We start from the raw sequence: 234770 nt of genomic DNA on the forward strand, positions 1-234770 counted from the left end.
GCGATGGCTCGAAGAGCAATTGTGCATACTGCGTTATTTTTCCTCATATTCAAAGTCAAGTCCAATCTGACATCGAGAACCATAAACTCATATTTATATGAGATAACAATGAATAGGCTTTATTACTGTTAAGTTACCCTACATGTAATCTTTACATTACAAAGAGTATAATGTATTTTGTTAGAGTTTATGCTGTTAGTAAAAAAAAAAAAATTGTGACCATTCCGAAAAAATGCACATACGTTAAATAATACTCAGGTTCAAAATCGCTGTTTAGTATTTTCTTAGATCGCTATTTAGTATTAGAAAGAGTTCAACCAACTTTGAAAGGTAAAAGTATTAAAAAAAGATTCACTACTTTTCCGGATTCTACATTTGCGTAATTAGTCTGCTCTATCACTTCTCTTTGGAATGGTATCGGGGTTTCGTCTATTTTTTTACTCCTTGTACGAAGTAAAGGAAGTATTGCGATCCCAAAAAATTTCGGATATCACAACGTAAATATGCATTTTGACAGCTCTCGAATCCATCTGAACAATGTTTTTGAGTGAAATCTGTATGGACGGAGAGAGAATAAGGTCTGTTTTCTCAAAACGGATTAAAAATTAGATATAAAATGGACCCAGAAAAGATTTTTTTCGTGACATCTGTATCAACGTAACTGTAGGTATGTACTTATCGCGCATAACACAAGCACAAGTAACCTCAGCACGATGAAATTTTATATATGGGACTCCTATAACATGCAGTTGTGTATTTCCAGTTTGCTTGCAATCGGCTGCCAAAAATAAATGTATATATATATATATATATACATTTATTTTATACATTTATTACATATATATATATATATTTATATATATATATATAATGTTGTATGATCTTAAATCCATTTAGTGCGAAAACAAGTTATTACTACTTGCGCAATAGCTGCAAAGTTAGTTAAATCAATTAATTAATACTGTTTAGAAAATAAATTATGTATATATATATATATATATACCCATTTTGTTACTCGTATCGCGAGCTTATTTTTTTTTATTCCTACATGTCAGTAAATTGTGCATTTTTTGCTTTAAAAGTGACTGAATTATGTTCTTCTTAGGTTTCGGTTAAAGTCTTGTTCCCTTAGTTAATCTGCATGCAATAGTTGTAAAATTATCAACAATTTAAAAGTTGTTTAAGTGCAACTAAGCCTAACGTAGCAGCCATTTGTTTGCATTTGAAACTTAGCAGAATAGTGATTTAAGTCAATTTCAGCACCTTCAGTGTCTTTTTGCTAAGTGGGACTAAAAGTAAACTTTCAGTTTTGCGCACCGAAAAATCTGACTTCTTGCACGTTGGCCGAATATCTTGCCTTACGTAGAAACTCTAATTTTAACTGTAAAAAAAATTTTAGCTGCTTCAACCGTATTTGGTGTTTTATGTTTTTCTATATTTTTCAAATTTAATGAAGATGTTTTAGGTTTTTATATTTTTTGCCTTGCAGCTAAGTGAGAATTGAATTTCATGAAGTTTAAAGGAAATGCAGATGCTGTGTGCGTACAGGCTCATAATATATTTAATGCATGCACGTCCGATGATAGGTTAATAAAGTTTATTTTATCAAAAGAAACATTTCAAAATTCTGGATTTTCCCCCGAAATACTCGCACAAGTGTTTACAGTACGCCAGAGTACAATCAGTATTTGCACTTCAAACTACCAACAAAATGTTAAGCACAGCGTATCTAAAGAGAAAGCTAACTGGGAAAAAAACTCGTAGTTTCGTACAAAGTCCTATGCGAGTATGCAAGATTCTGTAATATCTGCCACATATGCCGTGTGATGGTGGGCTGTACTTCAAGACGTGATGTTGAGTTTTAATTTTCCGTCGATGTCGAACTTCTCTCCGGACACAGTCCGGGGGGTAACGCAAGGCGGCGTCCAGATGAATTTATCTTCCGGGTTTTGATCCAGATCTTTTCGAATACGGCAACATTCGCTGCTGTATCGATGATCATATTGCAAAGAATTCTATCGATATGTCCTATGATGAAGAGTTCTTTACTGCCGCCACTCATTGCAGAAATCTGAAGCGTTTTGAAATGGGATTTCTCATTATCGGGCTACCTCTACCCCACGAGATGGCTACTAATTAGTTTCCCTGCTTCTTGGTGGGAGCGTCTTATTTTCCATGCGCTGGGCTGTTCTATAGTTTCTTCATATGTGGCCTTCTGCACCGCAGTTCCAACATTTTATCTTCGGTTTCTTGCTACTTCTATTCCGTCTTAAGGCATTGATTTGTCTAGTTAAATCATCTAGACGAGCAGTCACTTGATCCACTGGCTCCTGGAGTGGAGCAGCTCTGATTGGGTGGCGGTCTCTTCGAGTTGCCTGCTGAGCTGCCTCGAATTTCATAGCGTACACTAGAGCACTTTTTAAATCCTTGACATCCGCTATTTGCAGAGATTTCTGTATGTCAGGATATCGGATGCCATCGATAAAGTACTGTAGGGACAGGATTTCGCTTGTTTCTGTCGGGTACTCGAAAAGGTGAGGAGAAACAGCCTTTCAACATCCATCGCGAGCTCCTGGAGTGTTTCTGTGGGCTTCTGTTTCAATTGAATCCTGCTGTAGTTTTTTTGAACACTTCTCGTCAAAACGCAGCTCTAATGCCCGAACTGAGCTTCGAGATCTAGTCTCTATTTTTTTGGGAAGAGTTTGAAGGATATCTGCTGCGTCTGCTCTCAGAGAAGCGGCGAGATGAGAGACCTTAGCTTGAGGGTCCCATTCATTCGCGGGCGCCACTAAAGAAAATTGTGTCTTTTAAACTTGCCAAGAAGTCTTGCCATGATACGTAGATAGCTTTAGAAATGGGACGAGAAGGCATGGGTAAAAAATTAAAACCGTCAGAATTGCTTTCTGTTTTCTGCTTAAATATAAAAGAAAGAACTTAAGATGCACAAATTCGTTTTTGCTTGTCGTATATTTAAAAAAAAAATATTTCTTTGTGCCACTAACATTTTAGTCTTCGATAATTAAATCTTTCCCATTTTTACGTGTGTCGAATATGTTATTACAGTGTATTTTATTATTATTGCAACAGCGAAAAGAGTTTGAGATGCAGTTCCTTTACCACAGGGCACTATTGAAGGCATTTTGATGTGTTGTATTTGAGAAACGGACTCAGTAAGAGGTAATTGAAAAGTAGCGCGTTTTTAAAATGAAAGAACAATATTCGAACAAGTAGATGCAGATGAATGGTAGCTCAACTGCATATTTCCCGCTGGTATGAAAGTGATGCATCGCACATGAGTAATGCATTGCATCCATTCCGCCACCGTAGTATGAATATCTTGATTAACAGGTCTTCCTAAATATCTGGAATTATCTTAACGGGTAGTTGTTAATTACGACTGGGTTTCAATAGGGCCAGTATATTTATGATCATAAGTAATAATTAAAGAATCTGCCGTCAAAAAATTATAATGAAAAATAAAATGGTCTGTTAACTCTTCATTGTAATTGCATCAGTGATATTTTCTAGAGGAGTGAAATTTTTATTAAAAGGTTAAGCGATCATTTTATTAGCTCATAGCATTCAATCGATTCACTCTTTATACTTTTAACCTATTCTTTCAGATGAAGTTTAGGTTTTTTCAAAATTTGACATGGTTCTGAGGAAAGGTTCAAGCTTACCATAGGAAAATTAATATAATAATTCAATGAATGGATATTTTGAAGTTCAAATCAAAAACTTCAAACGTTCCTTTGAAACGCAGAAAACAGATCTAAACATCTTTTAACCTTCTGCAACAATGTTTCATACCCACTGTAAACTTCTGAAATGCCTTTCAATTTTTGTTGTTATAGTAAAAAATGGGCTATCGTTTTTACATATTATTTATAATTAGCTATAGGAAAAGTGGCTGCTTAGCAACATTTTAAATATCAAAAGCCCGAAATCAGCCAAAGCCGGAAGTGTCCGGCTAATCGGGAAATGGCCAACGTAGCTGTAAACGTACTGGCCAATGTCTTATCCTTTTCTTGATTTCGGGATTTGGCTGGCCATTTCGCGAAACGGCATGGGACGTTCGGCCAAAGTCGGGAGAAGAAGGCAAGATTGCTTTACATGCTATTAATTACAAATGATGAAAATTAATGACGATAATGTTAAGCTTATGAAGTATAGTAAATTACCTACGGCTTTCATCACTTGTATGGCATTTCGAATTATACAACAGTTGGTTTTTTCCTGCATTTACAAAGATGTGTTTCGCAACTACTGTACTGCAACTGCACCGAGTGTAGCCTTAGCCGCTGTTAAGTGATAGGGTAGACGCGATGGTTCGCAGTGATTTTTCTTCTCTAGCCACGCACTCCAATGTAAGCAGTTTCTCGTGCACAATAGAAAACTAACTTCTGGAAAACAGGTTTCTGAGAACCTAATGTTCTGTTCCGAACTCGTATAAGCCGTCTTCAACGTTCAAGACAACTGCAAGAAAGCCTCTTGGATTATCTCGAGCTCTGTCAACATCTAGTGTCGATACACGAACATTATCTCCAAATTTCACTGGTGAAAATTTTGTATGTGAAATATCAAGCATCGTCGCAGCTTGGCGTTGTAAACTGACATCAGCTGCTGATTTCTTCTTATTATTTCTTGTTAATTATAACATAACGTGCAATTAATTTTTCATCCATTCGTCTGCGTTATTGCTTATTTCACAAACTGCATGGACATCTTTGCCGCAAGATCCACAAGTAAGGTCTAAATAGTTATTGTTAGACAACCAGTCTGAACATTCCGATGCTTCAACCGTCACGGCAGCAGCTTTGTCATTTCAGTAGACACTCTATTTATCCCATCCCCCATTTCTTGTTCGATTTTTTACAAGGTCTTCCTCTGTAACTAAAGTATCGAAAACCTCTCTGAGCAGATTTGAGGTATTGAGACCCATTTTTGGCTTTGCAGACAAACACGATGCCCAGTGTGTTGATTTGTTTGTTTGCATCAATGTTATATCCTGAATGTCATAGTTTGCAATTTCGACAGAACCTTGGTTCTGGTTATGCCTCGGCTCTCCGTGTACCAGTTTCATTTCCGAGACACATATTCTATAGTTTATTTATAACTTGGTTCGCAAATTCCTTCCCATTATCTGATTGAAGCACGCTTGAAACTCTATAGTTGTGGGGATATCAAGTAGCTGTAAGCAACTTCTTCTACTCTTTTGATTTTGAGATCACGCAATGATACAAAATTTGTTAAATGATCTTGATAATTGAGTATAAGTTTGTACACGCCGTCTACAAGCTCTACCTGGCATCTTGAGTTAAATTCCTTAAATATCAAAGTTTTAGAAACAAGACCTCTCTTCGGATTAGAAAATTTGACCTGACATGGCTTGCATAAACGTAGATATGATCTATTGACTTCTTTGGTGACATTTTTGTACTTAGTTTTCAGCTCCTTTTCCATCCGTGTGAGACCTCCACGTCCAACTTTTATGTGAGTATCGTGCCAGCATGTCGAAGAATTCTTATGATTGCACATAGTATAAAATAAATGCTATTGTTTCCTTTTACTGTCCCAATAAGTCTTTCTTTGCGTGAATATCAAGAATATTATATTTTCTTAGAGGACAATAGTCAACGCTTTTTCTTCATTGCTTTAGATTGTTTAACATCCTCTATAAAAGTACAGTATTTCTGTCTGGTGAGGATATCTCTTTTACTAGCTTTCTCTTGCAGCAACGAGGTAATCATCCGAGAACCTGATCTTCATATCAAATGTTTGTTCCACATTTTTCTGCGCACCAACTTTACCCAGCATATTAGTCACATCAGAAGTAGCCATGAGACAGCCTATGGAAGAACTTGAAACAACCTATGGAAGAACTTGAAACATCCTATGGAAGAACAGGAATACTTGAAAGTGAAATGCCTTTACTCGGGAGAAAGCTCAGTGAATTGTGTTCGTTTGCAGGTTTAGCACGTTACTTCGCAAGACTACATGCTGACGTAGACAGTAATCCTATAGGCATAGGCTATTAGGCTTAATCTCAGCATAATTTCTGTATGCTCCTTCCAGTAGCCATACGATTGTAATGGTACCCAGCAATACATGCTATATGTTCCCTAACTATCACATATCTTTTCAACTGAAAAGCATTCACATATAGAAGTTACAAATACATGAAATACATACTCAATGAAATCACTGTGTCACAATAATAAGAACTAATGGCAGAACCTTCTTTGAAGCGTGGCACCTTTCTTTCTACCACGTGCACGCCATCACACCGGAACCGACAGATGTGCAGCCTACCGGACAATCTTCCATTACTACATCCAGCTTTGGACAAGAATTGCCGGCCAGTTTGTGGAATGGCCAGGAAAGTAGAATATATACAATGCCCAAAGTGCGAATTGGCAGAACTTCAAGCTTTGATCGTAACATATACAGGAATAATGTAAGTGCCATGTCGAATTCTTCCGTTTCTTGTAACTTTGTACGAAAGGTGTTTTGCCCTATATTTCAATTTTTCAATATGTGTATTTGCGTTACCTGCATATTATGGTAAATTTTGTTACCTAAACTAAATTTTCAGAAAGTTTTATTTGTGTATTTTGTTAAAATGTTTGTTATATCTGTCAATAAACCATGAAATTTTGTAGCGTATGTAAGACATATCTGGCCTGTTGGAGGAATGCACAAATATGGTAATAAAACAACCTTTTTCATCAGTTTTATTTCAGCATAAACGCTTTCAGCAGTTAAATACTAACGTCCTCTTTAGCTGTAAGTACATGAAAATCAAATGCCATGACAGAATGAAAGATAAATGAATTTTCGAGAACCTACCGTAGCTGAATATGATGCTGTGTACAATAGCTACTAAGATGTTCTCGAAATTACATTCATATCTCTTACGTCTTCTCTTTCATTCAACTAAATGAAAGCCAAGTTGTACTTTCCTTTCATTTAGTTGTAGCTGAAAAGGCGATAGAATTCAATGTCTCAAATCACTTCTGTTAAAGCAAAACTGACTACAAATAACGTTGTTTCATAAGTAAATAATTGTTTGGTGTGTCATTTTTTCTCAGAACTGGCACTATTTAATTTATTTTATATATTTTGTATTTTACCTATTGCAGAAGCTACAACTGCACTAACTCTTCGAGTACTGCAGTATATGATCGGCATTGGTTAGGTTTTTGTTCATGTTAATTTTAGACTATTGTCTTCTGTTGGTTTTGACATTTCGCAGTTTTATTTGTTTTTATGTCCTAAAGCACTGAGAAAATAGGTTATATATTCAAGTATTTATACAGGATACATGTTTTCATTCAGCTTATATTTAACTTCAGCCTATGACTATTTCATGCTATCGGAAATTTGGAATTTTTACTTGCGGTGGTGCTGAAAAATGAAGTAAAGAAAGTTGTAAAGATTATGTTAATTTTATTAACAGTTAAAGTTTGAGTTCATTTCATGTCAAATTCTTAACTTCAACTTACTACTTCCGGCCAGAACGCAGTTTTAGAATCACGTCTGAATACATAATGAGGAAGAGCGGTATTTAACCGCGAAGTTCTACTTGCTGAGTTAGAGAGAATCAGAGTTTCTGATTAGCGCGCGTCCGCCTTTTTGGCTACTCTCTCTCAAAGCTGTTATTACGCTCGGCCCTTGATAGCTCCGCAGTCACCTCGTGTTTAAGGGGCCAACCCCATTAAAACTTTGATAGCTTCGGCTATCTCTTTAGTTTAGATTAGTTTTAGTTCACTTCTTAGCCTCTTACGTTCAAACCCAAGTGTCGACTTTTAGTGTACACTCCAAGACGGAGTTCTGTTAAATCTTATTTGAATAATAAAGGGTTATTTACTCTTCCATCTTGTTGTTTCTTGTCACACGAACTCAAGCGATTATTCGCTTATCAGTTCTTAAGATTCTTCACGTTCAACAATAACTTAGCATTTACAAAGTGAGGAATTATTACAAAGTGTCAATGATAAATATTCGATGTCTCTTGTTTTGTTACAGTAACATTTATTTAGACAGGCTTATGGGAGTTGTTGCAGCTAGAATTCTTTAGAACTATTTGGGCTTCTGAGAGAAAATTTACTGGCCTTACGGATTGACAACTCTGACAGAAAAAAGTAAAAAAAGTAGCAAATTAAGCTGAAGCACCTAATCACCGCAGGGAAGAACTTTTACAAATTAGTCTATTCTGAAATATCAGTTTGAAAACAAAATATCACAGATCAGTCGATCTTTTACGTCTCATAAATTAAACTTAGTTCGCAACAGTTTTCTCACACCTTTATTCTTTAGTAGTCCACTTTTTCTGGCCTTTTAATTTTCTTTCGTTAATTTCTTCTTGCGTCAAGACTCATCAGAACTTGAGTCTCTACTCATCAGCGTTCTTCTTCTCTTTCTCTGTTCTTTCCTTTTTTCTCTTTTAATCTTCCGGCAACACTTTTTTCACTACTTTAACATTTGATCTAATTTAGGCTAAAATAACACGCCGAATAATAATTATTGGAGAAGTCAAACAACAATAATCAGCTTAATATTTGTAAATTTTTGTAGGACTATTTTCGACGGTTCTGTAGTTAAACCATCAAAACTACAGTCCTGCAAAATTTACAAATATTACGCTTATTTTATTCAATAATGAGTATGTAATAACTATAATTTTACGCTGATTCTATTCAATAATGACTATGTAATAACTATAATCTACAGTTATTACATTCTTAGACTACTTATAACAAACCTATGTGAAGCACATTTTTCAAAAAGAAAAAAATCAACATTTATTTCCTAATTCACTTTTTAAAATACGTATTAGTAACAGTAAATTATTTATTTTTGCGCTCACTGTAAATTAATGATATTGTTAATGATACTAGTTGTAGCTATGACACTATTTTAAATATTGGAATCAGTCATTACATTTTTTTACTAATTTTGCTAATTAGTAAAAAGCTGTACAGACATTTTACTAATTAGTAAAATTAGTAAGATGTTCTGGTGGTGATAGTTTTATATTTCCAAGGAGTTTTTATCTGTATCATACATATGTTTCTACAGATACTAAGATCACTTATAGTTCCTGTTCTTTCAATTTAAAATTTAAATATGTGTATCAAATTCTAGTTAATGCCTATAATCCTCTCCCCCAATAGTTTCGCATCCCTATTCCTACTACTGGCTACTAGACCAAAAAATGCATGTTAACTATTAAAATTTGGTAAAAATAGCAACATGTGAATGCGTAGCTGGAAACGTATTGGCAGAAAATTCTGTTGCTTGGTTTCGCAAGAATGTGAAAGTTCCGAAAATAAAGATCTAAAATTCAAGAAACAGGTACTCAGAGTTCCTTGGGGTGGAAAATGGTCTCTTTTAACACAGGTATACTCTTAGTGTGTCTCTTTTAATGCAGGTCAGCCCTTATAAATTATTTTCTAAAAATAATAGATCAGAAAGACATATTCATAAAAAGAAAAACAAGGTTTCGAATAAACTAAGGAAACACTATTAACATTGTTAAGGCGTGCACGTATTTTTAAATTAAATTTACTCTCTTTTCTTATTAACTAGCTTTATAGTTATTTAAATTTGTGTTTGGCTATTTACAGCATGGAACACATAGATACCAAAGTGAAAAGAAATCAATTTTGAAAACGAGAGAACAAAATGTTTCTTCTTCTCGAAGGTGATTAGGATGAAATATAAAATGAAAATAAAATGATAAAAGTGGCGTAAGGTAGGAAATCCAAGTCCACCAAAAGATAAAAAAGTCTGAAAGGTCTGTTTTAAAGAGGTCAGATTTTTGTACAGGCAGTTATCAGTTAAAGATTTATCTTTTAACCTTCATATAGAGTTGCTTTTTCTACGTATTTCAGTAGGCTACTTAGTTGAACATTTGCGCAATAATATTTGTGTTATATTGTTTTTGTGTTTTAGTGGCCAGAAAATTCCTAAGGAGGTTGCGTTTTGTTTGTATATCGTAGGTCAAGGTACGATCGGACAAAGGGCATACTTAAGGACGCAAAGATCCGGAAGAATCCTGCTCATCTTGATTTAACATTTGAGACAGAGATATGGAGAGTGATTCATCTTGATCAATCTTAAGAAGTCTCTCATTAACTTCAAAGTAATGTTTAATTTAGTTAATGAGGAAACTACTCCGTTTTAGTGCCATTATTAAAGAATGTGCCCTTACTCTAACAAAAAAAGTCACGTTAAGGTGTGGAATACCTTTCAGTATCCTTAAAAACACTACGACTCTGCTCGTATGATCTTGTATTTAGCTGTTTTGATTTATTATTCAACAACAAACAACCAATACTTGTTGTTTATCATTTCCTAGATAATCTAGTTGAAAGGAAAAACTATGGTTTAAAGTAGCCAAGATTGCGCAGTTCTTGGCTGCAGAAAATATCAACCATTCGCTTTGCTTTCAGTGTTTCGACTATTGGTCAGCTGAGCTTTTCCGGTAGTTATAATACAGACCTGTATACTATAGCTATGAACACCCAGAGTTCTTTCTCTGGTGTGATCATCACGGAAATGTTAGCAAATTTCATTAAGCTTTAAAATATCGGTGTAACTCATGATATTATTTTAGTCGAGAATGGATTAGTTCTTTTCACGTAACTTAGGGTCGCATGTTGAGGATGGTTGACAAGCTTAGTTTCAGGTGGTGAGGTGGGAAATGATTCCATAGCAGAGTCAAGTGAATCTTGATCCTCTCGGCAACTGAAAGTGTTTTGATACCAGACACTGAATGTAATTTTACTAACGTCAGAATCCTGAATGGGAAGCTTCGTCAGTAGTGGATTTGGGCAGGGTTCGAATATATTGTGCTGTCGTCACTGGTTCAATGTTGGGATGATTCAGTTTATCAGGTGTATCCTTGGAGGGAACAGGTTCCGTGTTTTTAGTTGCAGGTGGCTCTATTTAAAGAAAGGAAACATCGATTTTTTTTAGTTAGAGTCAATATACGCATCTAGGGAGCTTTCTGAATCACTTGAATCGAAATATCCATATCAGAGTAGTCATCCAAAGAACTGCAACTATTGTCAGTTGGGTCAGGCGACGGCGCTTCTGGCGACTTCATAAGTCGGAAAGGAAATGCATCTTAATGCAGTTTATTAATGAATTTAAACTCACGTTAAAATAGTTCATCAGGAATATTATCTTCATCCTTGGCTTTGCCCTGAAGTCTATCAATGCCCCTTAAATTCTCGAATAAGACATTATAAGGTATTTCTCGAGCCTTCTTAGCATGTCTTCGTAGTGTAGTGGTCTGCAAGCTAGGCGTATATTTCAGAGGTCTGCGGTTCGATTCCCTACGAGGGCATGGTCATTTTTCACATCTCCTGCTTCCAAAAAATACCTAATGTCTCTACAGTGGGTCTGAACTAAAAGGGTGGTGGATGATGATTCTCCACATCCGGGATTTGGAGACTGGGTCCCCTAAAAACCCTTGTCGCGCCCTTTAAAAAGCGGAGTATATAAGCTATTTCTCTCGCCTCTTTAGCATACCTTCGTAGTTAGTGGTCTGCACGCTGGGGCTGAGCGCGTATTCCAGAGGTCCGTGGTTCGATTCCCGGCAAGGGCGTTGCTCATTTTTTCATTTCTCTTGCTTCGAAATAGCCTACAACGTCTCTACAACATTACCAAGTTTAGCCTTGATGAGACAAAATCGATTAGGGGATACATCGATGGGAAAGTAAGCAACTAAAGTAAATCCTTTCGTCATAAGTTTATAAGCAGTTTCCTCTCATAAATCTTTTAATAAAGCCTAAACGTTCAAATCCTTAGCAATGTTGGCTTTTTATAGAAAGGACAAATCGGAATCAGAGGAAGGGAAGAGAGAGATGATAGAGATATTTTTCTTTCTCATCAATAACTTTATTTATTTCTTTTTTTTATAGCGGGCACTAGCCATGTTTAGGCTTTCGCCACTCCTAAGGCCAGAAGTGGTGGCCATTTTATTATGGAGGCATCTAAAAGGCACCCACTGTTATCTCGTATGAGAGGACAAAAAATTTATATCCATGCCTTCTCTGGGTTTCGAACCCGGGGTTTTGGTATCACAGTCGGCTCTCCTAATCAATATACCGTCTGGCGAGCACTACATTAATAACTTGTTCTTTTTTTCAGGTAAATTTTATGCTGCCGCAATAGCACCATGATAACCTTTCGTGAAAAAATGGGCCATAAATGAATTATAGTTTGTTAGAGTTGGATGCTTTCGTTTGACGAAAAAAAAGAATGTAATAATATTCACTACAACTTATCATTTCGTAACGGTACTGTCAATTTTTAAATGAAGGAGTTTCACATTCCACCCAAGAGTTGCTTTCATTTTAATGTAATATGTGCATTACATGTAAATAATCTGTTAAATTTTCAGTAGAAAACAATGATATATTGGCCACCATTGACATCTGTATAGCCCAATGATATATTGTCTGAAATCCCTTACTCTTTTTTCTATCTAAAAGCAAACTGATCAGAGGAAGCGACTCCCACTCAACTAGTTTAATTTAAGGTGAATATCCATTTATTTTAATTAGGCACCACTGTAGAGACATATTAAATTTAGGAGAGAACTCGTTAAATGCTTTCAGAGTCTTCACCCTCAGTCGACTCTAATCTTCAGTACAGATCTCTGACATATCTTTAATTTTTTAACATAATGATCATTCGATTATATAGTTATGAGAGCTTCCTTCGTATTGTGAGAGTGTTTATTTTTATTAGGGCCATTTATTGCATACGCTTGTAAGATATTTTATGTCGGTTGATCAATTATTGTGATTTAAACCTATACTATAATTTCTCCTTTCCAAAGTCCTAATCAAGATTCGAATTAAATTGAAGTATATTTAAATGGAGTGTTTTAAAGGTTTCATATACATTCAAAAGTCTTTAATCCGGACTCGTAGGGACTTCGGCAATTCCGGATTATCGATTTTTCCGGATCATAGATCATCAGTTTTAATCTGGTAAGATGGCATGCAGAAATTATGAAATTAAGAATATGAAACCGTAATTTATGAAATAAAGAGCAATTATGATCTAAAGCGTATCAAAATTTACAAAAAAATCTTATTTTTTATTTGTTTACTTTATTAAACATTTCTTTCAACGCGCGCATGCGTAAAGCATACATTACGCATACCTGAGATTGGAAAATTGCAACCAGAAAACTATTTGATGTGTATTCGTGATATTTATAATGACGCATGCAGAAATTATAAAATTAAAAATATGAAACCGTAATTTATGAAACAAAGAACAATTATGATCTAAAGGGTATCAAAATTGACAAAAAAAAAAAAAAAAAAAGCTTAATATTTATTTGTTTATTTAATTAAACATTTCTTTCAATGTAAGTTGTTTAAGTTGCTTCGTTTTTTATGTGATAATACAGTCTCTTTAATTCTATAAACAGACATAATTTCTTGTTCAGTTACAAAGTTCCACTGTTCAAGTCCTATAATTGCTGTGTCGAGAATACTGACTATTTTGTCAATTGAAATTTTTTCACTTTCAATAACCTCTGTCCCTTTCTTCGCTATCGGAAGCGAATTATAATGACGAGGAATTTGATTTAAATCATATCAAAGACGGAGTACCTGAGATGAAATACTACATTTAGTAAGGAATTATAAGCCGAATAAAATAAAAACATCAGCCCTGAAGATAAGGATAGTGCTGACAGATCAACTTCCAGTTCATTGCGAGCCGCGTCGTCCACCCCCACCCTCCGCAGACCAGCGTGAAATTGATAAACATATTTCGGAATGGTTAGAGAATCAAAGGATATGCCTTTATCCATTTTTTGCAGCAATTCCACTTTTTGCTTGATGGACATCGAAACATGCTTTCCCTTTGTAGATCCAGCATCGGAAATTCTATTTGACATAATCGAAAGTTCCAACTTACTTTTATAAAATTGTTCTAACAGTCTGCAAAAAATAAAAAGCCGGATCCAATTCGAACATTAAGGAACAACGCAATCTGAAACATTAACTGAAATAGATAATTAGATAATTTTAGCTTAGCTTATACCGTCCGTTATACATTAAACGCGAATGCGTAAACGAATTACGCGCATGCGTACACGCATATGCGCATGCGTAAAGTTATTACGCGCATGCGTCAAAGCATTTTGCGTCGACGCATGCGCAGAAAGTTTGTTGCTTTGAGGTCCGGATTATAGATATTTTAGATCATTCCGGATTATGGGTGTCCGGATTAACGACTCTTGACTGTAATTATCTCTTGGTAGCGACGCCTTCAGTTAACGCTCCGTCACCAAACTCTGTGAATGAATATTTTGGCTTTCGCCATTTTGCTAGACGACGAAAATACGCGCCAATAAAATTTTAAACCAGCTTAAGTAGGCCAATTTTTGCAGTCTCCGTTTCTGATGCTTTTAATTTGAAAATTCAACTTTGTTAAATACCCGCAAGTGGAGGAGTTTATTTGTAGGCACAAGTTCTGCTTTCTCATTTCTCAAGATTTAATAAAAAGGTTATTTAAACCTTTTAATATTTGGTGTCATATTTCAGACGAAGCGATATTTCACTTGTTTGTCTAATAGGGTCTGAAAGTCTTTGAGTTAATATTATACAAATAAGACACTATATATTTACGCAATGGCTAACACCATCGTGTTTTAAGCAGATTATAACGAAATTTAAGAAAATTTCGTTAAATAAATTTAAATAATAATAATTATTAACTTAAGTAGTTTTTGACGTATAACGAATATTATAAAGGGCGAACGTAAAAGTATTATGTTTTATTTCAAATTTCGGAAAAAGCAGAAATTTTGTCAAAATGCTATACAGATGTTTGGCATGGAAAATGCTATACAGATGTCAATCATTACCGGTGCAGAGTAATTTTTTACGCATAATTTTGGTTATGCTTGTTAAGAAGAAATTGACATCAAACGAGTTCTGATTTTAGAGGTATATTTAATTATTATTATCCTGTTTTACGTAAAGACATTTTCCCTTATTTCCTTGGTTGGATACTCCATCAATTGTGTAAATTACAAATAAGAGAAAGCAAATGTATTATTGTAGTTTTAAAAGAAGAAGACATTCTGTTCACTAGTTCTGGATGTCCTCCTTTAAAACGAATAAAAATTATTACTTTTTTACCCTGCAGTGAATAAAAATTACTTTCTTATTTTTATGATTGAGTTGTTAATCTTGGCTTATTCCTGTTACTTATGTAAAGCGCATAAATTTATCAAAATTATTATTATAAATTTCAATGAGGTATTTATTATTTTCAGTAATTCATATATTTCAGTATTTTCATACAGGGTGATCAGCAAATAAGCCCTGATTTCAAAATTAAATATCTCTACAACAAAGATCGATAGAATTATGCGGTAAACTGTAAATTTATTAGCAAAACTGTAAAATTGGTGTACAAAAGTTTAGAAAATTTAGTTACGGAAATCGTTAACAAATGGCGCTTTAATCGCAATGACCTATCAATAGCCTTTAAAATGGGCTTCGAGGTCGAAAGTGATCAGTACGCCTGTTGGCTAGTGAAAAGAGGCTTGCGTAGAAAGTTTAATAATGTATTCCATTGAACAACGTGTTTTTTTTGGTTCTGGAATTTCACCGATTAGAACACAGTCCTACGGCAACATGTCGCAGTTTTCAAAACCAATCCAATGGTCCAGTTGGACCCGATACGAAAATCATTCGCATGCTCTTCAAAAAATTCGAATGGACTGGCAGCGTGGCTGATGGTCGAAAGGGACATGTTAAGCCTAGGCAAACTGTAGTCACTCCTGAAAATGCAGCCAAAATTTCTGGAATTGTTCAGCAAAATCCTAGGAAAAGCATCCGACAGATTGCATCAGAGACAGGTTTTAAGTACACGAGCACGCAAAAAATATTAAAAAATAGCCTATGGCTGTTTCCATACAAAATCCAAAGTCATCAGGCCATACCCATGAAAGCTGTGCAACAAAGGGTTGACTTTGCGAATCAGATTCTAACAACCATCGACAATGACAGGTTTGATGTGAGCTGCATCTGGTTCACAGATGAGGCACATTTTCATTTGAATGGAATCGTTAATAAACAAAACTGGAGATTTTGGGGTTCCGAAAATTCGCATTTGTGTGAAGAGAAAGCACTGCATTCGCCTAAAGTTACTGCATGGGCTGCGGTATGCGCCAGAGGTATTATCAGATTATCAGGCCCTTTTTCGTACGAGAAACGATAACAACTGAACGTTACGTTACAATTTTGGAACAATTTGTCAGCACTCAACTAGCGTTGGAGGATCGAACAGGTATTGACTGGTTCATGCAGGATGGGGCTTGACCACATCGAACAGATAAAGGTTTTCGCTTTCTTCATGAATACTACTTTGAGAATAGAGTATTAGATTATCCGCAATTTATTGACACAGAAATAGCTTGGCCTCCATATTCTCCCGATCTGAGTGCTTGTGACTTCTTTCTGTGGGGCGCATTGAAAGACACTGTCTATCGAAACAATCCCGCTACTCTAGATGAGCTTGAATTGTTATTGGCGTTGCATGCGATTCCATTTCCCTTGAGACACTGCAAGACGTGATGTCAAATTTCTTGTTCGTTTATGCCACCTCATTCTTTCGAATGGTGAACATTTTGAAAAAATTGTATTTTGATTGCAAAGACTGCTTCCCTTTATTTTATTTATTTATTTTTTAGACTCCTTTCAGCGAAAGAGTTTTCAGCGCAGAGAGCCATCTGTTAACGATTTTCATAACTAAATTTTCTAAACTTCTGTACACCATTTTTACAGTTTTGCTAATAAACGTACAGTTTACCGCATAATTATATCGATCTTTGTTGTAGAGATATTTAATTTTGAAATCAGGGCTTATTCGCTGATCACCCTGTATCTTATCAAAATAAAAACAGCCTGCACAGGAAGAAAGTGGAGAAAGTAATCTCCAGCAATATCAAAATTTGTAAAAGAAATGCTTTAATTGAAAGTAAGAGCGAAGAGTTTATCTGTCATACATTGCATTTTGTGAAAAGAAAATCAGGACAACTGATGTCCCTAAAACATTATTTAGGGACAGTGAATGCTTTCATCAAAAACTGAATTTGACCCAGAAAACCGAGACTTTGACAACTCTGTTCTAGGCTAATCTACGTATTACTGGCCATTGATTTTCAGTTTTGATTTTCATTGCATTATTAAGGCTAAAAGATATTTCTCCCGTCTTCTTAGCGTGCCTTCGTGGTGTAGTGGTCTGTATGCTGGGTGCGTATTACAGGGGTTCGTGGTTCGATATCTGGGGAAGAAGTTGCTCAATTTTCATCTTTCCTGCTTCCAAAATACCTAATGTTCCTACAAAGCAGTCTTTCATTAATTCAGGGTTTCTCAAAGCATTCTACATCTGAGTTCGCCTTACTTTTGTGCTGTTGGATTGGCTTAAAACAATTTATTAGTGTTTCAATTATCTTATATTACATGGCCGTCCCGTTCCATACAGGGTGTCCATAAACATTTATCCTGATTACAAAAACTCGACAATTCATGATAATGAAACATTCATTGAACCTCAAATGATAAACTATCAAAATGTATAGTAATATTGAAAACGTTTAATAACTTTTCCATATGCACACGTGGTTGCATGAAACTATCCAACCGGTACTCAGTTTCACGTCATATACTCTTCAGCATTTCTGGTGTGACTGTGTGAATGGCGTTTGTGATGCGTTGTCGCAAGGTCACGATAGCAAGAACTATTGCGTAGTACACAATATCTCTAACATCCCATCAAAGATTGAAATCTAAGTGGAACAGAACCCCATCTGCCTATCCACCGATTTCAAAAAGTTAAGACAATCACGAACGGGAATGGCTTAACGAGGGGAAGCGCCACCTTATTGAAATCTAATATTCGGTTGCATATCGTGTAGCCAGGGAATGACATAGGTAATCAGCATATTAATTACACATTTACTTAAGTGAAATTTTAAGAAGAACAACTGGTCATTCACGCGATCACTTATTACAGCACATGTGCAGCTTTCAAGAACACATGACTTTCATCAATCCGGTTCAACAAGAGGTTTTCAAAATTTCAGTTTCAACCTCGTTTGCACTTTATTTTATATAGTATATTCCGTGACAGTTAAAGTGGACACGAAGCCTGTCTAATTGATTTCTGTAACGATCTTGTGAATGAGGTTTGAGCCACTTGCATTGTCTCGTTAGAAACGAACGGTCTTCAACTGCTTGTTATTTTGTAAGGGATTCCATTGCTCACAAGTTGAACATCGTTGATTTAAATAGGTGGTAAATAAATTTCCCATTAGGTGGTGTCTTTCCGTACGGTGTTCGAGAAATTCGCTGCACGGTTATTGAAGATTTTATTTCTGCAAGCCATACAACACATTTATCAGGAAGCCATTTTCTCGCTGAACTCAAACAGCGATTCTAGCGGCAAACGTGGTGTACGTGACACTACCGCAAATTATTTCAAAGATTCCAAGGGCACCAGGTACGAAAAACAGGCAATTAGAACAATCAGTATGGGTGTTGCAAATCAGGGTAACCAGAGTAAACATTTATAGAAATTCTGTACATTTAATTTTGTGATCTCAACTACATCTGATTCATCACAGGCTTGATAAAGACTCTGAATTGAAGTCCCGTTTTCACAAATTCTTTATTTGTATACCACCGAAAATCTTTTACAGTACTTTTTTCTTTCAAAGATTCTTCATTTTTTTGAACTGTACATGTCTCAGACTAGTATACGAATTCAGAGCTGATTATAATTTTACTAACTTCTGTTTTAGTTTTCTTTTAAAATCAGTTTAATATTATTTCATGAAACATTTAAATGTGAGTTAGATGCCGCATTTCTTTTGTCTATTTATGGTGCAATAATATTAACAACATTGATGAGAGTTAAGACAGGAAAAACTATTAATTTTCTGAATTCCTAAGTATCTAAGACAGATATCAGAATTAAAGAAGCTTATTTTAGACATGTGAGTATTCTGATCATTATATGAATGCCATCTGCAGTTGCTCTTAGAATCATATCTTTTAATTACTTCTCAAAGATATAATGAGAGGAAAGAGTCTGTCTCTTTATAATAGTTTTGAATACCATTACTATTGAGTTCAAACATCATTCTTGATTTTTATCGAACTTGAAAGGCTATCTTCAGTTTGAATATTTAACTCTGTTTTTCCGTAGAAAAGTTATGTCTAACAAGTTTGTTTATTTTTAGTCCTTTTCATACGCGTCATAAGTAGTTTTGCCCTTATGTTGCTCTATACCTGTGAAGAAATTATTATTAATTAATATTGATTACTATCGAAATCCTCACTACTATAAGATTTGTCGTTGGTTAACTGTGAATCATTTATTTCTGTATCTGAATTGATTGCCTACTATTTCAGTTTAAACACAGGAGACAATTTGTTCAAAAAATATTCGACAATATATCTACAACATATTCGACAGTATATGCACAATACCATACCATGTAGGTTTATTTGTCTAAAGCTGAAACACAGAAGTGATCACATCTTCTGTGCGTTAAGAATTATGTTTCGTCATTTTTACACCTAGGTTTCTTGAATCGAAGAATTTTGCACCTATTTAATTGCGATGTGATTTAACTGAAGCAACTGCAGTATTAATAGGCATAAAAAAGAAAATGTGTTGACGAAAGATTTACTTAATAACGTTAAGGATTTGTTTCGAGAGAGGAGAGACTGGAGGAAGAAAGTCTTTAGCATCTAACATTTCTTCTTATACTAGCAAACTGGGCATTTATTTAGGGAGCAAACTCAAAGCTCATACATCCTGAAAAAGAAGAAATATTTTAATTTTAACTCAAATATTTAAAATAAAAATATTAATAATTAATTATTTTTAAAACTGAAGATTAAAAAATTCTTCAAATTAAAATTTTGAAATAATTATTCTCTCCATATATTGGAGTAAAAAGCATTTGTTTCTGTGAATATGCACCCTAAAATAATATAACGTACTATATTTAATAATTTTCCTCAGTAAAAGTATTATTTTCAAAATATTGCATGTACCTTCATTCTAAGCTATTTTTCTAATTGTAGAATCTTATTTATCGATTTTCAGTAGCTCTGCTACGTATCCTTGTATATGTTGTAAATAATATTATAATTTCTACTCTATAGATCCATCTTTCTTTTCTATGAACAATAATTTGTGTAAAGAAAGAAAATCAGGGGGAAAAATCTGAAACGTTTCAGATTTTAAATTACGTCCAAAGGGGCGTTTTTTTAACGTTTTGTGTGTCACCTTTATTTATTAAATATAGTGTTCTTTTCGCTTAAGCAATAAAATTCAGTTCAAAAGCAATGTCGCAAAATAGTTTTAAGATGAGCATATCTTGAGAATTTCCGATACAGAGACTAGCACATTAGAGATAAAAATATGTTTTCTGTATAACGTTTCCATTGCTCGCTTTGAAATCCTTGAATTTGTTAATCAAAGATTCATTAAAGTTTTACAAAATATGAAATCGATAATAAAACAAATTCCAAATTTGGTCTTCCACATGCCCATATTCACAGGAGGATTACGTCATTCAAAATTCGATGGCTCTATGTACCGTTGTTTTATCACAATGCGAGAAATATGCATCCATATTTCTCGCATTGTGATATAAAAAATGTGATATAAAAATATATATATCGCATGTGATATAAATAATATCACATGCGCATGTGATATAAAAAATACCAGGAAAAATTTAATTGGATCATATTTATTGGAGACACATCATATTAAATCTACTCAATATTTTTCACACATTACACATGTTCAATATAAAATCTTTTTGACACGTGACACATATCCAGTTCGAAGGAGCGAAGGTAAAATATTAAATTGTTTTTGACACTGATGAACGTAAAGTTTGCCTTTTCTGTGCCATAGCATCAAAATTCAAGCACGTGTGGATCTATGCCGCATGGTCATAAGTATCTTACACGCAGCATCTATAATGTGTGATCAGAAATTTGGCTAGTTCAGATTTAATTTTATGAATCACAGGAAAATATGCGTCAGTTAAACTTTTTATTATCATTTGTAACAGGGTTCTTTTCGAATTTAAGCAAAGATAATTTGAGATCTTAAAATTATTTCAAAGACTCTTTAGACAGAATGAATAAAAGAATGAGCATACAACGAAAATTCCTCTTAATTTCTTTCTTTACAAGAAATATAAGACATTTCTTGAAAATATTTTGAAATATAAGAAATATCTACATAATGTAGATAGAGGTACTTTGAAAAATAATGGGAAAAGTACTCAAGAATAAATGCAATTTGTATTTTAGTCACAAAATAGGTGATTAATGCTATATTTATTGTTTCTATAATTTATTATATGCAAACGATGTTAACTTAATTATTAGAACAAATGATTATCAATAAAAATTAAAATTCTATATTATTTATCTATAATTAACCACTTTTCTATAGACTGCCTCCGAAGTTTGGGAATAAATTTGATGTCAGATTAAAAATTATTAATGCTGTGGTTGCCGATATATTTAATTTTTTTAAAAACCAACATAGTATAAAGTGCTGCCACCTATCGGTATTTATTATTAATATTTTGACTGTTGACCATGTTGGGTTGATCAACATGATCAACTGGGGTTTTAACCTAAATATAGTGATTGCTCTTGGCCACTGGCGTTTAATTATGAAAAAAGCGCAGACTGCCGTCCATTAACGGCAAGAGAAGTATAGCTGGTAATGGAAACTGGCAAGCAGAAATGAATGCTAAACTGGACGTTGGTACAAAGTGGCAGTAACAGCAGGAAATGATGGACCATAGGGTTGTAGCACTGTTGCCCAAATAGTACTGGACGGCTAGGAAAACAAGTAGTAGATACCCAAACAGTATTGGGCAGTCACACTTATTCAAGTACTGGGCGGTTTAAAGTCAGATAAAGCGTCCCTTTGTTTTTAAGTGAAGCCGGACAGCATTGACATACTTCGAATGACTGTTCTCGTAGCTACCATTTGTATTGGCCACAGGCATTTAGCAGGTGAACGGAACTTGACAAGATGAAGAAAATCCAAACGGATCCTTCACAATTCAGAGAAACGACAAATGCAAAACATGGTTCAAAATGCTATACAACAACAACAAAAGTTCAATACTACTACAAAACTACACAAATTCAACCCATACAACAGAAAATCAATGTACGCAATATACAAGTCCGGTTAGTGGTGTACATTGCTAATCTCAAAACAAGCCCTAATTTCGTGAGAAATGTAAGAGCGTTCTGTGATTTGCTGTTCAATACAAAAACGTAAAGATTACGTGAATCATTTTGCTGAAAGCGTGAACGTGATGACCTGAAGTAAATTCATAAACTTTATGTGGAGATTCTTGCAGTTAAGATGAGACCTTCTGTCGAACTTTTACGTATTCCAAAATAGCAACGAATGTCAATAGCAGTTATCATTAAATTTTAGGAAGGCATCTAGTTATAGATTTAGATGTTTGAGAAGACATCTAGTTGTATATTTAGATAATGTAAAAGGTTGTTGAATACTGTTTTGACATGTTAAATATAACTATAAGGCCTTTTTTTAATTTTATGTTCTTATTTTGCAGTTTACAGGTGTGTTATTAAATTTACTAAAAATGCATTCCTTAAGCACTATGACGAAATCGAATAGTAATTCAAGCTGTCGCTTACGATTTATAGAAGGGAATAATACTTATCTATACTTAATTTATATATACACTGTAAAGACATTAGGCCATTTCGAAGCAGGAGAGATGAAAAATGAGGAATACTCTCGCCGGGACTCGAAACACGGACCTCTCGAATACGCGCCGACTGTAAAATTTTGCCCTAGTGAAATCAAAATGGATGTTGGCTTCACTGTAAAGCTTTAACGCATTCTAAGATATACACTGTTTAAAGATGCACTGTTACAGAGATTACTCCAATAAAATCTCACCATTTGACAATACAGATTCAAATTTCACTGATAATAATAATAAAAAATAGATTAAAAAATACAAATCACGCTTTATTATAGATTAATGTAAAAATTAAAGCGATTTTTTGAATTCAATACTACCATTCTAAAATGTCATGTAACCAATATTTTCATAAAAAAGCAAAGTAATATCGTTTACATATAACGAAAATTCCTTTAGGTGACCACTAGAGCTTAATTTCTAAAATTAGAAGTGCCGGAGCCCTATGAAAGACTGAGGAACGAAAGAAAAAATAAATAAATAAAATAGCTAAAGATTAAAATAATTAAATTTAAATTAAGAGAAATCTAATAAATGATTAAATTAATTTTAAATAGTTAAATAGAAAAAAAAATATCGGATCTTGTCTTATTTGGGGCACAAGCTGGAATTACAATTCCACTTCGTAGCTAAGAAGCAGCTCAGCCGATCTCCATCTGAGTTTAAGCGCTGATTATACGTATAATGTACTATTCCAAGGGATGACAGGCACCACTCTTTTTTTGCAGCACATCAAGGAAAAAAGATAAAACGATTCTTATTAAAATTCACCACATGACAGTGCCTTAAGAAATCTAAACTCATTTTAACACAAATACATTCAACTTCAATAGGAGTAATGCATTTAAAAAAAAAAAAAAAAATTGCACCTTCTATATTAAATTCACCACACTACAAAGCTATGAGAAATGTAATATCATAGTCACACAAATGCAATGCACTTCATAAACAATAATAGTCTTTTCGATACTCCTACTGTAAACAAAGGGTATAAAGGTGTACTCTCAAGCCCAGTGCGTGGGGCGTGGTACATAATGCTTATATTCAGTCGGTTCTAACTGTTGCGACCGCACAAAGTGGCTCGGCTTAGGAGACTAGTGAGAATTCTAGAAACAGTATGAGGACATGGAAGGAAATTTAAACGGAAAAGTGTATCTTTGAAAATAAAGAGGGAAGAGTTCAAGGTTTTCTAATCGATATGTCCTGTCGATATAATTCTAGCCGTCAAGCAGAACTTTTCCCAGAATACGATTCGGTAACAAGGTGAGAATAAACGTAAGACTTCTCTGTTCAAGTGACAGGCAGTGCTCTCCTTGTTTGGTTACATCATTCAGAATGTCGACAGGAGCTGTGCAATAGGAAGTCACTAGCGTGGAACTTGCACGAACAGGGTACCACTTTTAGTATTTTGAGAAACACAAAATTTGCCCGCTCTCATAAATTCATTGCAGATACTGGAGAATAAGCTTTTGACATATGATTGGCAGGATTTTCTTTCCTCTCAAACTCTGTAGAAGGTTTGAGTTCGAGGGAAAGACACGCCTGCATTCAGAGGTTAGAGTTAGCTTTTAAAGCATATTTACTTTAAAAACACAATTTATCTGCTAAAATAGTGGTTCACTTACATAAAAGAAGTGCCAGAACCCTTTTATTTAGGACTGCTTGTGCGCTCCGGCTGAAATTATAATTTATCGCGAAAACTTAGAAGTACCGGAGCAGGGCTCCGGTGGGCTCTGGCGAACAATTTAAGCTCTGATGACTATTTTGATACTTTGATACATGGATACGGGTCAAAGTCAGCACGAACTTTATTGCTCTATTTCCTACACCTCAGATAATGCCCGGTTGGAGTAACCGTACATACAACTACCTGAGTTGAATTTAAAATTGTACCTTGACGATTTTGGGTTTCACTTTTCATCCATTCACACCTTTTCTTTAAACATTTTGGTCGTTTCCAAGAATTTGACTATCGGTGATGTTCGATACTTGTGCCCATTTGTGTTCATTGAATGGCCAAGAAAGGGTTCACTATATTACAGCATAAGAATTTGTTAACAGAAATCATAACTGAAGAATAAAAAAATAAAATTATATCTTTTCCAAATATTAAGGCTAAGAATGCTATTAATCTTTGTTTAGCTTAGACAATTTACAATAGATGGCAGCACTAAAACTATTTGTACCAACCTTAATTTAATACAGTTTTTGGTAGTCACTAAACATATTTTGTGTTAAAATTAGTTGTTATTAGAATTTAAAAAGCGGAAGGGGAAACTCCAAGCAGAAGAACAAAAAACATAAAACAGATTTAATATAATAATGATTTCTTTGCAGAACTTCGATAAGCACGTTTTCATCATAATATCACGCCTATTTTTATAAATATATTTTCTTATGATTATACCTTATACCAATAGATGGCAGCATTAGACATATATTTTAATGGTTTCTGATGGATAGCCAATGTTTCATGAGCTACTAACATTGAGAAGAAGCGCATTTTACAATAGTATACTTCCTTCAGAAAATTTTCCATATTTAGGATTACTGTGAACATAAATGTCATCTGCGAAATAAATTAAAATAGTAAACTGTGTTTCCTGTAAATATTTTTAAGTGCGAGTTTTTAAAATATGCATTAGTAAAAGCTACTAAATAGCGTAAAAAATGAATAAATATTATTACCCATATTGATAAAACTGCCTTAATTTTCAGGTACGGTCTGATCTTTATCCAGCTCATACTTCATAGAAACCTTTAAGAAACAAATAAATATAATTTAGACCTTGGATTTTTTTTCTCTCTTCTTTTTATACTGCATATAAAAAATTTGTATTCAAACGCTCAGTTACTTAATGTTAAGCTTAGCATAAACGCTTAGTTACTTAATCTTAAGCTGAACATATAGGAATGTTCAGCTTGACCAGGAAAAATATGTTAAAGCCTGAAACGTGAACAACTGACTTTTTATGCTAAACACAAACTTATCGCACACCTTAATATATCTATTAAGAATTAAAGTATAGATAGATGATGCTAATTTTTGTATAAAAAAAAGAAGAGTAAAGTGTAGATATTAAAGCACTTACGTATTCGTAAGAGACACGGTATTTTATGGGCCCTAAGTAATCAGCACAGTTGGTACCCCCAAATTAAGCATATGAATAATTCAAACGAAGTACACCTTTATTTAGCTATCCCTGTGAGAAATTCTTAGTCGGAGATCTCTAAAACTCAGCACCTTAGATGGCTTCTAATGTGACTAATGTTTGTAGGCGGTGCTTATGCGTATATCATGTGAGATAATTACCTCTGTAGAGAAAAGGACCCAGCTAGCGAAGTATAGTGTGCAGATGAAAGACATACAGCTATACTAGCTTTGGAAAGAGAAGGGTGAAAACGATGGAAAGCATTCGACGGGTACTTTTTCAGATCGTGACGGCCTAAAGCTAAAAGAATTTAGCCACACGAAATAAGAAATCGAACAACTTATTAAACATCAATTCACTGAATTAAAAAATGCAAATGGTAAAATGTAGAAAAGGAAAACTGAAATGAACTTGCTAAAAATTTTGAAATGCATGGTATTAATATTATATCAGGATATCAGGAAAAAGTGATGATTACGTATAGCAAAAAACATTAAAGTCGTTTGCAAATAAGTATATATACAAAACATACACACATACACACGTAATGCAAATACGAAATTTAATAATTTATTGTCCCCATATTGATGTGTGAATCAGATACCGCATCTAAAGAAATTATAAAATTGGAAATTAAATCTCAGTGTACTCTTCCTCCTTTTGCCTTGGTGTACAAACTAAAAAGTGACGTACAAAACAGAAATAGACGAAAACAGAAGAAAAAAAACTTGCAGATCGTGTTTATAGCTTGGTACCGACCATACCTAAGCAATTCTTCCTCCTGGTACTGACAGTCAGTTTCCAAATGAGAATGGGATCTTTTTCGTGTAGTTATTTAGCTAAAACAGAAGATCCGTAAGCAATTTATTCTTGTTGCTCCTCTTGATGAAGTGAACTGACTAGTGGTAATTTGAGATGTTTTCCCATGTACCGTAATTATGAAACAGTTTATTTTGCAAAGTCCGTCACAAAAGCAATTTGGCCAAGCAGAGCCCTTGCGTGAATATTCTAATCATACAAATACATCTACTTCGGAATGGCTGGAAACCCAAACGAGGAAGTATTTAATGTATATTCTTTGTTCGCATGTTGAATTAGCAAAAAAAAAAAAAAAAAAAAAAAAAAAAAAATAAATAAAATTTTTGAAAATAAAGCTACCAGCTGAATATAGTCTGCGAGAAAGTGTTTCGACTTCCTGTTATGTTCGAACTCAATACGTTAAGCCAGCAGCAATGTGATAAAATAGCAGAATAATATTAAGAAAATATCGTTGATTGAATTTCCACATCGAATTCTTTTCCAATATCCATAAAAAAGAGAATTACTCAAAGAACTCAGGCAACACTCACGGTAAAACAGAAAGGTTTGCCATGTTTATTTATTAAATTTTTGTATTAGAACTTTGCAATATTGAAAAATATAAAAGGAATAAGCTTTGCGTTCATTACGTTGAATTGAAATTTTTATCAAAAGTCATGCGCTGAAATGTAACACTTGATGTTAAAAAGGAAGCGCTTGTGAAAGCTTTTGAAATCTGTCCATCCGGTTTAAAAAATAACTCACAAAATGGCCTGCGATGCTATATATAAAATTAAAGACATGTGATAATCACACATTGGAAGATTTAAACAGACGATTAATGTAAGTCCAATATAAAGAAATCAGGTACAAATAGTTTTTGTTTTATCTTAAAACATTCTATTCAAAAGTGTAATTCTAAATTACTAGAAATGCAGTTGCAATAGACAGAAATCAAACATGAATGCCAAAATAATGTGGTGAAAAATAAGATTGCTTATGTCAGTAAAATTATGTTTATTTAAACAATAAAATTAATTAAAAAAGTTATTTAATAGCAAGAATTAATTCTGCAATTTCGTATTTAATAATCAATTATTATCGTACTCAGTGGGGAGACACGAAAATTTTAACAAAAGGTTAACACTTAGAAAAAATGTCAAATTCTAATGAAATTCTTTACTTTATAAAAAAAGAAAATATAAAAATTTATGCATAGCTAAAAAAAATACGAAATTGAAATAAATTCCTAACTATCAGGTATTATAATTCCTGTAGGAAATTATTCATCAAGGCCAGGTATTTTAAAAATTCCATATTTAGTAGTCGGTTTTAAAAACCTTTATATTCATCACTCCATTCAATAAATAGCATAAAGCTGGACAATTCCTTCACATGGCGAAAGCCTTTCGTTAACGACATGATACAGAAACCCGACTACAATATTTTTGCACCCCTCATAATTTAACCACCTTAATAATTCAGGTAAAATTATGTTTTAATTAATTGTTGCTTTTGAGAGCAATTAAGCTGGTACGCTCAGAATATTTCGTGCCCAAGGTAGCTGATTATATCTCATATGCTTGGAGCCAACCCTGATGCTCCCTATCAGGCTTATAATGCACGTCTGATTTTAAAAATTTTGACACCTAGATCTTTATCAGTTTTATTTAATCCCCTATGTTTTTTTTTTTTTTTTTTTTTTTTTTTTTTTTTTTTTTTGTAGGAAGAAGAAGGGTTACTAATAAAAAGGTAAAGCACCTAATTTATCAAGAAATGTTTTGAAATGACTCATTTCATCAATGTCCCAAGTAGCACGCCAATGTCGTAAAGATGTTGCTTACTGGTCGGGAGTCGTGTTGCAAAAACGTTGTTATATGTCGTCTTTAAGACGCCCAGATGTCCGCGAAACTTCCCTGTTTTGCAACCGTTGCAAAGACGTCTTTATAACGTCTTTGCAGATGAGGGTTTTGTGGCATAGACGTCGTTATTGCATCTTTCGCAGGTTATATTTTGGTTGTAAAAGCATCGTATCATGACGTCTTAACGACGCCTAAATGTTCACAAAAATCCACCTTTTTACATCAGTTGTGAAAATGTTGTTATTATGTCCTTGTGTTACATATTGATTTATGCAGAAAAATAAGCATAATAATTAATATATTTTCTTCTGTTTTAAAATTTTGTGTTCCTTGTATTTTTCTAAAGTTTAAATATTTTATCATTTCCTGAAAACCAGAAGATAATACAATTTTTTTCTCTTTAGACTAAATATACATAATTAGCAATAGTTTTAATTATCTTCAATACTTTATAGTTTTAAAATTTCTCTTTAGACTGAATATGCATAATTAATAATAGCCTTAATTATCTTCAGTACTTTAAACTATATTTTTTAAATAACTTAAATTCTAAGTTACGATTATTTAAGATTTCATCATTTTTTTTTCTCAAGTGAGAGTAAGTATGAAAGTAGTTATTATAAATATATAAAAATAATAGTAGGTTTTAAGTAAATAAAACTCAATTAGATATAAATAAAAGTAAAGATATATATGTGGGTAAAAGAAGAGCGTTTCTGATAACAGCATTATCACATTCATTTCTGTTAAACCTCACAGACATTGAAAATTGCCCCTGTCATGATAAATTAGGAAGAGGTTCTTAAGGTAACATAATCAGTATTTTACCTGAACTCAAATATAAATTTATTCGATTTCACAGTAAAAAATATAGCCATTAACTTCTATATCTCTAAGATATGCAATTGAAAGACTGTAAAGTAGTTAATAAATGGGATCAAAAATATTTCATACAAAAATGTACCTAAATCTAATAACTTCCCATATTCATATCTAAAATGAAAAAATAACCTAACAAACAGCATACAACATGAACTAGTAGTGTTTGAAAGTATAAATAGTAGAAGGAAGGTAACAGAACTAAAATTTCCAATTAATAAAAAAATATTTGTGTTTTTTAAATAGTAAGCAATTATTATGAGTGCAATAATTATGAATTGCAGTATTTACTAGTAATGCTGATGTTTCTTAACACAATGTATTTCGATCATATGGTAATTTATTTACTTATTTTTAGTTTCTACATTTTAGAAGAGTAGTATATTACAATGATTATTTCATGCACTTTTTATAATCAATAACTTTCCTTTTGTTACTGTACAGAAATAATTTAAATAACATAGTATACGATAGTAAGATAAGTACGTTAAAGTAAGCTCTTCGTTAAATAGCACACGATGAAACATTTTGTTTCTATTTATTATGAATTTCTTTGTTATCACAAGCACATAAAAAGTAAGCGAAGAGAATAGAATATACTTAAATTTAATAAAAAATAAAACCTAATTTCCAACATTCATTTATTGAGATAATCTAATAAACATACATAATGGCAATATTTAAAAAAAAAAAAAAAAAAAAAAACACGAATTACATAGTATTTGGAAGAATAGATACCAAACGAAAAGTAATAAAACTGCAATTTGCAATCAAATAAAAAATATTTAGTCTTTTTTAATATTACACAATTAAATATCACATAATTATCGATTACAATATTTTATAGAAATGCTAATGTTTCCTTAACACTAGTTTTTCGATCATAGCTTTCATATACTGTTTAAAATCATTAATTTTTTCTGCATACTGTACAAAAGACAATATACTATAGAATGGCATTATTATTAATTTTAATAATTAATTAATTGCTTATATTATAAATATATCTAATTCATCTTAATACATACATATCATATTACCAGTCATATTAAGTACTGGTACCAGTCCAATAATTACCTTGTATTTTGAAAATAATGAACATACCATAACAGCTTGAATTGTGGTTGCTTCTGTATTGATTGCATTTTCAGCAAAACCAGAAAGTGGCTTACCGTTGTATGTTATTTTTGGTTTTATATGAATTAATTCTGAAATCCAACTTTTCAATATGAAGATAATAATCGATAAAATGAATGATATGCGATATAGCACTTAGGGCGTTATAACCGAAGCACAAAGCTAATCCAAATATTGCACCGCTGGAACCACAGCGATTGGAGACAGACACTATTTCCACAAAGACACTATTTCACGAACCACAAAAACACTATTTCACGAATACTATATTCCACAGACCACTATAGACCACAGAAACACTATTTCACGAACATTAGATTCACAATTAGCATTGTAGCATTTCTTGTAGAGCAGATAAACAAACACAAATAAGCACAAATTCAGCATTCTCACGATAATTTTGCTCGCTTAAGGCAGTTGAAGTACAGAACAGAATAAAGAACAATGAAAAGATTCACAATGCGTTCTTTGATTGACAGTGCATTACATTTACTTTTAATATAAGCAATATTATTTATATCAGTCATTCCTTGAGTCAATTTCAAACATAAAGTAAGTCTTTTCAAACGCCTTACAGATGACATCTTTACCGAATTACTTAAAAGAACTGCTAGGATCTGAATTAATTGCGCAGTTGTTCGAATTTGGCAGCTAGCCAAAGCGCGCAAATTTCGAGATGTTCGTTTATAGAAGCATCCAGTAAATAATGTACAGGTCTGCTTCTCCTGACTGTGAAGGAGTTTTCTGTCATATATATTGGATAGCAGTTAAATATGCATCGTCTTTTATTGGACGTTTCCTCGGAATTCTTAAAATCGCCCCATTCTTATCCGTGAATACATCTTCACGCACATTCATATCTTCGCGAAAATTGTACTTTTTGCACTGTATTCGGTAAGATGTTTCATATAATGTCACCATATTAATTCAAATAAATTCGTCCTTACTTCAAAAATAATAATTTAAGTCATATTTCAGTAGTGAAATAATTGCTAACACGTGATTTGCATTGATTTCGGAAATATGATTTTTTAAAATATATAAAATGCATAACTTAATAACTTACTTTATAGATTAGTTTCATTTTTAAATATTTTGCTATAATATTTATAAAAATATTTTAAGTATTAATTATTTTAACAAAATTTTAAACAATTATTTAGCACGTATTTTTAGTGCTAATTAAATTTAATAAATTAAAAGTATTTTTATTAAATTTATATTTCATTAGATGAATCTACCTTACATTAATATATTTAGATGAAATAAATTAATGAAACATTGCAAAGTAAATCTTATGCGGACTTCAGATTCTTGAAAGGGCAGATTTAGTCTCTTTTCATTCTAAAAGTAACGCTGATGATATTATGAAAAAAATGCTAAAACGACCATGTCTAAAAGCGGACATATCATGACGTTTCAGAGACGTCGACAAGCTGCCAAGATGCTACGGCAAATATTTTGTGTCTTCGCAACGTTGTAAAGACGCCGTAAAAGTTCCCACGACCATTTTGCAACCTCTGGGATCAGTTTGCAATGGCGTGTGCTACTTGGGATTTCTTATCGAATCTTCTAATGCTAATGTTTGCAAACGAATTTGGCAAATTACAATGTTAGGACATCTGCACGGAATTTCGATTGCAACAGCAAATTTTCTTCCTAACATTATGTTAGCTCTATCGGAACATAGTTAAATGATTTATTAAGCAACTTTCAGAAAGAACCATATGAATTAAAACCATTAATTATACAGATATATATACATTCAGCAATATTGCTTTCAACTTTTAACAATTGGTTTGTTTAACAAATTATTTTAATTTGCATCTTTACTGTCCTTTCTTACTTCAATGACGCAACTCGTTCTTTCCAGAAATTTATATAAATTTTAAGTGGCAAGTGTAGGTGCTTCAGTGTAGACTTTCTGGCAACTGTAAGAAAGAGCAACACCGCAACCGTACTCGGAGTATTGAATCAGACTTTGGTGAATGTCTTGTGGAAAAGCTGGTCTGTTTGAATAGCTGTCCAGATGGTAAACTGCAGATGAAAGACTGAACTCCTTATTATCCGCTAGTAAAATTGGGTTTCCTATTAGATTAAAATGAATTGTGAATTCATTTAAGCCTTAATTTTATTCTACATTCAACGACCAGTTAAGTGTACTGTTATCTTTTAATTTTTTAAGATAAGATCTCAAGTAGAGACCTATTAAAGCTAATTTGATTTTCTTCAGTGTTTCTATTTGAATGAATTTCGCACTTCAATCCTTTCACAAAAATTCGGGATACGCATAACTCAAGCATAACTGTAAGGTGATTTTTTACGCACGAGTACTTCAAGTTTAATACAAGTGTCATTAAACTCCAAAGAAAAAGAAAAAATGTGATGTGTACACCCCATGACTTCCTTCTTCGAAATATTAAGTTATACGCAATTTTCCTGCATTTCATTTAAACATATTGAAATAACAGCTAAAGAATTTTGAATTAAGTCTATTTCGTCGATAGCGCATAAACCACAATAGAATAAATGCACTCTTTAAAATTCACTATATTTATTTACTATAGCGATACTTTGGCGCTAGTTTCACTTAACAGCGTTATATCTCATTCATTTTATAACTCAGAGTGCACAAAAATTATACCATCTGAAGAATTACCACATGTTCTATTCAAATAATAAATCTAAAACGAAGTATAAAAGAAATTATACAAATAAAAAAGAAACCGATTTTCACACACGATTCAGCGCCGCTTGCCTAATGCGCACGCGCTACTAATTAATTCAGTTCTCACATCGCGGCAAGGCAAAAATACACAAAATTCAAAATATTTCCATTAAAATTGAAAAATATCGAAAAACATATGCTGATGTGCATAGCTGTTAGAGAACGAAATTGTTCCTGTTCTGTATGCATATCAGTATGCCTTGCACGCGTGATCTTTATGAAGAAGGAGCTGCTCCACAGATTGCACGGAGTGTTACGAATGTTCTTAAACATGGTTTAACCGAAAAACATATCATCAGTCGACACTTTCGTAAAGTATGACCTCCTCGATCTCCAAACTTCAATCCGGGCGATTTTTAGATTTCGGGACATTTGAAACATTTGGTAAGTCGTGACAATTCAAAAAGTTTGCTTGATCTTAAAGCCAGGATTTCAAGCTCAACATTTCCTATCATACACTTCGGTCAACTGTGGAACATGCCATCTTATGATTTCAAATGGTAGGTGAAAATGATAGCCATCATGCGGAACATGTTTTGTTAAAATAAAATTTGTAAAATTTTAAAACTAATGTGAAGGAGGGGCTAAATGTGTAATTTATTAATACAATAATCACTGAGGCGTTATCTGTAAGTAATTTCGTTTTTACTAACAGATATTTCCATCACTTAATTAAGTTCGCCAGAAAATTTAACAATTTTTTGATGATTAGCTTCGTCTGTAGGTAGCTTTGAAAAGGTTTTTTTTTTTTTTTTTTTTTTTTTTTTTTGTTTCCTTTTTTTTTAAATTCTGGATACCCTGTATTTTACAGCATTGCCACTTAACAGTACTTCAGAGACTAACTATGAGATAATGCTTTCCTAAATTTTGATTTAATAATGATCTCTACATAAATCTGCATATATTACATTTCTGCGTCAGTATTTTTTCTCTTATTGATGAAGTCGTAAGTAGAATAAAACTAAGTAAAAAATATCTGTCATGGATTTAATGATGAATATAACAGATCATTGATGATCCTGTCTAAGACAAACATTCCCAAAAAAGTGTGTGTGTGTGTGATTATGGCAAAGCCTCGAGGGCTATCTGCCTAAGAGGAGGGATGCCTTCGTGGAGGACTTTCTAAGGGAAACTGGCTCGTATACACGTTACACATGAGGAAAACCACATTCCCAAAAAAGACCAAAATTATCTGGAACCGCGAAGAATCTTTGTAGGTTTACTGTACCGTCTAATTATAGGAACCATTTTTACGTTACGTATCTATGAGTATTGATTTATGACTTTTGTACAATTTGAAGATAATGAATCAAGCAATGATGTTTGTACTATCAATGAGAAATAAATGTAACGAAAGTCTTTCTAGCTTAGAAATCGGGGGGTGGAGAAGAATTATACGAAAACAGGTGATGAAAAAAAGATTTTAATGTTTCCTAATATATTAATAAGAAATATGGCGAGTGAAATACGGCAAGTTGAGGAAAACACCGACTTCAGTATCAAATTATTTTTATCGAAACAATAATTTATTGACTGATGTAACTTCTTAAATATTTCTTTCTTGTAGTTGATATATATGAAATAGATTTTACCGACACACGTTTTTTGGCATCTTCATTTTGATGCCAGTATATGGTTTGTATATTAGCTTTTGCAATTCATTGCGTTTTTGTCGGTCTACTTAGTATCTTCTCTTCTCGCAAATGATCTCAAACTAAGAGAACGTTGTCATCGGCTTTCCGGGCAGTTCGTTAAATCCAGATCAGAATGTCCAAATTTTCAGCTATCTGTAGAATGTTTATTGTGTAATAAAAAGAGATTTATTTGATATGATATTATTCATCATATTAACAGTTGTCAAGACTTCTGTCAGCGCAAAAGTTCTAAACATGGCAACAGGTTCCCCGTTTATCAGTAAATCAGAACTTTTCTTTTCTTCGATCAGAACTTTCTTTTTCTTTGATGGTTGCTTTGCGAATACCCAGAACTTGATCATTCATTTTTATAGCTTTTGAAGAAGCGTTGTGTTTATATTATTTTGATGAGATAAATTTCCAAGAACTGTGGCGATGTGAAAGTCTGATTTTGTTTTGCATTGACAGAACGATAACCTCAATGGAGACATCCGTAGTCCAAGTGATTTTTTGAGCTTTGAACTGATGATCTTATAAGTTGGAATATTGAATTTTGGGTTTATCAGAGATTAAGGTCCTGAAAAACTGGTAAGCTCTGGAAAGTCAAATTTTGAAGTAACAATAAATCCATGTTTCTTAAATAATTTAGAAATAATTACTATCCTATTATTGGAAAGCCATTTTAATTTGTTACTCTTTTCTTTTAGCGACCGTTAAAAGTCTTTAGATTATATCAATACAAGAGTATGAAAATTTGACAAATTTTAAGCTCATATTTCAGCTTATAAACTTACATAACTTACTAAATTTCAGACTTATTTTATAACTCAAAATGGGACATTCGAACCTTCGCATGCAACAAACCTCGTCAAAGATTCGAGACTCAAAAACTCGAATAATCGTGCACGAATATTCGAATAATCGTTTTCAAGCACTCTTCGAAATCTATCTTAAAAAAATATATAAAAAAATTTAATTTATATCATAATTATAAAAACTCTAATGTGGACACCACATGACATGCTTGTACGACCTATTAAATTATATACATTTATTTATTATATACATTAAATTATATACAATTATTCTAATTGCATGCAGATTATCTAAAAGCATAAAAAGCTTAGCAAGAACATAAGTAAAACATAACTGATTTACATTTAAAGCAAAAAATGCACAATTTAGCAAACGTACAAGAATAAAAGAATTTAGCTCACTGGAGCCGAGTGTTAGAGTGGGTATATATATATATATATATATACTTTATGTCTTTAATTATATATATATATATATATATATATAATTAACGATATAAAGTAAGAAATTTAGAACTAAGAGAATTCAATTGATTTCAATGTTCCTCCCTCCCCCTGAGGAAGTTGATTGAATTCCTCTTCTGTTTTTGTTCATTTTTCTTTAAATTTCATTTATTTTTTAAAATGGGGTTTTGCTTGTTTAAAGTGTTTTGATTTTAACATTTTTAAATTCTATGTTGCATTTTTTTGAAATTTATTAATTATAAATGGTTAATTATTATGGTCTTTGTGAAATACTAGTTCTAAATTTCTTACTTTATGTCTTTAATGATATTAGCCGAACTCCACTTCGAAACTGGCTTTTCAAGGGAAATTTCAGGTTTGAACGTCGAATCAAGCTAACCCCATTACGCGTTTCGCCGAAACAGACAATTGAAACTTTTACGCTACAAAATTTTTTAATTGAGACAAAGTGTCTTGGAAAATTTATTAGTCTCAATTCTCTGTTCCAATTTCCCGACGCGTCCGCACAAAATGACACATTAAGGTGTTAAAATATGTAAAAACAATTCCGATTACATCTAAAATCAAGACTAAAATAAAAATAAAAATAAAAATGAATAGCGGTCTGCTATTAGTCCTAAATATACAAAAACATACGGGCTGGGCCTGCAAGCTTAAAGATTTATAATTTTATATATTTTAGAAATCTTTAGTTAAATTAAAAGAAAATTAAGATGAAAACTAACAAAGTGGGTCTTGCTAAGACCAAGAAAAAGTTGCAACAAAAGAAACATAAAAAACTGACCTGTGGCGATGTTTAACTTTTAGGCGCGCTTACTACAATCTCTAATTTACTTATTTTGCAGCATATTGCGCAAAATGTTATCTAGACCAAATTGGTCATTCAGTATGTTAATAACTACCTTGCTTGTTATATTATTTCTTTTTCGCAGCTATAAGCGCAAAAAGTTTTAGTAAGTTCTGATGTACTTAGTTTAGGTTTTTAAGCTTTAGCTTATAAGTTGCTAGAAACTGTTTACAGTTCCACTTTCACGGTAGGTTAGTCTTCCTCCCAAAAAACACTGTAAAGCAGGCTAGCTCTCTCTTTACTTTCAATCACTGGCTCAGATAAATAACATAGAAATAATTAAGTGAAGCAACCAGCTTTGAAAAACCTGTAAGGCTAATGTTACTCCTCCTCCTTCTACTTCAAGTAAAACACAATCACTTTGAAAGACTTACAATTGCATCTACCAAATTACCTGTAAAGAATGTTCTCTCACGTATATAGGTCAAACAAAAAACCCTCTCAACCTCAGAATTAATAACCATAGATCTCATATCAAAAAATTTAATAATAAAAACAATAATAGCACCAAAGATTATCAGCTTACAGCAATTCTTGAACATTATAATTTACATAATTTTAATAACATAGAAATAAACGTGCTTGATATTGTACCAAACACCAAACTTAGACTGTTTAAGGAATCGATATACATACTTCAAAAAAAGTCACTTTATCCTTACGGACTAAATGCATATCTTAGTAATACCACCAATAGACAGCAAGAAATCTCTATATATGGACAATTCAGATTTTTTAGCAATACTACTACCAGAGGATCTAGAGGAGGTGATACCAAAAACAAAAATATTTTTTCTACACAAGATCTGAAATTAATTATTCACAATCTTAATTCCTACCTTGAACATAAAGAATTCGCAAAAAATGCCATAAAACTTCTTCATACCTTTAAGAATACTACCTTATGGAATCTGATGAAAACAGTAAATCAATCTTCTCAATGCTTCAAAATAGTCAAGGATCTGATTATAGACTTCTGCAATTTTAAACTAAAGAATAGTAATTGTTTTCACAAAAAACTTTTTTGTACTATTCAGTTCAAACACCCTTCTTACGATAAGTTAAAAATACCTAGCATGTTTAAAAAATTTCAGCACTTGCTTCCTGACCAACCACTTCAGATTAAACCCTGTTTTAAATTTGAAAAAAAAAAAACCTTAGGTCAACTTGTTATCAAGTACCACGTTATACAAGATAATAGCAAATGTAATTGCCGATTGACTGTCTACAAAAAATATGTCGATCCTTTCCACCAACATGTTATTACTGGAGATCTTAATATCATTGAAGATGTAGAATTACGAACCTTTATGCAACTTGGCACCAAATTTCGCCCTACTGTCGGTATTAATAAGCACGTTTGCCTCAAACAATTCAATAATGATCTTGATAAATTTATTATTTTAGCTAGTAATAGATCCAATTTACCCACTACAACTTTTCTTGAATGGAAAGCTGCACTAATTAAAGAATTTCAACGTTTGCTGTTCAAGTCACGTTTTTTCAACTCTTTACACAATAAAAAACGTCTAGAGGATCTAATTCAAAAATTGCAAGATAACTTTATCATTACGAAGATAGACAAAGCAAGCAACAATTTTAGAGTTATTTGACAACAATTCTACTTCAACCTTCTGCATAAAAAGTTAAATAACACCTGCACTTACCAAAAAATCACTACCAGTACTAAGATTCTTCTCAATAAATTTAACGCACTCCATAAAAGGCTAAAAATACAACCCCAAAATATAACAACAGGTTTGCCAATCTCTATGCCTTACCTAAATTTTATAAGTCTCCAATAAAATTCAGGTTCATAGCTAATAGTACCAAAAGTTATCTCAAAGAAATAGATTATCTCTTTGCACAAAAACTTCGTATGATACGTGACCTAATTAATAACTATGATTTTGAGGATCTGCATTGCAACTGGATGATCTCTAGTAACGAACTAGTTCTTAAAACTGTCAATTCACTTAAAATAGACCATATCCAATGCTACGACTTTGAAAACCTCTATACTTCTCTACCACTTGAAGAAATTTTTACAAGTTTACTAGCTCTTCCAGATTTATTTCCGCAAATTTCTACCATTCTCAGCAACGAAAAATGGCAACTATTCCTCTCCAGCGTGCTCTTCAATAATTTTATTCAATTTAACAATAGCATCTTTAAACAAGTACAGGGAATCCCAATGGGCGGTAATTTTTCAAGCTCTGTCTGTGAATTATTCCTTTTTACAAAAGAATTGACCTATGTCCGTTCACTCAGTACAGAAGAACGTATATTTTACCAACACATCTATAGATATATTGATGATGTCATTGCATTTAATAACTACAACAAAATAGAAGTAGCTAATATCTACCCTACATGCTTAAAACTAAATAAAACAAATACAGAACAGCATAATGTAGTCTACCTTGATTTACATATTATTGATTACAATTTTATTAAAGTTTACGACAAAAGAAGAGAATTTAATTTTTCCACACTAAAATTAACTAACTGGAAATCAAATATTTCCAAAAGAGTCAAACTTAACACAATTTATTCACAGCTACTCAGAATAAAAAGAATCTGCAATACTGAAAAATACTTACAAGAAGAAATACTATACTTCGTAACTATTTTGAAAAGTAACCTAATTCCTCATAAAATAATTAAAAATACCCTAAAAAAAGCTGGCATTAGCCTTACCTATTTTTAGATTTTTTGAATTAGATAATGATATTTTATGCCTAAAGCCCGAAGGACGGTATAAGGTGGATGACTGATTCAGAGAATCTAATGTAAAAATGTACAGATAATTCTTGTTTATTCATTCTCTTTCCTCCAAAATTTTGGCACTTTACTTTTAATACTATTGTTTAAATAGTTTTAAATTTATATAATGGCCAATTTTACTGCTTTTACTAACAAATCGGGCTTTTCGTTTTTCATAGTAGCTTGATCGCCCGCTAGCATGAAGAATTACGACTTTTTTAACAAATGGCTGTTTTTTCCTTTTACTCTTGCTTTTGTGGCCAAGTTTAGTAGTTTTGGCTGAATTAGCCATTTTCACTTTCAGTAACAATTTTTTCTTCCAACTACATGTCAGACGCCATTTTGAAATCTTTTCACATTTTTCCGAGTTTTCCGACCCCCTTCGATAATTAGAGACGAGTTGCAGCTAACGGACAGTCTTTTCGTATTGGCTGATGCCCACAGAACATCGCTCCCCCCTACATAAGTCACACGGCTGAAGTACACAGAAGGGAATTACAACTACTTTTCAACTTAGCTTTAAGAGGGAGAGCTCTGCATCGCCACAGGTCAGTTTTTTATGTTTCTTTTGTTGCAACTTTTTCTTGGTCTTAGCAAGACCCACTTTGTTAGTTTTCATCTTAATTTTCTTTTAATTTAACTACATATTTCTAAAATATATAAAATTATAAATCTTTAAGCTTGCAGGCCCAGCCCGTATGTTTTTGTATATTTAGGACTAATAGCAGACCGCTATTCATTTTTATTTTTATTTTTATTTTAGTCTTGATTTTAGATGTAATCGGAATTGTTTTTACATATTTTAACACCTTAATGTGTCATTTTGTGCGGACGCGTCGGGAAATTGGAACAGAGAATTGAGACTAATAAATTTTCCAAGACACTTTGTCTCAATTAAAAAATTTTGTAGCGTAAAAGTTTCAATTGTCTGTTTCGGCGAAACGCGTAATGGGGTTAGCTTGATTCGACGTTCAAATCTGAAATTTCCCTTGAAAAGCCAGTTTGGAAGTCGAGTTCGGCTAATTTACCATTTTCCGCTTCTTTTTTATCTGATTTTTTTTTAAATGTTTTACTTGTTGCATGGTTTGATTTTCATATGTATTAATTTTTTAAAACATATTGAACTTTTTGGAGCAACAGCTCCTGGTAACTTTTAGGCGAGCTTACTACAATCTATCTATCTATCTATCTATCTATCTGTCTATATATATATGTATGTATATTTATACACTTTTGGTGAGGTCGATTCCAAGCAAGAAGGGAGGTGCGGAACTACATCTACAAAATTTCGGTGCTCTAAGGCTACTCGTTTTTGTTATGCGAGATATACACAGACATACGTACAGACGTCATGAACAAATCTAATCTGAATCCGTTTTTAATTCCATTTTCAATCCGTTTTGGGGAAAAGGGATCTTTATACTGTTGGAGCATACAGATGTCACGGAAAAACATCTTTTATATGGATTCAAGAATGGGTATTTTCGCTGAAATATGATAACCTAAATTTTACGCGAGTACAGTATTCCCTTTACTTCCTACAAAGAAGTATAAACGAATAAGATTATTGCAGTTTCAGTGGACATTGTTTCACATCTCAGGAAGCGTGAGGTTGCCCTCTTAATTTTATGGAGAGAAATTAGCATTTCATGTGTAGAGTTTGGCTTGATTAGGAGCATAAAATAATTCTAATTACTAAAAAACTTAAAGCGAATTATCGCTGCGTCTGAAGTAACTACAGAGACTTGAAAAAGTTTAAAAATTATTAAAACAGCATAAGCTAACTTCTTGTACTAACCGAATCAGCCATGACTCGTGGGTTTGTAAGTGATTGAACCGTCAACTTCAAATTTAAAACGTAGACTCGTAATCAAGGACTGCACAATTAAATCTAAATCTATGTTGACACAGAAAGTCTAACCGAAGTCTCGAATTTAAATATTGGCATGAAACCACAGAATGAGCATCATTAAAAAAGGCTTTCAGCTTTTCCTGCTCATTTCCTCCTCATATTTTATTTAAAAAACAATTCTTTGCGTACAAGTTTCATATAGTGGTGATATAAATGTTACAGAGAATGTTTTACAGAGATTTTTACTATTAAAATTTTGTTACAAGTATTACGTAGGAACTAATAATCAATGAATAATAAAATAATAAAATAAAAATGAAAATAATACAATAATAAAATAATATTACAAAGGTAAACCTATTATCATTAAAATTAAAAGCCGCTCTTGGGACTACTACCATTAGAATATACATTAATAACGTTAATAGCTAAAAGTTATAAATAAAAACTAAAAATTATACTATTTTGAGATTATCTCTGTTTATAATAAGATAATTCATTAGAGTCTGAAGCTTCTGGGGAAGAGGTTTACTCCTGAGAATCTGCTGAGACCATTCACGAGCTTTGTTTATTGTATAGGGCCGAAAATGTAGGTGATGCGGCACTGAAACAAACAGTGATCTACTAAACAGTAATCCTGGTATTTAAATGTCATCAGCATTAATGCAGAGCCGAAAAATTACAAACTTATCAGAGCTGGCAGAAATAAAATAATGTAACTCGACCTCGAGAGGTAGAACCATGCTCTGTCTTACAATCCAGAAACCTGAGATTAAATACTCTTATTTTATTTTCTGATGGGGAAACGGAAAGGAGAAATTATAGTAAAGGCCGAAATTATAAATAACGGGTTCAATTAAAAAAATCATATAAAAAACGTCTGGAAGGTTTCAGATTTAACGGTCCACCAAAAGAATTTCTTAAAGTTCCTTTTTACTCTCCCACTGAATTCGCAATGCACTTAGTCTGCCGTTGCAGTCATCCCCTGATAACCCATTTGTTTTGCCTTTTTAGTTTCATTGTTAAGCATAATTTCTTTCACGTTTACGCCATATAAAATTCAACAGCAGAATCAGAAAATTTGTGTTTAATTTAACAAAATTTAAAATTTCCTATGCAATGTTAAGTGTTAGCATACATTTATATACTTTTTTCACTCTTTTTTCAGTTCATCATATCAGTGTTCAGTTTTCTTAGTAACATGGCTACAGAAACGTTTCTGTCCTTTTATTATTAACATTTTGTGTGTTAACTTCATTTATTAAATATTAAAATCTTCACACTTAACGTCACATAAAATTCAGTTCAACAGTAAAATCACCAGATATTAAAAAACAAACAGCATATCTTTAGAATTTTTCGATAGACAGTCTCGTACGTTGGGGATAAAAACGTTTTTCTCCGTACAGTTTTGCCACTGCTCGCTTTCAAATAGTTAAATTTTTTAATAAAAATTCATTGAAGGTTTACAAAATATGAAATAGATAGTAAACCTAATTTCAAATTCAAAATCTGGGTTTCCAGGTGCAAGTGTTCGGGTAGAGAACTATGTTTTTCAAAATTTGATGGCTCTAGGTACCTATGTTTCTTCACATTGATAAAACATTCCATTCATGCAGATTCTTTATAATTTAATTTCTTTAAAAATAATACAGGGTGAAATTATTTGGTGGCAAAAATTTGAAAAGTGGTACTCCGTTTATAGTGATTCAAGCAAAATGCCGTTTCGAGACTAATGTTCCATTCGGTACTAACGTCCTTTTTGGAATAATAACAATTCTTACACATATCCTAAGTATATTTACACTTGAAGTAATCTCCCATCTACATCTGCTTTGAATTAAAACGGCTCTAAAAAACGCAAAATAAACATAGGTGCATTTTTAAAAATATTATTCTTAAATTTGTTTTTGCTTAAACGCAGTTTTAAAATGTTGCTTTAAGTAAAAATCATCTATTGTTATTGTTGTTATTCTTGTAAGTGCTATATGAAAGCTTCGAGAAATTCAAAAGATTGCAGAACATTTTAAGATTCGGCTTTGGATTCCGATTCTAGCAAATAGAAGATTCGCCCCAAATTTTATTAATAATGTTATTTATTGCTACTTCTTTTCATTCATCTTGAGTTGGGAGACAGCGTTGTTGCTTGAAGTTAGGCTTGATTTAGCTTTCATATATTACCTATTCTTATCTTTCTCGGACAAATTATGTCTGTCTTAAACTGACTGAAGAAACATTCACTTTAATAACCTACAAAGTTAAAATTCAGCCAAATTTGTTCAATTTTCTGCTTCTCGTATGTTTCGCAGTGAAGCTCAAAATAAGCAAAAACTGCCTGTGGGGGTTTAATTAATTATGTATATCATTAAATGAAAGCAATTAAACTTTGTGCCTATAAGTTTCAGCGCAAACTCTTTCTTCTCTAACACTTGCTTTTAACAGATAAATCAAACTATTTGCTAGCTCTTATCTACTCACAAATTGCTCACCACTATCAAGATAGCAGCCAGCGATGCACGGCTTCGCGAAGTTACTGAATCGCTAGGTGTACAGAGGCTAGTACTGCCGATTCCACCCTTTTTAAATGCTGACATTACATCGTTATTTAAATTTAATCCACTCTGCATTTTTGCGAAGGTCGATGGAAAAACAGAAAGAACAGAAAATAATTAATATAAATATGATCGGTTAATTAAATATATATAATGGTTACACAACTTTAAACATTTTAATGTGGCAAAAAATTAAATGTAATGCAAATGTTATTTTTAAATGCTCTTTAATTACTAATTAAATACTTATTCATTGTAGCACTTTTTAAATACCCAGTAACCTTTTTATAACTACCAAGCTGCACCTTAATTTCCGTGACAAAAAAAGCATTCTAAATTTTTATTATCACAATTGTTTCCCACTTCTTCCTGCTCTTTCCACCGTCCATCTTAAGTTGACGCATAAGAACAATCGTTTTTAACAATCCATAAGCACAAGTAACGTAGCTGTATCACGTCGGAAGACTTTGCTAGAATGGTGTGGAAAAGTTTATATACTGTATTCGGCCACTTTTCATCATTTCTATATATTTCATCATGGAGTTAGATGGACTATTTTTACCCTGATGGATTTAAATTTCTTTTGCATTACGTAGATATAGAAGCGGGGTTTCCTTTTTAAATGCGAAAAGAAAAACATTGCTTTTATAATAAGCAAAACCGGTCTTCACTTTCCATTCTGCTTGTCTTTGCTTTAGATGTTTGTTCCATGAAAAATTAGCTATGAGATTCTTTTACGAGAATAAAATGGTTTCTTTCTGTGTTCTGTTACAATCGCTTAAGCATAGTCATACTTAATTTATAATGACTGCGATTTTTTACTTTTCATGCAGCAAGTGATTTTCACAAAGAGTCGGACATCGGGTCTTACTCTGCCGCACGGTTCGAAGAAAGATAATGAATATTATATTCTTACATTTTCAAATTTAAAATTTCCTTTTTTAAATTTTATTTTCTATATTAGCACTTGTTTTAAAGCTGATTATATTGTGATTGATCTTCCGTTTGAAATTTAAAAAAATTAATTTTCGGACTGGTCTTTGAAATATGCACCTCTTTCAAATAAACATTTGATACTTTGCTTCTTGTAAAAAGCTGTGATTATTGTTAATGTTTCTTTTGTTATCAATGATATTATTTATCACCTCCAGATGATATTATATGTCATTCCTAGAAAACTTGATTCCAGATTTTAATACTATCCTAATATGATAACAAACAATAACTACGCTGATTTTTTTTTAAGAAGGAAAGCAAAATATTAGCCACTTACATTATAGTTTGGAATGCAGGGTCTGAAGATGTTCTGTCCTTTTATTCCTATTTCTTAACTCTTATTTTTTCCTTCCCCAATACTTTTTATATCAGTCCTAAATTTATCAGCTGTGTTCGTTTGTGTCCATTGCGGTGTGTAACTGGAATGAGAGCTGAGCTTATTGACAGCCATTAAAAGGATAAACATGATGAAAAGGATCATGTTTTCCTAGCCTGAACTGAAAATCTTGAAGCTGCACTGGACTTTATTTTTTACTTCTTTGTATGAAGCATTGTAAGCGTGAAAAAGTTCGAGTACTTCAACGAAATTATCTAATGCATTTAATTTTCTATGCTTAAGTTTCCTTCTTATTTTTTCAGCAAAAATTTATTAGTTAATAAAAAAATGTGAAAGTAAAAATTATCCTTCCTTACATCACTTGCGTTCACAAATCATTATGGGAATATCCATTTACAGTTATTAAAGCCTGAAAAAAGCATGCCTGCGATGTTATCGTCATGCGATGATTTGTAGATACTTTATTTTTTACCACGATATTTTCGACGACGATGTTTTTAAACTGCGAAGTTTTTGAACCGCTTTATTTTCGAGGACGATATTTTGTACCACGATGTTTTAGAACTGCGATGTTTTCTCTTTGCGATATTTTCTCCCACGATGTTTTGTAGCACGATGTTTTCGCCTTGTGTTGTTTTCTCCGCGACGTTTTCGTCCTCGATGTTTTCGGCTGTAACCACTACAGAGTATCGTTATCCGACAGGCTAAACGTCGAATAAGCGAAAATAACAGATAATAGAGAGGTGTTAAGAAATAGCCTATTAAACATCAAACTATATTATAATTTTACATATAATGAGCCTAATAATGATATTTTACAATATAACAGAAAATTCTATCTGAAAAAAAAAAAAAAAAAAAAAAAGGGAATACATAGTCACAGAATTGTTTGGAGTTAAATACAGTACGTGCAATGCTTTCTAAAGTTTACTCGTATAAATCACTGAAAATATTGTTCATCATGGTTTATTTTCTTGACAAGAGCCGTTAATTTGCTGCTAAGTCTCGCCATGTTTACAGTATCATTATATTGATTCCTATAGCTTCTTTTTGTTGCTTGGTAGAGTATTTAATTACATTTTCTAGCGTCTTAAGTCTGTCATTCTATGAAATTCTGCGAGGCTCAACAATTGGTGCTTGATCTTCATCCTCAATTTTGTTTTCATTGCAATTGACAAGAGTGACAGTTTCTTCATCAGTTATGACTACATACTGATCTTCACCTTTCATCCAACTTTCGACTTTTTGCAAAGATGCATCTTCATATCTAGGTGGCAAGGGAGATAGAATGGTTTCTTCGTTTTCACGTATGCTTTCCATTTATCCTTTACCAACGCGTAGCAGCTTCTTCCATCATTTAGCAAGTGTTATACATTTCAATTTTACAAGCATGTCTTGTTCTTCTTCAGTTTCCTCTATCACTGTTGACAGTAGCTTCCTGCCTTAGTTCTTTTTTATTGTTTCAAAACGACCTGATCGTCAAATTCTCAGTTGGCATACGGCTGCTTCATTGGGTAGCAAAAACATTGCCTAAATGTCACTATATTGAAGCTTCTCTTCATCACGATGCTTTGGAACATTATCTAGTAACAAAACACGTTTTCGGGGTAAATTATCAAAAACTTCTTTATTGAAAAAATGAGTGCCTTAAGGAGCCAGTCTTTGAAAACTTCACTGCTCATCCATATGCTTTTATGACTACAGCATTTTACAAGAAAGCGTTTTTTGAAGCTTTTCGAGGATTTTGGGACTTTCCAATAATTACACTTTAGGTCCCATATCAGGTCCGTTTTGAGGTTTACTGCAACATTACCGCTTGGTAAAATCTTTTCTGCTCTTCTAGATAGGGACAGTAGCTTTAGTTTTGGATGGAAACAGGTAATATTCTGTAATTAAGCCTGATTCATCAGAGCTAACCTTCGGCGGTTGCGAGATTAAGCAATTCTTTCTTCCAAAATACGCTTGATATCTGTAGGTCATACATTTGTAATGCGAGGTGTGTTTGTTTGCGCTCGATGCGGTGGGTAACTGGAATACGAGCTGAGCTCGTTGATGACCAACAAAATCTGATCATTAGTTTCAATTAATTCTTGAATGATCATCAGTTTCAATTAATTCTTGAATGATCATCAGTTTCAATTAATTCTTGAATGATCATCAGTTTCAATTAATTCTAATGCTTCCATTGATGCAAAATTCCATGATAGTGTTGCATCACAAACATTTAACTGACAGATATCGTAGGGTTCCTTTATCATCAATTTCAATAATTCCTGTTAATGTTTCTTTGAACGCTTCCAGTCACTCAAAATTCCATAATAGTTTTTCATTACAAACACTTAATTGACTGATGAGGTTTCTTCCATCGGTCGAGCCAATGGACGCTAATTGATGCTAAATCATTACGAAAATGCAGGACTTTCTGCTTTAAAATAGGCCCTGAAATAGGCACATATTTGTCTCTGAACTGTGTAAAGTGTAAACCAAACATAAAATGTTTTACTCACGTTTTCATAATCACATACCTCTGTTAATTTTGTTAATATTTTTTTTTGATGCACACCATTTTTGTTATCTTTGTTCGGTTTCTTTTACAGTGTCCAATTGTTACCATTCCAACGCCAAAATCGTCAGATAACTTCTGCACAGTCTCTCTCTTGTCCAGTGTCTTAATTGCATCAAGATTTTGTTCCGTTGATACATTAACTTTCTTTCTCTTCGTCTCCATTTTTTCTGTACTTAAATAGATTTTGATTTTAAAATACCACAATTATATTTTTCAAATTAGATACAGCACACGCAGACACATACGCATAACATTAACAGATGATAAAACATCCCTATACTATGATAAAGGGTACTGTACTGAATAACAGACACATGAACCATTAGTACAGACGAGTGGGCCGCATGATAGAATAGGGAGCGAACAAAAGGAAAAAAAGACTACGTTCACAACTTATAGTTCTTGTTGCCCACTGACAACAAGAACTATAAGTTGCGACTGTAAGATGGGTAATCCAGAATGTCGGATGGACAAAAATCAGATAAGCGAGACTCTACTGTACCAAACTCCTTGCAAATAAGGAAGAAATCATCACATATTCAGACCTTCGAAGAAAACTTTCTTACCAAAAGATAGCAAAAATAGACTTAAAAAATTGAAATAAGCCAAGAAAATTTCAGAAGAAGATTGATTTTCGGAAGCGATAAATCCTTATTCTGGAAAAGGCGCTACATATTCGAAGATGGCAGCAGAATTTCACTCAGAATCATAGAAGAACAGCCACACAACTGGCAAATCAAGAAACACCTTTGAGTCACGTTGATGAAGGAACCAATGAGGAAAGAATCCTGTTGCAACCGAGGCGGAGCAACCAATTATTTGCTTTTCGCTTCTCCTCCAAAGATAAATCTTTTGCGTGTCTAACTAGCCTTAAAAAGATTTCTTTTCTACTTTCAACAGCTGTCTAGAACTATTTAGATAATCGCCTACTTATCGCACTCAAAGATGTTGAATAGCATCACCTACCCAAGAGAAAAGTGCTTTTTTGATCCATAGTTGCTTATCTGAAAATTAAACAGATGATCCCTTATAAAGGAAAGCTTTCAAATGAACAGTAGTCAAACTCAGGGTGGAAACACATTCCTATATTCCTATATCCCGTCTTTTTGAGTGATCGTAGTTTTATATGATTCTGGCACAACTTCGCTCTGAAGACAGCGTGACCAAGTAGGTCATTAATCTCCTTTCTTCGTTTTCGTGGCATTCTGGGGATTATAAGAAATAAAGAAACGAGTCTCTATCGGAATAACGATCTAGGTTGCGTTTAACTCCGACAAGTGTATCTCGTTGCTCACACTTGACGCCGCTTTTGAAATCGACAAGTCTGTCTCGGAGGAAACGGTGAACTGCTGAAAAATCCTCATTTCATCTCTAAGCTCGACGCACTAAAATGTTAGATGATGCAAAAATAGAGGATTATCACGGAAGTATGAAATGAGAGGATAATCTCACGAAGATTCTGGATGTACAAACCTACAGAACCTTTTCTACATTGCTGGAGAGCAAAGATATTAAATTTCATTCTCATGTTCTGGTATAGATAAGTACCTTAAAATTGTAATTCGGAGCTTAGTTGGATCTACTGAAGTAGCCTCGACTAAAAATGCTCTCATTCAGTTCGATTTATAAAAGTAAAACAGCTTATAACGGGCAGATACGGAGAGAGATTTTCAATCTATGTTTCTCTTCAGACTAAAGATAAAGGCGGTACCCTACAGAGGCAGAGCAGGGTTCATGTAATGATGCCGTTGTCAGAGTTTTCATCACACAAAGACACTGTGCAGGCATGATACGTTGTATGTAAAATAAGGTATACATCACCTCTTAATAAACTGTGAAAAACCAAATCATGTGCCAATGACCTGCGCTATTTGGGGCTCTAAGAACATCGCCAGTTTTAGAGTTTATGAATGCTTCCCCAGACAAACGTCAAGTGAATAGCCATAGTGCTTTCAATTCAAAATTACGACAAATAGGGCCTACGCTGCAGTTATCAGAAACCAATCAGAAAATCACATACATAATGTGCCCTATGGCGCAAAACATGTCCTCAACGGTTTAAAATTTTTGTTGATTAAATTAAGAGCTCAGCATCTATAGTTAGCTGGAGCTCAGCCACGCCGTAACAGAGCTTATGCATACTCGAAACAAACTTCGAAAATATTACAGCCTGACCTGGAATCCTGTTACGGAACAACAGCCTTAATAAGCAAATTATAAAAAAAATTGCAGTTCCCAAGTTAGGTGTCTGGGGGGAAAAGATCGGAAACCTCAGAGTGTAATATAGATCCATTTTGAAGTTTACCAAGCGATTTAAAAAATTCCTTCAATGAACAAACCTATAATTACAAAAGGAATTCTGAAAGATAACGTTGAAGTCTTCGATGCTCATTTTGAAGACTATTTTTTTCCCTAACAGAGTTTCGGCAGAAGATGCTTTCATGCAAACAAGAATCTGAACAGAAATGCATTGATTCCCCTTACAAGAATTTGTTTCGCCTGCTTTATCATGCTTTAGTGTCCTAAGATTTGGAAAATTACAAATACTTTTTTCTTACCTAAACCAGGAAAGTATCAGACGAAGTCTCCTTTAAAGTCTATCAGTTTCCTTTCAGAACTGAGAAAAATCGAAGGAAAACATTTGCTCAGCGGACTTACGCCTATATCTCACTACTCTCAGATAATAAATATGGTTTCCAGTAGAACTTAAATAAGACCAAGCAATTTGCGAGATTCATAGAGTTCCTTGGAGCTGCCACTCATAACGTGCGTTACACAGCACTCCTTATGTTAAATGTGGTTAAGGCTTTCAATCACGTCTGGCATAACTGACTCCTTTACAACTTTGTAACCATCTTGTGTGACTTGTGACTATTTTCTCAACACAGAAATTATATTCATATCCTTTCTTAAAAATCGCACATTCACTCTCATAAAGAGGGAAGTCTTCTTACAGCCAAGATTACAGCTGAAGTTCCATCTCTCAGGGCCTTTTTTACGTGACAGATTTCTCATGGGCACAAAATGATTCAAACCAATTGCCCGCCTGCTAAGCAGACGATACGGTTACAGCTATCATGTCTTGTACACCAAACGTAACAGTGAAAAACCTGGAGCTCAAAATCAAGGACTTCAAAACCTAGTGTAGAAAGTGATGAATCCTGATAAATTAGAGTAAATTCCAACTACTCATCGTATGCAGGTGCAAACAACGTGTCGATGTTATCGAGAAATAACATCCGTTCGATAAAAAATTTCTTATGTTGCATGTGAAAAATACCTGGCAGTTATACTTGACTGAGAGCTCAATGAACTGCGCATTATAAATACAGTCCGCAAAGCAGATATGATCATTTATAAACTTATGCACCTTCTCAGCTATGAATTTAGTTTAGATTTAGTGCAAATGGTAAAATCTGACTGCCTATTTATCTTTCGATCATAAGCTCCGCAATTTCCTATCTGGTTATTGTTTACCATAGGCTTCTGCATAAACTTCGAATAATATTAAATAAGATAAAATAAGGTATTAAAGATTATCACTATTGCAGACATGTTCATTAGAAATTCTACATTGCATAGGGATCTAGACTTCAGTGGTATTTCAGAACATCTCAGAAAAAGATAACAATATGTTTTTTCTTCAACGCCTTGCAAACCTACAACTTTCCGGAAATCATTAATTACGTCCCCGGTACATTCCCTGACAGGGACAGAAACGTAAGATTGTTTGGCTTCAACTTTTAGGAGATAAGTTTTGTCATTTAATCGCTGGAAGAACTTGCAGTATGTGAATGTGAACTTCTTAATGGCAGTGATATTATTTGCATCTAAATTTCATTTAAATAGGAAATTTCGGTTAAATGTTATTTACCGGAACGCTAAATAAACGGTTAAATGTTATTTACCTGTCTCCTTGTATCTTCAGCAAATATTTAGTTGTCTCTTCCTCGCTGGACAAAAAAATTAGTAGTGTCAACTACCAATTATTTCACTGATATTCTGCTTACTGTTTTCAAACCCAGACCTCAAGTATGCATATTTTATCAGCAAACTTTATACGCTTTTCCCTGCTACATCATGCGTTGCATTAAATGTCGTAGATCTATTTATGTACTTTTCATAGAAGCAAATGGCCTCTTATGTACAAAGTTCATCCTCCTAGAGTAAACTTTTCTGAAGATTTGATACTGTATGTTGCCAATCAATGCGTAATATGTAACTGGAGAAGTGAGACAGACCTCTTGTAACCATGAGGTCTACAAGGCGTAGTATCGTTTTGCAATGAAAACTGAGAATATCTTTCCTCCCAAATTGCAGAAACATAGTTTTCTTTACAAAATTTACTCAATGAGCTATTTTGACTGCATCCAATGAATTATGCCTACATTTTATCTTCAGTGTGAAAATTTGCCAATTAATGTTTTTAAGTTTCGCTAACTGCAATTATTTCTTTGATTGAAATCGTTCAAAATTATGTGACCAATTTAACCCAAATTTATCAAAAATGACAAACACCACAGTACAAGAATTAAAACTGATAATGAACTAGTTCATCTAGCCCTTATATAAAAGCTTCCTGAGTTAATGAAACTGTAATGAACTTATAAAACTAAACTATACAAATTATACAATGATTGATAATATTAATGAAACTTAACTCTAGGGGTAGAAATTATAACCGTATGGCATTTTACTCTTACATCTGAGAGTGTTTGGGATATTGTAACCTCTGCAGCAAGTTCTGTGGATTCTAAGTTTTAGGTGGCACTGATTTCCTTTGACGAATTATCATAATGGAAGTGAAATTTATAGGTTCATGCAGAAAGGAACTCAATAACATTTAATTTAAAACTTTAATGAACCTCTGCTTGAGAATTAACATAAAAATACTGATTATAATCCACTTGACTATGCTAAAAGTCACCTTCAGTTTTACTATAAGAGGAACGCAATTTAACTCGCTAAGCTCTTAAACTTAGCTTTCGACGGAACTTCTCCGGAATCAACAAATATTTTAGTCAACATTCTGTGTTATATAATCATTCGCTCGCTTTTTTCATCCACTTTATTCAATACTTCATGTTAAATAGCATGTTTTTCTTAAAAACTGTGTTCTGAAATACACTTATGATATACAATATTTATATTTTTGTTATGTATTCCGTTCTGTGTCTCGTATATACCAATGGTTCACATTTAATAAATGAATCAAGTAAAGTAGCCTGCGATGACTGTAGTTTTGTTTAATGTTTTAATAAAAACACAGGAAATTTAAATTTTTATCCCACAGGAAGATGTCTTAGGAATTTTTTTTTTTTTTTTTTTTTGCATAAATATAGCTACGCGAGAGAAAGATCTATATTTAGCTACATTCCTTGTCTCATGTGCTCAAAATTATTCCATACGCCATTAAGCAGAATACCATGGGTTATATAAATATCTCAGACTCAGTCTATTGAAATTTAATGTTCAAGCTCAATTCAAGTTCTCCAATGCAGATTTCTAGCGCATTCATTTTATGTTAAAAAAATTAACGAAGCCATTTTAGTTGAGAATTTCTTTTTAAGGAAATATTAAAATTTTAGAATATTTAACTAATGAAGTTCAGGTTTTGTATCCTTAAAATCAATGTATAAGTTTATTATTATTTTGGATAATCGTTATTTTATGATTTAGATCCATATTGTCACTTCTCTTTTCTTTCCTTAGCAGAATGCAAATTAGTTTTAGAGTATTTAAGGTGAGAGTTTTAGACTGTAAGACAAAGCGTGTTTCTGCCTTTCGAGGCCACATTACTAGAATTCTCTTGCTCAGGTAGACTAGATTATAGATAAGGTTTCTAAATTTAGCTAACATTCCAGTTGCCGACATTTAAATTTTGACATCGGTGAGAAGTTTGAACCAACTTCGTGTTAAATCAATCGGATATTAGATTTAGTTTTAATTCTTTGTCTGTTGTTTTAAATTTCATCGCTAAAATTTTTGATAGCTTATATGAGCACGGAGAAATGTCTTTACGCTCAAGTTCTGATTTAATAAAAAGGTTTGTCTTAAAGCCTTTCCAAGACTGTCACTTCAGACCAAGCAATAATTTGCATCCAGTCTGTTAGGAGTTTGATGACAATTTATGCTACCCAAACAAGCCAGACTCTATAAATGATTGTCTTTTCCTTTGAATTAGTTAAAAGTAGTTTAAATCATATAATTAAAAAATGGCTGATTCCGGCTGATTTTTGAGTATTACAGGACAATATTTATAACTACTAGAATTATTTTCATTTTATTACTTTAATTAATAGGATATAGTAATTAATGAGATATTATTGATCAGTAAGTTATCTTATTTAGTAAAATAATTCTTCAGTACGATAAGGGATAGGAAATTAGGACTTTCGTATGGGTCTAAAAATAATTAGTAAAATAAATACTTACAGCAGTTAAACAGTAAAACTGCTGAACAAGTTAGGCAAGTTGGCAACTCGCCAGGCGTTCAAACCCCTGCAGTCGGGATAGTTGCATTGAAAATTTCATGGTTTTCCTCATGTGCAAATTAATTACGAATCAAATTCCTTTAAAATATTTTCTACGAAGCCATTACTTCCCTTAGCCGTCGAATGCTTTGATATAGTCTAAATAATGTAATCCTACATAAAAGAGCTTGTCAGTTTCAATCATAAAATATAATTCGTAAAATCCTTATTTAAAAGAAAAAATTTAAAGAAATATTGCTTTCATCACGTCTACAAACTGATGAGTTATGTGATTGTGTCGCCTAGCATGTCATGTCGTTTGTGTTATATGCCCTTCTTCGTTTATTCGTAAATGCGAGATCTGAATTCATGCAAAACAATAAGCTCGCGAAATGTATTACCAACGCACTTCAGGAGACCGATGCCTAACAGCTAAGATAATTTTAAAAAGCAACGAACATGAACAAACAACACTAGGATAAACGTCATTGCTGATGATCGCGTTTGTTTCAAACGCAGATAAAATGAGAAAAAATATATCAGTATTTACGTGCGTAAAATAAATCACTGATTTGTGTTGAGAGTTCTAATAGTGATCAACCGTCAACGATCTTGAACTTAAATGCCTCTTTCCTGCAGGATTTAGGGCATTGACTAGTATCTTTTTCACCCCCATTTTTTATCATTTCATCCTACGTGTCGCGATTGTAAACATGGCGGTGTTCACATCCGTGGACAGGAATTCAATTCACGCTACGATGAGTTAAGAAAGCAAGGCAAGTTGGCGAAGATAATTACAGCATTCGAGAGCGGAGTTTTGTTTCTGTGCGCTTTCTCTTTTTATTTTGTAGGTCAAATATGGCTTGTGTGCTCTTCGCAATAGTTTCCCTTTCTCACTGGAAAACCTGTTGAATAAAGTAAATAAAACAGTGCAGTATAAATTCCAGTAGTATTAAAAATTTGGTACTTACGTACTATGACGACTACCTTGGCAACATTTGCCGATAAAAATCTTTATTGCCGTTTTTCGGCTTATGTTTATAAATTCTTTTAAAAATAAAAGCCCTAATTATAAAGGAACAAAAACTTAAAAACCCAAAATACCAAATATATTTATATACATATTATAAATAAACGCGTATATATATATTAACTATATACTAAATACCAATTAAAAAAATTAAAATTAACTACTAGAATTATTTTCATTTTATTACTTTAATGAATAGGATATAGTAATTAATGATATATTATTGTTTTAATTAATAGGATATAGTAATTAATGAGATGTTTAAAAGAAAACGTTGAAGTTAATTGTGAGGAAAATGGCGGGAAATAGTTTTCAAAATAGCATCGAAAGGCGTTTCTTGTTATTTTCCGCCAAATAAATTCAGCTGAATGGGTATCCAAATGATGGCGGCTTGTCCCATGTTGTCGCTTGTTCCTTCATTTTGCGGAATTCCACATCTTTTCAACATGTTGAGTATGAGTCTACGCAGATGGGTCAACAAACTTGTATCGATGATTCACCTTAAAATGTTCAAAACCGGCAGCAATGAGCTCCTCTGTTTGATATCCAGGCTACGAATCTGACATTATTGTTGAGCCTTCAGCAATTTTATTATGAATTTTATGCATTAATATTGTTGCCTTCCGGTCTGGAACTCTGACGAGAAATGTTTCTTTTGTCTCCCGGTAAATTCCACTAAAGACCCACTGTTGTGGCAAGATACGACCTTGATTATTCTTTCGACGCGTAAAAAGGCTTTCGTTAATTTCGACAATAATTCCGGGCACTCCAATTTTAATATTTCGATTATCCTCCACACAAATCCTTCACACACACTTCACGTATATATTTATTTCAATCAATAACAGTCTTATCGGATAAATCCAACTGATGTTTGCACCATTTAATGGAAGACTGTTCATATGCCCAAAATAAATTAAATTATCATTTAAATCTTCAATTATAAAACTTCATACCATGGCCGTTTTCACAAACGCGTTCTTTGTGTAAAATTCCAGTCTCTCTGAAAACTCTATCGCTTCTTCATTTGAAGGATGTTGGAAAATGTTGATATCCATTGGGAAAAAAATAATCACAAAAGTTTAACATGTTTAACTTAAACGGAATAATCCGCGTAAATGTAGCAAAAAAAAGGTGTGGTAATAGCAAGTGAGGGACTAGTGCGCAATAATACTCTCTATTTTAGCGCCCTCTATAATCTGTGTTAGGATTAACCTGTATAACCTGTAAGGGTCGTCAGTTTTGGCGAGATATCTGGTAGTCATCATAGTACGTAAGTACCAAAAAGGTTATTATGTGGGTAAGTATTTTAATCCATGTTTTAAATCTATTAAAATACAAGAGTTGTTTTTTAATATCAACTAGTTTAACTACTGGGAAAACTGAAACAAAGTTATTGTTGTTACCAATCTGAATGACCAATTGTCGTTAACTATTATGCACGTTCCTATATCCCAATTCTGTTGCCAAAACAAATCTCAAAGACTTAGGAATTTGAAACTGATGAGTAGTCACACAGGAATATACTGATGAACGAAAATTCTGATTGCCATAAAAACAGAAGCTGAAATAAAATGTGCTGACGTGTTTGGATCGTTTTTGTGACATTTCTGCATGCAAGATTTCCGCTCAAACCGAAATCATGGGCATTCCGGCTTAAAAATATTCAGTGATGGACAAATTATCATAGCACTGTAATTCTGTGGCACTTCCTCACAGAATATCACTCTTCTTGATTATATTTCAATGAACTTGGAGATGTGACGTTAATTATTTACTTTAGCAAAATTTTAGGCTAGTTGGAATGCGCAGATATAGATTTTAACGATATCTTTAAATTACATATTGTTAACGTGTATTTCTGTAAAGAATGATAAATACTTTTGTCGAACCATTAAGTTTGTTTCGGAGCAGAAAAAAGAAAAACGTGCAGTTTCTCAGCGGAATTCGAATTAAGGTCTTCCGAATGCTAGCTAGACGTGCTTCCAATTATGCAACGAAGGAACGTAGTAAGGAAGAAGAAGAAGAATCCCTTACATCTTAAATCTGCCCTTGCAAGCATTCGTAATATTCCTTTATTCTTTATTTAGGCTACAGATAGGCAGTAAATTACTGGCATGTTTAAAAATTACCAACGCGTTTTCCTCTTCGTCTTTGAAAGAAAAATTTAGAAAGTATTTTATAAATCCTAAAGAGATCAGTCTATTGTGTCCAAACCCCAAAGTATCATTTATCGTTATCAGTTGTTAATTATATTCCAATTCAGAGATGAGAGATGGAACATTTAAACTCTTTTTATATCGTTCGTTGCTGAGTTAATTAGATACTTTTAATCTTCTTGCACATTTGAAGTATTGTCTTGACTTTCTGCCTTTCTTCCCAGAAAGATTTAAATCTGCATTATCGATTTGGTAGTCGTTAAATTTCAAATGTTTGCATGATATTTGTGAACTTCAGAATGAGGCCTTTGCATAAGTATGTTGAGTTTGTGATTCAACCTTTCTAGAGTATTGTTTGTTCTATGCTCCTCCTATTATATTTTCATATTTTTGTAGGAATAGTTTCGTTCTCCAACTAATGATTCAACAAAATTTCAATAACTTCTCTTAATTACATTCCATTGGGCAACCTGTAGGGTAGGCTGCTGTAAGCCTTTATTAGCCTGATATGTCCAAAAGTTTGTGTCAATGTTCTGCAGATCTTACTAGCCCTCTGAGCGACACGGGGTTTTGAATCTGTCATGAAGACCTGTATCTAAAGAGCCTTTATTAGCTAAATTTGTATATTTACCTATTTTAGTATGTATTTTCATAAACTTATTCATTAAGATTACATTTATATTATTAATGAAAGTAAGAAAGCAAAATATCTTAAATTATAAGCTAGTATATACCAAGTAGCAAAAAAATTCATGACCGGATAAAGCCGTCCCTGGCGCTCAGAGGGCTAGACTAGAAACGAGTTATCGCTTTAGTCTGAAACAACGATGAGTCCTAAGAAGGTTAAAATAATCCTTTTATTTATATTTTAAATGAACAATAGAAGGTTCTACTTGTGCGACAGACGAACCTCTTTTACTTGTGGGTATTTAAAGTAACGTGCGGTAAAAGTTAAATTCGAATATAAATAACAGAAAAGAAAAGTTAAAGTTAAGATGAAAATATGTGATTAATTAAAGTAAATTACTAAATATCTTCTGTTACTAACCAGGCTTCATCAACAAATTGTCAAGGTTTTTTTTGCCTCCCCACCTTTTTTTTTTCACGGGGGCATTATGGCGAAACCTATAAAGGTTACTTGTCTAAGATGAAGGATACTTTCGTGGAGTATGTTTCAGGGAATCTTACTCGTATTCCCGTTAGATATGTAAGAAACCACCACAACTCACTTGAAGCCAATTGCTTGGGTTTGAACCTGGATCAAACTGTCAGTGTTGAGCGGTTAAACTATTTGGCCGTTCATATGAGATTGTTGAGGAAGGTACACTAATATTCTTCATATTCTGACACTTAGTTTAGGTTTTGTTTTATTTTACTAATACGGATTTACTTTACCAATGGCCTGTTCGCGTGGCCAAAGCACATGGGTAAACTGGTAAATATTCCTTGATGGTTATGCTGGGAAAAACGTATGTCATATGGCACTAATTGCTCCCATTATAATGTGTTCCAAACTTCAACATATCATATAAATCTTGAAGAATTTTATTATAAAGCTCCTTCCTTCTACGAGACATCAGAATATATCCTCTAGCCGCTACCTTATATTTGTTCACTGAGTTACCCATTAAGCCTGCATGCAAGGGATACAACTGAGGACACTACTTGCTACTACTTTGGAATATTACATTCATGAAATTATTTGTGCTAAATTTCAAACTGTAAAGTTAGTATCAACAGTTAGCCGCCCAGTATTTCTTTGCATTCGTATAAAGGAAAGCTAGTAAAGTTAAGTATCAACAATTAGCCGCCCAGACGGTATAATGGTTAGGGAAGCCTGACTGCGATACCGAAGAACTTGGGTTCGAATCCGGAGAAGGCATGGTTGCAACTGTCCGTCCCTTCATAGAAGAGAATGGTGGCTCACCTATTAGGTGACTCCATAATAAAGAGAATACCACATCTGGCCTTGTATAGATCAATGGACTGTGTTACATTGTAACTGTTCACAATCTGCCATTGGAAAAAAAAGTATCAACAATTAAATCATCAGTGTTTTCTGGTTCTCACGTGGTGCCTTGAACTTTGCTTCGTATTCGTCAAATAGCTGACTACTTAAAATTTTGAGATGTTGGGATATTGATTGTAAAGTTATAACTCTTGTAACACAATCCATTGACTTCATCATTAGATTTATTTTTTAATTGAGGCATTTCCTTTTTACTCGTTTACGCGCTTTCGATAACTGATTTCTGTTTCACCTATATGAGACTTATAAACATGTTCTATAGCTTTAAAAAATTACTTCATTTTGCATCATTATAAACCTCTGAATCCTTTAATTTCCCTTTATTACATCTCCAAGCAGTACTTTAGAATTTGCGTTAACACGGAATTACAGATAACGATAACACTTGTGAACTGTACATAGTTTCATTTCAGATGTTGCAATAAGGGTGAAAACCCTTTTACATAAATTCCTTAAAATAAACGTTCGAAAAGATTCAAATACACTAACACTATTTAGATCAGACGTCAGAGCAGGAACGAACATTACAAAAAAAAATCGTGTGAAGGATCATAGCTTGATAGATTGTCTCTGAATATTCTTAAGTGTTAGATCCACCAATGGTGAGTGGATAAGATCGTTGAACACTGATCGTTCGCCTATTCAGATCCCTGTTAAAGGCTATGATTGGGTGGGTGTTTTGGTTTTTGTGCAGGTGTCGCCATGTAAAAAGCAAATACTAGATAATTTTTATTATAAAGTGCCGCGAAGGCATTCGTATACTTAATAACTCTCAAACGGCTTAGCGTATTTAAACAGCAAACAATACCGTTAATATTATTCCAAATTACTTCATTTCAGCGGTTTAAAAAAAAGCAACCACTTGAAAACAGTTTCTATTAAGATTTAACAGATCATAAACTTTTGTAATTTGATAGTACAATAAACGAAATAACATTAATATAAAATTTATGTTTTAAAATTATTTACTGTATAAACAATTATTTTCTAAATGTATATCCAAATCAAACAAAGGCTACAACAATTTCAGTAACGTATAAATAGGATGATCGGAGCAACAACTAACGGCTGGCGCTATCAGTTCATAAGACCACTAGAGCTTAATACTGTAATTTATTAGAAGCTTTGTGAAAAAAACGTCTAATTTCATTACGTTATCAGTTTAGATGTTATCGGATCATTTCAAACTGAATTTTAGCGTGCTTCAGAAATGCTTAACGCATGGAAGATTAACATCAAATCCTCTCTAAACCTCTTGTTTAACATGGTAATTTTCAGAGCTCCGGTGATATTTCGTCGTCCGTGTCACATACTTCATGTCAGAATTCTATGCTTTTATATCATTGTAATGGCATCCATCGCATTTTGACACATAGATAGCTTTTCTTCGTCTTGTATTTAATCTGATTATATTTCTGTGTGTTTAACAATATATTGTTTGGTTGTTCCTTAAAAAAACTTCCTGGACATGAATATATATTACTGCGGAGATAGAATTCTGTATTGAATTGGCAAAACCGAACGTTAAAATAAAATACAAAAATATGAAGCTATTTCTTTTAAATAGAATACATCCTACTTTATTTGCTGAAATATTACAGGCCTTCAAACAATAGATGTAAATAATTTTACTGAAATATTTTTACTTGAAATCTCCAAATAAATTATGTTTAGTTAATGCTTTAAAACCATTAAAATAGTTAAAGGAAACATGAAAAAAGAGAATGGACGGTATTATGGTTAAGAAAGACTGACTGCCAGCCCTTAGCCAAGGATTTGGTTTCTACTCTCATGCAAAGCTTTGTAATATATGTTTTCACTTCTCCCCTGTTTGTGGATACAATATCGGTCACCCTAGACGAAGTTCGCGATAGTGAGGCAGCTTAAGAACCAACGAGTTCGTCCATAGTATTGAAAGAATACTTTACAGTAAAACGAAGAGTGTGTACGTTTGTACGCCGCATTGCGGAAAGATGGTGGCATTCGTTTTGAATACGCTTCTTACACCCGAACATAAGCATCTAGAATCCCAAATTTTGAATTTCGAATTTTTAAAATTTATTTTATGTTTTATTATTTGTTAAAGTTTTGTTTGACTAAGTTATATTTACTGTTACTTCAAGTTACAGGAATCACACATGCCACTTTGTTGTAATATTAATATTCTCACTATAATATCATTAGAAAATTTTTTCGCTTGATTGCTACCGAGATACTGTATTTCCGTTTATTTATTTTAATTTGGTAACGAAAATTTACATTAAATTAAATTGATTTATTTTATTACTTTGTGATTTTATTTAATTGATACACTACGGGTAATATGCTGAACGCAATAAATGAAAAATTCGAAGTTAAAAAAAAAGTAAATATAGACTTTACAACTTAATTGCCAATAGTCTTGAAAGATGTGATTAATAAAGTGTAATGTTTCCGCTGAAAGAAAATAGAGTTTTTTTGTTTTCAAAGTTGAGTTTTTGTCTTTCTTTTAGGTAGAAAAGTAATTAATTTGATTATCACTGTCATGAAAATTATATCGGATATTAATATATTAACTAAGTAATATATTTAAGATATTCACTTACAGTAAGAAGATATATTCCGACCAAATTATCTGTTCTACAAATTTTAAAGGTAAATAATCATCATTATTTTCTGTAACGGAGAGAAAATTTTCTAAGAAAACTCAAACATAAAAAAAAATTAATCTCATTGAAAGTAGATTTTTGTTCAAACAATTGAAATTTCAAAAGACAAACGAGATCTTTTCAAATTAAACGAATAGTGCTACTAATGTCATGCGTTTTTCCTCGCTGTTTTGTTAATATGACAATTTTATTCTTTTATATAATACCGTGCAATTCCAATATAATAAAATATCACCAAAATTTATTTTTTGTTGTTACAGTATGCATTTTCCTCTTAATTTAATTAAAATTACTAAAGTTCGAAGCATAAGTACGTGGAATAACAAGACAGGCCTTTTCTTAATTTGTTTAATGGAACTTAACAATCAGAGCAAAAACATTTCCTAAATTACGTAATATGAAAGAAATATCTAAATCAATATTTAATTGCAAGAGAAAAAAGGTCATTGAATGATACACTGTGACCTTTAAATCACAAATGTAAGAATACGAAGACTTTTAATATATACATTAAAAAAGTAGATATGTTCAGACAGTTTATTTTTATTTTCACAGTGTTTCTTAATTACACGCATAGCTCTAATGATCTCAGGTTCGATGACCCGAAGTTTAATCGGACACTTTCCCACTCTGGTAATCACAGGGCTCAGAATATAATAAAGCAATTAGATCTAAAAAAGGCTGCCATATACTATCAGTCGTATGGTGACATTCTTGTTATGGTGCCAGTTATATAAAGGCACAAATGCTTGGGACGGTCATTAAAGTCATGCTTGGGAAATTTAGATCTATTATGAACTGGCCTATTATTTCAGAAAATTAAATGAATTTTCATTAATTGTAAGCCGAATTCCTCAGAGTAAAGCTAGTTTCCTCATTTTCCTTAGATAAAACTGCATAACCAGTTTTCTGGATGAAATTGTCTTATAGCATCCCTTCTCATATCATCGTTTTCAAAAGTGTATCTTTTCAATAGCAAGATTTCTTAAAACAAAAAGCAGCAGCAGATGATATAGCTTTGATGTATTTAAATCTTTAAACGATGCAATTTATTATCTGATTTCTGTTAAGGAAGCATGTATTTATAAGCCTCATAATTCAGGCAGAAACGTGTCTGACGAGACACGCCGACGAGATTTGAACGAGAGTCTTGCGGCGAAACAAAGGACATAATTTTTTATAGGATGTGTCTCTGAGAGATGGTTCATTTATCTTTCACGTTATAAAGCATATGCCTGATCAAGACAGTTTAAGAAAAATAGCTACTTATTAACAATATTGTGGTACTTGTAAGTGGCATCAGCTTCCTGTTGGATTTTAGCTTTGGCTGATTCGCAATTTTTTATCCTGTAATTCATTAAAAGAATGAAAGAAACTTTGCTAAAGTTAAACTAGAATCTGACAAACTTATTATATGTCTCAAGTAAACGATGCGTAACAGTAAAGAAATTGTGCCAAAATGGGATTAAATGATATTTATGAAAATATTCTGCTGTTATTCATAACAGATCGTATGAAATAAGTACAGTTACTCTGCGTTATTCTTGATTTAAATTTTTTAGAAATTTACTCTCTGAAGTTTTTTAACTGATATAATATTGAATATAAATATCAGATATAAGGCAAATGTTTTCAGTCTTGTGTACCTCATTTAACCCCTGGAAATATGTATATAATTGGTTTGTCTTTACTATAGATTCGTCACACTGTAGTCATAGCCAAACAATGAGAATAAAATAAAAAATATATCTATATACCCGTGATGAAGTGTCATGCTCCTCCGTCCGTACTTTTCACAATGCTTAACACTTCCAATCAGACGGTGGTTCAAATTCCGGGGAGGCCACTGTGGGGTTTTTACTTTTCATGGCCTTTGGAGAACCTAAAAGTCTTTACAATACAGATAATTTAAATTTTACACAGATAATTTAAATTTTGTATTAAAAAATTTTATATATCGAGCAAAGTAAAAAATCATATAAAGAGTTTAACAAATAAGATAAAATAATAAAGAGTTTTCTGCGTGACGCTTGTTTGAGTTTCTATAGGTTGGGGGTTAATCTGCTAAAGTACAAGTCCTCTTTAATATCTAGACTGTACTTAGGGTATTAGTCAAAAGGAGATTTGCTTAAAATATAAAATATTGCGACTTTAAGCTTCTAGTGGTACGCTGACATATAAAGTGTTATAAATGCAGAATAATATAAAAAATTACAGTACAGTATAAAATCAAGCACTTAATAAGCGACCCATTGAAATGGGCAGCAAAATCAATTAACCAGGCAATGATGGTGGTAGCATCAAATCAGAGTCTTAGAAACAAGAGTGGGAGGGAAGAACTTGCACTAAATATTTTAATCATTAAATCAAGATAAACAAATTTATACTACGATAATTCAAGCAAGAAATAAGGAATCAACGTCTCAAATTCGATCACTTCAAGGAAGGAAGGCTGCATCAGATAAACCAGAGACCCAGAAACCCAAATGTTGATTCTTTGAGGTTGAGTTAGTAAAAATGATATTGCTGGTCAGTTAACACAGCAGGAGAGCTAAAGTCATTAAGGTCATGTCGTGAAGCACAAATCATTGCTTAGTAAATATTATTCGAATCTGTTGGCAGACTCTAGGCAATTATTTGGTTCGAACGAATTCATTACAACTAGGGATTTATTAAATTTGGATTTCAGTCCAAAGCCAGGCTTTTACACCAGCACTTAAATGAACCCCTTCTGGGTATGTAGGGGTAACTCACTGTTTTCGCATTCAGGAGAAACGACTTCCACCGTAAGCAGAAGTTGAGAAATCACAGAACTGAATTGCTTATGGCAACAAAACCCTGTTGCCAAACTTGAAGTTTCAAATTTTATCCATTTCTGGATTAAATAATTTTCATTCATTCCCTAGAAAATGTACGAGTACTTAATGCCCTTGTTTCGGGTCGTCTGTCTATGAAGAAAGAAATTGGATTAGATTTCCGGCCAAAATACTATAAAATAAAGTAAATGCTTCCTGTCAGTGCGGCGCTTAGTAAAGGCAGTACATGCCAAAAGAGATCACCAAATTCGTCGATAAGAAAGACCCGCCGAATTATTTGTAGTAAAGAAATTGTGATGGGAGAGCTCCGAATATTGGCCTTTCGAATGTTATTGATTAAAATTAAGATTTCATATTTATGAAGTTATATTCTTACCTTATGTGCCCTCCGTTGGCAAGTATATTATAACCACAGCAGAACATAACGACTGTGATGGGCAAGTCATACCATTATCATGGTTGTATTGTCAATGACCAGCGGCAGGCGAATCTATTTCTTATCCACGATTCTTTCTAGACTAATTAAAAATAGAAACAGTTTAAATAGAAAGAAGGAGCAAGAACGTTATAAAATTAAGATCATATAATAGAGAAAATATTATACCGAATGGATTGCAAAATATACTGTCCCTGAGTTGAAGAAATTAACATTAATCAATTAGTTTTATCGTAGATAAAACTGATAATAAATCAACTTGTTTAAGACCTGCTCCGTTGCCACTGCAGCGTAGTAATTATTTCCTCCCTTTGACAAGGAAAATAATTATGGTCTTTTATTAAGGATAATTTGGAGTTATTTATAATGAGTTACAGGAAGTTTAAAATTCTATATCACTAGTACAAAACTTTATGTTCACAATATCACTGATCATATAATTTTTGCCTAGTTATCTTTGGTACAAAATTTTCGGCTCAGCAAAACTCGCAGATTCAGTTTTAGTGCTCTTAATTTCTTTACATCAAAGAACATTCTGAGTTGTTATTTATAATCATTAATTTTAAATGAGGGAAATAAACAGGTAAGGATTGCTGTGGTCTGGACCACCTCTGAAATTTGCTGAACCTCTATTCTAATCAGACCAAATTTTGTTTTAAAAAGAGCTGGATATGTGTTTTCCTTAAACCATCAAATAAGTTAAGGCAATGCAGATTGATTCTGAGAAAGGATATAATTATATATAGAATGGATGATTTATATAGATGCATTTATAAACAAGATTACTCATAACATAACTATGCATGGAAATTCCATCGAGCGGCCTACGTTAAAAAAGACTACTTTCGGAAAAGAATATCTACGTACAGAAATCCATGTTTTACCTAATTCCTGAAGATTTTCTTAAAACGAGGATGCTCATATTGCACTAGAGGATAGCGATGCGGAATTTTAAACATATTAATTATTCTTTGAATTTAAGAATTAATGTAGAACTCAAAATCGTATTAACGCAACACATTTTTTATGAATTATATATAGTATAAATAATTTCCGAATATAATTTTGATTAAGGTGTTAATTTAATTTATAAAAAATAAAATCGGAGACTACATTAGCAATTATTATTCAGTCATAGCGTTTGTCAACAAAAGGAGTTTGTAAGGAAAATATTTCTTCATCAGAAATGAAACGAATTATAAATAAACAAAGAAAATTAATGTAAGTTCTTTTCTTCTGTAGCAGTAGAAAATATTCTTCCTATAGTGTGTAGGAAATCTTCAGCTAAAACATCCTCGTCAAACAAACAAGGTAGAAAGTACCTTAAAAATGGTTTTAACAGGGAAAGCATTTAGTTCTGCTCTCCGTAGCAATGAAGCTTGCTTTGGAAGTGAAAGCCCCACAGACATAAGATTCCAAAATACTGTTACAAATTTCGTACATGTGTAAATAATTTTAGTCAAATTACATGTAAAATTAGAGAATCTTTTGCAAAATGTAATGTCAAATGCCTTGATAGATTAAGATTTACCGGAAAAATAAGATTACAAGGGCAAGTCTATTTAACATTGATGTAATGTCTATCTCGCTAATCTGGCGAGATATCGCCAAGCTGACGGTAGTTTTGGCAACAAATTTTTTATCAGCAAATTTGGCGATAAATTTTTAAAATTCGCCAAATTTGGCAACCTTTTGGCAACATTTTGGTGTAACTGTAATTGTTCCTGTGTAACTGTAATTGTTCCCTATATGAAACTGTAACCATCTCTGGCTCTTGTATGTAGCTTTAACCGTGTATGCCTTTCAGTAATTTCGAAGAAATGGAAGGTACTAGAGATTTCTTGGAGGCCAGGGAAAACTATATAAGCCCAGTGAGAGCATCAGTTCTCAGTTTTTAATTTAGAAATAGATCTCAATGCGAGCTCTTTGCATGCACTTTGCATTGCGTTCTGTTTAATGTTCTTAGTAGTTTAAAGTAGTAATTACTGATTGTGCTCTGTCATAATGAGAAAATCTGTATGAGTACTTTTGAGGAAAGTTCTAGAACTGTAAATTGTTTCTTTTCTGAAATTTAATTTTATCAGATTATCATCGGTTCTGTGTGCATTCAATCCGTTATGAATCCCTACGCACGCAACAGTATATATCGTGTCCACATATGTTATTAATCGGCATTTATTTTCTCATTTGTTGGTCATAGATATATATTTCCAAATACAAAAGATGTTCAACATTTCGCAAATATTAATGTTGTAACATTTTTAAATGAAAAAAAAATACAATTTTGTAAAATTCATGAAATCTAACATTTTTATACGCTTCCTCGATACTTTTACAATCATTATCACATCAAAACTGTTATACTCATTATAAAAAATAAAACATAAAGTTTGAATCCTATACGACTAAAATTAACCGAGGAATTTAATTTCAAAACTCGAAATTTTTTACATGATCTTCAATTTGCACTGAGGGATTAGTTAATACATAAATTACAATAACACATAGGAATTTTGATTTTTCCTCCTTAAATGCCATTCAATGATATTTTTTCTGTGATTTATTAGAGTATTTGATTGATAACCTTGTTACATTTGATATGCCGAAAAAGGTTTTACACAATTTATAATGATTTCAAATCTAAATATAAGTTATCGGTATTCTCATGATGTTTTATTACTTTAAAATCATGATCTGGAAGCCATAAAAAATTCATCGAACTACAAATGTTTTGATTTTTTCATAAATGTAAATAATACTACGAGTTATTTACATTTGACTACGTGCCAGTACTAAAGCCTGTCAGTGTATATAAGCTATGAGCCCTACTATGTCTTACTTTCTCGCTTCGCCTGTTTATATAACCTTTTTCACTGTAACTTAATTTACATCCTGGCGATAAAATGCGAGGAGAATCGAGGAGTTCAGAAAAAATTCCAAAACGTAAAATAATTGGTTAGTTACAAAACCCCTACAAGTTCAGAGCTGAATCCGGAATATTGAGATATACGTATTACCTTCGGTCTTTAGATACGCCTTTCACTGCGTTGCGTTGAAAGTTGTAAATAATTTAAAGTGTAACTACTGATTGTACTCTGTGATACTGCAAAAAGCTGTTATTTTTGTGGAAAGTTCCAGAACTGCGAAGTCTTTCTTTTGGTAAAATAAATTTTATTAAGCTATGATCGTTTCTGTGTGCATGCAATATATTATGAACCCTCACGCACGCAACAATATTATTTTTGACGTAAATAGATTATATTAAAAACATTTTTTAGGAAAAAAAAGTTATACATTAGACATTGCTTCGATGATGAATTTTGCATCAGTTTGTAGAGACATTAGGTATTTTTTGGAAGCAGGTGTTAAGTCGCGAATTTTAATTATATTAATGTGTTTTAAGTTATCATTATTCTAGTTTTTTTTTGTTTGTACTCATGTATATTTTAATCTGGTAAAAAGAGTTTTCTTAAATTGTTAAAGCCTTATTTAGCTGGTAGTTCTTGAAAGTGTACTGTAACAAAAACAGGAAACGGTTGCAAGAAACACCTGTTTTATGGGTTTATGGCCTTTTACTATCAAGTGGAGGCAGTAGGGTGTTGTCTTGTCGCTTTCTTCGCTGGTGGCCCTTTTTACTAATGGCGCCGTAACAAAAAAAAATCGTCTTCCTTTCGCTTTGTTGTATTTGCAATGTTTCTTTCAGTAAGCTTAGGTAATTGGATTCTCGTACAGCCTAGTTTCCGCTTGTTACTTGGGGGGTTTAGTTCCTACTTTTTTTCTGAGTATAGATGTTGTCTTAATTGTCAGATTTTCTGGTTTTTAATTTGTTGTGGGTGTGTAATTTTCTCAGTTTAGATAAAGTAAATTCTGGCATTGGTGTGATTTTAATTTTATGAATTTTTTGTAAGCCAATTAAATTTTCGGGAGGCGGAGAGGAGAATTTACCCTCGGTGCTTACACCTTGTTAGAATTCATTCTGATTCTAATTTTCGAGCTAAAAGGAAAAGGAAAAAAGAGTGGGGGCTTGTCCCCTTGCGGGTCTTGCTCTCGCGAGCGGCGTGTACCAGCGGGCTCCGGCTACGGTTTTTTCTTTGGAGTCTCATATGGAGTGATTTTGAGCAGCGGCGATGTGAAAGAGAAAAAAAAGCAAACGAGGTGCGTTTTGCCCTGCTGCCGGCTTTGCCGTGCGGCCGGTTGCCGGAGAAAGAGGGCTTGGGTTGCGTATTATTTTGCTCTAGAGGATAATACATTCTTTTCTGCAAAATGTTTAAGAAGTTTTTGTGCGAGATGCAAGGAACATTTTCCTCTCGAGATGTCTGGAGAAATGTGCGCGCGCTGCAAAGATGCTGAGAGCTGATTACTACTATAGTGCGAGATGTATAGAGCAAATCTACCATGAAAATTTAGAACAGATTTTCCCTGTTTACCCGAATCTCCGGATAATCTCTTCGGAACTCGAGAATTTGATATTCCCGAAGTGAATATGCCCGCCGACACTTGCAAGTTCCGGATCGACGTGTAGTTATTTTTTTCCGGATCTTTTGGTTCCGGACGGTTAGACTTTTCCCTGATCTGGCGGTTCATTTTACAAAAAGGACTTCCTCCCGTTTCCAGATATTCTTGTACAGAATGGACTTCAGCGTGAGAGTGTTAGTTAAACTGTAATCAAAGTGTTGGCTCAAGGAAATAGACTTCCTCCCTAACTAGGAAAACTGGACACTCCCCTCAAGGTTGTGTATTCCGAATAATATGTGAGTGAAATTTTTAAGATTATTTTCTCTCTCTCTTAGTATTCCCAAATGCAATAGTGGAACAGTTAATAATGATTTATCTACCTGTTTATATTGTTATTACTTATATAAATTAAATATTACAGTCAGTAAAATTGAGAAATGATTTATTATTTCAAGTGATGGCCAGTTTTGGGATGTTTAAAATTCGTTTCACCTACTGAGTTTGTGAGTCAGAAAATGTTAGTTTCTAATTAATGAGAACCATTTATTTGGAGAATTAAAATATGTTACACCTTCTTAATTTGTGAAAAAAATAATTATTAATTAAATGTTTTAATTATTGTAAGCTGAAATTTTGTGTGACAGATGCGATGTTTTCATAGTAAAAATATGCGGTAAGGGATACTGATCAGTTACTCAAGTATTTACTAATAATATTATTATATTCAAGAATTTAATAAATGTGTTTGATTTAGAATTTTAATTGCACTTGTTTATTTTGTGTGTTAATTTACTTTGGTCTGCCAGGTCCCTCCATTTGTTTGAACCGGGAGGCTTTTTAAGAAACATGGAGTTTAATTGAATTTGGATTACTGTTTTTTCCTAGTGGGCTTCACAACGCGCCCTGTTGTACTACCTCATTACCGCTATACGATCCTTCTTATATTATATGACATATTAATGTTCATATGATTATATATTTTTTGAGTTTTTGTTCGGTACCATGTGAGTTTTAAGGGTTTAAAAGTCATATTTTCAGATATTTAACAATGGTGCCATATATGTTTTCGTTAATTTTGTCCGGCACCATGTGTTAAGTTGAGTTAAAGTTATATAAGTTTAAACGCCCTAATTTTCAGATATTTAACACAGGAGAGATGAAAAATGAGTAACGCCTTCGCCGGGAGTCGAACCACGGACCTTTCGAATACGAGCTCAGCACGCAGACCACTACACCACAAAGGCACGCTAAGAAGGCGGGAGAAATACCTTATAAATTTAAGAACACGAATTTTCGAGATTTACTAAGACCCACGTCACGTTCCCTTTACGCATAGTAAAACACTCTATATTTTTGTAAATTTGGGTGAAGCTGGGCATCATCTCATGATTGTCTTCTTCATTCATATTCTTCTTAAACTCAAATTGAAAACTAATCCTTAAACCATGAAAACTAATAAAAATTAAAGTTAACAAGAAAAAATAAATTTATTGACACTGGGAACAAAATAACGTTTGGAAATGATATTGGTAACACTGACACGAAACTGAGGGTCACAGCAAAGTATTAGTGTATTATTTTGTTGTCGGAATGTAGGCCAAGGAAAGGGCAAAACAATTAATAAATACAATCAATTTTCGATTAATTGAGGGTGGATTAATCTGTCCATATCTAAGAAAAAAAAAAAAAAAAAGAAAGAAAGAAAGAAACGGCGTATGGAAATAGCGGAAAGAATTCAGAAATCTAAAAAATTCATTTTTTAACGCCGCCCCAGAGGTTTTATTAAGGTTTTTTTACGCTCTGGTGTGAACCTCGCAGGTTACAAATCTGCTCTTAGACTCACTCCTACTAACAGTTTTTTTTCTCTTTTTAGCTTTATTATTAAGTATATCTTTATTTGCTCTTACGTCACATAAAATATAAAAGCAAAATCACAAAATATTTAAAAACAAGCTACCTATAGAATTCCCAATTGAGTGTTAGAAATTGCCACACAATTATTTATATTCGATATGTTACTTCTTTGTAAAAGTAGCTACTTGAGCTGTCAGCTGCCTTTATCATCAAAAAGAAAAAAATAATGATTTTAATGAGTGTAACTAGTGTCAGTTCGAAAAACACTTAATATTTCATAGACATATCATGATTTAAATACATTTTGCATCAATCAATCAGATTAAAAAGTAGAAAAACATTTTTAAGAACTACGTTTACTGCTTTGCAGTCACTTGGTTTGTTATATTCAGTAGTAGAAAGACTAAATTTGAAAGTGAAATATATTACGCTTCACTTAATGGCAACATGCTGGTGAATAGAGATGATAAATACTGACGTAACAGCGACACACTGCTGTGAAAGCGAAATTAATGGCAACATGCTGGTGAATAGAGATGATAAATACTGACGTAACAGCGACACACTGCTGTGAAAGCGAAATTTGTGGATTAAAGTTGAAAGATAATTATCCCTTTTTTTGCCGAATGGCAACAGCCTGGCGCAATGCAGATTCTTTATTTCGAACTGTGTTGCGACTTTCGTTTACAAATAGCTGAGCTCGTTACCAAAAATTCGTTAAATTTATATGAAATATGAAATAAATAAGAAACGAAAAAAATAAATAAGAAGTCGAAATTCAAAATTCGGGCTTCTAGATGCCTTTTGTTTCAAGAACTATGTATATCAAGAATTTTGTGGCTCTAGGCGTTGTCATTTTTCCGCAATGCAAGGAACATGCATACATACATACAGTTTCGTCTTAATTATTTAATTAAGAAAAATAATCCATCGCCATAGTATTTGGTGGCATTATTTAGAAATTTGATTCAGACACTATGGATGAGCATGTGGTGCTGAAACAGTTTTTATTTAAAACTCACAAAATAATAATGAACTAAAAGGAGAAAAATAATATTCATATAATTCTATAAGGACAAGAGATTAAATCATTCTATTACAATTTTATATGACGAATGATAGAAGCGTGGAGCAAATTGATGGATTTATAAAGATAATGGTTCATACTATTCACAATTCGATTAATATACTTCTTTATTACGGCACCCAAGCTTTTATTATTCGTGATATAAAACTGTAACTGACTTAAAACAGTAAGTCAAAAATTTGACACAAATTTCAATTTAAGGATAATTCCCGCTCTATCCGATGTTGCAAACAGTAATATTCCATGAGCTTCAATTTGTTCATTAAATGAAAGTGCCAAAATGTCACTTTAAGACAAAATATGTAAAAAAATCTAAATGAATTTTGAAAACATCTGGAGAATAAATTCATATATTAATGTAACAAATGACTTTATTCTCCAGATTAAACTGCTTGAATATGTAGATAAATTGCTGCTAGTATAAGGTAAATAGATATACTAGTAAACGTTTTGTAATATTGTTTGTAAATTATAATAAAGTCTAATCCTCTTTCCCACGTTTCCCCTCGATTTAACTATGATTTTCAGTTAACCGCGAACGTCATTCCCGGTATTACTTTTGTTTACGCGAGCTGATTCTATGTACTTTGATGCAGTTGTTTTCAAAAGAATATCTAAGGCAGAGTTTCTTAATCTGTGGATCGCGACCTCCATGGGGGTCGCCAAAATTTTAGTAGTTATGATATTTATTTAACTTTTTAAATATATTATTATAATTTTACAATTACCAAATATTTTTACATAATGTATCTGAAAATAGACAAAGATAAGACGACACAGACAAAGAAAAAAAAAACGAAAACGTTTCGACGAATTCTTTTTATAATATAAACGTTCATTTCACTTGCTTTGCCCGTGACGGTATCATTTCGTTTGTTACTTATTTAAAATTTTCACATTGTTCTTTGTCTTAAAATTATAAATTAAAATTAATGATCTAAAACTGCGATAGTATATAACAGTACAAGTGAAAAAATTTACAGTTTCAGCAATGCTTATGGGGTCCCACAAAATTTTATATTATATATATGTTTATATATATGTAAATATTATGGGGTCCTGATGTCCCTAAAAAAGTCCCAGTGATAAAAAGGGGTCGCGACTGAAGAAAGTTTTAGAAGCCCTGATCTAAGGAATTGCTGCACGGGTACTGGATTTACAAATGCTTAATGAGATAAAAAGATACTTCGGAGAAGAATAGATTTTGCGAGATTATTTAACATTCTTTATACAGAGATATGCTGATGCGTGGTGAAAGATAGTACATGGAGAAACAGTCGTTGCAGGAACGGTAGACTGTGGTTTCACTGACATAAATCAAATAATTAATGCGAAAGAGATAAAAACAATAAATGAGCGCAATTTTGATATTGGCTTCAAATAGTAATATTTCAGTAAAGCTCTGATTAACTATAGTAAATTATTGTTACCACACAAATAACCATCGCCTGATCCCTGGCAGGATAAACAAGGCGAGATGATGCGTTACTTTCGAAAGTTTTAACAGTTTGGAAACACTTGCATTTCGCGCAACCCTCGAAAGTGTTAAGACATAGACAAATTAAGATTGGGCAAAAATGGCGATGCAACAGGTGTCCTTTCACAGAAGCTCTACGAAATACCAGCTGAAGTACCACTTTGTAGCAGAAATTATAAAACAGGGTCATGCATGTTGTAAACTTTACCTGACCCGCTGCGAACTTCGTTGTGAGAGTATTTGTTTATCTTTTTTTAATTACTCTTACTGGTTCCGGTCTTCCGGTGGTATCAGCTCCATTCAGTTAGCTTATTGCATTGAACGTTTTTTAGAAGTTCAGTGAAGTTTAAAGACTAGGTCAACGGTGTTTAGACCTCGCCTGTTCTGGAACTCGCTACTCGAAAGTTTGAGAGCGGTGAGAGAGAAACAGTTTGCGTCAGGAAAAATGAAGCCATAAACACTTTTGAACAAAAGTAAAACTTTTGTTTTAGTAAGTAAAAATTTCATTTTCATATGATACACTTTCTACTTATATTGCCTCTTCTAATTTTTTTGTTATTATTTCCGTTAAAAAATAAAAGGATGATTGACTTTTGTTAAAAAAAACTGAAGAAAGTTTACATTTGTCACTTACTGATATTGTTAGCAGTGTTGATCATGCGAATTCTGCGTGTATGGATGGATTGTACAATATAATAAAATATTGAATTAATAAATGTAAAAAATATATTCCAATACAAGGAAATATTTTATGAAACATAAAATCTATCTCAATGTTAATATAACACTGAAATATTTTTAGTTGCGAATTAATGTTAATACAGAAATTTCATATTGACTTCAGAAACTTCTTCACTCTGAATTTCTCATTTCCGGGTTTACGTTATGCTGAAACGTTCCGCTAACGCAACATTAGTTTATGCGTGAGAAATCGCGACTTGCCTTTATGTTGCCATTCTTTAGGCATAAAACGTTTCATTTATTATTGAAAATATTCTCAGTGCCTTGTTTTTCAGTGTCACAAACTGAGCGATTAGAAAAGTATCCGTACTTCTTAAAAAAATTTATCTTTATTTCACTATTTAGTTCTCAAATGATACCACTACGAAGTTTCTGAAGGAAAAAGAATTAAAAATAAAATGCTTTAAATAATTTATAGGAATGCTATTAATAAAGCACTTACAGCTATTGCTTACAGAATCACGAAACATATCAAACTTGTAGTTTTTAAAAGCAGTTAGACTACTAAAAGAATTTAATATTTGTAATGCCAATTATAGTAGATCTCGGTAAAGGAACATTATTTAAATTTTATTATTAAGGTACCTTAGTTGAGTGATTTTTATGCTTTATTGAAAATTGACTGCCGGTAAAAATAACTTAAAAATATATTTTACATTAAAAATATTTTTATAAGGTTCAAACAGCATCAAATATACTAAAATATATTAACAAATACTTACAAACAGTAGAAAATATACTATCTAAATTTGAAAGGTTTTTGATAAACTTTTAAATGATTCAAAAGATATTATTTTTACTTTTTAATTTTAAAAAATTTTAATTTAATAAAAATTTTATTTACATTTTTATCCTTACGTGGATTCTTAAATTAATTAAAAATGTTTTATTTTTTTTTCAATTCAAACTCTTGACATCTTTTTGATTTATAGTCTTACGTACATATAATACACTACACAGACGAGGTACTTTTCAGTTCGTGCTGCGCAGACGAGGTACCTTTCAATTCGTTGTAGCTAAATATATGATTTAATTTTTCCTTAAAAGAAAATTATGATTTCCGGGAAAAAGACTGTTGAAATATATATTCTTTTGCCCCCAATTATAGCTTGTCTTGTCCCTCATAGTATATTTTGGAGCTCATTCGTTATCAAGTGCAGTAAATAATAGCCAATAAATGCAAGTGTAATAAGCGAAAACAAATGAAAATATGTAAGTTGTCTATGGTTTTGAAATTTTTTTAAGTTGAAACATAGGATTTAATCCTCTTTTGTTAAAAATTATGTCCATCAATTTCGAGAAATGGAATATGAGAAACTGCTTTATATATTTGATTTACGTTTTAATTAATTTTTTCCCTCTCAGATTGACAGAACAAGGAATATGTTGTGAATCTGCATATTCAATTTTAAAGAATGAACTAAAAATCATACCTTGAATATAATTTCATAAAGCTTTTGTAGGCATTTCTATAATAGAAAAAATTTTAAACCATTAACATGAGGTTTTTAACGTTAGTTTCTCAGCTACTTTTGCTTTTAATTTAAAATAAAGTCCATGGCTCAAAAATTACATTAGGCTACAGATTATTGGTATTAATAACTTTTTTATTAAAAAAATATAAAAGATGCAAAAGTTGCATTTCCTGATTGATTTGTAAGCAATCATTATCATCATATTCTACAGCCGGATGAATACTTTTAGAGGGCAAAAGCACTTAAAGTATTTGGGTACCCTTATATTTACAGTAAAAAACCTGTCTTGTTTCTTTCCCTCTTTTAATACCCTAAAGGCAAATTGCTAAATACCGGCAACTCTTAATAACTTTGCAAGATTAAGACTACTGCTTACACTTAACTATGAATGTGACTGAACGCTAAACAACAACTAAAGAAAAAAAAGAAGATTCTTCTTCCGAAAGGGAATGGAACTTTAAATCTAAATTCTAACTTTCTCTGTGCCGCCCAGACGGTAAAGTGGTTAGGAAAGCATATTGCGGTACCGAAGGGCCCGGTTTCGAACCCAGGAAAAGGCATCAATGTTTGTAAATGTATAGTGCCTTTACTTTATTTTATATGGCACGTGGGCAATCTAAATATATGGCGAGTCGAAAGTCCTCTTGGTGGAAAGGGAGAACCTCTTTGAGGCTGTGGCAACCATTCTTCCATGAAATACATGGACAAGACAATAACAAACATTTTCTATGTATAAGTATGCCAATAAAATAAAATAAAATAAAAGGAGGTAATGGAAAACCTTTTTCGGAGCCCATTGCATATTTTCGCACAATAAGCCTGAGAACTCAAAATGAAAGATGTATAACATATGATATGTTAATGGCGTTTTTTTTTATAGTGTATAGTATGTTCGGGTATCTTAAATAAAAAGACTAAAATTCGAAGACCGACCTCAGTATTTTGTTTGATTACTGTTTCTTTCTGCTAAGCTTTTTACCTCTCTTTTTAATTCTCAGAATTAAATTCTTCTTCGCGAGCGCAAAAATTTCCTTTTATGAATCAAAACACGTAAACCAGGTCGTCATTTCAGAAAGAAAAAGAACTCAGCCATTGCTAAATCCACGCGTGTGGAACGCAGGATGACGTTCAAAACTTGTAGAGATGATTATTGTATTTGGATGTTTAATACGCACTACAAGGTCGAATTTTAGTTGATTTGATAACACGCGAAGACATCATTTAGGCAGCTGATTACACATCATTTTTCAACTGTTATTGTGACCTTAATTGCTACTCATAATTATGTCTGTAGCTACTGAAAACTTGAGTATTTTCAAGTAAATGTTCAGATTTGATCACATAAATGGTTTGAATGGGTATTCGATGTTTGATATGGCTTGCCTTTCTTCGTTCAGTTTCGTAAATCTTTCTAATACATTTGAATAAAAGGTAGGCCGGAAAAATTAAATGCCTTTTCAGGAAATATGAACTGGGTGCTGATATCAAAACATTTTGCATATTTATTTTATACAGTTTAAAAGAAATAGAAACGTTTTTCAAATCAAATGTTTCAACGTTAAAATCAAAAGAAAGCAAAACGTTTTTCTGCTTGTTGCCGCAAGCAGAGTGTATGCTTATTTGATGCTCTTTTTATGAAAAACTTATTATAATCCTTTTAATTTCTCAAACAAACATAGTGATCAAAATTTTTCATCATAATTAAACTAAATTTTTTATTTTTATTTACCATAGGGTTAATAAATGAACAGTTAATTCGTAAACCGTATGTAAGTGCTTTTTAATTAACATTATCAAGTACATATTTTCTGAAAACTGAAAAATTTTCAGATATATTTGAATTAATTTAAAAGCTTCTCCAAAATATGTTGTGCAGTTTCTTATTATCCCTTTACACGATTCTATTCAGGTTTCCTTGTTCATTTGCTTGAGTCGCTCAAATCAGTTTCGGACTCGCATTTACAGAGAAGACTTTTATTGAAATTTTGCATATATAGAGGGACTGGACAATGAAACTGAGACATTTGGCTAGTACGGAATTCCAGATTTTAATCTGACATGTGTATTTCTGGTACCCTGAATAGTTAAAATCTTACCAACAGTAACAGAAAGACTGTGCTTTGAAGTTTCAACGACGTCGGAAAGAGCCATAAATAGAAGGCATTTTGGAAATAAAAAATTTTTAGCGTTTTTTTTTTGGATGGAGTATATACTTGTATTATCAAGATAACAGGTATTTTGGTACATTGAGGACTGCAGGTTTTGACGTCTCTATACCTAGAAAAGTGAAGAAGTTCTTCAATGGGAACAATTGCTGATGTATGAGAAAGTTATCGCTAAAGAATGTCTTTTCGCAAATCCGTAAATTTCTCGAGAAAAATAAGCATTTCTTATGATGTACCTTAATTTGACCACGATTTTATCTTTTGAGCTGATTTGAAGATAAATAAAAGACATTATCATAAATTAAAAATATTTTTATTTATGATTAATGAACTGCTTTACATGTTTAGGTACAAATTACATTGCACGAATTCATACAGGTTCTGCATTTCACATTTTCTCGGCAGTTATACATTTAGAGGAATACTAGATGCTATACCTTTCTAATTATTCCTTTAATGAACTCCGTGATGGTAAACAGAAATGCTTGTAGGATCATCCATGCGCATAGGGCAACATGAAAAATTCCTAGGATGTAAGTTGTTGGAAAACTGTATTCAATTTCGGATTTAATGCTAAAATCGCTTTTTCTTGTTAACTCTCAGTTAGTTTAGTCACTGAGTTAAGTTTTAAAACGTTTATACATCAGAAAACTTTGTATAAGCTTAACTTCTTTATTATCAGAGCACTGTGATAATTAAATAACTAGGTTTCACAATCTTTTATGTTTGAGGAAAAAACTACATTATCGTTTAGTCATTTTGTACAGTTGTGCGAATTCTACCAAAATGTAAAGAAACACAATAACGAAAATATCTCATTTATATAGCCGGATATAAGGTAAGAGGTAATTTCCCTTAAACGGCTTTTAAACTACCCTACGTGATTTATTGGGACAGTCTAAAACTTAAAAAATGCAGTAAAGCAGTTTGTTACTTATTGCTTAAATTTTGTATTAAATCTAAGTTTACTTAGTGTTAAATTAAGGTATTTTATTTGGATACTTTGTTTGTATTTTTAGAAAAATTTCCACTTGCTAAGATTCAAATATTGTATAAGATCATTATTTCAGATGCTCGTTACTTCCCTTAAAAATATCTTATTTTCAAACTGCAAAATCGTCTTATCTATAGAGCATCATCTACTGAAACTAATGTGATATTTATATTTGATAATATTTATAGTCAGCACATAAAAATAGGAATCAGATGTAGGAAAAGTAATTCTAATTATTCAAACATTTCTAAACAACTAAAACTTGAGTTATAATAAGATAGAAAGATAGAATAGATGGAAAACATTTCTAAACAACTAAAACTTGTATTATAATAGGCTCTGCAATTTCTGACAAAGAATAAGCATAAGAAAAAGGTGCAAATATAGTTAATAACATTTAGAGATATTTCAGTAAGATAAGTGGTTGAAATACGTCTTTTTTTAATTTAAAGACAATGTCAAAGTAACATGGAATAGTAAAGGAAAATTGATCCTGTTTCAGATCTTCTAGAGAAAAACTGAAATATATCATTGAAAAGAGTTCAGTGGTCTTTTTGGGAAAATCAATGAATTAGAACGCTATTAGATAAAGCAGTATTTTTTTCCAACCTGTTTTTGCTTTGTAAGAGTTTACCAAAAAAAAAAAAAAAATCTAACATTCGAAAACCAAATGCGAGCACATTTCTTAAAACATTACTAAACATGTCCTTGCTAGAATTTTGTTTAATAGCCTTATTACTGCTAACTAGTGAGGAAATGTGCTACACAATCATATCATTTGGAAAAAGTTAAAGCACGTAAAGATGGATTAATAAGGGTCAGTGTCACGACTGTTACAATGAATGAAAGTTGAAGAGCATAAAAGCCGCGCAACTAATCACATTGCTCAATAGCTTTTGGTATAAAAGCAAAGTTGCACGCTATTTTAGATTTTGTCAGTGTCATTAAAGCACATGCTAACTTTCTTCATTAAAAGTATTGCAAATATATAACAATAACAAATTTTATTTGATGGATTTTAATGACAATGTATTTATTAAGACACAATAACACGCCGAATTTTGTAAATATAACGCTGATTTTTGTTGTTTTACTTCTGAAAATAATGTATTTATTGTTCAGCTTGAGAAACAATTTTAAAACAGAACTTTATCTTTGCTCATAGTTGCATTTAATATCAGTTCGGCTAGGTGGCAATCAAATCATTCATGTAAAATTTACAAAATGTCGCTTTTAAAATTCCCGAATTTTATTCTGGCGCACACTTGAAGAATAGATCTTTAATAAATTTTAGAATAATTAATCTTTTTTAATGCCAAATGTTTCCGAGATGATTCATAAACCTAGGGACATTCGCAAAGATTTTTTTGGTGGAAAAATTTAGATAAATTTTTATTTAAAGAGTTAAATGAACTGTAATTTAATAAAGTAAATAACAGTTCTTGAATAAGTTCTGATCAGTATGAAAATGTTTAGTATGTGTAATATTGTGCTATGCATTGATCTAGATTTTAAAAACGTCCATAAATACTTTTTTAAGTACAAAAGATTTATGAGTTCCATATATTGATACATTTCTCTGCAGTAGGAATATTGACCGACTCTTCCCAAACGATCATATTGCCAGCAACGTTATATATAATAACACATAATAAAGCTTTGCCTCTGATATACAATGTATCTGGAATGAAAAGGTATGAAAAAGAATGGCACTAATATCTAAAATTAATATATTTATTACATTATGGATTCTATAGCTGGAAAGAAGAACTCAGAAATTTGTGTTCTGCGTAAAGATTGACCTGGAGCAGACTTAGCCTCTTTAGATTTGCGTGGCCAAATTAGGCAAGTGGTAGTACTTGTTGCACGTAATGCTTTCGAACGTGCGGAATGAGATTCGAAACTGTAGAAGGTGTTTAATGAATACATCCTCTCAAGTAGGTAAATCCAAATATAATGTAATTCTTGGCAATGAAACAACAACCATGCATTGCTAATAAATCGTGTTACTCTCGGAAGGCCTGTTCACAATGAAAATTTAATATAAAATTTATGTAGCAAGAAATTATCATAGCTGTAAGCAAACGTGGTAACCACGGAACCATAAAACCACGGAACCATAAAATACTGTTTAATTAACTTTTGAAATTCATAAATCTATTATTTCCATAATTGAGAATGATATAGCTATGCAACTTTTGGTTGTAAAGCGAAGCTTTCGACTTAGGTGTTCTGTATCACGAACTTTAAAGTGCATATACAAGCAAACGGAGTTCATCTGTTGAGCCATAGAATGATTCATAAATGGAACTAACGTAAGTTTTACGATTGTACCTTGTTTAAACAACCTAAGCAAAAGCAGCGAAGGTTTGAAATTTCAAATAATTTATGATAATATCTTCTGATTAAGGGTAAGATTACATTAAAATTACTTAGTTTGAATTACTTACTTTGAATTTCTTTAATTAGTATAAGAACAACATGTCACGGCTATGTTTAATTTTCATTCTGAATGGGTCTTTACCCTTCCTGTTAATCTTAAAACGGTACTTATTTTATTATTATTGGATCCGAAAATAAATGTAATTAGACAAAACAAATGCGCATGGAAGTTTTATCTCCTCACATCCTTTCTTGTGATGTAAGTAGTTAGCATATCTGTCTAGCCCTAGGATATGCGCCCTTGGAATCTCGTGCTGGCATATTTGGTCTTACCCGTTTTCCTCTACAAAACCCTAATAGGCTATACAAGATAAGACACCTTGAACAATTCACTCTGACAACAAGTGTCTGATTATTTAAGCAACAGAAGTTTTAGAAATAATTACAACCAATAATTATTGAAAGAATCATTGCAATTATATCTGACTTCTTCTGAAGTTCTTTTATCTCTAAAAGCTATTGGTTTGCTTCGCTATTGACAGGACAGAGTTTAATTTTCAGACATAAAATGATAAATTATGTGAAATATACATAATGTGAAATATACATAATATTTTTTTAAAGCTGTGGAAATATTGTCGAAATATGACCCCATTCTCTCGCAGCACGTGAGCAGCATACCATAAATTCAACTTGTTAAAAGTCATTACTCTGTTATTTAGGCCATGCTTTTCAAAATGAAATCAAATCTGTTTGAACGGAGAGGATAAAAGTAAAAATCAAACAAATAATATAAGAAGTAAAATATATTCGGTTAATTTTTGTCCGTATATTAAATGCTAGTCACACTGAACTTAGAGCAGTTTCAGGAAGAACTACAAATATGGTATATTGATAATTTTTATATCGAAGTTCAAGAATATTTTCTTAAATTTTATTAAGCATCAAACACTACCGTGGGGGCATTATGTTAAATGAACTCTCAGTGCGTTGTGAGTTAATAAAAAGTTAAAGTATACGTTAGGTGAGTGAATTATAGCATGATAAGTATAATTATTTGAACCATAGACATATAAACCCTAGAAAACTTTTATCTATCTGTGAAATGAAATGGGGAAATAAAGCATCCTCTACTAATAAATTCAGGGGGTGAAATCCTTGAATTTACTAGTAGAGGATGCTTTTGATGGGTGTAATGACTAGAGGTACTTACTGTCATATTGATGAACCCGAGTTTGTATTGTGTGAATGTTTGTAAATGTCTAGTGTCTTTGTGGGATGAAAGCACTTAAAATACTGTGGAGTCGAAAATCCTGTTTACAGATTTGTTGTAGGGAATGAGGGGCAAGAGATCTTTACATCCGTCCCCCAGTGTGTTCTGTATGAAAACTGAGACAATGCGGAACACATTTATACTATTACTTTTAAGATGCACAAGATCCTAGCCAACAACAGACGCAATTGCTCCTCTTGGCCATAATAAGTTCGCAGGTCTGACTTCAGTTATGTGCAGCTTAGGGGGGAATAGTTGCAACCATAATAACGCTGGTAATAGCTATTGCGAAAGTAACATTCGAAGAAATTTTATAGCATTCGCAAAGAACTGTGCATGCTTCTTCATCCCACAGTCAGTCGTCAAATCCAAAAATTAATCTTTAACAGGAAAGGTTTGAAAATCAAATTCAGTCTGATCGTATTATATATATGTATTGTTACAAAATGTACAGGAGCGGTAAGATGGATTCACCGCAAAGCAGTTTTAGAGTTGCCATAAAATGGCAAGATAAGGCAGGCTTGCCACATTTGACGAGTAATCGACTTTTTGACGACATTTGGCGACAAAATTGGCGATATATCATGGACGGATGGAGAACCTTCTGGAACGAATTCTTACCGGTTTAGCCCAGAATATTCTCGAACACAAGCCAAAAACTATATAAACCCTGCTAGTACGCGGAGAGTCAGTTAGTATCGAGAGAGTGTGCCTCGTCGAGAGGGCGAGTCAGAGTGCCTCGTCCGGAGTGCGAAATAGTTAGTATCGAGTGTGTCACGTCTAGCGAGTCAGTCTGTGCAGAGTCGATCGAGTTGACAGCCGGGCAGCGAGTGCCGAGTGGGTCGTCGAGTGCACCGAAAGAGTCGGAAACTGTGCTTTGTGCATCGCGAGTTGCAGCCTGGAGAGTCTCGAGAGTACGTGGAGTTCCGAGAACGACCAAGCAGAGTCGAGAGCTGTACTCTGGTGCTTTGCAGTGAAGCTGTCTCCACCGTGGTAGCTTGATAACCTGAAAGCTGTTTCGCTGATTGTGTCAGCGTGTATATAGTAGATCTTCGATGACTGTAAAAAAGTGACTTTGGAGCTGTCCTCATAAATATTGGCTAAATAAAGTGTGTCTCGATATTCCATCAAGTGCTGTCGTTGTTATACACTCCAAATCCACACAAACTCCGTACGAACGTGAAGGAAGAAAATAACGTAACAACTGGTGTCAGAAAAGAAAAACGCAACAATATATATATATATATATATATATACGGGGAATTGGAGGTTTAAAAAATCGTTTAAAAAACGTTTAAAAATCGGCTTATCGAAGGTAACTTAAAGTCATCATTTTCTAACTGAATAGAGATAGCTTAAAATGTTTAACCATTTATTATAATATCAGATGAAAAGGCATTTTTGAACTTAAAATTTATAAAAGCGTATTTCAGAAGGTCTAAGATTCAAGAAAGTTTGAATGATCTAGAACTGTTACTGCAGAAAATGAGTTGTTTGAAAATTGAAACTATCAAATGTTTTCGATGGACTCGCAAATAAAAGCACACGAAACGTGCATTTTTAATATAATGCATAAATTCTGTTTTTTACTCTTTACTAGACATTTGAATAAAATTAAATTTAAAATAACAAATAATTTTTAGTACCTCTAAACTACATGAAAACCATAGTATAAGTGCAGTAATAGACTTCTGTGAAGTGGTATAGACTACGAATCTATTCGCGATACTCTGTGGTATGCCTGTCGCGTATCACTATGTGTATGCGTATCGTGTACACTAGAAAGTACTAAAAAACTCGTACCATACGTAGACTCTTAAAAAATTTTCAGAAATAAGATTCTAGCGGTGTAGGAATTAGCTATCTAATTGCAACTGTTTAAAACTTCCTTTTGATTTGATGATTAATCCCTTCGCAACTAAATAGTCAACAGATAAATTTTAAATAAAGGGTTTATAAAAACTGGTAGACAACTAAAAATTAACTAATACTATCGTTAACCAAAAATTTTTTCCTAAGCCCTGTCTTATACCCATGTATGTCTCAAATTTCTTCACAGCAAGTGAAGTACAGTCGTCGCTCTTGTAAGAAAGATTCACAAGCAGAGTCTACATTCTTCATCGACAAAGTCATGATGAGGTTATCAGGTTCAATGTTCCTTCTTACTTTCTTTGGGAACATGCAAGGACCTGACTCGGAACAGAGAGCTTACTAAAGCTATGTTCAATAACTGTGGGAAGTAGACAGGATACACAAGAAGGGTATACAAAACCCTTTATTTTTCTCTATTTACAATAACTTCCGTACTTCGGAATACAAAGACCCACTACTTGTGGTCTGAACGTAAAAATATAAAAATAAAACTAAACTCTAATTTAACTTTAAAATAATAAACGTGGAAGATTGGCCTTATATTAACAGGAAGCCGTATGTAGTACAGAGAACTGTGAACACTACAATATGTTTAAAGTTATCAAGATGATTAAACCTCTGGCCTGGAAGGCAACCAGCAACTGAATAAAACTTCTAAGGTAAGCGGCCTGCTTCGACTAACTGCTTCCTCTCTCTCGCTTGGCAAAAAGCCACAACTTAAATACTTGGCGTTCGCCAGACAAACTTTGCATAAATACGTTAACGCTTATAATTCTGGCCGGAAGTAGAAAATAAGAAGTGATAGTAAAGATTTAAAATAAAATAAACGTTAGTGAAACTTAAGATCCTTACATACTTCCCGCCAGAGTTAATTAGTTTGAAACTGAGGTCTAAAACGACCTTGTTGAAAACTTTTAGCTCTAGGATCTAACGCGAGGCCAATCTTTTACAAACATTTTTCGCTAGAACCTAGAAATTTAAAAGAAAGAAATTTGTTTTTACAATACCAGCTCCCAGGACACGCAATTTTTTCATCTGTACTGCATCTAAACAGGAGCTTTTATCCAAATCTGGTTCCTTCCAGAGATCTGGAAGGAAAACTAGTTTAATGAAATGTTACACAATGAAATGGCAAGTAACATGTATAATTATATTTCTCTTAACATTCTTATTTCATTCATGACTATTTTAATTATCTCTCTACGTGCTCTCTGACATGTGTTGTAAAAGAACACCAAACACGAATGTGTTTATGTCTATGTGTTCAACACTTCCTCCTACAATCAAAGCACTAACGTGTTAAAAATTCAACATACCAAGACCTCGTAACACACCCTAACTTCAACTATAAACCCTGAGGTACTATTCTGAAAGTGGCTAACTCTGAAGTGTAGCGTCAGAGAGCCTAACTACATTCATTCAACCTTTAACACATATTCACCATGATTTAGTCTTTTTACAGTCACACGAATAAAAAAAAAATTTTAACATTACTTTCACTTTTACCATATCACGGTATTTCTTAACATTTGAAATAACAGTTCACATTGTATATAAGAACATATTAACATGCCGTTAATTTTACGCATTTGATAACATACATTAGTAGTACATTGTTAACTTCTATTCTTTTCAAAGCAAGTGCCAATTCTTTCTACATTGAAATACTACATTTCAAAAAGTCTTTCAGACTAAAACGTCTTTTTTGCCAGAAAGTTTTAAATAAAATTTATACCATAACTTTTACAATATTTAAGTCTTTACACATCGCTATTATACATCAACTTTAGTTTTACACGCGAGTAATTGAAAAACATAATACCAAAATCGGTAACAACTCATTTCTCGCCCTTTTGGCGATAAAGGTAGACCTCGCATGAGGTAAAACTTCTTGAAATCTGCCACTTGCAGTAAGAATGAAAGATTAACTTACGTTTGCAAAGTAACATAAAATTTTACTTATCTTTGTGATATTCGGACATTCTTTTCTGAGCCCAGTCCTGGAAAGTAGCGTAGATTGTTGTTTGATTTATCCTCCTTCGTGTGCGGGCTCGCCCTTCAGTGCCTTCCTCTAGAAGCTTTCTTTTTTTTCCAGTTCGGTCACCCTTGAATACCTTCTTTTTCGCCTCTGCCTGTGGTCTTGGCCGTTTGATGGCAGCTGGTCTTGGCGGAACCGGGAAACTTCTTTCGTGTTCCTGCTTGGACCTCGTTGCTGGCCGTTCAAATTTTCCTTGTAACTTTTCCTCCGCCGCTGGTGGCCCTTCCGCAGTTCGGCGACATTTGCTGCGGAGAGTCCTGTCGGATGAGTAGATCTTCCGTTTTAGAGCCGGGTTATAGTTGCCGTCATTTCTCCTGGCTCTCTTCGCATACGTCGTCCTTCTCCCTTCTTCATTCTGGGGGTGTTCGTGAGCTCTCTTTTCTGGACGGTGGAACGGCTTCTTTTGCTGCCTACCTTTAATTTTCCCGCGGGGAAACTTTCTTTTCACTTGCTCCTGCCTCTTAATGGCTTGCCCTTGTACTTGTCGTTGTTCCACCTCTGGAGCTTGTGCGTGCGGTGTCTGCCGTGCCGGATCCTGCAAAAGATCTTTGAAAATTTGCATTTTATTACGATCATAGTAGGGTTTGATTTGATCAATGTTTGCGGAGCAGGTTTCACCATTTCTAGCTTTTAACACTACTACAGCGTGAGTTATTTTTTCTATGACATATGGTCCTTCAAATCGTGGAAAAAATTTGGCAGTTTTATCTTCTGGTGCTGAAGAAAGTGAATGCTTAATTTTTAATACTTCATCCCCTACTTTATAAGTTACTCCCCGTCGTTTCAAGTCGTAATACAGCTTTTGTTTTCTCTGTGCTACTTCCGTATTCTTTTTTGCTTCTTTAATTAGTTTTTCTATATCACCCATTTTAAATTCTGGGGCTCTTTGTTGCACATAAAATAATTTATCTAACGGCGTTATAATCTTTCTGCCTAAAAATAACTCAGCAGGAGTTTTGCCCGTTGTATCATGTTTTGCGGTCCTAAGGGCGAAAGCAAATTCATTGACATAGTTATCCCAGGTTTTATGAAAATTTTTAACATAACTACGGATAATTTTCACTATATTTCTATTGACCCGTTCCGCTATATTTGATTGCGGCCGATACGGGACCATTTTTAAATGACGTATGCCCAGCTTTTGGCACATGTCTTCAAATACATTACTTACAAATTGAGGACCATTATCCGATATAACTTTTAGGGGCGCCCCGTATTTTAAAATATATTTATTTAAAATAGAATCAGTAACTAATTTCGCGGAGGCTCGTTTTAAGGGAACAATTTCGGTCCACTTACTAAAATGATCAACCATAACAAGGAGATAGCGACTTTTATTTAACTGACTTTTTGGGAAAGGGCCCAATAAATCGATGCCAATTATTTCATTTGGAAATTCGGATTTAATACTATTTAGAAACCCGGCCGGGCGGAAATTAATATAATTAACTGCTTGACATGTTGGGCAGGACTGGACATACGCCCTTGTTAACTTTTGCAATTCAGGAAAATAGACTGCCTCGCGTACGCGTTGGATAGTTTTTCGAATACCAGCATGGGAAGCTAAAGGGCTGTCATGGAGCTCCTGCAGGATATTTAATCTAAGACTAGCTGGGATAACAGGTCGAAATTCGTTGTTGGAATTCGTAGTTTTTGTATAGAATAATAGACCATCTATTAGTTCGTAATGGGCCGCCCTATTTCTTATCGCCACAATATCTTGGTGGCTAAAATTTTCAGGATCCTTTAAATACTCATAAATGCTTCCAAACTCAGGATCCTTACCCAGTTCGGTTATTAAAGTTTCTCGGGAATTTATTGTACATGCTGTGAGCATTGCCACCTTTACGGTATTACCTTCATCATCTATTTTAATTCTGGATAGGGCATCTGCTACGATATTTTCCTTTCCGGGGGTATGCTTGATTACCAGATTATATTCTTGTAGCTTGAGTGCCCATCTTATTAACCTTGGGGATAAGGTTTTCCATGACTACAATCTAGTTACCGCCGCATGATCAGAGTACACTGTTATTAACGCCTTTCCAAAATAGACTCGGAACTTTTGCACTGCTAACAGAACTGCAAGTGCCTCTCTCTCGGTCGCGGAATAGTTTCTTTGTGTTTGACTTAAAGTTCGGCTAAAAAATGCCACGGGCTGCTTATTTTGCGAAAGTACAGCTCCTACCGCATAATCCGAAGCATCCGCTGAAATTTGTAAATTCTCATCCTTTTCAGGAAATTTCAACACAGGGGCTTGCGTTAATGCTTGTTTTAATTTTTCGAAAGCACTATTGGCTTCGGCCGTCCACGAGAATCTTGCCTTTTTCCTTTTTAATTTTAACAATGATTCAGCCATAGCTGCAAAATTTTTTATAAAGGACCTATAATATGAACAAAGTCCTAGAAAAGAAGAGAGCTTCTTCGCCGTGGTTGGAGTCGGATACTTTTCTACAGCGATTATTTTTGATTCGTCTGTCTCGATTCCTTTCTGAGATATTTTGTAACCTAAATATTTTAATTCAGGGCCTGCAAATTTGCACTTTTCGACATTAACTTTTAGACCGGCCTCATTTAGTAAAGCAAACACCTGTCTTAAATCCTGTACATGTTGGTCGAGATTATCACCAGTAATAATGATATCGTCTAAATAGATAAATGTGGACTTTCCAAGAACAGGCCTTAACACAATGTCCATACATCGCTGAAATGTTGCCGGTGCCCCTGAAAGGCCAAACGGCATACGCAAAAATGCATAAATGCCAGACTTGGTTATAAAAGCAGTCTTAGACACGTCCTCAGGCCTAACCCCTATTTGAAAATAACCAGTCGTTAAGTCTAAAGTCGTCATATATTTGGTGGATGTTATGTTCCTTAGAATTTCTTCAATAATAGGTAACGGATATACCGGATATTTAGTTATGGAGTTTATTTTCGGTAGTCAATTGCGAATCTCCACCTTTTTGGATGTGTCAAAGGATAGTCATTATTTTTCTTACATAAAACCACCGGGCTAGCATAACTACTTGAGATGGGCGTTATGATCCTTTTACGTAGCATATCGGTGATATGCCATTCTATAATTTTTTCCTTATTCTTATCATACCGGTATGCTTTGTGGCGAACTAGCATTGAATCTCCGGTGTCAATACTATGGTTAGTAACCTGAGTAAATCCTGGACTATCACTAAATAACGAAGCAAATTCACTTACCACTTGTCGGATTCTTCCTTGCTCGTCATTAGGCAGGTGGTCAAGATTTAACATCGGCGGTTCAGCCTTTTCTCCACGAACTGGTTTCATCGTCAGCTTAAGGGACGCTTCATTAAAATCCAGCGTTGCTTGTGCCTCTGAAAGTAAATCTATTCCTAAAATGATATGTGCTTGCAGATTCTTTATTATGAAAAACATCACCTTTACTTGTTCGTCCTTGATACGGACATACAGCGGTAATTTACCTATACACTTACATTTTTCTCCTTGCGCCGCTAACACTGTCGTATTATCCGAATTATATATGCGGTATTTCCGAAAATACTTCCTAAAAAAATCTTCTGCCACACAGGAACACTGCGCGTCTGTATCCAGGAGTGCGGTGGCTGGGATATTATTCACCAACACTTCAATCTTCGGAAGAGTCAAATTTTTCACTATTACTGTATTTAACTTGAAGGAAACGGGGTTTTCTTGGCCTTCGGATTTCCGCACCCTCCCGTCAGCAGAAATCCGTTTTAGTTTAAATTATTTTTCATTTCCGTGCTTTCCTTCTTTTCCATTAAATGTTGCTTCTGGTTTCATCGAAGCGCGCATGGTCTGGACGATGTAACCAAATCCTTCCATGGCGGCTGCTGGCATTTCTGGATTCTGAGCCGCTTCTGCAGGCAGCACAGGTTCTTCTTGAAACTCGGCCATGGTTATTCTTCTTCGTTGGGCGCCACTATCAGGTTCAATGTTCCTTCTTACTTTCTTTGGGAACATGCAAGGACCTGACTCGGAACAGAGAGCTTACTAAAGCTATGTTCAATAACTGTGGGAAGTAGACAGGATACACAAGAAGGGTATACAAAACCCTTTATTTTTCTCTATTTACAATAACTTCCGTACTTCGGAATACAAAGACCCACTACTTGTGGTCTAAACGTAAAAATATAAAAATAAAACTAAACTCTAATTTAACTTTAAAATAATAAACGTGGAAGATTGGCCTTATATTAACAGGAAGCCGTATGTAGTACAGAGAACTGTGAACACTACAATACGTTTAAAGTTATCAAGAGGATTAAACCTCTGGCCTGGAAGGCAACCAGCAACTGAGTAAACTTCTAAGGTAAGCGGCCTGCTTCGACTAACTGCTTCCTCTCTCTCGCTTGGCAAAAAGCCACAACTTGGCGTTCGCCAGACAAACTTTGCATAAATACGTTAACACTTATAATTGTGGCCGGAAGTAGAAAATAAGAAGTGATAGTAAAGAGTTAAAATAAAATAAACGTTAGTAAAACTTAAGATCCTTACAAGGTAATCAAACGCAGAATAATAGGAATTGAATGTACTCCATGTTTTAAGACTAGTATTTGGTGCTCATGTTACGTCTTTAATTAGCATATTATAATATGTGCAGCACCATCTATTTATAAATTTTTAACTATATTTTTTCCTTTTCCAGACAAATTCCAATAGCTTCATGTATATTCAGGTCAAATTTCAAGTCATTCAGTCTAGTGGTTCTTTTCACAGCTTTCTGGAAGTGGAAGTTTATATATAATATATAAAAAGGAAAAAAGAATAGCTGAAGTAATAGCAGAAGGATTAATGTTACAGTAATTGGAAGTCTGATTTTATCCACATCAGTATGTAATTTAACTGTCCATAAACCGAAATACATGAACATTGTTACATTACTCGTTGAAATTAAATTTCTCAAGCTTAAAAATAAATCAAGGATACAGCTATTAATTTTGCATATCACATGAACTCCTATGGAAACTCAAGAACATGTGCAAATAACATTTTCACCGTTAAGTTAGAAAGAAAGATAGAGATAAGAAGGAAAAAGAGAGAAAGAAGGTGCACGTGCATTCGAAAGCCGAATAAAATTTTATGTACAGATTTAATTAACATAAATGTGAATTTACTCTTAAATTATTAATAATATTTTTCTGTTAACTCTAGTATGAGTTATTTCTCATTTCTGTATTTTAAATTGCCCTTGTATTAAGCATGATTTTGAGTTAATTTTAGGTGTCATCCTGGATATTATCGCGTTTAACTGGGAATTAATGGTATACTCTTTATTCTTTTGACCAGTATGTCGGTCGCATACACTATATGAAAGTAGCTGATAGAACTGAATATTTTTTTTAACAAAATAAAAATTTTTCTTAACAAAATAAAAGATGAAGAATAGCTCTGTCATTGTAAAATAACATTTAACTGATGATAAAGAATAACACTTGATGCAAAATTTTTTTAAGGACTACGTTGAATCAAACTGTGCTCCGTGGAACCTTAAGGGCTTTGCTTGCACTTCACAGTTACTCCGCGATCGCTCAAGGGAAATAAACGAATACAAATCAATTAAATTAAAGAATTTGGAACAAAAAGAATAAAATCCCCACCAAAAGACCTATAAATTACATTATGAATGAGAATTTGCCATGTTCAGTTTTTCATTTGTTCTAACAGGCAACGCGTCTTTTATAATATGAAGTCTTATGTTGTTTATAATAGGAGACAAATGGAATAAAATGGTTTGATCCCATAAATGCGTTCCCTTTGCTCACACCTTTAAGCGACATCTGACCAGTTGTGCGACTGTTGCTTCTTCAGTGTAGTGGTTAGCGAAGCTGGCTGACGTATCTTTAGTCCTGGCTTCGAATACTGAAGAACGTACGGATTTTTCTAAGTGTATAGTGTCTGTGCGGCATGGGGCTGTTTAAAATACGGCCGTGCAGAAAGCTGTTACGAGTGATTTGGTAGAAGAGCCTTGAATCCGCCTCTCCATCAAACGATCAAAACTGGAAAGAAGCTGTACAGTTAGCGCGATAGGTCTATATTTGGATGAACAATGGTGAAATTCTGGTGTTCCTCCTACTTGGTACCTAAACAAAATGTCGTTGGATGTTTTGCGGGTATTTTAAGTCAAAGCATTCATAGGATTATGTTTGATAAATTCTCTTATTTATACTACTTTGACTGTAACACATAGACAAAGAGTACATCATGTATGTTTTCATACAGATTTAAATATTTGTATAGAGTAGTAAAACGTTTGAACTATAATGGTTAAAATTTGCAGTTTTGAAACATTCTTCTCAACTAATGAGAACAAGAGATACCAAATCTTTTAGTCAGTTTCTAGGTCAAGCCCTTTTGACCGCATGATGATAAAGAATATTTATCACTGATTGAGAACATTTCGATCTTTCCATCATACTGCTGAACGTTTTATTACTGTGTAGGAAATTGTTATAACATAGCTAAGATGATTTCGAAAAATATCGCTTTCATATACAAAAGTTCATTAGGATATAAATCGTGGAAACAAGTATTCCATAAATCAGAAACTAATAATTCGGCTGTGATTATAACATTTAATTTCCTCTGCATTTAGTTTACGACCTTGATAGCAGGAATATCCTTGAATCCGTCGTCAATTCTTTAATAAATTTGTAAACGGCACTGTAAGCATTTAATAATAGAGTTGTGTGAAAACTGTGCAGATATATCAACTAATGAGGCATAATAAAGGAGCAATTGCTAAAATCAAAGCTAAGGCAAGGAAGCGTAGCAGCATCAATTGCATTCTTCATAGATAGACACAAGTGTCGAGAAAATGCTTTCTGAGCTTATGATGTTGCCTAATAACGCTAACCGTATAAAATCGAAATCTTTTAAAACCAGGCTTCTATGTGTGGAGATCACGAACCTTTAATGAGTTTCTTGGGCTACGCGATAAAATAAGGTGTCTGTCTCTAGGAAAATCATTCATACATTTGATATACCAACCAATGATAACTAGGAAATTCAACTGCATACAGAGGGAGCACCATTTGTGAAGGACAATAGCTCTCGATTAGCAACTGTTGTTAATGATCAAAATATGCAAACAGGCACATCGGGCCGACATTTTTAATAAAATGTATTTATCATTGAAGTTTTTTGATGCAATGTCTCAGCGTCTTCTCCTAAACATTTTATCGTCCTATTTGTTTTTTTTTCTTCAAAGATCAACAATTTGTGTCTTCTAGCAGACAACGTGCAGTTTGTAATATGAAGTCTCATTCTTTTTAAAAATGAAATGAAAATGAAACAAAATGTTCTGGATCACATAAATACGATCTTCTTGCTCACGTCTTAACTGCTGCTTCAATGCTGACGGATGCACTGTATAACGTTCGTCCTGGATTCGAATCCTGGAGAACGCATGGATGTTTGTAAGTGTACAGTATCTGTGCGACATGGTGATACTTGAAATACTTTCACGCAGAAAACTCTTTCGAATGATTTGGTAGGAAACCCTCGAAGTACTCTCCATCGAAACTGGAAAGGAGCTGCACAGTTAATGCGATGGCTTTATATTAGATGCTCATTGGTAAAATTCTAACGTTTATCCTACTTCTACTTGTTGGATCTACCTGTTGGATGTTTGGTGAGCAAAGTATTGGCAGGATTATGTTTGGCCTTAAATGTTTCTTCTTCTCTTTCACCAGCTGTCAAGAAATATTTAAAAAACCGTCTACTCGTCTTCCTACCCATGAGAGAAATTTCTTTTGTCTTCTCGGATCTCTTATCTGAAAAATTAACAAAGACGATTCCTTAAAGGCACCCTTTCGAATGAGCTGTAGTTCCATTGCAAGTGAATTTTCCTTTATGTGATCCTAATACAATTCTGCTGTCGGGAAAGCGTGAGCATTCAAGCTATCAATAAATAACCTTCTTCTCATTTTCGTTACATTCTGAAAATGCAAAGCAACGAGTATCTTTCGGATTAATCATCTAGGCCGCATTTAACCCCTGATAGATGCGGGGCGTTGCTAATGCATGATGACAATCAACGAGTCTATCTCAGGAATGAAGTGTTCAAAGGAAACTTGAGAGTGTATGGAAAAAAAGTTATCGATTGCTTCTCTCTTACAGGAAATTTTGAATGAAAACAACATCAAAATTTAAGAAAACGTACAGAAGTATATTCACGAGCATGTCGGAACTTTGAAAGATTTGTTTGAATATTACTTTCCTCAAGAGAAGATACCTGACGATTTTAAATAGGCTCTGGATCTATCCAATAAGGGAAAAAAACCACCCAGCTTAAATTAAGCAGAATACGAGGTCTTTATATATTTCACATTTTCACAGTGAATTAAAAATTGCGCTTCAAAACCAAAATCTATCGAAGCTTTAACTGCATTTAAAAGATGAATTAAAAATCCTATCTCTTAAAGTAAAATTAATATTCTTGCGTTTTTCAACTGCATATATCCATGAAGCGAAATTCTCCCCCTTTAAAACCACCATAATAAAATACAGAAGCCGTTTAAATGCAGAACCGGGCATTCGTATGGAATTATCATCAACTTAGCTTTTAAAAAGTAAAGTGTCTAAAGGGGCAATATCACGTGTTTCATTAAGCGCTTATATGATATTTTGTATTATGTCTTAATTAGACCTATTGTTGCATTAGATTGCACTAGATGGTAAAATTAAATTGAAGTCTTGTCTGTAAGGAATAAACAGTTTTTTTAATGAAAAAAATCTGATGTGTACACCACATGACTTCCTTGTACGGAATATTAAATTATACGCATTTTTTCTTGCATTTTATTTAAACTTATTAGATGGAATTAAACCTACTTCGCCGACAGCGCATAAACCACAATTGAATATATGCATTCTTTAAAATAGCGACACTCTGGAGCTAGGTTTACTTAACAGTATTATATTTCGTTCATATTGTAAGGATCTAAGTTTTACTAACGTTTATTTTATTTTAAATCTTTACTATCACTTCTTATTTTCTACTTCCGGCCAGAATTATAAGCGTTGAAGTTTTTATGCAAAGTTTGTCTGGCGAACGCCAAGTACTTAAGTTGTGGCTTTCTGCCAAGCGAAAGAGAGGAAGCAGTTAGTCGAAGCAGGCCGCTTACCTTAGAAGTTTACTCAGTTGCTGGTTGCCGTCCAGGCCAGAGGTTTTAAACCTCTTGATAATTTTTAAACGTATTGTAGTGTTCACAGTTCTCTGTACTACATACGCTTCCTGTTAATATAAGGCCAATCTTCCACGTTTATTATTTTAAAGTTAAATTAGAGTTTAGTTTTATTTTTATACTTTTACGTTTTGACCCCAAGTAGCGGGTCTGTGTATTTCCGAAGTACGGAAGTTATTGTAAATAGAGAAAACTAAAGGGGTTTGTATACCCTTCTTGTGTATCCTGTCTACTTTCCACAGTTTTGAACATAGCTTTAGTAAGCTCTCTGTTCCGAGTCAGGTCCTTGCATGTTCCCGAAGACGGTTAGACGGAACATTGAACCTAATAGTGGCGCCCAACGAAGAAGAATAACCATGGCCGAGTTTCAAGAAGAACCTGTGCTGCTTGCAGAAGCGGCTCAGAATCCAGAAATGCCAGCTGCCGCCCTGGAAGGATTTGGTTACATCGTCCAGACCATGTGCGCTTCGATGAAACCAGAAGCAACATTTAATGGAAACTCACCGGTAACCAGTTTTTTGGAAAAATTGGATGACCACTTCATGCTCTAACCCGTGCATGAATTTCAAAAAGTTACCTTAGCTACCAGCGCTTTGAGGGGCCAAGCGCTTAACTGGTTCAAGTGTATAGGCAGAAGTCTCTTGGGTTAAGCAGGAAGTCCCACCTATACTTACGAAAATTTCAAGACTGCCCTACTAAAAGCCTTCCCTGTAGTAAGGTATCGTGCGAAATTAGAAACGGAACTTTTTAGTATATATCAACAAAGAAACGAAAACCTCTCAAGCTTTATTTTAAGAAAAATTCACGTCTTCAAGCTCTTGTATGGAAACCGTCCGGATCCTGAGATAATTCAAGTGATTTTGCCGAGGTTACTGCCCCAAGTGCAAGACTTTATTGAATTAAGAAATCCGACTACACTGGAAAAGTTATTTGAGCTAGCAATCCAGTTTGAAAGTAGAAGAACGGCGGACGTTGAAAGAAGACGCCAATATCAACAGCGAAACCAATTTGGTGCGCCAAGACTACAGCAAACTCAAGCACACGGCTACGGAAGCAAAGCGAATCAGTGGGCAAGGAAACCCGAGCATTCAAAAACAGCCGGCGAACGTCGACAGTTCAATAGCAATCCAGGAAAAAAGTCTCAAGGCCAGTGGAAAAAGAAGGAAAGCACGGAAACGAAAAAGGATTTAAACTAAAACGGATTTCTGCTGACGAGAGGGTGCGGAAATCCGAAGGCCAAAAAACCCCTCTTCCTTCAAGTTAAATACAGTAATGGTGAAAAATTTGACTCTTCCGAAGATTGAAGTGTTGGTGAATAATATCCCAGCCACCGCGCTCCTGGTTACAGGCGCGCAGTGTTCCTGTGTGGCAGAAGATTTTTTTAGGAAGTATTTTCGGAAATACCGCATATATAATTCGGATAATACGACAGTGTTAGCGGCGCAAGGAGAACTATGTAAGTGTATAGGTAAAGTACCGCTATATGTCCGTATCAAGGACGAACAAGTAAAGGTGATGTTTTTTATAGTAAAGAATCTGGAAGCACATATAATCTTAGGAATAGATTTACTTTCAGACGCACAAGCAACGCTGGATTTTAATGAAGCGTCCCTTAAGCTGACAATGAAGCCAGTTCGTGCAGAAAAGGCTGAACCGCCGATGTTAAATCTTGACCACCTGACTAATGACGAGCAAGGAAGAATCCGACAAGTGGTAAGTGAATTTGCTTCGTTATTTAGTGATATTCCAGGATTTACTCAGGTTACTAACCATAGTATTGACACCAGAGATTCAATGCCAGTTCGCCACAAAGCATACCGGTATGATAAGAATAAGGAAAAAATTATAGAATGGCATATCACCGATATGCTACGTAAAAAGATCATAACGCCCATCTCAAGTAGTTATGCTAGCCCGGTGGTTTTATGTAAGAAAAATAATGACTATCTTTTGACACATCCAAAAAGGTGGAGATTCGCGATTGATAACCGTAAATTAAACTCCATAACTAAATATCCGGTATATCCGTTACCTATTATTGAGGAGATTCTAAGGAACATAACATCCACCAAATATATGACGACTTTAGACTTGACGACTGGTTATTTTCAAATAGGCGTTAGGCCTGAGGACGTGCCTAAGAGTGCTTTTATAACCAAGTCTAGCACTTATGCATTTTTGCGTATGCCGTTTGGCCTTTCAGCTGTTCTTGGAAAGTCCACATTTATCTATTTAGACGATATCATTATTACTAGTGATAATCTCGACCAACATGTACAGGATTTAAGACAGGTGACAGTACAGGATTTAAGACAGGTACAGGATTTAAGACAGGATTAAGGTGTTTGCTTTATTAAATGAGGCCGGTCTAAAAGTTAATGTCGAAAAGTGCAAATTTACAGCCCCTGAATTAAAATATTTAGGTTACAAAATATCTCAGAAAGGAATCGAGACAGACGAATCAAAAATAATTGCTGTACAAAAGTATCCGACTCCAAACACGGCGAAGAAGCTCTCTTCTTTTCTAGGACTTTGTTCATATTATAGGTCCTTTATAAAAGATTTTGCAGCTATCGCTGAGCCATTCCTAAAATTAAAAAGGAAAAAGGCAAGATTCTCGTGGACGGCCGAAGCCAATAGTGCTTTCGAAAAATTAAAACAAGCATTAACGCAAGCCCCTGTGTTGAAATTTCCTGAAAAGGATGAGAATTTAGAAATTTCAGCGGATGCTTCGGATTATGCGGTAGGAACGGTACTTTCGCAAAATCAGCAGCCCGTGGCATTTTTTAGCCGAACTTTAAATCAAACACAAAGAAACTATTCCGCGACCGAGAGAGAGGCACTTACAGTTCTGTTAGCAGTGCAAAAGTTCCGAGTCTATTTTGGAAAGGCGCCAATAACAGTGTACTCTGATCATGCGGCGGTAACTAGATTGTACTCATGGAAAAACTTATCTCCAAGGTTAATAAGATGGGCATTCAAGCTACAAGAATATAATCTGGTAATCAAGCATACCCCCGGAAAGGAAAATATCGTAGCAGATGCCCTATCCAGAATTAAAATAGATGATGAAGGTAATACCGTAAAGGTGGCAATGCTCACAGCATGTACAATAAATTCCCGAGAAACTTTAATAACCGAACTGGGTAAGGATCCTGAGTTTGGAAGCATTTATGAGTATTTAAAGGATCCTGAAAATTTTAGCCACCAAGATATTGTGGCGATAAGAAATAGGGCGGCCCATTTCGAACTAATATAATCTTTCTATATTACCATCTATTAGTTTATATATTTGATATAAACTAATAGATGGTCTATTATTCTATACAAAAACTACGAATTCCAACAACGAATTTCGACCTGTTATCCCAGCTAGTCTTAGATTAAATATCCTGCAGGAGCTCCATGACAGCCCTTTAGCTTCTCATGCTGGTATTCGAAAAACTATCCAACGCGTACGCGAGCAGTCTACTTTCCTGAACTGCAAAAGTTAACAAGGGCGTATGTCCAGTCCTGCCCAACATGTCAAGCAGTTAATTATATTAATTTGCGCCCGGCCGCGTTTCTAAATAGTATTAAATCCAAATTTCCAAATGAAATAATTGGCATCGATTTATTGGGCCCTTTCCCAAAAAGTCAGTTAAATAAAATTCGCTATCTCCTTGTTATGGTTGATCATTTTAGTAAGTGGACCGAAATTGTTCCCTTAAAACGAGCCTCCGCGAAATTAGTTACTGATTCTATTTTAAATAAATATATTTTAAAATACGGGGCGCCCCTAAAAGTTATATCGGATAATGGTCCTCAATTTGTAAGTGATGTATTTGAAGACATGTGCCAAAAACTGGGCATACGTCATTTAAAAATGGTTCCATATCGGCCACAATCAAATATAGCGGAACGGGTCAATAGAAATATAGTGAAAATTATCCGTAGTTATGTTAAAAATTTTCATAAAAGCTGGGATAACTTTGTCAATGAATTTGCTTTCGCCCTTAGGACCGCAAAACATGATACAACGGGCAAAACTCCTGCTGAGTTATTTCTAGGCAGAAAGATTATAACGCCGTTAGATAAATTATTTTATGTGCAACAAAGAGCCCCAGAATTTAAAATGGGTGATATAGAAAAACTAATAAAAGAAGCAAAAAAGAATACGGAAGTAGCACAAAGAAAACAGAAGCTCTATTATAAATTGAAACGACGGGGAGTAACTTATAACGTAGGGGATGAAATTTTAAAAATTAAGCATTCACTTTCTTCAGCACCAGAAGATAAAACTGCCAAATTTTTTCCACGATTTGAAGAACCATATGTTATAGAAAAAATAACTCACGCTGTAGTAGTGTTAAAAGCCAGAAATGGTGAAACCTGCTCCGCAAACATTGATCAAATCAAACCCTACTATGATCGTAATAAAATGCAAATATTTTCAGATCTTTTGCAGGATTCGGCACGGCAGACACCGCAGGCACAAGCTCCAGAGGTGGAAAAACGAGAAGTACAAGGGCAAGCCATTAAGAGGCAGGAGCAAGTGAAAAGAAAGTTTCCCCGCGGAAAAATTGAAGGTGGCAAGAAAAAGAAGCCGTTCCACCGTCCAGAAAAGAGAGCTAACGAACACCCCCAGAATGAAGAAGGGAGAAGGACGACGTATGCAAAGAGAGCCAGGAGAAATGACGGCAACTATAACCCGGCTCTAAAACGGAAGATCTACTCATCCGACAGGACTCTCCGCAGCAAATGTCGCCGAACTGCGGAAGGGCCATCAGCGGCGGAGGAAAAGTTACAAGGAAAATTTGAACGGCCAGCAACGAGGTCCAAGCAGGAACACGAAAGAAGTTTCCCGGTTCCGCCAAGACCAGCTGCCATCAAACGACCAAGACCACAGGCAGAAGCGAAAAAGAAGGTATTCAAGGGTGACCGAACTGGAGAAAAAAGAAAGCATCTAGAGGAAGGCACTGAAGGGCGAGCCCGTACAAGAAGGAGGATAAATCAAACAACTATCTGCACTACCTTTAAGGACTGGGCCCAAAAAAGAATGTCCGAATATCACAAAGATAAGTAAAATTTTATGTTACTTTGCAAACTTAAGTTAATCTTTCATTCTTACTGCAAGTGGCAGATTGCAAGAAGTTTTACCTCATGCGAGGTCTACCTTTATCGCCAAAAGGGCGAGAAATGAGTTGTTACCGATTTTGGTATTTTGTTTTTCAATTACTCGCGCGTAAAACATGTATAATAGTGTTGTGTAAAGACTTAAATATTGTAAAAAGTTATTGTATAAATATTATTTAAAACATTCTGGCAAGAAAGAAATTTTAGTCTGAAAGACTTTTTGAAATCTATTTTTTCAATGTAGAAAGAATTGGCACTTGCTTTGAAAAGAATAGAAGTTAACAATGTACTACTAATATATGTTTTCAAATGTATAAAATTAACGGCATGTTAATATGTTCTTATATACAATGTGAACTGTTATTTTAAATGTTAAGAAATACCGTGATATGGTAAAAGTGAAAGTAATGTTAAATTTTTTTTTATTCGTGTGACTGTAAAAAGACTAAATCATGGTGAATATGTGTTAAAGGTTGAATGAATGTAGTTAGGCTCTCTGACGCTACACTTCAGAGTTAGCCACTTTCAGAATAGTACCTCAAGGTTTAGAGTTGAAATTAGGGTGTGTTACGAGGTCTTGGTATGTTGAATTTTAACACGTTAGTGTTTTGATTGTAGGAGGAAGTGTTGAACACATAGACATAAACACATTCGTGTTTGGTGTTCTTTTACAACACATGTCAGAGAGCACGTAGAGAGATAATTAAAATAATCATGAATGAAATAAGAATGTTAAGCGAAATATAATTATACATGTTACTTGCCATTTCATTGTGTAACATTTCATTAAACTAGTTTTCCTTCCAGATCTCTGGAAGGAACCAGATTTGAATAAAAGCTCCTGGTTAGATGCAGTACAGATGAAAAACATTGTGTGTCCTGGGAGCTGGTATTGTAAAAACAAATTTCTTTCTTTTAAATTTCTAGTTTCTAGCGAAAAATGTTTGTAAAAGATTGGCCTCGCGTTATAGTCTAGAGCTAAAAGTTTTCAACAAGGTCGTTTTAGACCTCAGTTTCAAACTAATTAACTCTGGCGGGAAGTATGTAAGGATCTTAAGTTTTACTAACGTTTATTTTATTTTAAATCTTTACTATCACTTCTTATTTTCTACTTCCGGGCAGAATTATAAGCGTTGAAGTTTTTATGCAAAGTTTGTCTGGCGAACGCCAAGTACTTAAGTTGTGGCTTTTTGCCAAGCGAAAGAGAGGAAGCAGTTAGTCGAAGCAGGTCGCTTACCTTAGAAGTTTTACTCAGTTGCTGGTTGCCGTCCAGGCCAGAGGTTTTAATCCTCTTGATAATTTTTAAACGTATTGTAGTGTTCACAGTTCTCTGTACTACATACGCTTCCTGTTAATATAAGGCCAATTTTCCACGTTTATTATTTTAATTTATATTAAGTTAAATTAGAGTTTAGTTTTATTTTTATACTTTTACGTTTTGACCCCAAGTAGCGGGTCTGTGTATTTCCGAAGTACGGAAGTTATTGTAAATAGAGAAAAATAAAGGGGTTTTTATACCCTTCTTGTGTATCCTGTCTACTTCCCACAGTTTTGAACATAGCTTTAGTAAGCTCTCTGTTCCGAGTCAGGTCCTTGCATGTTCCCGAATAAGGTTAGACGGAAGATTGAACCTGATAATATTATAACTCAGAATGCACAAAATTTATATCATTTAAAGAATTATATAATCCTTGCCACATGTTCTATTCAAATACTATATTAAAGCTAGAACTATGTATTAAAGAAATTAAGCAAACAAGACAAAAAATAAACAGTTTTTCACAGACGATTGAGTATTTCTCATTCAATTAATTCAGTTTTCACTTCGCGACAAGGCAAAAATACATAAAATCTCAAAATATCTGTATTCAAAATTACGAAGTAAATCTTAAACGCTTATTTCCTCGAAAAAATTCCAGAAAGGATTAAGCATGATTTAAATAATAAATGAAGGCGTTATCTTTGTTGTTGCGAAGCTAAGTTTCTCTAGATTGGCAACAAATCCGCTACTCAGCTGTTTCAAATGTGAACAAGAGCAATGGCGGCCATCAAATTAGGCTTAGCGGCACTTAAACAACTTTAAAATTGTTGATAATTCTAAAAATATTGCATACAGATGTTCTAAAGGTATAAAAACCTTAACCGGAAGATAAAAACAACATAATTCAATCATTTTTAAAGCAAAAAATGTACAATTTACAAACATATAAGAGTAAAGAAACTGAGATCACTGAGGCGGGTAACAGAGTAAATATATTTATAAATATATTTATATACGTTTGGCGTGGCCGATTGAAACCAAAATACGAGGTGCACATCTACATGTTATAGTAGTCTTATATACAAAATTTCAACGTTCTGAGGCTACTCGTTTCTGAGTTATGCAATATACGTACGTACGCACCTACGTACATACGTTCGGCACTTTGTTTGCCAGGCATGCGTCGGTAATTGTTGAACTCATTGGTCACATGGCCATCTCATTAACTAGAATGTTGCTAAAAGTGCACCACAGGAGGCAACAGCATTACAGTCGCGAGAAAGGTAAATCTCCATTCTAATTTTGACAGTGAACACTCCAGAGGACGGGTCTGAATGTCAACTCCCCTTGCCAGGTGTCATTCTTCCAAAGAATGTTTGATTTCTTCTACCACCGTGCCAATAGCGCAGTCACGTTTTTAATATGGAAGACAAATGTATTTAATTTGTCATCTTAGACTTCACTGAACAGCAACAATATCCGAAACTTGTTTGTGTTATATCAAAACAGCAGACAGTAAAGCCCCCCCAGGGTGCTGAAAATAATACTATAAAACAAATGTGCAAACTCTACGTGAGTTTGAAGTATGTAAAAGTATGAACAAACTGATTTTAATTTTCTTATTATACTTACAATTTACAACTACATAAATTTGCGTTTTATATTCATTGTATTTTATGATTTCTATTCTGTTCGTTGTTTTTTGCACAATTTAATATAACTTGGTTTATTTCTTTGTTTATTTGAAAAAAAAAAAAAAAAAAAAAAAAAAAAAAACCTTAAAATCAGTTTTTGATCTCCTTCTACATACCCGCTTGTCTTGTACCTTTTCACACAAAGGTATTTATGATGAAAATGTAAAAAGTTTCAAAAATTAGGTTTATTTTTTTATTCAGTGTTTTCTATTTTGCCCACACATTTTTGTTTAACATTCGAACTAACCATGGCAGAATTTCAATATTTATGCCAACGTATAAACTGAAAAACAACCTTTCGAAATTGAGGCTTTTCGGAATTTTGAAAAATAATTTAAGGTATTTTGATAATATATGCAAAATTTTTCACTTTTTTGCAGCTATTGTACAGCTGCAAACAATTGTGTATTTTTAAATTTATCATTCTTAGCGAACTAATTCTTCAGTATAACCATGCCATGATTTTAAACGATAATGAGATATATTTTTTAAATCAAACAAATGTATAAAAGAATTGATTGTAAGTTTTTACCAACGCATAGATCGGAACAACTGAATAAAATTATAAAGGTAACTTGTAATTCGTTACTATGCTTATTAGAAGGAATAATTTTGCTGCTGTTAAGACGCGGTGATTTCCATTCTTTAATGGTATTATAGATTACAAAATACAAAATTAAATACATAAGGAACTTTTTTAAAATACACCGTTTCAGTTAAATGCATTGAAATGTTAAAAAATTAATATTTGTTGTATTATAATATGTTTGGTCGTATGGTATTAAAAATGGAATTATGAGACGATTATATACGAAATGGATTAAGATATTAACCGAATTTCAGAGAATAATAGAATGGACAGTACTGAAAGGATATACGTAGAAACTCAAGTCACTAAAATCGTTAATTTTGTTTTGGACAGTTTTGATTTAAAATATCGCCTGTGAACTGCCACACGATTTTGTTTCTTGTTACGTATGGTCAAGTGAAATATGATAGGAAAATTTTTATTTTTTATTTTTAGGATTTTCAAAATTAACATTTAACTAGAATTTTTTTTTAAATATAGATTTTACATGTATAATTTGTAATTTGAAATAGATTGAAAGAAGTTTTGAAATTTACCATTAAATATAAGTAATACTTTGATATTATTTTAACAATTCAGCATAAAATTTCAGTATAACTTTTGTAAGTCACTGCTCTAAACGCGGATCTGCAATCGAAGAAAATTCTACTATGTATTATTTTGCTGTTTTAAAGCCGGAAATAAAGAAAAGGTAATATCTGTCTTGATGGAAACTGAACTCTCCGCCATTATAATTTCATACTTTGTATCCTTTATCTAGCATTCTTTATGTCTTGAGAGAATTCTTTTCCTCTTTTAAAGCTTAAAAATAAGTCCATTATTTATTTAGCTCTTTCAGAAGATGGTAAGGGGGCGTATGGAATTTGAAGCGTGGAGTAATAATCCCATTCACCAGTGAGCCATGAAGTTACCAAAAGACATTTGCAAGGGTAATACCAATAAATCATATTTTAAAATTGTAAACATTTCAGAGGACATTTTTCTGACAGATTGTCAAGGCTATCTGCTCTACTACACACTTAAATATAGCAGTTGTTCCCATCGAAAGCATTTTTTTGTAAATTCTAGAGTATTATAATGACATGTTTGACGTTTCTTTGTTGGCAACAAACCCTCTTTGGGAATACTAATTGAATATAAACAACTTTCTAAACAGGATACACGGAACTGTATCTAGTTTGTCATCTTTCAACATCAACAAGTTTATATGATTTCGATTTGATAGGATATGATTTCTTCTTCTGGCCTTCTGGCTTGGATCAAAAAATACTAAACTGAAATAAAAAAAAAGATATATCCTGATACCAAGATGTTAACACCCCTTCTTGAACATCACGTAAGAAATGACGATTCTAAGTATTAAAGGAAGAGGAGACTTTTAGCTTTCGAAACGTTTACCCTGACACCTTTCGAAAGCCTTTTAGTTTAGAGTAAAAATTTCATTATTTATATGTCGTTTCTCATAATTTATGATTGCTTATAGCAAAGAGGGTCACTTTCTGCATTTGGATTAAGAAAAGAAAACAGGGATAACTACCTGAGAGAAGAGATGCCTTGTACAACACTTTTCAAGGGAAACGACTCATATTTACGTTTTTCATAACAAAAACCTTGAAAATTCCCATGCAGCGAGCTCGTTCGCCAGGATATGAGCACGGATCGAATATGTCGTTTTTAGCGATTTTATGAGGGTGTTTCTGTATTTGTGAGGACTGTTTTAAGATGCATTCAGGCACAGCGAGCAATATAGTATATTTTGCTTAATCAATATTTGTGAACGCATTTTGGAATAATTGAAAGACATTGTTTTTATAATAATACTTTATACTAATTTAAAATCACATTTGTAAACAGTTTTTCTAATAAATCAACATAGTGACCAAATATAAAATTCACAAAATTAAAAATGTTATTCTAAGTATATTTTTTGTAAATATTTATGTCCTTATGTTTAAAGTGCAATTAATATAGGATAACGAGATGCATAAAACTTTAAAGCAATGAAAATTTATGAAAATTAAAATATCATATAGGATAATAAGTCTCTAAGTACATCATGGCTTGCACATGCGTGCATTCACTGTACATTATCAAGAAATCGTGAGCAGAATCAAGAAATTTGTGGGCAATAAAGATGATAAATTTTATTAGTCATGTAGTAAGATAGAACTCTTTAGCCTTATATGGACCGTTGACCTGCTGTTTGTTCTCCCCGACAGTATTTGTAATACAACGATATCTTCCTCAGAGAAACACTAAGCCCCTCTTTAGATTTTGTTTTAATCTAAAATATGAGATTGATAATTATTTCCGACAAACCGCTGGTACATTTAAATGAAAAGTTTCTTTTTTATTAGTTCGCCGGACGAAGAGGAGGAATTATCATAAAAGCAAAATAAGACAATAGACCAAAAGATAAATTAGGAGATAAGACTTGGGACCGGTACAGTTGGGATGCGCATATATAGCACAAGACTTAAGGAGTGTTGGAAGGGTATAAAGCACAACAGGGTTGTACATTCAGCTATTTAATCCTCTTGGCAACCTGTGATTAGTACGTTGACGATAACCTATAGTTTACCAATGGATATGAATTTAGTAACGTTTGAAATCATATAGAAGCATGCCAGTGTCCAAGCTAGGTTTTTGAATTAAAATGAAAGTGAACCCCACGAGTTGTTGTCATTAATCAATGATTTCATTAACCAGGCAGCAATCAATGATCTACAAAATAGTATGTCACCTGAGGACACCCATAGCTCACCATTGTGGAGGACCAGAATAAATTTAGATATATTAAAAATTTTTTAAAGTGAAGCAAACCAGTGCCTATTGAAGCACATAATCGCCAATGACTTACACTTACTGGCGCTCAACTTATGAGGTCACTGGTGAGAGGCAGCTCAAAATATTCAACAACTACTTAAAAATAAAGGAAACCGGAGATTGTCGTATATTGTAGATGCAGGTCGCAGGCGAACATCAAGGTTATTGGATATTTATAATGTATGGGTTTTCAGTCAACAATATGTGGTAGTGCAGTGCTAGAGTGGACATATTTGATATAAAGCAAATGTGTAAGCACTTAAGAGCATAATGTAACATAATTCTACAAAACCTCTGGAAAGGCTTCGTTAAAGACATACCTAATGTCAAAAGCTATATAAAGTCAGAAAATTTTCAAAATACGGCAGATATACTTTATTCATTTATTTACAGACTGCTTTTGTGATTAAATTGCAAAACCTTGTTCGTCTGCAAAGGAAAATTTTATGGACCGAGGTGTTATTCTGCTAAGCTGTTTTATTTAGGCTTAGACGTATTAGCCAAATAGTTAAGATTTTATCGATTAGTCAAGTTCACTAATTTTTACTTTTAGTAGCTAATACGAAGTAACTTAGAATGAACTAATATATATTCGACAGATATTTATTTTTAAAAATAATTCGATTTCATTTAGACTGATGATAAGTAACTCTATATACGAGTATTAAAGGTTTAAACTGAGCCCGTTGTTAAAAAAATTCCTGCTCATACCGAAGACTGCATTATTAAAGGTCTTATTAAATTGCATCTCATTAAAAATTTTAAAGTTTTGAAATGTAAACCATGCTCTGTATGTAAATCAAATACCATTCCGGCTGCTAATAGGGTCCATATCTCAACAAATGGGCTTTCTGCGTGGGAGGTTTCGAGACTTTCGTCACTTGTAATATACATATGAGCCAGATTCCCTTGAAATGTTCTTTTCGATAGTTAGATTTAATAAAACTCAAAAGCTTTGACTTCCGTACTACAAACCTTATCTATATACTGAAGTCTTAGACCATGTTTCCTCAAAATTCAGTGGTCATATATAAACTTCTGATTGAAATATTTAAATTTATATTAACTAAAATTGAAAAATCAGTTTTCTGACATGCTGACTGTCGTGAAAAGTTTAGAATACAAAGTTTTTCAGACAACGCGAATTTATTTATAGTAGAATCTTAAAACTCATATTCTAGAAAACAGTAGTAGGCTTAAGTACTAGTACATGACCAACTTATATACTATTATTAGCATAATTTGTTTTTTTAAAATGGAAAATACATTTGGCCAAATAATGATTTTTGTATAACTATTAATTTATGATCCTAAAGAAATAAAACTGCATTTAAGTATTATTAACCTATTTCTGAGTTTTAAAATTTGTCAATTCCTTGCGTAAAAATGTTTTTGACATAAAAAATGTAACAAAATTATAAATTAAAGAGCATTATGTATTCGTAAATTACAAAACAATATCACTGAATTATATTAAGAGGAAAACATATCCTTAATCAATTTTTTTAAAATTATTTTTTAATCTACTTTATAAGGAAAGACAAAATGATATCTTTCCAGAAGCGAGATATCTAAAAAAATTCTCAAAAAGTTCAGTAATTTGGTTAACTTTCATCATGCAATGATATTATTTGTTTTCTTTTACATGTTCTAGTAACGATAAATTCTTACTGCGTATGAAGAGATGCACTGTATTAAAGTTTTAGTTCGTAACGTTAACAATATTAGCTTTACCAAGTTAAAGACTCTGTTACATGGATATATTTCATTTAAAACATTTTTGTAATTGGCCGTCATATGCTTATGCCAACAATTGCGAAATTAAAGAACAGGTAATACTTATGGACATGCTATCGATATATAGTTAGATGACATTATAGTAAATATATAGTTAGATGACATTTCGAGTTCGTCGTAGAGGAGTTATAAGTATGATACCTTTATTCTGAAGGTTTTTCGCGTTTCTGGAATGTGGAACCAAAGTGTGAAAGAATGTGCCTTTTCCGATTCAAAAGGAAAAGTTTAAATATTACATTAATATCATTGTGTTGTCAGCCTACGTATACTCGAAAGACAGATGTGAAATACTTCTAGAAGGTACTATACTTAGGTTTGCTTTAAATGCCTATGGAAATCTTTTCATATCCTACCTGACTCAACTATATCACACTTGTTATCATCAAAGTATTAGGTTTCGAGAAATAGCTGCACTTCTCTATACTCACTGGCGACTGTCGACTATTTAAAGAAACTTTCATTTTTGATATTAGTTTTGGAATAGAAATCTTATTTTCTTTTATCTTTTAGAGAAAAGATCATTTAAAGATAGCTCCTATTCAATTCACATTTCAGCACTGGAAATATTAATGCAAATTAATTCAATAATTCAAATAACAGAAATTTCATGACATACAGTCAAACGTGATCTCTGCGTAGAATACCCGGTAATCATGCTTAAATCATACTACCTCTCCAGCCTGTAATGCAATTTTAATGGCTCTAATAGACATTTATTTCATCCACAGTAACAGAGTGCATATGATAACTTCTGACCTCTCTGCCAAGAAACGTTCTTTGTTTACGATGCACAAAGTGATAAAACTAATTTAAAAAATAAGTAAATAAATGGTTTGAGTTGAAAAATGATTTGCATTGTGGCACTGAACTCAACACTTAGATAACATCTCAGTTGCTTAAAGAATGATAGCGATTAAAACAGAACATTTAGAGATTAGATTTGGTCATTTTTCAGAGTTTAGAATAGAAACTTTTGCGCCTAGAAAATTGATACTATCATTGTAACTAACATATGTTCTCCTTTGACTTTTGTATGTACCTAGAGTTTCTCTATATAGTTGGGTGCTTTCTGTTCGTAACACAGTAACACATTGAATGCACATAAGTCCGATGATAGGTTAGTAAAATTTATTTTCATAAAATAAAAACATTCAATATTCTGGAATTTTCCTCAGAAATACTCGCACAGCTGTTTACAGTATCACAGGGTATAATTAGTAGTTACACTTGTAAGAATTATGTTAATTTTATTAACAGTTAAATTTTAAGTTAAAGTTCCTTTCCTGTCAAATTCTTAACTTCAACTTACGACTTCCGGCCAGAACGTAGTTTTAGAATCACGTCTGAATACATAATGAGGAAGAGCGGTATTTAACCGCGAAGTTCTTTGGTCTTAGAGAGAGAATCAGAGTTTCTGATTTACGCGCGTCTGCCTTTTGGCCACACACTCTCTCTCTCTCTCAAAGCTGTTATTACGCTCGGCCGTACTCAGGCCCTTGATAGCTTAGCAGTCATCTGGTGTTTAAGGGGCCAACTGCATAAGAAACTTGATAGCTTCGGCTATATTTCTTTAGTTAATTTTAGTTTTAGTTTAGCTCTTAGTCTCTTAAGTTCAAGCCCAAGTGTCGGCTTTGATTATACACTTCAAGACGGAGTTTTGTTAAATCTTATTGGAATAATAAAGGGTTAGTTACCTTTCCATCTTGTTGTTTCTTCCCACACGGACTTAAGCTATTATTCGCTAACTAGTTCTTAAGATTCGTCAATTTCTACAGTAATTGAGATTTACACTAAGTAAAAGTCTTACACACTTCAAGCTACTAAGAACGTTAAACACAACGCAAAGTAAGGGGTACCTAAGATAAAGCTATATAAAAAAAGCGGAGATTTCTCAGTTCACGCTGAACTAACAACTCCCAGTAACAATAACTAAGCAACTAACTGACGGCAGAAGCTCTCTCCGGCCTTATATAGTTTTTAACCGGCCGCCGAGATATTTCTAGTAATTTCTGATTCTCGGAATTACTGGAAAGCAGTATGAATGCCGAATTACGATTACAGCTAACATAGTGGTCAATTACATTTATTCATTTGCAATACCTATTATGGTAATACAGGGACTGGACTAAAATGTCGTCAAACGGTGTGGCGACCATTTGGCGATTTATCGTCAAATTTGGCGACAAAATAAGTCGCTAAAACCGTTGTGAGCTTGGCGATATCTCGCCAAATTACCGAAATATCCATTTACTAAATGCTAAATGGATTTCTTCTGTAATCTCACTTTTCCGCCATAGCTCCTCTCTAGAGTTTTCGCGTTATATTACGCTAAAAAATACAATAATTTCAAAATGCACTAAAATCACTAATTACAAAATTCGTAACAATATTTTAATTTTTTCCTCCAGAATTTCTTAAATTTCTCTAAAAATCACGTCTTTGCTACCGGGAATTTTGGAAATAATTGAATGAATTCAGAAAATGGATTGTACTCGCTTATGTATTAAAACTTAGAAAACTTTCAGAAAACAAAACTAAGGCTCCAATAGTGTTTTATTGAAATTAATAAATTTTTGTTGGATAGAAATAATGAAATTAAATCATACTTCGTATAGTGCCACCATGGACGGTGTAGCCTTTAGATGAAGCGCACTGTTTCCCGAAAACGAGATATGTTAGTTCAAATCACTTGCAGTGGATAACGAGATATGTCTAAATGGGATTTTCCGTCCTTCTCTTGAATGCATTATCGATATATACTTGGCTTCTGTAGGCTCAGGAACGTTCGCAAAACTTCGCTTGCTTTTGATCAAATATTTATCCATTGAGAAACGTAATGTCCCGCCTTCTTAGCATGCCTTCATGGTGTAATAGCTAGCACATTCGGTGTGTATCGCAAAGTGCGAGGTTCGAGTCCCGGCGAGGGCATTGCTCATTTTTCACGTCTCCCGCTTCCAAATAACCTAATGACTCTACAGCGGTGCCCGAATTAAAAAAAGTGCGGATAATGATTCTCCACCTCCAAGATTTGGCGAATAGGTCCCTTAATTCCTATTGGCGAATAAGTCCCCTAATTCTTATTGGCCCTTTAAAAGGGGAGTACATAAAGCACTTCTCCCGCCCTATTAGCATGCCTTTGTAGTGTAATGGTCAGCAAACTCGGCACCTACTCGAGAGGTCCATGGTTAGAGTCCCGGGGAGGGCACTGTTCATTTTTCATTTATCCTGCTTTCAAAAAATACCTATTGTCTGTACAGTGGCGTCCGAACTAAAAAAGGTGGTGGATGATGATTCTTCACCACCAAGATTTGGCGATTGGTTCCCCTAATCCCCATTCGCCCTTTAAAAGAAGGAGTATATAAGGTAATTCTCCCGCCTTCTTAGCATGCCTTCATGGTGTAAAGGCTAGCACGCTCGGCGCGTATTCGAGAGGTCAAAGTTCGAGTCCCGGCCAGGTCATTGCTCCTTTTTCAGATCTCCTGCTTCAAAAAATCCTAATGGCTCTACAGCAATAACAATAACAGCAACCAAAAAGTCTTATACAGTGTTTATCGTAAGATTAGTATTCATAGGTCAAGAAAACCTTCATGTGTTAATAAATGTCAGTCTTATAGTTACTTCATGTACTCACACATGTAACTATTTCCAAGTATAACAACAAATTTTCTTACAGATTCTTTCGCTTTACATTCTTTTTTGCAAAAATACATCAATAATCTTTCTGATTGCATTATTTATCTTTTTGATTGCAGTAGAGTTTTGCTTATTCAGGTTCGCATTATCTTCTTCGGTTGGTGCATGTATAGACGCGGTAATACTATCCGTCTTGGCACTGAATTAAGTGTTGCAATTAAATCACGGGTAAACCAGCTCTACGAAATCTTCTATTTAATTGTTATTAGAAAAATCATTTTGCTAAGTTACAAATGACGATAATTCCCTTCCTCCAGACATTATTATAGTTCTGTTGTAACAAAATAAATGTAGACAAACTTCAACGGGAATTCAAACGGGAATGCAAAACATTCTAATCACAGAAAATTTGAATCATTCAATTTCATTAAAACTTACATATTTTTCTAACATTTATATTGGTTATAATATATCTATGTCATTTTCTATTGAAGTTTAATCTTTCTCTGAATGTAACTATAAAAATGAAACAGTGAAAAGGAAACTTCAGTTGCTGGATTTAAAAATGTTGTAATATTCATTTACTTCGTTTTGTATGTCTTTACATATCACACAAGTCTTTACATTCCATACAAATTCCCTTTTTTGCAGCCTATGAAATATGATTTTTATTATTAATTGCGCTTCAACAATACATCTCCTTTTCCTAAACCAGAGCTTCTGAAATAATTGTGCAGAGGCATCTATATTATTATTAGTTTCATTTTACTTTTATTCACCAGATGAATTACTCAACTATTCACAAATATAAACTTTACTTTTAACATTCAAGTAAAATTCGTAACTGACGTCAGCCGATACAAGATCCGGGTGATCTGGAATCTCCATCTTTGTAGGTTCTGAAATGATTTCAGTCATTGTATCGTTTTATGTTTAAAACCTATTTTAAAAACGCAGTTAATGGTCATCTATAGTATTATCTATAAACTTTGCGTCTCTTGAGACCTAGGTCAAGGAGATAAATTTTCAGTACGCAACAAAGTGAAGATGAAGATAAGCAACACTTTTGAAAGTGATGTGCTGCATTTGGAGAGGTCTGGTATTTTTTGGGACGTGATATTCCCTAAAATTCAGTTTGGGAAGAAGTTTCAAAATATTTCTTAAAATAAATTTTTATTAATTACATTTAATATTAATTTAAAGAAAAATTCTAGGAGACAATATCAAACATGAAACATCCCTCAAATGAAATTAATCTAATTCGAATTAATATCTAATATTCTCAGGAACTCTTTAGGAAATATTTTATATCTCGGGAATAAAATAATAATAGTAATTAAACAAATTTTCAGAAAATAGATCTCACTTCCTCGGAAAAGAAATCCGTGCTGTACATATAACTGATCATGAATATGAGCAATTGCCAGGTTTTCATAACAAATGGAAAACATATGCATGCCAACTTCAATAAAAGGAAACGCACAATTTATGGGTTATTATTTTCAATTAGTGCCTTTAAAAAACTATAAAAGTTTACTTTCAATGAAAGTAAAAATATTATATTTGTCTCTTGGAAGGTTTTGGATGTCTTTGCTACTGAATTTAAAGCCAATAAATTTTGAATTTTTCTCCTTATAAAATCTCATATTTGGTTTAACGACATCAATGAAGCAATTAATTACACTTAAAATTAAATATTAAATTAAAATTTTATTTATAATTATAACATTTTTATTAGCGGCTAAAGATACACTTATGGATAAAGGTAGGATTTCTACAAAACCCTAAATTTTGCAATTAGCCAGATTTCTGTAAAATAAGTGTACAGTTAATTTTAACGAATTTGCTACTTAATCATCCAGTGTCGTGAAAAATCAATGCATATATAAAACTAAAAAATGATTATTGTATAAAGAATTTAAACATGATTGAAAAATATCCGTAGTTTAAAACTCAAAAATTAAATTTACGATAAATAAAGCACTACCTCAAAGGACTACATCTTGCATAATATTGCGTGAGTAATAAATTTTAAGGATGAATCAAATGACTTAACAATGAGAAAGATTTTAGGATAATTAGAAAACAATCGAAGAAAAATATTCTTGAGTTTCCTTTGTTGCGTGTTTCATTGAAACGACAACACTCATAATTTCGAGATAAAAATCTTAAAATTATAATGTACAAGTCCAATTTAGAAAAGAATCGTACAAACATTTTAAAACAGAAAATTCTGTTGAAATCATTTTACTTTACTCTTTGAAGCTTTGTTAGAGCGGAAATATGTATGAGAATGATTTAAGCTTGAAATTATGAATTTGTTATGTTCAGTGTTACTAGGTTATGGCAATATAGATCTATATTTGCTTTTTATGATAAAATATTAAGCACTTTCAAAAGAAATTTTTGATTGGATTTTAGCCAAAAAAGAGTAAATAGTTAAAGGGAAAAAATATAGGGTCTTCTCATACTAAAAGTGAGATAGTGAAACGATATCCTAAAAACGAGGTAGGTGGTACACTTCATCATTTTCAAATAATTATAACAAGAACATCATTACATCAGCAGAAACGACAAAATCTGTACAAATTGCAAGAATTTTGCAGCAGAATTTTTTTTTCTAAAGTTTTCGAGATTTCAGTGCTGCCCAACATGCAAAACTCTTTTTACAATGATAGTCCCAAAATACATTTAAATGCGTTTGGTATTAATATTATTATAGAGTTTTAACTTAAAATTATAGATTATAGAGTTTTGACTTAAAATTTGAATTTGACATTAAAATTTGAATTTGACAATTATAGAGTTTTAACTTAAAAATTTGAATTTGACAACCCTTATCGACAAAGAATAAATACCTATATTTATCAGAGACAACAGTTACTTTACTTGCAACACAGCTAGTACGTTTTTTCTAAATTATAATTGCCTAGCTATAGTATATATTACACTGCCTACTAAATCAAAACTGAACAAAGCAAATTTAAAATGTATAGTGAAAGAACGGCTGCTTAAGCTAAGCTTGTAGAGTCATTAGGTAATTTTGTGGAAGCAGGAGTCATGAAAAAATGAGCAACGCCTTCGCCAGGAATCGGACCAAGGACCTCTGGAATACGCACCCAGCATGTGGACTACCACACCACGAAGGCATGCCAAGAAGGTGGGAGAAATACCTTATATACCCCCTTTTAAAGGGCGATTAGGGTTTTTAGGGGTCCCAGTCGCCAAATCTTGGGAGTGAAGAACCATCATCCACCACCCTTTTAGTTCGGGCGCCACTCACTTGTAGAGTCATTAGGTATTTTTTTGGAAACAGGAGTCATGAAAAATGGGCAACACCTTCCCCAGGAATTGAACCACGGACTTCTAGAATACGCACCCTGCGTGCAGACCACCACACCACGAAGGCATGCCAAGAAGGTGGGAGAAATATCTTATAAGTTGAGTTCATGAAAATCAATTTCATGAAAATCAAAATGAGGTTCAGTCTATATTCAATTCTGATTAAGGTAACGAACACGTTCGGAGTAATTTAAAAAAAAACGTAATATATAAACATTTTAACCACAGTTTGGTTTTAATTAAATAATTATTATTTTACAAAACTAAAAATTAAATATAAAAAGTAAGGAAAATTTTTGAAGAAATTCAAAAGTGCTGCTGAAAAAACAACGAGACGTGTTTAAAACATGAATTATATGCACTAAAAATAAGCTATATTATACCTTCTACTATTTTTATTTAAAAGATAATAGAGATGGATCAAAACGAAACTTCAGAGACGATCGAAAAATAATTACAGGATTTTCGAGCCTAATTACTGTATTGTAACTCAAACGGAAGACCATTTTTAAGAACGTATCCAAGAAATCTAATTTTGTTTTAGTGCATGGATTAGAAAAAATATAAAAACAAAGCATGCAGAATTTCATAAAAGTGGGATAATAATATTTTGACCCACCATTTTTGAAGTTAGGAAATTATGCGTAAACCAGTTTTAAAAAAAAACTCATTTTAAATTCCGATTATTGTATTTATACTAAAATATATACTAATACATAAAAATTGATCTCATTTATAACCTATTCCCTCCTCATTGCATTTAGCTTTTCTCGTCTTTGACGCAATCAAACTTCAATTTTTTTTCCTGGAAATTTTTACCTCCAATGGAAACGCCTGGATTCGATAATTCGTTCTTTATCCCGCTTTGAAAGAGCCTTTTAGTTTAAGTATTAGGATAAATATGAACAACTCCAAGAAAATCTAATACGCTTAGAACATCTGTCTTGATTTGTATGAAAGCTATTATATGTTCGTAAATTTAGAGCTACTTGTTCAAATAAATATTTTTGGGATTGAACTTTACTTTTGAAGCTTTTGTTTGCTTTTTGTGTTCTACCGTATAAGCATTCCAGGGATATATTGTAGTAAAGCAGTTTCATGCACACATATTTAGTTACGATCATCGTATTTTTTTGTCTTCCTTTAGATTTATTCCTGCATTTTATTTCAGTTACTGCAACATATTGAAATCTGCATTATAATCTGTTAGACTTTAGAATAAGTCGATTTTCCCCCCTCTGAATTCCTCTCACCTATGGTAACGTCTACTGCAGAAGATTGAGTTCTCTAACTTTCGGAAATTCCCTAATGCTCCCTCTATGTGGAAATGATGATCGTAAATGAGGGAAAGGTCGTAACGTTCTTGAAGTGCCCATTTTCAAGTAACGAACTACATTGTTAGACGCGTACAGACGAGAGGACGCTAATCCTGCATCAATAGCTTTATATTTGATGATCAATGGAGCATTTCTGCAATTCTCGACTGTACATATTTTGCAAATTGTGCGCATTTTATTTCAAATTGCGTCTAACCAAGTTACTTTCCGAACAACCGTTCGTACCATGAATTTGGGAATAAATGTTACTGTGTTTACTGAGCATATCTCCTAGTGATGAGCTATAAATGATGAGTGAGTGATGAGCTATTTAATAGTAATCAAATAAACGATTAAAAATACTAAAACATATAAATAATACATTTAACTTCTAAATACAGTACATTATAAATAAAAATACATAAATAAAAAAATTACTTTACTATACAGTACTCGATTTTCGTCTTTGAGGCACGTGTAGATGGGGTGAGGATGGGATGAGTCTAGTTGATCTTTACATGGGTGAGGGTCAATCAACATCTAACATCGACAAGTAAAAAGAACATTTGGGATAAGGAGGTTATATGAGAGGGGGGAAGGGGTTTGCATGTTAGATGGGTTACTGTCGCTTCTGTTTTCCGTTTCCCTACCAGATTTTAAATTGGGTGCAAAGAGATAGTATTCAAAGGAAGGATTTAGCAGTTTAATTCAGAGCGTGTTCTGCTCTTCGAGGCAAAGTTATTAGGTTGCCGCTAGTTCGGGTTAGATTTGTAATCTTCGGCCTTGCATCATAGCTGCCGATATTTGTATATTTACGCCGGTTAGGTTTGGGAGCTAACTTCGCATTAAACTGAATTGTGAAGTCGTCGACTACTACTTATTTTAAATTTGAAGTTACTGTTACTTAATGTTACATCGCCACAATAGGTTGACTGAACTGTAAGCAATAATCGTGCATTTATATTCATGTTCTAATTTAATAAAAGGGTATTTTAAACCTTCTTAAGATTTTTGTCTTTAACTTTTAGAATTACTGATAATTTGCTGTCATTCTATCTAAAGTTTGATTCCAGTTCGTGATATCTAAAGATACCAAACGTTATGGATAATATACCGGCAGAAATGCTGTATATTTTTACAAAGTCCCCGCTTCACTTAGAACAAGCGAGTATTCTTACTGAATATTTTAAACTTCTGTCTGCTGTCTCTTATTGTCTCAAACATTTGAGAACAGAATAAGTTAACATAAATTATCTCAAAATTATTGTGTAGTAATAAGGGTTAGTAAATAATGCCTAGGTATAAAAATATGAAATATAACTTTTAAAAAATTATCTTGATTTGATTTACCAGCTACTATAAAAATTAAAACATAAAAGGATATGTATTATATTTTGTATTTTTATAATTTTCTGACCAACAGTACTGGACATCAAGGTATTTATGTGTATGTTTTTTCCTATCGTATGTCTCATGTTCCTTAGCGCGAAATATTAAGGCTATCTTGGTTCGAACAAAGTAAATTAAACCACATTGCAAGTAATCCTGCATGTAGCTGCAAAGAGAATGTTATTTGATTCTAGCTAGACTTATGAGTATCGCATTTTTCCCTTTACCTAACTATAGAATTAGATAACAGTGTTCATATCTGGAACGAAAATATGGAATTTCGAATGGTGGTGGAAAGCAAATCAATGAAAGTTTAAGGTAAATAGTAATACTGTGTATGAATATGTTGAGTGTGACTAAGATGTCGAGAAATGGATGAGAACTGGATACCTAGCATAGTATGGCAGGATCAATCAATTCATTACAGAAAAAAAATAGTTTACGTCATCTTTATTACCATGAAACAGGAGAAAGAAATAGTCAAAATAGCGGATCCACACAAGGAAATTTAAAATTTTAAATAATACTGATTCATACTAATGCATATAGATATCAACAGGTAAAGGACTAAGAGGGATTACCATGGCTAACCCCTCTGTTCTGTTGTAATATTCTGAAAAACAAAATCTGTTTCAAGGTTCAACTTTGATGTGTGCATCTAAAAAAATGATCACAGTGCAATGTATTAATAATGTTTAATGGATACACATTGGGATATCAACTTGATTTGTGAAGAACAGTGTCCTAGTAACATAAAAAGTGTTTACTTGCAAATAGAATCATGAGGCATGACGTTTCACAAAATACTAATGTAGGTGCGCATTCAATATTCCGACGAATGTATTTAAGGTCAAATAATGCATCATTTTTGAAAATTTAAACTCCAAATGTTTTTAGTAATATTTTATTTCTTTTAAAAGCAAGGAAGAGAATGTAATTTGATTCTAGCTAGACTTATGAGTATCGCATTTTTCCCATTACCTAACTACAGAATTAGATAATATCGGATATGATTTCTTCTGGAGGAAAGACTATTAAACGGAAATATTACCCTTTTCTATTCTTTTACTTTTTTCTATTTTTTAGAAAATTTCTTTTTTGTATTCCTTTTATATATATATATAATTTTATTTTATGTTTCATTTCAAAATAAAGGAATATGGTATAAATGGTTTCTTTTTCCTAACGGAAACAATAAAATGTGAATAAAATGAGATTTGTTTCATAATTTTATTTTATTTTAAAGGAATTCTCCAGTAGCTTTCCTCAAAATAGTCAGAATAACTATTTGGCAAAGAGGAAAAATGAAATACTAAATGCATTATAAAACTGAAAAAATTTAAAAACCATTTTTTAAATTACATATGAATGCAAGATATTAAGTTTTAGGAAAATTTAAGTAGAAGTGACATAAAAAGTAAAACCTTTTACTGTCATTAGCACATGTATGGAGTACCTTAACCGAGGGGTTCGGGAATTTGTCTTTTTATTTTCAACCTCTTGCTTCACATAAAAACTATTTCTTTGTGCTATTTTTCTATTAAAACTGTAAAATTGCTATCAGTTTCATTTCAGTCGTAAAAGAAAGTAACAGTAAATATATCTATTTTCTTTACTTATGCAACCATAATAAAAATAAATTTCTTTTTTCTAAGCGCTTAATTTAATTGCTACTTAAAGAAAAATCTGTTTTAGACAGTGTTTCCATTTCTTTGAAATCATATCTTGGGCAAGAATCACCAAACTGTTCGATTACCAATCTATTTGATTCAAAATCCAAAAGAATTACCAATCGATTTGACCAAAAATCGTTCATTTTAGTTCCAAGTTAAATCAGTCGTGTGCTTTGCCATAAACCAAACCAATGTGATTGAACAGATTATGTAAAAGTTTAAATATGTTTCAAATAATGCACTTTTTGATTTATATGTCACATTTTTATGTTAAAAATTACAGACCAAATTACTATTCAAAATAATAATAATAATAATAAAAGGTACTTTTCTGTTTCGCCGGAGCAAATCTCGCCAAGTAGACTTTGTTGGCGATAGGATATAGTATACACATAAAAAATGTTAGCAAATGTTAGTTCTAAGAATTTTTTATTTTGAAAGCATAAACATTTTAATATGGTTTAAAATTTTGTAAAAAGCCAATAAATAAAGACAATAAATTTGTAAAAAGACATTAATTTAAGAATTTACTATGCTTTCATGGTTCAACATCCTGATTCGCCGGTTCTTATCACGTGACCCCAAGTGGTTGAGAAGTGATCTCTTCTCACGTAAACTACGCTACAAAAATTAAATTCTCTCAGTAATTATGTACATTAATTTCAAGTTATATCTTAATTTGGAATACTAGATTAAATGCAAGAATTATTTCAATTCGTACGGATAGCTTACTCAGAAATTATGTAAAACCGCAATGCTTTACTTCGTTAGTTTTCGCAATGCTTTACTTCGTTCCCTTGGTTTTGCCTTTTCTATATTTTCGTTTTCCGGTGAGCGGTGTGATTGCGTCCTAATTGACTTAATTACAGCGAATGGTCTTAGGGCATAAAATTTAACTATCTTGTAAAAATTCTATATAATTGTATGCCAGTATTGAAAGAAACAATTAGTCTGATAAGAAATGGCTGCCACTTGTTTTAAAAATGAAGCGTAAAAGGCTACCAGCGAAGATATTCCGTTTGGTATCAATTGTACCATTATTGGCGACTTTATCGTTTGCGCTGATCATTTTGCTTAAAAACGCTTTTTCCAAAGGATTCTGAAAAGTATTGGAAACAAAATCCGAATAGTTATATCGCAGTTAGTTTTCCTAAAATTATAGACATTTGTTTTGTTTTAATACTCAAATTTAAAAGTTAAATTATAAGTAAAGTGCTTTATTCAAGGATAGCAGTTCCCTTTTGCTTGTATTTTAACTTAGTGGAAATGAGAAAAAATTCAGTCTGAAACTTCAGACTATATGGTTGAACTCTACTTAGTCTAGATCAAACTCTAGTCTAATTTTCCAGACGGTCAAAGGAATTTTACTGCTGTCTTTAAATATCAGTGTGAAACCACTAATACAACAACGTAAACAGGTAAAGAACCTGTCTGAGCTTCAACCTGAAATGCACAATTAAAACAGTTAGCAAAATTAACTTCAAATCTCGCAAGAGTGATAGAACACGAACATTCGAAGTATTTATGAGTCAAAATTTAAATTTGAAGCCTAATAACATGGCTTTACTATTCCCTGAATTTTTAATGAAGGTCAAACTCTCAGCATTTAGCAGCAACGTATAAGACAGATAATACCCGAGTTTCACCAGCGCCATCTGCTGTTATCAACCTCTCTACAAAACTTAGATTTTTGTTCCTATTTCAAATTCCCTACGTTTACATACATTGGTGAAGTAGACGATATAGCAGAACGACAGGAAGGATTTTAACATAAAAAAATAACACGTTAATTAAAACAAACCGTATAAGATTGCAGTCTAATACACTGAGGAACCATTAAAATTCTGAAATAAAATGTTAAATTAAAAAAAATAAAGATTAAGAAAGAATTGCAATCTGACCTCGATATGCAGATTTCAGTTTAACATCCGAAAATATTTTAAGTTAAGCAGTTACGTTAGAACCACAGATTAAAGAATGAGTCCTTTAGAAATAGCAATTGTGAAAATAATATTTCTATAATGAGCTGTTAAAAATGGCAAAACCAGATGAGAGGAAAACAAATTGTAAGGACGCCAAGTCTACTTCCTGAAAACAAAAAGCAGAACGGAGAAAATTCCCTTCGATGAGCTTTCGGAAAAAATAAATAAATAAATAAATAAAATCTGAAATGTTTCAGATTTTAAATTACGTCCAAAGGGGCCTTTTTTAACATTTTGTGTGTGTGACATTTATTTATTAAATATCACGTTCTTCGCACTTAAACCATAAAATTCAGTTCAACAGCAATGTCGCAAAATAGTTTTAAAATGAGCATATTTTTAGAATTTCCGATACAAAGACTCAAGCGCTGGAGATAAAAATGTTTTTTCTGTACAACGTTGCCATTGCTCGCTTTGAAATCTTTGAGTTTGTTAATCAAAAATTCGTTAAAGTTTTACAAAATATGAAATTGATAATAAAATAGATTCCAAATTTCAAATTTGGGCTTCCACATGGCCATATTCGTAGCAGGATTACGTCATTCAAAATCGGATGGCTCTATGCACCGTTGTTTTAACACAATGCGAGAAATATTCATACATTTATTTATACAGATTTTTCATTATTTAATTTCTTTAAATATAATGCAGGACTTTAACCTTTGGTGGCAACAGTTTGAAAAGTGAAACGGACATTTATAGTGAACCAACGCAAAGTCGCAAAACGAAAACAATAGTCCTTAAGGGACAAATCCCTTTTGGATTAATAAATAAATTAAAAAAATCTGAAAGGTTTCAGATTTTACATTATGCAGAAAGGGGAGTTTTTTTCAACGTTTTGTGCGTTACCTTTATTTATTAAATATCATGTTCTTCGCACTTAAACCATAAAATTCAACAGCAATATCACAAAATAATTTTAAAATGAGCATATCTTTAGAATTTACGATACACAGTCTCGAGCGATAAAGATAAAAATGTTTTTTTTTTTTTTTTTTTTTTTTTTTTTTTTTTTTTTTAGGTACAGTTGTGCCATTGCTAGCTTTGAAATCGTTGAGTTTATTAATAAAAAATTCCTGAAAGTTTTACAAAATATGAAATAGTTAATGAAACAAATTCCAAATTTGGGCTTCCAGATGCCCGTACTGAAGTGGAAACGCACGTTATTCAAAATTGGATGGCTCTAGGTACTGTTGTTTTGTCAATGCGAGAGACATACATACATTTATTCACTTTCTTCATTATTCAATTTCTTTAAATATAACACAGTGCTCTAATATTTGGTGGCAACAATTTGAAAAGTGAACTGACATTTATAGTGAAGCAACGCAAAATGCGAAAACGAAATAGATAGCCCTTCTGGGCTGAGGCCCTTTGGGCTAAAAATTCGCGACAAATTATACTGTTAACTAAATATTAATCAGGGTTAATTTTTGACATAGATTGCGTTCTGTGAAGGATTAAACTGAAATAATATATAAAATATTTACTGTTAGTATTACTCGGTGTGACTAATCATAAAATATACACAAGCTCACACTGTGAACTGCATCTACATGCGTATAGCCCACTGGCTTCTCAAAAATAAAACAGGAAGGGTATTCTTTGCCGAATTGATATCCGAACACATCTTCTTTGTGATGTAATCATAGCACGATAAAGATTTCTGAGAAATTTGCTACTCTTTAACAACTAAATAAAGAAACATGAGAACACGCAAAACGGAATATTCTTCTCTATAGTGATAACAGACGGATAAAAAGGTGAAAAGATTTCTCAACGCATCACAAGAGGTCACTTTCACAATCTGCTGTTATGCACAGTTTTACGAAACGGAAATTCACTCACGCATCACAAGTTGCATAACCAGCATTCAAACATGATTATTAATTGTCTATTTTTTCTTAGCTTAATTGTTAACGGTTCCTAAAAATAGTTTCAGTTTTCCCCGAATTCAAAAAGAAGAATCATTGGAGGAAGTTCTGTAGTTTCAATAAATTGAACCAGCAGGCGTATCAGGTTTTCATGCCTGATTCAATGTCAATACTGTTTTATCTAAAACTAAAATTTATGTTGAAAGAATGTGTTTTCTTCACTTCAAAAAATAAAAATGGTTTTTCAGAAAAGGGGAAAAGCACTTGTTTAAATATCTTACTTTTAGATTTAATCATTACGTAGAATTCAACTAATGCAGTATCATTGATTTGGTTGTTTAATTTTGGCAAAGCAAACTAGGGCTATCTGCCTAAGAGGAGGGAGGCCTTCATGGAGGACTTTCTAAGGAACTCTCTCGTATACACGTTACACATGGGAAAACCACGAAAACGCCTATGCAGCCAGACCGTTCGCAGTATTTCGAGTCTCGGACCGAACCACCAGTGTTCAGCGACTTTACCGCTCGGCTTCTGGTGGGAGCAGTGTTATTGTGCTAAAAGTGATTTTCCTGTAAGTATAAGATTAATGTTTCGTACGAAAATAAGCGTAAAATGCATATCATGCTTGAATTTACTGATGATGTACCGGCAGCTTCCAAAACACAATGGAATTTATTATAAGTCAGGCACATTCGAATTTATTGTCAACGTTTGTTTTTATCATCAGTCATAAGCTTTGAACACTAATGGCAATAATATAGTATTATCCACCTTCACTCATTTATAACTGACAATCTTGAAGAATGAAATATGGTGTCATATATGCACCTACCTGATCACTGTCCCCATGAGAACGACTCAGAAATATTAAGTGAACCCTCTTTTGCATACTCTCTACAGTTACAAACGTTGATGCCCACCCAAGTTTCGAAACTAAATCCATTGGCACCTGTGCACCCTCCGTTGTATATGGCTTCGGTCAATGATTATTTCATATTCAGTATATTTATTTAAAATTGCAGCTTTTAATATTTCCGCTTTTAACAATTTTAAAATGAGCAAATGTTTAATATAAATATAATTCTTAAGGTATACAATACTTACAAACCAATAATTTATAACACTGAGATCATATGTATCAGGACTTAATCTGTAACATAAAAAGTAGCGGAGCACTAATGGATGACAAACAGGATCATTGTTTAAAAAATAATAGTAACATTAAATTTTATAAGATAATGTTAGGCTGCTGTTATTATCGTCTCCATTACATGGAACAATGGTTGCCAGATCCAACTCCGAAGACAGGTTGGACTACTATTTTCCACCTCCAATTTTGAGGGAGTGCACCCCGCGGGGGATCCGAGGGTCTTCCACCCCTTTTCACTCCCACCAATCCACACGAGAGGACTTTCGGCTCCCCGCATATTTGGAGTGCCGCCATGCCGCACCGACACTATACATTTACAAACATCGTTTTCTTACAGCGATTCGAGCCCGGGCCAGAACGCTTTCTTAACCACTATACCGTTTGGGCGACAGATAATGTTAGATAATGCATATTAAAAGAAAGTGCATAAAATTTTAAATTACAGTCTAACACTTTGAAGAAATTATCGTTCACGTTTCAAGTCAAAAAGTATTTTAAAATCACATAATTTAAAAACTGCAATCATATTTTCTTGTGATTCTATTTTAATGTATAAAATAAAATAGTTTTAAGCTAAATAGTTAAACTTACCATAATGATTTAATTAATGCTCTAGATATTCAAAATCATATGTTTAAAACCAGCTTTTAATTAAAAAAAAAGGCAAGTTAAGTAGTACAAAATAAAATTTATAGAGTTCTATTTTTTTTTACTAATAGTTATTTTATTTTGTGAGCCTTTCCTGAATTCTGCTATTGCTCTCGCAGAGTGAACGATAGTTTCTAAACCTCTGAAGCAAAAAAGGTTATAGACAAAGGGTAATTTCTCTATTGTGAGGGCGCGTTGTTAGTTTCTACCAGCTGTTGACCTTAATATTGGCTACGCATTCTTCCGCCATATTATTATCCTGCCGATATAGATTTCTGAGTCAACTTGTTATCTTAAATTGGATGTTTTGCACTACTATTTACCTTCAAATTTAGTGTTACGTTATCTTTTAAATTCTCCCCGCAAGTGGTCGGAGTTTTCTAAGTACATAAGTCCGTGCCATTTGTTAAATATTTTGTGTTCAATAAAAGGATCTTTTACACCCTTCCCTGGTTGATTTTATCTTTTAAGCGAGAATTCTCAAGGATCACACTGAGGTAGATCTGGTCACATTTTATGATAGCTAAGAAAACTATATCTTACAAACTTACTATTATATTACCTCATAACAAATTAAGAACAAACGGAGATTTAAGCGGTTATTTAATAAAGAAAAGATTGAAAATTTCAGCACGTAGCTGAGTATTTATTCACCGAATGTCTTACACACGAAGCTTACAACAAATATTTCTGTCAAACGTTTAAGATATTTTATGTTAATTAACCAATTATTACGATTTAAGCCTTTATTATAACTTCTCATTTCCATAATCCTCACTAGAATATAAATTAGTTGTTTCGTATGTTTAAGCTGAGGGTTTAGATAGTTTGTTAGAGCTTCTGTCAGCTGCGTCTTGCTATCATCACTTTACTTTCCTTCACATCAAGTATTTTAAACTTCATAAAATATTTCTTGAAAACTATTTTCCGTCAAAAAGCTACTTTGCTCTCTGTCTCCAGTAAAGCGTGGGGTGACTGACATCTGATTCACATCGCCCCTACCTAGTTTAAAGTTTTCTGCTTATCATACCCCGCATTCTGTTTTTGATATTTATCTCGGCGATCTATATTAGAGAGCAAAAAATTTTATTAAGTACCAGAACATCTCCTGCTATTATATTTATGACCTCTTTCGGCTACAGGCTTCCGAAAATTTTTGCTAATTCTTTCTGTGTATTCCCACCTACGCATATTTACTAACACACTCCTACTTTCAAATTTCACACCATTAACTCGAAAATATGTTCTAGTGTACCAGCGTTTAACTCCAGAAAATCTTACATATACGTCAATAACCTGAGCAATATTAAAATCAATAACTTGTGCGTCAGGTTTTTTTCCACATGACAATTTCACCATCTGCACTTTTCTTAGAATAAAATCTGTTACCTCATCTATCTTAGTCTGATATTTATCATAAAGATCAGATTCTAACTTGGCACTATATTTCACCACAGAGAATGCTTTCAAATGTGCAGTTTTAAATACACTCAGGTTAAAAAAAAGCAACAAACGCTAAAAGAAAAGGTACGAATGTAAAAAGGGAAATTAAATACGTACAGTTTACATACGAGATAGCGGTTGCATCGCCGAATACGAACATGGCAACCAAATATAGCATAAAAACGCAATCCCGTAGTCACACCACAAAAGGGCAAGCCGTACCTATGCGTACGAATGTAAAAAGGGAAATTAAATACGTACAGTTTACATACGAGATAGCGGTTGCATCGCCGAATACGAACATGGCAACCAAATATAGCATAAAAACGCAATCCCGTAGTCACACCACAAAAGGGCAAGCCGTACCTATGCGTTAGTTCGCAAGCAGCGATAGTTCCATATAATCCGAGATAGCCAAAGTGAAAGGCATGAGCAGAAGGCTCTATTTGTACGTTGAAATGCGTTGGAGGGCTGTCGGGATGTTGTAAGTTGGTACAAGCCAATCCGCTGTTGTGAGACAGCTGAATATGCATCGTAATGTTATCAATAGGTAACAAAATCGTTACCAAAAAGACCAAACGTCGTCTACGATGTGGGTCTGGACGGCCGAAGGATTACCAAACGGAGACGATTGCTTCCTCTTCCTATGTAAAAGTACAGCGCTATCACTAACAGCATGACAGCCGACGTCGCGTTTCTCTCCTGCTGCAGGAGGGCCCATATCCTACCAAACTGCGTTGCGTCGACTTTTGCATGAAGATGGACTGTACGTCCGACGATCTGTGGTTTGTGTTCCTTTGTCTCCATCGCCTGTCAAAGCGCAGCTGAATTGGGTCCGTGAACATTGCAGTTTAACACCGGAACAGTGGGGCAACGTAATTTTTCGGACGAGTCTCGATTTAACATCTAGAACGATGCCAGAAGGGCAATGATATGGCGAGAGCCAGGTATACGCTATACAGGCGCCAAACATTGTCAAAAGAGACCATTACACAAGACGAAGCTTAATTATATAAGCTGGGATAGCAACGAACGGTCACACCGACCTCTACGTGGGGCCCACCAGCGGCCGAGCGGTAAAGTCGCTGAACACTGGTAGTTCGGTCCGAGGTTCGAATCACGCGAACGAGCTGGCTGCATGGGTGTTTTCGTGGTTTTCCCCATGTGTAACGTGTATACGAGCCAGTTCCCTTAGAACGTCCTCCACGAAGGCATCCCTCCCCTTAGACAGATAGCCCTAGTGTGCTTTGCCATAATTAAATACACTAACGACTTCTACGTGATTCCTGGTGATTCCGTCACAGCAGTCCGATATTGCGATAAAGTTCTACACTATCTTGTGTATCCTTTTATCGCTGCAATGGTTACTAACGTAATATTTTTGGACGATAACGCCGGCCCACATACAGCTGGAGTGGTGCGGAGTTATTTGGAGAGTGAAACGATTTCACATCTGCCGTGGCCTGTTAGATCACTGGATCTGAAGCTCCCACAGCATAGACAGAACATATTGGGACGAGGACAGCAGGTTGCAATGTGCCGCCAGGCATTCTCCACGAGCTCGGACATACATTGCTACAGGAATAGACGTTATTGCCACAGCAAGCGATCAACAACACTATAGCCAGCTTGCCTGGCCTTTGTCAAGCATACATTTCCACTAGAGGGTATCGTACCCGTCATTAGCGTGACGTTTTCAATGCATATTCTTTCGAACCATTTGGTCTTCTGCAATGTGATGATAAAATAGTTAATGTTTTATTCCGTGTTTTGCCTTTGTTGCTTATTTTTTTAGCAGGAGTGTACTTCAAATCGATAGTTCTGTCCTTCTAATTCACCTAGTATGTACACTTCTCAGTACCTTTGTACCGTTCGGGGCTTGAGCTCGCAACATAGTGGTTGCTATAAAGCCATCTTTTGTAAGTCTCTAACAGACTGTAGTAAAAAATGCGTTTCTAAATTTTTTAAAGACGTCAGGACAGAACTTCTACCGACAAAACGACTAGATAGTTTCATTGATACCGAATCGTGTTTTTAATAAAACCGAATCTTTCCATCGGACTTTCTGGTGGGGTAGGAACATGGGAACGCTTTGTTTTGCGACATAGTTCGTGATCAGGTTGAGTGCCAAATGTAGCGCAAAGCTTGCTTGCAAAATGCTTGTCATAGCCCGGCAGGCTTATTAGACTGATAGTAAGTTATCACTTAGTCTGAAACAAAGTCGCGAAAAGGGTTGAATTAACCTTTTTTAGTTAACTCTTAAATGAAGAAAAAGGCGCTACGTATGGAATAGGCGAACTTACGCTACATACGAGTATTTAAATTAACATAATAGAAAGTTAAATTTCAATTTCAGTAACGCAGTTAGAGAACTACACATAAAATAAGCTACTGAAGTTCGCTCATATGAGCATATATTTTAAAACGTCGGCTAGCATGCCGATAAAGCCAGAATGAAACTTACGTAGTCTAAGGTATAGAAAGTAACGGCAAGACGCGGTTGCTACATGCTGTAATTAAACCCTCAGATTAAATACCCAAAACAATTAATTCGCGTTCTGGTGAGGACAACGAAAAGGATAACTTAAAGTAAAGGTTTAAATCATAATAATTGATTAATTAACATTAAATGATGTACATGCTTTTTAATTTGTAAGGACGACACACCTGTTAATTGAAACAAACAAACTTCTCGAATAGGTTTCTTTCGAGGTGTTTAATGAATAAAATTTTAAAAAGATCTTGAAGTCCAAAAGGAAATTTATAGTACTTACAGGATATCGGTCTGGTTTACTGTGAAAAAAATTAATTAAAACCGAGGAACGACATTCGGTTTTAAAACGATGAAGCAATAAGCATCTAATTTTTGTGTAGATGCTCTGCATGCACTCATTCGATTAACACCATATGTTTGAAGAGAGAGTGTCATGTCTACAGGAAGAAGGTAAGAGCTGCATTGAAAATGATGATGAATTTAAAATTCACTTCCCGCTTTGCTTCAAGAGCGCTGACACGCTGGCCATCAGAAACATGGTGAGTGACTAAAACAGATTGCGTCACCGATTACTCAAACAGTACGTTCACAAACTGCATGTGTAGGAAAACAGTTCACGAGCATCTTGTGTAAGCCATGGCGGGAAAATAGTTGAAAAGCTGAATGTAAAAACAGTTTTCATTTCGCGCCATTTGACACTTTGCATTGCTGCAATTTAGCAAATTAAAAACGCTTCAAAATTTCTTTCCGTTTAATACAAGTTCTACAACGGATTATAAAACCGTGCATAGCTCCATTCTAGAAAACAATTGCACTGCAGATAATTTAGTTAAATTTATTATTTGACCATTATTCCTTTTCAGTTATGTGTAAATACTTTTTTTTTTTTTTTTGAATCTTTAAAAACATTAACCCAGGCATGAATAGTATCTGCATAGTGAGCTTCACCTTAATGCAAACATTTTACATTTTGCATTTGTACATTTGCATTTGTATTTTTACATTTTGCATTTTTAGGCTGTACTTACGGGCGCATACAATACATATACATTTTTAGGGATTATAGCTTTAATGCTCCATATATTCACATTTTGCTTTTAGAACTTCATAAATTCTATTAGACATAAATTAAATTCACTTCTGAAGCATGTTAATTATCTCATCCTCCCGTTTCTTTCCAACAGAATATTTTAAATTTTAGCAACGTTATGCTATTAATTGTTGGAGAATATTTCTGATTCTTGCTATAAATTCTCCTTAGAGTTTGATCTTTCCGTATGTCTTAACAATAATACAAATTTAAGCCAGGGTTTTTGAAACCTTTTTTCAAGAATATCATTTTTACTAGATAGAATGTTTTGCGAACCATCTCACAAAACTTGTCCTCTTCGAAAGTAGTTTTTAAACTATGTTACTGCAAGTATACTTATATTTTTAAAATGCATTTAATTAAAATCAATTAAATTATACACTGGTGTTGATAAATCAAGTTAATAGAAGAAAAGTTGTAGTTGTTTTTGATAATTCAGTGTTATTCGAGTTTGGATAATTTCTTTATCTTATTAATTAGAAGTTAAATAAATGTTGATACTCACATTAATGACACGGTAAGCTTGTAGATGTTTACATAGCTGCTCTGTGTTTGGGTGTATGCTGGAAAGTTTAAGTTTGAGATCAGCACATACGGTCAACTAGATTTCCATATGAGTTTAGTGATGAAAATACCTTCTTAGGAAAATACATAGAAGTAAATTGAATTATAGTATTTAAAGCCCCACTGTACAGCAAACTACGTTCTTTGTTCACTTAATAACGAAGTCCAGAAGCTAACTATATCTTTTGCTTGGAATTTCATTTTGTATCACATAACAGTAGACAGTTTAATTAAGAGTTCTCTTTCATTAAACGACAATTTCTTAATTTCAAAATCGCAATGGAAAGGATCAAGGACTCATGAAAATTCATTATACATATTTATCACATAGTATTTCATATTGTGACCTCTGAATTTCGAGATACAAATATAGGTCATTGCATAATTCTATCCCAACAAGTACACAATTTTCTATTAAAAATATGATAAGGTTGGAAATGTTGAAATAATTTCTCTGTTTTTCATTACTAATATACAGACCGAATTTCCTCTCAAATCCTCTAAATTTCACACGTTAATTGAGAACAGGCAAAGAATTATATTTTAGACAGAGATTTAGTTCATATAGCTTTGAGAATACATCTGAAAGGTAGGTTAATGATCTTAGCTACACCTCATCAGCAAGAAGTTATGTAAAATCTTGTTTGTTTCGTTTGCAAATAACAGGATATTTTGAAAATCTAGATGGACTACAAGGGCAGGTTTCAAGGACCACTTGTAGTCCACAGACAACAGTTTCAGAAACGCTGTTTTAGGCCCTGTTTTACCAACTTAGGCATTATCGTCCACCGATGCGCATTTAGGAGATTTAGGAGGGCGTTACTGGTCCATTGAGTAGTAAGGAGGCTTTAGAAAGCAGATGGATAGTAAAAGCACGATTGGAAAATTTCGGTGTTTGAACAATTTTGAAACAAATTTCTGAATATTCAATTAATTACATATAGTCCCACTTAAACATCTTTAAAAAAATCATATTAATGCGTATGAGCCATCTCGTCATCTTTTACATATGTTAATTACCAACTTAAAAGCAGGTTCTTTTCCCATTATATTTCATACTATAAACTAGCATTGTCAGCTAAATACTAAATATAATGTAAACAGTCAATTCTATTAACTTGTGTAACTTAAAATAGGTTTACATTAAGTAGACGGTAACTACCATCACGATGTTACTTTAAATTTATGTGACATGGTTTGCACGTGACGTGGTTTTGGTTATTTTTCAACATTATAAATGATTCTTAACTAAGCAGAAATAAAATTTCATTCAGTTTTGTACACACACCACACACAAAAAAAAATCCCTTTTAAGAAATACTACACCATCAGATTATAAAGCATATTTCCCAAATAAAAATAAACCATATTTTGGCTTTTAGCTTTTGAGGATATATCTCATGCTTCCCTTGAAGTCCATCTGCAAAGCAAATATAAAAACATAGAAATTTTGTTTTGTATTTCATCTATTCGTTTTCTTAAAACTTTTTTTTTTCCTTTTTCTTTTTTCTATCGTTTAGAAGTACTTTTAAAGAAGTTAAAAAATTTTCTTTATTTAAATTCACAGTTTGAAATATTTCTTTCCCTCAATCATCGAGCAATTAAAACCGAACTGTTCAGTAGATATGAACTATTCAGTAAATCAAATGAGACTGAGATTCAAATGAGAATGATAATCAAATTAACTTATGCTGAAAACATCAATTTTATGAGAATTCTATCAATAGAACGCTAAAAACGATGAATTCGTATGAAGAGAAGCAAGAACTTTCAAGGTCAGTTTTTTATATAATTGCGAAACATCTCATTTCTTGGCTAACACAGTATTGTTTCATCACTCGATTCTTTTGTATAGGTTTTGCAGCTTACTGTTTCAGACAAGATTCGTAAAAAGCACAGCTTTCAATCTTGGCGGAAGAACAGATAAATTAGGGAGCTAAGTGAAAAGTGTAAAAATTTTATATATGTTTAGAAAGAGCCTAAGTACAATTTATTTGCATTAAATAGCATTTTAATTATTTATTTTATTATTTTGTGCTTTTAGACTAATAATTTTGCATCCTATGCATTGTGAGTGTTCTAAGTTTCAGGACTAAATTTGGATTAAATAGAAAGTTAAAAAAATAACACTACCTGTTATCCTTCAGCGTACAATACCCATGAGCATATTTCACAAGTGCATATCTGTGTAGCCATCAAGGGATGGACCAGTGTACTTCTAGGATGGACCAATGTGCATCCAGTAATATTTCTGTCATGTCACATGACCTTTCGCGTGCTTTAAGATTTAAGCAAGATGGTTGAAAATATTCTGCCACGCAATTTTCTCTACAAAATCATTAAAACATCGTCGATTGCTTCTGAAACTTTTCATTGCGAGACTAGATTGCAAATACAGGAAATTATGAAGATTTTACTACCTGGTTGAAATAAATACAAACACATGTTGGATACTTCGCAAAAATATCGTGGTGAAATATTACTTAATAAGTGGTAAATAAGATGAAGGAAGAAATATGTGATAAACATATGAGCCCAAATGCAATCTTTATATAAAACTATGCGTATGAGAAAATATTTACACCAATTATATATGTAAATAGAAGTCAGCCCTTTTTATTGCAGTCTATGTGAAAAAGATGTTCTGTAATAATAACCAATGCAGAATTTTATTCAAAGTGAACTTTAGTAATTTGCATTCGTATACATTTAGTGCGTTAAATTTCACATTTAATAAATGCTCACTCTGAAATGTACTGCCTACACAAGAAATACTCATCAAACAGAGTGAATTTATCGTATTCACAATGAGTATATTCATATAAAATTTTTAACAATAGATGTAATCAGATCATATGTTTTCTGAATCTTTCATTTTTAAAATCAAAAGAATGCAAGCACTGAAATAAGAAAGCACTAGATTCATTGTAACACTTTCAGTCATTCTCAGCTACATAAAAAAATATACACTTTAATTTTCTTAATCCACATACTATGCCGCGAATATCAATCCTAATATTAATGAGTGATAAAAATGATAAGTGAAATGTCAGCGATCAATCAAACTCAGAAAACGAAAGCACTACTAGATTTTCTACTATTACGCCATATATTTATAACTGCCAAAGAAATGCAAATTAAAACGTAAACAACGTACGCTCACATGCACGAAGATTTAGCGTTACAAGAGCAATAGCAGCTTATTGGTCCATTTTCGAAACCCCTCCCTCAGTGGCTAAGCTGATGTGCACTTGTGAAATATGCTACCCGTAAGTATTATACTACGCTTGTCAATTTTAGTCAGCTAAAATATGAATTGTCTGTAGAACACGTCTTTTCGAATACTGTTCAAATCTTTGACTAATTTTCTGAATCTCTTCTATTCTGATAAAGGAAGATATAATCTGCAGATTTCAGTCTGGCGTGTAAGGAAAGTGGTTAAAAACATGACCCGTTTCTTTGCAAGGAATTGCTTAACGAAAACGAAACTGTGTGACGGCTCAAAATTGTGCAGCAGCAGCCAGTTGTTGATTGAACTTTTGTAGCCCCAATGCACTAAATTCTTGCCAGTCACTTCTGCATTACGTCTTTATAAAACATCAAGAATAAATCCCTTGTGAATTATCCATTTCTAATCAAAAACGATAACCAGTATGTCCTTTACTCGAGATTTCTCACCGAAGTTTCTGTGGCCATGGTAAACCTTGTAGGGTTTATATTTATTTTAACTAACATTTATTTTAAGTTTAAACTATCTTTCCTGTCAATCCTTACTTTCCCCTGGAACTGCCAATGCCAGAATATGTAAATTTGAGTAGAACGCGCAAGCATTCAAATTATCAGCGGAAGTAGTATGATTTAAATAGAAGGAAACAAGTTCGGTGAGAGAGAGTTATTCTTACTTAGCGAGCGCGGAGGTAGTTATAGAGATTTGAAAAACCCCGCGTTGCGGCCTATGTGCTTGACGGGAAGTAGTTGCAATTGTTCCAGTGAGCTTCAAGTCTGCTGAATTAGCAGCCGTATTGTAAAACGCGGTGAGTTAGTTATTTGAGAGAGCCTCGTAGTTAGAATATTGTCTTTAATTTCTTTTCAGGTTTTTATTTTTATTTTGACTGCCGAGTTGGCACCGTTTGTAAGCGTCAAGAGAACGCAATTGTAAATTAGTACGTTGAATAAAAAGGGACTTAAACCCTTTATAAGACTCTGTGGTTTATACAAGCTTTCACAGTCACCTCTTGGTTGCGTGCTAGTTAGAGGCGCGCAACGTTATAACCTTTTCAGACCAAAATGGATTATGGCTGTTGTGTCGCAAAATAAAAAAAAAATAAAAAAGAAGCATTTTTATTCACAGTTTGTTTGAAAAAAATCTTAATTGATTCCTGTTTTAATCGAACCTCTTTTCTTGCCTCATCTTCTGAATCCAGAAGTTCAGAGAACAAAATCAGAGAATTATCTCATAGGAAATTCCATTTATAAACAGATGATATTTTAAAAGAAGCAGGTGGTGATGCCATGATAATAACCACTGTCAAATACCGTTTGGAATACTGGCTGAAATTTGTTAAAAATATTAGTTTTCAAACTTTGTAGCCGCCATATATAGAAAGGAACATCATTGTGTTACAATATTAGAGTACAATAATTAGAAACGTTTTCTAAGAAAAGAATGTTTTCTTTTTTTTTACTCTTTTTTCTTTTATTTAGAATACAGTATTTTTAAATAAGTATATTTTTTCTATAGGTTTATTATTAGGGTTATTAAACTGACACATTACAAATAAAAATACAGATTGCATTTGAATAATTATGGATATTAATGTTTTCAACCGTTTATTTTTTCATCTTGTGCGTGTACTGGAGCATGCTTAACTCGACCACGCACGCTTTCAGCATGATAATTTTCGAATACACTCTGTTACGCTTGAAAGCAATTTTTTTATCAGCAGTGAAGTTAACTCATGCACTGTAATTGTTTGTAGACAAGTTTGATCCTCATTTAAGCCATCGTGGAAGCCTTTGCTAGCATCCGACTTGATGATGCAGATTATTATCCTGATCATCTTTTCGTATGTACGTTTAACTATTTTGAGGTACGATGCATTATTTTTAGCAGCAAAAACGTGTCGTTACATTTAGGAACATTACTGAACTGAAATTGGAATCTAAATTTGACGAAATTTTGGGTAAAAGGCAAAATAAAATTATTTATCCGGAATTAAAAATTCATGCTTAAATTTATATCTATTTGGGAATAAACTAGATCTCCTCTGGTTCTTATGAGTTCTATTTATAACAGAAAATTTATTTTCACAATTATCAAACAGAAAATAAATACAGACAGCTACATATTTAGTTTCAGAATACTGGCGGCAATGCCCATGGTTAGCTCCAAATCACAATTAATTCTAAGGCAGTTCAAGAATACGGGAAAAATTAATAATCTACATTATAATTAGCAGAAAATAGTATTAACAATTTTCCCATATTAACCAAATAAAGTTACTCAAATTCAACAAAGTTATGCGATTTTGTTTGGTTACGTAAATTAAATTAGGATTTAAAACAAAAAGAGTGCAGCATAAATAACGGCAGATTAAACTCTATTGAAAAATATTAAGGTAATTTATCAATAACATGAACGGAAAGTATTTATGAGAAAACTTGAATGATGGTATTCTGTTCAAATGTATGTTAAAAACTTTAATTAGAACTTATTTATTGGAGACTGCTTGTATATTGCGAATTATAAGCAGTTGAATTACACACTGTTGTTTATTAAAACAACTGCCTCCATCTGCCTTCATCTGTTATTTAATGCTATAATCAGGCAGATTTTTATTTCCCATTTGATATTTTTCACATACAGTTTCGATTTAAGTTAATGGTTTGCGATAGTAATGTTTTCATCGTTCAGCAATAAAATCTTAACATTTGTTTTAGACAGGATACAGTTAATCCACTTTTTGGTTTATTGAGAGTTTATTTTAATACACGTAATTATGCCTGATAATCATAATTTCTGTTAATAAATAAGCAAGTGCAAACAAAATGTTCGAAAAATGCAAGAGGAAATTGATGCAACAAATATTTTCAGTAACAATAACTGTCAGGCATTACAATGTTTCAAAATTTATCAAAATTTCTATAGATTTACAAGGAATTATTAGCTTTTCCTGCGTGTATTTTTGGGATGTAATTGGTAGCACATCCGACTAGCAGTCGGAAGATCCATGGTGTAAATCACTGGGCAAGAAATATTCGATTTTTCGCAATTTTTTTTGCTCTGAAGAACAGCGACGCTGGAATTAAATGTGGTGCACGATAGTTTGTCACCACTTGAGTTTAATCTATCGGGTGCTCTCTTGTCCTCAGTCGCCATTTAAGAGGGGAACAATATAACAAATTATTGCATTCTCCCCTGTGTGATTTCGTGGTGTAACTGGCAGTTCGTCCAGATGGGAGCTGGAAGATATGTGCTTCGTGTCCCGGCGAGAGCAAAGTCGATTTTGCATGTTTTCTTCTCCAGAATACCAGAAAAGTCCATCCAGTGATACTTTAAAAGTCTTTAAAAACTAACAGTTCACGCACTAACACTCCAAAATCTTTTGCAAAAATAATATCACCTCTAAAAATGAAGAAGTCTAGTTTTGAATCAGAAACTTCCCATTTAAGAATAGAAGCCGCACTTTATCGCACACCTTAAAATTCCACCTTTCGCTTCAGGGTATGGAAATACCTCAGAATGGAAGCTTATGACTTAAAGTGGTTAACTTAAATAATATTAATTTCGACAAAATAAAATCAGATCGCCTTTTTCCTAAATAATAATCCACAGAAAAAAAGCTGAAAAGATCATAAACTTTACGTAGGCATGTAATATAAAAGGCAGAAACCATTGCAATGTTAAAATAGTCTACTTTAATCGTTCTCTCATTCGCTTTGCCTTTTTTTTATGTTATATTTTGCATCTGGTGAAGAGAGTACGTTTGCCTTATAAGTGAAAGAACCGCCAAGAGAAATAAAATACAGTAGTTTTAATTGAAATTAAAGTAAAGCGACCTTGTAAATTATTATAACATTCTTTTATATGTACTCTCGAGGAGTCAATGGTTAGAATATCCATTCTGCAAAAGGAAGACCCTTGTTTGACTCCTAGGGAGTACTTAGTTGATTTCTATCGTCTTTCGTATCTCGTCTGTAAAATATGTCAGTCTCTATAACTAGATGTTTTTCGAAACGGATGTGATACAAGACAGTTTCGATGACTGTAATCAAAACTTTATTTGGAAGCATAATTTTATCCCTTAATAATTAATTCTCCTGATTTTTTTCAGTTACTCACATGTTACGTTACTTTAAGATATTTTCATCGTTCCAGTTTATTTCTACATTCTGTGAAGATGGTCGTCTTAGGGAATACCCAACTATGATGTTTATAACCAATTTTTTATGTACGAGTATTTATAGTCTTATAATTATTTTACCTTTTAACAGCGGTCAAAACGAATGGTATCATTTTATTTGTTTTGGAAATATAGGCTGTGTCTGTTGCAACAGTTTCCAGTGATGGAGTTCAATTATTAATGCTAAAGATTTCAAAGAAACATAATTATTTTGATAATGGACAGAATATCACATACTTTCGCTTTTATAGTTAGCATAATTATTTAACCATTCTAAATAACATATTTCGTTCAATAATTCTTTTTCAGATAATTATCTTTCCTCAAAATATTTCTTTCATGCGTTTACATTTCACAATAAATATATCATGGATGTTTGAAGATCTGTTAAAAATGAATGATAATGATCTGTTAAATCACAAGATGGTCTATTCACAATTGTTCACATAATTTGATTTCACACTATCTTCAGCACAAAATGCAGCTGGAATAGAAATTCAGAAATTCTTTCACAAATCAGTTGTTTATACTAAAGCTGCAAATAATTAGAAAAAGAATTATTAACTGAATATTATACATGAAATGTCTTTTAGTGTATACGAGATATATTTACCACTAAGCGGTAATATAAATATTTAAATTATTAAAAAAATACATTTGCTGGTTGAGGGAAACTGGCCCGTATGCGCGTTACACGTGGGGAAAGCCACGAAAGCGCCCATGCAGCCAGCCCGTTCGCGGGATTCGAACCTCGGACCGAAGTACCAGTGTTCAGCGACTTCACCGCTCGGCCGCTGGTGGGCCCCTAAGTACTTGCGAATAGATTAAATATGAAAAACAAGTTAAAGATTTTCTATTTCTACAGTACCCCTTTTAGGGTTAATTTTGAAAATCTGAGCGTAGAATGTTTCTCTTCTAAAGGTAAAATAACCACCTACGACCAGATAAATTGGTTAAAACAAGAATGAAAGAGCTTCTAAAGAAATTGCAATTGCGCCTAAATATATAATGTTTTTTTTGGTAGATTCCAAATATCTTATGTTTGGTACACTAGCGTTATCTTCGATAATTGATTTCCGTTTAGAATATATCATTTTAACTCTTATTGGATTTATTAAAATCCTGGGGAGAGGGAAAGTAAAATGAATTAATGAAATAACTCTGTTAAAACTAATTCTTTTTCCAATTTCTTTGCAAACGACATAAATTTAGCACATGCGCTCATTTTCAGTTTAGTTATTTTCTGCTCTGAAATGTCGATGTTTTGCAACGTTCCTGGTTTATTTATGTAAAATGTTTTTATCATGACATTCTTGAATTTATTTTATACTTCAATTACCAGAAGTAGTTATGTATTCTATGTTTTGTTAGCTTATAAGGTATTTCTCCGACGCTCTTAGGCTGCCTTCGTGGTTTAGTGGTTCTGTACGCTGGGCCGGTATTCCAGAGATCCGCGGTTCGATTCCCGGCGAAGGCGTTTTAATTTTTCCTCTTTCCTGCTTCCAAAAAATACCTAATATCTCTACAAGCCTGTAGTAGAATCCAGGATTTTAATAAATAATTATTTGAAATGAATAATAAGGTGAATATTGTGTTAAAGATTTTTACTTTAAACAGCTGTTGGGAACAAATCCATATCCTGATGTTTTATAGTACACACGCAAAACTTAGTTCAAACTTTGTGCTGATAGTATAAACTCTGTAATAGACAAATCAGCTATTGCACAGTGATATCGGTAATTGATGTTTAAGTCTATACTGGGAAAAAGAAAATGTCTTATGCAAAATATGAGAACAGCAGATAACTAACGGCCTTTTTATGTCTACACAAAATGCATCATGGAGAACAGAATTTATTACTTTGCAAACAGAAATGTGAAACCAAGAAAAGCAGTATTTTTAGGAGACAAGTCTTCAAGGAATTCAAGAAACAATTGTCGTGACAAAATTCATCATAAATCGCAAAACGAACAATTTTCTTGAGCACAATGTAAAGGTTATAATGCAGAAAATCAAGATACATTCTTTCTCCGAAGTTGAAACATGATCATGACACGCAGAATATGTAAATAATCAACAAAAAGCGAAGGTTATTAAAATTATTTCTGCACTGTTTATGCAATATATGGCGTTAGAAACATCTTTTATTAATTAAAATAATATTGCAAATGTTCTTAAAAATTATCAGTTGGGAAAATCATACCGCAAATGCTTTTAAAAGATATTAATTTTATTATTATATATTGTCAAGACCTGTTGTCACTGGTGACCTACGGATTCCCAGACACCTCTGAGGAACGGTCCAATAAATTATCAAGAAGTTTGTTTTTCTTTTTTTTTTAATTGTTCAGCTTGTTAAACAATTTACAGGCAGATGAAATTTAAAAAGAAATTATTAAACATCTTATAAAATGCATCAAAAACATTATATGACAATTTTTGTACCAAATTCCTTCAGATCTTCCAAGCAATAATTGATAACATTCATTAGTAGGATATTTCACTTTGCTTTTCCGAAAATATTGTTAGCTTATGGATTGCGATGCGGTTAACTGTTTGCTTTGATCCAATGGACATCTGCTATTAAGTTTTGAAAACTGAATACATGGTTTGATGCAAGTGGCAAAATTAATCGTAATCCTTTTAAAAAAACTTTAACTGGGGATGAAATTTGGTGCTTTGCTCATGATCCTTAAATCTTTTTAAAACAAATTAGGAATAAGGACGAAACTTGGTTTTTTTTCTGGCTTTCAGAGAAACTTCGGTTTCAGAAATATCCAGTAAGGACCATATTGGTAAATTGTTTTGACAAGAAAAGAATAATTCACAAGCAATTTGTTTGAGTTATTGACGGTGAACTATGCATCTTATAAAGAAGTATAGAAAACATCAGTTATTTACCAAACGGTGAAGTAAGTGCCGTCCCCATACATGATCCGTGTGCTTTATTTATAGCTTGAGATATTATCACATATATTTACATTTAACACTGTCTACATAATATTGCTATATTATTATTTGGTGTGAAATTGGCTTGGTGTTTTCATTTTTCTTTAAAATGCTTTGATTTTCCCATTTTCTATTTTCAGTTTAGAGGTGCACCAGTTTTGGCTCTTTTATTTTATGAGTCTTATTACAACATTGTCGTATTTTTGTTGCTAAAGCCTCTACAACCTCATTAACTTCTGTTTTTGAGTTCACAGACTTTATCTTTTGATGACTGGGTATAGTTCTTTAAATCAGTGAATATCGGGGAATTTACTGTCTGCGCCTTTTATAATCTTGTAGTATTTGGTTATACGAGTAATATTAGAGTTTTGATTTCCTGTTTCAAAAGAGACAGTCTTATGATTAGAAATGATTAATTAACTGTGTACTTGCCAATTAATAATAATGTTGCTTAGGTGATATGATGATAAAATTGGGCCATTCTTTTGATTTTCGTGTTTCAAACGTTAGGGAAGCTAATGTGCGGGGTAAGGTTTCAGCAGTGATAAAATTATCTACATGGTTCTTCTGATGTCGCTTCTTGAATACCTCGAAGTAGTATTGTGAAAGTTAAAGTGCCCTTCTGTAACATGAGGGTATAAGTTATTTCTCCCACCTTCTTGGTGTGCCTTCGTGGTGTGGTGGTTTGCACCCTGGACGCGTATTCCAGAGGTCCGTGTTTCGATTCCCGGCGGAGGCGTTGCTACTTTTTCAATATCTCTTGCTTCCAAAAAATCCTAATGACTTTACAAGCGGACTTTGGAAGTTTATGATTAAATTCTTCAACTATATTTAAATTGGTAAGTCTTCTTCTGGTGAGGAATATACAAAAGTAATTCAAATTTGCTGTTATTTTTTATTTAGGGGAATAAGGTAATGTTTCGATTTGCATAATTTAGATGGGAGCTTAAAGTTTATTTTGTCATGTTAGGACTTTTCTATCCGAGAGATTTCTTTCTGGACTGTATTGATAAATATTCCAATTATTTGGAAATACGCAGACTTTCTACGATATGGTTCCTGAAGCAGAAACAGATAAAAGCTGTTTTCGAAAGCAAATTGTGTTAATATTGCTGTAGCAGATTTCGCCTTTTGCAGATTAGTTTGAACAGTTTCTATGTTGTTTGTGTCAGTACTTTTGAAATTAAGATTTTTTACTTTGATGTTCGCTATTCATTATCTACATATTCAATTCTATTTTTAATTTTATATTTGAAAATAGAGCATTTTTTGTGAGTATAGGATTGTTAGTTTCATATTTAGTACTATTTATATTGTCTTGTAACTTACAGTCTATATATTTGGCTATTTCTGTTATGCATGTTGCCGACGAATGCCTCAAACAGCAATGCTCACAATAGCTTGTTTATCGATATTTTTATTATGAATTTATTATGTATGATCAAACTCTTGGCATTTATATCATCTTTTTAGAGATAAATATTCTCTAATTTTCATAGTTTGTAATTATTAATTTACTGTTTATTGCTTTTTGGAATGCTGATGTAGAACAAACACTGCGAGACCCATTTGACGCATCACTTAACTCTGTTTTTACTTCCTTGTACGAAGTAAAAAGGAAATATTGTAATCGCGAAAAGTTTCAGGCAGCATATTTTAACGAAGTATCCATTTCGATGTTTTTGCTTGACATCTGCACGTAAGGACAGAATAAAATAAATCTTTTCCCCCCAAAAATTATAAAACTGCTTTAAAATGAATTCTGAAGAGAATATTTTGTGGTGTCTGTACCTACGAACGTACGTATGTATCTCACATAACTCAGTAGCCTCAGAACATTGAAAGTTTGTATATAGGACTGCTATAACATGTAGATGTGCAGCTCGTATTTTGGTTGCAATTGGCCGCAGCAAAGGTATATAAATATATTTATATATATATATCCATGCTGTTACCTGGCTCACTGATCTCAGGTTCTTTACTCTTATATGTTTGTAAATTGTGTATTTTTTGCTTTAAAAATTTTTGAATTGTGTTTTTCTTATCTTCCGGTTAAGGTTTTTATGCCTTTAGTAAATCTGCAAGCAATATTTGTACAATTATCAACAATTTAAAAACTGTTTAAGGGCGGTTAAGCCTAATTTTTAAATAACATATTTGTTTTATATATTTGTTTACATTTGAAACAGCAGAATAGTAGATTTGTTGCCAATCTAGAGAGACTAAGCTTCGCAACAACAAAGATAACATTTATTATTGGGAATTAAATCATGCTTAAACTTTCTTGAATTTTTTCGAGGAAATAAGTGTTTAAGATTTACTTCGTAATTTTTTATATATATACTTTGAGTTTTTATGTATTTTTGCCTTCTCGCGAAGTGAGAACTGAATTAATTGAATGAGAAAAACTGAATCGTGTTCTGAAAAACTGTTTCTTTTTTGTTTTGTTTGCTTAATTTCTTTTATACATCGGTCTAGTTTTATTCTAGTATTTGAATGGAACATGTGGCAACGATTAGATAATTCTTCAAATGATATAAATTTTGTGCATTCTGAGTTATAATATGAACGAAATATAACGCTTTTAAGTGAACCTAGCGCCAGAGTGTCGCTATGGTAAACAAATAGAGTGAATTTTAAAGAATGCATTTATTCTATTTTGGTTTATGCGCTATCAACGAAGTAGATTTAATTCAATCCAATAACTTTAAATGAAATGCAAGAAAAAATGCGTATAATTTAATATTCCGTACAAGGAAGTCATGTGGATTTTTTAATTTAAACATAGATTTGTAAATATTTTCATCTTATTCGAAATATATTGTTATTATTGTTGCTTGAGAATTAAGTTATTATTAAAGCAATTATTATTGCTTGTTAAATATATTGTTATTAGATTTCGCTTTGTGAGAGCTCTTTTGGAATACAGTTATTATGTTCAGGGATTGTGTTTTGGATCTCCTGACATCTTCGATTCGGTCTTCATTTTTCGTTCATCATTCATTCGGTCTTCGATTTTTTCGTTTTCTTTTATTGCATTTTCAATATTATTTTCATTTTTTACGCATATGGCTGCAAGGCCTTCATCTTTAATTTTCGTGATTTTTTTAACACCTACTTTTAGGTTTTATAAGAGGGACCATTTTGTTTAGGTATCCGTACTTGAGTTTTTGTTGTATTTTTTAGGGAATATTATCAATTTTGGAGCGCGTAGAATACTGCACTGCACATTACTAATTGTGTATCGTTGTTACTTTTTGAGGAATTTTCTTTTTGTCATGTTGGATTGAGGTTCAATGCTACTATTGAAATATAACTTATGTGTGAAACTTCTTGGATACGAGAATTCTTTTTTCTTAAAATAAATTAATGGAATGACTTAAAAAGAGATAATAGAAAGACTTATAAAGAGGTAATGGAACGACTTCTGAAAAGAACTGAATTCGTTAGGCCAGAAAATCTCAATCGAAAACCTCGTTTTTTGTTGGACAACAATGCACCGTCACTCAATTCCATTTCCGCCAAGCAACTTGTGGCAGTAGAAATTGTCATAATTCCCGACCCCTTATTGACCAATCAGGGCACTTGCAGACTACATTTCTGAAGTGAAGTGTTACATGAAAGATCATTGTTTTAGTAGCAGTGAAGAGATTTAGAAAATCTTATTCCAAAATTTGAACAGTATTTAAGAAAATGACTGTAACCAATCAATTTATAAACCTGTGAAGCATTGTATAGATTTACAAGAATGTATATGAAGAGCAAGAAATAAAAAATGTTGCATTCTTCAACTTTCAGTTTCGAATAAACTTAGTTCTTAAGGGTTGTAAACGAATTATGTATTAGTATTAATAGTATTTGTCGGTTGGCAGTACAATGAATATTGAAATGTAAATTAATCCCCACAGATGACAATTTATGAGCTTATATTTTATAAGCTTATATACAAGGGAATACTTATTATGTTGCATGGATGATAAATTCACAATTGCATAATTTAGCATCACATAACATAATCATAATTGTTTAATCGTAATATAAAATAACAATTTAAAAATTTTGAAAGACAGCGGTAAGGATATTTCCAACTTTAAACTTAAAAGCATAATAAATCATCACGACTCTTGGTCTCTTGCGAAATCTGAAAGGCTGAGCTGTAAATTTAGAGCGGTTATTAAAATGATTTCAAATTGAAAGTCATCACTGACCGTCAAGACCTCTGATTCCCGGTGACCCATGGATTAACAACCTCTAGAGGCGTCAGAATGCTTTGGGCAAAGATAGCATTTTCCAAGGTACTTGGATAATAAATAAATTTCAGCGTGCGATTTAAATCATTTAGTTGATATAATATACATAATTACTCAAAAATTATTTCTGTTTTGAAGAAAATAAGTACGATGATTGATATTAGTTTACCACATTTTAAGAACGCGACATTTGAGAAACTAAGTACAGATTGAAGACTTAAAATGACTTTTATGCTTCCTAAATTTATTTATTGTAATTTTTGTCATAAATTCAACAGAATTTTACGATATCGCATAGAATAACTAAACTATAAGACAGTTACCATTACTGTTTCAGCTACAGTTCAATTCAATATCATTGCATGCAATTTTTTATCCACCCCTGATAAGTAATATGACTCGATGGATTTCTTCCTCATTTCTCAAAATGATAAAAGTTGATGTTTATGACGATCTTTGCGATGCTTCAGTATTGAGAAAGTAACCAAAAAAAAATCAACAAGTTAACAGATTTCTGTTATCAGATTTAATTTTCTATAAATATTTTAAAATCATTTAAGTAAAGTTTATTGAGATGAATGTAGAAATTTTTGTCAAAATGGAAATTTTATAGTTAGTAATTATGCAGCTGCATATTAATGCGTCGTTATGATATTCTATAAATTTCGTATTAAATAATATAAAAAGATTATATGTAAGACGAATTTAAGAATTCTTGAATTCGATTCCCAATCACAAACTCTCTGAGCCCACCACTGGCCGAACGTATAAGACAGCTCGCCACCAGTAGTAGGATTGAGCCTGAATAATGACTACGTGGGTACTTTCATAGTTTACTGCATGTACAACGTGATCTTTCACAGGCAGATGTCCTTTGCTTTCATAAATTAACTTTCTGATAACCTAAAATGCTCTCAAATCTTAAAAATTTCTCGACTTTTTCATATAAGAATAACGAAAAAATATTTCATATTAAAGGTTTTTATTTAAAGCAAAATCTGAAGTCTGCATTTAATTAAAAATAAATTTAAGATTTTACGTTTGTTAAATCTAAATGAGATTTAGTAAATGAACGTATATTTAAAGCTCTCCAAACCTGATATTCATTTTCTGAATACAACTCGAAAACAAACTATTCAACCTGCGGCGGTCCCGAGGCGTGAGGCTCACTTCTGTGACGTTCGGTCTTTTTCGTAATTAAAATGTTTGAAAATAACTGTATTTATATGCGTTTTGATATTTTTGTATCAAATTAGTTTAAATTCCATTGCTGTTTTGAAAGATAATTTCTCTCGTTGTTTAATATCATTATTCAGTAAATGCTATTAAAATAATTGTCGAAAAACATGATCACATTAAACAGTGCCTGCTGTAAGTACGGTAATTTCCCTTGCGGTTGAACTCTTTCGTGGTGCGCCCATTTTATTGTTTTTCGGGATCGTTATACACTGGGGCGCTAGTGAGCGACTCCATTGTAGTGACTGATATTGGTTGCGTATAACTGCATACAGAACATTGCCTGTTTATTAAAAATCTAATAAAAGCACTGTTAACATATTATAATATCAAATGATAATCAATATTGAACGCACAGAAGCAATTATTTAGAAAGTAACCTATTTTTCTCATTATGTGAGGATCTTGCTAGCGACAAGAGTCTCTCTGGTCGAAACGATTCGGAGAGCTTTGTGTGCTTGTTTCGTCTGAAACATTTTGCAGGCTGAATTAGCCAAGCCTTTTTAGGTTTTAGGTTATTTTTCCGTTTTTCATTCGTCATAGTTCAAGACGATATCAGGAGAGCTGCAGAACTATTGGCTCCTGAATTAAAGAGGCTTCGATGGCGGACACAGTACAGATATCGGAAATCTCCTGACCCTGGTCGTGAATTTATGGCTTTGTAATGTCAAGTGGAGCCATAACTGAGTCCGTTATTGCTTCTGCAATGTCACAGCGTATTGTCTCCCACCTCGTAAAAGCTCCAAAGTTGCATCTTGTGATGGGACAGCACATATGAATTTGTTATCCTGGTGTAGTCTGCCACTCATTCAGGGGAATTCCAGAGTTTTAAGTTCAAAATTTTGATATTTTAAGCTGAAGTTTAAAAGGCTCGAATGAAGAATAAAGCGAAAAGATTCAAGTATCCAAATTATAAATCCTTTGTAAGATGCGCAGAATCCGAGGATTTGAACAGCCCATCCCTAATATGGATTATTGAGAGAAAAACGCACCGAGTCGCATAGTTGTTTTATGTAGTAACAGGGAAAATAAGATTACGTGATTACTGATAATTTAAATTTATTACGTTATATTTTACCTAAAAATTCATATCAGTGTTGTTGGTAACAAAACACAAGAATACTTACATGCGTAATAGTCGCACTTTTTTGCCAATGTTTCATTGTTAAAGCCTAGGTGCGACTATTAGCGAAGAAATCTTCTACACAATATTGTACGCTTTTGACGATTTCTTCTGCTTCAAAATTAGGGGTGCGACTACTAAGCGAGGGCGACTATTACGCGGGTCGCCCTCGCTTAGTAGGCGTCGTAAAGTCATAATTACGAGGGCGACTATTACACGATATTTTATTGCTATACCTTTGTAATATTTCACCACATTAAGAAGATAAGCAATAAATAGGCAAGTAGTAAAAATTAATTGGATTGGTTTATTGTAAACTGACTGGATTCTACGATAAAACACACAATAGCTAACAAGCTCCGTCCCAGTATTTGAAAAAAAAAAAAAAAAAAAAAAAAAAAAAAAACAGCCTAGGAAAAACAAAATCTTAATTCAAGATTACCATTTCTTATTGATGTCTTCTTTGCTTATTTTAATTAAAAATTACTAAATTATTTGGTGATGTTTGGTTAAAATATGCAATATATTATTGGTTTGATTAATGTCTTCATTGATTATTTTAAACAAAAAAGTCACCAAATTTTATATTTTCCTGGGACAATTTTAAATCATATCTTTAACCATGACCTACAATACAAGAATACCTTCCATACTAAACATTCTATATTAATGGTAGCAATTTTAAATAGTCTTTCTAAACAATTAGCAAATAAATACAGATAGAGATAGAGACAGTGCAGATAGACACAGGGACAACAGACAAGATCGCATTTAACAATTCAAGGTATCATTTAAAATATCCTTTAATAGTATATATATCATTAATTCTATTCTTAAAGCCGGGAATTTAACACAAGTAAATCAAACCAATGAGGGCATTCATGCCGAAACCTTTATCATAATCAACATTTAGCGTTATTGTTGGTATTTAAATCTTTAAAATAAAAGAATTGTTTTAATTAAAGCGTTATTTTATATGCTAAATATTTTCTACATTTATATTTCTTTTATCAACTCAAGCAAAAATGTAAATGAGTTGAGTTTAAGTAATGGAAACCAATGTTAATTTTTAGATAGATAATAACCAGCTTCAGTATCATTGTTATTCTCAAAGTTTTACCTGCTGGAGTTTCTCTACTCAGAGGCTCGGATAGTTTTGACTTTTACACATATTTATGTTAGTAGTCCCGTATGATTTGTAACCAGATTTTCAGTCTCTAATCTACTCTTTAATTTGAAATTATTTAAAGTATCATTGTATTCTCATCATGCAAAAAGAAGTTTTAAAGTTCTGCTAAAGTTTTAGTTTGTAAAATACCAGTTCTCAGTATAAATAAACGTTTAGATAATTTTATGACTGTTGTGTCCCTTTAATGTTGTGGGATACTAAGGTTTGGTTTATTTGATTACAGGAAAACATGCGAGAGCTAACTGCTTGAGGAGAGGGATGCCTTTGTTCAGAACTTTCTAAGGAAAACTGTCTCGTATCCATGTCACACATAGGAAAAACCAAACCTAGGAGAAAATATTCTCCTCTCTTCCACATTTGTTAAGTTTTCATTTCTGTGAATCTCCCTTGATGTAATTCTCCACAAAATATCTTTGTTGAGCCGGACATATTGCGAAATTCATAATATCGTGGCATAATATCGTTACCGATATCGACACCTTCGTTGCAGATTTCTTTGTTCTTGTTGAAGAGGAACCTGTACCAGTTTGCTTTTAAAAAATGATAAAATCAAAGACAAAGACAAGGTGTGTTGCTGTGCTAATTTTATATTTCAGTTTCTCTTTTGTCTTGATGTACACACACTTGAAACACTGACGGTCAATAATGGCAAATTTCGTTAATTTAATCGCAGACCGCAGAAAAGTCACAGAAAGTTATCGGCTGCATATACATCTCAGAGGCCATTCCTGTTTTAAATTATGCCTAACATAAGTTATCCTGTTTTAAATTGTGCTAGCTAGAATAAGTTGGTTAATTTATATTCGAATATTTAAGTGATAAGTTGGTTAATTTAACTTATCACTTAAATATTCGAATATAAATTTTATGTAAGCATAATTTATAACCATTTTCTCAAGCTTTACTATTCGCAACTAAGTATTAAATCAACTAAATCTTTCTTAGAGACTAAAATGTTTTCAAATTTATTTCATCTGCATTTTATTTAGCTATTCTTCAAATCTTCTCGTTTTTGTTAAATCTGCCAGCAATTTCGTTGAATTCAATGGGAATTGAATTTTCTTCTACTGCCAAATCCACATTTCTGTTAATAATATTCATATATTACCAAGGTGTTGTAATCAGATAACAGAGTAAGAGTGAAATGTAATTAGTAAAAGGACTTCGAAACTAAGGTGAAGAGGTCACCCAAAGAATGTGTGTTTCGTTACGCATTTGTTAGCTTGCTTACGTTCTCATCATGTAATAAATCTGAGTATTTCATCGTGCGAAAAACTTGATTCTTTTTCAAAAGGAAAACAAAATTAATGCAATGAATATATTCTAAACTGATAATTTAAATTTATTACGTTACATTTTACCTAAAAATTCATATCAATGTTGTTGCTAACAAAACACAAGAATTTACTATGTAAAGAAGACTTATCGTTGCTGACCCAAATATAGTTCCCACTCTTTCAAGAATTACAGAGATACTGTAACCTACTGTAGATATCAGTCCCTATTTCTGATGCATGAGTATAATTTATGCGTAGCTTTCTCATAATTTAAAATCTGCAGAGCTTGAATAATTTGAGCTTTCAACGTTCTCATCGGAAAAGTTACTCAGCAAACATACCGGGCTAATAAATTTGGTTAGCCTTGTCGTAGGCTGTTGAAACGTAACCTAAAGCCATATACCGCACCCGCTGCCCTGCAGTTAACCGTCATTTTTTAAATTACATTATACGTAAAAACACTGGTTATTTAGTTATTTTCATTTCAGGTTTCATATTTTGTTCGAATTTTCCCGCTTGCCAAAAGTTTTATTTTGACATAAGCAGAGTATCTATTGTAATAGCTCTTAAAGATTTTGATTGGTAGAAAATATTTAATTCAACTCAGGGGCTGCATCGACAGATTGTAAGGGTCTAAAATTTTACATAATAGTTGGATGCTTTGTACAAGAAATAGGCAATTTTTTGAAGAGGTGCACTTTGAAGAGTGAAGGAGGAAAGTATCCGTACACCATACATAATAATTTTAAGCCAAAATTTTACGTTAATTAGCTTACAACTTCCTTGTAATGTATGTAAAAGCAGCAGGGAAAATCAGTTGCTTAAAATTAGAGATACTTTTTGTTAATGTGATAAATTAATATAACGATATTTGTCAAAACATCAAAAATGCTTAAAATTTCAACGGAAAAAAATTCTCATATATTTTAAATTTAAAAATTTTAAATTAAAAAAATTGTGATATTTTGTTACTAGAGCAACGTCTAGTTACGTAATTTACTGCTTACGTTTGCTTCTTTTACAAGTTGCCTGTGTGAAGAATACCTTTTTTGTGAAAACGAGGATTAAAACAAATAAAACGGCAATTAATTTCAGAAATAGCATTTTAAAATTAATAAAGAATGGAAGATATCTACATGATATAGGAAGTATACTGAATACCTTCATGTTCAATATAATGCAAATCAGTTTAAAAAGATTGAAATGTGGAAAATAAGTATTTCTCTTATAGATCATCGAAAGCTAAGCGAAGAGGGATAATTCATTTTGGAGAAATTCAAATTATATCCTTTTGTAGTATCGTTTCCGTGCTTCCAAACATCGAGAAGCTACCACTTGCTTCTTCTTCTAACAGTTAGAAATCTGATGAAAAGTGTTTGAATATCAAGCTGGAGTAGCTAGATGAAAACCGTTTTTAAGTAAATACAGCGGAAAGAAGAGCGTAAAGAATTTCGGCATCTAGTAGATTTTTTAGTGGAAGTAAATGTAAATCAGAAGGAGCAATTCAGTGGGTAGGAAAGCTTGTTAGGCCGTGAAGGAGGAAAATGTGCAGGACGGTGGTATAAAACGCAATAACGTGTTTGGGGATATATGGCTGCCAGACGGTGCTGGAAACTTTTACATAATCTTGGGTACTGTGAATAAACATGCATTCACGCATTTTAAAACAATGTAAGCAGAAACTGGATCTTCCTGAAAGTTTTTACTTGCAACAAAAACCAAAATAGGAAGGAGTGGTTGTTATGCAATCTACCACATATTCTGGAAACATCAGCACAGTCATCCAGACGTTAATCCAACCGAATAATATAATTACGAAGAAATATAAAGGAAATGACAGAAGCGTTAAATACCATATAAATATGGATTTAAGAATCATTTAACCTAAAAATAGGAAAATTTTTTAAAAAGTATGCTAAATTTTTGAAAAAGCTTAAATGCCTTCAAACAATTAATAATGGAAAAGGATATTGGAATAGGTACTAAAATGTTTCCCTTTGTTTTAATATTAAACTAACGTTTTATGTATGAAAGCTTTTAATCGCTGGGTGCAAAAATAGTGCATACATACCGAAATTTTTTCTGTGAGGATTTCATTCATTTTAATATGAGGCAGGATATTTAAATTAAATATTCGTTATGAACGTTTTAATTTTTTTCAAACCATACTGGTATATGAATTCATTTTTTCTTCAATGTATTTTCAGAAGTAGAGTTGGGACTATTAGCTAGTTAACATTAAACTTCTATTAACTTATATCATTAAAGTAAAAGCAAGTTAAAGGTAATATCTTTCTTCATCACATCATTTCTTTAAGTCCATTACTAACCATTATTATTGTTTGCATTAATTTTCAATCACTTCTTTACATCTAAGACGGAAAATGTGCAGCTAAAATATTTAAGTGCGTATTAAAGTTATGCATTGAATGGCATCATAAGCTTGGCAACTTGCTAGGTGATTGCTCAGCTAAGTATAACTTATCTAAATTCGTAGCTTATATTGAAATAAGGCTAGCACACTTAGCATATGTGTGAATAGAAAGCAGCAATAAGAAATGTAAACTTTCATAGAAACTGGTTAGTCTTAGCTTATGTGTTAACAGAAAGCAGCAATACGAAAGGTAAACTTTAATGAAAACTGGTTAAGAAAATAAACAAGCTTGAGAAACCATCTCTTAGTAAGTGAAGGTCTCAAAATTGTTTAATTACAGAAGATTAATTTCTTTGCTTCTTTTGCCTGAACATCTAAAAGACCTTCAACTGAACATGGCATCAAGGTCTTAACTATATCACAATTCAATTCAGATTTCTTTCAGTGCTAATGGTCATCATTCACTTACTAATAGGAAATAAAAAAAACTAATCCCTACACTAGGCCTAAAATTTAATTTTGCAGGAAACACTGAAATTTTAATTCAAATGACTATCATAATTATCAAAACTTTTTTCATTACTGGTTGACCAATGCAAAAATTTACTATTTCTGGTTTACCAAATAGAAAATTACCATTACTGCTTTTTTTCTCGAGTAATAAAGTACTTTTGTTGTTTGTTGTTGGGACTTCTCTCACTTGTCTGACAGTAACATCAGAACTAGACCACAAAATTCATCGTGGCAAGGTGTGCAAGACTGCTCCAAAGTACTTTTACATAGATTAACAATTCGTATGCATCACGCATCTGGAAATATCTGAATGCAAGTTAATATTTTAAATAAATGTGGTAAATTTTTAAATACGGAGCAAAATTCCCAGTTTTGTTCAATAATTCCTTGCAGCATGACGATTGTTAAAAACACAGGAATTTCATTTGGGGCCCATGAACTTTCGATATTAATAACATGGACACAAGCAATTTGGCTGATGCGATTGAACAGAATACCAATTAGTTTCCCCTATTACAATATTTGTAACATCGTCATCAATAACTGCCCAAAAATTTTAGAGTTCTCCGATATTATCGATATTCATAGGAAGAGATGGAGTGTCAGGAAACTGAAGTCTTAGTGAAACAAGTAAGGCAGCAATTTTTTAACATTAGTTTCACAAACAGCGTGAACATTATCTAAATTATCATTCAACCCAATTTGATAATTTTGTTTGCAATTGATTAATGCCATCTATTAATCAATAAACAAGCCAATGTGACGATCAAAATCGCAAGGTTTTTAAAGGTGATATTCGTGTCACACTTGAGTATATCACACAGTTCAAAAGCGCGGTTGCTCTTTTGGCAGACTGATAAAACTAGTTAAGTGGTTAATGCCGGTTGGGCCAAGCGAAAACGTACCAGAAACCATTAGATAAAAAACATCTGCTAGATTTCGGTTTGTAGAAAATAACTCAATAATCAAGAGAAGTGCAGTATTTAAGCTTCCCCTTGACTCATTATTTACCTTCAATATAAGCTCATTCAAAATCATCATTGTCAGCTTAAGCCCATTAACTGGAAGAAAGTGCGTTTTTAAATCAACAAAACTAGCCTCCAGAAGGCAATCCCCCACGTTGACTTAGTACACGCACAGTTAGATCTGAGGACATACAGTCAAAAACAATCTAAATAAAAAACGCAATTTAGAATATGATACTCTGAAAAATCTTAGATGTTTTTTGTTTTATATAAAGTTATTTTGCTGAATGATATTCAAGCGATCAGGAATTATGTTACATATCAAAGAATCCCTTTCAAGAAAAATAATATGTTTAATTTATTACCTTAAAGTTTATCTACGTGTATTATACTAAATATCACATGTAGCAATATTGGTTGTAATCCATTGAGGTTAATCCTCATCGCATTTCGTGCAATTAACTAACAAAAAAAAAAAAAAAAAAAAAAAAAAAAAAAAAAAAAAAAGAAAGAAAGAAAGAAAGAAAGAAAGAAATCTTTTGATTATAATGGAATTGTAATGGATTTTCAATTAAAATTAATTGTACTCAGTTAATACAGCCAAATTAAAAAATGAAATAAATTTTTATTTCCATTGGCTCGAAAGGCAACAAACAAATTCATTTTTGCATTTTATGATAAAATATTTAATTTTTAACTCAAATAAGACCATGAGATTAATTTTTGCTAATGTAGGCTCTAAAACTAAACATATAATGTCGTTGTTTTTATTGTACTAAAATTAAAATTAATTATTATTTTTGGCTCTAAAACGAAAATGAAGTTAAAATGTTTGCTATTAAAATTTTCCACATTTTCTACTCTGCAGTTTATAAATAAAATACATAATTTTTTTTAAGTTACACAATTTTAAATAATTGAACTAAAAAGTAGAAAATAATTTATTAGCTAAAATTCATGTAGAACTAAATGCAAAAACCTGGGTAGGATAACAGTGATGTATTTTAACTTAAAACGACTAAAAAGAAATTTTATAAACTAGATGTAACTATTCTTTCACATGTCAATTCTATATTACCTATTATTTCTCGGAATTCTGTAAAAGTTCTAATACAATTCATACACTCACAGACGTCAAAATTTTGAGCCCCCTCTAACAAGAATGTTGTAACTCTTAGTTTTCTTTTTCTTTTTCTTTTTTTTTTTTACTTTTTAGTATGATTAATACAAGTTGTTTAACTTAAAAAGATTTTTTAACATACTTAATTTTATGCTTCCTTATTTATAAGGCAAGGAAAAGTAATACAGAAAGAGATCATCGCCTCTGAAAGGTAAGAAAAATTATTCCTTCTAGTCAGCTTAGCATCGAAGAACGAGTGACAACATTCCTCCCTCCCTCCAAGATTTTTCTGTCTATGCGATGGTGTGAATTTACATTCATTTCAACTATAAGGGCGGTTCAAAGGAAAGTAGCATTGCTGTAATAACTCCGCTATTTGAAGAGAAAGATGACTGTACATGTCTCTATAGAGGGCGCAGACTGCTGGGAGTGGACGCGATATCATCAGATCCCGCCATATGCGTATGATAGCGTCGGAGCACGTTAAAAAGTATTTCTCCCATCATGGATGCCTCCGAACGGTGTCAAGGCGTGGTCATGCAACTTTTAACAGCGTAAAATGTGAGTGCTTCTGAAATCTATCGTCGAATGCAAAATGCGTATGGCATGGAGCGTAGGAAACGCAGGTCGGTATTCCAATGGTGTAGGGATTTTCGTAGTGGATTGGAAGAAGTAGTACTGACGACAGGCCACGACCTGGTCTAGTGCATGTGGTGATCACCCAGAAAGCATTTGAAGATGTGGACCGTATAGTGAAAATAAATCGGCGAATCACCATTCGAGAAATAGGGGAGGAAATGTCTGTGAACATATGAAATGTGCACACAATACTGCACGGAAGATTGTGATACCGTAAGGTTTGCGCGCAGTGGGTGCCAAAACATCTGACAGAGTAGCAGAAACTTCATCGCATTACCTTATGTGGTACCACGAAATGGGGAACCAATTCCTTTCAAGGATCATTGTCACTGATGAAACATGGTGCCATCACTTTGATCCAGCCACCAAAAGCATGAGCCTCGAATGGCGACACTCTTCATCCCCACGCCCGAAGAAGGCTCGCACGCCCACTAGTGCTGGTAAAGTCATGGTAACGTGCTTCTTTGAAGTTGGTGTCCCACTACTGTTGGAATGGCTACCTACGGACACGACTGTCACTAATGCTACGCACTGTGCCCCATTGCAGAAACTGAAACAGAATATATAGCATGCTGGTGCGCGGGGTTATCCTCTTTCATGATAATGCTCGTCCTCATGCGGCTGTGGCGTCCCAAACACTGTTACGGTAATTCCACTGGGAAGTTCTCGAACATCTCTCTTACAGCCTCTCCCCGTGTGACTACCACATCCTCAGGCCACTCAAGAAATCTCTAAAGGGACGGCGATTTGTCGACGATAACGAGGTCCAAGATGCTGTTGAAAATTGGTTCCACAACCAAACCCGGAGCCTCTTCATCCAGGGTATCCATCATCTCATTGATCGCTAAGATATTTGTTTCAACCTACAAGATGACTTTGTATAGCCTATCTGTATTACTTCTTTCTTTTGTATACTAATTTATATTAATATCATTTAACCATTTCTCAAACCGACTGTAGTGCCACTTTCATTTGAACGACCCTTGTACATTTCTCTTTATTTCTGCTTAATTTAGAAGACTCACTTCATCATCACTTAAAAACCATGGAACTACTGACAATAAAGAACTAAATCCCATTTCATTTGGTTTGGTTATGTGATTACGGCATAGCCTCGAGAGCTATCTGCCTAAGGGGAGGGACGCCTTCGTAGAGAACTTTCTAAGCGAAATTATCTCGCATAGACGTTACATATGGGAAAAACCACAAAAACGCCCAAGCAGCCAGCTCGTTCGCGGAACTCGAACCCCGGACCGAACTATCAGTGTTCAGCCACTTTACCGCTCGGCCGTTGGTAGGCCTTCAAATCATCTGAATTGAAGTTCTATCATTTTAGGAATCGCAGATGAAATCAATAAACATGTTATACATATTTAAAAATGTAATAAAATACAATAACAAAAAATCAATAAACATTAAAAAGGGATTTTGAAAAACGCCTAAATGCTGCAAATAAACTGAAACCAAAAACTTTCATTTGAAAGTTTACTTATTATTACTTAATCAAAACTATAGTGTAAAGATGAAAATTTGGGGATGGTAAGTTTTAATCGTTAACAGAGGTATCAGAGACAATACTAAATAAACTAAGTTTTTAAACAAACTAATAAAAACATCTGACCGCTAAAAAGCTAAATAAGTTCCCCCCTTCCTTACTTAGAAATCTGTTCTTTCACTGTGGGTTGGCTTTCCTATATTATTTAAATTAACGAAGAAACCCTGAAGCATAAATGCAAGCTTGATTTTACATGCTCTAGAGTAAAACCTCGCGTTCTGGCTTTATCTGCTTGAAGGAAAGGATGCATCCCAGTGCAGCGTTCCAAGAAAAACTATTTCTAATTCACAACACATACGAGGGAAGACGTGAAAACTCTCAGGCAGGCAGTCCGTTTGCTATGATTTGCACCCGAGTCAAACTACCAGTGTTCTGCGGTCTTATTTGCCCGACAGGTGGTGTGCCTTTAGCTAACTAGTGCAGAGTTTCTACTGCATAAACAATTATGGAGCAATCAATGAAATGCTCAAAAGTGGCATTTAAAGGTTTGTATAGTAAGTAAGCTTCTAGATGTCAGACATTTTTTATAGTTTATAGACTGTATTGTGGAAGCGTAAACGAAGAACGAATACTTTAAGAGGACGATTAAATTTTTATTGCAAAGAATGATTAACGTTATTTAATAAAATAAGGAAATATGTACTTTAAAACTGACGAGAGTAAGTAAAAGGATTTTTTAAATGTTCAACTCGTAAGGCGCTAGAAAAGTAAGAAGAAAATTTATCATTAATGTGTGGCAACGAAAAACTAATTTAACTAGTAAAACTAGAAAACTAAAATTAGTCGTCATTACAATTTAAAAAATGGTAACGTATGAGTTCCAGCAGCGTTATGATAAATAAAAATTCCGCAATTAGGAGAAGGTCCCTTGAAGCCGCTTGCTTCATTTTCCATTCCACAAGTCTTCGGCATTAACAAAACGACGCTCATTTCCCGAATCACTCTTCAAAAGCGTACACTATTTTTTTTGCGCGCGGTACCTGAAATACATGATACCATTCGTTTCCCCCAACGGAACGTAAAAGAATTTCATTCAGTTAAATTAATCAAGTAAGTCCTATTTTTATTCCCGAATTAATTTATTAACCGATTTGTTTTTATTTATTATTATTATTATTTTGTTAGATACATATTTGCAAACAATAGATCAATATTTCTTCGCTGTTACTCAAAGTTGATTTACAGGAATTTCTTTCATTGTCGTTTGGCAAGACATAACTGTCATAATGTCGTGAAGTGTCAGAAACAATCTTATTAGGAAGCGTAAAATGTGTTACGGCATTTTTCGATTTCTGATGTTCTTTAAAACTATTTTGAATGCCAGATTTAATCATTTTTAATGATCTTGCAGTGAAATTTTACTTCTGTGCTTGTTTAATTGATTTAGTTATTAAATTGTCTTTAACACCTTCAAAGTATTCTAACTGCATGTCTTATGTAACAAATATATGTATATATATTTCTAATTTAATAAATCTTTGTAAAACAGGACAAACTTGTATGACTTCGTTACGGTGTGAAATGTATTTTAAAATCAGCAGTTGGCAAAATGCCCACATTCTGCAAAGGGCAGTTTTATTACAGAAACCATTTCGAGGTTATTGTTGATTTCTTAATAATTTAAACATTAAACATTAAATACATTAAAAATTAAACATTAAATACATTAAAAATTAAACATTAAATACATTAAATTTAATACATTAAAAACTTTGGAATTTTTATAGTTTGCATTTTAACGTACTGAAAAATAACCGTAGAAAAGAAATCATAGCTAAATTATTATTTACATTTCTCCTGAAGAGTGCCTGTAAGCATATTAAATCTTTGAATTTTATATAGTTTAACTCAGAATTAACTAGGAGCGGATAACCTGGGTTGCCGCTAAACCAGGGCTCTGTAAAAAAAAAAAAAAAAAAAAAAAAAAGAGAGAGAGAGAGAGAGAGAGAAAGAAAACTTTTTTTGTTTACTGTGGAACGATGAAATATCTACTATAACAAACCAACAACGTAAACAATACTGTGCAAGAAAAATAATTAAAAAAGAAATACAAAATTCCTGAGTCAACAGGATTGATGGCAGATCATGTTTGTACCGCGTTTGGTAGACGTTTTTATCCCTAATAGTACGTAATTTTAATTCTGCGAAATCCGGGTATATAAATGTTGTTAAATAATTTATTAAGCGTAAATTGTGTAATCGTAAAAATAAATCAAGCTAGTTGCTATTGATCTAATGTCTCTCATTCGCTTCTCCAATATACTATTGTAAACAAAAACACTTTTTCTTCATATTTTGAAATGTGGTGTTCTTGTTTTGAAAACAGATTTAACTTATGTAACCAAATGAATTAATTCCCTAAATTAAACTGCTGGAAAAACGCAGGTAAATTGTTAACAGCATTTTTCTGTTAATTTCAGTATGGATCGTGCTTATCTTTATTGTATTTTAACTGTTTTCGGATTACTGTGTATTTGCGCTCCTTTTATATATCCGCTTAAACGGGAGTATAAATAATTTTGCATTTTAACACTTGAATGAAAATTAGTGATTGAATGAAGGAAAATTGATGTATTTGCTTTTCTTTAATAAAACTTGATCTGTGCTTAACTTTAATTACCTACCTTTTTGGACTTTAGAAAAAAGGTTCAAATTTCGAGATACTTGATGTATTTCTTAACGCACTGATTGTTTACTACCTTCACGAATTTGAGCCAAATTTTTAGCTGGTGTTTAAATTATTTAAATAACGAATAAATAGAGACACATCTTTACACATTTATATAGTCGTGATAGCTGTCACAATAGGCTTTATGTGGAGAATGCTCTAAAGTATTTAAAAAAACAAATGAGTGGTTGTTGTTTTTCAGGAGCAAATTGCTTCAAGTCTGGAGAAATTCAGTGCTTACTGTCATTAGTACTTCGCGCAGCAAGTCACCAGAAGCGGAATATGAGTAATAATATAACAATTCTAGGTATATGAAAGTGTTCTGTGTTAATGATATAAGGACGTACCAGAGAAAATTTTCAAGTATAAAAAAATTAACTGATAGTGCACATCGATAAATAGTGCATGCATTCTTTAGCGTTTCATAAAGTATCATTAAAAACTGAAGAACGAAGGTTGGCAAAAGCCTCGAGGACTAGCTGTCTAAGGGGAGGGATGCCTTCGTGGAGAACTTTTTAAGGGGAACTGGCGCGGTACACATGGAATAAAACCACGAAAAGTAGCCAGCTCGTTCGCCGGATTCGAACCTCGGACCGAACTAACAGCGAACTTTACCGCTCTGCCACTGGTGGGGCGAAGAATGAAGGAGACATGTAGCATTGGTAGCTGACCTCATGCAGTCTTTGGAATAAATAATTTACAAGAGAAATATTTTCTCACCTACAGTTGGTAATTTAGGGTAATCACTTCCTTTTTCTCTCTGGTATATGGTTTTCCACATTTTCACCGCGTCCTATATTGGCCTAATGGTTATAACTGCTAAATACTGCTAGTGAGACCCGAGTTCAAATCTTTTTCGACGCTCGGATTGGCTGCATGGGAGTTTCCTTGATTTTCCCTGCTTTATCTTCTGATCCTAATCCTAATCCTATCTTGCATGAAATTAATATCAACTGCTTCCTTCCTGCATTAGGTCGCAGCACTGGAATTACCAACTGGAATAACCAACTGGAATAAATATTCTCAAATTCTGACAGAAACTACACCAGGAAATCCTTGCATTAGCAGTAAAGAAGTCTTAAGGTCCGTCCACACGACTACGCTCGAAACGTAGCTGATGAACGCGCTTTGACGTTACCAGCGAAAAAGCGTCCAAACGAGTACGCTTGCGAAGAGTGCGTTTAACCAACAGAATTATTTTGCGCAAAAAATCACGTGGCGCATTAATATAGCGTCAACGGAGCTGTATCTCGTTACTTCGCTGTGCTTCTATATGTTTGCGGCAAGTTGCCCGAATCACATGATTTTTTGATAGCTGAAACTTTACTTGATTAAGCAGAGGCAAAACCGAAAAAAAAAATTGACTAGAATGGTTCCGAAAGATTTATTTAGATCGATCTGTTCTAAGAGATTTTTTTTTCTTTTCTGCCTCGTTTGCGAAACGAATATCCGGAATTATTAAATTCCTACTATTAGCTCACACTCTCCGTATATCATGTTCAAATTTTTAGTCGTTAATAAAATACTTTTTTTTTCATCCACTCAAGTTCAAATACAATTTTTTTAACTTGTAGTGGATGACACTTGATGTTAATACAGCTTTTTCACATATTAAAATTTTATAAATTTTTAATTTAAAAAATTCTGTTTGTATTTTTATTTATTTATTTATTTTGTATTTTTTTAAATTTTTCTTTGTGGACCTAAGTAGGAATTGACTCTTTTTTTTTATATACATATTACTTGTTTTTTAATTACTTCAGGATGAGTATCGACCAGTTTGACAGACCTTGCAGATTCTATATTGTATGAAAATTAGGATTTATAAAATTGGTTTGGAATACAGTATAAATTAAATTACTTAATTCTCTTTATATACACCATCCACCATATAATAAATCCAACTTCATATTTTTTGAACTCCCCTTGGTCTTTTGTTTTTCTTTTTATTTATTTTTGAATTTAGAATGAGGTTCAAACTTTGGACAGTTTCTGAGAAATTATGTGCATGATAAAATATGCAATAAAGTAAAAATAAAGAGAGAATTTATAGATGATATATGATAAAGAGATGCAGATATATTATTACATAAGGGTTTCTATTTGCAGTGAACATTTTTAAACTAAATTAAAAGCAATAATAATAATGAATAAAATAAGAAATGAAAACAATAATAATAATATTAGGTAAAATAAGAATATAATGATTCATGATTAAATATAAGAAACACGTTTAAAAATAAGAAAAGCTAACCGAATTATATACTATGTAAGGTTGAGGTTCAAACTCGCCACCTTCCCATTTATAAAGCAGCGCACTGACCACTCAGCTATCTGTGATAACAGTGTTTGTAAAAAATAATGTAACAAGTAGAAGTCACTTCAAAGGTAATTTAATTAAACTTCAATAAATGATTGCTGTATGGCACAAGTTGTAACTTTCCTCCAAAATTTCATAATTGTATTTTATTGAATACTCTTTCACAGTCAACTGCTTTATTTTAGGAGTTATCATATTGCTGAAGTTAGTTTTTGGTGAATTTAATATTGGGATATTTATAGAGCTTTTTATTACACATGATATAGCCAATATTTATAATAATTAATTAGAATTTTGTAAGGCAGAAACTTTGATTTCGTAGAAACTGTAATTTATTTAGGTTCCTATTACTTACGGTGTTATAAATAGGTGAAGCATATGGATATACTGGTCGGTTCATTGCTTTATAAATATACACTTTTCCCTTTTAATGAGAATTTGAAATTTATACCAATATATACGGTTTGAGAAATCTGAAGATGGCGTGAGCAATGCTGATTATTTTATTGCCGTATACAGTTATGATATTTCTAAGCAGAAACTCATCTCTGTGTGGTTCTGATGCCATATTGAAACAGAAGGTTTTCTGATTATGACACGTGATAAGAACTCGGTCGGCTATTGGCTTTTCGCGCGCATCACGGGCGAAAAAGCAGAACAGGAGAGAACTCAGTTTTACGTCTTCTGCGTCACGCGAATTTACGCCGGCGTCAAAAAAGTTGCGTCAACTACGTCGCGAGCGTACTCGTGTGGACGGGCCTTTAGACACGGAAATTCAAAATTTTACCAACAGTATTGAACAAGTTTTAAGTTCTGCTACCAATAAATTCATCAGTAATTATCCTTTTCTTCCTCTTCCGAATAACATCAGGCAAAATATTAAATATAAAAATCGCATCCAGATATTATGGCAATCTACTAGAGACCCATGAATTAAAGCTCACTGAAACGCTCTTCAAAGGACCATTAAAAAAGATATCAGGGAATTTAAATCTCAACGATGGAGCAACTTCTTAAAGACTCTTGCTACTGAAGACAATTCCCTCTATGACATTGCTCGTAAATTCAAAAAGACTTTCAAGCAGATTCCTCCACTTCATGGTTGGAATGGACTTATTTATTCTGATGAAGATAAAGCCAATACTTTCGCTGACATTCTTGAAGATACATTTACTCCCAATGCTTCCTCATATAATAATGATCATATCACCAAAGTCAATAGCACAGTACATTCTTTCCTTAATAGCCCTGGACCACCTAATTTCACCTTTCTTGCTTCTCCGAGAATTCTTGCGGATTTTATTAGCTCTTTAAAAAGAAAAAAAGTTGCTGGATGGGATGGCATTTCTTCCAAAGCACTCAAGCATCTTCCAATTAATGCAATTACGTGCTTAACTAAAATAATTAACTCAGTTATCAAGCTCTCTTACTTCTCAAAAGTATGGAAACATGCAGTTGTTGTTGTCTTCCCTAAGCGTCATCAAAGTTCTACTTTTCCTCAAAATTATCGGCCTATCAGTTTACTTAGTCAAATTTCTAAAATTGCTGAAAAAATTACTGTTTTATATTAATCGAATCATGCCTCGTAGCTCTTATGCTCCTGATGAACAATTTGGATTCAGACATCTGCACAGCACCAATCATCAGCTTCTCCGCGTTATCAATTTCATTACTGATGAATTCAATTGCAAATTTCCTACCGGCGCAATTTTCTTAGATATTGCCAAAGCCTTCGACGGAGTGTAGCACCAAAGACTTATATTCAAACTAATTCAGCTCAATTATCCGAACCACTTTATTCGACTTGTGTTCAGCTCAATTACTTCGACTTGCGTTCAGCTCAATTCAGCTCAATTATCCGAACCACTTTATTCGACTTGCGAACCACTTTATTCGAAGTGCGATTTCTGAGGTAAGAAGCACCTCAGAAATCGAACTTTTGCTGTCAAAGTTGGGAACACCCTCTCAACTATTAGAAATATTACTGCAGTTGTCCCTCAAGGCTCTGTTCTCTCTCCATTTCTTTACAATATTTATACTCAAGACATTTCAAAAGAATCTCATATTACTATCGCCTTATTTGCCGACAATACCGCTATCTATCTCAAGCTTCAACCATCAATACTATACAAATTTTTCTACAAAACTATTTGGAACTTCTTGAACACTGGATGACGCCGTGGAGAATTACCGTTAACACTGACAAAACGAAAGCCATTATTTTCAGAAAAGGAAAACCAAACTTCCTTCCGCCTAATCCCATCTTCTTTGACGACGGAATTCAGTGGACGGATCAAGTGAAGTATCTCGGAGTCACACTTGACAAAAACTCACTTTTCGGCAACATTTACACGAAACTGTCAGGAAATTCAATATCTCAATAGCTACTATGCGTCCTCTCCTCGGTAGACATAGCAATCTGACTGTCAACAATAAGCTTATTTTATACAAGTCCATCCTTAGACCTACTTTACTTTACGCCAGTCCGGTATGGGAACACGCCGCTAAAACCCACATAAAAAAGATCCAAGTTATTCAAAATAAAACCCTTCGTGAAATTATTAATGCACCCTGGTTCATCAAAAATTCGTATATTCACAGAGATCTTCAAATTGATACTATACAAAGTTACATCAAAAAACTTGCAACAAGTTTTTTCCTTTCTGTACTAATACATCCAAGAAGCTGTATCAGCTCTTTGCGATGCTCACCTTTTCCTAGAGCAAAACACAAATATCCTTCGGATATTCTAACGTAACATTTTGTTAATTATTTGAAGTACTTATTACCTTACTGATCCAACTTTTTTTCACATTGCTGGTCTATTTTCATTCATTTCATCTTTCTTCGCCGACCGACTAAGTGAAATATCCCATTCTACCATCTTGATTCTTCATATTTTCCTTTTGTTGTTCCAGACATTCTTTTATCTGATTTTATCTGATGCAGAGTAAAAGCGCGCTGGAACTCTCTTTCCATTCGACACAAGTCAAATATGAGCCATTTTACCTTAAATCTTCCACGAATGCATCCTCGCTGTTAGGCAGTTAGCCATAGTATGTTTGAGACTGGTTACATAGCCCACACCAATCCCTCATCTTCATTCTTTCTACAGTTCCCTTTTGCACGTATTATCAAACTGGCTGTTTGATGTATTTTTAAGTGCTTATTATCAAACTAGGTTTTCGAAATAATTTGATCTAATTGTTCAAGCTAGTAAATTCACACTAGCGGTACGGCATAAATTGAATCATTTTCGAACTGCACTTTACCCAAAATAAAACTCATATTGCATACTGCGGAATGTAAAACCAAGGAATGTTTGACTTAGACCTGAAAGACATAGAAGTTGGTGACAATTCTTTGTCTTTTCACTGGTAGTAAGTTCAACATTTTAGTAGTACCCGTATTACCAGAGATTTGCTATCAAATGGTCGATGGACCTTCATAAAAATTGTAATTATCCTGAAAGGAAGGGGGGGAACTCTGCAAAGTTCTGTGTAGTAAAGTAGTCCTAAGAAATCTTTATGATCAGTGTAAATTGTATTAGTATCAGCGAAGGTAAATTAGCAGTTGGGTATTAAATCCACTGGCTCTGAAATGTATACATTGATTTGATTTTTCCAAAATACTACAAAAGCTAACATACCTGACTTAGTTAAAAACGAGTGTTAAAAACAAATAATTTTCTATATTTAAGAAGCTACAAAAATAACATATAATTGCAAAAGTCTAAAGACAAGAATCTTAAATGTACTAAATGCCCGCAGACACTCACGAATTGATTAAAAAATATTAAAATATTCTCAGCATAATTTCTAATACTTAGGAATGTCACTCATAGAAAGCTAAATGTTTAAAGACTGTTTCTATCAGCAAGACGTTTGCATTACGTGATTTTAGAATGCATATCTTGCATTTCATGTGAGCCTGCATCGGTTTACATTTTATCGACCTATTAAAAATTTATCAATATTCGAAGTAGTTCTATCTGTCCAAATTTCTTGCTTCCCTCCAGCACAAGACTGAAATCGGGGATCATTGATGATCTGTATCTAACCGAACCACTTACACGCAAATTTCCAAACATTTAGCGTTTATGCTGGCTAAGTAATAAAACATACAGACTCTGTGTCACTTTCATGCATAAGAAAGATGTTAATCACTCACTGAAATCACGTGTAATAAGCACATTGATCTACTGGTATCTAGGACTAGAAAGAGACTGAATATTTTGAAATTTATTTCTAGGTGCAACTGGGGCACTGATTCCAAGACCATAAGAGCAACTTATACCTACCTAATAAGACCGTTTCCTGAAATATGGATTTCAAATCTATCATATTGCCTCGGATACAAATCTTCAAAAACTGGAAAGGGTGCAATTGAGTGCAATACGCCTTATCGCAACAAGACTCCGGCTGAAATCGTTCTCTACTTCGCTGGTTTAAAACCCTTGCCGCTGAGACATATCCCTAATCTTACTAAATACATTAGCAAACTCCTAAGTTTTCGTCGTCAACATCGTACTGTAATCTTTTTGAATGGTTCTCAAAATAATCAAAGATTAAAAAGGAATAGAACCCTCAGTAATGCTCAAAAATTGAATGTATTGGAGTCTTCTGTTGAATTGAATTCTTTAAAACCTATTGCATGCCGTATAGATGTATAGATACATTGGCTGGGGTGTTTTTCCATCCAGAGTTATTGACTAATACTAATAAGTCCTCTCAACATCTTCTGTACTTAAGACAGGCTGAACTGGAGGTGATTAATAGAATACCTATTGAGACAATTTTGATATATATAGACGGCAGTAAGAATAAACATGGACACACTGGTATCGGGGCTTTAGTTAAATTTGGAGTGGAAGAAATATCTTTCAACCGTAGAAATACCGATTTTTATTCCGTTTTCAGCTCTGAATTGATTTCTATCGATATGGCTTTGGACTGTGTTTTAGAGCGACTTATATCCGGGGAAATCGGGATCCTTACGGACAGCAGAAGTGTCATCCATAATACTTAGATAACTGGACAAAGATTAGACACCTGAGAGGAATTAAAGTTACCCAAAAACTCAAGACCTTATTCCATTTTTCTGTCCTCCGTCTACAATGGATACTATATTATGCAAATCTAAGATATAGTAATATAGCTGTAAACTAGCAAAGATGGTTACTTCCATGCCTGCAGGTTTATGCTGAACTTTACCTTAAACTAAGTTTGAAGTTTAGAAGGAAGTGAGAAGGAAGGCTTTAATTGACAATTCTTGAACACAGCTACCGACACACTCATGGTATCGTAGTACAAGCCCTGGTACTGCTATTGGTTTCAAGGGTAACAGGGAAGGGCCAAATGACTCTGGCTCTTTGATACTTCTGCAAGTATTATGACATTTAGCAAGAGATGCTTGGTTCTTGCTCTTTTCTGATTCCTGAAACTGATTAGAATCTTCAGTTCTGAAGCATGTGAATATTTAGTAACGCAATATTTCCAATCAAGGTTTGGCACACATATTTCATCATCTTCAGTTCCTACTAAAATTACTACAGTTCCTGCTGTTTCTATAGTTCCTGCTGCGTTTTCGTTACAAATACCTTGGCTGTGTCTATTGTTAGCGCAGTCATCGTCTATTTCTTCATTGTCACTGACTGCATCTGTATCAGGTGGCATTATTACCATTTCCGGCTCCAATATCTTCATTATCTAATGTGATAATGTGATAAAATATTCCAAAGCTACTTCAGCTGTTAGAAATTTTCGACTCATTTTGGATGCGTAAAATAAATATACCTTACAAAATAAACATACCTTACAAAAAAAAACATTGACAAAAGTAAATTTCTTTCATACAAACAAAGCATGATCTAAAAAAATGCAAAATAGGAATCTGTAATATATTTTTCTTTCGGAATTTTTGTCATTCACATTAATGAAGACCTATTCTATTTAAAATAAATCAACACTTTTTATTTTACTTTTCTTTTATGCGTTCAAAGAGTAAAGTGCGAAAAATCAAAATTAGTCCTTTTTGTATATTTAAAAACAAACAGATTTGTAAAAGTAAAAATTTTAAAGAAAGTAGCTAATATAAGAAGCAACTTTCTAGCCGTTGTGAAAGAAATAGTTTAAACATTATTTACTTTTTTTGTACACGCATCAAATATGTACTCTCCTGTACATAGGACAATGGCAAAATATAGGTGAAGTAAGTTTGAGACAGTGCTTTCAGGAACTTGACCTTGATGTTCGTGAAAAATGTGAAATCTTTATTTTGTTTGTCAGGATGAATTTTTGCAGATGCTCCCGCAAACGAGACGGTTTCATTGCCTCATTAGATAACACTTTGTTACTAAGTAAACACATGGGTAGTTGCAAGCCCGAAGGCGAAGGAACGAATCCAAACTTCAAGTACGTGGAACTGTATTCACGACGTTTCTTTTTATCGTTGGCGGCTGCAAAATATGATGAGGGAAAGATAACTGTTTCTCAGAATTAAAATATTTCACGATCACGATAAAGAACTAATAAGCTCAATTACGTAGGCGACTGCCCAAATAAACAATGAAAGTGCCGGGTGCGTCATAAATTCGTGCAAAGTTCAAAAATTCGTAATGAAAGAAGGAATGCACGGAAAAATTTTCTGTTTGCGCCAATATGGTCAGAAAGACATTGGATGTTTTTTCATCTAAAAAAACTGTTTCCAAAAGTAACCGACAGCTCGCACGTCATACTGAGATGTTTTATGCAAATCAGGCTATCAATAAAACACTTGGCTGGAAACAGATCCGTCATCCGAAGCCGGCAGCATGCTTTCTTTACCAGATCGGGTGTTGGTGTTAAATTGTTCTGCAAGATTAGTGAATCCACAACTGTTACATTGCGAAAGTTTCGCGCGGAGACTGAAGGCGCAAAAAAGCCATATTTCATTGAATGGAATACGGAATTTAGTACAACGTTTTGAGGAAACGGGGAGTTTGGAGGATCGTCAACAAAGTGGTAGAGCGTACCGTGTCCATGTGGTACAAAGTGTCATGAAAGATATGGCAGCCGAGACATCAGCGGGGAGTAGCAGTGCTCGTGAAGCTGAGAGAAAAACGGGGATTCTGGACGGAATGTTGGATTTGTATCCGTAAAAATTCAGCGACTTCACCAGTTATTACCGGCAAAATACAAATGCAAAACAAAAGTTTGCTACATGGGCGCTGGCACAAATGGAAGGTAACCCACAATGGTTAATGAACGTCATAATATATGGATGAATCCCACGTTTCACTGCATGTTGATGTCAATACGCAAAACAGTCGTATTTGGGCGACGTCAAACCCTCGTGAGTACCACAGCTAGCCACTGGCTTCTCCTCATATGACTATTTGGAGTGGTTTCACCGCGTTTTTTATTCTGGGCCCTTTCTTTTTTGAAGAACCCTGTCCTGTATCCGGCGTGAAAAACCTATACAGTCACTGCAGCACGGTATCTTACGCTTTTGTGTGACCACGTTGTGCCTGCACTGCAGGAAAGACATGCATTACCTGTTGTCACTTTCATGCAGGATGGTGCCCCGCCCCACATTCCACGCGACGTCAAGACGTTCCTGTTGGAATCTTTCACCGAAGACCGAGTGATAAGTCGCGTTTGTAAGATTCAGTGGCCCTCAAGATCACCAGACTTGACCCCCGGTAGACTTTTGGTTGTGGGGATACTTAACGTCTCGTGTGGTACACTGGTGGAACTGAAAAATGCCATTCGACTGATCGTCGCTACCATCGACGGCGACGTGCTATACTCCGCTGTAATGGGCGTAGTGATGCGCCTCACTTGCCTATTACCTTGTGGTGATGGTAATGTTGAACGTCTGTTACTATAAAATAAATGCATAGTGTCATGTTATTTTGATTGTTTGTTTCTGTTTGCGTGATTTGAATAAAACGTATCAGTAGGACGTGTGATCCCCTCTGTAGTTACTTTAAGAAACATTTTTTTTTTTACATGGAAAAGATTCTGATGTCTTTCTGATCATATTGGCGCAAACAGAAAATTTTTTCGTGCATTCCTTCTTTTATTACAAATTTTGGAACTTTTTATGATGTTTATGATGAACATATATGAATTATTATTTTTATGATGTTTTTATATTTTTATGATGAACACGAATTTATGATGCACCTGGTAAATCGAAATTGAGGGGGAAAAAACAGAAATGAAGCGAACGAAAAGCAACTCAAGAAACACGTGTCAAATCCAACATTCACACTGAAAGGACGCTCAATGCATGCGCTGTGCTTGTTGGAATGGCAGAAAAACTGTGGTGTCGAGTTCTTCAAGGTAATCTTACCTAGAATATATATAAATTCGCCTCACCATTTTTAGGAGCAGTCGCTTAAATTCTTTTAATTGCTGGTACAAATGATGTAAACCGGATAATCGATTTAATAATTTTGGGGGAGTTTCAAAATTAAGTTCCATGCCAAAGCATGCTCATCGCCCATTACCGCCCAGAGCATGCCCACTGCCCCTACTGCCCAAAACAAGTTCACCGACTCTCAGCATCCTCTAACTGCCCCCAAGGAGGCAGTACCGTCCCCCCTGAGAACCAATGATTTAAAACATGTCGAGAAAGCCGAGATTCGTTTCTTCATGTTTTGTAATTTTCACAATTTTTTATTGGAAACGATATGTTCCAGTGTAACAATAATTAGTTATAGGAAGAAATTACAAAGCCATTTTCTTTACAGTAAACTTCCTAAATTACTGATTGACTTTAACAGTATTATTTATTTAAATATATATTGTTGAGGGAAGGAATATTTATGGATTGTGTTTATCTTATGGTCAGCTGAGCTCGCTGCCAGCTAACGTTCACAATATTTCAAAATAGTTGTACGTGCCACCAGCTGATAACAAATTGTGTTTATCATCTATTCTGTGAAGTTGAGTTTAGTGTGGTAGCTTCTGTATTTTTAGGAAATAATTTGTGTTAATAAAAAACACAAATTATTGAATTTTGATTATTTTCACAGAGTCATAATTTGTAAGGATTAACACTGAGTCACATATAAAACTCTTGCATTGGCGACCCGTCTACACGCATGAAATTTCAAGACTTTCGTTTTCTTCGCTTAATTCACAACTGTGGAGGAAACAGCAGCGGTAAAGATACTGATCTACAATCCTATAGATCTGCATTGTTGTTTGCTATATGTGAGTCAATTTTCGCTTCAAAAACTTCGCTTTAATTAGACTAAGTCTGTTGTGGATTCAAGACGAACTTCAACTATTGCGTCTCTCATTTGCCACCAGAGATTTCGTTTTTGGTTGGAGACATTATACTTTGGGAGCACACTGATGCTTCTTTTCAAGATTTGAGAGCTGCCATTACTAAATGCTCTGAGGAAAGTAGTACCCGGAAACTATTCAACGGGAAGCAGCTTGGAGACAGAAAGCCATCCGATTTGCTTCGTGTCATGAAAAGGAGTGGTGAAACACACGATGTATCATTCCATTTATTAGATCTGTTTGTTCAGGAAATGCCATCAAATGCTCCCACTACTCTTGTGTCTGTTGAACCGCTTGATTCTTGGAAATTCGCCAGTATTGCGGATCGAATATCTAAACATACTTATTACGTGCTCCCCCTTAGGCACTTCACGAAAAGAGGGGATGTCCCGTGGAGGTCTTTTTAAGGGAAACTGGTTCGTATCGACGTTACACATGGGGAAAACCACGAAAACGCCCATGCAGCCAGCCCATTCGCCGGGACTCGAACCCCGGAGCGAATCAGTCACTCGTATTTACCTGTATTAGTCAGTGCGTCTAATAATTCTAAATTACATTCCATGCTAGATGGAGTGTGCAAATTACGTGGTAAGGTACTGTCTCTGTGAAGATCACGCAGTTTTTTTTAAAACCGCTTTAAAAGAAAGCAAAGGTTTTCAGCCTATTGAAGTTGCTTTAAAAGAAAGCAAAAGCCTTCAGCCTATTGAAGTTGTTTTAAAAGAAAGCAAAAGCCTTCAGCCTATTGAAGTTGCTTTAAAAGAAAGCAAAATCCTTCAGCCTATTGAAGTTGCTTCAAATTTCTCCTATTGCTGGTACTATCATAAATTTAACGAGAAAGCTAAATCATTTGTTCTTCCATGTCCGTTTCAAGAACCCGGGAAAGCGTAATAGTAACTTGCGCTTACCTTCTGAATCTTCTGAATCTTAGAGACAAAATACAAAATAAATCTTTTTGTGCGACACTGGCTCAGATCAGTCTCTTCTCAGCAATCAAAGTAGAAACGTATGACGTTTTTGTTTCAAAGTTTTGACTTTGGACTTCATCGCAATTTTAATTTTGTGTTTTAATAACTCTTGTTCGATTGTATATACTTTTTGTGGCATTCCTTGTAGTCAACTCCGTTTGGTTTCGCGACTATGTCACTGGAGAATACTGTGTGGTTATCTCCTGTTCAGCCGTCAGCTAACGTCGCATTTTTTTGCAATGGCTGCTTGCTCCAGCAGGTGACACATTGTTTTTACCATCTGTTCTGAAAAGTTCCACTATCGTGTAGTAGCTTCTGTGCTTTTAGAAATGAAGTTGTGTTAATGAAGTTGATTCTTTTAAGTAAAATGGAGTCATCAATTTTAAGGACCAACACCGAGTCACATCTAAAACTCTTTCAGGTTTAATGACGGCCACAATGATACAACAAAAGTATTCTTCTCAGATTATGAAGGTGTTATAATATTAAATTTAAATATTCTATCCAAAAGATTTCATGCAATTTTCTATTGAAATATTCCATCTGAATCAATTTTAAGTAAATATTTACTATAATGCTAATAATGAATGAATAATCATAGTGATCAGGAACACTGTGATTGTATAATAACCTAATAAAGCAACGACTATTATGCTAGTATTGTGTTCATTATCACTATCTAGTATAATAATTATTATCATTATGATGTTACGTTCTGCATTTGCAGAAGCCGAGTATCCCAAAATATCTTAAAAGTTCCTGAAATTTCTGTTTACAGTTTTAGATCACTCAATTTTAAAATGAAAATTGACCATTGATGCTAAAATTATGCAATAATGTTCACACAGACATATTTCTGTAAACCCATTATTCGTCAGTACTCATTCCCCTTTTCAGAATTATTTTTCGGTGCATTAAATTTTCTTGATCTGATTTTTTTGTTACTTCGAAACCAAGTAATTTTGCATAAAAATGTTGTGTGACTAATATACGTTTCATGAATGATTCGTTTGAAATTTTAGTGCTGTTAATTTCATAGCAGAGCAGAAATAGAGTGAAAACTTATTCCTGATTGTGCGCTGTGATAATAAATCACGAAGTTTTCTCAACTAATAAAAAAAACTGACTGAACTAAAACCCATCATTTTTACTTTCTTGTACGAAGTACAGGAAATATTGTAATCACGAAGTATTTCGGGTATCGTATTTCAACGAAATAGCCACTTTGACCGCTCTAGAATGCATTTGAATGATGTTTTTGCAGGATATCTGTACGTATGGACAGAATAAACGACTTTTTTCCAAAATCGATTGTAAAATGGATTTAAAACGGAATCAGAAGAGACTTTTCGTGACGTCTGTACGTACGTACGTCCGTACGTCTCTATGAATCTCGCATAACTCAAAAACGAGTAGCTGTAGAACGTTAATATTTTGCATATGGACTAAGATAACATGTAGTTGTGCATCTCCGTTTTTCGTTGCAATCGGCTGCACCAAACGCGTATAGATTCCCATTCTCTTGCTTGGCTCGGTGAGCTCAGTACTTTTATTCTTATATGTTGGTAAATTGAGCGTTTTTTGCATTAAAAGTTGTTGAGTTATGTTGTTATACTCCGGTTAAGGTTTTATGCTTTTAGTTAATCTGCATGCAATAGTTATAGATTTATCAACAATTTAAAGATTTAGTTTCCCTAGGCCTAAAAAAGGCCGATATTTGTTAGCATTTGAATTTTTTAGTAGAATAATGAATTAAGTCAGTTTGTACACCAACTTCAATGTCTTTTTGTCCAGTGGGACCGAAAGTTAACATTCAGTTTTGCTCACCGAAAATGTGGTCTTCCTGCACGTTGGCCGAATTGCTTATTTTGGCATAGAAACTCTAATTTAAATTGTAAAAATTATTTTTGAACTGTTTTTAACTGTATTTGGTGTTTAAGGTTTATCTGTATTTTTAAATTTTTAATAAAGATGTTTTGAGTTTTTATGTATTTTTACTTCTCCGGGAAATGGGAACTGAATTGATTGAATAAGAAATATGTCTTTAATGAAATTAAAGGAAATAAATTTAAATGAAGAGCAGCAAAAATTGTATATAATTTAATAGGCCGTACAACAAGTCGTGTAGTGTTCGCATCAGATATTTTTAATATAGAAAACCGTTTACATTTCGTGCATCTCTGCATTACTGCGCATTGTAAAATTATTTGAAAAGTTAAACATAATTTATTTTTAATAAACTATTAAAATTTAACTTTGTTTAACTTTTCTGTTCAGCGGATTTAGCACTTATCTAGAATTCTTAGTTCGAAGAAAACAGACAAGATGCAACCCTCAATGAAAAGTTTATTAAATACACACCTTGTAGTTATAGAACTAAAATTTAACAAAACTCGTCAAGAATGCACGAACCTATCAATTATTTAATCGTTTCGTCACGGAGAACATTGCCCAGAATCATCGCAGAGAAAAGCAAATATTACACTCACTAACATGGTCCACACCCTAGGAAACTTAGTCGCCGTTAAGCACTGTACCACTCACAACTGCGATTTTCAATTTTCAATTTAATTATTTTAAATTTTTCTTGCTTTCAAGTCAATAAATTTAAAAGATTTCAATAATATCCCAGATCTTTTATATCTAATTCTCAAAACAATAACATATTTTTAATAACAACATATATTTTTCTAATGTAACAATTTTAATAATTATTTCCGCTCAAGTATTAAATAAATAATTTACGCGTAATTTTTTTTCCAAATATTCCTTATCTAGGAACATTAGCAGATAAACGATCAAGCACTTAGGAATAGTATATTTCCCGTTTTGCTTTCATGTTTTTTTATTGATCTGTCCAGGCATGATTTGTCCAGGCATGCTTATATTAATGCGTTTCAGGCAGACCGGCAGACGTGTTCTAGCATATTTTGGAAAATCGCAGATTGGTAGTATTTCTTTCTCAAACGAGAAGATGTTTGTATGTAATGTTTTGTAATTTTTCTCAGATATGATGTGAATATGAAAGAGATCTTTTCAGAAAGTTCTCTACGTAAGCCACCATTTAAAATACTGAAACCTTCATTTATTCTATCGTAGTAAGTTAACATAATTTACATACTTATATGCCCGCAATATAATAAAATTATGCTGTGGTATTAACAAAGAAGAATATATTTTAAAGAAAATCAGCTACAAATGGGATCCTTCTGTAATAAACACTCATTTATCATAAATAACAGATCATAATAATTGATAATAATAATCAGTATTCCAAAATATGAGATTGTATTATTAATAGCAATTGTTATTATGACATAAATGAAGATCTAAGAATTAAGAATGAAATTACACTTTTTTAAATAGCATAAAAATAATATGTAAAATATGATTAAATAAAACACAAAAATAACTTAACAATCGGAGGATTGTATTTATATCAGAAAGCTCGAGGAAATACGAGGGATTATTTAATTTATCATAATTAAAATAAGCCAAAGATTCAAGCTGAGTTAAGAATGGAACTGACACTATGAAAACTGCAGTTTGATTGACAGTCAATTGATAAAAGAAAAGAAAAATATGTTATGTGAAAAACAAATTACGAATAATATCAACAATGCTGAGAAACAAAAGTTTCAAATTTCTTGTAATGATGCATCTACAAAATATCGTAAAAATGCATCTACAAAATATCTTCTTGTATAGGAAAAGTACATGTGTGGTTAGCATCTGGGAAACGAAAAATGTAATGTATGAAGTATAGAATGCTATGACGCTATCTGTCAAAGCGTTTTTGCATAAACCCCTCAGGTTAGAAACAAGGCCATCACTCAAAATAAGTTAACTTTCATAATCAACACAAGTCCTTTCTTCCCAGTCTATTCCGAGTTTTAACCCGAGTGACAGGTCACGGCTGGAGATAACGAATTTCATCACTTCGCAGACGTTAATAAGCTCCTTCGGGTTATTGTTTATTATTATTTTTCATAGTCGTTCCATTTGATTTAAATCATAAAAAAGCATTAAAATCGCCTTGAAGAACAAAGTTTCAATTGAAGATTCGCGTGTAAAGGATGGACATCTTATTTCATCATTCTAGCTTGCCTTGAGGTATTGTGCTTTAAAGGAAGGTAATGAACTCAAAAAACTTGCATGAAAGAAATCAAACAGTAGATGAAAACGTAATAAACGCTAATGACATGAAGTAAATGAAGGTTAATCATGTTGTTCAATGCAGTGCCTGTGAGCAATTCTGACATTTGGGAAATGGTTGATCTCAAGTCTTTTAGATCCATTTATTCTCAGTTTTATAAACAGAGGTATTTTACTGTTTTGTGCAGAAAAGTGCTTAAAAATATTTAATATTTCTCCATAAAACTTCATCTTTGTTTCACAATATTTATTTGGCTGTGACGATTTTCTGTGGAATTTAAATATTAATAAGATATGTAAAATTTTTCTTAATTCCTAATCACAAGCCTAGGAATGAAAATTACCACAAACGGAAAGAATTTCAAATAAAAATGCGGAAGCAATATCTAATGCGTTTAGTTATCAAAGTGTGTGGTTTTAAAGCTCATGTACTGCATGATGTAAATGAAAATACTTTCGGAAAGTTTTTATTCGCCGTTCTTGGTGTGATTTATTAGCATACGAGCAAACGTTCAGTATGAAGTATAAGCCAAAATATTGTAACATTTTTAAAAATATTCTGTGCATAGCAAAACAACTACTTATACTTTAATATATTTATCTCTGGACAATAAATGTACTGCAAATGTGAAACATGATAACATTGATACATGATGTAACAATTCATAAAAAATTACTAGTTATTTTTTTTATTAAACAGTAAAATAGATTCCTTTGTTATGTATAAAATTTCTTTTCCGCTTATAATCAGGTTACTATGCAATTTATACAAGTTGGAATAAATATTGATTCTTCGCCGTGTACTAGTCTTATACACATGCCGTGTGCTTATAGCATTTTTAATGAAATATGAAAATGCTTCTTTAGTACAAGACATTGAACTAAAACAGGGTTTCTTAAACTTTTTTCAGTAGCGACTCCTTTTTATCACTGAGATCGTTTCGCGACCCCCCACAAAAATTTTGTTGGACCCTATAAGTATTGCGCAAATCCGAAACACGCGTGAGTGAAACTGTCAATTTTTTCACTTGTACTGTAATATACTATTCCTGTTTTATTTCATTAACTTTAATTTCTAATTTTAAGACATAGAACAATCTGAAAATTGTAAATAAGTAACAGACGAAATGACAGCGTCACGTGCAAAGCAAGGAAAATGAACTTTTATATTATAAAAAGAAAGCGTCGGAACGTTTTCTTTTCTTTCTTTCTTTTTTTTTTTTTTGTATTATCTTTATCTATTTTCAGATACATTGCGTAGAAATATTTGGTAATTGTAAAATTATTATAATAAGTTAAAAAAATATCAAAACTGCTAAAATTTTTGGCGACCCCCTGCTGCAGGTCCCGTGACTCCCAAGGGGGTCGCGACCCACAGTTTAAGAAACCCTGAACTAAAACAAACATTCAGAATTTATATGTGTAGTCACAATCTCAGTTATCTGACCCTTTGATCACCAAACTTTTCCTTTTAGCTAACCTCTCACGAAAATCTTAATTCATGGAAAATTTGTTATTGCTATTTAAACAGTAATATTATATGTTTCTTACAAAATAACTTTCTCAGTTTTACAGAATATTATATTATCGTTTCTTTTAAGTTATGTACCAATACATTTCTTGCCTGTTACACAATTTTTACACAGGGCTCTGTATATTGCAATGGAGATGTCGTTATTTTTCAAGACATAATATTTTTATTGTAATTATGATATTCCATACAGATTATAATTTTGTCTACTTTTTATTGATCCCGGTTTATAGTAATATAATATTTCCTTGTGTTATATAGAAGTATAATAACAAATTTTTATTAAATCTGTACTGTTCCACAGCCATTCAGTCTCGTTTTTCCCGGATAATTGAGATTCTGCACATGCATTTAAGTCATGTATCAAGTATGCATAATCTTTGCTAACTATGCATAATCTTTGCATAATCCTTTCTCTCTTTTATTTATGATAAACGAGCTTTTGACTTCTTGAAAGGCTTACTAGATATTTTTTATGTAATCGAAACGTTTATTTCAACAACACGTACATTAAAGGCGCAATAATTCATATGCATCAAAAATATAGCAGAAAATAAGACTTTAGTTAATAAATTTATACTTATAGGTCTTAATAAAATTTATAGCCATTATGAACTAAATAGTTTTATATATTATCGGATATTTACCTTCCGTCCACAAAAAAGTGTTATTTATAATATTTTAATAATTTTAGAAGTTAAAAAATGTATTAATATTTAAAGAACGAATTTTGCATTTAAATAGTTATGAAAAATTAAATGTCTTACTAGCAGTTTATCTAAATTAGCACCGGTGAACTCTCTATAAATTTTATACTTTTCGAAACAGGTGACAACAGGTGGGTTCGGCCAATTTTGGAAGAATACTTGAGAGGCAAATGTCTAACCATTTGAGAGGAGGACACTTAAATCAAAGTTATTACTGTGTTTTAATACAATCAGGATTAGTTGGTCGATTTAAATAAGGCACAAGGACGTTAGAGCTGTGTTCTAAAGAATGGATGTCTTCGTAAAGGCCTCATTAAAGAGAACGACATTATATTACATACGGTGAAAAACTCGAAAACCGTATGAAGCTAACCCGTTTAACCTCCGAAAATAAAAGCTCATTGCAAATTGGCAGTATTTCACAGCTTTAGGCAATTAATTGTTGGTGAGCTCGCGAAGAATATAAAATAATGCAGAATGGATAACTTTCGTACTTTTGATTTTGCCTTTAGGATTAATTTTAAATACTGTGGATCCCTTGACAGGATATGCCGAGAAAAACGGGTGAGCGGTTGCGGAAAAATGCAAGTGCCAGAAGTTAAATAATTGGATTGTGAATGAAGTATCCTTTTGATTCTGTGTGTGTTGCAGAAAAACACAGAGAATATTTTCTCTTCGCTTAATGAGAAGCGAGACACATGGTACCCGCAGGGAACATGCATTTAAAAAAAATGGCTTCTTACGGATGAAGGTCTGAAAGCCTCGAAGAAAATATTAAAATTTTTTTGGTAAACGGATGCGGCAGCTTGTAAAAAAGGTTTGAGTTGGAACATGAGAAATTTATTGTTTAAATGGTCCTCAGATTGTATGAGAGAAAAATAGAGTAGACAAACTTTTACTAGACTTATTACTTTCTAGACATTGTGGCTTGTACGTGAAAATAGTTCTTCCGTGGTGTCTGAGTTGAGCAATTGCCCTACTCGCCTTTTCATGGGGTAATGTAAAAAGATACGTGCGGTGTGTAATTTTAATTGCTGCGTGGTTATAATTGTTCGGAAAAAGTTTTGGCGGACTGGTATTAACCGTTTAAGTTTTAGTGGTTGTATTACAAAATTACTTTTAATCAATAAATAGGTTTGGAGTTAAAAAAGGGAATTTTTTGTCCAAAAAGGCAGGAGAGGCTTTTTCTGGCTCTTAGATTTAGGCTTGCTTTGAGTTGAATGAGAAGTTTAGCGAAAATGAAGAAGAAAAGTGAAAAAGGAGAATGTGGGTGAAAACAAATAGATTTTTTTTTAGATTGCGAAAGAAATTTATTGGAGATGACTTGGAAAGACATAATGATCACTGATGAAGTATTCTAGTTTTAAATACATTTAAGAAATGACTGAGCGATAAAGGTTCCTGCTATGCACTGATAAAAAGTTCCAGCATTACAGACGGTTAAAGAATTGACTGAACGATAAAGTTTCCTGCCCTACACTCATGAAATGTTCCAAGTTTATAGACGTTTAAGAAATAACTGAACGATAAAGCTTCCTGCCCTAGGCTGATAAAAAGTAACTAGTTTTTATAGACTTTTAAAAATGACTGAGGAATAATGGTTCCTGCCCTGTACTGGTAGTGTTCCTGTTTTACAGAATTTCAAGAAATGAGTGAATGATAAGGCTCCTGCCCTCCACTGATAAAATTTTCCAGTTTTATAGACGTTTAAGAGATGACTGAATGATGAAGGTTACTGTCTGACGAGATAAAATATTTCAATTTTACATAAAGATACTGAAAAGACGAGATATAAAGGTCCCTGAATGAATTTGGACAATTTTTTGGGTTTACATAGATTATTCTGGATTGATCATTAGCTAGGGACTTAAAATATCGGCTCCTGGCTCCGGCTGATCATATGTGATTATTCGGACGTCGTATTGTAAAGATACTTCCAAACTGATATTTAGCGTTACGGAGACGGCTATTTTTTAACGAACAATAGCGAGTTGTATTAAAACTTTAAGTGACAGGGTTAGAACAGTTTATATTAATTCATTTGCAGCCTGACCCATCGCATGCCACTTTCAGCATCGCATAAGTTTGTTTTAGATTTCGAAAGTCTGTTTACCTCAGCACCCTTCACCTTCTTTTAGTTTGTAGAGTTGAATAGGTAAATTTGTATTTTTAAATGTCAAATTATGTTAAAGATTTTATTACAGGTGCAAGATAAAGTCATTATTTTTGAGTTTATGCTGAGTTTAATATGGTCCTTAGGGAACTGTAAAAGAAATTAATATTTACTTAGGTATGATTCTGTGAAAAATATATATCAGGTAATTACGTTATATTTTAAAACGCATTGGATTAGTAAGACGCATCAAACTAAGACCTGTTCATTGTTTTTCCACACATAATTTTGCTTTCGTAAGGGTATTTTCTTTTGGCATAATTCTAATGCAACTACTATTTCGAAATTGTTATATAACAAAGTTTAGAATAATGTAGCATGAATCTAGCGAAGCTCCGACGCGATGAATTAAATTATTACAGGTTTCTAGTTTATAGAATAAAAAGTATTTTTAGGTTCAATAGAGACAAGAAAATTTTGACTATTTTTTGTGATAAAGATAAAATTCAAAGAGATTTATTTACAACCTTGCAGTCTGACAAAAGCGTTTAATTCACAGCAAAGGGTGTGGCAGGCAAATTCCTAGAAATGGTGATGAAATCAGCGCAGAAGCTCTCAATTTATGTGATTTGATTTCGAAAACTCTGTAGCATTTTTCTTAAGGCAATAATTATTTTTCTTCGATTTTTATGTTCTAAGAAGCACAGCATTAAGTAAAATATTCCAGCTGTTGACACAAAAATACTCATGAAATGAGCCAATATTTTAAAATAAATGTTTCACGTTTCATTTAAAAAAGATATGTTCGTTTTCATTTTGAAAATTATATATGCCTTTGTATTCCTTTTGTACGCCTTTATAATGATACCCTTTATAATTAAAAAAAACATGTACAGCTATGTCAACATCAATATAAAATACATACGTTAAAAATAAAGTCAATTGGTGTAGATCTCAAAGTACGTAAAACAAATTAGGCGTGTTAAAATCTGAAGATCTTATAGCCCCAAACATCATTTTGTTTCGTAATCATATACATCGAAACCGCATTTAAGAAGAAAAACAAAGCACATGAAAATACTTAATTTCTCATTATTTTGTTTTTTAAAATTAGATCAATTCAATGGATTCGCTGTTTTCACATACTTCTGTAGTGCTCCTCTAACTATGCTTCAAAGCTTCATATACCGATTAATTTAAATTTAAAACCAAGAATAAAAATGTTTTAAATGTCTAAAAACTATTTTCAACATGTTTATATTAGGGAAATTCTGGAGACAAATTCAAACTGTTACATTTGACAAGTTTAAGTTTTCCGATACTGACTTAAAACTGTTATGAGGTATTATCTCACTTAATGGCCTTTAGTGAATCCTTGCGGATATCATCTAATCAACTTATGTCCGATGTTGATGTGCTCTTCGAAATATAGCTCGGTCTAGCTTAAATATCTGAATAGTGCTTATCATCTCACGTATGATGGTTTTTGTATTTAAACACGATAATAATTATATCTTTTATGCTATTGCAGGTTACAAAGCTTATTCATCCCACCGCTTCTCACCTCTTCAGCGATTCAAGCAACTTACCGAAAATGGATGTTGAAAAAGCTGTTCTTGGTACTGTAGACTACATCCTTTTTGCTCTTATGTTGCTAATATCAGCGGGAATAGGCATTTACTTCCGTTTCTCTGGTGGGAAACAAAAGACTACCGATGAATATCTCTTGGCTGGTAAAGACATGTCCATCCTTCCAGTGGCATTTTCACTCATGGCGTCTTTCTTGTCGGCCATCACAGTTATCGGAATGCCAGCAGAAATGTATCGCTTTGGTTTATATCTAGCATACATGAACATAGGATTTGCAGTTGGAACAGTTGTATCATCCTATGTATCTATACCTGTGTTTTTCGAGATGCAAGCCTCAACTGCGTATGAGGTGAGAGTTGACTAATAATATAAATATATGATGTTTTATCTAGATTAGATATTAACAAGATAAAAATATTCATTTATTGAAAGAATATAGATGAAGAGCATGGAATAAAGAGAATGCTGTTAATATACTGTGATAATCCATTGGTGGATATGTTAATTAATACATAAAAAAGGAAATGAATTATTGCAATTTTTGTTTTCCGAAAAATCTTTGGCCGCATTTGCCGAAACGTTAATTTTCTAATTCCTTACATCACATAACAATCTTTTTTTTTTGTTCGTTTGTTTTCGTATTACAAAAATAACACTCTAATGTGGAGAAGGGGGCACTCTCAATCACTAAGCGTTTGCTTATATCAGTACATTGGAAGAGCTTATTGCAAACCTCAATGCTTCAAACTGGGCAGCATGGGCGGAAAACACGAAGTTTAATCCTTGTGTTCTCAAAAAACAGTACTATATAAACAGTACTTTGCTATAATAAGCGATTCTAGCCCTCTAACTGTAGCTTTACCTTCCTTTCAAGTGAGAGAACTTAAGAAATGCACATAACTAATAAATCATCTCATAACTTCCTCTCTTAAAATATGCACCACAAACCCTTGTTCAAAACCGTAAAAGCACTCTCTTTGAATATACATAGCACTCTCTTTGAATATACATAGATTATATCTTAAGAAGTTATTCATGTCTAACTAATCTAGCTTTGTATGTAATATTTATACGTGTGTATATGCGTACCATCAGCATTTCTAATATTCATCTTTTAACGTTCTAATACTTTAGATGTAGAATATATATATCCCCCGTGTTGGCAGTCAACTTTGTACGGTTCATGCAAGGGAAAGGAGCTACTGCGGTGAAGTTCTTTCTGTTCTGGTTAAGAACTAAAGAAACTTTTCCTCCCATTTATTATTTTTCTAATCACCGTTGTATTACGAAGCTGAAATTTATTTGAATTATTTGCGAATGAGCCAGTTTTAGTAGAAGCAGTTAGTAAGTCATGTGTGATTTATTTTTCTGATATTATAGGTATCAAATATGATATTTCTGTTTCCGGTGTGCATTGGAAATGAAGCAGACCTTCACTTCCAATGCACACCGCACTAACTCTCCTTTTCTAAGTGAGCTGCATTTATCGCTTTATTTTTGAGTTTAAAGCTGCACAAATACGAAATTATTGCAGGTCCAGGGTTTGAATCATGAATAGAGGACTGTGCATTTTTCACGTCCCCTGCTTCAAAATAACCTAATGACTCTACAAATACCACACGAACTACAAGATTGTAGACGATAATTCGTCACCACCAGGATTTGGCGATTATGTCCCTAATCCCCAGCCTCTCTTTAAAAGGGAAATTATATAAGGCATCTTCTCTCTCCTTTCAGCATGCCTTCGTGATGTAATTGGACGCATACTCGACGCTTATTCAAGAGATTCAGGGTTCGAGTCCCGGCGAGGTCACTGCACTTTTTTCACGTCCCCTGCTTCTAAATAACCTAATGACTCTACATAATAATGGCAATATTACACTCATGTCCATAAATTAAGGATAATGCAAAATCAGGCAAAGGAAGAGTTAGAAGCAAAACAAATTTGACTTATTTGTAAAGCTTATTTATTAAAAAAAAGGTAAAGAGCAAAAAAAGATGCTGTATGTTTGATATTATTAAAAAAATTAGCGATTTTTTCTCCCTGGAGCAAATTACAAAAAAAAAAAAAACCTATTTACAAAAAACCAATATTACATGGTTTGTATGATTGTTAATGCATTGTATGTCTCCCAGACGATGCAATACCGTCCGTACAACGCCTAGGCATGTTGAGTATGAAACTATCGATCTGGTCTTGGGGGATATTACACCACTCAAAAAGCAATGTTCTCCGAAATTCCGGTAGACATGTAGGAGGAGATTGACGGGCTGCAACTCGTCGGCCAAGCATGTCCCACACGTGCTGTACTGGATTCAAGTCCGGTGAGGATGCTGACCAGTCCATACGGGTGATATCCTTCGATTGAAGGCATTCGCTTACAATGTTTGCACGGTGAGGATGGGCTTTGTCATCCATAAACACAAATTGTGCGCCCATGGCGCCCCGAAACAAACCTACATGTTGTTCCAGAATGACGTCCCGATAGATTTGGCTTGTCATTGTTCAAATTTGAACATGAAGGTCAGTTCTGGAACCCGGAATAATTCTACCCCAAACGAGCAGTCCTGCACCACCGTAACGGTGTCGTTCAATGATGTTTTCTTGGTGGTAACGGGTACCATGTGAAAGTCCGGCGAGAATCAGACTGCAAGCTAAACTTGGACTCGTCGGAAAACATCACACAAGCCCACTGTTGCGGTGTCCACAATGCATGCTCTCTACTCCAGGCTAACCGCAGGCGACAGTGAGTTGCAGTAAATGGAACGCATCTGATAGGTCTACGAGCATAGAGACCAATCTGCCCTAAGCGTCTGTACACAGTTTGCCTTGAAATTGTCGTACCACTGGCTGAAGAGAGCTGACGAGACAGGTCTGAGGCTGTGCTCCGCCTGTTTCTTTTGGCAGTAACTGCCAAATACCGGTCCTCATTCGGCGTTGTAACTCTGGAGCGACCTGTAACGTCTACTCACATTACCATCATCTTGGAATCGTTGCCAAAGCCTGGAGATGACACTCTGGGCAATTCCAAGTTCGTCTGATACTTCTGGTTGGGTACGCCCACATTCCAGACGGCCGATAATTTTACCACGTAAAAAATCATCCAAACGCGTCCTTTGTGTCATAACTATTGGGTTATTGCTCTGAAATGCTTATAAAGCGCCTGCGAACAATTTTACTTCTTTGCATGTATTCCTCATATATCCCTCTCTTACACTCTCGTCATTGTGACGTACCATCGGTGTCATCTGGTTACTTCCTGAAATTTGCATATGATTCTTGAAGATGTGTGTAGTGATTTTACAGGTGATATATATATTTTAGAGTTCGATTTCCGCGTGACTCCGAATTATCTTTAATTTATGGACATGAGTGTAAATCATTAATTAGGCTTCGGTACTACATACTTAATAATTCATTAGATTAATAATTATCCATGCATAATTAGTTCATTCCATTGTAGAGTTCCTCACTCTTATTCTAATAAAGTAAATGTCGAGGAACCTAGGGAACTGTAAAGCGACTTATCGCTGAGTTCAATTAACACAGGTCGTAAACTCAAGAAGGGTTAACTACCCTCTATTTCACTCAAAATAAGATGAACAGCTGGCCCCTGATTCGGGCTTACAACAATGCTTCCACTCGGGCTTGAAATCAAAATAAGAAATGAGAACTAGATTAGAACTAACTAAGAGACTTAGCCGAAGTTGACACAAATATAACGTAGTTGGCCCTTAATTTATAATAGCCGGCGAATATTTAAAGGCACTAATATATGGCCGAGCGTAACAGCTTCTATAGGGACTTAGCCCGAAGACAAACACGCCCTACTCAGGCTTCCTAGTTCTCTTTTTCGAAATAAGTTGAGCATTCCTTAAATACTACTTCTTACTCACTTGCATTCAACGCGATTCTAAAAACTCGTTTCTGGTAGAGAATTGTAAGTTGAAACAAGAATCGATACTGAAGTATAATTAAATTAAAACAATTGTTATAAAATTTAAAAAATATACGTTACGCCATGATAAATTTTAGTCAGCAGTACAGTCGTAGAGAACAGACCTTCGGTTCGAAAACCTAGACTGAACATTAGGTAAGTGAGAATGGGAACCATACGAGGCAGTATTACGCAATTTTTGAATTTAAAAAATTATTCCGTTCGAGTTGCATTTTTTTTTTTTTTTTTGAATTTTGTTTCAATCACTTAATGTATTTTGCTCCTTATAATCATTCAATGTGCAAATTTTACGTTTAGATTTATGCTATCTAGGGTCTGCTATAAAACAATACATTCTAATATTCTTGTTTTAATAATGGAATATGAATCGTGTATTTTAAAATACTTTCGATTTTTTTATTTAAGCATTTCATGTATTTTTCAAACTACAGAATCATTTCAACAAAAGTTCCTTGTATCTTCTTCATAATCTTTAAGGAATAAATATTTCATTCACCTATTCAACACTTTATGTTTCACATGTATTAGTATAAACACTTTTCAAAGTTTGAATAGATAATTCATAAAAAAAATAGCTCTCTCACTTGCAGTTTAACTAACTTAATGAAGAACTTTACGACTGATCGGTGCATACCATGCTATCTGCGAAATACACATAATGGAGCAATTTACAAATCGTCAGTGCTGTGAATTTATAAGGAAGGGCCATGCAGAAGGAAAGTAAAGGCAGGTCCATGCAGAAGCCATGCAGAGGCATATTATTTATGGAGTTCCGCATGTTACAATCGCGAGCGGACCCGAGTTCTAAGAGACTCCCGAATGAATTAGTTAGGCTAGTTAATTTAAAGTTAAGCTAGGCTAGTTAAAGTAAGTTTAAAATCAGGCTAGTTAATTTAAAAATCGAAGGATAACCTATATCCTTAGATACAGGTCCCCCAAAAGTTACGTAGGGTGCCCCTCCCTCCTGCTTCATAAATTTGTCGTTGAAGCCATGGACGAGATCCAAAAATCCAATAAATATGAAACTTTTTTGCAGAGTAGAATATTAATATTTGGTGACAAAAGAAAAAGACTAAGCAACATGTTTTGCATTGTAATTTTAAGAAAATAGTTTTCTACCACAAAATACAAAATTTATAACGTCATTTGTAATTTGTTACGTAGCCTTTTGAGCAATACAGAAGTATGTGCGTGTGATTATGGCAAAGCTCGAGGGCTATATGCCTAAGGGGAGAAATGCCTTCGTGGAGGACTTCCAAGGGAAAGTGGATCGTATACACGTTACACAAGGGGAAAGCCACGAAAATGTCTATGCAGCCAGCCTGTTCGCGGGATCCGAATCTCGAACCGAACTACCATCAGCGACTTTACCGCTCAGCCGCTTAATGGGCCCACTACAGATTAGAAGGAAACAACCTTATATTTTATTAAAGAATAAATTTAAGCTCACAATCTTCTTATACTGTACTTCACATAACATTTCAAATTTATTTTTTATTAAGAATAATGATTATGAGATTTTGTTGATTAAGAAAACTAGAAAAAGCTTTTTCTTTAAGGCCACAAATTACAAAAAATTGTTCTTATTGATTAACAAAGTAAATTACTGTTATCTTTTTATCGATTCATTGAACATTAATACAACTGACAATACGTTCAAAGATTTTAATAACTTCTCTTTCTTTGCAATTCTAAAACAACTTCGTATTCCTTTTAACAATTTTTGGCTTTTTGTAATTTTAAATCTCGGGAAGAAATACAATATTGTGTGTTCTTGTTTTTATTTATTAATAGCTATATAAATCGTAGTTGTGAATTTACCTTTAAATTTATTTCGAAGGCAACATCTCATTATAAGCGGCCGAGCGGTACAGTCGCTGAATAGTGGTACTTCGGTCCTGAGGTTCGAATCCCACGAATGGGCTCGCTGCATGGGCGTTTTCCTGGTTTTTCCCATGTGTAACGTGTATACGAGCCAGTTAGAAAATGCTCCAAAAACGCATTCCTCTTAGGCAAATAGCCCTCGAGGCTTTGCCCAAATATAAAACCAAACCAATTGCATTACACTTTTTTCTTAATTAAATGTAATTTATTGCAGTTAAGCAACCTGAAAATTTATGATTCAGTAGTTATGCTATAAGGTATTTCTCCCGCCTTCTTGGCGTGCCTTCGTGGGCGCGTATTCCAGAGATCCTCGGTCCGATTCCCGTCGAAGGCGTTGCTAATTTTTCAATATCTCTTGCTTTAAAAAATACCTAATGTCTCTACAATGTTAGATTTACCTTTAGCTGGTAGAAATTAAAGCTAATGTTTTGTGAACAGTCTAAATACTGAAGATGTTCTATACATTTACTTTGAACCAGAAAGTCAGATGATGCTGTGATGTGTCAGCTGTCATCAAAGCTAAAAGAAACGGCAACAGCATATTTATTTTGAACAATATTTTAATAATTCAGTTATTTAATGTAAAGAATGCTATTTTGTAAGCTGTAAACTAAAATTAAGAAAAATATAGCTGACTCTATAAATTCTAGAGAAATATTAGGAGAATTTATTCAGGAAATGGAAGGCCAATAGACATTTGCAGCTTAATATTTCTACTCCTTTACTTATATCCTATTTTTAAATCGTGTATTGCTTTGCTTTACTTAATACTAGCAAATTGCTGCGCATGTTGATCCTTATGCAGTCTGGCAGACACTCGATTTTAAAAGATTTTAGCTCAACATCTCATCATTAATTTTCCATTAATATTATAATACTACACTTTTGTACCACATTTAGCAACATAAAATAAATTTTCAATTTTTGAATGATATTTTAAACATTTATAATTCTATTTCAATTGCTACTACCCAGACCATGAACATTAGACCAATTTCGTCACTAAAACGAATGTAAATATTAAATAGCAATTATATACTATCAGATCAATATATTAAATTAACTATATTAATTTAAATGTTTTAATTTTAAATATTTTATCTCTATTAGTTATATATGCTCGTGTTTTAAAAAGTAAACTAAACTTCCTTTTTGCAGAATATATTTGCGAACTTAATGTAAAAGTACTAGATTACTAAATTTTTCAAACACAAATATTGTAGGGTTTTCCTTATTTTGCATAATAGAGTTATTTTAAGTTGATACCTTTATCTGAACTTCCCCTCACATTTTCTCTCCAGGATGTAAATTTAAAGCTAAGTGAAATGCATATTTAAACGGTCTCTGAGTTTATTCAGAGTCTGCTTTCGCTAGCCAGCGCACATTAAGTCGTTATTTCCTGTTACGCTAGTAAGCTTGTTGGCCATATCGGAATTATTATCACGCCTGTTAGGTTCTTGTGAGTCCACCTGTTAGGCGTAACTTAAGTGCTATCTAGCACTACTTATTTTAGGTTTGACTTGAATTATATTCTACGTTTTTAGTTTCACCGCAAGTCTGACGGTGCTTTTGTAACGCACGAAGACCGTGCCATTCTGTTAACTATTTTGAATTGATTTGAAGGATTATTTTTCACCCTTCTTCTGCTTTGGTAGTTTTTCACGCCTGTGCGAGAATTCGCCAGTTCATTGCAGGATCTAATTTAATTTATGTGGAACAAGAGAGAACGACCCTACATATTAGTGTATACTAATATGTAGTATACACTAATATGTAGGGTATGCATACTACATATTAGTGCATATTTAGTGTATTTATATTAGACCCTATATTTAATATTTGTTTGATTAAATTATTTCTCAAGGCAGTAATAATTTGCTTAGATATTGAAAGTAGTAACTTTTCATGTTCATTTTTATGTATCATGTATAATTTTTATGTATTATATATAATGTATAATGTATTTTATGTTCCGAAGGATGTAGGTGTTGTAATTTTGCACCACTTGTAGAGTTTGTTAGAGTAGTAAATCTATATTAAACCATTCAGTGATATCCGCATCACGTTCTCCGAATTTTATTCAGTGATATCCGTATTATATTTAAAGCTGCGTAAGCTTTAAAATGCCGCCCAGACGGTATAGTGATTAGGGGAGCTTGACTGCAACACCGAAAAGCCGGGTTCGAATCCCGAAGAAGACATGGATGTAAAATTGTCTGTCCTTTCATTGGAGGTAGCGATGGCCACATATTAGGTGCCTCCACAGTACAATGGTCACCATTTCTGGCCTTAGTAGCGGCCAATGCCGTTATAGGCAAGTGCCAGCCATTGTAGAAAAAAAAATTAATAAAGAAGGCAATCTTAGACTGGACTAGATTTGAATACAAGTCTACCGCCTTCAGAGGAGATAGGAACTTCGTGGGAACTTCATCTTCAGGACTAGCGTATTTCTATTCCAACTACATGGCTCAAATCTGCTTTGTTGCTACTAATCTCACCTATTTGACGATGGTTAGTACAAGCACAAGACATTCATCGAGGCTAGGAGTCAAATGCGTTAACAACAGCCCTGAGCTCTATGCGCGAGACAGCCCTACTTCAGCTCATTACGCCTCTAATTCTGAGAAACAGCCCTCGGGAAGACGGGTCCGATAGTCTCCCAACCGTTTTCCCGTACTAGCAACCTCTCGAGAAGGCTTTCGGCTCGCCGCATATTTAGTGTACCCCATACCGCATAGACATTATACATTTACAAATATCCATGCTTTCTGCGGGAATCGAACCCGGGCTCTTAGGTACGGCAGTCAGAATCACGAACCACCGTTCCGATGAGATGGCAACTCTGCTTTGTTATTGTTTAGCATGTGAACTGCTTAGCACTGCTTTAATTGAACATTATAATCATAAGGAAAAAATATAGGTATGTTTAATTCACGAAAAACGATTAAAGTTTCTGAAAAAGCATATGATGTATGGAGTTTTTAATTATAAACCGGAAATAGAAAATGGAAATCTGAAATTTAAAATGGCAAAAGCATCTTAAATTTTTTTTTTTCGTAGCAGGCTTATCTGCGTAATTAATAACGCTTAACGATGAGCACTTTGCACGTGTTCCTTACTTTCTTCATTTTTTAAAAATAATTATCAGTATTTACTCCTTTGTTAATTTTTTTATGTCCAATACATAATTGCGTCTTTATTTCCGCTTCATATGGTTTTCTTCAATATGATTTAAATTTAAAAGTGATTAAATTTGATATCTATGTTAGTAATGATTATTGTTGCTGAAGAGATGAAATTTTTATAATTTACTATATTAAATTTAATATTTGTTATTCTTGTATTCATTTGTTCTAGAATTAATACTATTTATATCGTTTTATAAAATAACTAGACACTGCAAGTAAGGAATGAAGTACATTAATCAGTGGGAAAATTAATATAAAGATATTTATTTTCTTTTCAGTATTTAGAGAGGAGATTTGGGAAATTTGCTCGAACGTTCTGCTCATTAGCTTTCGTTGTACAAATGGTAAGAAAAATATTGCTTATTCATTTTATTATTCATTCATATAGTAACTCCAAAATTACGCCTGCGTTTTTATTTAAAATGTGAAATTTTTAAATTATGAAATTTCAACTGACTGCCAATTAGTTAAACTTCTCAAAACTCGGCAGCCCAGTTGGCAAAGTTTCGGATTATTGCTGAGACAATGAAGAACCACCAGCTTTCAAGAATAACAGTATTTACAAATTTACACGCCTAAAAGTTACTCGGGTGTTTCAATAAACGTCGAAGTTAAATTAATATTTCTTCACTTAATTTTCGATTAAATCTAGAAATGGTATTTTGTTTAAAGAAGTTACTCTTTTATACGATTCCTCATCGCAAATTCCTATAAGGGATAAAGAAGTTATTTTTTTATCACAATTGCAGCATAAGGCGCAAAGGATGGACACATAAACTGCAGACATACCAAAAAAAAATATAAAGAAATAATGATCTTTTACCAATAAGAATACGAAACCATAATAGGAGTTATAAATACATTGGATAAGTTACCGAGACGGATAACAAAAAAATGTAGATTTCTCGAAATTCGCGAACTCATAATGCATATTTCTTAATTTGTAGGGCATTCTGTTTTTATTACTAAATAAACTAAAAGAGTTATTTAAATAATAAATAGCTTTATTCCTATAAAATCGAATTAAAGTAATACTCTTGTTTTTTTCTTTTTTACGAGCAGATTCTTTATATGTCTGTGGTATTGTATGCACCAGCTCTTGCCTTGAGTGCCGTCACAAATCTTTCCACGTGGTTGTCGGTAATCTCTATTGGAGTGGTCTGCACATTTTACTGTACATTGGTATGTATTTTACATTTTTATGGAAGTTGTTTTATGATAAATATATATGTACTGTACTCTTAATTTTTAAAGCCAGGAAACTCTCTTTTTTTTCTATTATTCCATATATTTTTAAGTTTTCTGAACAGAAAAAGCATGCGCTTTTAGAATCTAGACCTCGTAGCATTTGACAATGAAGAGAATTTCTAACATCAACAATTCCTCATAAATTGATAATTACCCAATAAATACCTAATAAATTTATTTAGCTGCCGAAGGGCATTATAAAATTTAAGAGATAATTTATATTAAATCTTTATAAAATGTATTCAAATATATTCCTTAGCATCCCCGAAAAAACTGTTGATCAAACCAGCAGCCGAGATTCGATTCCCCCGAACGGGCTGGCTGCTTGGGCGTTTTCGTGGTTTATCCCATGCGTAACGTATATGCGAGTCAGTTTCCCTTAAAGTCCTCCACGAATGCATCCGTCCTCTTAAGTAGATAGCCCCCGAGGCTTTGCCATAATTACATAAATCAAATCAAACCAAAAAACTGTTAGTATTCCTTCCACGAGATGTTCAGTCGTAAATCTTGTTTTCGACAGATCAGTCTTCAGAACCTTTAAAGATATTCGATTCATCATAATTTAATCCATTGTACAGGGTTTAAAGAATACTCTATTCACTATAAAATGGACTCGCTAGTGGTAATGTGATTAAGCCTGCTGAACACTGGTAGTTCGACTCGTGTTCAGGTCTTTACGACTACGGTCTAGTCGATTTTACGGGTGTTTTAACATGTTCTATGCGTAGAGTGAATATGAGTCAGCTTTCATTAGAAAATTCTTCACTCAGACAAATATCTCTCACGTAATTTATCAAAATCAACTAAACAAACAAATAAACAAGGGAAAAAACCAGAGAAATCATGATTTTTTGTGTGAAATAGAATAACAATGATGTGCCATTTGTTGTGGGTAATGTAGGACTATGATGGTAATGTAGTATCATATTAGACACTTTACAGGAAGAACATTCTCGCCAAGTACAGAGGAAATTCTCTTTTCGAATCCTATGAGACATTCCTGATTGTAAATATCTGCCTTTCTCTGTCTCTTTTAACTTTATTGCAAATCCAAATGAAATTTCTCCCTTATATTACTATTTGGTGATCTCAAATACTGGCGCCTTCACCAAACTTAACAATTTGTGAATTCTTGTTCTAGAGATGCTCGAAAGCGGAAATAAGCTCTGACTCTTTATATATTCATAATCGCAATCCAAAAGGATATTTAAACAGGAATCGTCAAAGAGAGCCATATGAAATTTAAATGCTTGATACAAATTTTTGAAACAAAAGAATATGGTTTGGTCACAGCACAAACACAATATTCATGTATTCGATTGCATAATATACAGATTAGTGATCATTTGAACAAGGTAATCATAAACAAATCTTCACCGGAGGTACTTAATAGTGCATCATGTTCTTTTTCTTTGTGTAATGTAAAAACGCATCACCCAGAACGGTGTAATAGTTAAGGCAATCTACTACGGTACCGAAGGGCCTGGGTTCGAATCCCGGAGAAGACATGGCTGTTTGTAAATGTATAGTGTGGGTGCGGAATGGCGACACTCTAAATATGCGGAAAGCTGAAAGTCCTCTCGTGTGAATCGGTGAAAGGGGAGAAGGGTGGGAGACCCCCGGATCCCCCCAGGATGCTCTTCCTCAAAATGGTGGTAGTCCAATCTCTCTTTGGTGAAGGCCCAGGCAACCACTGTTCCATGTAATATGGACAAGGCAACAACAACAAAATAAAAACATATTTTACATTTGACATCATTTTCTATGGACCATTTGGTTACTAGGTTAACCATGCTATATCAATACATCCGAAAATTTGTTGGTGCCCAGCTAAACTGCGTTAAGAAAGGGTCATAGTGTTTTCAGAATTTCGGCAACGCTGTAGATTTTCTTGAATCCCTAAATTAAAAGTATATCTGAATACGATAGATTTCGGAAGGTCAAAATCTACTAAACTGGTGACTTTAATATGGTCCTGGCAGCTGTCATTCATGCTTCGTTACATAGATATTCAAAGAAATAGATATACTTTACAGAAATTCAAATGATCTCACAATTTGTTAGGAAAGCGTCTAACAGTATAATTTCAAAAGTTGTCAAACTGGGTTTATTTTCTGGATTTCTAGCCTTTCCGTATATCACTGCTGATCGACGCGTAAGGCTCTACATTTTATTAATGCTTAAGAACATTAGAAATTGATTAATTTGGTCAGACATGTCAAACTTAAAACTAAACAACGGAAGACGTGGATGCTGCAGAGCAATGGAAATTCAAGAACTGCATAAGTATTATCTTCTATATACATTTCTCATGTTTAATGAGGCTGTAAAAATGTTGCTATACTTAGCGATATTTATAACAATTACCCGACTGGTCCGAGGTTTGAATCCCGCGAACGGGCTGGCTGCATGGGTGTTTTCGTGGTTTTCCCCGTGTGTAACGTATATACGAGCCAGTTTCCCCTAGAAACTCCTCCATGAAGGCATCCCTCCCCTTAGGCAGATAGCCCTAATGTGCTTTGCCATAATTAAGCACACCAACACCTGAATATGTTGCAAACTAAAAGACTTCCGTTTTCATCTCACGTGAACATGAATGAAAACACCATTAAATTGGTGTTGGTGTTGGGAAATTATATTTCGGCATCTTCTTTCTTTTAAAAATAAATGGGTTTTAATTTTTCACTGTACTGTAATAATAAAGCACCATGGTGAGGTGAAACACTGCGATTTTTCGTGACCTGTTGTTTTTATGTGCACCGTTTTTGTTCCTTTCACATCAATGGTTTCATTTCCTATCAGATCAAAAATTACTAGAATTTCATCCATATTTCCAATATGTGGCAATAAATAATTTTTTTGCCTTCGTAAGGCAATAAAATATTTCTAGAAGCATTAATTTGTTGTTCAAATTTTTAGGAAGGCTTCGCGAAACTTTCATTTTTTTTTTTTTTTTTCTTCCCCTCTTAGAACTAAATTATTCCATGCCATAAATCGACTACACCAACCCAAAGTTGCGTTAAAGTTCTCACTTTTATTTGCATTCTTTCTGTTCATTTTAAGACAGATAAACGTACGCTGCTTATTATTACAATTAATCCATTCTGGCGATTTTCTAAGACCCATTTCGCAGTATTTTATTCCAGGATAGGCCTTTTAGTTTCTCCTTTACGCAAAGCGCATTTATTCTTTAGCATATTAATTACTGCGATTTCGTTTTTCCTTCTATTTATTGTATGGAGATTTCACCAACAGCAAACATTTTACTCCAAAACAATTTCCATTTCCTTTCGCAAACTGAATGACTTTGAATTTCAAACCAGCACTGTTCTTGTTTCGTTTGGCAGGAGCCGTATTTACACTAGATAAACTGTATTTTAATTCAAATAAATGTGCAACTAAAGCAATTTACTAAAGCTTTCGATGTTCACTTCAAAATCACGTGTTTAAATGATTACAAAAAGAGAACACATCTGACATTTTATACATTTCAGGTGTCTTCGTAAAGAAAAGAGTGCACATTATATTAACAAAAAATCTGATGTGTACACCACATGACTTCCTTGTACGGAATATTAAATTATACGCATTTTTTCTTGAATTTCATTTAAACTTATTGGATTGAATTGCATCTACTTCGCCGACAGCGCATAACCACAATAGAATAAATGCATTCTTTAAAATTCACTCTAGTGTTTGTTTACCATAGCGACACTCTGGCGCTAGATTCACTTAACAGTATTAATAATTATATAACAGTTAACTTATATAATATTTATATAACAGAAACTAAGTTAACTGTTATATAATCCAATAATTATATAACAGTTAACTTATATATTTCGTTCATATTATAACTCATAATGCACAAAATTTATATCATTTAAAGAATAGAATTATCTAATCGTTGCCACATGTTCTATTCAAATACTATAATAAAGCTAGAATCATGTATAAAAGAAATTAAGCAAGCAAAACAAAAAAGAAACAGTTTTTCACAGACGATTGAGTATTTCTCATTTAATTAATTCAATTCTCACTTCGCGAGAAGGCAAAAATACATAAAAACTCAAAATATCTATATTAAAAATTACGAAGTAAATCTTAAACACTTATTTCTTCGAAAAAATCCCAGAAAGAATTAAGCATGATTTAATTGTCAATAATAAATGAATGCGTTATCTTTGTTGTTGCGAAGCTAAGTTTCTCTAGATTGGCAACAAATCCACTAGTCTCCTGTTTCAAATGTAAACGTCAATGGCCGCCATAGAAAAAAAGGCTTAGCGGCACTTAGACAACTTTAAAATTGTTGATAATTCTAAAAATATTGCATACAGATTTACTAAAGGCATAAAAAACCTTAACCGGAACGTAAGAACAACATAATTCAATCATTTTTAAAGCAAAAGATGCACAATTTACAAACATATAAGAGTAAAGAACCTGAAATTAGCTATCTTACCGCGCCTGTACATTTCGTAACAATTGTAAATCATATATAAGGGGCAGAAATTTTCGCTACTTTTATGCATGGCTTAATTTCGCGTTATCGTTCTACTGTCCTGGTCATTTATCTTTCTTTTAGTGGAAGAAAAATCATAGTACGAGAACTCAAAGTTAATGAATACACTGAAATTAACAACACTACTCAACTAAAAAGTTTAGTAAATCCGTGAACAGAGAACAAAATAGAGCGTGACAAATATAAGATTCAACTAATTTTGTTTATTAATAAAGCTAACGAAACATAAAACGCATTTATAAATAACCAAACTGAAAAACTAATGAGTGTCCATGTTCAGCACAGTAATTATTTTATTTATTTGCAGCTGTATACTAAAAAGTACTTAAATATAAGCATTCTTATATAAAACACTTAAATGTGAAGTAACCTAAAAGTACTTAAATGTTAATATTAGATAGAGTGCTGCATGAAAAAGCTTCAAGCAAAAAAATCTAGTATACTTCCTAAAGTAAATTGATTAAAAATAAATTAATGTTAGGTTTTAAGTGATTGATTTTTTTTTCTTCCCATTACATACGATTTAAGTTTCCGCGTCTCGCTAATTTACGATGAAATAATTTCAGCTAATCCCCCCTACTATTTTAATTAGCTACTTTGAAGGGCTCGTTTTAAATACAAGTTTTTATATCTCGGAGAATTAATTCTTAAACTAATAAGTCTACCAATATTACTTAAGTAAAAATTTCAGGTCTCTAACTGGAATCTGCATACCAGGATCACAATGTTGTTTCTTCTTAACACTAAAATTTTATGTAATACACTTCCAAAATTTTTAATTAAAAATCATTTTTTGTCATGCTTTAATGGTAAAATTTTAAGACTATTAGAGTGTAATCTGAAATACAATTTATTTATGTTTTGATTTATGTAATATATAGAATTAACACACGTAGTTTCGCTTAACCTTTGCCTACTCTTGCAATACATTAAATAACATTGACAGTATTATTTTTGAAACACTATTTATACATCCGATATTCCATACCTGTCATTGCTAGACTCATACGAAGGCTGGATTATTGGATATTTACTGAATTTGCAGCAGCTTGCTTACTTGCTTTTTATCTTAAACGCACTCATTCTTCTATAAACTACCATGACACTTTTTTTCAGAACATAGGAAGAAAACTATTAGCTGTTTCCCATGCAACACTTACATAGCTTTTTACAATTATTATAATTATATATATTTTTGATATGAAAATAATAAATAAAGGAAAAGATAATAGTACATTTCAAATGATCGTAAACATGCTTTATGCGGTCATTTCTGCCGAAATATTCTTGCTAGCTTCTTAAATTTTTTTTAATGTAAAAACTGTTATAGATATAAAAATTAAACTGAAGAAAAGTTCGATAACCTGGTATGTTCGGAGCCTTGTCGATAATCATCGGCGCAAATGACAATTCGTCGAAGAATTTCCAACAATGCCAAATTAGCGGACTAAAGTTGTGGAATGCCAGAACAAGTGAATTGAATGTTTTGAGGAATGAAAAAACACATACAGTGGTTCTGCAATCATATTTAATAAATATTAGTAAATAAATTTGTTCATAGTTTAATTATATTTGATTAGCTTTTGAAGTCATCAATATTGGCAGAACATGAAATTTTTCCAAATAAATTTCTTCATAGATTCAGCTCTTTGTGTGTGGGGGGGGGGAGAAAATGTATGTAAAATATGAATGTTTATCATTTCTTCAATAACCTAATTTAAAATTTTTTCAGCGAATTTCACAAATATACTTCCACTTTACCAGCCTTATGTCAAGTGATCTTGGTCGTTATCTATTTCTTTTTCCACGTGCAGATTTAACCCACTTTGAATTATGACGTCATCAGTATATTCTTCAACAACTGGGTCATTTTTTATCACTTTCGGTTTCCTTCAATGATTTCAGTTTCTGAAAGCATGATTAATGGATTGTTTGAGGGAAGACTTTGGATTGTTTTCAAAAACTCAGAACGGTTATTATTAAATCATTAGTATTTTCATTTCGTTCTATACAATTTTGCTTCCAGGCATTTGGGACAATTTTCGCTTTCTCTAATATTGTGTTTTTACCTGTTTCCAAGCAACAGCAACCGTGAAAACTGCATCTTTTGCATGGAAGTCCTTCACGCTCGCTGCAAACGGAGTTGCATTTTTGCAAAAAATATTTGTTACATTTATAATTAAAATTTTGATGCATTTTTTTGTTCAAAATTATATATATATATATACATTTAAATTTGCATTTAAAAAATTAACATAAATAATATCAGAATTATATATTCTGAATCGGTAAATCTTATGAAAGAAAATCATTATCAGCGATACCCAACTCATGAAAACCGTCAAATTCAGATATTGCCGTGGCGCCATCTAGAGACCAGAAGGTAAATTATTGAATACGGAAAGCTCTGTAGATTTGTTTTTTCCTCCGCTAAGTTTTTTGCAACAGATATAATCAAGCAGTCAGAGAATATATTCCATGCGGGTGTTTCATTCATCTTTTGCGAATTATTAAACTGAATGCAACTGAAAAATTGCAGTATCTGCACACGAGAAATTTCAAATTGCATAAATTATGTACTAAGAGCTAACTGAAAATAGATTTTTTTTGTATGACAGAAGTTAATTTATTTAAGAATTGCATTTTAGACGAATGCCATATAACAATTACACATAGGAGAAGCGAGTTATAGCAGTTATTTTTTTATAGAATACCTGTTTCCATTTGCTTCAGCAATACAATTTAACTATAAAGAAGCTTTTGATTATAGGGTTTTAATCTTGAATTTCTTAATGAGATTTTCATAAAAAAACGCTAAATACTCATAACTACTATTTTTCTCTGCAACGAAGTATTAGCTATAATATTCAATAATAATAATTTAAATGCAAACAAAATAGTTTAGCTTGTTTAGCGATCTGAAATTGTACCTCGACCGACACACCGCTTGGAACAAATATATCTATTTGTATCATGACATGAGTTTAATTTTATGTTTGCGGATATAGAGCAAAAGCTTGAAAGCCATTGTAAATAAAAAAAAAAAAAATTAGATTGAAACTCTCAAGTACTACGCAAATATCCATTAAAATTTGTTACTGAAAATTTAAATGAAATTCTGTTCCATGTATTTGTCCAATCTATACCTTCTTCATAAAATTTTAATAAGTATTTTAATAGTATATCTTCATAATGTTCTAAATTTCTATTTTAATTTTGTTTTCTACTTTCAACATCATGCTGACTAGATTAATTATAGTTTAAGATAATTCCATCACAATTTTTCAGAAATTCACTGCGTTTGTGAAATAAATTTTATAGTTTTAAGAAAAGCAAAATTCTGCTCTATCCGGGAGGCTTCAAATAACGTTATCAAGCTTTAGAAGGTTTTGAATTTGTTTTCTAAATCCACTATCACAGAAATTCTAAAATACATGTTTTCTAAATTCTGATTTAATGATTTCTAGTATAATTAGTGGAAATTTAGTTACTATCACAGAGTCATAATATAATAGTATAGTGAAAGGAAATTTGGTTATAATCACAGAATATAAAGATGGAAATATATTTTGGACGGCAAACTGCAGAAAAAACGTGATAATTTCCTAGACATTGGTTGCCACCACGAAGCAGTAATTAGCAACACTCATTAAACATAAATTCATGATACTAAACCGAATTCTTTACGGTAAGTCAAAAACATTCAGCACAGCTGGTCGAGATCTATATTCATAACATAAAACGAAATACAAGCTACTCTTAAAATTCTGTTTTAATAAGTTGGGATCGTTTTATGAAATTGTATAGATATAAATAACCTCAAGTGTCTCCCTGAACATCAGTTGTGTGTTAAATATGCGTTGTGTATTTTATAAATATTTTTTTAAAAATGGATTAAAGTGTTTTTTGTTTTTGTTTTCGTTATAAGTAGCTCTCGTTTAGCCGGGGGCAGATTATTTGGGTTGTAGATTAATCAGGCCTTGTCTTAAAATAACAAAGAACCCGTTTTGTTTACAAGACAACGATGAAAAAATTATAGTCACAAGCTATTAACGTAAATGTCTATGAAAAATACCAAAGAGAAAAAAAAATTGAATAACAGCAGTGAAAGCAGATGATGTCTACTAGATTAATTCTGTCAAGAAGCAAAATTTTCTAACCGACGTTTTTACGTGAGTTTGAACTCAATGATATTGTTCAAGTTCTGTCGCAAATATTGATATTATTTAATGTTATTTTTAACTTAGTTTCTTGATTTTTAAACATATTTTTTTCGATATAGATTAATGAAACCTGGTAATTAATTATAATTCTCTCAAGTGGGGTAAAAGTGTACTTTCAGTTAAAGAAAATTATGTGTCCATTATTTAAAGGCGAAACAGCAACTGTGTTAGCTATTCGAAGATCAGTAGTTACGGTACTTAGATCTTGTGTTATTGTATTCTTTTTCTCTGAATTTCAGAGAATTTAGAAATACGAAATTTAGAATATACTGAATTCATAAATTAGAATTACTTTTAAAATTTTCACTACTTACTAAATTAAGGCATCTTACTAAATTAATTACTAAATTTAGAATTTGCTTTAAAATTTAGAATGTAAAAGTTTAAATTACTTCGAACAAACAGATAAAATACTGTGAAATAAGAAGAATACTGAATATTAGTTTTAATAAAAATAAATAGGCACTAAATATATATTTAATAGCCTTAAAAAACAAATCTCATGAAAATTGTTTTTTTGAGATCTATCATGGTCCTATTAAGTTCAGATAAACAAGGAACTAATTAATTAACTATAACAATCAGGTAACTAATTCGAGTTTTATATGAAATTAAATAATTACTTTGTTATATTTAGGGTGGAATGAAAGCTGTTCTTTGGACGGACGTATTCCAGGCCTTGCTCATGTTCTTGGGCATCTTTGCTGTCCTCATCAAAGGTATCATTGATTTGGGAGGTATCAACAACGTGTACAGAATCGCAAATGAGGGAGGTCGTTTGACGATACCCGGGTAAGCAGTACTTTCATATATTTCTTTCTCGTGTTTCAAGAATCGTATATTTTAAATCATTACCTTTCAAATGTGTACTAAAATTCTTAGTTTCATTAATAAAACAGAATGTAATTGATGCTCTCTATAAAGCATCCTTCTGAAGAAGGCCGCTTTAAGAGTAATTGTTGTAACGAAAGAGATTTGGTATATTTTCATCAGTTGGACGTATTTCGCATGGGTTGGTGTAATAGAGAGGTCGTTATATCGAGAATCGTTATAGCCAGCATTGTCTATATAATGCTACAAGAAATTTGAATTTCTTTCAATAAACAAATAAAATAAGTGAAATAAGAAGAAATCCTTTTTTTTCCATTTTTCATGTGGCGATATTATGACAATAATAATATAATTTAAATTAACATTTTAAGGTAAAAGATTATAAACACTTGATGAAGTTTTTTCGAGTTTCAAATATTTCGATTTACAACTTGTGTTTCTTGATAAAATTCAGAAATAATTGTAAAGTCTTTTTTTAAGGTTTAGTTAAAATTATATATGATGACTTCATTATATTCAAATGGAAAAATGTCATTACTATATATTGTCCATCTCAGTTATAAATATGTTCTTTTCCTTTATCAGTCACAAAATGCTTCTTATGCATCCTTTTCTAAGCATAAGGCATTAATTTATGGATTCTACTTTAGACTCAATATAATGTTTACAAAATAGTGCGTAATCATTTGCTCTTGTTTAAGTAAAGATTATAATTAGTTTATACACTCTTTAACAAAAAATTTGACGCACCGAGAAGGAATCATCCGATTGGTTTGAAATTTCGTGTGCGTAAATGTTTTGACCAAATATGCAAATAATTAAAATTTGGTCTCCAATGAATGAATAGTGTGATCCCAGAGCATCGTAACTGCGTGCGCAGTAGTAATAAGGAGTATATAAGGAGCTGTTCTTGAACTGTTGTTAGAAACTTTTGTTGCATTGCGATTTAGGATACTTTTCAACGACTGCAAAAATGCCTCACCGCAGGATTCGAGCTCATTACGAGCAACTGTCAGAGTTTGAAAAAGGTCGTATCATTAGATTGAAAGAGGCAAGTTGGGCAAATCGGAGAATCAGTCGTCATAACGAGTCGAAGCGATGCGGCGATTAGATGCTGGCAAGAATGGGTGGACAATGGCAGATTTTAGAGTCATCATGGTAGCGGTCGACCTAGGGCAACAACAGATCGGAAGGACAGAGTGATTGTCAGATCAGCTGTCACAGCGCCTGATTCACCGCTATCAACCATCAGACGTGCGAATCGCATACAAGTGTCCACCCCGACCATTTACAGACGGCTGATAGAGCGAAATCTAGGCTCGTACCGAGCGGTACGCCATCTGCCATTCACGCCTGCCCACAGTCGACCCAGATTACAGTGGTGCTTAACTCGATCAGGTTGGAATGATGTTTTATGGGAAAGTATAATCTTTAGAGACGAATCTCGCTTGCAGCTGTGTTTTGACGATCATCAAAGACGTGTCTGGAGACGGCCAAAATAACGTGCCGATCCTGCTTTCACTATTGCACGCCACACAGACCTTCAACCAGGAGTTATGCCCTGGGGTGCCATTTCCTTTGATAGCCAGACCCCTTTGGTCGTCATTAGACGCACACATACAGCACAGCGGTACGTGGACGACATTCTGAGACCTATTTTGCTACCGTTTCTTTTGCAGTGCCCTGACCTTATTTTTCAGAAGGCAATGCCAGACCACTGAACTGCCTTACAGCTTTTCAAACACTTCCTTCGTCAGCCAGATTGCCAGATCTCTCTGCCACCGAGCATGTCTGGGATATGATGAGAAGACGATTGCATCTTGATGACCTAGCCCGACAATTGGAGCAAATTTGTCAAGAAATATCACAGGAGACCATCCAAAAGCTTTATCAGTCTCTGACACTCAGTGTGGCAGCTTTTATCTAGGCTAGAGGTGGGTCAACACCTTATTGAGCTTGTTTTTTTTTTTTTTTTTTTTTTGTAACTGCGTAACTCTGAAATAAGTCATTGAAATGATCTGAAATTTTAATCATTTTCTATTCTGTACACAATCTTACAACACACAACACCTTATTGAGCTTGTTTTTTTTTTTTTTTTTTTTTTTTTTTTTGTAACTGCGTAACTCTGAAATAAGTCATTGAAATGATGTGAAATTTTAATCATTTTCTATTCTGTACACAATCTTCCTATTCACAAATTTTTGTCTCCATCGGACAACTCCTTCTTGGTGCACCGATTTTTTTGTTATAGCGTGTAGTACATATCACATTTTATTTCTCTAGAACTAGCACACTTACAATTCTAATTAGACTTTTAAAAATGAGAAAAATTTACTTAGTAAGCATCGTGTTCCAAGTGTTTATGTAGAATTGATTTAATTTTTTATATAGCTTTGAAGTTGACCCGGAAGTTCGTTATACTGTGTGGAACCTTATGATACAAGGTATCATTCTGTCTATGTCAGCTTTTGGTGGCAATCAAGTGCAAATACAAAGATTACTTACAGTCAAAAATTTATCTCGGTCTCGCACGTAAGTACTTAATTTTTTTCCTGCGACAAATGAATGCAATTTTTTCCTGCAACTAAGAAACCATAAGTGTTATGTCTGAAAATAGAACAACTTAAAATTAATACTAAAGCAGGAAAAAAAAAAAAATTCTTAGGCGTCCGCAAGATGAGTAGTGAAAATTTGTTTGACTTTCGTAAGCGAGAATTTCCGTTAACATTTACTTTTGGAGGGAGGAGATAAATAGTTGTAAAGCAAATAACTGTGTGAACTAAATATAGTTATATTATTTATTTTTAATGGAAATTTACATTTATAAGTCAATATTTCTGCAAAAATACTCAAGATTTTACTTTAGATCAAAATTATCATTTAACTGGATATTGTGTTTGTACAACAATCCGTGCATATATAGATTTTCTTCTTTAAGTGTCATGTTTTTTTTTAAAAAGATCATTTAGTAAATTTAGTAATGTAAGAATAAAGTTTTAAAATGTAAAAATTTTAAAATCCCATAAATCGATAAAAACGTTCATTTTTTAACAAAACGTTTAAATTTTGCAACAGAATACGTAAAAAAATGCGTTTCTAATTATCCTTTCAGATATTATTTAACTTTATTCCCCTGATTGCAACTGAATATATTTGAAAATTTTCCATTTCTATTTTTAAACGTAATAATACACTTCTTGTTGCCTTAATGCGTTCTTGAAATTTCTCTTATACGTACACTGCCGATATACACTGGTGTGCAAAAATTAAGGACGAAGTCGAAAAATTAGCATATCAGCTGAACGAAGATGCAGAGCGGACAGAAAGACCAATCTGGAGATTAAGTAAGGTGATGTACGGTAGCACATGCGCAGATATGCAGGTAGACGTAATGGGGGAGTGTCTGAGTAGTATAAAGCATGTTGTCGGTGTAAGATCAGTATTTCTGGCAAAGAGATTGCACGCCGCATAGCAGTTAAAATCACACCGAGTTGCTGCTTCAGCGAGAAATGGCGAATAATCAATCTGTTAGACGACATGTGGATGCTTTTACCCGTGGTGGAATCATTGGGAAGTTGGAGGAAGGCCGCAGTGTGACAAGTGTGGCTGCAGAGTTCGAAATTGCTCACAGCATCGTTTCACGACTTTCGAGACAATTTCAAACTACAGGAACAGCTATCCGGGGGTTTAGTAGTGGTCGTCCATGAGGAACCACACCCGCAGATGACCGGTACATTGCCTTACAGGCCAGAAGAAACAGGCGGCAGACAGCGGGAGAAACCGCTAGACACACGACACAGGCGACTGGACGACCGATATCGCGTTTTACCGTGGCCAGAAGACTGCACGGTGGTGGTCTGTTTGCACGATGCCCTGTACGGTGTGTACCTCTAACGCCTGCCCATCGGAGAAGGCGTTCTCTGTGGTGTCGGGAACACCGGAATTGGAGAGACAATGAATGGGGACGAGTACTCTATACAGATTCAGTCTGAGTAGCGATTCTCATCGCATACTCATCTGGAGACAGCGGGGAGCCGCAATCATCCCTCGAACATCATTGAAAGAGACAGGTATGGAGGTGAGGGTGTTCACGTTTAGGGAGGCATCATGCTTGGTAGTCGTACAGACCTTCACATCTTCGACGCAGGTTCAGTCAACGGGACCCGTTATTGTAACGAGATTCTTCTTCCATATGTGCGTCTTTTTAGAGGCGCTATGGGTTCGCAGTTCCTTTTCATGGACAACAATGCACCATATCATCGCACAGTAGCTGCCGAACAGCTCTTAGAGAGAGAGGATATTGAACGTATGGATTGGCCGGCACGATCCCCGGATCTCAATCCCATCGGGCATGTATGGGGTTTTCTAGGCAGACGCTTGGCAGCTCGTACCTTACCACCAGTAACGATTCCGGAGCTTCGATGGGCGCTGCAAGACGAATGGGCAGCAATGCCTCAACAACTCATTGACACCCTCATTCTCAGCATGGGCAGACGCTGTGAAACCTGCCTAGCAGTCAGGGGAGATCATATCCCCTATTAAAGACCGGATATTTCTTGCTGGACACCCATCACAGGGATGTTTCGGCCTTCAGTCGCATTGCTCTCCATGCTACTTTTTCAATAGAGCTTCTTTTTATCCCTCTGATTTCTCTTTTAGTAAGTGTTGTTTACATTACTCATGTCCTTACGTATTGGGGATCTTACGGTATTAAATGTGTTGATTTGGAAAGCTTTTGTACGAAGTTTTATTTAAAAAAAACCGTCTCGTCCTTAATTTTTGCACACCAGTATTTTCGCTTTATAAAAAAATTAATTTCGTAGTGTTTACTGGTCATTTTTAATTACATTTTAAGTAATTTCGGATAATCCTTAGTTGGGTACGATGTTACTTACGGATGCTACTTTCGAAAAGTAAAGAAATCAGTATTTCGCGTACCCTGTAAGTATTATGTTAATTTTATTAACAGTTAAATTTTAAGTTTCTTTCCTGTCGATTCTTAACTTCAACTTACTACTTCCGGCCAGAACGTAGTTTTAGAATCACATCTGAATACATAATGAGGAAGAGCGGTATTTAACCGCGAAGTTCTTCGGTCTTAAGGAAAGAGTTACCAGGTATTCTGTCTGCACGCGTTCGCCTTTTTTATAGGCTACTCTCTCGTAAGCTATTATTACGCTCGGCCGTACTTTAGACCCTTGATAGCTTATCAGTCAATTAGCGGTAAGGGGCCAACTCGGTTAGAATCTTGATAGCTTCGGCTATATCTCTTTAGTTTAGATTAGTTTTAGTTTAATTCTTAGCCTCTTACGTTCAAGCCCAAGTGTCGGCTTTTATTGTACACTTCAAGACAGAGTTCTGTTAAATCTTATTTGAATAATAAAGGGTTATTTAACCTTCCATCTTATTGTTTCCCGTCACACGAACTCAAGCGATTATTTGCTTATCAGTTCTTAAGATTCTTCACGTTCAACTGTAACTTACCATTAACAAAGTGCGGAACTCTACAACCCACTAGGAACTGTAACTACTTTATGCAATTAGCGAATGGTAATGACACTTGAACATTATTCGCGATAACTTTCCTCTTCCAGTATTCAAGCAAACTTCCATATTTTATTCACTACTACTTTAACATATGTCGCTAAATTGATGTTTCTGCAGAGTTGCTGATATCATAACTGCAACTGAAGGTTGAGGGAAATTTCATGTAAGTGAATCTCAAATATTAATAAAAATTTGAAAATATCAAATGTTATGACGAAGGTGTTTCTTTCAGAGCCTTGTATGTGAGTATACCCATGGGAGTTTCATTCCACCTTTTAAACTGCTTAGCCGGTATTGTCATTTATGCAAACTTTTACAACTGTGATCCAATGACGGCTCCGAATAAGCCAATATCCTCAGCTGATCAGGTAAGAATATTCATACTTTCATTTAATTTAAGACCTTTCATTGTATGGAATGTTAAGCTATATTTCTAATAATGTGAATTTTAATAATGCGATGGCAATGATAATAAAATTAAAATTTTAAAAATTCCCTTTCTTAAAGTTTAAGTCAAATAATTTTACATCACACAAAACATATGGTTGTCGTTTATTAATATTTTTTTCTATATATTATCTATTTAGTTGGCTAAAAGTTATATTGAACTTTCGAATATATTAAGTGTCATAAAGGCCAAGAAAATTGGGTTAGAAAAAATCAATCTTGGAATGCAAACCGTTCCATAAAGTTCTCCTGAATTGCAGGGAACGGAATATGAAGAAAACTACAGAAACTTTTGGTTTTTTGCATGCTTACAAATGTTGACTAAATATTTTACCTTCTTTTTCTACTTTTTCTCATACAAAACTCTCCGAGTGTGAATTTTATGGAACAATGTGGCTTATAAAGCTATTAATTTCTACTTTGAATACATTTTAAGGTTCAAAAGTTACAAGCATTTCATCAGGTGTATAAAATCTAGGGACTGATGAATACCTGAATTCCTTTTCAAGAGGTTAGGGATATCCTTAACTTCACAAAATGTGCAAAACGTTTCAAACAGAATATGATCATGATTTATTTCCTGGATCTTTCCTGAAACAAATATTTATCTCTTAGCTAGGATCTTACAACATGAATGATATTAACTAAATTTATTGCAAATTAATATTATATATTGCTTCCGAATCTAAAAAAATTTCAATCTTAGATTAAATAATGATAATAATAATAGCGCAATGCATTTCGAGGGAGTTATCTATCTATATAATGCGTTTTATTGTACTGTTGAGACTAATAATTCCCATTTCTTTCCAAGAATTCTATATTATCAAATGCTACAAATAAAATTCATAAATTATTTCAAAATCGAAATTAAACCATTGGTATTATTAGAATAGAACCATTTTTAATATTGAGTGAATGGAATGATTACACATTGCACTTTCTGAGTTTGAAGTAATAGCAAATTATCTGTGAAATTTGCTATCTCTTTTTACACAGTTTTTATCTAATCATTTACTTAACGTACCCCACAGTTTTCTTCTACGTCAGGCAGCCATTAAGAATGATGTGATATTATTCGATAAAACTTTGTCAAATGAAGACTTGCACGCTTTTAGTCCAAACATAAAAGTATTTAAAGATGAAATATTCTTTAAAAGCATATTCTCTGCTTTGCTTTTAAAGTGTTAGATTTAAGTGTTTCATAAGCGTTAAATATACTGCTCAATCCTGTAATTTCAACTGCAATAAGGAAAAAATGTAATGTTATGCGCATTTGGGGAACAGTGGAAGAATTGAAGGTGTAACTGAGACATGGAAATGATCAAAATTTAAGCGTCTCACTGCAGTCAACAGCTTCTAGGAGAAACTTAGAACAGGTGATTTCGCTGCCACATGAGATTTCAGAAATCGGGTTATTCTTATAATTTCATGGTTCGATTCCTCGAGTTCATCGTATGTCAAATATAACCACCTTCTGCAAGAGAAATAAAACTATCTTTGAATTTGGAGATGTTGATTTATACTTTGACAGATTGCTAACATTCAGGATAAAATGTCAACCTGTTCAACGTTGTGTATTTGAATGGCTGCGAAAACAATGGCGAACTCTTGTGACAGACAGAGGTAGTCAAAGGCAAACCTGTGCAAAGACATGTCATCGAATAATGATCCCTAGTTTTCCGCGAATGAAATCAGACATTGTATACTAAGCTTGGTATGTCCAACAGTGTTTACGAGTGCCATAATACTGCGCTAGAAGCCAGATGACCAGCGGCAGGTGTTTTCATAACCTCATGGTACCGCTATTATTAACAGTATAGCGATTCAGGCGGCAATGAAGACATGAATGGAGAAAAAAGTTATCTTCTTTAGCGATAGTCTTTGTTTTTGGACCCAGCGATGATCAGAGATTAAGCTTCAGATTCCATGTCCGAAGCCATCAATAAGCTTTCAAGATAGAACATCGAACCAATCCTTATATATAGTAGGCGAAAACCTCTACTCTTTCCTTTTACTGTATGTATAACTCAGCGTTATGTTAATTTGGTAATTAACTCAGCGTTGGTTAATTTGGTAATTAACTCAGCGTTGGTTAATTTGGTCAATGATATTGCAGTATGGTGTCAAGAAGCAAATTTTCAGCATGACAGTACTATGCTTCATGCGCTTATGCTAATGTGAGTAGTCTGTTAATGTAAGTAGGATTTGATATGCTACTGTGGCATGCTATATTTATGACTTGCCTCTCATCGAATACACATGGAACATCTGATAGATCGGCTATCTCGAGCGCTTGAGGGGTATTTTCCTTACTCGGAGGGATTCCTTCATGGAGGACTTACTGACACGTATCCACATTACACATGGGGAAAAACACTAAAATAACCTATGCAGCCGCCTTCTTCGCCTAGAATCGAACTCAAGTGGAACTACCACTGTTCAGCGACTTTACTACTCAGCCGCTCTCGATAATGATTAAGGACTTCACTGATAGCATGCCAACACGTGTAAGTGAGACTTTTAGTGTGCATGGCAGTCATATCTTACATTAAAGAAGAACGTTTTGTTCAAAATGTTGATCATTTACGTATATTCTTCCTTGATGTTTCAATTTCAATGCGGAGAACTATTTCTTTAAATGTCTTTAAAAAGAGTTCTTTTGAATCTTTGATAGGGCATCATACGTTTAGAAATGAAGGAAAAAGAAAATAGAAAAGATCTGATTTCATTTATTTAGTTATAGCAAAGCACTCGATGGCTAAAGGAAGGGATGCCTTCGGGGAGAACTTCTTAGGTCCAACGTATTCAAATTAATCCCAACTGACTCTTCATTTTATGTAAAACCATCTTTAAACGATCTCTCAGAAATTAGTCTTTGTCTGCCTTCGGAAGTTGAATATGTGTGTGCTTAAGCTAGATTAAGAAATGAGTGATGACGTATTATTTTACACTTAAGTGAATGAAATGTATATTTCCTTCATCTTTAGATTTTCAGAATTTTGTCATGAATTCCTAAATCAGAATCAAATTTATTTCTTCATATTTTTGTATTCATTTATTTCGTTAAGCTATTCTAAAGGCATGGGTTTCAGTCATAAATTCATTACTCATTTCAAGTTTCCCTTTAAAAGTCCTCCACGAAGGCATCCCTCCCTTAAGGCAGATAGCCGTCGAGTGCTTTGCCGTAATCTAATAAACAAACCAAACCAAAACCATTACTCATTTCAACTTCATACATTTTGTAAGAATATCCTGTATTCAATATATTTAGTTTAAATTAACGACAAATATTTTCATTTTAAAGGAAGGAACGCTGAAATATGTTATTTCCAATTACTAAATGTCTGAGAAATTGATAAATATTTGATATTGTGGGACATATTTACTAATATGTTGCTGGTGGAACTGGAAACCTGAAAGAGTCATTAAGGATAATATTTCCTAAGCCTTTTGTATGCTTATTTTTTTTCTGAAAAGATAGTGAGGCAGCTGAATAAAGATTTAGAGACACAGCTGGTTCGTTATAGTAGTCAGCTATTCCGTTATTTTCTTTGAAGTTCAAAGCTATATTACTTTTAATCAGCAGTCTACATTTTAAAGAATTCAAAATTCAGGCCCTATCTGCATTCGCTGTTACTCCAGTTTTCATGACTCCATTGAAGTTTTACCTTCCTCAGATACTGACGAAAACAATTTAATAATTTTCTAATTTATTTTTTAAACATATTTATGAATTGCTATGTTGCTTGTTGAAACGCTTATTTAAACTTCAATCAATTACACATAATCACTTCTCGACACCAGCACTTCGCTGTTGTCTATGGGAGGATTCACAATCGTTTACATTCTGATGAAATAATGTCATAAAATACACTGTAAAATTTAAAAATGCTTTTAGAAGGTAAATAAATAACTTTAAGGTAATTATTACCATGATTGACTTTTTTTGTCAGTTAGATAATTTGAATCTGCATGTTATGGCAAAAATGTTCAAACTGAATTGTTTATAAAATTTCAAACTACAGTAGTTGTAACTCATATATTGTTAACCAAGTCTTAACAGGCTAACTGCTTAAACCTGAAAGTCTTTTAGTATTTCTTAAAGGTTTGGTTTGGTTTATGTGAATACGACAAAGCCTCTACGGCTATTTGCTCAACGGGAGGAATGCCTTAGTGAAAGACTTTCTCGGGGAAAATGGCTCCTATACCCGTTACACTTGAGGAAAATCTCAAAAACGCCCATCTTTGCTTACTGAAACAACGGGGCACTCAGGATCGTTACAATAGGATAATGAAGAAGCAGAAAATCGTTTAAATTTGCAGCAATCGCATTCTTTTTTTTCCTTGCTTTCTTTTCAAAATAATGTTTCTTTCCAGACCTGGGATTAAAAAGTGTGACTGCTTTTTTAAGTTAGTATTTAAAAGTTTTGAATTGCGTAAAAATCGCGAAGATTTAAGCTTTCGAATCTCTTTCGTTTTTCAAGATTGGCAAATACGAATGTCCCATCCCCAGAAAAAAGCAACCTGGGGGGAAGTTTGGGGAACTCTGAAGTTGCAAGCGGATTATATGGAAACAAATAGTCTCTTCGGCGCATCTCGTGGTTATGTAGTATAAACAATGCACTGAGCATAGATAAGAGCCTAAATTTTCCCCTATCATGTGAGATATGATATAATTTTATAACTAAGAAAGAAATATAATAATTTTGGAAGGAAGCAAAATCTGCTTCTTCTCCTTGTACATAAATCCGGTTTTAAATATTTAATCGTGGATTCTTGCATGGTGTAATGGTTACCAGGGGTTAACTGGCAATCTGAAACCAAAAGTGTGAGTTCGACTACAACATAAGACTTGGCTATATGTGTGCGCCCTTTACCTTTTCTCGCAGTGGTCAATCCCTATATTGCATCCTGAACACCTTTCTTTGTGGTGAGACGGCTAAATAACCGATGTGTTTAGCTATTCCAGATGAATGCTTAGGCTCGAGTAGTTGGTCAATGGAGGAAAGTATTACGTTGAAGTCACCATAAATGCTTATTTTGAAAATAAGGCAAACCGAACTGTAGTTTTAAGGGAAAATTATAAAAACTCTAAATAAAGTTTCGTTGAACTTATTTTACTTTTTGTTTTTGTACTTTAGCAGGTTATTAGTGTTTTCTCTCTTTTCTCTTTTTAGCTGATGCCTTATTACATTATGTCTGCTCTCGGACAATATCCAGGATTACCTGGAGTATGTATCTGCGGTATTTTCAGTGCATCTCTTAGTACAGTCTCGTCTGCCGTGAACTCATTAGCAGCTGTGACAATGGAGGATTTAGTGCGACCTTTCTTCGTTGCCAGAGGCTACTCTCAAAAGAAGATGGCCTTCAGTGCCAAAGCTATAAGTTGGTGAACAAATTATTTTACTCTAATTACTAATATTCTATTCCATAATAAATACTATGGTAAAAATATTAGTTTTTGAAGTCTAATCGTAATACTTTCCTGTTAGACGTACTCCTTTAGAATGCTTAGTTACCAAAAGGTCATGCCAATCAAAAGGAAAGACTGCTAAATGTTTCTCGAAAAGTTTTAATATATCACATCGCTGAACGATTTCGAATGGATAAATAAACACATTATATATGTATTAACAATTTTAAAATATGTAAATATGGCGAATGTTTTGTCAATGCGTCGCAATATAATTTCGAATGAAAACATTGCAGGGTTATTCGTCAGATTAGACCTTGGGTTATAGAACTGATCTTTAAATTCCTCAGTTTACATTAGTTTCGATGCGCGCTCAGTTCCTATCACTTTTTATTACGGTAATGCCTAATGCATATTTCAAATGTAACAAGTTTATAGTTACATCAGTAACCTACGCACTTGTCAAACAAAAACAACGATTTTCATTCCGGTTCTGATTCCGCAAATATTTAAAAGTCCATAAAATTACGCAATCTGTATCCAATTAAATAAATTACGCAACCTGTATCCTATTTGATTGTATTTAAGTGCAGTTAAAATTTATTACATAATTCATAAGACTGCCCACCTTTGTTGGTATAGCCGACATCTATCCCATCTATGTTTTGTCCTGTAGGCGTGCCAGTATTCTGGATATTAGTTTGAGGAGAGGCGCAAAAACAATGTCCTCTACAAGTATTGAATCCGAAGACTAGGCTTGTTACACAGTAATACAGTACTTCTTCATTCTAGGTGTCCTGTCCACTTACGTATCAAAATTGATCTATATTCTTTAATAAATGTTCTTGGTAATTGTCTCTGTGCTAGTGAACGTGATACCTGTCATATAAAAGAAGTACACTTAGTCACAAAAGTAAGTATACAGAGTGTATGTGATGATGTCGTATGAAAAAAAAAAAACAGACCTACAATATTAGAGTTTTCAAATTAACGATTTATTTCGACTACAGCAAAATTGAGCTTAATAACAAAATGAAATGTAATTAAAAAATACAAACATTTAATTAGAAAGATGAGCTTAACTTAAAATAGGATGTAATTTACATCATAAAAGTAAGTATGCAAACAAAAACAAAGACATTAATATTGCAAATTTTACAATTTTTCAAAAAAATAGTAATTTGTAATAGTAATTTGTTGGATAGCCTTTGGCCTTCATAACACCTCTCAATCTAGATGGCACTGATTTTACTTAATTTTGAGTGACAGAAGATGGTATTTCCTGACACTCCAAAAGGGCTTTTTTTAAATCATTCTTAGTTTTGCTCTCTTGCTTTCTAATTTGGAGATCGAGATAATCCCATAAGTGTTCAATGGGATTAAGATCAGGTGACTGCAGTGGGGTTTTTAACTGTTCTCACACGTGATATAGCAGCCATTCCCGAACAACCCGAGCAGTTATGTTTGGGATCATTATCTTGCTGGAAAGTGAAGGATCCATAGAGTCCCAATTTAAAAGCACTTTGGCTTAGATTATTCTTTAAAATATTCAAATAGCTATATTGATTTATTATTCCGTCGCTTATAACTAAATTTCCTACTCCAGTTACTGCCATACAACCCCAAACCATAATCGAACCACCATTGTGTTTTACAGTTCATCTCATGTTCTTTGGTTCTAGAGCTGCATTTGCTTTCCTCCAAACTTTTTGGTGTCCATCTGACCCGTAGATGTTGAATTTACTTTCATGCGAAAAAATCACGGAATTCCAAAAATTTATGTCCTGCTTTACATTTTCTTTTGCAAAATCTATTCTCTTTTTTCGATTCACTTTGTTAACAAATGGTTTTCTTCGCATAATTCGACCATGGTATCCTGCCTTCTGTAACACACGGCGAATTGTTTCAGGATTACATGACTTCGCAAAATTGTTTTTCACATCAGTTGTCAATTTTGGTGCAATAATCGTCGGATTTTTTTTCACATTTCCAATAATAATTCGCCTTTCTCGATCCATCAAAATGGGCGGTCGTCCTGTTCTTGGCTTGTTTAGCGTATTTCCCTCAGCCTGGAACTTTTCAATGATTTTTTGCACTGTTGCAGGACTTTTGCCTATGATTTTAGCGATTTGTCTTTGGGACATGCTTTTCTTATAGAGCTTTATTATTGCATCCTTTAGATCTTTTGATAATTCTTTTCCACGTGGAGCCATTGGTGAATTGTTGATGTACTTAAAGCTCAAACTTACAAGCTTTGTAGCAGAACTTCTACACTTATCACTGAAATACGAAAAATCACTCGAGAAGTTTCATTCAGCCTATTTAAAAGTAAAAACTTCAGAGTGCATATATACTTTTGTGATTTAAATTTCTGCTGGTAGTTAACAAAATTACTCTTAAAGTCTTTTAAAATATAATGATTTGGTTTATTTTTCATTACTTTATGACTTGAATCAGAAGCTATAAACAACACTCTCCAAAATAATATTTTTCTTATATTTATTTGAGAACTAGAGCTTTTTCACTTAAGCTATGAGTTGCATACTTACTTTTGTGACTATATGTATGTAAGGATCATCTAACTTGCCTGTGAGCCCAAATAAATCTTCCCAGTTAAATATAGATCTCTGATCCGTCAACACGGAATGTTTGTGAAAAACTGTTTGACGAGTTTTTCACACAGTTTCAGAGCAATAAAGTTTGGAGTTGGTTCAGTAGTTTATTTTTTATAAATATTTAAAATGATTCGCGGAAATATATATAAAACTGCAGAATTATTTTGACATATAAATACTACATGAATTTTCAGCCTATATTCGCTTGAGCATGAAAGTTGGCAAAGTCAGATTTTATAAATTCAACGCACGTTCAGATATTAAGCTGTATAGTTAAATTTCTGTAAAATATGATGAAATTAAAGAAATGTCTTATGTATTACATTTTTATATGTATTGTTATATGCATGTAAACAGCAGAAACACTCGGGATCACTTAGAAGGAAATAGACTATAAAGAACGACTGCCAGACAAACCGTTTAGTGTAAAAGTTTGGCTCCTGTCTGAAAGATGCTGCTGATGAAAAAGTACCATGATCGCAGATACCATTACATATGTTTATTTTTTCGCTTAAGGCATTAGAAAAAGGAATTTTGTACAATTCTGTACCACTCTAACTGCCAACTCCTGGAACCCTAAAGACAGATAGACAACATATCGTTCCATCATAGCTTCTAAATGCAGAAACACAAGCTCAGGTGAAGGTTTACAGTATACCTCTTTATTAACACGCCATTTTCACAGTTGCGAAAACTATACGATAACAAAATTACAACTACTTCAAGGATACGTAGAACAAATGTTCCAGTCAAATTATAGTATTAAATAAAAAGTAGCACGCGCCTAAACAATCTTTGGCTCGTTCTTAATATTCACGAAGTAAATGCGGCTAGCGAAACTAAAGCCTATAAGTCAATTCACTAACCATGAGGTGTAACAGAATAACCGTTCGGCGAAAGCTGCCAAACATTCTCTCTCAAACTCAAAAACTCAAAGCTTATATACGAGTATATTAATATATTACTCCTTGGCAGAAGATGAGAAAGCAGAAGTGATAGTATAGGAAAAAATAATAAGAAAACTTGTTTAATTAACATGATGCCCTACAAATTTGCTGAATTTATTGGCAGGATAATGCAATGAGATGTCGCAGCAAATCTTGCATCGGCTATTTATTCACTTTAAAATGCTTGACGCATGAAGCCTCAATATAGGAGCTCAGCATTAAATTTAAGACATGCTTTAATTAACTTCGTTCTTTATTTTAATGATAATTTTCGAAATTTTAGAATTCTCCGATAGTTATGAGGCTTGAAGTGGGTTACTAGAATATTAAATCTTCAGGCATCTATTAATATTGATGACTGCAGTTTTTGCGTATATTTCGCTGACTCTAATGTCAGTATACGATAGAAGCCCATCAGCTATTTCATATTATAAAAAATGCTTTTGCCTTTGTTTCTTTATTCAGAAGAAAGAGAAACCACAGTTAATTGATGGGCATAGCAAAGTTTGGTTTCTTCATTTTTGTAGACAAAACACATTTTTAAGAAATGGTTGAGGTTACTCTAGAACAGAGGTTCCCAATGGTTCATTATTAACATCCTGGGGGTGATAATATTTTAAAGAGGGTTAATGGTGATATTAGGGATCGACAGCTGAATATGCATGAGCAGTTTATGGAGCAATGAAGATCCCATTGATTACTAAAGAAGTGTTAATCTTGTAAAATAGATGATTAATTATGTACTGATATTAAGCTGCGTCAGCTTCTATGTAATATAGAAGAAATTAATCAATTAATAAATAAATATGGTAAAAAACTAAACAAAAATATTCAGTATATTTTTAATTTAATAATACTTTTTTAAAGTATATAAATTTGAATGTCAATCCAAGAGATACATCCTAAAATAAAAGCTATTGTGAAATAACATTACTGACCATTCCCTTTTCTTACATAGTAAAAGTATACTTAAGTCAGATCAATAATTTACTGAAACAAGAAATAGATTGAATATTTTTAAGCAAGGGGATTTAAGAACAAAGTTGAGCAATTTTATGCCAAATAAAAAACATTGTATCAATCTCTCAGCAGCAGCCATCAGTCCATACATTTTTAAGCATGATATCAAATATGAAATTATTTGAATATATATTTTTTCTTTAAAGAAACTATTTAATGTATTTTTACATTTTCAGCGCTTTTCTACGGATTTCTTTGCGTGTTACTGACATTTTTGGTTGCGACGTTTGGAAACTTAGTTCAGGCATCTTTGACAGTCTTTGGCATGCTTGGAGGGCCTGTTTTGGCTATCTTTCTTCTAGGAATGTTGACCGAAAGGTGCAACGAAAAGGTTATTAAAATGTTCCTTATCTGATTGTACGTCTCTAAAGACTTTGAAATACGGTTATTGATTTAAGTTCAAATATAAATTTAAGAGCGTTTCTACAGGTTTGAAAGAGACCATTTTTGAAGAAATAAAATTTTTAATTAGTTGGAATTTTTAAAACGAAAGAGCTTATGTATTTTGAATTAATAATTACTGTATATGTCAAGAGTATTTATGTTAAAATTCATGCAAATAAAAACAGAAAATTTTAATAGATTAAAATGATCTCGTTTTTTATTAGTTTAAAATGATTTCAGTTTTAAACTTTTAAAATAATTCGTTATAATTTTTATTTGATAAGAGAACTTTCGTAATATAGAAACACATTATTGTACAAAGAAACACTTCTATTCCAGAATGTTATGCTAATATCGCTTTTAGTTTTAAAATAACGTTGGTGATAATTAGCCATCTTTATCACATTAATAATATCTTTTCGGCAACATTGTAGATCTACTTTCTTAGCATGTTATTTTTGTTATAATAAGAATACAAAAAACATATTACATGTTATTTAATACTAATAACGTAAAGGGGAGAATAGCATAAAATATTATTAACAGTTTTGATGCTATAATATTCTATATATGATATAATATAATTTATTATAATTATATATATTATTATATTATACGAGACCACTCGGGATTTCAAAAAATTTTCAATTCAAAGTTTTTCTGTGCTTCCACGCTGCTCTGTGGCACTCAGCACAGGGAAGGAAGGCGAACCTCTGTCCCCGAGTATACATAATTTATTACAAATTATATTATATATATAATATATAATATAATATAATTCTAAGGGGGAAACTTTATAAATTTACGAATTTATGTTCTTTTTGTATGCTAAGTTATAATTCAGTCATATATTGGGTCAGTCCATAAATTCGTGCGCATTTTTTTTGGTAAATTTTTTAAATAATATAAAAAGCACAATTTAACATTTTAATCAATTATATATTTTCCTCCATTATCTGCAATGTCTCGCCATCTTACAAGCAGCTTTTTTATGCCATTGTTGTAGGAAGACTGTGGTTTTGATGCAAAATAGTTGAAATTTCATTGTGTACATCCTGTTAAGAATTTAATTTTTAACAGCAAAAATTTTGTAAGGCACAAGCAGGATATGGCAAAAGCTCCCAATTTAATTCACTAATTTTTTGCAGCGTTGTTCGAGCCGTATGAGGCCTAGTGTTATCATGATGAAACAGCACTTTCTTGATATTCAACAATCGTGGGCGTTTTTTGATCAATTCTGAGTTTAGACGGCAAAGTTGTTCACTATAAACTTCTGAATTAATCGTTTGAATTGCTTCTAACAGTTCAAAAGGTCCTGAACGGGGTTCATTATCAATGCTGCTTTTTCCAACTTAAAATTTTTTAAACCATTTCTGGGCAGTCCTTACACTAATAGTGTGTTCACCATGCACACTATTAATATTTATCGCTGCAAACTTGGCAGATTCACCACACGAAAATAAAAAATGTAGCACAACACGTTTGTACTGATTACCTATATTCATCTTCTATGGGTATTAAAATGCGTTCGATATTTACGAAAGTTGGTGATGAACTGAATAATATGTTAGTCAAACGATGACAAGTTTCAGCAGGTTCAAAATTGTATTGTTTTAGTAAATACGTCATAGTGAATTCCACGCATACTTTTAATCCGCACGAACTTATGGACTGACCACAATTTTGACTTCTATCGAGTTAATCTTCTTTAAACTTCGAATCGTTCACTAAAGATGCAAAATAATTCATCATATTATAAGTATGAATTCTGGAGACAAGTCATTTAGAATAGAGGAATAATTTAGCAGTTTAAACATGTTGATTTGTTCCAATGAAACAAAATGTTTTATCGAATCATTACAAGAGAAATATTCTTTTCTTTAACAATATGTAGCGCTTGTTAAAAATATCTCGTTTAATTAATTATATTTTTATTAGTTTAATTCGAAACTAAAATTTGCTACAATAGAAATACTGAGTAACAAATTTAGTTCGACTTCATTTTTAATGGTTTTAAACGGCAAAAAAAGTTAAAATATGGATAAATTTTAAAATAACTTTTTTGTAGGGTGCTGTCATCGGTCTTGTCTCTTCTATTGCAATTGCTGCGTGGGTAAGCTTTGGATCATCAGCTGCGGCCCCACCGCCGCACGTCCTACCAGTCTCCACCGAAGGATGCTTCTTTCCAAATTCATCCGTACCACAGAATTCATTCCTTCTTAATGTCACTTCTCCATTAGCCATCGTTCAGAATTCGGCTGCCCCAATCATGAATTCGACAGAATCATCAGTGATAGAGACATCTTATGAGTAAGCTAAAGTTTCTAGTTTCTGTTACGTAGTAATTCCTCCTTTGAAAAATTGGGATTTTTCACACGAAGTAATCTCAAACACACTTAATGACATTTGTATTACCGCCGTGAAGGATTAACCTAGCTGACTCTTGGAACTACACCTTGTTTAACCATCTTGTTTCTTAAGTGATTTAGCACTGAACTAGAAGAAAAGAACAGAAAGAAGAAGACAAAAGTTAATGTTTATTAAAGCTACATCTTGGGAAAACAATTAAAGTTACCAAAACACTGCTACTTGCGACTTCTTGGAATACAAATGTTTAGTGTTTGGTACACAAAAAAATGTATTCGACATTTAACATTTTATTTCCAGCTATTCGCAATATCTAAGCATAAGCACTAGCTGATACAAGAAAATAATTTTAGAAAAAAATATCGGTATATGGATGGACAATTCATGAAATAAACTGCTTTTCCGATGTGTTGATAAAACCTTTTTACTAAATTACACTTGCTATTTAAATCTACCTAATTTACATATTAATGAGAAAGATTACAAAAAAGAATTAGCGTAAAAACAAATCTTCTCAAATGAACTTCACAATCTTTTTGAGTCATTTGGTTCAAGAAGCAGGAGACGTGAGAAATGTGCAATATCCTCGCCGAGACTCAAACCCTGGATCTCTCGAATACGCGTTGAACATGCTTCTAATTACACCATGAAGGCATGCGGAAAAAAGACAGAAAAGTCGGAGGTCTCCATAGCGGTGCACTCATTCACTCGCTCACCTTATAACCTATTGTTTCAAAGAATTATTCTAACTCTTGATTTAATAGTATAAAATTGCTTCATTATTTATAAAACGTAAATATAAATTTTATCGTGTATATTACCGTATATAATATTTTAAAAAAAATTAAAAACTGAAATTAATAAATTAACATTAATAGACTGGTTCATAATTTCTAAGGACAGTAGCAGCGATAGCAACCATAAAATGAAAGGCAGGAAAATCTGAAAACTAGCCTAAGTGCGGGATGCAGTAAGACGTGTTTTGCGTATGCAAATTTTTTATTTGACGAAATTGTTCGTCACGTGACGCTAATAAAAGAGATAAATGATTTGACGCATACTGACTTTTCTTGTCCAAAAGCGCAGTTTAACGGGAAAGAATCAATTGATTAATCTGCAATTTTCATGGTGTCTTCCGGGTATCACTTAGATGATTTTACGCGTGGCCGTATTATTGGCAACATTAAAGAAGGGTGGAAAGTAACATATGTTGCTATGGAGTTCGACGTAAGCCACAGTGTTGTTTCAAGGCTTTGGAAAACATTTCAAACAAATGGACTGTGTAACAAACATTACGAGGAGGTCGTGTTCGCGGTACGACGTTTGCAGAAGATAAGGATATAGTGCCATCGACAAAAAGAACCAGTGCAACACAGCTATTGAGGTCTTAAATCAATTACCTGATGTTGCTGGCAGGCAAATCTCCCGAAAAGCTGTAGCTAGAGGTTTTGCATCAAGGAAATGATATATACGCCCTCTGTTCTGTTTTGTGCATTCCATTGCCCTGACAGCAACGTACCGCCCATTTGCAGTGTTATCGCGAGCATTGTAATTGGAATCATTAAAACTGGGTTTGTGTACTATCCTTAGATGAGAATAGGTTCAGTCTGTTACCGGATTATAGACGCCAGCCCATCTTCCATGACAGTGGTACCGCTTATCGTCCACAAGATACTGCTTATATCCAGGAAAGGACCGATATCCGAGATGCAGTATCATGGTATGGGCCAGCGCTATGATCAATGGCCACACGTCCCTATATGTGGTTGCAACTGGGACTATGACTGGCCGACAATACATTAATCAATGTTCTGCTGCCAGCGCAACATGTTATCGAACAGTTGCTGTACAGGAGTGTCTAGAGAGCGAGGATATTCAACGCCTCGTATAATCAGCATGTTCTTCAGATCTGAGTACTATTTGGGATGTTTTGGGAAAGAATCTTGCTGGTCGACAGTGCCCTTCAATAAACGAGGACTCTCACATCCGTTCACTGAAAAAGGAATGGGATAAATTACCCCAACAGCTGTTGGATAATGTAGTGAAAAGTTTGTCACGACGTGTGGAATATTACACCACCCTCCATGGTGACCATATCCCGAACTGACACCTTCTGAACTGTCTTTATTAATATTTTAATTCTGTAATTTTTGGTTGAATTTCAAATAAATTCTTTAGTCGTTTTGCATTTAGTTATTTAAGCCGTAGATACGGCATCAAAGGTTAGTTTACTTTTAGTTACGTATTATTTTGCTGTTGAAAGTTAATAATTCGTCTGACCATTTCGAAGCTTAAACTAATATCTAGTCTAAGTCAAATTGAATTTATCCTTGTCGTTGTGCATGAATGCGAGCATGATATGAAATTCTTCGTGAAAAACTTCTATTGGGAGATATGGAAACAGCCTTAGCCCTGTTCTCGATACTAGCTTTTCCATGCTTTTCGTTTGCATGAAAGGATTTGCAAAAACCAGATACCATTCTGAAGAGAAAGTCAAAAAAGCGGGACTACAGTGGTTAGCATAAGTGGGACAGGTCTCCGATAAAGATACAGAGACTTACAAACTACTCTGTGGTAAATATTTGAATAAATTTGGTACATATGGCAAAAAAAGTAATTTTGGGAGTATACATTTATGTAAATAAAAGCAATTATCATATATGTTCCAAATGCTGTTTTTTTCATGCTTGAAAAACTAAACTTTTGACATAATCTCATATTTTTGGAAGATAAATGTTGTTTACATATAAGCTTTAAAGATAATTTCAAATATCTAAAAGGATGAACTTCGGAAAGCTAGTTGTAATATAACAATAATTTTATCTGCAGCACTGAATGTTATTTAAGATTCTAGTTAAACACAGCTTAAAATTATCTGTATGATTCCTCAAAGAAACAAGTCTAATCATTCTTCAGAGAATATTTTTCCTCAAAGAAATTAGACTTAATTAGAACTTAGTCAAAAATTAAAAACAAAACTTAATGATTTCGCTTCTTTTTTTCCTTAGGAACATATTTCCGTTGTACAGAATATCATACATGTGGTTCGCACCGATCGGATTCTTCTCTGCTGTAATCATAGGTTATGTAGCAAGTATAATTATTAATCTCATTAACGGTGAGTAGATGTTTCATTTAAAAATATGTAGTTTTTAACATGAACTTAAATGTATAGGTAATGAATGAAGTTTTATCTTGTAATCTTGGTGAGGCATTTAATAAGAAATATTCTCCCTATTTTACCTTGTAGAGACATTAGATAATTTTGGAAGCAGGCAAGATGAAAAATTAGCAATGCCTTTCGCCGGGAATCGAACCACGGACCTCTCAATTACGCGTTGCGCGTGCAGACCACTACACCACGAAGGCTCACTAAGAAGGCGGGAGAAATACCTTATATACTCCCCCTTTTAAAGAGCGACTGCGGTTTTCAGAGGACCCAATCGCCAAATCCTGGGTGAGGAGAATCATCATCCAACACCCTTTTAGTTCGGACGCCACTGTAACGACATTAGGTACTTTTTTGGAAGCACGCAAGATGAAAAATATGCAACGCCTTCGCCGGGAAGCAAACCGCGGGCCTCTCAATTACGCGCTGAGCGTGCAGACCACTACACCACGAAGGCTTGCTAAGAAGGCGGGAGAAGTACCTTATAACCTATGTGTAAAATATATGCTTTACTGCATGTTCTTCGAAATATTATATTTAACAAATCTTAGCATTCCATGAGGGTTTAGTTAAGGTTTAAAAATTTTACTTATTTCTCTTATTGATAACCTGCTATAAATATATGAGATTGAATTATTAGGTCATAATTTTTATTTTTCCCGCACATCATTAATTAAAATAATATAACGTGTTCTTTCTAGGATTTTTATATATATACAAAACTATTTTCTGCCATTTAAACAAATATGTGCATGAATATGCAAGTATGTGCAACTATTAAGCCATTTAAACAGTAACTGTAACCATTTGTTAATAATTTCGTTTCCAGACTATTAATATCTTGACTAAATTTAATTGCTCCGTAAGAAAGCGAATGACTGTTATTTTGCTTGTGTTCCTTATCAGATCTTTAAACATGTTTTTCTTGAGCTAAATTAAATCTGGAAACGTTATTGCTTATTAATATGTTTTTAAAAGTTAGATATTAATGCTGTGTGTGAATACAGTAAACTGCTTTTAAATAAATTTCATTAATTTGAATTTTATGGTAAAGAAACAGAAAGAAAATGAAGAATAATTTTAAAGTTATTTTAAATGTTTCTTTCAATTTATTAGCTGCATGTACTTTTCAAAACCTTGGCATTACATAAAATTGTAACGATACGTCAAAGAAAGGTATCTCCAAGTATTTTGCTTTACATGTAATTCATTTAATTATCCTAAAATAGATTCAAAGTTTGAACTCATTTTACTAATTTACTCATTTTACTTGCATATCAGCAGTACAATAAATATGTGAACGAAAAATTCTCAATATTTACAAACAGAAAACATAGAGAGATATAATTATTACGCTTACACACATAAATATGTGTACCCAGTTATGGTCCTACTTTCCTTTGCTGAAATAAATTTTGTAGATGTTGCTGAAAAAGTAGATTACTGAGCAAACGGTTCTCATCTACTTGGAATCTCCTTTGAGTCCTATAAAGACGTTCATCATTTTGAAATAATGAGCTCAACTAAAATATTTCTATTTGCAATTCACACTAAATGTTGTAATAAAGCTTAAAACGCCATTGTAAATTCTTTATTCTTCTCTTTTGCACGTAACTGTTGTAATAAAAGCAAGCTTAAAACGTAGTTGTAAATTCTTCTTTTTTTAATGTAGGAGAGACAAAGGAAGTGCCAGAAGAATTACTCAGTCCTGTTTTAAAGTTTTTTCTAAGCAAACCGCCTAAGTCTTCAGAAAAGAATGATATCCAGATATCAGTAAGAATGATTCTCTTTCATTTTTTTACCCATTATTCATCATTATTGCTAAATCAAACACAAAAGCCTGGTTGCCTTATAAAACAACTTGTGTTGCACTATTTTAAAACAAAGAAGGAGCAGAAAATAATTGTTTCACAAAAAAAATTGAAATCTTTTTCACTTATTTCTTTTATTATTACCGCTAGTTTTATTTTTTCTTCTGAATTACTAAATTTAATTAAAATTAAATTAAGATGTTTTCAAATTAAGATGTTAGTGTAGAATGTTTGCTCGTTATTTTTCTATTTATTTTATTAACTGCTTTTTCTGGCTTTGCTAAAATAAAATAGTGGCAATAGCAGTGGAAAGGAAATCAAAATGTGGAGGTAACGAAATCAAGATACAGTTAGTAAAGAATAAGATATTAAATCAAATATTTTTTGTTTTTCTTAATTGCTGTTCATCGATCACTTAAGCTTTTACAATATTTAATGATTCTTTCTGGCTATGAATTGCGTTCAGATTTCTTTCTAATTCTTGAAATCATGAAATAATTTAAAACGTATTGTTTATATTTTATTGCCTAAATGCTGTTGTTATTTAAATAATTTTTTACTTTTTATCATCTTGGACAATACTATTGTTCTACAATAAATGCAGAGAAATAAGGCATTTGTTGTCATCAATGAAAATGAACTTTCCTAATAGCTTTTGTTGTGCAGTTTTTCGGACAATCCTTCGAACATAATTAAGATTCAAGATTCTTGATGCCTGTGCTTATAATGAACTCATAGTTTAGCTACGTTCAAGATTTTCAGTCAATTCCCTCAAATGGTATTTTGCGTGGTTAAATATAGCATACTCTGAACACGTTTTAACTTAACATAGTAATGAGAACTAAGCTGCCTGCAATATATATATGCATTATTTATCTGCAATAAATGAATGTTTAATTATGCAGGCTTATTTTATATCAATAACAATTTTTACAATACTGTAAGAATATATTGTAAACTTCCGATTCGTGAAAGTTTTATTTAGAGCAAGTTTTTCTATGCCAGGTAACTATTATTAATATAATATTAAACTATGAAACATTCGTCAACTCATATTATATAACTAAACATTACTCGAACTTTTCGTAAGGTTTATTTTAGCCAAAAAGGAGCTATTAGTCTCCAAATGAATTTTGCAGCGTATCGCTGTAAATGCCGGTCTACTTTAGATGGCTGAAACTTTTTTCAAGTTGTTACCGCCAAATGTTATCTGCCCGTATTATTTTTAAAGAAATTAAATAGCGAAGAATTTACATGTATGTATGTGTGTATGTTCCTCGCACTGTGAAAAAACGACGGTACCTAAGGCCATCAAATTTTGAATAGCGTAGTCCTCCACCCGAAATTGGATACATGAATTTTTAATTTCGAATTTGTTAGCCCAAAGGGGAGTTAGCCCAGAAGAGCTATTAGTCGTTTTGCCTCGAATCATTTTAAATGTCCGAATCACATTTCAAATTGTAGCTACTAAATATTCTCGCCTTGTATTATTTTTAAAGAAACTAAATAATGAAGAATCTGCATTAATGTATGTAAATTTCTCGCATTGTGAAAAACAAATGTACCTACAGTCATCAAATTTTGAATAACATATTCCTCCACATGAATAAGGGCACCTGGAAGCCCGAATTTGGAATTAAGAATTTGTTTTATTGTACGTTTCATATTTTGTTAAACGAATTTTTGACTAAAAAAAAACTTAAGTTTCAAAGCGAGCAGTGGCAACACTCTAGGGAATAAAATATTTTTATCTCCAGGCCGCGAGACTGTCTATCGTAAATTCTAAAGATACGCTGTTTTAAATTATTTTTAGCACAAAGCGGGGCTAGCCTAAATGCTCTCGAAACATGTGTATGTCTGTAAATGAAAAAGAACGCTCTTTTAGGCGTAACATATAATCTGAAAGCTTTCGGAGCTTATTAGTCCAAAGGGGCTTTGTCCCTGAAGGACTATTGCTTTCATTTTACGTTGAAATCTTTTAAAGGCTGTATCACTTTTCAAATCGTTGCTACCAAATACTATCGCCCCGTACTATATTTGAAGAAATTGAAAAATGAAGGTTCTGCATAAATGTATGTATGTTTCTCGCATTGTGATAAAACAACGGTACCTAGAGCCATCCAATACTGAATGGCGTAATCCTACTGCGAATATGGGCATTTGAAATTTGGAATTTGTTTTATTATCGATTTCATATTTTGCAAAATTTTAACGAATTTTTATTAACAAACTCAGCGATTTAAAAGCGAGCAACGGCAACACTATATGAGGGGGGGGGGACCTTTTTATCTCCAGCGCGCGGAACTATGTATCGGAAATTCTTAAGATATGCTCATTTTAAAATTATTTTCCGACATTGCTTTTAAACTGAATTTTATGGTTTAAGGGCAAAAAACATGATATTTAATAAATAAAGGTAACACACAAAACGTTTAAAAAGCTCTCCTTTGGACGTAATTTAAAATCTGAAACCTTTCAGATTTTTTAAAATTATTTTGTTGTTTATTTTATATTTTGTGAAACTTTAATGAAGTTTTGATTAAAAATTGAACACTTTGAAAGTGAGTGGTAGCAACACTCTTTGAATACCATTTTTATCTCAAGCACGCGAGACTGTTGCCTTCCTTTATATTTAACAAACTCAACTCTACGAAGGCAACATATTGCCGAGGCCAGAAGTAAAATACCTCTATCTTCTACGCGCCAACATATTGCCATTTAGTAAAGCCCAAGATATTTTCAATATCTCTTATGTTATTATTATATCGGGAGGTCATTGAGTAATAAATTTAGGAGTTAAAAGCAATAAACACATTCCTTTAAGAATATTTTTATTGTGATTGATATAAATAAAGATGCATTAAAATCTTGAGTTATGCAATTAGAAATTTTTAATATTTTTATCAAATGAAACTAGATGGGCTCTTCGAAATCATTATATTACTGTCTCCTTTTTAGGATAATTATTTTATGCGATGCTGCGCAAGCAGCTAGTTTTTAAAAAAAAAACACTGTAGCGAATATTAAAGTATTCAAAAAGCCGAATTACCATTTAAAATTCTTGTACCTCTATGATCATACAGTAATAATGCATTTGATACTGTATGATCAGAGAGGATGCACAGAAACGCATAATAAGTGCTTTCTTTTTTAAAGAAATTTACTACCTAAATTTTTAAGTGTGGATTTGTTGTATATTAAAAAATCGTTTAATAATCAAAAGAATTTTTAATAATCAAAGGAATCTTTTTAATTCAATTATTACGTTACTTTAAAAAATAGCATATTTTAAATCATATAATTACATGTATGAAATTATATTAACGTTTATTTAAAATTTATATTCTTTAATTTTCATGAGTGGTTTTCTTTTCATAACTTTAGGGACCAATGGAGCTCCAGTCTCAGAATCCATCAGTGACTGTCTTAAAATCGAAAGAAAACGAACGCTTTTAAGGTTCATATTGCATTATCACCTAGTACTTGAGATTTCAACATTGTTTAAGAAGAAATGTGTGAACTGATTTGCGTGTCTTGGCTATACGAGCGAATTTTATGAAACCGTAACTTGGAGAGCAGATGTCTTCTTTCCGAGTTGTATGGTTTCGAGTGGTATGTTTCGTTATGCTGAATTGTTTCATCCAGGGAATGATTGTTCATATCAAATAATGATGAACATTACCATCTTTGTAAATATAAAGAATCAATCATTAATTATGCTTGTCAAGTATAAGGACTGTTATGCATTATACAATCACACTGAAATTACAGTAAACTTTTGATTTTCGGGATACAAAGAATGATGACTCTAGGAAACATTTCTTTCTGAAGACTAAAGAAAGCTAATGTTGATAAGTGTAGCTAAATCATAAGAACTATAACCGAAATCATTGAAAGAAAGGTTTTATTGTTGACGCCTCTATAGTTATTCATATTTAAACAACAAGGTATATAATTAAGGCAAATTATCACTAGCAATGCCATGGGAACAACACGTTTGAGTTAATTTGTAAGTAACGTTATTTCTTATGTTTATTGCCTGTGATATCAAAAGCATACTGCATTTTATATTTTCATAAGAATTCCAATGCTGTTCGATCAAAGTGAGAAAAAAATCAGGATCTTCTCTTTAAAGGACAACATGTGCCGAAGAAGTTTCTCGAGAAAGATAAACGTGACACTTTCAGCGCAAACTTTACACTTCCAGCGAGAAAACACGCTTTCGTCGTTTATTTTTTCGACTATGATGAAGTTTTTATTAAATTAAGAGAAATGTATCTTAGTTATTTAACGAAAGAAAGAAATAGAATGAAGCGTGCTTTAAAAAACAATTATTGGCAATATTTACTTACAAGAACAAGAACACTTATGAGAGATAAGAGCGCATTTAATTTAACGGAGGCTAATAAGCAACGTTGCTGTTATATATCTTTCTATAGAAAATTGTTTAGAACGTGTTGCCCTGTAACAGAAAACATCCGAAATGCATGTCATAGCTTTTGTGTTCAACAATTTGTCAAATTTTATATCATTTGACACAGATAATAATAAATTTTATATTTTTGAATTTGTTTTTAGCTTTTTATCCTTTCTGTAGTTTATCTGCCTTTTTGTTCACACAACACAGGGTTATTTTTTGGTCACTCGAAGGACAGACTCTTGACATATTTTTCAGTTTACACATTTTATGTTCCAATGTATTAATGTCTTACTGTCCAAATATTACATATATTTTTACACTTAAATAGGTCTTTCGATCACATACAAAAATATATGAAGGAAGTGCTAATGCAAAGCGTGCTGGATTTGCCTGCAATGTTTTATTTGCAAAAATAGCTTAAGCAAAAGGATTTCATATGTAAGAAGTAAACTGAAAATTATTTAGAAGAATATAGATTTAAGTGTAGTTGATATCTACCAATTCTTAAACTTAATAGCTGGTAGCTACAGTTGGTAAATGTAAACGAATATTTAGTACTTACAAGTTTTGCATACTTACAAGCCGTACCTAATAAAAACGGAAATATTACAAATATTTATCATTTGTTGTATAATACGCATGCATAATTATAACATGTTACACCTTTAAATGCGATCATGAAAAAAAAAAAAAAAAAAAAAAAGACTGAAGAGTATTTTTACCGAAAGAGTTAAAATTTCACTGTTTTCGTAACTACATTACAGTATGAAACTTGAACTAAAGCACTTGATTCATGTGACAATAAAAATGGTTTTAAATGTTAATAATGATATCCTCCTTCGTTTGAGATACTGAGCCATTTAAAACACGTAAGTGCATAACATCACTATTGCCTGAAAAACAAATTATTGCTTATCTTCTTGATATGTCAGTACAAATAGCAACTAATAGCATGATCGGTTAAAGTAACGAAGCAGCGGTGAAGTTAAGTTTTCACACACAGGAGAAATCGACCCTTAAAGCAGGATGTATTTTTGTAAAAAAAACAGTAACAGTTAATTCAAAAGCAAAAGGGTTGAGAAATGTATGAAAAATTACATTATATTCATGAATACAGCACATTGAAGACAATCTAAGCACGCGGTTTTTGTCATCATATTAATTTTTTAGCACATTTCTGTTTTTGATTTTATTCTGACCCGTACTGCAAAAAATTGGTGATAGCTTGTCCTCTGTGACTGATGTTGATTATTTTTATTTATTGGAGAAGTTTTCGTAATCTATTGTTTCAAAATGAAAACAAAAGAGTGTACTTATAGAAAAGAAAATATTTATTGCCGCGCATGGCCATGTTACACACCATTGTTTGTACAATAAAAATTTGAACATTCTCCGGGATTTCTGTGCATTTTTTCAGAGAAATTTCCATTCGCATTATTTAGCAACCTTTAATAAAAAAAGCGCAAATTTTCGGCAAACTAAATTTTCTCATTTTATAAACGTTTACAGATGTCTTTTTGTATCTAGATTTATGCATCAATATATTAACTGATTCATACGGACTGATCCCACTTGAAACTCAAGTAGAAATTCTGGTTCAAATCAGGGACATTAAACTATCACTTTTTATGATTATGAATTTTGTAGATAACAAATTCGTAATCGTAAGATAATAAAAGATCATAATAAGATTACGAATTTCGTAGCAGGGCCATAATAACCCGGCTATTAGGGCAGCTGTCGTTAATAAACCGATAGTTTTATGATAATTATTCCACTTTAAACATTATGTCGATACCATATAGATTTATAAATTTGAAAATTACTCGCCACTGACAATTCTTTCAAGCTCATCTGCCAGCAAACGAATTCGTTAGCTAGTTGTTATCGTCTTCAAATTTCTCGTATACTTTGTGAATAAGAGACAGTTTCCTTAGAAAACCTCCTCGTAGGCATACATACTGGGGTAAATAGACATCAAATGTTTAATTGTAATATATAACTTAAACTAAATTTATTTTAATTATGATTATGGCTGAAAATCTTAAACATTACAAATAATGAAAATAAATATATACTGAAATATATTACACGACGTAACTTCCTTAAAACACCATGCAAAATATCGT

General features: G+C 33.3%; 1 protein-coding gene and 1 long non-coding RNA gene across 3 annotated transcripts; one reads left to right on the forward strand and one right to left on the reverse strand.

Moving 5' to 3' along the window:
• Positions 1–18075: 18075 nt before the first annotated feature.
• Positions 18076–110790, reverse strand: LOC118199933 (uncharacterized). Its single transcript, XR_004760009.2, has 5 exons — positions 110741–110790; positions 65767–65908; positions 64332–64464; positions 25538–25607; positions 18076–19875 (listed from the first exon to the last, which is right to left on the reverse strand). It is a non-coding gene; the product is annotated as an uncharacterized LOC118199933 (long non-coding RNA).
• On the forward strand, positions 75046–232788 carry LOC118199928 (putative sodium-dependent multivitamin transporter). Of its 2 annotated transcripts, none has more exons than XM_035371811.2 (13): positions 75046–75189; positions 184584–184991; positions 193952–194017; positions 194736–194855; positions 204304–204458; positions 206890–207030; positions 210278–210413; positions 215673–215880; positions 220667–220821; positions 222943–223184; positions 226250–226359; positions 228083–228183; positions 231606–232788. In XM_035371811.2, the coding sequence occupies exons 2-13, from the start codon at positions 184647–184649 to the stop codon at positions 231675–231677; spliced, it is 1851 nt and encodes a 616-aa protein (XP_035227702.1). In that variant the 5' UTR covers positions 75046–75189; positions 184584–184646; the 3' UTR covers positions 231678–232788. The 2 variants fall into 2 exon arrangements, with proteins under 2 accessions (XP_035227702.1, XP_035227701.1); XM_035371810.2 differs by lacking the exon at positions 75046–75189 and adding an exon at positions 160210–160365.
• The last annotated feature ends 1982 nt before the right edge of the window (positions 232789–234770 follow it).

This window comes from Stegodyphus dumicola, chromosome 8 (genome assembly GCF_044657685.1).
Source record: "Stegodyphus dumicola isolate Sdum_Otavi_A_Nest chromosome 8, ASM4465768v1".
Classification (NCBI taxonomy): Eukaryota; Metazoa; Arthropoda; class Arachnida; order Araneae; family Eresidae; genus Stegodyphus; species Stegodyphus dumicola.

Bases quoted from the DNA above. Each gene is read 5' to 3' on its own strand.
- LOC118199928 (XM_035371811.2), top strand. From the start codon at position 184,647: ATGGATGTTGAAAAAGCTGTTCTTGGTACTGTAGACTACATCCTTTTT. The intron at 210,414-215,672 runs GTAAGAATATTC...TTCTCTTTTTAG, and splicing joins CAATATCCTCAGCTGATCAG to CTGATGCCTTATTACATTAT. The intron at 228,184-231,605 runs GTAAGAATGATT...TCATAACTTTAG, and splicing joins AGAATGATATCCAGATATCA to GGACCAATGGAGCTCCAGTC.